The 240,894-nt window shown below is 46.7% G+C and overlaps 4 protein-coding genes across 12 annotated transcripts; 2 read left to right on the top strand and 2 right to left on the bottom strand.

Annotated features, from left to right (window-relative positions):
* Positions 1-7,704: 7,704 nt before the first annotated feature.
* Positions 7,705-34,911, top strand: USP30 (ubiquitin specific peptidase 30). 7 transcript variants are annotated; one of them, XM_036874700.1, is made up of 13 exons: positions 7,705-7,898; positions 10,648-10,757; positions 11,906-12,088; positions 18,008-18,111; positions 22,842-22,940; positions 23,683-23,728; positions 24,856-24,950; positions 29,481-29,540; positions 30,029-30,115; positions 30,905-30,985; positions 31,081-31,300; positions 32,497-32,617; positions 33,512-33,696. In XM_036874700.1, the coding sequence occupies exons 1-13, from the start codon at positions 7,816-7,818 to the stop codon at positions 33,561-33,563; spliced, it is 1,341 nt and encodes a 446-aa protein (XP_036730595.1). In that variant the 5' UTR covers positions 7,705-7,815; the 3' UTR covers positions 33,564-33,696. The 7 variants fall into 7 exon arrangements, with proteins under 7 accessions (XP_036730595.1, XP_036730592.1, XP_036730591.1 ...); XM_036874697.1 differs by having other exon boundaries at positions 7,706-7,898; positions 23,686-23,728; positions 33,490-34,911; XM_036874696.1 differs by having other exon boundaries at positions 7,706-7,898; positions 33,490-34,911.
* A 117-nt stretch (positions 34,912-35,028) lies between these two features.
* Positions 35,029-40,506, bottom strand: ALKBH2 (alkB homolog 2, alpha-ketoglutarate dependent dioxygenase). The gene is made up of 4 exons (XM_036874704.1): positions 40,338-40,506; positions 39,530-39,967; positions 38,519-38,717; positions 35,029-36,491 (listed from the first exon to the last, which is right to left on the bottom strand). Exons 2-4 carry the CDS (start codon positions 39,804-39,806, stop codon positions 36,185-36,187), a joined length of 783 nt encoding a protein of 260 aa, XP_036730599.1. The 5' UTR covers positions 39,807-39,967; positions 40,338-40,506; the 3' UTR covers positions 35,029-36,184.
* Positions 40,507-43,835: 3,329 nt separating this feature from the next.
* Positions 43,836-196,299, top strand: LOC118906860 (uracil-DNA glycosylase). 3 transcript variants are annotated; one of them, XM_036874693.1, is made up of 57 exons: positions 43,836-44,030; positions 44,700-44,906; positions 45,418-45,513; positions 50,244-50,422; positions 90,526-91,107; positions 110,556-110,688; positions 112,693-112,831; positions 115,313-115,422; positions 115,637-115,718; positions 117,257-117,355; positions 118,354-118,463; positions 118,558-118,668; positions 121,932-122,141; positions 122,430-122,600; positions 124,819-124,980; positions 126,821-126,984; positions 129,658-129,808; positions 129,907-130,010; positions 131,068-131,149; positions 133,615-133,760; positions 134,907-135,057; positions 136,350-136,484; positions 138,630-138,776; positions 140,219-140,407; positions 142,235-142,335; positions 143,601-143,627; positions 143,923-144,011; positions 144,104-144,228; positions 148,242-148,355; positions 148,520-148,633; positions 149,214-149,303; positions 159,210-159,328; positions 161,437-161,574; positions 162,385-162,484; positions 162,573-162,680; positions 166,193-166,249; positions 166,487-166,528; positions 168,248-168,463; positions 169,901-170,056; positions 170,929-171,132; positions 172,483-172,638; positions 177,700-177,822; positions 178,140-178,409; positions 179,333-179,430; positions 180,482-180,602; positions 182,269-182,379; positions 183,248-183,391; positions 184,680-184,800; positions 186,632-186,728; positions 188,547-188,643; positions 190,031-190,166; positions 191,171-191,348; positions 192,959-193,071; positions 194,010-194,164; positions 194,873-195,043; positions 195,134-195,270; positions 195,994-196,299. In XM_036874693.1, exons 1-57 carry the CDS (start codon positions 43,902-43,904, stop codon positions 196,118-196,120), a joined length of 7,944 nt encoding a protein of 2,647 aa, XP_036730588.1. In that variant the 5' UTR covers positions 43,836-43,901; the 3' UTR covers positions 196,121-196,299. The 3 variants fall into 3 exon arrangements, with proteins under 3 accessions (XP_036730588.1, XP_036730590.1, XP_036730589.1); XM_036874694.1 differs by lacking the exons at positions 43,836-44,030; positions 44,700-44,906; positions 45,418-45,513; positions 50,244-50,422; positions 143,601-143,627 and adding an exon at positions 65,351-65,618 and having other exon boundaries at positions 90,452-91,107; XM_036874695.1 differs by lacking the exons at positions 90,526-91,107; positions 110,556-110,688; positions 112,693-112,831; ... (48 more) ...; positions 195,134-195,270; positions 195,994-196,299 and adding exons at positions 48,030-48,127; positions 48,774-48,862; positions 54,409-55,616.
* A 6,618-nt stretch (positions 196,300-202,917) lies between these two features.
* On the bottom strand, positions 202,918-226,844 carry FOXN4 (forkhead box N4). Its single transcript, XM_036823622.1, has 9 exons — positions 226,759-226,844; positions 213,121-213,266; positions 210,025-210,149; positions 209,817-209,930; positions 209,383-209,510; positions 208,660-208,756; positions 207,535-207,742; positions 204,242-204,634; positions 202,918-203,177 (listed from the first exon to the last, which is right to left on the bottom strand). Exons 1-9 carry the CDS (start codon positions 226,842-226,844, stop codon positions 202,918-202,920), a joined length of 1,557 nt encoding a protein of 518 aa, XP_036679517.1.
* Between the last annotated feature and the right edge of the window lie 14,050 nt (positions 226,845-240,894).

The following is a 240,894-nucleotide window of genomic DNA, read 5'->3' as shown; positions in this document are numbered from 1 at the left end:
TCTTGCAACCCAGGCTGCTATAACAAATGCAGAGAATGAAAAAATTTCATACGTACTCATGCATTGAAGCATTGTTTATTGAGCACCGACTGTGTGCCAGGCACTGTAAGAGTCACCGGGCATATGACAGAGAACAGGTTAGAAATGACATTGTCATCACAGAGCTGAGGTCTTTTGTTTTATTTTACATATTTATTTATTTTGGCTGCGCCGGGTCTTAGTTGCAGCATACGGGCTTCTTAGTTGTGGCATGCGGACTCATAGTTGCGGCATGCATGCGATATCTACTTCTCTGACCAGGGATGGAATCCAGGCCCCCAGCATTGGAAGCACGGAGTCTTACCCACTGGACCACCAGGGAAGTCCCACAGAGCTGAGGTCTTGTGAAATGAATCAAGAAAAAAAAATGTATGTTGAGTAGGAGAAAGCTACTCATTCATTCATTCAACAAGCATTAGTGAGTGATTTCTACAGTTCTGGGGAATCAAAGATTAATAAAACCAAATCCTTGCCTTCAAAATCCTCTTCATCTTGTTTAATGGCTTTCCCACCCCCTTCCCACTAGAATGTCTGCCCCCCACCTTTAGCATTTAAGCTCCATAAAGGTTTGTTGATGTACCCCAAGGGCCTGGAACAATAAAATTTATTTATGGACACTGAAATTGGAATTTTATATTCCTAGCTACGCTCAACCCCAGGGCTTTGCATTTTGAGCACTCAATAAATGATTGGTAAACTGAAAACAAACATCTTTCATTCAAGTGAGGAGATTCAGTATCTATTTTAAGCCATAGAGAGTAGGGATAATAATTTATATCAGGGTTGGCAAGTTGGAGGTCTATTGGTAATGGATCCAACTCACCCTGGTTTGCTCAGGACTTGAGTTATATCACTGAACGTTCCATGTCCTGGAAAGTGCTGGGCCCCAAGCAAACCTTGACAGTTGGTTACTCAACTCCATACAGCGGTAAGCCAGATCCAACAAAGAGATGCCTAAAAGGTTGTGAATACTTTTAAGTGCAAGATTTCAAACTATACAACTCTTAGATAAAACTATAAGACTCACAGGAATAAGTCTTTATGACTTTGAATTAGGCAGTGGTTTCATAGACATGACATCAAAAAGCATAAGGGACAAAAGAAAAAACAAAAAACAGATATATTGGACCACATCCAAGTTAAATGCTTTTATGCTGCAAATGATACCATTGAGAAAGTGAAAAGACAACCCACCAAATGAGAGAAATATTTGAAAATCATATAACTAATAAGAGATTTACATTCAAAATATGTAAAGAACTCTTACAACTCAGTAAAAGACAAATAACCCAATTTAAACGTGGGCAAAGGATATGAATAGACATTTCTTCAAAGAAGATATATAAATAGCCCATATGCCCTTGAAAAGAAAAAGTGTAACAACACCGCAATCAAGATACAGAATGTTTCCATCACCCCAAAAGTTCATCTCTGGCTCCAGACAACCACTAAGCTGCTTTTATTACTATAGATTAATTTGCATTTTCTAGAATTTATATAAACAGAAGCATAAAGTACATATTCTTTTGTGTCTCATCTTCTTTCACTCAGCATGGTTTTGAGATTCATAAGTGTCACTGTGTTGTTTTAGTAGTGTGTTCTTACTTATCACTGAGTAATATTCTATTGTATGGATATGCCACATTTTATTTACCTATTCATCAATTAATGACCATTTTGGATTTTCCAAATTTGGAGTTATTATGAATGAAGTAGCTGTGAACATTCATGTACAAGTCTTTGCGTAGATTTACATTTTCACTTCTCTTGGATAAATATGGAAGAGTGAAATGGCTGGGTCATTGAGGTAAGATTATGTTTATCTTTATAGGAAACTGCCAGCTTTCCAAAGTGTATGTATTATTTTACATTCCCATCAGTGATGTATGAGAATTCCAGTTGCTCCAAATCCTCACTAACACACAGTATTGACAGTTTCTTTAACTGTCACCATTCTAATAGGTGTATAGTGGTATGGCATTGTGGTGTTAATTTTTGTTTCTCTCATGACAAATTATGTTGACCGTATTTTCATGTGCCTATTGGCCATTTATATCTCTGTTTTGTGCAGTGTCTGTCCAAATATCTTGACAGTTTGGGGGGAATTGTGTGGCTTCTTACTAAATTGTAAGAGTTCTTTACACGTTATGGACACAGGTCTTTGTTAGATATATGTATTATAAATTTTTCTGAAATTTGTGGCATACTTTTTCATTTTCTTAACAGTATCTTTCAAAGAGGAAAAATTTAAATTTTGATAAGATTGAGGTTATCAGATTGTTTTTCTTTTATGATTTGTGCTTTTTGTGACGTAAGAAATCTTTGTTTACCCCAAGGTTGCAAAGATTTTTCTCCTATGAAAAAACTCCTCAGAGAGTTTTATCGTTTTCGCTTTTACACTTAGGTCTATGATCCATTTCCAGTAAATTTGTGTGTTTCATAACATTCATTCACAATAGTATGCCCTCTATATTTTTAGGTGTCCTTCCCTTTCTCTAGATCTCTATGGGTTATTTGGCCACTGAGGAATAGTGTATCTTGCAAAAAGGTTTGAGCAGGAAGACAGGAGACAGGGCTTACATTCAAGCATTGTGACCTTAGACCCGTCTCTCCACTTGTATGTGGCTCAGTGTTCTCATCTGTAAAAGTGGCACTGATCACACATTACCCTGCCTGCTGTCCAAGAGTGTGGTGAGAATGGAAGGAGATGCTACAGATGCCAGTGCTTAGAACTGGTCCAGTTCCAGAGAACATGTGGGGTGCTATAACTCTCATCATTTCCAAATGATCTCTGTTCCTCTGTCTTAGTGTTCTACCAAGTATAGAGTGTTTACTTCTGAGTGTAATGGAGATGACTTTAGGTGATACATGGGATAAACATTTAGCCTACTTAAATGATCAAATACAGATACTCATTTTTATGTATATTAGAAAAATATGGTTTTTTCCAAATGTGAAAGCAATCTAAAAACAAAAGAAATTTTAAAATATTTATGTGATATAGATTAAAAAACAAAACTAAACTAATTAAACAAATTGGGAGATTAGGATGGACATATATACACTACCATGTGTAAAATAGATACCGGCTATAAAGCACAGGAAGCTCAGCTCGGTGCTCTGTGATGACCTAGATGGGTGGGATGGGGGCGGTGGGAGGGAGGTCCAAGAGGGAGGGGATATATGTATACATATAGCTGACTTACTTCATTGTACAGCAGAAACTAACACAACATTGTAAAGCAATTATACTCCAACAAAAAAAAAATGAAAAAAAAATAAAGTGACTTCTGCAGACAAAAAGAAAATTAAATTAAATAGTAAAGGTGACATCTAGATATGGCCAAAAATTTTAGGATGCTATCCAAATAGCTGAAGCTTGTCAAAATGCAGATTTATGGGCATCACACTGATACATTCTGATCCATTTGGCTGGGATGGAGCCAGGAACCTACACTTTTAACCAGGAAGTCAAGAGATTTTTGAGCTAAGTGGTGTAAGTCCCACATTTTGAGGAACATTACTCCTAGTGTCTTAGTTATCTATAGCTGCATAACAAATTACCCCAAAACTTAGCATCTTTGAAAAATATTAACAGTTATTATCTTGCACAGTTTCTGTAGGTCGGGAATCCAAAAGCAGGTTATCTGGGTGGTTGTAGCTCAGGGTCTCTCATGAGGTTGCAGTCAGATATCAGCCAGGGCTGCAGTCTCATATGAAGACTCGAATGAGACAGGAAGGTCCACTTTCAAGATGGCGGACTCACATGGTTGGTAAGTTGGTGATGACTGTTGGCAGGAGGCCTCAGTTCTTTGACAAGTAGACCTCTCCATAAGAAGGTCCTCTCCTGAGCATCTTCACAGTTAACATGGTCAGTGGCTTCTCCCAAAGTAAGTGGTCCAAGAGAAAGCAAAGTTGACGTGAGAATGTCTTTTATGACCTGGCCTTGAAATTCACATACTGTCCTTATCACAATAATCTTTTGGTTACACATGTCAGCCTTATTTGATGTGGGATATGAATCCAGGATATAAGGGGGTCTTTGGGGCATATCTTGGAGGCTGGCTACTACACTCAGCTTCCCTTCCGTATTGTTCCCCATGTTTGAAACTCTCAGAAAAGACAGTAGAGAAAAAACACAAGAGTCTCTGCCAGGAAATGGGGTGACTAGTGTAATTGATGGCAGAAGTTAATTCTGTTATCAAATAACTCTTCTGGGCCTCAGTTTCCTCACCAGTCAGATGAGCTGGCCTCTCATGGCCTCTTCAGTTAAGGCCCTTCCTGATTAGAAAAAGAAATAATTGTGACTTTTAAGATGGTATGATCAGATGTTCTGGGAAGCAATGGGCTAAAGTCTTACAGGGCTTCTGTCTGAACAGGAGGAAGTGACTTTTAAGCTAATGCCATTCTTACTGGAAAATAAAAAAGGAATCCAGTCACTGTTTGGCAACATATAAAGTAACATCAAATAGGAGAAGACATGCAAAAAACCATACCCAAGTTCTTGGAAACTTGCATGGGCTTGCTGATTTAAGAAAATGAATATATGTGAAATATGAACTGATCAACCATATAAATTAGGTAATAATTCCCACAATTACTTATTGCAAATCAATTATTTTTATAAAGGATTTATATTGAAGAGCTCCCAAGAAGACTTAAATGTGGGTTTATTGTGAGGATCTGAGAGGTAAAGCAAGCTTAAAAGCTGATTTTACGATCTCTCTGGATATTGGAGATCAACCAGAAAAGGAGGGTTTGAGTTACAAAGGCTGCAACAATTCAGAACTACTGCATAAAGAAAGATAGACTTATATCGTCATCTCTTAAAAATGTTTCTAATTATGAAAGAAATAAATGATCATGGTAGAAACTCAGATAATAAAGAAAAGCATTCAGAAGAAAACTTGCTACTAATCTACCACAAAGAGATAACCAGAGTTAACCATTTTGGGGGTATAGCTTTCCAGCCATTTTTTGCTGCAGGGACACATACATAGACGTCGTCTTACAAATTTGGAATCATATTTGTCCTATTAGGTGGCCTGCTTTTTCACTTTTCATGAGCTTCTAATGAGCATTTTTTACCAGAAGGAATATCAATTTTGATGCTGTATTTCCCCTGTGTTTTGATAATGCTTTTCAAGTTTAACATTTTAAATTATTTTTTGAATAATAATGCATGCACATGGCACAAAATTCTCGAAGGAAAAAAGGTGGCCTCAGTCACACAGTTCCCTTACCAGAGGCCAGCAGTGTCTCCAGTTTCTTAATTATCTCTATATTTATAAACACTTAATCTTATTCTCACACAAATAATAGCATTCTCTTCCATTGCCCTGCACCTTACTGTTTTCCCTTAACAACACATCTTAGAATCTCCCTTATTAGTACACAAGAGCTGGTGCATTATTTTCATAGCACACAGTACTCCATTATACGGGATTACTATAATTTTTCTAGGTATTTAGACGCTTCTAGTCTTTTATTATTAGCAACAATGCTGCAATAAATATCTTTATTCTTATGTGTGTGTGATAAATATGTAGGTCACAGACTATGCAGATTTGTCATTTTTGTAAATAGTCCAAATTGCCCAGGGTGAAGATGGCACCCATTTACTCTCCCACAGGGATGCCCAAGAGTGTCTGTTTCCCCATATACTTACCATCACTGTGTATTGTATTTTTCATGCTTTGTCAATCTGATGGGTGGAAAAAAATGTTTTCTGATTGGAGTTTTAATTTGCATTTCTTTCATTTCCAAGTAAGGTGGAGCATCTTTTCAAAGGTGTAAGAACCAGTTATGCTTCCTTCCTAACTACCCCAGCTGGAATCAAGGCCATGTGCCCAAGTGGGTACTTGAAACCAACACAATGTGGAGTGTTGATCACAGTGTGGGGTAGTAATGGTCCCATCTTGATGGACTCAAGTCTGAGGCAGAAGTGTCCAGCCTAAGACACAGACCTTAGATCCACACAGATCTGCCTGACATCCTGTCTGGTCACAAACCAGTTGTGTGACCTTGGCCAAGTCATTTTACTTCTCTGGGCTTTCCTCTTCTGTGAAGTGGAGATTTTTTTTTTAATACATTATGCTTTATGCACATGTAACACAACTTTCTAGCAAGTCATCTTTTTTTAAAATTATTTGTTTTTATTTTTGGCTGTGTTGGGTCTTCGTTGCTGTGTGTGGGCTTTCTCTAGTTGTGGCGAGCAGGGGCTACTCTTTGTTGCAGTGCACAGGCCTCTCATTGCAGTGGCTTCTCTTGTTGCGGAGCACAGGGTCTAGGCGTGCGGGCTTCAGTAGTTGTGGCTCACGGGCCTACTTGCTCCGCGGCATGTGGGATCTTCCCGGACCAGGGCTCGAACCCGTGTTCCCTGCATTGGCAGGCAGATTCTCAACCACTGCGCCACCAGGGAAGCCCCTGAAGTGGAGATTTTAATAGAACCTACTTGGTGGGGTTGTTGGGAGGATGAAATAGGACAGTGCACGTAGGTACTTAGCACAGGGATCTAGCCGCTAGCATGTGTTTGGCAAGCGGTTTCAATTATTATGTTTACAGCAAGGAAAGTGTGAAACCCAGTGTATGAGTCAGGATTCTCCATATTTCTCAATTTTAATTTTTAATAGTATAAGTATAGTTAGGTATAATCCACTTAAACAAAACTCTCTATAATTTGTAAGTGTATAAAGGGGTCCTGAGACCAAAAACTCTTGAGAACCACTGAGCTAGAACTTTGATTTCTTTACTAAAGCAGTTGCAACTACTTGCTCTGGAGTTGGGGGAAGTGATTAAAAGGGAGGGCAAATTCTCTCTGGCTCCAGTGCTGTAGCTGCTGGCCACTTGTGGCTATAGAGTACATGAAAAACGGCTGGTTCAAATTGAGAGGTACTTAGTACAAAAGAAGAATGTAAATTGTCTCATTAATAATTTTTCCATATAAATGACAATATTTTGGACACATTGGGTCAAGTAAAAGATACTGATAAAATTAATTTTATTTGCTGTTTTTCACTTTAATGTGGCTACTAGAAAATTTTAAATGTTTACTTCCATATATTTCTATTGGACACTGCTATTCTGGAGACACACAGACTTGCCTGCCAATCTTGTTTCCACCACTTACAAGCTGTGTCAAAAGACTTTTTCTCTAAATTTCTTGTATTTCCTGGGATGTAAAAACTGTGAAGATTGAATATGAATAATGCATGTGACGTACTTAGCGATGCATTTAAGTGAACAATAAGTTTGGTGGCTGTTATTATTAAAGGTCTCGGTTTCTCTATAGGTGTCGTCAGAGATGGGCCACATGCTCATTAAAGGCCCTTCCTCTGCGATCCATTTCCACTCCGACGACAATTATAACTAACGGTGGCCAAGTCGTGATCCCGTTTTCAGGCGGGGGTCGCCCTCTTCACACCGAAAAATAAAAATGACCCAGGGTCCCTTCTGCAAATGGGATATGTGTAACTATGAACAGGGCCCGAGCAAAACTTGAAAACCAAGCGGCCCCGGGCCGCACGGCCTCCCTTAGTAACCGACGCCGACGCCAGTGACTAAGGGGGAAAAGGAAAAACAACGCGGTGGTCCGTCGACTCCAGTCCACCGGCGAGAACCACTTCCGTTTCTTCCGGGAGCCCGTCCTTCGGTCTACCCTCCCCGGATGAGCTGGGACTTTGGCCGCGGGTTCCGCCGTCTCGGGAGCCCCCGGAGACCTGGGTCCGGCCGCGGAGATCGCGGCGGGGGCGGCGGCAGGCCTCCCGCGCAGCCGCGATGCTGAGCTCCCGGGCTGAGGCGGCGATGACCGCGGCCGACAGGGCCCTCCAGCGCTTCCTGCGGACCGGGGCGGCCGTCAGGTGAGCTTTGGGGGGCGGGACGGCCGGGGAGGCCGTGACCAGAGGGACCAGGGTACCCAGGCTGGCCTATGGCGGCCCTTTCACGCCCTAGTAATGGTCCCCAGGGGCCGGAGTGAGCATTCCGGAGGTTTCTGCGTCCCGAAGTGTTGGAGGCGCAGGCCTTGGGGCGGGAAGGGCGACGGGCCTCCAGGGCCTCCAGGCAACGGCGATTCTGTCGGCACTCCCCAATTCTGCTGGCGCTCCCAGTTTCATCAGTTCCCCCTCCACCCCCTCCTCCGCCTGCCAGTGCCTCCTCTAATTCTGTCATTGTCCCCAGAACTTCCAGGGAGCCTCAGCCTTGTCAATGGCCCCCTCGGAGCTCTCAGCGCCTCGCAGGCCTTACCGGACCCCTTCTTCCTTTCAAGATATCCCCAATCCTTCTGGGCTCCCTAGTCATGTCAGTTCCTGGCCTGCTAGGGTTCCCCAACCTGTCAAGCTCCCCAGTCCTGCCATGGTTCTCACAACCCTGTAAAGTGCCCCGGGCTTGCTAGCGCCCCCCACCCGCACTTTGTCAGTACCCCTTTTCCTGTCACACCCCCCCACTTTTGCCAGGGATCCCTTAGTCTGTATGGGTCCCTAATCTAATTAGTGGCTCTTTATCTTGCAAGGGCACCTAAACCAATCAGGACCCCTTAACCTGTTAAGGCTCCCAGTCCTGTTAAGATCCCACATTCCTGCTAGGACCCCCAATAGTATGGGTTCTCAACCCTGTCAGGGTCCCTATGTCCCTTCTCTTATCCACCCTCCCTCGGGCTCCAGGCTTCAGAGCTGAGCACTGTGGCTCCGTCCCTCCCCACAAGCCCCCTTCCTGACCCTAAATGACTGAGACCCATTGCTCAGGTCAGCTTCCTCCCTCTGGAACTGGAGCAGTCTAAAGAGCTTATTATCCCAGGGTTGGAAGTCCTCAGTGGCGATCCTGTCCAGTGCCCCCATTCTGTAGCTGGGACATGGGCCTTGCAGTGGCCATGCCTGTGGTCCTACAGCTGAGCTGACAGAAGAGCTGTGGGGAGAAGCCAGATCTTTTCACTCCCAGGCCCCACTACTCTCCTCGTGTTGTGGGGTTTCCAGAGTTACACTTGGCCCTGGGTTTTTTATCCATGCCCTACTTAGGACCTAGGCAGGCCCTCTCTCCCATCCTTTTGACATTCTGTCCTTCAATTTCCCCATGAGCTTCCTGGTTTGAAGCACAGACTTGGCAGCCCAACAGACATGAGTTCAGATCCACGTGGCCTCACGTGAATATACCTATTGTGTAAAAGTCAGCACAGTGTTGCATTAAGAAACTTCAAGAATAACTTTCATGAATGAAGCTGAGATTATAATTCTTGATAATTGCAGCAGCTAACATTTATTAAGCTCTTACTATGCACCCCATGCATTAGCACTTATTCAGTCTTTACAATAATTCTGTAAGGTAGGTCTCACAATTGTCCCCATTGTACAGATGAGGAAGCTGAGGCTTAGAAGGTACAATGACGCTGTAGGGAATAGCAGAACCAGAACTGAACCAGATTACGGAATTCCACTTTCTTAACCAAGTTCTGTGCACATTCTACCAACACTGTCTTGGGAGAACAAAGATTTATTTGAAATTCAGTCATCAGTTGTGTATCACATCAGCCATGACATTGGAAAAATGTTGGTTGTTGTAGACAGAGTTACTAGTATCCCCAGTGGCTCTTCCCTGAGTTAATGTTGACTGAGTTGAGATCAAAACAATACTCACATGATCCATCTATTGGGATAAGAATATTTTAAACACACACACACATATATGTAGCTAACACATATATACAGGTATATATTGCGCAGATATATGTAGGTACATATATTGGTTGCCTTATTTAGTGGAAATACATAACTGTGTATGAAGACAGTGTTTTAAGTTACTGGTGAAATTTCTTTATTTGTCGTAAAAGAATAACTTCAGTATTCGAGTCAAGCCTCAAATGAAGAAATCTGTAATTTAATAAATATTTAGAAGATCTTTTACACTATTGTATGCCTCTCCCCCACTCTGTTTAATAACCTAAAAGATAAATCCATTTCTATATTTCTCCAGGTCCCAATCATTCAATAAATATTATCAAGAACCTACTATGTGATCTAAATACTTGGAAACACTTGGGATATGTTAGTGTGTAAAACAAAGAGCCCTGCCTGTGGGGACTTTGCATTTCAGTTGCGGGAGACCGAAAATAAACGTGGTGAATAAGTGAAAGTTAGGTTGGAAGGTGGTGAGCTCTGTGGTAAAAAGAAAAAGTAGAACTGGGTAAAAGGGCCACGAGTGCAGGTTCTAGTAGTTTGTTAGAAGTGAAGGGATGGGGAGCGAGTGAGCCAAGCGGTGGGACCTGGGGGAACAGCATCTGAGGCAGAGAGAGCAGCAGTGCAGAGGCCCTGGGGTGGGAGCTTGGCTGTAGCCGGGGTGGCGGCCAGTATGGCAGCAGAATGAGAGGCAGAGCAGGAGGAAAGCCCTGGCCGGTGGGGCTCTGGGGAGGTTGTGCTCCGACTTAGGTTTTAAATCCTAATGTCTAAATGTGCTGATTTTCAAGACATAATCCTATACTGTATATTAGTTTAATCTGAAAGCTAGGTATTTGGCAGGCCAGTGGGTTATTTTGATGAAATGTTATTTCTGTGTACCTGTACCTGTATATACACATATTGCATTTGTGATGAGGAAAGACAGTAAACTTATTTTCTTTTTTAGATATAAAGTCATGAAGAACTGGGGTGTTATAGGTGGAATTGCCGCTGCGCTAGCAGCAGGAATATATGTTATTTGGGGTCCCATTACAGAAAGAAAGAAGCGTAGAAAAGGTAAGAATGAAGCCTTTGGATCATGGTCTATAGACTGGACCCAAACTCTTATTGTTTAAAAACAGTACAAAAAGGGGAGGACATTTTTGGTTCTCTTGTATCTTCAGTTTTGTCAATAGTACTTTCTTTTAAACAGAAGTTAATTTTAATGACTCATTATTTTATACCCCATAGTAAAAAGATTTATATTTCACCCCCACTAAGGTCATGAGTTTGAGACATGCTTCGTAATGAAAAATTTCAAGTGGCTTAATTGTTTAAGTGTTCTCATTGCTATGGCCATTGTGTTTTTCAGTTGTACAGCTGCCTAATTGTGTGACGCCTTTGTGCTTTCACTGAATAGCTGCTAGTCACAAGTAAATGTTTCAAGTTCGTTTCTTCACTAACACAAAAGTCTATTTCCTTATTTTTAAAAATGCCTCCCTTTGTCAATGTTGCTCTACTTATATTGATTAAAATTCAGCCAAAATAAATAAATACATAAAAGGGACAGGTGTAGCAGAATGTTGATCACTGTTAAATCTGGGGATGGTTGTAACTGGGGTTCATTAGATATCTGCTCTTCTTTTGTGCATGTTTGAGAACTCTCATAATAAAAAGTGGTTTTTTTGTTTGTTTTTGTTTTTTAATTTCAGCAGAAGAGGGAAGTATGTCAGATTTTGTTGATCTCTTTGCAGAAGGACTGATCAGAATGGCAGTAGTGGTGTCTTTCCCACTGATTATAAGAACAAAATCATTGTCCTGGGGAACAAGAACAGAACAATTGTTTTCTTCTGTTGTGAGAAACATTGCTTTCTTAACAAAGAAGAGAGAGAGAGTGAGGGAGAGAAAGAGAGAGAGAGGTTACTCAGTGTTTCTGAACATTTAATGGAAGCCAGGCTGTGCCAGACACTCTGGTGCATTTCAGTAGTCACACGCGGCCCGGACTTGTCCTTCTGCGGCTTACGGTCTCCTGAAGGAGCGGTAGTAGGACTGGGCCTCGGCTAGGACAGGATGCCTGGCGCCCTGCTCTCTGTGGATGAGGACTTTCTGAGGTAGGGGTTTTCAGTCCAAGGCCACGGTGCAGGAATTCTGGGTCCCAGATGGGAGAAGAAAAAGGAGCTGGTCCAATGTGATGCTCTGTTCTCTTGTTCCCCCCACTTTTTTAGGGCTTGTGCCTGGCCTTGTCAACTTGGGGAACACCTGCTTCATGAACTCCCTGCTGCAAGGCCTGTCTGCCTGCCCCACCTTCATCAAGTGGCTGGAAGAGTTCACCACCCAGTACACCAGGGATCAGAAGGAGTGCCCCCAACACCAGTACTTGTCCTTGACACTGTTGCGCCTCTTGAAAGGTACCTACCTGGAAATGTAAAGGGCGTGCTGTGCACTTTCAAAGCAGCAGCCCAGATGGCAGGCAGAAGGTTAATAGCCTTTGTGTAGAAAAAGATCATAAGGGCCCAATAGATAGAGACAGGTATTTTTTTTTTAAATCAAAGCTGTAATCGTTTATTTTAAAAATTGTCAGTTTAGTAACAGCTTTTTAGGGAAGGAGAAAAATCCACTTCCATTTAAGCATTTCGACTGTAAGAAGTACTCTGGTTTCACAAACATCAAAGTTTAAAAACAAAAAGTGTCTTAGCCTAGGAAATAAGGTAATTCACAAAAGGAATAATACAAATTGTATTTAGATAGATACAGGATGCATCTAACAAACAAAATAAGCAATTTGGCCATCATCAAAGAAATGTAAATAACGTAATAGTGAGGTACCATTTTTTGGCCTGTCAGCAAAGACTGGAAAATCCACAATCCTGACCAGCTGTTGGGTGACACCTTCATACGTGCTGGTGGTGGTGTAACTTGGGGCAGCCTTTCTGGAAAACAGTGGAAACACACAGTAATAGCTTGCAAAATGTTCAGTACCATTTGACCAAGTAATTGGTGGACCATGATTTACACTAGCCTGCAGTGGCGTTCTCAGGGCAAACAAGTGTGGGAATGGCCCAATACTGGCCCCGAGCTTGGAGAGTCACAGTGTACACGGGCTTGGTAAAGGTTTTAAGAAGCCACCAATCTAACTTCATTTTGAAACCACTTTTTTTGACTGTAGAACTGGGTTTCCTCCTGTAGCATCTGGACAACCCCACACGCAGATACCAAAATCTGTAGATGCTCAAGTCCCTTATATGAAATGGTGTAGTGTTTGTGTATAACCTACCTACATCCTCCCATAAACTTTAAATCATCTCTATGTTACTTATAATACCTGATACAATGTAAATACTATGTAAATAGTTGCCGGTGCCTGGAATGCTATGTAAATAGTTGCCGGTGCCTGGCAAATTCAAGTTTTGCTTTGGGGAACTTTCTGGAATTTGTTTTCCTGAGTATTTTCTTTTATTTGGGCTACACTGTGCAGCGGGATCTTAGTTCCCCTACTAGGGATTGAACCTGGGCCCCTGGCAGTGGAAGCACGGAGTCTTAACCACTGGACCGCCAGGGAATTCCCTTCCTGAGTATTTTCAATCCTTGGTTGAATCTGAGGATGTGGAACCAGTGGGTATGGATGGCTGACTGTATGTGCAAAGATCTCCAACACCTAGTGGTAATGGGGGGAAAAAGGAAAGAATATGGTTATCCAGCAGTAGAATGATTAAGCAATCAATGGAATGTTGCATAGCCATTAAGAATCATCTTTATGAATGTTTTTGTTTTGCTTTTAATTTGGGAGGGGCATAGGCTATTCTATTAAGTTTGAAAGAGTGAGGTACGAAATATGGTATAATTTTACTTCAGCCAAAGCAAAAATTTCCACAGAAAAAAGCTGGACAGAAAAAGCCAAAATGTTAGCCATGGCTATTTTGGCATGGTGCAGGTGACAGTTTAAAAACATGAAAAAAAAAAAAAACTACTAAAACTTTCAATAATTGTGTATTACTCACATAGTCAGAAAAAAAAAATTGGATTTTAAAAACACTCAGCTAAATATTGCTTCACTGAGGTATGATCTCAGCTTGACACAGAAACCTTTATGAAAAGTAAGTTCTGCTCTTCTGTATAAGAGGCAACTTGAAAATAATTTCTTTTACTGCCCTGTTTAAAAAAAAAAAAAATACCATCCCAAAGACTGTGTGAAGAACTGACACGTCCACATAGGTGTCATAATGTAGGGTTAGGTGTTGTCCTCCCATTATATCCTTCCTTCTCTGCTTCTGATTCTCAGTGTCTTTTATTTTGGTTTTTAGAAATAGTTTTTAATTATATAAGTAATGCATGAGTAAATTCTTCTTGTTAAAAAATTAAAGCATTACAGATAAGGCTAAAATTCTCTTTATCACTACCCCGGTCCCGCTCCCCTCCTTCCTTCCCAAAAGTAAAAGATAAGTGTAACCTTCCAGACCATTTTCTGTGCATTTAACTATGTTTCTAAGTACCCACAGAAATGATATATTGTTTTGTTTGTTTTTTCATGACCAAGTAACGTGATATGTATTAGAAAAATGGCCATTTCAGTACTTGTAGCTCTACCTCATTCACCGTTTTTTTTTTTCTTTTTGTGAGTTTACTGGTCTCATGTATTTTGTCTTCTGTGAACTGCCAACTCATATCCTTTGCCCATTTTTAAAAATTGAGGTAAAATATTCATAGTGTAAAATTTACCACCATAACCATTTTCAAGTAAACAGTTCTGTAGTATTAAGTATATTCACATTGTTGCGCAACCATGACCACTATTCATCTCCAGAAAGTTTGCATCTTCCCGTATTGCAACTCTGTATCCATTAAACAATAACTTCCATTTTCCACTACCCCCAGACCCTGGTAACTACTATTCTATTTTCTGTCTCTATGAGTTTGACTATGTACCATATTTAAGTGGAATCATACAATATTTGTCCTTTTATGTCTGGTTTGTTTCACTTAGCATAATGTCCTTGAGGTTCATCCACATTGTAGCATGTGTCAGAATTTCATTCCTTTGTAAGGCTGAATATGAGTAATATTCCACTGTGTGTGTATATGTATGTATATACACACTACATTTTGTTTATCCATTTATAGGTCAGTGGATGTTTGGGTTGTTTCCACCTTTTGGCCATTGTGAATAATGCTGCTATGGACACTGGTGTACAGATATCTGTTCAAGCCCGTGCTTTTAATTTTGGGGGGTATAGACCCAGAAGTGGAATTGCTGGATCAAATGGTAATTCTGTTTACTATTTTGAGGAATCACCATACGCTTTCCATAGCAGCTTTGGCATTTTATATTCCCACCAGCAGTGCACAAATGTTCCAGTTCTCCACATCCTCACCAGCACTTGTTATTGTCTGTCTTTTTTTGTTGTTGTTGTTGTTAAATGGTCTTATATTTGCGTTTTTATTTTTTAAATTTATTTATTTATTTTTAATGGAAGCTTTATTTATTTATTTATTTATGGCTGTGTTGGGTCTTCGTTACTGTGCGTGGGCTTTCTCCAGTTGCGGCGAGCGGGGGCCACTCTTCATCGCGGTGCGCGGGCCTCTCACTATCGCGGCCTCTCTTGTTGCGGAGCACAGGCTCCAGACGCGCAGGCTCAGTAGTTGTGGCTCACGGGCCTGGTCGCTCCGCGGCATGTGGGATCTTCCCAGACCAGGGCTTGAACCCGTGTCCCCTGCATTGGCAGGCAGATTTTCAACCACTGCGCCACCAGGGAAGCCCTGTCTGTCTTTTTGATGGGTGTGAAAGTGATATCTCATTGTGGTCTTGATTTGAATTTCCCTAATCATAGGTTATGTTGAGCATCTTTTCATGTGTTTATTGGCCATTTCTAGGTTTTTTTTGTGTTTTTGTAATGAAATGTCTATTCAGATCTTTTGTCCACTTTTTAATTTGGTTTTCAGTATTTTTGTTGTTGTTGAGTTTTAGGAGTTCCTTATATATTTTGGCTCTCAAGCCCTTATCAAACATGTGATTTACAAACGTCACGCACCTTTACAGCTGCATAGCATCCATAATCGCAAGATATCCCGGTTTACTTAGCCATTTGCTTCCGGTGCCTTGTCTACATAAACAGGCTGCAGTGAACGTCCTTGTACATGCCCACCGTGCACATAGGCAACTCTTTCCCTGGGGTAGATCCTGAGAAAGTCATACTGCTGGATTGTAGGATACGAAAATTAGTAGACATCGCCACATTGCCACACAGCATTGTAGGCAAAATTGGGCTGAAGGGGACATTCAGATTTTCCTTGGGAGGGTAAAAGCTAACAGAAGGGCTGCCTGGGAATGTAGGAGGAAGAAGGAAGGAACAGTACCTCTCCTGATGGGTCTCCTTCATACTGGAGGGTAAAGGTCTGACCTCAGGGTTTATTTGCACTGATAACTGGCTACTGGCCGCCAACGCTGCTGCTTCTCCACCACAGGTCACCACCCACGGCACCAGCCATGTTCCGACAGGGGTGGTGGTGGCAATGTTCAGACCCTCCAGAGTCAGCCTGAAGTATTCAGAGCCATCTCTCAAGTTCAGTGACTGCAAATCAAGGAGGAGAAACAGGCTGGCTTAGTTTATCTGGAGAATCGCTGAACTCCCAGAAACTGCATTGAGAGGGCAGGCTGCTGTATTTTTATCTCCTCTGCACTAGCAGTACTGGCCCAGTGTGATATACTGGTCCATAATAATATGCTATGGGACGGGGGATGGTCAAGATCAGGAATCAACAAACTATGGCCCTTGGGCCAAGTTTGGCCTACCGCCTGTTTTTTTTTGTTTTTTTTAAATGACTTTATTTATTTATTTATTTTTGGCTGCATTGGGTCTTTGTTGCTGCGTGTGGGCTTTCTATAGTTGCGGCAAGCGGGGGCTACTCTTCGTTGCGGTGCGCGGGCTTCTCATTGTGGTGGCTTCTCTTGTTGTGGAGCAAGGCGCGCGGCTTGTTGTTGTGGCTCTAGGCGCACGGACTTCAGTAGTTGTGGCACGTGGGCTCAGTAGTTGTGGCTCACGGGCTCTAGAGTGCAAGCACAGTAGTTGTGGCGCACGGGCTTAGTTGCTCCGCGGCATGTGGGATCTTCCCGGACCAGGGCTCGAACCCGTGTCGCCTGCATTGGCAGGCGGATTCTTAACCACTGCACCACCAGGGAAGTCCCACCGCCTGTTTTTGTGAATAAAGTTTTATTGAAATACAACCATGGCCATTTGTTTACATATTATCTATGTAATATGTAATATTACATATTATTTATCTGTCATCTATGGCTGCTTTTTGTGCTACATTGGCAGAGATGAGTAGTTGCTACAGACACCTGCAAAGCCTAAAATGTTTACTAGATGACCCCTTCCAGAAAAAGTTTGCCAACCCTGATCTAGATGTAATTGTAATATAAATTCATAAGCCCATCAGATTTTATTTTTGTCTATTAGGCTTGATTCTACCTTGATTGAAAAGAAAACCACTCAGAAGACGTTTTCAGGCTGCCTCATAGAGCTTGATGCTTTGCGGTGATAATCAGAAACTCAAATGCAGGGCTTCCCTGGTGGCGCAGTGGTTGAGAATCTGCCTGCCAATGCAGGGAACATGGGTTCGAGCCCTGGTCCGGGAAGATCCCCCATGCTGCGGAGCGGCTGGGCCCGTGAGCCACAATTACTGAACCTGCGCGTCTGGAGCCTGTGCTCCGCAACAAGAGAGGCCGCGATAATGAGAGGCCCACGCACCGCAATGAAGAGTGGCCCCCACTTGCCACAACTAGAGAAAGCCCTCGCACAGAAACGAAGACCCAACACAGCCATAAATAAAATAAATAAATAAATAAATAACCCCCCCCCCCAAAAAAAAGAAGAAATTCAAATGCAAACAAATCCAAGAGAAGGCCTTATGGCCACAGGAGAGAGTCATGTGGAGGGGGTTAGGGCAGTGAGTGTAGGGTTGGACCAGATGGTTGTTTAAAGGCCCTCCTGTCCCTCAGAGTTGTGAGTTAAGATCATTTTATTCACTACAAATCTTGCAACAGTAAATTTATATTGATGATAGTAATTCAGATATCTGAAAGTCAATTACTTCATTTAAATGCTGCAGCCTCATGAAAAATTACATTCATTCGACAAACACGAAGTGTCTATTAGTGTACTAAGCATTGGGTAAGGCTACAAGGAAGAATAATGAAAGAGATATAATTCCAAGGTGAATTTTACAGTCCTTACATTTTTAATTAGCTTTGACACGTTGTGCTGTGCAGGTTTTCTGGTTAGTTGTTGTGCTGGTTCACTTAATAACTGTGCTTCCTTTTTTGTTCCCAGCTTTATCCTGCCAAGAAGTCACTGATGAAGAGGTCTTGGATGCAAGCTGCTTGTTGGACGTCTTAAGAATGTACAGATGGCAGATCTCTTCGTTTGAAGAGCAGGTGAACACAACATTCAAAGCAGGTTTCCTTGGAGAATCTTTCCCACTAATGAGGTGGGGCCTGAGCTCCAGAAACAGCTGCATTGCTGCTGCGGGAAGAATAAACGCCAGCATTGACCTTGCAGTTGTCTGCCCTGCGTGGACATTTCTGTGACATTTTAGACAGCCTTAGTGTCCTGAGACCAGATTGTGAACTTTATTCCTGCTCTCGCGATCAGGGGAGAGGGAAGGTTCACAGGATAGGGCCTGAGCACACAGCTGCCAAAGAGGGAAAATCTTTTTAGTTCTTGAGTGACTTTGCATTTCAGTGGATGGTGGGGACATCTGGGGCCTATTAGAGAGAGGCAGGTGGCTTTACCTTAGAGGCTCAGAGGTTCAGGTGAGACTCTTTTTTAGACTATACCTTCATTAAAAAAAAAAAATCAGTCTTCGGAGGCTGGCTTAAAGTGGCTGCAAACCTTGAGCAGCTGTCGTATGCAGTCCCAGGGCCTTCCTCCAGCCACTCCTGCCCCCCTTTTCCACGACTGCAGCTTCCTTGTCTTCTTTGGTACTGGCCACCCTCTTCCTCTTCCCCAGAGGACGAGGCTGAGGCTGAGAGAGTGAAGTTCTAGGGACCGAAAATTTCGCTTCCGTTGCTGTACACTTCCGGCGGTCCATCCCCGCCGCCACATTTCCAGGCTGGCCCTGGGCAGCGCTGGGTTGGCTGCTTGTGCCTCCCCCAGGTAGCCCCTGGACCAGAGCCCCTGGGCTCCCAGAACTGTGGGGCTGAAGCAGGAGGCATGTAAAAACGGAGAAGTGAGGCGGGAAGGCTTCCTCTCTCCCCTCTTCTTTAGAGATGATCTCTGTTTCCACTTTGATCTGAAGCCATGTCTGTGTTACTTCTTAAACACGACGTTGAGAGTATCCTATACTTCCTTACAGCGCTTCTCGATTAATCCATTCTATGTTGAAATAGTTTTCCATTTAGGGAATACTTTTTAAATCCTCCTCTGGTAACTGGAATTATTTGGCTACATTTTACATTTCTCTAAACTGAGAGAGTGACTGAGATTTAGTCCTTAAGAACATCAGATACCTGTCGGCTGAAAAAAAAATGCACAACCTAAAAGTTGAGAGTTAGGTTTTATTTGACTGACGTCCTGAGGACTTAAGCCCGGGAGGCAGCCTCTCAGATAGCTCTGAGGGACTGCTCCCAAGAGGTAAGGGAGGAGCAGGATATATCAAGTGTTTGCAAAAACAACAAAAACAAAACCAGGTAGTCAGAACATCAAAAGATTACTGTTAATTAAAGAAAAAACAGACATCTCAAGTTAATGAATTTAGCATTTTTCTGTGTAAGGGAAGATGCAAGGGTCTGAGTTCATTGAAATCATTCCTTCGAAGTGCCCCTTAGCTGTCTAGGGCTGGTATCCTGCTTTTCTCCACCTTGAATCCCCTCAGAGGACACAGTAGGGGGCGGCTGCAGGAGCTGATGGCTTGGTGGCCAGCAACGTCCTTTGTTTACTGATATGACAGGCGACATTCTTTGCCCACATTCCTTTTCTAAGTCCTGCTCTTCTGTCAAGGACCCACTTAAGTCCCAGTTGCTCCTGGGGAGTATTTCCAGTGTCTGACACTGAGCCGCAGAGTGCCGTAGTGTGCGTGGGAAGGAGAAAGCATGTCTCTCTCTGGTTCTGTTCCTCTTTGAAGGTATCCAGAGCGTCTAGCGTGGGGCCTTGTCCACACCTTCACTATTAATGATCTGGTCATCCAACCACTTTTCAGTGTCTAAAGCTAGAGCTGTCGGGTGCTTTGGACCAGGTATGTGAATTATCTGATTGGATCCTCACCACAGCCCTGTAAGGAGTTACTGTTACTATCCCCATTTTACAGATGAGAACACTGAGGTTCAGAGCAGTCAGGTGACTTGCCCAAAGTCACACAGCTATTTGAGTGACAGAGCCAGGATTCAAGCCAGTCTGGCACTAAAGTGGCTGCTCTTCAGCTCTTCTGCGATACTGTTCCTTTTCTCAAGGCCAGGTAGTCACATGGCTGACAGTGACAGAATAGGTTTTGGATCCGACTCCGTCCTGTCCTGGGATTTTTCTCTGTGGTGGACCCTTGCTTATGCTTCACGGGCTGGCCCAGATGCCTGGTCTGTCAGGGCTCCCCGAGCCTTGCAGGAAGAGATGATCCTCCCTCAGCTCCACGTCCAGGGCTCATTGGTCATAACAGGGCCATAGCATTGCACTGCTAGATAGTAGCAAGGCTGCCGTGTCTGCCCCTGGGTTGTGAGTCCCTGAGGGCAAGAGGCTTGCCTTACTTACCTTTGACTCTCCATCACTCTCTCGCCAACTGCTGGTCATAGCCTCAGAGGGGATTCATTTATACGTGCAACAAATACTTACTGAATGCCGGCCTCGGGAAGGGCCTGCTGAGGGCGCTGGGTGGTAGCAGCAAGCGTGACTTGCAGGGGCCCTGCGCTCAAGGAGCTCGCGGTGTAGTGAGGGTGGGGCTGCTGACCGTCCACAGGTAACCTTAACACGTGCTAAGAAGGTGATGTGAGAAAGTGTGGGAGGACGGGCGGTGAGAGGAAGGCGGCAGGGGGACTCCTTTAGAGGGGGCGGCTTCTCTAGAGACCTGAGGTTTCAGCTGAGACCTGGAGTCTAAAGAGGAGCGAGGCCCGGGTGCTGTGGGCGCAGTGTGCCAGCCGGAGGAGCAAAGCCGGGGCGAAAGCCTCGAGCAGCTGCAAGGACACCGCGTTTGGAGAAGGACAGGAGGGGCAGGGCAAGCAGTGGAGGAGAGGGGGCTGTGAGGAGTGCAGGGCCTGGGAGGCCGAGGGCCGGAGCTGGGCTTCTCCTCTGCGTGCAGGGGGAGCCACTCGGAGCTTTGACAGGGGACTGCTCTGGCCCGACCTAACATGTGAACAGGACCACGCCGGCCTCTGTGTACAGCAGGCGTGCAGGGGGGCAGGACGGGAGCAGAGAGGAAAGCTGGGAGGCCGTGCAGACACCCAGGCCGGAGAGGGTCCGGTTCAGACTGGGGCCGAGGCAGGGCAGATGGAGAGACCTCAGGGATTCAGCGGGTGTTTTGGAGGGAGAGCCTGCAGGGCCGCTGCTGAATGGCCTGGGGTGAGGTTAGGTCAGGGAGGGCTGGTGAGGGAGGGTTCCCTGAGGAGCCCTGAAGGGTGAGAGAGAGGCGGCCGCGTGAAGACCCGGGCCTGAGGTGGGAGCCGGCTTGGCGCATTCAGGGAGCAAGAGGAGGCCAGGGGCTGGGGCACAGCGAGTGGGGGAGAGGGTTCTAGGGGCCGGGGCGTGTCAGGGCTGGTCAGCTAGCCAAGAAGGGAGCCATTTACTGCAGCAGTGGAGGCCATCGGGAGGCTGAAAGCAGAAAAGTCATTTGCCTTTAAAAACAGATCGCTCTGGTGACTGTGGACGGAGCCCAGAGTGGCAGCCCAGTGAGGACCAGCCGCGTCAGAGTTCAGGGCGCACGGGCTGCCCACCCCAGGGGAGTCGGGGTGGCTTTGGCTTTGGGGAGAGGGGCGTTTGAGTTGATCTTTAAAAAGTAGTCCCCTGTGGGCTTCCCTGGTGGCGCAGTGGTTGGGAGTCCGCCTGCCAATGCAGGGGACATGGGTTCGTGCCCCGGTCCGGGAAGATCCCACATGCCGCGGAGCAGTTACGCATGTGAGCCACAACTACTGAGCCTGCGCGTCTGGAGCCTGTGCTCCGCAACAAGAGAGGCCGCGACAGTGAGAGGCCCGCGCACCGCGATGAAGAGTGGCCCCCGCTCGCCACAACTAGAGAAAGCCCTCGCACAGAGGCAAGGACCCAACACGGCCAAAAATAAATAAATGGATAAATGAATTTATAAGGAAAAAAAAAAAAAAAGTAGTCCCCTGCCACATGAGGCAGCAACTCTGCTTCTGGGTGTTCGCCCGGGAGAGCTGACAGCGGGGACTCAGATATTCGTGTAGCCCTGTTCGCAGCAGCATCGTTCACGACAGCTGCAAGGCGGAAGCAGCTCACCCGCCCATCCATGGCTGATGGATAAACAAGATGTGATAGGTGTACATAGTGGAGTTATTACTCAGCCTTTAAAAGGAAGGAAATTCTGCGCTGCATCATAGATGAATCGGCATATTGTGCTAAGTGAAACAAGTCAGTCACAAAAGGACAGATACTGTATGATTCCACTTATCTGAGGATAAGCGGAATTCGTAGACAACAGAGTAGAACAGTGGGTGCCGAGGGGTGGGGGCGGATTGGAGAGTTAGTGTTTAGTGGGCGTGGAGTTTCCATTTGGGAAGATGAAAAATGTTCTGAAGATGGACGGTGGTGATGGTAGCACAACAATGTGAATGTGCTTAATGCCGATGAGCTGTACACGTAAAAAGCTTAAATTGGATGAGTGTTTTACCACGATGAAAAAAAAACAGTAGTCAGGTAGAGCAGAGGTCAGAGCTACCTCAGTAAAGCTAAAACAGGCTCAGAGATGGCTCAGATCAGCGTGAAGACTGCCCACCCAGCATTCTTTCCTTCTCTCTCCCCTGGGGCCTCTCAGTTGAGGGCCTTTACTCGTGAAAATCTCTAGGATGTAACCATTTCCATTTAACGCACTGGGCCTTGAGAAGGTGGAAAGCAGATTCTACCCACCTTAGCCATAGGGGGTCTTCCTGGTGGTCCACACAGGGGTGGTTCGGACGTTGCCGCGGCCTCTTCGGGCCACTCTGAAGAATGCTTTGCCCTTTGACAGGACGCTCATGAGTTATTCCATGTCATTACCTCGTCTTTGGAGGATGAGCGGGACCACCAGCCCCGGGTCACACATCTGTTTGATGTGCATTCCCTAGAGGTAAACCATTAACACTCTCAATACAGTGAATGCGGTCTGTGCATATTGAACAGGTACAGGGAATACAAATGTAATTTTCATGTAACTTTAAACTCAAAAGTAAGATTTGAATAAAACCCAGTGAGAGTGAGGCCGGGGGAGGGTCTTAAACGTCACACTTGGCAGTTGGTGACTTTGGTTAGGGATGTCAAGCTCTTAAAAACGATTCCTTGCTGCAATTTGTGTTGGGCTTGAGATGAAAGAATGTATTTTTCCCCCCTATTTAATACAGGAGAACAAGGAGCCACAGGAATGCTAAATGAATCTTATTTCTCTGGCACATTATAAATGTTAGGGAGTTGATAAAAGTTAATTAGTAAAAGCGGGGGAATATTCCGGAGAGGCAGTGTGTTCAATTGCATTTGGTGAAGGAACAGGAACAGTGACCAACCAGAGAGCATAATTAAGGCCCCTTTTAGGAAGCTTGGTTTAAAGTTGATTTTGAGGGACTTCCCTGGTGGTCCAGTGGTTAAGCCTCCGTGCTTCTAAGGCAGAGGGCTCGGGTTCGATCCCTGGTCGGGGAGCTAAGATCCCACGTGCCGAGCGGCGTGGCCAAAAAGTAAAAAAATATATAAATAAATAGAGTTGATTTTGAGCTGTGCAGTCAGCACAGAAACTTGTGAGATGTAGGAGTGGGGTGAGGGTGGGTGATCAGAGAGATTGCACTAGGGTTTTCAGCCTCTTTCTTTTTCTTGCCCTACAGCAGCAGTCAGAAGTGACTCCCAGACAGATCACCTGCCGCACCAGAGGTACTCATTTTCCGTTGAACTATAACACGTGAGATGTGTACTTTTTAGATGTGACAATAATTTGCTTTATGTTTTCTAAAAATAATGTTTTTTCTGGTGACACGCATTCTGACTTGGAGTGTGTGTACTTGAAAGGAACTTGTGTTGTGGAAACAGTTTTAAACTGTCCCCCTGGTGAACATCTTGAATTGTTCCATCACACCCGAGCCCTGCTCAGTTTCCTCTGAACGGACTTATTTCTCCCTCAAACTAGGGTTTTTCTTTACCTTCTTGAATTGGTCCTCCGGTGAACTTAATAAGCTGAAACTGCCGTGTCCTCAGCATTTACACTTTGGCCAACTATTCCTGCAAATGATCCCTTCCTCCTTAGAAGGAAATTATTGTTTTCTTAACACTTAAAAAAAAAATGACGTATCAATTCCTTTGCACACTGGTAGTAATGAGAACAATTCTCTTTTGGGTCCATACCGTGTGCCAGGCACCGTAATATCTCATTTAAGCCTCCCAACAGCTCTATGAAGTTGGCGGTATGGAGGATAGTGGGGTCATAATTATCCCCATTTCCGGCAAACTGAGGCTTACAGGGATGAAGTCTCTGGCTCTGGGTCACATGGCTAATAAGCAAAGCCAGGACCCAGCCCAGGCTGGCCTGACTTGGAGCCCGTGGTTCCAACTAGCACACCACGCTGCTGTGTTTATTCCGCTAGCCCCCGTCCTGTCCCCCCCAAAACTCGCGTTTTTCAGAACCTGCTTATTCTGATGATTTCAGAAGTTTATCTCACTTTATGGAATGTTCACCAGTGGTATCATTCTTGTGACATCTCAAACATTTGAAGCAAATGTTTGTAAAAAGACGTTATCAAACACAAATTTCTTTTTTAAATGTGGCTTTACCTATTATATAGAAACCACATTTAAGGACCTGTGTAAATTCTCCTGTGAAGGGAACTGGTTGTCTTTTTGATGGATTTCAATAAGGGAAGCTCTTTCAGTTTCCTTTTCAGGAACTTTTTTTTTTTTTTTTTTCTAAAGAAGGTGTGTCTACCACATACTAAGAAGGGGGGTGAATTTTGAGGTTGGTGCCAGTGGGCTAGAGGTGGCCTTTCAAAAGGTGTTCTGTATTCCAGGGTCACCTCATCCCACATCCAACCACTGGAAGTCCCAGCATCCTTTTCATGGAAGACTTACTAGTAACATGGTCTGCAAACACTGTGAGCACCAGGTAAATACAGTACCAATACTTGATATTTTCTGGCAAGGTTTTATTTAAGTTAAGATTCATGAAGGATCCAGAGCATGGGGACTGACATTGGTGTCTGGCTTTTGTGATTTTTCTGGGGTCTGTAGGCTTGGTGGACCGACTGCCCACCCTTGGTCAGTGCTGACGTATCAGTTGATTCTCAGACGGCATCTTCTGTACCAAGAGCAGCAGACCCATTGTGATTGGCAGGGTTTTGAGTCCTAAGGTTGGGTCTATACCCACGGTGAACACAACAGATTCTAGGGCTGGTTTTTTGGTGTGTGTGTGTGTGTGTGTGTGTGTGTGTGTGTGTGTGTGTGTGTGTTTTGCTTTTGAGATTTTAAATTTTTATTATGCAGAATTTTGAGCATGATGCAAAAATAGAGAATTGTACAACTGTCACCTCAGTCAATTTTAGAATATTTTTCATCACCCACCCCTCGCTCCCGCACACACAAAAAAACCACCCCTGTACCCATTAGCAGTCATTTCTCATTTCTCCCCACACTCTGTCAGCCCTAGGAAACCACTAATCTACTTTCTGTCTCTATATAATTTGTGTATTCTGGATGTTTCATATAAATGGAATCATATAACATATGGTGCTTTGAGACTAGCTTCTTTCACTCAGCATAATGTTTTCAGGGTTCTTCCACATGTTGTAGCATGTATCAGTACTTCATTCCTGTTTATTACCAAATAATATTCCATTGTATGGATAGACCACATTTTGTTTATCCATTCATCAGCTGATGGACATTTGGGTTGTTTTCACTTTTGCCCCATTTCAAATCTTAAGAAACAAATATTTGGTGTTTCATAATTAAGTATGATGTTTTCTTTGAGTTTTCATATTCTCCTTTTATCACACTGAGAAAGTTCTTTTCTATTCCTAGTTTGCTGAGAGTTTTTATCATGACTAATAATTGGATTTTGTCTTGCTTTTTCTACATATATTGAGATGATCTTTTTTTTTTCTTTTATTCTGTTAATATGGTGAATTACAGTGATTGATTTTTCTAATGTTAAACTACCTTTGTGTTTCTGGGATAAATTTCATTTTATTGTGATGTCATTCTTTTTATATATTACTAGATTTGATTTGCTAACATTTTCTGAAGGCTATTCGTGTTTTATGTTTATGATTTTCTTGTAATGTCTTTCTCAGGTTATATTATAATGGTTATGCTAGCCTCATAAAATAAGCTGGGAAGTATTCCTGCCTCTGTTTCCTCAAGGTCTTTGGGTAATATTGGTATTGCTTTTTCCTTAAGTGTTTGCTGGAATTTGTTTCTTTTTCTTTCTTTAGTTCTATTTTTCCTGAATTTCTTTTGAGACTTTGCTATTAGGCACATACACATGAATTAATTATGATGAGTTGACTCTTATTGTCATGATGAAATGTCCCTCTTTATCTCTAGTAAGACTCCTTGTCTGGAAGTCTATTTTGTCTGTTTCTATGGTATGTCTCTTTCTGTGCTCTTATTTTTGACCTATCTTTTGTCTTTGTATTTAAAGTGTGGCTTTTGTAGACAGCATATAATCGGGTCTTGCCTTTTTATCCAGCTTCCTATCTGCCTTTTAATCGGTGTGTTTAGTCCATTTACATTTAACGTAGGTATTTATAGGGTGGATTTAGGTCTGCTGTTTTACCGTTTGTTTTCTACTTGTCTCACATAGTTTTTGTTTCTCTGTTCCTCCATTCCTCCCTTCTTTTGGGTTAATTGAATACTTTTTAGTATTCCATTGTAATTCCTCTGTTAGCTTTGTAGCTACACTTTTTTTACATTTGTGTGTGTGTGATTACATCATGCAGCGTTAACTTATCACAGTTTATTTAGAGTTAATATCATATTCCTTTGTGTAAAATGTAGGAACATTATGAAAGTATAGTTCTCTTACCCCATCTTTTGTGCTTTGTCGTGTGTATTCTTTACATCTACATACATTATAAACCCCACAACACTGTCATAAAAATTTTTGCTCTAAACAGTTATATGTGTTTAAAAGAAATTAAAAGAAAAAAATTTCACATTTACCATTTTCAGTATTCCTCAGTGCTTTCTGTAGATCCAGGTCCATTTGATGTTTTTTTCCCTTCAGTCTAAAAATATTCCTTTACCATTTCTTGCAGGTCTGTTGACAAATTCACTTAGATTTCATTTATATAAAAATGTTCTTGTTTTGCCCTTCTTCTTTTTGAAGACTGGTTTGGCTGCGTATAGAATTTTGGGTTGACAGTGTTGCTGTTGTTTTGGTTTGGTTACATTTATGTACATTTATGCTTTTCACCAACTTTGAACATTTTTTTGGCCATTATTTTTTTCAAAAAAATGTATGCCCCATTCTCGACTTGTTAGTCCATTTGATATTGTCCCTCAGGGTCACTCAGGGTCACTTAGGCTTGGTTCTTTTTTCTTCAGTCTTTCTCCTCCGTGTCCTTCAATTTAGATAATTTCTATTGACCTATCTTCAAATTTACTGACTGTCTTTTCCATCTTCAATCTCTGTTTGCTTGCCCAGTGAATTTTTCATTTTAGTTATTGTTCCTTTTAATTATATATTTCTTTTGGTTCTCTATAATTTCCATTTCTCTGCTGAGATTCTCTATTTGTCCTCCGCTAGATCTAAATAACTCTCTCTTCCTTTTTGTCCTTGAGCGTATTTTTTTTTTAATTTATTTACTTATTTATTTATTTTTGGCTGTGTTGGGTCTTCGTTGCTGTGCATGGGCTTTCTCTAGCTACAGCGAGTGGGGACTACTCTTCATTGCGGTGTGCAGGCTTCTCATTACGGTGGCTTCTCTTGTTGCAGAGCACGGGCTCTAGGCACGGGCTTCAGTAGTTGTGGCATGTGGTCTCAGTAGCTCTGTGGCATGTGGGATCTTCCCGGACCAGGGCTCAAACCCATGTCCCCTGCATTGGCAGGCAGATTCTTAACCACTGCGCCACCAGGGAAGTCCCCTTGAGCATATTTATACTTCTTTAGGGTCCTTGTGCTAATTTCACCATCCAGGTCATCACCTCCTCTTCCCTACACACCATGGGTCACACTTTCTTCTTTCTTTGTTCTGTATGTCTAGTAATTTTTTAATATTGACACTGTAGTAGAGACTCTGGATTCTGGTATGTCTCTCTGAGAAATAATGAATTCTGTTCTAGCAGGCGGTTGCCTTGGCTGAGCTCAAACTCCAAACCCCATCTCTCCCAACAATGGGCGGCAGAACCTCTGCTCAGTTTTCTCAGCCTCCAGCGCAGCTTCTTGCTGAGTCCCTGGAGCCTCTTCCGTGTCTGTGTGCTTTAGGGATCAGCCGTGGAATCAGGCAGGGTTTATACACAGATTTTAGGGCTTATCCTCTCTTGGCTCTTCTCTTTCTGGGATTTCCTCCAGCCTCTGTACCAGCCCTGAACTCTGTCTTCTGATACCTTAATCCTGTAAGACTGCTGCTTTTTCCCACCCAACACTGAACTGCATGGATTAGGGGGTACCCTCAGGCAAAGAAGCCACACAATACAAATCTCACCCACGGAGGTCCTGTTTCTCCAAGAATTGACTTCTTCTGCATTTCTTCCTGCTTTTGGTAGCCCTCCAGTTGTTCAAATTGTTTTGTTTTGGTCCAGATTTTACAACTGTTATGTCAAGGAGAGTTAGTCTAGCCAACCTACCGTGCCATCATCGAAAGCAGGAACTCTTTTTTTTTTTTTTTTAATGTATTTATTTATTTATTTATGGCTGTGTTGGGTCCTCATTGCTGCATGCAGGCTTTCTCTAGTTGTGGCGAGTGGGGCTACTCTTCGTTGCGGTGCGCGGGCTTCTCATTGCGGTGGCTTCTCTTGTTGTGGAGCACGGGCTCTAGAGCGCAGGCTTAGTAGATGTGGCGCATGGGCTTAGTCACTCCATGGCATGTGTGATCTTCCCGGACCAGGGCTCGAACCTGTGTCCCCTGCATTGGCAGGCAGATTCTCAACCACTGCGCCACCAGGGAAGTCCGAAAGCAGGAACTCTTAACCCTGTTTTATCATTTGTTGTTTTGGGGCTTTTTTTGCAGCTAATAATATAACATGCACATCTTTCCATATAATCATGTATAGTTCTACTACACTATTTTTAATACAGTATTCCATTCTATAATATATGGACATGATATAATTTATTTAATCATTCCCTAGAATTTCCACCAATTCACATTTTGCTGTCATAAATGATGCTGTGATAACCACATCCTTGTAGTTATGTTATCCATGGTTATTTCCTTAGGATAAAAATCCCAAAATTGCTGGGTCAGGTATGCTATTGTATAGTTTTTCCAAGATATCCTTTAGTATTATTGTAGTTCTTATGTTTACAAGGTTGTTCTTAATAGAATTTGCTTCTAGGTAAGTACATTATGTTTGACTATGTTACTGTTGGGCATGTAAATATTAAACTGTTTTATAGGCATATATCTTCCCATCTATAAAGCTTTGAATTGAACCTAAGTCCTTTCTGGATTTTCTGCAATATGTGTTTCAGAGTCCCGTTCGATTTGATACCTTCGATAGCCTTTCACTAAGTATTCCAGCTGCCACATGGGTATGTACTGATCTGTGGTTTACTTGGGGTCTGTTTTGGAGACATTTGAATCTGAAAGGGCTCTGAGACATTTCGTGTAGCTCAGCTACTACACATGACTCAGACACATGGTTGGTTGAACCCGTCTTAGTTTTAATCTGTGGTACCTTGGCCTGTCTTGGGGGGAGAAGGTGGGCATTTTCTCTCTTGCTGCAGAAATTTTGGCTTTTTTGAACACACACACACACATTAATCTCAAATTCAAAGCTATCTACAAGAACATGGAAGCCCATAACTTTCTGCAGTGTTATGTCCTCATACCCTTGAATCCGTCCATAAGAGCAAATCCAGGATGCTCTGGGCGCCCCATTTGTTCAGGAAACACCCAGTTGTGTCTGTGAAGCTTCACGGCCCGCCTAAGCAGAATAAAGCTCTGGGAGTCACACTGTTAACAGTTTCAGTCTAGCTCTCCTTGCATTGTAATCATGAATGTTCTTCTTGTGCCGTAGGGTCATCCACTGACCCTGGACCACTGCCTTCACCACTTCATCTCGTCGGAATCCGTGCGGGATGTCGTATGTGACAACTGTACGAAGGTATGGCTTTAACCCCAAGTGCCATTTCCCAAGCCGGCTCACGTGTCCTGATACAGCGCTTCCCACACCGTCGGCCCTGAGCTCTGCCGACTACCCCCAGAGGCTCTCTGCAGCCACAGCCACGTCCATCTAAGTTGCTGAGGAAATTGGCAGCCCACGGACCAAATCTTTTTCCCAGATGAGTTTGGTTTCGTCCACAAAATGTTTAAAGAAAAAAATTTGAATGCCATGCTTTGAGGTGGCACAGGCCCGCTCCAATTCACTGCAGTTGCCTCCGTACCCTCCTGTTTCACATCTGCTTCAGCTGAGCGACCTGCCCGACTCCCCCGAGCAATTAAACATCACCCTCTGAATTAAGAGGAACTGTGGGGGCCAGAAATTTTGAAGACACAGAACGAAACAGATGACATGCTAGTGTCAGTTTCAGTGCGGCCTCTTTACTTCTTTTGCCTCCACGGTCACCATTAGTTAATGACTAAAGGAGTGAAGACAACTCACAGATAATTGGGCAGCTGAGTTCCTTCAGCAGGTGGACGTCAAGTGCCCAGTGAATGCACTTGTAATGCCAGCCTGACCCACAGCTCTCCCTAGGGGTCCTGTTTCAAGAATTTCTGCAGAGGGCCTTCCCTGGCGGTCCAGTGGTTAGGACTCCGTGCTTTCATTGCCGAGGGCGTGGGTTTGATCCCTGGTCAGGGAACTAAGATCCTGCAAGCTGCGCAACGCTGCCAAAAAAAAAAAAAAAAACCAAAAAAAAAGAATTTCTGCAGAGAGATGTTTCCTTTATTTCAGATTGAAGCCAAAGGGACGCTGAATGGGGAGAAGGTGGAACACCAGAGGACCACGTTTGTCAAACAGTTAAAACTAGGGAAGGTGAGCCCATGCCGCATGCCTGGCCGGCTCTGCTCCCGAGGGCCCCCCGGGTCCCGCTCCCGACCCGCGGCTCTTTCTGTCTCTCCCACCCGCAGCTCCCCCAGTGTCTGTGCATCCACCTCCAGCGGCTGAGCTGGTCCAGCCACGGCACACCCCTGAAGCGGCACGAGCACGTGCAGTTCAACGAGTTCCTGATGATGGACATCTACAAGTATCGCCTCCTCGGACACAAGCCCGGTCACCGCAGCCCCGAGCTGCACGAGAAGGCGGGGCCTGCACTGGAGCTGCAGGATGGGCCGGCAGCCCCCAAGCCAGGTGCCTGCCCGAGGGGCCAGTGCAGCTGGAATTTGCGGCACAGAGAGGGATCTTCTCGGTTCCTTGTGCCACAAGGGCCAGGCTTGCCCGACGGCTGCTTAAATTCTTGAGAACAGCAGGATTGGGGGTGGGAGAGGGAAGGTTTTGTAAAAGAGGTTTAAATGATATAGTCATGAGATGTCTAGTTTTTAAAAACTCTCTGACAAATGAAAAACTACAGGCAGGAAAGCAAAAGGTTGCTTTCTGGTCTTCTGACTAAACAATAATTGGCTCACCTCATTCCAGTGAATTTCTTCTCTTTTCTTCCCCCCAATACAGTCACCTTGTTTAGACAGGAACTGTGGGGAGGCAGTGTCCTGGCTGAAGATCCCCGAACATCTTATTTGGGTTGATCCTTCTTTACTGACTTGCTTGTTGTCTGATCCCATTGCCATCCTCCCTTGAAGCTAATTATTGAATCAGGTCCCAGTGAAGCCAGGTAGCTATTATCACTCTGTCTCACTGAAGAGAAAACCGAGGCTCCCAGAGGCTGATTGGTCCAGGGGCAAACAGCAGACGGGGGATCTGGTACTGGAATGAAGTGTTGGGACAGTTTTGTAAAGGTGTTGTATGTAATATGTTCAGTTCTTTGTAAATGAGGAAAACTCACTGACTTTCAAGGCTCCAAGCCTGAACTCGCCAACCGTGTGCCAGGACTGTCTTCCCTGCACCCCACCTTTCCCCACCTAACACCCCTTACTACCATAATTCTTTCTTACATCCATTTGTGTGGCCTGGCAGGACATCATTCACAGGGAGACCGAGCTTTGTCCTTTCTCAGCAGATCAATAGTTTAACATTGGGAGCAGCTGGGGCGGGAAGAGGGCCCAGTTTTAAATCAAGGACCTCTTTGCCCTGGCTTCCTCTTCTCCCTGGCAGGGGTGCAGGTCTTTAGCAAACAGGGCTGGGAATCTCAAAGCTTCACAAAGCTGTCAAAGTGAGCAGGAGGCTAGGAGCTGGGTACGTTGTTTCCTATTTGGGGTTAAAGCAGGCGGAGACAGAAAGGAAGTTTTATGCATCAGCACAGTACGAAATCAAGTATCTGTTTTTCTTTTGTAGCCTTATTGCGGAGTTAAATTTCAAGCTAATCCAAACCATGTTTTGTTTACCCAAAGCTGCTGCTCACTTTCATTGCCTTCGGCCTTTTTCTTTTGCAGTTCGGAATCCCCCGGGGGGCACCAAAACACAGATTCTCATGAACGGCGCCTGCTCCCCATCTTTCTTGCCCACGCTGCCAACCCCGATGCCCTTCCCCCTCCCAGCTGTTCCTGACTACAGGTGAGCCACTTTTTAGACGCATACGCCTCATTCACTGATGGCTTTAAAGATAAGAATTATAATAAAGTCCATAAAATGTAAATGTTATGTGTGTGTATACATGTACATATGTATGAAAGTATGTACATAGAATATCAAGAAAGAAATTAAAAAAGTTTTTGGGACACCACCTAAAGATAGATTGCCAGTTAAATCTTTTTTTTTTTAATAAATTTACTTATTTTATTTATTTATTTTTGGCTGCGTTGGGTCTTCGTTGCTGGGCGCGGGTTTTCTCTAGTTGCGGAGAGCGGGGGCTGCTCTTCGTTGCGGTACGCGGGCTTCATCAGCCCGGTGGCTTCTCTTGTTGCAGAGCAGGGACTCTAGGTGTGGGCTTCAGTAGTTGTGGCTCACAGGCTCAGTAGTTGTGGCTCGCGGGATCTAGAGCGCAGGCTCAGTAGTTGTGGCGCACGGGATTAGTTGCTCCGCGGCATGTGGGATCTTCCCGGACCAGGGCTCGAACCCGTGTTCCCTGCATTGGCAGGCGGATTCTTAACCACTGGGCCACCAGGGAAGCCCTCACCAGTTAAATCTTTGTCTTCCACTCTGTAAAGTTATGTGTGTGTGTATGTGTATGTGTGTGTGTGTGTGTATTTGTGTGTGTGTGCATATATACTACACAACATACATACACTCACAGAATGGACAGTTGACCAGGCCAGACCTGTATTTACAGGTCTCTATTTCAGTGGTTGCATAGTCTTCAGTTGTCTAGCTGTACCATTGTGTCAGTCCCCTATTGTTGAACATCTAGGGTTTTTTACTCTTCGCTTTTGCCTCTAAAGCTTCCGCGTTGTACTTGTAACCCACTGGCGTTTGTTCCTACCGTTCAGCGCCTCCGCGTACCTCTTCCAGCTGGTGGCAGTTGTCGTCCACCACGGAGACATGCACTCGGGACACTTCGTGACCTACCGACGGTCCCCGCCTTCGGCCAAGAACCCTCTCTCCACCAGCAACCAGTGGCTATGGATTTCTGACGACACCGTCCGCAAGGCCAGCCTGCAGGAGGTGCTGTCCTCCAGCGCCTACCTGCTGTTTTACGAGCGTGTTCTTTCCAAGATGCAGCACCAGAGTCAGGAGCGCAAGTCTGAAGAATGACTCTGCCCCGGCCCCGAAGCTAGAGCTGATGGCTCCGTCCAAACTGTGTGTGTGTGTGTGTGTGTGTGTGTGTGTGTGCGCGCGCGTGTGTGTACGTGCTGTGGTGTGTACGTGCAAGCAGCCCCACTAGAGTCCTGCAGCCTTCTGGCGTGTTCTAAGAGCAGGCTCCACACAGGAGCTGGTGGCCCCGATTCAAACGAGGTCAGGCTCCCCGCACAGCTCTGCCCGTGCGCACCAGGGCGGCGGTGTCGGGCTAGGAAAACAGTCATTGTGTCTAGAGCGTGTCTTGTCACTCACCTGATCCAGGTAATTAAAAGAAACCAGACTCCAGAAGCCACCTTTTTTAGATTCTGATACATTAGGTGTTCTCAGAGGGGAGTTAACTTTGTCTGATCCTCCAACGTGTCAGCATAGATCTTTATTTTTAATAGCAGTCCCATAAAAATGGTTGAATTAGTGAATTATTAAAGGCAACAACTTCGAAGAAAAAGTGCCTTTCACTCTCAATTGCTTTCGTAGCATGTCCCTTATGGAAAATACACCTCATCTGGGAATCATATAAACAATTTTTCAAAAGCTCTGTACCTTCCAAAGTTACCGAATGGAGAGCAACAGAACAGTTTAAAGACGCCTGATGCACACCGGCCTTCCCTTTTTATATGGCTTTTTCTAACCTTTCGATTCTTTATATGTGGTAAAAGCTCATCTGCCAAATCTGCCCCTCGGGGAAATTCTTTCTCTACTTTGTCAGTTACAAGTGACCAGCTTTCTCTTTGCTGTTATCTTTTGTATCCCGGACTCCGAGGTGTGATTATTGCATATTATAGAACTGTGTGAACAGCCAGAACTCGGTGGCCTGTGTGCCACACCTACGACTCCTCCGCTCTGTAGAAAACCCTTTCTCACACAAGGACCCCACGGTGGACAGCTATTCTCATCTATTTATTTATTGCCCATAAAGAGCTCCTGAGGTTTACGGGTGGAGCCGGGGGCTGTGTCGGAAAGAAAAGACAATCCTGGCCTCCATTTGAGAGCTGGATTCTGAAAGAAGGGCACTGACCTTGGGGCTGCTGCCTCTCTGGACCTCAGTTTCCTCATCTGTAAAGTGAAGAGTTAAATTCCATGACCATCCACGTCCAGCCCTTCCCACAAAAAAGAAGTTTAAAAAAACTTTTTGAACATACAATTATGGCTGATATCTAGTACTGTCATTCTGTTCTAGGTCCATATTCTAAATGTATTCGTTTCCAGTAGCCTCGTACAAAAGGTCTCTCTTGGGCATCCTCCCCTCTCTTCAGGTAAGTCTAATGAAGGCAGCCCAGGGCCGAAGGAATTTCAATGACACAGGGGTATCTATGTTTTAGCTAGGCTCTTTTATTTAAAAAAAACAACAACAAATGCAGACTGACTCTTCAGAGGTAGGATTTGTAATCAGACGCGTCCAAAAGGTCACCTGAGGTCGGGCTGAGGACTGTGCTTCCCCTGGTGGGGACCAGCTGGCAGATGCTCCCAGACAAGGCCTTGGCGTCAGCTGAAAGCGCTAGAGGCCCAGGCGATCCCCATTCCCCCAGGCCCAGCGTGCATCCCGAGGACTTGGAACTCTCGCTATTGACAGAACGGACTGTGAAGTTCTCCAGGCCACACACCTCAGGGAGAAAGGAGCCGCACAAAGCTTCTGGTCTGTTCACAGCAGACGTCCCTTCCTGACTCCTTACAGACCCCGGCTTTGACGGTGAAAGGCACGTCCCCGTGGTAAGGCACGTGCCCGTGGTACCCGCGTCTGGGGGAAACAAATGCTCAATCACATGACCTTAACCTTTCTGGCAAAGTTGTAGCTTTGAGCAACTGCTGCTCTGCCGCTGCTTACGCTTTGCAATCTGCCATTAAAGAGAGATGCCGGGCATGAACGGGGCTCATCCTTTTAGCGTTCAGTTGTAAGCAGATCTTTGGTCGGAGGGATTGAGCCGCGGTTGTAAATGTGAATGATCTCCGTGCAAAGCCTCTTCCCCTGACTTAAAGGCGACTTTCTCATTTTTTGTAAATCATTTAGGTATTAAGTAGCAGCCAAATACTCTTATTTCTAGCTTTAAGTTATTTACAAAGTCGCTTCTTTCTGCAAAAACCTAAGTTAAACTCGTAGTTTATGCCATAATAACTGCTGATTTATGTTTTTGCTAAAGGTACCTTTTGTATCTGCTGTGTATTATAGCAATAAAAGAATCATTTTGTTAGGAAAAGAATCAACTGGTATTCTTTCGTAATCCACCGATTCGATACAAACATCCTGTTTCTGAGTTCAGCATTGTATGTAAGAAGCCCTGCGCTTGGGTTAAACCTTTTCCATGTTCCCTGTTGGTAAAGGAAATGCCAGCTCCCTCTTGGAGTAGAGAAGGAAAGAGCTAACAGAAGTACTAGCTGTTAAAAACGTTTTTACTTTGCAATAGGCAGGATTTTCCGAAATGTCAGGTTGACCCGGGGAGCCAGAATCTTCTTTCGGACGGGGAGACTGTGGTACCAGTGAGTGTTGGTTGGGTGGTTCATCATAAGTAAGCTTCCGTGGGCCAGCTGGAGCCTGACCACCCCCAGCCTCCGGGAGGGGTGCTTCCCCCGGGAATCCTTATGCCGGAAGAAGAAGTCTCTGCAAGCCCCAAAGGAGACAGAGGCGATGGGGCTCCCAGGAGCCAGTTCTCTCTCATCATCTCTGTGCTCACCAATGTGGTCATGGCCGTCTTTGTACCTGCAGTGAGAAAACAAGCAGAGTTCACAGAACAGCCCTCTGTGGAAACATGCCCACACCCAGAGCCCTCGTTTGCCTGCAGGGAAACAGTGCCACAAGCACAGGTTTCTGCAGGGGCTGGAGGGCTGTATCTGGTCCACAGATGAGGCAAGCCTTTCAGTTTGTTATCAGCCGTCTTTGATCACACGCTTTAAAACCAATAGGGAGGGGCTTCCCTGGTGGCGCAGTGGTTAAGAATCCGCCTGCCAATGCAGGGGACACGGGTTTGAGCCCTGGTCCGGGAAGATCCCACATGCCACGGAGCAACTAAGCCCATGCGCCACAACTACTGAGCCTGCGCTCTAGAGCCCGCGAGCCACAACTACTGAGCCCGCACGCCACAACAATTGAAGCCCACATGCCTACAGCCCGTGCTCCACAACAAGAGAAGCCACTGCAATGAGAAGTCTGCGCACTACAACCAAGAGTAACCCCTGCTCCCCGCAACTAGAGAAAGCCCGTGCGCAGCAACAGACACAACACAGCCAAAAATAAAAACAAATTAAAAAACAAAACAAAACAAACAAAACCAATAGGGAATTCCCTGGCAGTCCAATGGTTAGGACTCTGCGCTTCCACTGCAGGGGGCCCAGGTTTGATCCCTGGTCAGGAAACTAAGATCCCACAAGCCATGTGGCATGGCCAGGAAAAAACAAACAAACAAAAAAACCTCACCAATAGAGGCCAAACACGAGTCTTAGGGTTCTCCTGTAGGGTTTGTATGTGTAAACCTCCATTGCGTAAGACGGTTTCTTCCTACACTTAGAAGAAAAGCCGTATTCCTCGCCCAGTCTGGCCCTTGCCGGCCTCTGAGCTCATCCCATACCCCTCTTTCCCTCATTCACTGCCTTCCAGCACCTCCAGCGGGATTTCCACTCGAGACACCCCAGGCTCCCTCTGCTCTCCCTCCAGGTGCCTGTGTGGCTCACGCTCTCTCTCGGTTTAGTCACCAGCTCAAACGTCACCCCTCCGTGAACCCTCCTCTAACCATCTCCCCTTAAACCCAGAGCTCTCAACCAGGGTGACTCTGCCCCCCAGCGGGCACGAGGCGATGTCTGGAGACATTCTGGTTGCTCTGACCAAAGGGACCCCTGAAAAAAATGCACAGTCTAAAAGCTGAGAATTATGTTTCATTCCGTGGACAAAACTGAGGACCTTAAGCCCAGGAGGCAGCCTCTCAGCTAGCTCTGGGGGACTGCTCCGAAGAGGTAAGGGAGGAACCGACAAAACATGGTCGTTAGAACATCAAAAGATTACTGATAATCAAAAGAAAACCAGACATCTCGAGCTAATGAATTTAGTGCTTTTCTGTGTATGGGACATTCTGGGCTCACTGAAATCATTCCTTTGATATGCACCTCAGCTCTCTGGGGCCGGTATCCTGTTCTTTCCCATCCCGAGTCCCCTCAGGGGGCACCACTGGGGGTGGCTGCAGGGGCTGAGGGCTTGGCGATGGCGATGTCCCCATCCTGAGTTCCCTCAGGGCTACAGTGGCTTGATGGCCCGGCGTCCTTCGTTGGATGATCTGGCAGGCGACATTTTTCATTCACAGGGTGGCGCTGGCATCTGGTGGGTGGAGGCTAGGGATGCCACCCAACGTCCTGCAGTGCACAGGTCGGCCCCAGAAAGAGGATTATGTGGCCCAAAGCGTCAAGAGTGCTGCTGCTGAGAAACCCAGACTCCTTCCTCCCAGCCGTTCTTAGATCAGCCTGTTTAATGTTCTACGAGACACTTATCAACGTCTGAAGTTATCCTGTTCACCTGTTCATCAGTTTGCAGCCTCTCACTCCCGCCATGGTGAGAGCTCCATAAAGACTAATTGCTTGTGTTTCACTACTACTCCCCTAACTACACTGAAGAATTATTTGTTGTACAAATGAGTAAAGTATGGTGGAATCCTAAACTCTTCTTTTTGGAAGAGACAGGAGATTTATAAAATTCAGTCCACTGTCCTCAAAAGCAAAAGGTAAAAACAGTTAGGGTGTCACCTGTTGACAAGCACGAAGTTGAAGGTCTGTCCAGTCACTAAAGAAACGCGATCCCGGATGCGCTCTAGGACAGGGACCCAGGGCTTTGGAGACAGAGTAAGGCCTGAAAAGGTGTAGGTCAGCCCAGCGTCACCGTATGTCGCCTGCTTCCTTGGGACATTGTGCCACTTCCCAAACACCTGGATCCTGGCCAGCGAACCTGTGCAGGGGAAACATGGCAGCGCCTCAGACCATCCACACTCACTCCCTGAGTATTCAGAAAAGGAAGTAAAACAGGAACAACATCTAATACACCGACCGGGGACCCCCTCCTCAAAAATCATTGTGGCTCGCCCAAAACGTTCATGTGAGGACAGTGATCCTTGTCCGACACTTGGAGAAACACAGCCCTAGTCCAAGTTTTTTATAAAAACACCCTAACTTAATTGCTCAGTAGGACCGTAATACAGAGGCTGAAATTGGAGCAAAATGAAGTTAGGCTACACGCTAACACGGTGATTTTGCCAACTGTGGGGACAAAGGGCGTGGGCATCGATGGAAGATGGTGCTAATGCAGCTCAGGATGGAGGCTGGGTCTCCCGTGGGCATTTCCACGTCTCCCCGTCCCCGTGCTCTGCCACCTTGCAGCGGTTCTCAGTGTGTGGTCCCCAGGTCAGCAGCATCAGTAGCACCCGGAAACTCTAGACACTAGACTGCAGGGGCAGGGCTAGCAATGGTGTTCTCACAAGCAACAAAGTCCTCCAGGTGACGCTGAGAACCTCGTGCGTAGGAATTACCTGGTAATTTACCATCTCTCCGCTCTCAGCGGACAGGAGATCCCTGTTACTAATTAAGTCTGTATCCCAAGCACCCAGCAGGTTGCTTGGCCCAGAGGTGCCCGGAATATGTGTTGAGTCAATTAACAAACTCATCCGTAATTAATGGCTCCTGGGTTCAGATTTCCCTGAACACGGACCACTAGTTTTATTATCCAGCAAGCCTTCCACACACACCCCACCGTCCCCTGCTTACCTGTAAAATATTCCACTTCTTTCTCCAACTCTTGGAAAATCTCATCTGCTTCGGCTTTGCCAAACAGGACTGTGTAATCGCAGTCCAGGCCCTCGGCTCCAATGTGCCTCCAGCTGAGGCCTGCCGAGTGGACTCCACTCCCCGGGGCTGCTCTCCTGGGCTTTTTCCCGCTGGTCCCCTCCTCTTCGGCCAACCCTGCTAGGCCTCCTCCGGTCTGCTCTTGCTCCCTCTTTCCCATAAGGCCCCTGACAGCCCCCTTCACCAGGAATCTGTCCATCTAGTCTCCACAAAGCAAACACCTGGTAGCCAGTGGCCAGCCCAAGAGAGAGAGAGATTGCCCAGGCTCTGTCCCAAATGCCAAAATCCACTCTGCAAAGTGGTCTCACAGTGGCATTCCTCCAGGTTTTAAGTTTCCATTTTAAAGTTTAACACCATGTCCTATAAAGGAAGTAAGAGGTTAAAGCTGGAAGGATCCCTCCCACACCTGAGTAGGTATTAGAATCAGCTGCCTAGCTTGCAAAACCCACGTGTGCCTGCCCTCCACCCGCAAACATCCGAATTTTTAAAGAAACATCCACCCCCCGGAATTCGCATGCCAATGGCAAACTTGGAAACTGCAACCCAAACCCTCACTTTACATATGGGGAAACTGACACACTGAGAGGGGGAGAGGTTTGCTCAAAGTCACCAAGAAAAGTATGTCTCTCTCTCCCTTCCACCCTGCAAAGGACAGGCTGGGGGGTGGGGGGTAGATAACTGGCCGGCCTCCCACGCAAGTATTAAAACAGGCAAGTATTGCGATCCTTACAAGGGCATGATTCTGAATCTAAATGTAACAACGGTTAACGTGGGCATGACACCAGCACGCCGAATTCTGATAGAAAAATAAGAATTGTAACACGTGCGGGGGCTGGGCGGTGCCGAGGGTTCTCTTTAAATTCTCAGCTCCCGCGAAGCTCCGCTTCTCCCAGACACTCTAGAAAGGTCCTACGGGAAAGAGGAAACACTTACCCCCTCCACAGAACTGCTTCCGGGTAGATTTCAGCCGCGAACTGGAGAAAATCCAGGCAAATCTGCAAAACAAAGCGGTGGGCGGCCTCCGGGCGCCACCTGTTGGCCCTCCGGCGCGTTGGCAAGCACCGCTGTATTTCTGGATAACGTTATTTGTTCCGCAGCAGTGCAGGGTCCCCGGTGGTTTGGGAGCTGTTGTTCGGTATCATCTCTCTCCCTGGGGATTAATTTCGTTTCCTGACAGGGAGTTGGGCCAACCAGCATATTGTCCGCAGATAGGAGCACACGAATTTCTGCAATCAGACCCTGTAACTTCCATTTCTGTCTCCTCAACTGTAGCTGTGTGGCTCCTACAGGTCACTTAACCCCTCTGGGCTTGAACTGCCTTCTCTAAACAGTGGGGACTACAAAACCTATGCCATGAGAACACCATGAGGAGTAAATGAGAGGATGTGTGAGAAGGGCTTCTGTGCTTCAAACAAATGTCAGCTTTTATTATCACCAATTTTTATTTACTCTCTCTCGGCCAATGGAAGGAAAAGAGGTTGGGGGCTTTGTTTTGAATCTTCTTAGCATCCAGCTCTGCAAATTTTGACAAAGGTAAACAGTTGTGTGACCACACCACAATCAAGATCTAGAATTCCATCATCACGTAAAATTCCCCCAAGTCTCCTAGTTATCAACTCGCCCCTTACCCCGCCCCTGGCAACCACTGATGTGTTTTCTGTCCCTAGAGTTTTACCTTTTCCAGAATTTCTTGTAAATGAAATGATACATATATAGGCTTGTGTCTAGCTTTCTTCACTTAGCCTAACGCTTTTAAGATGTACCCATATTGTTCGTAGCAGTTTATTCCTTTTATTGCTGAGTAAGCTGCCCTTGTACTCATGCCCTACAATTTGTCCACCCACTTGCCACTTGAGGGGCATTTGGGTTGTTCCAGTTTGGGGAAAATACAAATAATGTCACTATATCTATTCATGTACAAGCTCTCATGTGAATATAGATTCCAATTTCACTTGGGTAAATACGTAGGAGTGGGATCGCAGGGGCACATGGTAAGAGTATGTGTCACTTCATACAAAGCTGCCAAACTGTTTTTCAAAGTGGCTTTTATTTTCTTATTTTAAAAATAATTTTAAATTATGAGCATCTCTTCTTCTTACACATCAAGCTCCGTGTCCTAGGCGCTGGAACACAGCAGTAACAAGGATCAAGTCCCTGCCCTCACCTAGGTTACCTGTTGGAGATGGAGACAGAAATAAACAAGGAGAGAATAAATAAGATTATTTTATTTTATTTTGGCCACACCACAAGGCATGCGGGATCTTAGTTCCCCGACCAGGGATCAAACCCGCATGCCCTGCAGTGGAAGCGCAGAGTCTTAACCACTGGACCTCCAGGGAAGTCCCAATAAGATCATCTTAGATAGTACAGAAGCTATAAATAGAGTGACCTGCTAGAAAGTGGGGCAGGAGGAGAAGGCCCTTCAGGGGAAGGGTCTCGAGCTGAGACCTGAGGTTTTCCAGGCAGGGGGACAGTGCGTGCAAGGTGTAAAGACCACACAAGGGACAGCCGGGTATGCCTGGTGACTGTGCTGAGAACCAGGTTCATCATGTCACAGCAGCTGGGCTTCCGTGAGAGGGCGAAGCAGCCTTCCCAACTGGTAAGAAGCAGGGATTTTTTTTTAAACCATTTTTAAAAGTTGAAGTATAGTTAATTTACAATGTTGTGTTAGTTTCAGGTGTACTGCAAAGTGATTCAGTTATACATATATACATATATTCTTTTTTCAGATTATTTTCCGTCATAGGTTCCATTGAATATAGTTCCCTGTGCTATACAGTAGATCCTTGCTGTTTATCTATTTCATATATAGTACTGTGTATATGTTAATCCCAAACTCCTAATTTATCTCTGCCCCATCCTCTCTGGTAACCATAAATTTGTTTTCTATGTCTGTGAGTCTATTTCTGTTTTGTAACTACGTTTATTAGTATCATGTTTTTAGATTCCACATATAAGTGATATCATGATATTTGTCTTTCTCTGACTTACTTCACTCAGTATGATAATCTCTAGGTCCATCCATGTTGCTGCAAATGGCATTATTTCGTTCTTTGTTACGGCTAATATTCCATTGTGTGTATATACCACATCTTCTTTATCCATTTATCTGTCAATGGACGTTTAGGTTGCTTCCATGTCTTGGCTATTGTAAATAGCGCTGCTATGAACATTGGGGTGCATATACATTTTCGAATTAGAGTTTTTTCCCTATATATGCCCAGGAGTGGGATTGTTGGATCATATGATAACTCTATTTTTAGTTTGTTTAGGGAACCTCCATACTGTTCTCCATAGTGGCTGCACCAATTTACATTCCCACCAACAGTGTAGGAGGGTTCCTTTTTCTCCACACCATCTCCAGCATTTACTACTTGTAGACACTTTAATGATGGCCATTCTGACTGGTGTGAGGTGATACCTCATTGTAGTTTTAATTTGCATTTCTCTAATAATTAGAGATGTTGACCATCTTTTCATGTGCCTGTTGACCATCTGTATGTATGTAGAAGCAAGGATTTTATTCCAAACATATGTGGAAACTATAGGATTTTTAACCTGGGGATTATTATGGTGTAATTTACATTTCAAAAAGATGATTAGGTAGGAAAAGAGAAGACCTGCTGGGATTGTAGTTAGTAGACAAGAGACTGAGAGCAGCATTTGAATTTGGGCTTTATTATGGAGATAGACCCAAGAGGACCTGTCCAAGGTTTGGATGTGGGGAGGGAGGGAGAGGAGAAGAATCCAGGTGTATGGGGATGTCTTTCAGAGGATGACTAGTTTGGAGTTTAACCTTTATGACCTCTGTTAAAGTCTCCCCCAAACCTTACAGGTTAGGCCTCTAGGCCTTAGTTTGTCGTCAGTAAAACAGCTTGTGAAAATTGGACAACTAAAAGCAAAACAATTACTATTTTAAAGCTAATTTCACTCCCACAAAAAACCCTACGGGGCGGGTACTTTTAAGTTCTTTCACCGGCTGAGAGGTGGAGGGACTTGCCCGAGGCAGAGGTATGATGGGTGAGAATAATGAATGAAACAGTAAACATCTGAGTGAACCGACCTAAGGAACCCTGCTCTCTCTCAAGACCTTTCTGAGCCCCACTTCGCCCCAGGGACCTTGCCCAGCGGCCCCTCCCACACATGCGCACTAGGCCCTCCGCGGCCCCCCTCGCCCACACCCCCCCGGTCGGAGCATGCGCGGGTTGCTTGGCGCCAATTACTGACCGCCGCAGCTGGCGCCAAAGTCGCGGGTCCCCGGGCAGCGCGCGTTCGCTCCCTCCTCGGCTCCAGGATGATTGGCCAGAAGACCCTCTACTCCTTCTTCACCCCGAGCCCCGCCAGGAAGCGACGTGCCTGCAGCTCCGAGCCGGCCGAGCAGTGGAACGGCGTGGCGGCGGTAGCTGAGAGCGGGGATGCGGCGGTAAGGCGCGGCGGGGACCGCTCATGGGGCCGGGGGTCAGGGGGAAGGGAGGGTGAGGAGGGCGAAGAGGGTGAAGAGGGCGAGGAGGGCGGCGGACCCCGCGCGACCGAGGGGTTGCAGGAACATGCGGCTGACTGGGTAAACTGGGGCCTCCACGTGTTCAAAACACCCGCCGTGGCGCCCCATCGGCGGCCATGCTGAGGGGTCAGCCAATGGAGGCGAACCTCGGGGCCCACGGCGCCAGTCAGAGGCGAGGGGGCCGGCCCACCCTCCAATCAGAGGAGGGAGGGGGTGGGTCCTGGAGGGGAGGGTTTTTGCCGCGAAAAGACCACGTGGGGACGCTAGTGGCGGGACCCGCGGGGCGGGGCCCTGGGTGCTGGGCCCCTTCTCCGCGAACCCCTAGCGAGACGCTGCGGGCCTTGCTCACAGACCTTTTTCCTGCCCTGTTTTGGTACCAAACTCGAAATTTGGGGCAGCGGCCTGTTAGTGCCGGACTGGCATCAGCCCTGGGTTTCCAGAGTCCGGTTTTGTACGGACCTGCCGAGCGGGGCTGAAACCCCAAGAATGGGTGTCCTCTACCCTGGGCTGTTGGGTTGGGGACGGAAGCTGCGGGCTCCCGGGAGAGGCCCGCTGCAGCTCGTGACCCGTTTCTGCGGGGACCACTTGCAGGCCAGCTCCGCCAAGAAGATCCGGGCCGGGCAGGAGGAGCCCGGCACGCCGCCCTCGTCGCCACTGAGCCCCGAGCAGTTGGTCCGTATCCAGAGGAACAAGGCCGCCGCGCTGCTCAGACTCGCAGCGCGCAATGTGCCTGTAGGTTTTGGTGAGAGTTGGAAGAAGCACCTCAGCGGGGAGTTCGGGAAACCATATTTTATTAAGGTAAAGTTGGAGACTGCGGGCACTTGTAAATATAGCAGGCCAAGCCCACGTTTATAGGATATTGCTTTCGTGAGCTCCTACTTTTCCCTCCTTCAACATACAGCCATGATGTTTTGAATCTGCCCAGTTTAAGGTTTTTAAAAGACTATGAGGTGATATCATAGCTTCTTTTAACCCGTTTGTTTAGTCTGCTCTCTAGGAAAGAGTGGCCTGGTAAAACCACAAACCCGACTGAATGAAACCTGCCCTTTAAAAAAAAGAGGGAGGGGTTGGCACCCGCAGGAAGTCAAGGCTGCCAGGCCAATCAACTTTGACCCAGCCCAAAGAAAGGGGAAGGGAATTAAAATGTCGGGAGGGGAACTGTTTTGATTTTTACGCAGAATTTGGATATAAAACTTGGCAAAGAGCTAGCTAAGAGCTCTTCCAGTAGCTTGCATTAGAAGCTTTCTCATTGAATTCGTATGCTTTCCAGTGAGAATCTGATTGTAAATCTAGTTTATCTTTCCATCAGCTTATGGGATTTGTTGCAGAAGAAAGAAAACATTACACTGTTTACCCACCCCCGCAGCAAGTCTTCACATGGACCCAAATGTGTGACATAAGAGATGTAAGTACAAGCTGTGGATGAATTTTACTAAAAGGGGAGCAGGACTCAAATGGTATTTTTAAATTAGGGACACTGGAGTTAAGCCACTGTCCATAATTCAGTAATAAATAAAATACTGAAACTGTGAGGTTTGGCGGGCTGTATTTTAGCCTATATGTACCCTGTTTAACTTCTACTGTGTGCCGTTCATATAGCAAAAGAAGAAAAGTATGTACGTAAACCGTGGGTCTGTATGCTCTCACTTGTATTTTATTTTATCCTTAAACTGACCCTATGCCCGTGAGAGGTAAAGTGTGGTGGTGAGGAAACTGAGGCACGAAGCAGTTAAGTCTTTTTCAAGTGGTTGTCGGTGGTCCCACCTTGACTTGCAGCTCAGTGTTCTTTCTGTCTGACCACACCATCCTTTACGGTTGATGCTTTCAAACTCTTGACTTCTGGCCTGAACACATCTCCTGTTAACACATTCCTTTGCTTTGGTTCAATGTATACAATGGCTGCTCGCTGTCAGAAGCTTGTTTGTGGCTTCCCACGGTGCAAACTATGGAAGCTGAGGCCACCTCCTGCTTCCCAGCCTCACCTCCACCTTCCATTCTCCTCCTTTGGAGCTGGACAGGGCGGTGACCCTCTCCTCACTTCTGTCTTTTGAAAACCAACTAGGTGCATCTCTGGCACCTCCCGGAAGGAGGCCTGTCCCCCACTATATTTGTGATGTGGGTTTCCTTTGTGATGTGGGTTTTTAGTATCTGCTTGCATTGGAGGTGTTCCATTTTTTTGTTCTCCTTTTGCCTTACTGATTTTGTAAGCTGAGCGCAGGAATCCCGTGATTTAGTAAGTACCTGTTAAATCAAAGAGAAGTGAAATTGTTGAAGAAGCCATCGTGATAAGGCTGACACTCCTAATACTTAGCAGACTTCACAATTTTCATTTTAGAGCAAGCACTTCGAACGTACCTCCTTGTTTATAAAGTTAAAAAAAAAACAAGTCCTATTAAATTCAGTACTAGTTTGCCCCTTGTTTGAAGTATGTCCTGTTTTGAGTACCATTGAGCAATATTGTAAAGAAAGACTAAGAAAAGTGCATGAAACTTCTGAAGATCAGTTGGCCTGGTGGGGCTTCTTTGCCGATGAGCATGTGGAGGGTCGGGGATGTTACCTGGCTCCTCTGAGGTCCTTATCCAGGACCAGAACCGGAAAGCTTCCCCTCTCGGACAGGTTGCTTCATGATGGGGAATATGCCAGGGGCAGTGTGAATACCAACTGGAGGAATGGAGTGGCCCATGAAAGCTGCCTGATTTTGGGAACGTCTGAAGCTGGATTTTGAAGGATAAAGTGTATGTTGGCTACGGAAGGAGAGTCTTAAGAAGGAACACGGCAGAAGTGTGGGAATGAAGAGAGGTGGGTGGGTGGGCACCCGATCAAAAGGCCTAGTAGTATTTTAACACCACTGACTGTGACAGTGACCTCGTTCTCCTCTGGTTCCATCCCTTAAGAGGACACAGGCAGACCTTGTTTTACTGCGCTTTGCAGATCCTGCGATTTTTTCAAATTGAAGTTTTGTGGCAACCTTTCATTGTCAAATGATGGTTAGCATTTTTTAGCAATAAAGTACTTTCTAATTAAGATAATGTACTTTTTTTTGACATGCAATTGCACACTTAATAGATTACCATATCGTGTATGCACTAGGAAACCAAAAAATTGACGTCACTTTGTTTTATTGCGATGTTCGCTTAATGAGACAGTCTGGAGCTAAACCCACAGTATCTCCGCAGTGTACTGGTCCAGGGGAACAGGCTCCTTCATATGCTGCTGGTGGGACACTGGAGTTTCTTCAACTCGTGGAAAAGCAATTTGGCATATGTCGATGAAAATTTTAAATACACTTACACTGTGACCAACAACTCCACTCTTCTGAATCTATTCCATAGAAATGAAAGCAGCAGTATGTAAAGATACATGTAGTAGGATGTTTACTGCGTTATTTTTTTAAGGGAAAAAACTGGGAAACCAGCTGACTGCCCATCAACAACTGAGCTCTGTTGACTTAAAGGAGGCCCACAGTGTATGATGTGAGAAACACAAAAATGTAGGGTGATGAGTACAATGACCCTAATTATATATCAATAGGTGATTATAAATGGTTGAATCAGGACGGGGTAGGGATGACCCGGAGATCTTGATATGTTTCTGGATGGTCGTACTTGTGACAAGGGCGTATTTCCTTTTGTAATTTGAAAAATGAAGGGGATGAAAGCAAAGTTGACCCCCACCTTGTTTCAAACACATGGGTCAGAGAAGGGAGGGGGCACTGCGGCAGGTGACTGAGGGAAGGATAACTGGGTAATGCAAAGTGATGGTGCCAAGTCACCTGCTCCCTTCTGGGGGCTCTTAGTTGGGCCGGGAGGGGGTCCTGCCCTTGTCCTCGTAGTGCCCCTTTGTATAAGTTATCAGCCAGCCAGGTGTCCGTTCAGACTGCCTGTACTATAGTGTTTGATCCTTGCCATCTGGTGTTCACAGGTGAAGGTTGTCATCCTGGGACAGGATCCATATCACGGACCCAATCAAGCTCATGGGCTCTGCTTTAGTGTTCAAAGGCCCGTGCCACCCCCACCCAGGTACGCAGGCTTTACAGGTGGCTCAGCTCCAATCGTGATTACTTTCAAATTACAGGTGCACCTGTTTGTGGGACCGTCACTAGCCTTTGGAGCAGGATTTCTCAGTTTCTGCGCTACTGACATGTGGGGCTGGGTCTTTGTGGTCGGGGGGCTGCCGTGTGCGTGGTAGCATGTTTAGCAGCACCCCTGGCCTCGAGATGCCAGCAGCACGCCCCACCCCCATTTGTGACAATGAAAAATGTCTTCAGACGTTTCCAGCAGTCCCTTGTGGGGCCCCATCACCCCTGGTTAAGAACCCCTGCTTTGGAGGATTTTACATATCATTTACAAATATAATGAATATTAAAGGTATAAACTAAATCCATCACTTGGGAGTGGGGTGGTAACTCCTGGGCTAATTTGCTTAGGTTTTCCAAAGTTCTCTTCCTTAAACCCAAGCACTGACCGAAGTAAAGGCGTTTGGCAGGTGTGCCTGTCTAAAGGAAGGGCAGTGTTTCCCATGAATCAGTGCAGTGCGTCCTGTTGTCCGCCCTGAGGGCTGGCTTTGCAGACTGTAACTTGCGTGTGCGCTGGAGGGTCCTGAACTTTCCGAATTGTGCTTAAGATTCTGTTTTTTTTGTTTGTTTTTCTTCTGGCTTGCTTTCAGTTTGGAAAACATTTATAAAGAACTGTCTACAGACATAGATGGTTTTGTTCATCCTGGTCATGGAGATTTATCCGGATGGGCCAGGCAAGGTAAACCAGCCACTGCTAGATGTGTTTTGGATGGATTTCAACTGTCTTTTCTGTCTGGCTTGCTTATATTTTTAAAAGATACCCGTGAAGAACCAGAGAGCTCTAATAAAATGGCTAAGTTTATGTAAGTCAAAGAATGTATCTCACCGCCCCCTGATATCCAGGGAGAGGAGATGGGCTGGAAGTTGAATCCATTGCCAGTGGCCAGTGATTTAATCAATCATGCTTATGTAATGAAGCCTGCATAAAACCCCCAAAGGATGACATTTGGAGAGCTTCTGGGTGGGTGCACGCATGGAGATTGGAGAGAGAGGCAAGCTGAGAGAGGGCATGGAAGCCACGTGCCCTTTCCCTCTATCTTGCCCTTTGCAACTCTTCATCTGACTTGACTGCATCCTTTAATATCCTTTGTAATAAACCAGTAATCTAGTGAAAAAAAGAATGTATCTCGCTTTTATCCTGCAGCCAGTGTTTTTCATGTTTTAATCATAGCATGAAAGGGAAAAGTTGGTTCCTCGTCATTCATATTTTACGTTGAGCCACTCAACTTCGACCATTCAGAAGGTGGCCTCAAGTTTTCTCATTTCGACACACGGGTTATGTTGTGTGTGTTTAATACCTATCTGTGTGACTTCTTTCTCCTTTTTTAACAAACTACAATCAGGATAAGGAAAGAATATTTACTCTTTTCTTGCAGTGAGATTTTTGTTTCAGTGAAATGTCTTGGCCTCCTTGTGTTACTTTCCAGGGTTATCTCATATCAGTTAGGGTATATATACATTTTTTTTAGGGTATATTTTTTTAAACAATTCTTTCTGATGATGGATATAATGCACGGTCACTGTTGCAAACTCAGAAGTTCGGTCTTGAAAGTGCAGAGGTGAAAATGAATCTCGCACAGAGGCACCAGCTGGTCATGTCCTGATGCTTTCTCCACCACCTGATTTCAGGTGGCTGCACCAGCTTCCATCTTGGGATGGTTTCGTCATGCTTTGAGCCCATTATTGGGTGTTTAGGCCAACTCGTTTCAGCCTCCCCCTTATTTTTTTTTTAAATTTTATTGAAGTATAGTTGATTTACAATGTTAATTTCTGCTGTGCAGCAAAGTGATTCTGTTATACGTATACATATTCGTTTTCATTATGGTTTATCACAGGATATTGAAGGGTTCCCTGTGCTGTACATCCTGTATGTAATAGTTTGCATCTGTTAACCCCAAACTTCCAGTCCATCCCTCCCTCATCCCCCCCGTGACAAGCACAAGTCCGTTCTCTGTTATCTGTGAGTCTGTTTCTGTTTCGTAGATATGTTCACTTGTGTCGAATTTTAGATTCCACGTTTCAGCCTCCCTTGAACCTGCTTCTTCGCTGTGTGCTCGCAGGTGTCCTCCTGCTCAACGCCGTCCTCACCGTCCGGGCGCATCAGGCCAATTCTCATAAAGAGAGAGGTTGGGAGCAGTTCACCGATGCTGTCGTGTCCTGGCTCAATCAGAACTCGAACGGCCTTGTCTTCCTGCTCTGGGGCTCTTATGCTCAGAAGAAAGGCAGTGCCATTGATAGGGTATGTTTTGGGGTTGGTTTTTTTTTTTGTTTTTTTTTAAACAGTTTTTTTTTAAACAGGTTAGAGAATTCTAGGAATCCCTTTATGTGGTCCTAGAAAATCCATGTCATAAAATGAAGCTTATTTTCCCTTAAAACTGTGATAATTAGGATTAGGTTTCCCATCAAAAATTGAACAGAATTCAGGGACTTCCCTGGCGGTCCAGGGGTTAAGACTCCGTGCTCCCAACACAGGGGCACAGGTTCCATCCCTGGTCAGGGAACTAAGATCCTGCATGCCACACAGCACAGCCAAAAAAAAAGGAAACAAAATTGAACAGAACTCAGACGAAATGATTAGTTGTGTATGAGGAGAACAGCTGGCCAGCTTCTGCTTAGATGCAGTTGGCAACACTGGCATAAACTTGCTGCATACACAGAAAGATACACAGGTCCCCAGGTTCCATTCATGTTAACAACCGATGCAGTAAATGATGAGCGAGGTAAGTCTCTTGCTTTCAACAAGTTCGAGGGTATATGGAAGACATGAAGAGTTCCACTTAATCGCAAATTTAACCTCCCCCCATGAAAACACCATCAGCGATGATTATTAAACCTGGGCCCTGGTTGCTGGTCCCCGACACCAACCCAGCTCTTCAGTTTCTGCCCGCCCCACCGCATCCTTCCCCGACCCACCTGTGTATACTTGGTTGCTGAGATTAAAAACCGGAAGTCATCCTTGAATGCCCTCCCTCATCCCCTTAAACCCAGTCCTAAAACCATCCTAATTCTGCCTCCCCTCTGTGCTGAGCACTGGCATTTCCCTTTGGGGTGCGTGGGACCGCACTGGAGGTGATGCTGGTGTGAAGGAGACCGGCAAGGGGAGGAGGGGGCGTGGGGCTGGGAGGGAGGGAGGGGGACGGCAAGGAGGAGTACTTAGCTTGGGCCACTGGGAGGCACTGAATTGGGCGGTGAGGGTGGGGGGAGAAATCATAGCATACACACGTCATAAGTGAGGTAAAGGGATGAACCGAGGCGACATGGCACTAGTTTATGGTGTATCAGAGATGTGCAAACGGGTGTCAGGAGCAAGTCCAGCACTTTTCCCACAGCATCTCTCCTGACCTCTGCAAAGGCTGTTGGGGGTGGGAGGGATACGCTGACCGCGCTTTGTACTGGGGCTCAGGGAGGCGAGGTCACCTGTCCACTTGCGGTGAATGGAGCTTCGGCGTCTGATCCAAGCAGCCCGCTCACTTGGGCGGGCCCGTGGGGAGGCCTGCCCAGCCCACGGGCGAGGGTGGCAGGGTTCCAGGCCAGCCATCAGCTCTAGAGACTTGACTCACATGTCAGTTATCGCCTCCATTTTCTCTCTAGTGGAGTTCTACCTTTATTTCGTAATTTAGGCCTTTTTTCCTTTTTTAAGGTAGTAGATTCACATGGTTAGAAAATAAAGGATATTAAGGTCTCCCCTCCTAGTCCCCATCCGTTCGATTCTTCTTGGCCTGGGGTAAGCACTGGGTTTTACCGTCTGACGTCTCCTTCCAGTGTCTTTATACACATGGCTGCAAACAGCAAGGGGGCGTGTAGGTCAGATGGAAGAGCTGCTTTCTCTATAAAGGTTCTGTGTGAATGAACAGGATGTCTTCAGGTGTTTTTCTTTTCGGGAAGGGAATAGTAGGAATAAAACCTGGCATGAATGAACTAACTGCTAAGATCTGATTATCTCGGTAGTGAAGTGTGTATGGGAGTGATTTCCAGTCTGTGTCTTAGGGAGGTTTGTGGTCAGAAGCGCCCTTACTCAGTATATCTGTAATCTTAATAATGGTTCAGTTTGAAAGTAAACAGTTGTTAAAGTAGCTTGACCATTTTGACCATTAAAAACCAGACTTCCCTGGCGGTCCAGCGGTTGGGACTCCGCGCTTCCATTGCAGAGGGCCTGGGTTCGATCCCTGGTTGGGGAACTAGGATCCTGCATGCTGCATGGCGCAGCCAAAAAAAAAAACAAAACAAAACTAGTAGATTGACCATTAAAAACCAAGTTGCACATCTCTAACCCGGGGTGTCTCCTAAGCACTAGATCTATATATTCAGCTGCTTCCTTACTAGGGACCTGGAAGCACATCAAATGCAACATTTTACAATTCTCCTTTCCTCGTCCATCCCTCACTAAACTTGGGCCTCTGGATGCCCAAGGATAAAAAGGACCGCTGTCTACCCAGTTGCCCAGCCAGAAATCACATATCATTCTTGACCCCTCCCTTTCTTTCCCTCCTCCACCCTTTGTATCTATCCCCACCTCCTGCAACCAGTCATACACAGCCTTTCTTCTCTCAGCAACCCCCCCACCTGCCCAACTTAGCCTCAGGTCAGCTCCATCTCATCTTGCCCAGAGCAGAGGGTTCAGACGCCTTCTCCTTGGAAGGCCTTGACCTGGGCTTATGAGCTGGGGTCTGGGCACGGCCCGGCCTGCCGCTCACCCTCTGTGAACTCCAGGCCCCCTGAACCACCTGGACTTCTCCCCGCCCCCCACTCCCCTGCCTGCCTTTGAACATCCTGCTTCCTCCATCCAGCATGTAGAGGTCTTTTCCTTCCCTGGAGGCTGGCCGACTGGTCCTTTATAATGCACACAGCTCACGTGTTCAGGGGCCTGCCCCACATGCTGTACCCTGTGCTGAGCACCCGGCCTGCATCCCTTCCCAGGATGCTCTGCGCGCACGACCCATCTTTTGTTCTTCACGGGATCTTCCTGAGCAGGCGCTGCTGTTAACTTCCAGTCTGCAGGTGAAAAGTGATCTGCGGCCTCGGGAGGGTCAGCGACTTCTCTGGGGCTGCGCCACTGCTGAGTGGCAGGGCCAGGACCTGAAGGAACCCAGGTTCCATGCCCTGACCCATACTGCGCTGCCCAGCTTCACTGATGGCCCCTCCTCAGCCCAGCTCCTTGAAGGCAGGGGTATCTTGGAAGACAATTATTTGTTGGGTGATTTTTTTTTTTTAATTTTTATTTATTTTTGGCTGCATTGGGTCTTCATTGCTGCGCGCGGGTTTTCTCTAGTTGTGGCTTGCGGGCTCTAGAGCACAGGCTCAATAGTTGTGGTGCTCGGGCTTAGCTGCTCCATGGCATGTGGGATCTTCCCGGACCAGGGCTCGAACCTGTGTCCTTTGCATTGGCAGGTAGATTCTTAACCACTGCGCCACCAGGGAAGCCCTGTTGGGTGATTTTTATTTAAATACAGGAAAGAATGAAGAAAACAAAAATGGTCCAGAATCTTCCTGCTAAGTTAACTACAGTTGACATTTTAAAAAATTTTAAGTATTCTATTTTGGTGGTGAGATAATGCAAACAGCATAGAAAGGTACAATCTTTCACCTAAAGGAACTACTATAAATAGTGTCTTGGGTCTTATCCCCCCTACCAAAGAATTTTTTTTTTATTTAATGCACTTATCACTTTTTCTTGCTTTCTTTTTTTTCCACTTGACATATTTTAGAGGTCTCCCTGTGTCAGCATATGTAGCTTGATCTTGTTCTTCTAGTAGCTATGTGGTGTTGCGTTGCCAGAACTTTAGAAAAATATTTGTAATCTGTTGCATAACACTGGATTTATGGTAGGTTTTACCTGATAGGAGCCGTGCAACTCCTCATGCCTGCATCTTTATGGAGATGTGTGCATCGTGGCGTCCTTTACCAAATACAGTCTCAGCAGTGGGACTGCTGGGTCATAGGACAAGGGCACCTACGAGTCCTATCGAGAGTGCCCAGTGGAGGGCAGAGACGGGTGCTCTGCATCCTTAGAGCCTAGCCCAGGTAGTGGCTCTACCAACCAGTGGAGGATGAACGCACGGACCTGTGTGGACGCTGCAAGTAAACCAACACCATTAGGAAAGCAGGCGAATTTAGAGCGGTCACGGGAGCGCCAGAGCTGACAGAAAGCGCCACAGCCAGAGTGGTTCTTTTTAGAAGTCCTGAGAGTGTCCCCACAATCTCACTCCCCGTCTCCTCCTCTTTCAGAAGCGGCACCACGTGCTGCAGACCGCTCATCCCTCGCCGTTTTCGGTGTACAGGGGGTTCTTCGGATGCAGGCATTTCTCTAAAACCAACGAGCTGCTGCAGAAGTCTGGCAAAGAGCCCATCAACTGGAAGGATCTGTGACCTTGACCCTTGGGGGTCGGGGGTCTATGAGTGGTTTTCTGGAAGCTGTGATTGAAGTATCTGTCATTTACGAAGTCAAAGTCAAAAAACAATTTCCCTCCTAATTCTTCAGCACCCTGCACGAGGGCGCACATTTTCCGCGGAGCAGCAGTGAGCCAGGCAGCCTGGCAGCAGCTTTCCCTGGCCAGAAACCCCAAAATCACCCTGGGACCTCTGGCCTGGAATATGCTGTCTGTGGGTCAAGGTTCTTGGAAGGGAGATGAGGTCAAATAGCCTGGACTGTGTTCCCCTTTGTTATTACTTTCATGGTCAAAGCAGGGAGATAAGCACCTTTTTGGTACAGCCAGCTGCTACTTGTTTTTACCTGGTAGGTTAGACTTTAGGTTTTGTGGTGCTGGGTGTTTTTATTTGGAAAGGCCCTCTTTCTTTACCCAGCCTGGCATTCCAGTCTTGGTCAGGTACACTGGCCCGTGATCTTTCACGGAGCCCTCAGGAAGCCTGAGGACGTTTTGCAAGTTCCCAGAAATTAGGGATCGAGTTCCTGACTGCAGTACTGGCGAAAATTGCTAAGGAACCATCCTTGGTGTGAACTTTCACGTCTGGAGGCTGGGGAAAGTGAACTGGGTATACTCTAATGCAATTAGTTATGTAATTCTTTGGGTGTTTCTAGGAATAAGCTGTGGAGGTTGAACAGGAAGGAGGAGAAAGGTTTTTGTTGTTTTTTTTTAAGAGGAAAGAAATGCTTTTTTCCTAGCTGCACCCCGCGTTGGGTTTGAGCCAGCATATACTGCCAATGTTGTTTTTTCGTGTGTGGGGGGGTAGGGGGTGGGGTTAGATTGAAATCACTTTGGGATTTTTTTTTTGCAACACTGGAGAATTTTGCTTTTTTTAAAAAGATACTTAACGCAGATGTGTATATATACATTTTTTTAAATCCTTTTTTTAAGAGGCAATCTTTATTAGGTGTGCACCTCCATTCCAGATCCCCTTAGAGCGCTGTTTTGCTGTTAGCTGGGTTAAAGGGTTAACCCTGCGAGAGTTTGGTAATAAAAGATTGTTGAAGTTTCGCTCGGTGCCTGGTCCTTCTGGGCCCTGGGCGGACGCCCTTTAGGCTACTCTTGGCTTGGGGCGGCCCGCGGTCGCCATGACAACCATTGTGGGCCGGAAGCGCCGCCTCCGTGCCGCCCTTCCTCCTTTCCCCCTCCCCCCGCCGCTCCGATGGAGCCGCCCACCCCTGCGCCCGGCCTCGGTAAGCCCTGGGCCGGGTTCACGGGAGGGGCGCGGGCAGGAGTCGGCGAGGGTGGGGCTCCGAGCTCGGCCCCAGCCGAGCCTGGCGCAGCACCCCGGGCGCTGTGGAGGGGGGATGGGGGCTGAACGGGGTCGGGGTCTGCTGGGACCCTAAAGGAGCCACTTCGGACTGGAAAAAGCATTTCTCCACGGATCTTGGCATGCTCACCATGGCTGCGTGTCCTGCCAAGCCCTGCGACAGTGCGAGGGCAGCTTCCCCCCACCCTCCCTCAGCTAGTTTTCCAGACTCTTCTCTGGGCTTGAGGTGTGAGGCCAAGGCACTGGGAAGACCCCCTGATGGTGGCCCACTGACCTGGCAGCACTTGGCTCCAGTAGCTGGGGCGGAACATCCAGAGAAAAGGTCGGCGTCCCCTGCTGTCTGATGAAGGGAGCAAAAAGAATAAAGAAGTCTTGGGAACGCGGGTGCTTGTGTTTAAGTGGGCGAGAAGGACTGCATCCAGTGGGAACATCCAGTCTAAAGCGTTTCTTAGGAGGGCAGGGATTTGGAAACTTGCTTGAGAAGATTGCTTCCCCTCTGGGCCTGAGTTTTCTCACGTCTGAAAAGAAGGGTTTATGATCCCACATTGCGCAAAATCAGCACGAAGATGCATTTGCAGTTTTCCCTCTGGTAACTTTGGGGTCCTCCCCTAAGCATTCCAACGGATTCCCTTCATCCAAAGAAGAAGTGAGAGCGTAATGTTGATCAGTGAGGTTTTAACACCGATCTCCTAATGCAGTGCTGTGAGTAGGGAGGAAGCAGAAAGCTCTGAGGTACCACAAATAATTAAAAAGCAAACTAATTTTTTAAGAAATTATATTGAACCTTGGAAGTGTAGTGACACTTTAAACAGAACACAGAGCAGCATCTTAAATGGTCTATGACCACCCCTGCCCCCGAAAAAGAAATACAAATTCGGTCACTGATTTTTTAGAAACAAGGTTAATTTTGAGGAACTTTTACCTGTGTAGTTGTAACTTTTTTTCACATGTTTTCAGATTTGCTATGATTATAGCACTGGGTCACTGGGTATGCAAAGATGTTGTAAAAGGTGTTAAGTTCAGCTGAGTAAATGAAGATCTAATTGGCATCATTACAAGATTCATGAGTCAAGCAGCATCTCATCTAGCAGAGACATACTCTGAGGGGTTGTACAAAATGGAAGGCATTTGTAGAAAGGAGGGTGGGACAAGGAAATCATCGAAAAAATGAAAGTTCATTGGAGGAAAGTCAGTTCAAGTGACAGTGGCTTCTCATTGGGGTTTGTGATTGACACTTTGGGGTAATTGACCAGAGTCAGTTACCAGAGGGCATAAGAGCTCCCTCTCCAGGCCCTCCCAACTCCAGTTTTAGTTGAGGTTTCCTTTTATTAATTTTCAGTTACTGCCTTTTGATCAAGATCTTTCTCCAAAAGCATCGCTGATCCAGAGACAGGCTTTCCAAATTCAGCCTCCGCTCCTCGGTGCCAGGAAAGACCTTTTCTGGGTGTCATGTCCCACACTGGAGGGAAAGTGCACGGACCAGAAACTGCCTGAGGCCACATTTGAGTAACAAGAGACAGTAGTAGGGAGAACTCGCAGGCATTTCTTATCCCAAGTCTGTATTTTGTCAAGGTTGTAAGCGTTGGAAATCATCTCAAAGCGCTGAGCTAGCATCACCTCATTAAGCACATCATTTTCACTAAGGTCCAACAAACAGGAGGTAGAAAACTTAACAAGTATGCAGAGCAGAATTTAAAACAACATAACAAAACCATCTTTACACAGAACCATAAAGATGGTTCTAAACCAAAACTTTCACATACAAAGATGTAGCCAGGAGGTGTGCATAAGGCTCCTGCATAGGTGGCAGTATCTGTGGACCCGTTCATTGTTACAGAGGCATTAGCATCATTCAACCAAGGCTCATATACTGTATTATTATATATTGAAAGGCTGTCTAAATACATGGGTATGTCAGTAAGCTTACAAATGGCCTGATTACATTGGCTGCCACACAGAGTTTCTTATATAGATACTCGAGAGACCTCATTTTCCCATCCCAGGGTTGGGTTAGATTGAAGCAAAGAACAAGGTTAGGTGGGCTTAGTACCCTCACTTTATAAAACAGGCCCTTGGAACACTTTAAACACACAGTGGCATTTGGGATTTCATTGAAATTACTTCTAGGGTGGAGCCAGGCCAAGTGGCAGTTGAATGAAGTCCAGCTGCAGGTGTTCAAGGGTCTCAGGGCTCCAGGAGCAAGAATAGTTTTTCCAGGATTATGGACCTGGCAGATCAGAATTGTTGGTAGTCTGTTTTTGCAGTTTTGTAGACGTCTCCCCACCAATGGTGATTCATAATTTGAGTCATCTTAAATGTACTATGGTGGATGAAGGAATGTAAACACAAAAAACAAAGGGATTTGCCAGGGTTCCAGGAAGAACCAGGCAGCCGTCTTGGGTTTCCAAGAGCCCTGACCATTCATTTAGTTTACAGCCATTGTTTACCCACCTTAATTTCTCTGATTCAGGAGCAGACTGTTGCCATGTTACAAGGACATCAGGATGGCAGAAGTCTGGCAGTGAGGGATGATTTTTTGCGGAAGCAGAACGGATTGCATCCACATGTGTTACGATCTTTATAGATTCCGTCGCTGTTGCCTTTGCACGAGAGTCATACAGGACATTTCCCTGATGCTCAGGTTCAGTCCTTTTAGTGTGAGTCTTAATTTTGATGACAGCAGTTTCAGAAAGTAAGAATAGCAGTAAGAAGACCGTTTACTTGTTGCCCATTTTCTATTGGGGTCCCAGAGGATGTCATACAACATTTTAAGATAATAACTAGAATTACAAGTGATAATCACTGTACCAGGTCCTATCAGATTTCTAGGAATTTCACACAATTTCTGGAACACTTACATACCTGTACAAACACAACATAAAAAAAGCTTAGTGGGGACTTCCCTGGTGGTCCAGCAGTTAAGACTCTGCACTCCCAATGCAGGGGGCACGGGTTTGATCCCTGGTCAGGGAACTAGATCCCACATGCCGTACCTAAGAGCCTGCATGCCACGACTAAGAGCCTGCATGCCGCAACTAAAGATCCCGCACGCCACGACGAAGATCCCACACACGGCAATGAAGATCCAGAATGCCGCAACTAAGAACTGGCGCAGCCAAATAAATAAATAAATATTTTTTTAAAAAAAGGTTTAGTACTATTTCTTGTTTGACAATGCTTCTCATGTAATTTAACATATCAAATAAGCCTAATTAGTTTAACAAATATTTTGGTAAGTTCCAGGGGCCCTGTGGGAAAATCCCGAAGTTTCTTCCAGGTCAAAAAGACTTCATTTAGAATTTGATTTGGGGAAGCTTGTTAAAAATACGAAAAAAAAAAAAAAAAGGTTTAAAAACACTGCCTAGATAGGATCACAGGTCACTGTGAAACATTACTTAGTTATCTATCTAACCAAAATGACAAAAATAATTTTAACAGGCAAATATAGAAGGTTATACAGCTGTTAGCAAAACTTTAGCTCTTTTAATATGAAGAAGACTCAGTTTTCCTAAGTAACCAAGGACCTGATGACAAAGAGCACAGGAGATGACTGTGATAAAACACAAAATCTTTGCTTTCTAGGCAGATTACTTTTAAAGAAAAAGCTTTTACAATCTTTTATCAGGAGCAGATCAACAATCCCAGAAAACTTGTTCTGTCAGCAGATGAAAGAAAATTAAGCTTTAATTTTACATAATAAGCCTATTTCCAGAACCCTTCTGGTAGCAATCCAAATTTTAACCCACTTGACTACAGAAGGTAAATTTGTCCTTCATAAGCAGAAGTTCTAGTTTAGACAAAATTACTCTCACTTCCCTTAACAAAAATGCATCTTCATTCTTCATGCCTTTTCTTACCCAAAACACATCCTTCTTTCCTTGCATACAGAGTTGTTTCCCTTATTATTTCTAGTAGTTTCAATAACATATGTTAGAATTTTTAGCCCTGAGAAATCTTTAATTTCTAGTGAAAACTAAGAAGCAAGTAATCATGAACTGTCTTTAATATTAGCATTCTGTGGCTTGGCAAATTTATAAATACTTTTAATAGTTTATAGAAACATGCTTTTTGGTGTGGCTTAAAACATGTTTACTAATAGATCCACTTCGTTTCTCTGCAGTGGGAATTCAAAAGCAGATAAACCTATGATCAGTAATTAATATTCAATATTTTATCTTACTAGGGAATGATCCATATATTCAATAAGTTTCTATCATTTAATTTAACTGAGCAAAATTCTAAAGTTTCAGGTTGCCGGAAAGATCTGGGAAACTTATTTGAAAAGTTCACCTAAAAAACCTTTTATCTTACATTTATTTAATTTACTTGCCCTTAGCAGTTATGTTTAGATTACTTATGAAAATTTCATCATACTGAGTTATTTTTCTTGTTGACAAATTTGTAAGCCTAGGTAGAATAAAAGTATTATATTTAATGCTAAAAACTCTAAAGACATGCCTGTTTTATTTAAGCCAACAAATTTAAACTGGCTTTTATTTACTGAAGATTATCGCAGATCACATGAGGCATTTGGGTTAGTTTCTATTTTTCTGAGAATTTAGAATGCCCAATCTTTAAAAGTGCCTGACCTTCAAACCAACTAAATAGAGCTCTTTTACAAAATAATTTTAGCAATACCATCCAGAAGTAGAAAAATATCTCACATTTAATATCTATATCTATCTACCTATTTATCTCTCTATATATCTATCTAGATACCTTTATATACATGTATACAAATATATAAACATGCAAACAGATTTTATAAGTTTTCCTTCTTTTGTGCAGGACAGTTCTATATCTAATGTCCTGATCTATTACAATAGGGGAGGTTTGGGGATTGGCAAAAAGGATTGACAGACCCCTCCACTTATTGTTGGACTGTTTCTTTCTCTCTGGGTACACAGTTCATTTTAACTTAGGGGAGGAGCCTAAAAAAATTACATCAAGTTCTGAATATCAGCTTCCAATTTTCTGATCATAAAGTTATTGAATCCTTTCAAACATCTTGTCAAGTTTTAGCCAGGGCAAACAGTAAATACTACTGGCAGTGTGAACAACCCCATGAATTGTATTTGTAGTTTCCCCTTGGCTGTTAAAGGGAATAACACAGCAGTTTACCAGAAAATCCCTCAGCATCCCGTCAACTTTGGGAGGGGCCCATATGGGGGCATTTAAGTTGATGTTGAAGAATTTGCATAAAGTTTTAAGGACAACCACTTTCCCACTGTCCCAGGTGATTACAATTGAGACATCAAGTTCTCTGCCAGTGTTTTTTCTTTTTAATATTTATTTATTTATATATTTATTTATTTGGCTGCCTCGGATCTTAGTTGGGGTACTCGGGATCTTTGTTGCGCCATGCGGGATCTAGTTCCTGACCAGGGAAGTGAACCTGGGCCCCCTGCATTGGGAGCTCGGAGTCTTAACCACTGGACCACCAGGGAAGTCCCTGGGCCAGTGTTTTGATAATGAACTGCTAATAGGGTGAAAAGGGGGAGGCCTAGGTGTTGTTTTAGATACCTTTTGCATCTTTAATTTTTAAAATTATCCTTTTGCAATGAATCTTCCAATGAAACTATTTTGGAATCCTGAAGCATTTTGGTAGCTTCCGCATACCATTTAAAATAGGTATCCCATCTGTCTGTTCAACTTGGGATCCCTTTCTCTCTAGCGTATTTCTTTTCTTTTCTTTTTTTTTTTTATCTAGCGTATTTCTTAAATGAACAATCTTGTCTGACTGGAACGTTCCCCAGGATGGCCATTGTAATTCTATGTAGTCTTTATTAAGACTTTGCCATTTTTGTAGATATCTACAGCGTCTGGGACCACAGTTCTTAGACAAAATAAGCAGGTGTGTGGGAAGGTGGTGAGCTCACCTCTTTGGATATAAAGGATCTGTTTCTTTTAGCTAAGTTTTTGGGTTTCTTGGAGCCTCACTAATAATCTGGGGAGTGGGGAAAGGGTTTAACCTCCAGGCCCCAAAGAATGAGGACTGTGGGTTGATTCCAAACAAATGAGCTGCAGCTGCTACCAGGAGTTCCCAAGGTGGAATCTGGGGGAGGATTGCAAATAAATGGGGAATTGTAGACTAAGCTGTTAGCAGTTCCCAAAGTGGAATCCAGAACGGAGTTTAAGGGCTGGGATTTTTCCATCTGGGAAATTGTAGTCGTAAAGGCTAGGGACTTAGCTTCAGGTAGAACTATCTGCCAGCTCAAGCTGACCTGCCCTGTAAAGGAAAGCCAATTGGGTTGGGAGCTTGAACGCAAAGAGGGTGGAGCCCAAACAGAGGGGAACTTGCCAATGGCCCTCGCAAACGGCAAGAAAGACTGAACTCAAAGCATTTCTCATTGTCCCCGAATGTCATCAGGAATTTGCTTTGGATCCCCTCACTGCCACCAATCTGTTAAACAACAAATTTCAACTGAGTAAATTTGAAGATCTAATTGGCTTTATTAAAGGATTCACAAATCGGGCAGCATCTCATCTAGCAAGCAGAGAGATACTTCAGGTGTACAAAACGGCAGGTTTTTATAGAAAGGAGGGTGGGACAAGGAAATCATCAACAAGAGAAAAATGAAAGTTCATTGGAGGAAAGTAAGAGTTCAGGTGATAACAGCTTCTCATTGGCTGAGCTGTGGCCATTTCCATTGGCTGGGCTTGTTACTGGGCGGGAAGAAAATCTTCCTCCTGCTGGAGTAGTAAAGTAGTTGTATTTGGGAGCGCTAGGTATGTCTCTTCTGGTTGGGATCTGTAATTGATGGCTTCCTGTTTGGGGTAATTGATGAGGAATGGGAGGGTGTGAGAGCTCCCTCTACAGGCCTTCCAATTTCAGTTGAGGTTTCCTCTTACTAATTTTCACAAAGACAGTCTTGGCTTTGTAGGGCAGGGATCAGCATACATTTTCTATAAAGGGTCAGATAGTAAATATTTTAGGCTTTGCAGTCATCCCGTCTCTGGGAAATACTCAACTCTTCATTGACACGTACAAATGTAAATGAATGGTGTGGCTGTGTTCCAATAAAACTTTATGGACACTGAAATTGGCATTTAATATGATTTGTGAGTGTCACAATCTTTTGATTTTTTTAATAAAGCATCTAACAAATGTAAAAACCACTCTTAGCCCGGGAGCCATAGGAAAACAGGCAACACGGGCCCAGATTTTGGCTCCCTGTACTCGTGCTTCCACTCAGATGGCAGCAGTGATGGGGCCCATCTGTTGCATCCTCCCACTGCCTGGCCAGTTCCTCGTGGCTTGCTGTGGGAGCCCGTGAGAGCCCAGCCAACAAATGATTCCCTTCTCAGGCAAGGAGAGCAGTGTCTATCTGCTGAGGGCTTTTGGAAACACGAGACACTCAGTTATGCAAAATGTTGTTCCGGGAACCCCAAGTTATAAATTAATCGTGTGAAAGCTACTATCTTGTTTGTGACTTAAGTCCAGCGGGGCAAGGTCAGGGAGTGTGAGTTTTTTTTTTTAAACTTTAGCGTGTTGTGGGTATGCTTTCATTATTAGACAATACATTCTTTCCCTCTTAAAATTCCTCTTCGGCTTCAGTTTGCTCCTGGTATAAAAAGTCTTAAGAGTTTTGGATTGGAGAAGCAAACTTTTTGGTGTCTGTGTGTGTGACAGTGGCTTTTCCTCCTTGTCAAAGCTTCAAGGCGTACAAGAAAGAACTGGTGGGGCCTCTGGGCTACTTGAAGGAGGGTCCTGGTAAATGACCTTGTTTGATCTCAGTGGGAACCAGTTTTTAAGTTTCTGAAGTATGTTTGGAAATGCAAATATTCGTGAGAGGGGCATCCCGAGAGATCAATACATTGCTCCTCAATTGTGTACTTCCTGTGTCCTTGTGTCCCTCTCAGTTAGTGGTATTTGGGGTGATGAAGGGGGGATCTGGCTTCTAGAAAATGCTATGCCATAAACAGAGTGTCCAGGGAGAACAGAGCCACAGAAAGAGTTCTTTATCTGTGTGTGTGGAGCAGGAGGGGGAAGTGTTTCTAGTCTTTTGAGAAAAAGGAATTTCATTAAAAAAATACATTAAGTGCCTGTTATGAGCAAGCCACCACGCTAGAGGTTCAGTGCACACCATTTCATTTAATTTTCTCAACCATATGGTGAAGTAATTAGATGAAGAAACAGGCTTGGCCATTTGCCCAAAGCCACAGGTAACAGAGCAAGGATTCAAACTCAAGTCAACCTGATTTCAAAGCCCAATAGCCTTACCACTCCTGACACTCTGCCCAGATCACAATTATTTGGAGTCATCGAGGAGGGATTTTCAATGGGGTGTTACAAAATTTCCCTGAGTCACAGATGGCTCTCCCCGGAGACATAGGAGACCATGTCTATATTTTGAGAGATGCTTCTTCCAAAGGATTGTATGAGCTACTCTAGAGTGAAGTAGGCTTGATAAATAATCTAAGCACCGTCATCGGCTGAGTCCTCGAGCTGCATTATTTCATCCCCAGCTCCTATAAAACACGTGTGCTGCTCTCCCAGGCTCCTGCTGTGATACCCAGGCTCCAAGAGGACACGGCAGCAGGTGAGAAATATGCTTCCTGCTTACAAGTCTAATGAAGAAAATTCCAAGAAGTCCACTATTTGATAACTCTTCCTTCTTGGAAAACAAGCCCAGAAATGAAGTTGCTCTGGCATGGAAGGCTGCGCCTGCACAGTCACCACTGAAATCATTTTTGCATCAGTTCAAGGCCCTTACGGATTTTTCCACTTGCGAAGCAACTGAACTGCGGTCCCCTTAGCTTTTCTTGGAGCACAATGCAATGCCACCCCCCCTTTAAAAAATTTTTTTATTGGAGTATGGTTGCTTTACAATGTTGTAAAGCACAACCACTGCACAACAAAATGAATCAGCCATACACGTACAGATATCCCCTCCTTTTTGGGCTTCCCTCCCATTTAGGTTACCACAGTGCATTAGGTAGAGTTCCCTGTGCTATACAGTATGTTCCCATCGGTTGTTGCAATGCCCTTTTGTGTGACCTCTGCTTTCCCCGCTCTGGCTTGGACCTGGACGTGACCTTTATCCTACATGCCTCTGGCTCTCCCCGATCTGTAGAACACTCTGTCACTGTGGCATAGGCTGGATTTCTGTCTTCCCCGCCAGCCCGAGCGAGAGCCAGCTGACCCTGGCTGGGAACGGAGCTGTTTTGTTTCTGTCTTTTTCCCCCACAAGTCCGGAAAAATAGGAAGCATTTCATCGAGTGGCGTCTTCCTTGAGAGGGTTTTACAAAATCTCTTCCGGGGAGAGAAGCCAGAAGAGTTTTTGATAATGATCATCTTAACCCATTCGAGCCTTCTCTGTGGGCTTGTTCCAGAAGCCATTTCTCAAACACTCAACAACCTGCACGGGGTTAATTTTCAGCATGTCACAGGAGGGCCAGAATGACTTTGTATTGCTGACGACAGCTTGGACTTTAGCTGCGCCGTGGCTTAGGTATCTAGGGATTTTGAAATAAAGCAAGTGATGGGACTAAAAGGAGGGAGGCAGAACTGCTCCCACTTCACCTGGGTTATGCCTCCTCTTCAGAGTCTTGAAAGTTAAGCGCTCTGGGGATATTTTTAAATGGCAGGGGCCAGTTAATCTAAAAGTGACATTTACAGTCACGGCAGTGAGCAGCTAGCTGGCTGAGATTCAGGTCCTCGGCTAACAGGGAACCCGGAAAACCTCAGCGTGAACGCACAATTGAGAGGACATGGGGAAAGAAAAGGTGAAGAGATAGTGGTAAGTGAGTTCCCCCCCCTCCCTGGGGTCACTGACCATACAGCCAGCATCCGTGTGAACAGGAATTTAACACATAGTGAGGGCAGCCCCTGGACAGAGGCTTGCATGCGGGCACAGAGGCGCGGCTGTTCGAGGGAAGCTGATGTAGAGGGCTCGAAATGTAATGTAGATGAAGGACCTTTTCTTTGCTTCTATAAATGGTTATGTTGCTGGGGATCCCAGTGCAAACTTTCATCAGCTTCACACACCAAAATAGTTTAGGCTTTAGTTTTACCTACAAGGCAACTCTGGGAGATTTTGGCCCCCAAAGCTTCTGTCTTCAAGAAGAGAATTCTGTTTCTTATAGATGTCCAATCTCTCAGACTGTTGCTCGTTTTTTTTAAAAAAAGCAGACTCTGAGAGTAAAGCATTTCTGGTGGTCCTCTGTTGCTAGAAAGACACAATTTTCTTTCATTTTTAAAAAGCCTAGTACGAAGTAAAAGTCTTGAAACAGCACAAAGTAAAATGAGGCGTCTTCTTGAACCATCCTCTGTCTGTCCCTCCTCCGGGGAGGCACTATCCCCTTACCTTTTACAAGGCACAGTTTGGTATAAAGCTTCCCAGAACTTGTTTCCTTCAGACCTTTTGTTCTGGGCATTCACTGTGTGCATAATCATATCTCTCACGTCAATCATTACTGTTATTTTAACATAAACAGGCAGGACTGAGGGGGAGTTCCCGGGAAGCAGGTCTTTCAGTTTAAAAGCTGAAAGGTATAGACATTGTTTTAAATAATTTTTCCTTCTAACAGTGTCTTGGGGGATCTTTACAAGATGTGATTTCTTTGCTGACTTCTCCAGATTTTAAATGGAAAGACCCAGCCAATCCTAAGTCAGGTGATCAGAGGTGCAAACATCCCCAAATCGTGACGTTATTTGAAGAGCTCTTTTGAAGGCATTTTATATTAATGCAAAAGAGCTTTATTTGCTCCTGCTCTGGTGTCATGTAAACTCCCTCAGACTCTAATCACCTTCAGATCTGAGACAGAATTTAGAGTATGATGTTGTATGAGATACTTGATCTTTTTTTAAAAAATAAATTTATTTATTTATTTATTTATGGCTGTGTTGGGTCTTTGTTGCTGCACACAGGCCTTCTCTAGTTGCAGCAAGCGGGGGCTACGCTTCGTTGCGGTGCGCGGGCTTCTCATTGTGGTGGCTTCTCTTGTTGTGGAGCACGGGCTCTAGGCACACAGGCTTCAGTAGTTGTGGCACGTGGGCTCAGTAGTTGTGGCTCACAGGCTCTAGAGTGCAGGCTCAGTAGTTGTGGCACACGAGCTTAGTTGCTCCGCGGCATGTGGGATCTTCCCGAACCAGGGCTTGAACCTGTGGCTCCTGCATTGGCAGGTGGATTCTCAACCACTGCGCCACCAGGGAATTCTGAGATACTTGATCTTTATGGGGAAATAAACATTTTAATCTTTTGAAATGGAGTTTCCTCAAAGTCTTATCCCCGTAGAAACATTGGGATACCTTATTCTAAAGCTTCCTCCGCATTTTGACTCAGGGATCTTACTTCGGAGGAGTGTATCTGTTCCTTGGGGAAGCCTGGAAGCATGGTCAGAAATCTTGCATTTTATCTGAAAACTTCATGTACAGTTCACATTCTGTTCTAATAGATCTCTTTGTTATTATAACAGTAAGCTTATTACCATAGAGTAAGATGGTTCTCCAGGAAGATAGTCTATGTTCCATTATTCTAGGGATCCAGGGCTGCTGGGTACAGCAAGGAAACTGAGGTATGGATTACTGAGTGGTTGGCATGTGCCAGGTGTTTACCCACAAGGACACTCCTGGTAAGGAGATATTATTTACTCCTTTTCACAGAGCAGGAAACCAAGGTTTGGAGAATTTGGGTGACAGGCTCAGGTCAGTCAGGTGACATATGTCAGAGCCTCCACCCAGGTCACTCCCACATCAGAAGTCCCGCTGTCTGCCCCTCTGGGGCACCCAGCACACATTAGCCACCCCGACCTGTGCTGGGGCCCCAGGAAAACAAGCACACTCTTCGGGGGTTTTGTGCCAGTCCTTTTGGACTCACTAAAGCGCCACCTCTTCAAATCAAATTAAATCATGAGTGACAGTGATATTAGAGGGAAACCTTGAACACACCCTCCTTTCTATTTACAAGTAAATCAGTCACAGGCTCCAGTACTAACGAGACTAATCGGTTGTTGGAAACGCCTCTCTTAGCAGGCTTCCTCCACTCTGTTATAAGGAAAGCTGTGCTCTCTTATTTCCACACTCCCAATAAAGTGGGGCTTTCAGAGCCCTCCTGCTGTGGAATAACCGGTGCAACGTGGAAAAACTCCTCTGGTTCCAAGCAGTTCAGGAAACGTTGGGCTGCCTGTGGGGAATCCAGACCCTTTCCAGCAGGACTTGTCAGAGCCTTTCCTGTGCTCACCTGCAGTGGGACTCTCCAGGACGTGACTTTGGGATTTGGCAAGGATGGGGACTGTCTTTTGTACCGCACAGCCACCTCTTGAGAAGCATGGAGCAATTTAATGCCTTCCTCCCTTCCTTTCAAGAATCCTGGGAGGCAGGATCGTGGAAGGATAAGATTCCAGGCTTGAACTCCTGAGCAGGGTTCAAAGGCTGTGTGTGTGTGTGTGTGTGTGTGTGTGTGTGAGTATACGGAGCTCAGGCTCCCAGGGCTCTGGATGGATTGGAACAGGGAGATCTGCTAACAGACGATTGCACTAACTCAGCTTTGGGTGGAGCTGGGTATAGGAGAAGGGATGGAGAAAACACACGTGCGCGTGCACACGCACACAGACACGCACACACAGCAGCTGGACAGCCCAACTCAGGTCCCCGACCTGCCACTTGACGATGTGACCTTGGGCAACAGACTGCCCCCCTGCACCTCATCTCCATTTGTGAGGCAGGAGTACATCCTTCATAGAGCTTTTGCAGACCTTTAAAGGGATGATAAATGTAAACTATGCAGCATAATGCCTGGTAGGTAGTAAGTGTGCAACAAATATTAGCCTTTATTATTATTCAGCAATTTCATTGGTTTCTTGAGGAACTGCTATGTTCTTCCCCCTGTGTCTACACCGGATCTACTGAAGAGCCCTATTTCCAGAGTCATTTTTTCACATGCCTGCTTGCTAGGAAAGGGGTAGGGAAAGATTAAATCTGTGTAGACTTGGGTTTCAGGCCCCGGCTACCCTCCCAGAATTGACTTTCAAGGCGGGGAGACAGGTATGCACGTTACAGTGACCTCACACACGACTACACGCTGTGATGAGTGCCAGGAGGGCGAGGACAGGGAGCCGTGAGGGCACAGAGCAGATGCTGGGCATTCTGGGTGCTCTGTCTCCTGCAGTCCCTTATGTCACAGGGAGGGGGAGCAGGGTGCCCGTCCGGGTGGTTGCCCCGCGCCTCAACTTGACACTCACACCCTTGGGGCAGGAGGACTGTCCCGGGAGGCAGGAGGGCTGGGCCATCAGACACACTTGAGCCAGGTGCGGGCATCCGTGCATCCAAGAGGTACTTACCGACCCTTCCGTGTGTGAGGCACTGCACTGGGGAGTGGAGAGCAAGACAAAGCCGGTCCTAGTCCTCAGGAAGCTTACATGCCACTGGGGCAGATGGATGAGAGTATGAGTGAAAATATGGTGTAATTTCAGCAGGTGATAATTGACATAAGGGAAGGGATGTGTCATAGAGAATAAGACAGACCCATAGGGGGTCAGGGCAAGTCTAAGCGGGGGAACACTGGCGCCAAAGACAAAAAAAAAGGAGCAAGAGATAACCATGCCAGGAGGCGGAAGGAGGCAGGGAAGGGAAGAGCATTCCAGAACATGGGCCAACACCTGCGGGACTGAAGGGGACCAGTGTGGCCAGATCACCAGGGCCACGTGGACCATGGGAAGCAGTGCAAATTCAGTTCAGCTGCTCACTGCCAGCATGACCTTGGGCGAGTTGTTTTTCTTTTTTGGCTTGGGTCTTCGTTGCTGTGCACAAGCTTTCTCTAGTTGCAGTGAGCGGGGGCTACTCTTCGTTGTGGTGTGCGGGCTTCTCATTGTGGTGGCTCCTCTTGTTGCAGAGCATGGGCTTCAGTAGTTGTGGCACACGGGCTCAGAAGTTGTGGCATGCAGGCTCAGTAGTTGTGGCGCACGGGCTTAGTTGCTCCGCGGCATGTGGGATCTTCCTGGACCAGGGCTCGAACCTGTGGCTCCTGCATTGGCAGGCAGATTCTTAACCACTGCGCTACTGAGGATGTCCCCTTGGGCGAGTTTAACTTCTCAAACCCTGGGTTTCTTCCTCAATAAAATCTGGCTTCTGGTGACACTGATCTCACAAGGCAGAGTGAGGTCATGATTAGAAAATGCTCAATACAAGGCATATATCCAGAAAAGATGAAAACTCTAATTCCAAAAGATCCGTGCACCCCAATGTTCAAAGCAGCACTATTTACAATAGCTAAGACATGGAAGCAACCTAAATGTTCACTGACAAAGGAATGGATAAAGAAGATGTGGTACATTTAGGTTGGTTCCATGTCCTGGCTATTGTAAATAGTTAGCTAGTGGGAAGCAGCAGCATAGCACAGGGAGATCAGCTCCGTGCTTTGCGATGACCTAGAGGGATGGGATAGGGAGGATGGGAGGGAGACGCAAGAGGGAGGAGATATGGGGACGTGTATGCATATGGCTGATTGGTGTACAACAGAAACTAACACAGTATTGTGAAGCAGTTATACTCCAATAAAGATCTATTAAAAAAAAAAGATGTGGTACATATAAAAAGAATGAAATAATGCCATTTGCAGCAACACGGATGGACCTAGAGATTTTAAAACTAAGTGAAGTCAGACAAAGACAAATGTCATATGATATCACTTATATGTGGAATCTAAAAGAATGATACAAATGAACTTGTTTACAAAACAAATAGGCTCACAGACACAGAAAACATGGTTACCAAAGGGGAAGGGTGGGGGAGGGATAAATTAAGAGTTTGGGATATGTACTATATAGAGAATAAATAAAGAACAAGGACCTACTGTATAGCACAGGGAAATATATTCAATATCTTGTAATAACCTTTAATAGAAAAGAATCTGAAAAAGAATATATATATAACTGATTATATAATTGACATCCTTATATAATTATATAATATATAATTGACATCCCTTCCCTTATGTCTGTATATATATATATATATATATAAACTGATTATATATAATCAGTTTATATATATATATAACTGATTCACTTTCCTGTACACCGGAAACTAACACAACATTGTAAATCAACTACACTTCAATTAAAAAAAAGAAAAGAAAAAAAAAAGAAAGAAAAAAAAAGAAAGAAAAAAAAAAAGAAAGAAAATGCTCAGTACAGAGCCTGACACATAGTTAGTATTAGTAAGTATTAACTACTGGTATTCAGGTTCTAACCAGCAGGCTGGGTGCCTTACATCTTGCTTTATGTGTTTTTAAACTTTTTAGTATAGAAAATTAACTTTTTTGAAAAGCACATTCAGAGGTAGAGTGAATAGCACAACAAGCTGCTACATATTCACCACCCACCTTCAATAACTATCGACTTTCTGCTCTTCTAGTTTCTCCTACTCACACATACACCTTTTCCCCTGTATTTTCCTCCCAACGTTTTATTATGAACATTTTCAGACATACAACAACGTTGAAAGACTTTTACAGCAAGCACCCATAAACCCACCACTTAGATTCTGCCATTAACAATTTACTCAGGACTTCCCTGGTGGCGCAGTGGCTAAGAATCCGCCTGCCAGTGCAGGGTACACGGGTTCGAGCCCTGGTCCGGGAAGATCCCACGTGACGTGGAGCAACTAAGCCCATGCGCCACAACTACTGAGCCTGCACTCTAGAGCCTGCAAGCCACAACTACTGAGCCCGCGAGCCACAACTACTGAAGCCCACGTGCCTAGAGCCCGTGCTCCGCAACAAGAGAAGCCACTGCAATGAGAAGCCCGAGCACTGCAATGAAGAGTAACCCCTGCTTGCGGCAACTAGAGAAAGCCCACGCACAGCAACGGAGATCCAACGCAGCCAAAAATAAAATAAATTAATTAATTTTTTTTTTTTTTATAAATTTTATATTCTTTTTTTTTTAATTTTTATTTATTCATTTATGGCTGTGTTGGGTCTTCGTTTCTGTGCGAGGGCTTTCTCTAGTTGCGGCAAGCGGGGGCCCCTCTTCATCGCGGTGCGCGGGCCTCTTACTATCGCGGCCTCTCTTGTTGCGGAGCACAGGCTCCAGACGCGCAGGCTCAGTAATTGTGGCTCACGGGCCCAGTTGCTCCGCGGCATGTGGGATCTTCCCAGACCAGGGCTTGAACCCGTGTCCCCTGCATTGGCAGGCAGATTCTCAACCGCTGCGCCACCAGGGAAGCCCAATAAATTAATTTTAAAATAATTTTTAAAAAACCCAATTTACCCTATTTGCTTGGTCACATGTCTTTTTCCCTACATACACTCTTTACACATTTCTTTTTTTTTTCTTTTTGGCCGCACCACGCAGCATGCGGGATCTTAGTTCCCCGACCAGGGATCGAACCCGTGCCCCCTGCAGTGGAAGTGTGGAGTCTTAACCACTGGACCACCAGGGGAGTCCCTTACACATTTCTTATAAATTGCAAACATCAGTACCTTTCCCCCTGAATACTCATATCAGTAGCTCGAGTTCTGATTTCTGGAGTATTTTCAAGCAAATCTCAGAGCCAGATAAGTACTTTATTACATATCTCTAAAAGAGATGAGGAGTTTTAAAATTTATTTATTTATTTATTTTTGGCTGCGTTGGGTCTTCGTTGCTGTGCGCGGGGTTTCTCTAGTTGTGGTGAGCGGGGGCTACTCTTCGTTGTGGTGCGTGGGCTTCTCATTGCGGTGGCTTCTCTTGTTGCGGAGCTTGGGCTCTAGGCGTGCAGGCCTCAGTAGTTGTGGCACGTGGGCTCCGTAGTCGTGGCTCATGGGTTCTAGAGTGCAGGCTCAGTAGCTGTGGCGCACAGGCTTAGTTGCTCCATGGCATGTGGGATCTTCCCGGACCAGGACTTGAACTCGTGTCCCCTGCATTGGCAGGCGGATTCTTAACCACCGTGCCACCAGGGAAGCCCTATGAGGACTTTTTTAAAAAAGCCATTGCCATGATTATCTACCTCCAGCACAATTATTTATTTATTTATTTAGGCTGCACTGGGTCTTAGCTGCAGCACACAGGATCTTTTTAGTTGTGGCATGAGGGATCTTTCAGTTGCAGCATGCGGGCTTCTTAATTAGGGCATACGGACTCTTAGTTGCAGCATGCAAGTGGGATCTAGTTCCCTGAGCAGGGATCAAACCCAGGCCCCCTGCATTGGGAGCGTGGAGTCTTACCCACTGGACCACCAGGGAAGGCCCATACCTCCAGCACAGTTAATGCTATTTCCTTAACCTAGTATGCAGCTCATGCTCAGTGTCCTCCAGTTGTCTCAAAGGTGTCTTTGAGGTTGTTCTGTTCAAATCGGGACCCACAAAACGTCCTGTTGTCTCTTTTAATCTATAATAATCACCACCATTATTAAATGCCAGTTACTTATTGAAGAAATGGAGTCATTTGTCCTGTAGAATTCTCCCCATCCTGGATTTGGCTGATTAAGCATCCTCCAAGTGTCTTTTAGCACGTTCCTCTGTGCCTCCTTTTTTTTTTTTTTGGCCGCACTGTGCGGCTTGCAGGATTTCAGTTCCCCGACCAGGGACTGAGCCCAGGCCATGGTAGTGAAAGCCCAGAATCCAACCACTAGGCCACCAGGGAACTCATCCTCTGTCCCTCTTAATAAGTATTAAGTCTAGAGGTTTGAATCAACTCAGGTCCAAATCCAGTGCATTGTGTCATGTCACATGACTAGAACAGAATGTCTAGTCATCCCACTTTTTTTAAAAATTTTTTATTTTATTTATTTTTTTTATACAGCAGGTTCTTATTAGTTATCTATTTTATACATATTAGTGTATATATGTCAGTCTCAGTCTCCCAATTCATCCCCCCCCCAGCTTTCCCCCCTTGGTGTCCATACGTTTGTTCTCTACATCTGCGTCTCTATTTCTGCCTTGCAAACCAGTTCATCTGTACCATTTTTCTAGATTCCACATATATGTGTTAATATACGATATTTGTTTTTCTCTTTCTGACTTACTTCACTGTATATGATAGTCCCTAGGTCCATCCATGTCTCTACAAATGACCCAATTTCGTTCCTTTTTATGACTGAGTAATATTCCATTGTGTATATATACCACATCTTCTTTATCCACTCGTCTGTCGATGGGTTGCTTCCATGACCTGGCAATTGTAAATAGTGCTGCAATGAACATTGGGGTGCATGTGTCTTTTTGAATTATGGTTTTCTCTGGGTATATGCCCAGTAGTGGGATTGCTGGGTCATATGGTAATTCTATTTTTAGTTTTTTTTGTTTTTTTTTTTAATTTATTTATTTATTTATTTATTTATTTATGGCTGTGTTGGGTCTTCGTTTCTGTGCGAGGGCTTTCTCTAGTTGCGGCAAGTGGGGGCCACTCTTCATCGCGGTGCACGGGCCTCTATCGCGGCCTCTCTTGTTGCGGAGCACAGGCTCCAGACGCGCAGGCTCAGTAGTTGTGGCTCACGGGCCTAGTTGCTCCGCGGCATGTGGGATCTTCCCAGACCGGGGCTTGAACCCGTGTGCCCTGCATTGGCAGGCAGATTCTCAACCACTGCGCCACCAGGGAAGCCCCTATTTTTAGTCTTTTAAGGAACCTCCATACTGTTCTCCATAGTAGCTGTATCAGTTTACATTCCCACCAACAGTGCAAGAGGGTTCCCTTTTCTCCACACCCTCTCCATAGTCATCCCACTTTTAGTGATGTTGACTCATCAGAGAGTTTGGGGATGGCAGCCTGATCTCCATTGTGAAATTCCCCATCAACCTTTCACCAGATGGTTTTACAAGCCACTGATGGTCAGAGCCTAAAACATTTTATTTCATTGCTGATTGTGGATGGTGGTTTTCTACCTCTACCAATCCTTCTGCGTTTATTAGCTATAACTTACAACTTTCACCCACCGTTTGGTAACCTTGAAATATATAGGATCTTTTCCTATAGGAAAGGCAGGATAAATGCTTGATTACACCTCTTTTTTTGTAAGTCAATTTCCAAAGTAATAAGTGGTGCCATGGCAACCTTCCAATGTGTCAATGAGGTGGTTTTTGTGTTTGTTTTGAGTAACATTATGACCTCATGATTTTCGAAAATATATTTGATGTATTTCAATCCACTGCAGTTGTCATCTTTTTTTGGCCCCAAATATCTTTTCTTTGGCAGGGAAGCCCATTCAGGTGGTGCCTTCTGTGTTTACATTTCTGCCCCAGTCCTGGAGTCAGCCATTTCTCCAAGGGGTCCTGGTTCCTTTTAGTAGGAAATATACTTAGAAATCATAATCTGGACACTGGGGAAGCCTGTGAACACTTTACACGCTCCCTGTGGTTTCTCTGTGCACAGTGGACTGGAGGGGCAGCCAGACGGGTTAGGAGGCTGGTGCAATGGTCCACGTGAGAGGTAGCAGTGGCTTGAACTTGATCTTAGGTAAAGCACTTAGCACAAGGCTTGATACGTCATGGAAAGTGCAACCGATGTTAAATGCATAAATGAAACGTTCTTTCATGATTTGCCTTGTTTATGTATTAGTGAATTGAAACCTCACCAAAACTCTATGAGGAAGGCATTCTTACCATCCCCACTGAATCCGCAAGAAAACCAAGGCTCGGAGAGGTGAGGAAAGTTGCTCAAGGTCACACAGGAAGTAAAGAATCTAGCACCTCCAGATCCTGTACTCCAACCAATACACTGTGCTGCCCATAGGGGTCTTAGTTTCAAACTCAGAAATGACCTAGATTAATTGTTGGCACAAAACCTGATCCATCATGAGGCCGACCTGCTTACACTTCATGAGATTGTAAACAGATTCCGGAGTGGGGGGGGCGTCGCAAGGGCTGGGCCATCCCTCAGACCCTCTCCCTGCCCCTTGACGTTTCTGTGTCGCTGTACCTTAGCAGGAAGTGACCCTCAAGGCTGCTACTGCTGCTGCTCCCCACACACCCTGCGAGCTCTTCCAAGCGTTCTCATTATTCAGCCTTTGCAGGAGCCCTGTGAGGTTGGCATGTTTCAAAACTGGGAAGTTGAGGTCCCAAGAGTCAAATACAAACCATTAAAGATTTTCCTGGTGATGGCACCAGGGCTTGAACCCCCAGATTCTCTGATTCTGTATCTACAGCCATTTTTGCTTTTTGGTCTGGACAGAGGAGAGGTTGCTTCTTTTTAGGGAGCAAATCATCCCTGGGAACTCAGTCGATTCTGCTCCAAACATTTGCAACCAGATTTCCGAAGCTGGCAGGAATGCTCTGGGGGCAGCCTTGGAGGGAGCCGCTATCCCCAGGGTGGTGTATGGCTCAAATGGGGAGGAGGAGGTCTCCTCCTGAGTTACACCACTGCCTTTCAGGCTGGATGCTGCAATGGCCCTGCCCTGGACTAGCCCGGGTGGAGACCCTCAGCCAACAGAGCCAGGGCAACAGGTGGAAGAGGTGCCCATCACATAACAGCTCGACATCAGGGGAAAGTGTTGCGTAAGATCCCTGGTCTCCAAGGCAGGGACCATCAGCACTGCTGCTACAGCAATTGCGGCAGCTCCTCCTGGTTGCCTGCTTCATTCATGCCAGCCTAAACAATCTACCTGTGTGAGTGCATTTAATCGCCCCGATGGGCTGCTTAGGCGGGGGAAGCTAAGGCTCCGGTTAACCGCTCTGCTTGTAGGTGGCAGAGCCAAGATCCCACCCCAGGCGGCCGGACTGTAGCATGTGCTCTCGGCTCCCACGCTGTAGCTATCCCTCCATAGCTCCAAGAAGGAGCTTTGACTCCCTTAAGCATCTCATGGCCCTGCCTCAGTCTCCATCCCCGTCTGCTGCCCCACACCCACCTCACTGTTCTCTCAGCGCCAGGCCGACTGTGGGGTTCTTGGAGAGGTTCTGTCTCCTCCCGATTCCGGGCTTCTGTATCTCCTGCTCCATCTGTCTCCAACACTATTCCTCCTCCCTCCTGCCCTGGCACCTTCGCCTGGTGAAATCACACCCCCTCCGTCTCAGCAGAGATATTCCTGAGAAGGCTTTCCCTTGCAGACCCAGGCCGGGGCCTCTGTTACTGGCTCTTAAAGCGCTTCTCCTTTGTGGCGATTCTCCTGGTTGTGCCCTTACATTCCTCCGTGATCTTACTTGCTTCCCCGTGAGACTGTAAACCCTGCGTGGGCAGGACCATTCCTGCGCTGTTTGGCCCGTATCTATGGCAGCCAGCACCATGCCTGGCAGGTACCCAGGAATTACCCGCCGGTGAACGAGTGATGGTTGAAGAACGCAAATTCCCGGCACAGAAAGAATAGAGGGGAAGGAGGGTAGAATTCCATCTGCGAAGGTGGCAGGGGACCAGGACCTCAGGCGTGTGGGACAGTTGACTTCGGCAGTTTCTACAGGGATGACTCAAGTGAGACAGGCTCGGAACATATGAGCCCTATAGGCCTTTGAGACAGCAGAGTAAGTTTTCCATTGGAGGTGGGGGACCCACTCCTCTTACATTTCTTCGAGGCAGGGGCCAATCTGGAACCGTTTGGGCTGGGTTTGACTGGGCCCCCGCACAGGTCAACCCCATCAAAAGCTTGGCTTGGGGCTTCCCTGGTGGCGCAGTGGTTGAGAATCTGCCTGCTAATGCAGGGGACACGGGTTCGAGCCCTGGTTTGGGAAGATCCCACATGCCGCGGAGCAGCTAGGCCCGTGAGCCACAACTACTGAGCCTGTGCGTCTGGAGCCTGTGCTCCGCAACAAGAGAGGCCGCGATAGTGAGAGGCCCGTGCACCGCGATGAAGAGTGGGCCCCTCTTGCCACAACTAGAGAAAGCCCTAGCACAGAAACGAAGACCCAACATAGCAATCAATCAATCAATAAAATAAATAAATCTTTTTTTTTTTTTTTTTTTTTTTTTTTTTTTATTCACACACACACACACTGTATTTTATTTTTACAAGACATAAATAGACTGACACCAAGCATTGTACATGGATGACCACAACAAAAGCAACAATGATTGCAATTACCAAACATGAAACACACTCATACTATGTCATAATATTGACATTCAGTCCAGTAATCCTCCACTGTAACAGCTCCTTTACTTTGCAGTGAAAATTGATTTGTATATTCTTTGCCTCTGAGTCCTTGTGGGATTTTTTTTTTTTTTTAAATTCAGACAGAAAGTCACAAAAATTATACTCATCCTCATCAGTTCACTCAGTCCCATGTAATTAATTTTTTTTTCATCTTGATCTTTTGTTAGCACTTTTATGAGTTCATCAGTTTTTCATTAGAGTTCTGAAAATGCTTATTCATTCAGTTCAGCAGTACAGTCAGTTACCAGAAACCTGTACTTGTCAGAGTCTTTTCCATGAATTTCTTGAAGATGAAACCCTTTTATAGGAACATATTTGCAAAATCATCAGAGTACACCCAGGACTGTCTGTAAATGACAAAAGACTTAAAAATGACCACGGTTAAAGATTTGATGAAAGTTCATAATAATGCAGTTGACAAGAAAATTAGTTATTTCTGAGATATACATTTTAAAGTAATAACTAGGATTATTACTTATAACATTATACCAGAACATATAAGATTTTTAGAAATTTCATGTAATGTCTGAAACATTTATATTAACATATTTCCATACATATTTCCATACAAATACAAATATAAGATTTTTAGAAATTTCATGTAATGTCTGAAACATTTATATTAACATATTTCCATACATATTTCCATACAAATACAAATATAAGATTTTTAGAAATTTCATGTAATGTCTGAAACATTTATATTAACATATTTCCATACAAATAACCCAATGAAAGTTTAGTATTAGTTGTTTTGTTTGTTTTTTTATACTGCAGGTTCTTATTAGGCATCAGTTTCATACACATCAGTGTATACATGTCAATCCCAATTGCCCAATCCAGCACACCACCATCCCCACCTCACCGCAGTTTTCCCCCCTTGGTGTCCATATGACCATTCTCTACATTTGTGAGCAGCTAGGCCCGTGAGCCACAACTACTGAGCCTGTGCGTCTGGAGCCTGTGCTCCGCAACAAGAGAGGCCGCGATAGTGAGAGGCCCGTGCACCGCGATGAAGAGTGGGCCCCTCTTGCCACAACTAGAGAAAGCCCTAGCACAGAAACGAAGACCCAACATAGCAATCAATCAATCAATAAAATAAATAAATCTTAAAAAAAAAAAAAAAAAAAAAAAAAGCTTGGTTTGGCTCCCCAGGTGTTAATCAAGCACCTGCAATGCGACAGGCACCGAGGAAGTGCCCCTTTCTAGGTCAACAGTCCTAGAGGACCCTGGGACTTGTGGTATCTGAGCCTTTTCCAAACTGGGGGAGAACTGAAATTCACAGACTTTTCTCAAATGTGTTTTCCTACTGGAAGCTGTTCTCAAATCGGTGGCCCCTGAGGCTGCATACCTGCTCGATTCTAGGATCAAGTGGTTGTAGATATTTTAGGCTTACTCTAAAGGCTTCTATTTTAGGCTTACTTTAGGCTTTTCAGTATTTGCTGAAATTTTCCAGAGACCTAGATGTTCTGACAGGTGATAAGTCTCAGAACTGCTGACCCTCCCTGGGTCTCTTCCAGGCTTCTGATTCCCCCCATCCAAGAGGGTAGCCAGTTAATCAATTGAATCAATAGTCTGCTCACCTCCACCTCTTAGGAATCTAGGCTTTGGAGTCAGGCAGAGCAGGGCTGGATTCTATCTACCTCCAAAGCTGTGTGACTTTGGGAAATTCACTTCCCCTCTCTGGGCATTGGATTCTCACGCCTGGTTGGATTCTCATGCCTGGTCTGTGAAACAGGATAAGAATAGTACTTCCCTTGTAGGGATGCTGTGAGGAGTAAATGAGATCCTGAATGCAAGGTGCTCGTTATGATGGGAGGCGTAGTTGTTGTTATTTATTAGTTAATGTTTGTAGTTAAAGAACAACAGAGAACAGAATCTGTTCTTAGAGGTGAGGGTTGCAATTCTCTTGCTGTCTCTGAGCATTGATTGTTTCCTCTGGGGTAAGGAAACATGACCTTGTACCAATGCCCTCAGCCATAATTGCAGGGGAAGGTGACGTTTTTAGATTACACAGGGTGTGTGACTTCTCAAGTCTCTCAGTTTGTAGGGAGCTACACCTCCCTCTCCTGTCACCCGAAACGTTGTCACATTTCTTCTTCAGATGCCAAAATACTAAAGAAAACAAATGACTATCCTTCACAATAGAACCAATTTGCTAATCGCTGCTCCTGGTTTAGTAACTTTGGCCGAATCCCTATCTTTATTTTATTTATTTATTTATGGCTGTGTTGAGTCTTTGTTGCTGCGCGTGGGATTTCTCTAGTTGCGACGAGCATGGGCCACTCTTCGTCGCAGTGTGTGGGCTTCTCACTGCGGTGGCTCCTCTTGTCGCGGAGCACGGGCTCTAGGCGCGCGGGCTTCAGTAGTTGCAGCACGTGGGCTCAGTAGTTGTGGCTCGCGGGCTCTAGCAGCAGGCTCAGCAGTTGTGCCTCACGGGCTTAGTTGCTCTGCAGCATGTGGGATTTTCCCAGTCCACGGCTCGAACCTGTGTCCCCTGAATTGGCAGGCGGATTCTTAACCACTGTGTGGTGGCTAAATCTTGATTTGAAAAGCTTTTTTTTTTTTTCCTTTGGGTTGAGCTCTCCTGTCTCCCCCAAAGCCTTTCCCAGGAGAAAAACCCCAAGGCTAGAGAAGTAGTTTTGTTACTTATTTCTTGGTTGCATTTTAGTTCCTTAGGGGAGTGGACTCAGAGATTTAAAAACAAACCCGTGGCTCTAAGAAACCAAGCAGTACCCCCTGACACTCACTTCTCAGGTCCGCTGATTTAGGACCTTTCTCAGGGTTTATAGAAGGAAATTCTGCACAGAGAGCAGAGGGCATGAAGATCAGGAGTGTGGGCTATGAAGGGAGGCGACCTGGGTCCTAAAAGTGTGAACTTGGGGAGTGATGGAGGGGAGGAAGCAGCGGGACCTCTTGCAGGGGCTGCAGGGACTTGATGAGATCATGTGTGTGAAGCTCTTAGCAGCAGAAAATGCTGGTGGCAGGAAAACACTCCCTCTGATTTATTAGGGATAACCTACTTCCCCTACCACCCTCCTCTCCTTAACTTATCCTTTCTTCCCTTTTTTTTTTTTTTTTTGCTAAACTCATTTATTAGTTTTATTTTTTCTTATAGATTCTATTCCTTTCTTCCTTTTTAAAAAATTTTTTTAATTAATTTATTTATTTGGCTGCATTGACTCTTCGTTGCTGCATGTGGGTTTTCTCTAGTTGTGGTGCACAGGGGCTACTCTTTGATGCGGTGCGCGGGCTTCTCATTGCGGTGGCTTCTCTTGTCACGGAGCACGGGCTTTAGGCGCGCGGGCTTCAGTAGTTGTGGCACGCGGGCTCAGTAGTTGTGGCTTGTGGGCTCTAGAGCGCAGGCTCGGTAGTTGTGGCGCACGGGCTTAGTTGCTCCGCGGCATGCGGGATCTTCCCGGACCAGGGCTCGAACCCGTGTCCCCTGCGTTGGTAGGCGGATTCTTAACCACTGCACCACCAGGGAAGTCCCCTTTCTTCCATTTTTTAACCCCTGTATTGGCATTTAAGAATATCCTCTCTCTGAATAACATAAAAAGTCACACACACACACACACACACACACACACACAGTTCTCGGGACCATCTCCACTGATCAGGGAGCAGACAAAATTTAATTTACAGAATTTAATTCAGTCTGATGCAGGCTGGTGAAGCCCCAGAGACGCCGCCCCTTTGGGAAAGCACCTGCCCTGCCGGGCTGAGAAGCTGAAGGGAGTCCAGGGACTGTTTCTGATGTGAGTATCTGCCTGTCCCATCCAGGCACCTGACCAGTGTCGGACGGGCGCCCCCACCCACGTGAGTCCATTTCTGTCCCTTGGCGGAAGAGGATCCTTACTCACCATCACCAGCCGTGTTCTTTCAGTTTTAGCTCACCAAGAAGGGGAAGGTGGTGTTTAGCGACCAAACAGATCTTGGTTGATCCTGCCAATAATCCTATGAGGTGGGTGAGGCTGGGGATTTTTCCCTCCTTTTCTAACATCTTACGGAAAAACCTGAACGAACTTTTTGGCCAACCCAGTAGATGGGGAAACTGAGGTTCAGAGAGGGGACATGATTTAGCCGAGGCAACACTCTGTGGGTAGCAGAGTGTCACCGTGCAGTGACTTATCCTGCCCGAGGCTCTCAGCTCAGATCGCTAATGATGATCGCTAAGATGAACTGCGCCTGGCCCTGCGCTCAGCGCCCTGCGTGGGTGACCACTTTGGACTGTCGAGAACTCCGTCTTGGAGCTGCGTCCTTATGCTGCTTTGCAGTTGAGCAAGCTGAGGCTCCCTTGCCCAAGGCTCACCCCACATACAGGCAGCAGAGCCGAGATGAGAACCCAGATCAGTGTCCAGGGCACCCAACAAGGTACCCAAGGGCAGCGGCTCTTTACTGTGAATATCACCCCACACAGGCCTGGAGCGGGGGACCTTGCTGCTAGTCATGGCTGTGTCGTTAACTTCACATGTGACCTCTGGCCTCTGCTCACCTACAAAGCAAGGACACTGGACATGCCAAGTGTCCCCCTCTTAGGCTGCAGGTTGGAGGCTAAGTGGCTTTTTGGGAAACTCAGGGTGACCTGTGATGCCCCCCGCCCTGTGGGCTGGAGTGCAGGTTGAAGTATCCACCTGGCAGCTTTGACCACACTGGCGGCCCGGGATAGCTTCCTCTATCACTTTAATGATCTCTAAATTTGCAAAATGTTGTTGCGCCATCGCCTGCCAGCCAGAGGGTCCTGGAACTTCGTCCTGATGCTTTTGCTTCTCTTTCCATCAATATCACCTTAGCCAAACCCAGGTTCTGCTGGGACTCATGCTCCCCTTCTAGCAGGTGTCTTACAGATGAACACATGGGAACAGGAGGCTGGCGTGATTATGGGAGTGTTTACAACTCTATGCATAGCACAGGGAGATCAGCTCAGTGCCTTGTGACCATCTAGAGTGGTGGGATAGGGAGGGTGGGAGGGAGACGCAAGAGGGAGGGGATATGGGGACATATGTATGCATATGGCTGATTCACTTTGTTATACAGCAGAGACTAACACAACACTGTAAAGCAATTACACTCCAATAAAGATGTTTAGAAACAAACAAACTCTAGAGGCTCAGAGTTGGGCAAGGGGATGGCTGACCACACGAGCAGCTAAGTAGGCTCTAAGTCCAGGAGTGTGGCAAGCCGGAGGGAGGTGGCCCTGTGGGCCAGAGAGTGTGCACAGCCTCTTAAGTACTTGAGCTTGAAGCTGGGGGAGGGGGAAGGGCGAGGACCTTGGCAAATGGCTTATATTTGTGGATGACAGATAAGGGCGCCTGACTTGGGGGAAAACTCACTCGTGTCCAGCATGAGCTGGTCCAAACTCCTCCCCATGGACTGATGCATGACACCAGCCTCCTGCTGAAAGGTGACACTCCACGGCCCCAGTTCCCGCAGGCACCCTGTGGGAGCCTGTCAGAGCCACATGAGAATGGAGCCGGTGGCCGTGGCCACGGTGGCGGTAAGTGGCAGTGAGCGATCGGGAGTTCATCTTGGTGGGAGGAAACATCCGAGTGGGGGACAGGGTGGCCGGTTTAATGCTGACATTCTGCCCTCCTCTGTCCCTCAAAGGCCAGGCCAGGTATGGGTGGGTGTGTTGGAGGCGGGTGGCTGGAGAACAAACTCCCGACCCCCCTCCCTCTCCAGCCCTTGCTTGGCTGCCAGCCAGCACCTGTTGGAAGCGAGCAGTTTCCTGCATTCGTTATGGTCAGGGCCACGATTGCTCTGGCACCAGGCAGCTGTTGCTTGAGTTCGGTTTGCAACAAATAAAAATAGCTTCGGCCCTCGCTGGGTTTTCTGGTCAGCAAAGCGCAGCAGCTCGGCATGGCATGTCCACGAGGGTTCACTGGAAGGACTTCTCTGGCCTTGACTGCCCGTGGATTTGAACCACATGTACAGTGCTCCTTCTAGACCGCTGTGCACATCTGGCTCCACCCTCCAGGTACACAGCCAGGTATCTGATTTTAGGATCGTATCCAGGTGCTTGTGGGAACACCCTCCACGTGATGGAATTTATTTATATCCAGTTTCAATGGTGAAGCAGTGGGAAAGGTATGAGCATTGGGCCTGGATGTGAGCAAAGTCAAGGAACCGAACTTCTCTGAGCCACAGTTTACCGAACTGTAAAATGGGACTGTAATAAAGACCATAGCAATCGTAAGATCCACCAAGTTGTTCTGAGGATTGGAAGCTTGAAGGCACTGTACATGCTTGGTGGCTTTTTGATGCTTCTGATAGCATTGACACAAATGCTATATAGGTTATTCGAAGAGCAACTGTGAGACAGGTAAAGGGGGCAAGACTCAGCATCCCCATTTTACAGACGAGGAAACTGAGGCTCAGAGGGTTTCTTTGGGAGCTTTCTCAGAGAGTTCCCCATTTGTCTCTATGTACTTACTTGGGAAAAGTTCTCATGTGGTGGCCTGTGGGTCCCCCATCATCACACTGCCAAGAAAAGGGACAGACCCTGAGGTTTTTTGTGCGGGTAACCTCTGCAAGGTAGGTTTGGGATGTTTGACCCACTGGCTCCTATCAGAATAACAGCAGATCATAAAGGATTTGCCGAGTGAGGGAGGGGGCTGAACTGGGGAGAATTGCCGGTCCCTCCATTCATTAGAACTTCCAATTTAGAGCTTGGCAACTTCACCCACCAGCCCTCAATTGCTTACCATGCATGTGTCTCGCCATCTTGCCCAGCTGGCCATCCACTCAACCCCTCTCCACGCACCACCTATCCATCCTTCCACCACAGTCCCCACCAGCCATCCAGTCATCCAGCCAGCAAGTTCCCAAAGTGCTTGTATTATGCAAAACCGCATAGTGTGATTGGTTTTCCAATGGAAATCAACGTAAAGTATTCATTCTCAGGGTTCCTAAACTCCGAACCATTGTAGCATATTTTTGCTCTTTTATTTCCTCAGCAATAACTCAAGTATTTTTCTATTTGGGGTAGGGGGAAGCTCAGCATTTCAATGTAGTGCACTTACTATTTCTTATTTCTCAGAATTTCCAATGTGTACATTTAAAGTGTACCTAAAATTGGCCACATTTGTGTGAGGTCTTCTGCTTGGCACTCTACTTCAAAACTGCCATGGAGACACCCAGCTTGTTCCCCTGGTGTTCCTGAATGCAGCTTCAAAAATGAGATCCTGAAACCAAAATTCCTGCCTGCCTCAAGCCATCTGTTGGTGTTCAGTGGGTGTGCATGGATTTATCATTCATTCGGTACATACTTTTTGAGCACCTACTATGCACCAAGCACTAGCCTGGGCACAAGGATCCAGAAGTGAGTGACAGTTGGTCTGTGTTTCCAAAGGTCTCTGAGTTGGCCAGGGAAGACCAGTGAACAGGCTGTTTCCATGGTGGAGATCTGTACCCACTGGCTGACTTGGGGGGGGGGTGGGCAGTGGAGCTGTGAAAACACTTGGCCCATGTGGCCAGCAGAGGGTGTGAGGGGGGAGTGGCCAGTTGGCACAGTCTTGAATGACCTTTATGCACTGCCATAACCCCCTGCTTGGGGAGGATGTAGGGCTTTAAGCTGTCGAGCCTCCAATAAAGACAAGATAGCCTTTGCACCATTTTTGGCAATGCCATCTGCCAATTACCAGAGAACACGTGTGAGTCAGTAATTTCAGGACTCTGACCTTTCTTGCTGGTGCTTTTTAAACTTTTCTTGAGAACTTACTGTATGCAAGAGATGAGTAAGAAATACACCTTTTCCCCAGAAGCTCCCGTCTCACAATCCAGAAGCAGGGTGGAAGGAGTGCATAGGTGTAGGAGTTAAGAACAGTGGTTCTCACGTGAGGGCAATTTTACCCCCCAGGGACATTTGTCAATGTCTGGAGATAGTTTTGGTTGTCACAACTGAGAGGGAGGAGGGTGCTACTGGCATCAAGTGGGTAGAGGCCAGGGATGCTGCTCGATATCCAACAGTGCACAGGACAGTCCCCACCACAAAGAGGTATCCAGCCCCAGATGTCAGTAGTGCACGGACTCAGAAACCCAGGAGTAGGAGCAAGGCTTGAGCATCAGAAAGTTGGGGTGCCGCTGTGAACATGTGTGTTTATGTATTTGTTTGTCCTTGTTTTCAATTCTTTTGGGATATGCCTAGGAGTAAAATCCCCGGGTTGTATAGTAATTCTATGTTCAACTTTTTGAGGAACCACCAAACCATTTTCCATAGCAGTTGAATTATTTTACATTCCCCCTAGTAACTTACAATTTCTCCACATCCTCACCAACACTTGATATTGTCTTTCCTCCTTTCTTTCTCCCTTCTTCCCTCCCTCCCTCTTTCTTTTTCTTCCTTCCTTCCTTCTTTCCTTCCTTCCTCCCTCCCTCCCTCCCTTCCTTCCTTCTTTCATCCTAGTGGGTGTGAAGTGGTACATTGTAGTTTTGATTTGCATTTCCATAATTACTAAGGATGCATGTTTTCATGAGCTCTTTGTATATCTTCTTTGGAGAAATTTCAATTCAAGTTCTTTGCTCGTTTTAAAATCAGGTTGTCTGTCTTGTTTGCTGAATTGTAAGAGTTCTTTATGTGTTCTGGATACTAGGCCCTTACCAGATATATGGTTTGTAAAAATCTTCTCCCATTCTGTACATTGTTTTTTTACTTTCTTGATAATGCCCTTTGGTGCACAGAAGTTTTTAATTTTGATGAGTCTGATTTATCTATTTTTAATTTTGCTGCTCATGCTTTTGGTGTCATATCTAAGAATCCATTGCCAACTCCAAGGTCATGAAGATTTACCCCTATTTACCCTTAGTTTTCTTCTAAGAGTTTATGGTTTTAGCTCTTGTATTTAGGTCGTTGATCCATTTTGAGTTAATTCTGGTGTATGGTATGAGTTAGGAGTCCATCTTCATTTCTTTGTATGTGGAAATCAGTTGTCCCAGACCCATATGTTGAAGAGACTATTCTTTCCCCATTGAATGGTCTTAATACCTTTGTCAAAAATCAATTGGTCATAGATGTATGGGTTTACTTTTGAACTCTCAATTCTATTCCATTTGTCTAAATGTCTGTCTTTATTCTAATACCACACTGACTATAGTTTTGTAGTAAATTTTGAAATTGGAAAGTGTGAGTCCTCTAATTTGTTTTGCTTTTTTAACATTGCTTTGGCTATTTGGGGCCCCTTGCAGTTCCATATGAATCTGTAGATTGCTTTGGGTAGCGTGGCCATCTTAACAATAGTAAGTCTTCCAATCCATGAGGATGGGATGTCTTGCCATTTATTTAGGTCTTCTTTAATTTCTTTCAGCAATGTTTCATAGCTTTCAGTCTATAGGTCTTTCACCTTCTTGATTAAATTTATTCCTAGATACTTTATTCTTCTGGATGTGATTGTAAATGGAGATATTTTCTTAATTTCCTTTTCAGATTGTTCATTGTTGGTGTATAGAAACACAACTGATTTTTGCATATTCATCTTGTAGCCACCAACTGCTTAATTTATTACCTCTATTAGTGTTTTGTGGTGGTCCGTTAGGGTTTTCTATATATAGGATCATGTCATCTGTGAATAGAAATGATTTTATGTCTTCCTTTTCAATTTGGATGCGTTTTGTTTCTTTTTCTTGTTTAATTGCTCTGGCTAGGACTTTCAGTATGATGTTGAATAGCAGTGGTGAAAGTGGGCATCCTTGTCGTGTTCCAGATCTTAGGGGAAAGCTTCCCATCTTTCAACATTGAGTATATATTTTCTGTGTTTTTTTTTTTCATTAATGTGCCTTATTCTGTTGAAGTTCTTTCCTATTCCTACTTTTCTGAATGTTGTTATTAATGGGTGTTGGATTTTTCTTTTTTTTGGCTGTGCCGTGCGGCTTGTGGGATCTTAGTTCCCCAACCAGGGATTGAACCCGGGCCCTTGGCTGTGAAACTGCAGAGTCCTAACCACTGGTCCACCAGGGAATTCCCAAGGGTGTTGGATATTTGTCAAATGCTTTTTCTGTGTTCATTGAGATGATCATGTGTTTTTTCCCTTTGTTCTATTAATGTGGCTTGTTCATTGATATTGAACAACCCCTTGACTGAGTTTTTTTTAAAAGGAAACTTGATGATCTTAAAAGAAAAAAATCTCCTGACCCTTTGTTCTATTAATGTGGTTTGTTCATTGATATTGAACAACCCCTTGACTGACTTTTTTTTTAAAGGAAACTTGATGATCTTAAAAGAAAAAAATCTCCTGACCCTGTGTATTACCTAGAAAATACCCCTGACAACATTTCAGCAAATTCTGTTGCCCAAACTGTGCAAGAAGTACTTGGATCATTTAGTTCTGGGAAATCTTGAGAACTTTTCCACTTCCCTTAAGAGTGTTGTGTTGAAATTTAAAAAGAAAATGCAGGACTTCCCTGGTGGCACAGTGGTTAAGACTCTGTGTTCCCAATACAGGGGGCCTGCGTTCGATCCCTGGTCAGGGAACTAGATCCCACGTGCATGCCTCAACTAAGAGTTCACATGCTGGAACTAAGAGTTTGCATGCCACAACTAAGGAGCCCGCCTGCCGTAACTAAGACCCAGTGCAACTAAATAAATAAATAAAAAGAAAATGCCTTTTAGATACTAAAGTGATAAGCTTGAGTTTTGTGGTCCTCCTTTTTTTTTTTTAATTTATTTAATTTATTTATTTTTGGCTGCATTGGGTCTTTGTTGCTGCGCGCGGGCTTTCTCTAGTTGTGGTGAGTGGGGGCTACTCTTCGTTGCAGTGTGCAGGCTTCTCATTGCGGTGGCTTCTCTTGTTGTGGAGCACGGGCTCTGGAGCGCGCGGGCTTCAGTAGTTGTGGCACGTGGGCTCAGTAGTTGTGGCTTGTGGGCTCAGTAGTTGTGGCACATGGGCTTCAGTAGTTGTGGCACGCGGGCTCAGTAGTTGTGGCTTGTGGGCTCTAGAGCGCAGGCTCAGTAGTTGTGGCGCACGGGCTTAGTTGCTCCACGGCATGTGGGATCTTCCCAGACCAGGGATCGAACGCAGGCCCCCTGTATTGGGAACACAGAGTCTTAACCACTGTGCCACCAGGGAAGTCCTGGTCCCGCTTTTCTCATGCTTCTACTGGATAGTTATGGCAAAATTGGGTCAGAAATCTCAATACGTTCAGGTTGCATTTTTGTTTGTTTGCTTTTTAAACTATTTCCTGCAAATAATAATTATCTATTCATTAATAGGGTAGAGTTAGTGTGGTGGTCAGAGGCATGGGTTAGAAATCGGAATATCTGAATTCATGTATTCAACAAAATGAATTTTTGTCCATTGTTAAGCTCTCACTCTGTACCAGGCGCTGTTCTAGACCCTGGAACAGAACAGACCCTCCTTGGTCTTGCTGAACTTTCATTCTAGCTATGAGCATGCCTGCATCAGGTGTACTAGCGCTACAAAGAAAATACGACAAGATGCCCATTCCTCTTTCCAAGACCATGATGATGATTGTGATAATAATACAGTGATGCTGATGATCCTGGTAGTGAGGAAGGTGATGATCATAGAAGCCAACAATCCTTTTCATCTACAAACTGGAATATAATGAAGTCTTTTTTTAAGATGAGCTTTATTGAGATATAACTCATATACTGTTTGACTCACGTAAAGCGCAAAATTCAATGGTTTTTATTCTATTCAGAGAGTTGTACAACCATCACCACCATCAGTTTTGGAACATTTTCATCACTCCAAACAGAAACCTTGTACCCTTTAGCCTTCACCCCCATCCCATTAGCCCCAGGCAACCACTGATCGTTCCATCTCGATGAATTTGCCTAATCTGGGCATATTATCTAAATACATGGAATCATACAATATGTGGTCTTTGGGGACTGGCTTCTTTCACTTAGCATGGTGTTTTCAAATTCATCCATGTTGTAGCACGTACCAGTGGTTCACTCCTTTTTGTGGCTGAACAATATTCCAGTGTACGGATAGACCCCATCTTGTCTATCCATTCATCAGTTATTGGGCATTTAGATTGTTTCTGCTCTGGGGATATTACGATTAATGATGCTGTAACAGAGTCTTTTAATGTACCTGATCTCATTTAGTTCTGTCTCACATGCATGTTTATGATTTGTGGTGAGTGTGTGTTAGTTTATCTAAATTAGAGGTGGGAAACTGAGATCCAGAGAGGTTAAGAAACATGTCCCAGGGACTTCCCTGGCAGTCCAGTGGTTAAGACTTTGCCTTCCAATGAAGGGGGCGCAGGTTTGATCCCTGGTCGGGGAGCTGAGGTCCCACATGCCTCGTGGCCATAAAACCAAAACATGAAACAGAAGCAATATAGTAACAAATTCAATAAAGACTTTGAAAATGGTCCACATCAAAAAAAAAAAAAAAAATCTTAAAAAAAAAAAAGAAAGAAACATGCCCCAGACCACAGAGCATGTAAGCCGGGAGGAGCTCCCCTTCTCTGCTCCCTGTCTAGTGCTTTTCCCCTCCAGCTCTCTCAGCCGAATACACAGAACCTTAACTGGCTCTCACCACCACCTCCTTTAAGAGCTAGATAACACGATTACATAAATCCTAAAACGTCTCTCTTGTTCCCTTACAGATTTTCTGAATGATCCTTCTTCTTTTTCTATCTTTTCTGATTTTCTCCTGCCTGACCTTTTCCTGGTTAAAAAGCTGGGGGAAAATGACGGACTGCAAGCAAGTCATCAAGAGTAAATTGAAGGTGAGCTTCATCACAAGTCAGGAGCCTCTTCCAGCCTCAGACAGCTCCAGGGAGCCACTGCAGGAAAATTGCAGCAGCAGCTCTCTGCCAGAGACCCCTGACCAGGCTGAGCCAGCCTCCCACAAAGGTCCCAAAGACGCCTGCCAGCAAAGAACCTCCCAGCCACCCCTGCAGCAGAATCCCCAAGGAAACCCCCTTTCCTCCGATGACGCCTTCCCAGCACGCCAAGCCAACGGGACAGGGACCGAAGGCCTGGAGACCCCAAATACCAGTGGCCTGTCCGTGCTAGCCAGACCCCAGGGCCAGCGAGCCAGAACCCTCTCCAAAGAAGACAGGAAGCAGGCGCACATCAAGAGGCAACTGATGACCAACTTTATCCTGGGCTCTTTTGATGACAACTCTTCCGATGAGGACTCTGGCACTGGCTTGTTCAGAGAATCTTCCCGGAAGGGCAGCCGAGCCAGCCTGGGGACCCTGTCCCTGGAGGCTGCTCAGACCGCAGGCGAGACTGAGACCCCCGTCCCCACTATAAGGTAACGTACCCTCTGTCCTCGTAACCAGGAGGCACAGAGTTAGGGTGGGGTCCACACCCTTCCCTGCTCAGCCAAGCTACCCACTGATGTCAATGCTTTGAGGGTAGCTATGTGACAAGCAGAAGACATGAGCCTCCCTGCTTCCTTCCTTCCCTCCTATCAAAATCATTTATTGAGCATCTACTGCGTGTACAGGGCCCCAGGCCAGGAAACTGGCTTTCTAGAAGATCGCGGTCTGGTTGGGGAGGATGACCTTGTATGCAACAACTAGTTATAATTTAAGCAGGATGCGCTCAGGTTGGCAAGAGCCAAAGCAATGATGGGAACCCAAAGGGAGGGATGGTTTCCCTGACTCCTGATGAGACATTCATTTACTTGTTCGTTCATTTGTTCATTCATCCAATAGGTAATTAACAACTGTAAAACATGCCTTCCCCCAGTGATGCCTTAAAAGCGGAAATTCAAGGGAATTCCCTCACTATCCAGTGGTTAAGACTCTGCACTCTCACTGCCGAGGGCCTGGGTTCAATCCCTGGTCAAGGAACTAAGATCCCACAAGCCATGCGGCACGGCCAAAAAAAAAAAAAAGGGCAGAAATTCAAATACTATAACACATCCATCAAACTGATTGTTGGAAACAAATACCTACAGGTCCATCACAGGTGGGACTGTCCCGGGAGTGTAGTCAGTGGCTTCATTTCTGTTGTTCTTGTTATCAGACTTTGCCACCCCCGACTCCCAAATTACAAATGGAATACGGTAATTCCAGGTAGAAAACGTGGAAAATATGGGAGAGCAGAGAGTACAAAAGAGCCACCAACCATGACTTTGCCAGCCCGAAAGAACCTCTGCTGTGTTCTAGTGTTTCTTCTTACTTCCAGTCTGTTCTTCTGCCCTGGGAGTGGAATCTTGTTGGCTCTTCTTTTAAGCAGCTCTTGCACACTCTCTGCTAAAATGAGGAAAACCTGGACGAGGAGATGGGCTCTTACATAGGCACCATGTTCCCGGTGAGCATGGTTACTGGAACATTTTTAACCTTGGTTACTGGAAATTGGAGATAGAGAAAAGACAAAAATGCAAATATTCCCTATACTGATGATCTTTAGGGGAAGACTGTCTTGAGTTTCTGGAAGGGTTAAAGGGACAGTCAGACTTCAGAGTTGAGTTCCACCCTGGCTCTGCCACCCCGCACTGTGTGACCTTGGGCGTGGCACATCGCCTCTCCTCGCCCCGGTCCCTCATCTGTAAAATTTTGAAGGATTAAATCGGATAATGTTTATAAAGTATGCACAGAGTTTGGTATACAGTAGGTGCTCAATAAGCAGTAAATTCCTCCCCAGCTCCTTTCCCACCAGCACCCACTTCACCCAGCACTCGAATTCACCCAGAGCTTCCCCACTTCTACCTACCCCTCTTCTACCTACAGTTTATATAAATTACCCATTTATCCTTTATAACAATGGTACAAGGCTGGTGGTGGATCCCTATTTTACAGATGAGAAAACTGAGGCTCCGAGAGGTGAAATAAATACTACTCAGCTTTAAAAAATAATGAGATAATGCCATTTGCAGCAACATGGATGGACCTAGAGATTATCATATTAAGTGAAGTAAGTCAGACAGAAAAAGACAAATATCATATGATATCACTTACATGTGGAATCTAAAAAAATGATACAAATGAACTTATTTACAAAAGAGAAACAGACTCACAGACATAGAAAACAAACTTATGGCTGCAAAGGGGATAGCGGGGGGCGGGGGGGATATAAATTAGGAGTTTGAGATTAACATACACACACTACTATATATAAAACAGATAGACAGCAAGGACCTACTGTATATAGCATAGGGAATGATACTCGGTATATTGTAATAACATATAATGGAAAAGAATCTGAAAAATAATATATATATATATGTGTGTGTGTGTGTATATATATATATGTATATATATATATATATATAAAACTGAATCACTTTGCTGTACACCTGAAACTAACACAACACTGTAAATCTACTGTACTTCAATTTTAAAAAATGGTTAAAAAAAAAGAGGCAAAGTACCTTTTCCAAGATCATGCAGCTAGGAAGTGGCAGAGCCAAGTTTCAAGGCCAGATCTGTTGGACAGCAGGATTCATTTCACTGTGTCACAGTGTTGTTCTCCAGTAATCTCCAACATTCTCTCCCTTCCAGACCCCATTCTTTCCCTCATTATGACGGTTTCAGCAGGGATTAGGGAAAAACAGTGTATTAAACCAATTCACCCAAATGAAAAAGCATCAGAGATTATGTTAGACGTGGATGTCCAATGAGGCATCTAAGTGGCATCTAAGGAGGACGAATGGTGAGATACATTTACCACACTGACTCCAGCAGGAAACAAGATGGAGAGTCCTAGCAGGGAGACAGGAAATGTACAAATAAACAGGTAAACTGATCAGATAGTTTCCAAGTATGTTCAATGCCAGGAAGGAAACAGGCTACAGAAGAAATACCTGTGGGGATCTGTTTTAGAAAGATGTGGTCAGGTCAAGGAAGAGCTCTTGGAAGAGGCAACTTTCAAGCCAGAACAGAGCAGTCCAACAGAACTTTCTGCCACATTGGGATGTTCCAGAATGGAATGTTCTAGAACTCTGCTGTTCAATATGGCAGCCACTCATCATATGCAACTACTGAGCACTTGAAATGTGACTAGTGTGACTAAAGAGCTGAATTTTATTTATTTATTTATTTTTTTGTTTTTGGCTGCACTGCATAGCTTGTGGGATCTTAGTCCCTGACCAGGGATCGAACCCGCGTCCTCAGCAATGAAAGTGCAGAGTCCTAACCACTGGACTGCCAGGGAATTCCCAGAACTGAATTTTAAATTTAAGTTTCAATTAATTTAAATTTAAATAGCCTCATGTGGCTGGTGGTTGTTGTCTTGGATGGCACAGACCCAGCCCTAATGGATAAAAAGGGAACAACTGTGTGAATTCTTCCTACTGGTGCTAATTAAGAACTTATCAAGCAAATAGGCTTGCCAAAATAATAAATGATTATATTATTATTTTCTCCTGAGTCTTGGATTCCGAGAAAGTTCTGAAGATTAAATCAACTCATATTTCTAAGGTGCTTAGCAAGAGAATAAAGCACTTAATAAATGGTAGATTAAAATGGTAGGGCAGGGGGAAGACTCCCAAATTTCTACTCCCTGTCTTCCACTACTATTTTGAGGGATCTTTGCTGGTTTGTTCTTAAAAAAACAGCTTTTCTGGACTGGCAAATTTATAAAGGTAAACGATACTTAACCGAGGGCTTATCTTTGCATGGCTGTGGGCCAAAACAGGAAGTGAATTTTCTGCCCTTATATCTTCATTGCATAAAACTTAGCATTGTAGGTGAATCATTTTTCCTGCCTTGTCCCAGCAAAGGACTGGGGGAGGGGTAGAAGGATCTTGGTTTTTATAAACCAGAGGCACCAAAACATAGAGATGAAGGTGCATTGTGGGGTGATGGGGCACAGGGAAGACCAATGTGCTGTGTGACCTTGGGTAGGCCTCTTCCCCTCTCTGAGCCTCCAATGCCTCATCTGCAGCATGAGAAGGCTGGACCAGACTCCTGAAAGCTCACAGGGCACACAGTTCTTTTGCCCCCAATACATGTGCTTTTCAAAGTCGAGAATTTTGAATTTTAGTACCAGGGGCAACTCAGGTAGTTCTGCTGGTGCTTCCCAAGATCCTGGTATTTCCGTTAGAACATTTCCAGCCCCAGCCAAGTCCCCGAATCAGGGGCCTCTGATGGAGGAGACCCGCACGTGTTCATTGTTTCTAATGACCTGGCATGAGAATCCCATGTGGAAGTATCTTCAGGGAGTCGAGGCCCACCTTTACAGTATTCCCCACATGCCCCTAGTTTCTTGATCGATCACCCTGATGTGTCGTGAAAACTTAATCACTCCTTGAGATCATGTCTTTAGTTTCTTTATTTGTTTACTTGGTTGTTACCTCTCTCCTGCATTGGACCACAAGCTCCATGAAAACAGGGCCACATTTTTGGGGTCTCCGCTTTTCCCCACTGCCTAGCCTAGTGTGGGTTCGTGGTAGACTTTGAAGAATTACTCACCAAATGCATGAATGAAACAAGCAACCCAAACCTGCCAAAGACAGAATTCTGAATTTCTGGGGCAAGCAAGACACTTTGTGAATGAGTCTGGGGATGAATGAATGAATGAATGAATAAATGGATGGATGGATGGATGAACAGACGACTAGGCGTTTTGTTGTCCCTCTTTAGCAACAGTAGAATTTCTGTTTTCATAAAATCCTTTTTGCATAAATCTTGTGGTTTGTAGACTAGTTCTGAGGTTAAACTCCAATTTCAAATGTTTCTTCTGCCTTTAATACAGTTATGCAGCCTCACACTTCCCTTCCATTTTCTGACTGGACAAGGGCTGGCTACGATTATAGATCGATTACAGATCCAGTGACTGTGCTATCTGCTCAGGGCTTCCCTCCTGTCTCTTTCCTTTTGGGTTCATCTCAAGCCAGGAGTTGGAACTTGGTCTTTCCTTGGACTTGGAAATAGTCCCCCAGGGTTGGAATTTCCATTCAACCCTTCAAAACAGAGCTGATGAGAACATTACATGATGTATAATAGCAAAATAGTTGCTCACATATTGTGAAATGAAGGTTACATGTGTTATCCCACATATTTAACAAGCAGCAAAGTGGTTAGTACACAATGGACCTGGGCTAAGACACCAGGTTCAAAGCCGCCTCTTACTATCGTATAACCCTAATAATCCTACCCTATGGGGTGCATATGTGGATTGAGTGGGATGGGACACATTCAGGATCACGCAATTGCAGTCCTGAAATTTAAAGTTCTGAAACTTAAGTTTATAAGTTGGCAGTGAACTCACCAGCAAAACCTGCCTTGATGCAAAGTTATTTATAGTCTTGTCCCATTTTGTGTGAATATTTATGCCTTCTGCTGGTGAAATATTAACACCATAATGTGTCACATAAGGCTTTACCTTCCTAGAAAAATTTCCAAATTCTAAAATACATTGGGCCCTGGGAATTTCTGGTAAGGGATTGTGGGCACGTGTATGTCATGTGCTGAGAATATTCCCTGGTGCATAATAAGCACGAAAATATCCTTAATAAATGTGTGTGTGTGGCTGGAGAGACTGTAAGGAATGTCTCCAAATAGTAATCATTGTCTAACTATAGTAATAATTGTCTAATTATGTGGTATACTTATGAGTCATCTAAATTTTCTTCTGCATTTTCTAACTTTCTGCTGTAAATATCATTGTTATAAGAAGTTTTAACAATGGTTAATAATACAACAATATAAAAATTACGGGGAGGAAAAAGTGAATCAGTCATCTCACTTCCTAGATAAGAAGCTGAAACCCAGAGAGGTGCAGGGGTCTGTCTGAGGCCTCCCAGCGAGATATCATAGGCCCTGAAGCCATTCAAACCCAGACCCTCAGCAGATACAGATCAGAAAGTGGTCTTCGAACTCCCAGTGTTGATGCTGCCGCCTAACCTGGGCCCCAGAAAAAGTACCTCCACCCTTCTCCTAACTTGTTCTTTCTATAAATGGGAAGCGTGAGGAGATGAGGCAATTTATCAGGCAGCCTTCAGCTGTGCATCCTTGGGGATGTCACCTACCCTCTCCATGGCTGGACTGGATGCTCTAAGTCCTTTGTGGCTCTCATAGTCTTTGCTTTTGTGTGGAGGGTGAGACAGGTCTGCGTTCAGATCTCAGACCAGTCCCATACCCTCTCCGCTGCAATTTCCTCCTCTGTTGAAGGGGGATAACATCAGTGTCTACCTCAGAAGGGTGCAGAGATCATGAGAGCGGAAGTGCTGGGAGTGGACAGCCCAGAGGCTGCCTCGGTTGCCATCATTTGCTTTTTTTTTTTTTTTTTTATTAAACATCTTTATTGAAGTATAATTGCTTCACAATGCTTTTTTTAAAAATTGAAGTATACTTGATTTACGTTGTGTTAATTTCTACTGTTCAGCAAAGTGACATACATATATTTATACATTCTTTTTCATTATTGTTTATCTCAGGATATTGAACATAGTTTCCTGCGCTATACAGTAGGACCTAGTTGTTTATCCATTCAATGTATAATAGTTTGCATCTACTAATCCCAAACTCCCAGCCCATCCCTCAGTTGCCATCATTTGAATGGGCATCTCCCAAAGTTCTTATCTGTGGCCACGGCTATTTCCAAGCCCCACCGGGCATACACCTTTAAGGTATAGCAACCTGTGTCCACAGAGGAAGACGGACTGAAGAGGCAGGTGAAGCTCTCTGATAAAAGGATACAATGCAAAGCAGAGAAGTTGAAATATCCACACAGTGTCAATGAGTATTGGGGTTTGTCAATAGAGAATAAATATCTAGAAAAACGTGAGTAAACTGGAGATCCTAACTGACTTTGGGTAGGGTAGGGTGTTTTGAAATACCTTCATTTCCTGATTTTAATTGTTTTTCCTATTTTGAGGTGGTTACATGGAAGTGTGGGCCATTTGGGTCATGAGTACTTTTGGGTTTTTATTTGAAACTTAAAAAAAAAAAATCAGCCTACGGCAGGTTTCTTTTTTGGAAGGACTAAAGATAAAGCCATGAAGAAGCTTCCGGAAACTCTGAAGAACTGAGAATTTTGTTCACCTGTTTTATTTATGAAAAAAATTTTTTGTTGTTGTTGAAGTATAGTTGATTTACAATATTGTGTTAGTTTCAGGTGTACAGCAAAGTGATTCAGTTATACATATACATATATATATTCTTTTCCATATTTTTTCATTATAGATTATTACAAGATATTGAATATATATATTTTAAAATTATTGTTGAAATGTTGTTGAATGTATAGTTAGAGGACTAACCAGCTAACCAGTGCCCTCAGGCAAGGCTGCTTACACAACTCCAGGGAAAGGTCACTGTTCACTTTGTGGCCGCCTGGATGGCGCCCCCTGGAGGTGTGGCCCTAGCTGTACCTTTAGAGGAGAATTCCTTTGCATTTATTTTATTTCTAATTTTTTGGGCTTGCTATCCACATAAGCTACATTTACTACTGTTGCAATGCTTGCTAGGCAGTGTGTCGGATCCTTTTTATTTATTATAACTACTTGGAGAAGCATTCATTCATTCATTCTAACTGGAATCAGATTGCCTGGGTTCAAGTCGCCAGCTCTGGCACCTTGGGCGATAGACATCTCTGCGTCTTCTTTCCTTATCTGTATTACAGAAATAAAACAGTAAGATTGCTGCGACGATTAAATGAGACAGAGGCACCAAAGAACACTCTGTAAATACCTTATCAGAAGGAAACTTACTTAGGGTCACAGGGCAGCTGCGTCTTTCCTGTTTTGGAGGCCCTCATTTTAGCTGGGGACCCAGGTGGTTCCAAGTGTGTGCTAGAAGCTCACTGGGGGGAGGGGAGGCATGGAGCAGACACGTCCCTGGAAGTATAGGTGAAAGAATAAGCAAAAACCGGAACTTGGAAGCCAAAAGTTGATTTTACTGCGGGGGCTTTTACCAGGCACCGTGGTGACATCTGACTCACATTTTAAATAACCCATATTTTCCACCACTTCCCTATTGTGTGCGTATTCCAGCACATGAATTGCTTGCAAGTTTTTCCCAGCTGCCAGTTCGTAGGGGGGGATGCCATCCTGGAATTGTTCTACTCCAGTCCGGGGAGCTGGGGAGCCAAGAGGTTTTTTAAAGTCTCGGGCCACACTCTCCCGGCGCCCAAGGTCAGCGGTGGCTGCGCTACTGGCTGGTCCGGGGCGGGGTGGAGGGGAGGCGGGACCCGGTGTGGGAGATGGCAGGGTCTGTATCCTGTCCTGGGACAGGAGGCGGGGCCCGGTCAGGGGGCGGGACCTCCCGGGAGGCGGGGGCCGCTTGGTCTGGGCGGGCGCGTGTGCCCCGGACACAGGAGTGCAGGACGCATTTCGGGATGGAGGAAGTCCCGCGCCGAGTTGGGCTGCTGCAGGGTGGTGCGCCGCCTGGCCCGAGGCGCTCTAGGACCGCGCCTCCGCCTCCCTGTCGCTGCCTGGCTGGTCCCCGGGACAGGGGTCTGCTTCACGGGGGTAGGGGGTGCATGGTGTGCATCCCAGCAGGAGCCTGGTGGGCGGCGGGAGGGTCAACATGAGTCCCGCCAAGTGCAAGGTCTGTTTCCCTGATCGCAAAGTAAAGTAAGTAAGGCTTCGACTTTAATCACCGTTATCTTTTTTTAAAAAAAATTTATTGGGGTATAATTGACTTACAATGTTGTGTTAGTTTCAGGTCTACAGCAAGTTATCATTTTATAATCTCGTGCAGAGTCCCTCCCACCCCCCACTCCCCGCCCCCATCCCCTAGTAAAGACAGGCTGCGCCACCCCCTCCTTCCCTGCCCCAGCCGAAGAAAGGCCGGCTTCAGTTTGGCAGCTGGGGAGATGGAGCCTGCCTCGCGAACTCTAGCTGGTCTTGGCGGTCAGGTGGATGCCAGATTTGGCAGTGATGTTGATTGAAGAAGGGCTCTCGGGAGCGCACAGGTGCCTCAAGGTTGGCTGGTTGGCGGGGCCCGCGCTTTCCCCCTCCTCCTCCCTTAGCCTTGATAAAGGTGATGGTTGCCCGATGGCAGGTCGTTTTGAAGCCTGGTGATCGTGAAGCCCGGGGCGAACCCACGTACCCTTGGGCAGGCATCCCACTTAAGGTTATTTTCTGAGCAGGTTAACCTACACAGAAATGTAGGCATTTCTGTGCCTGAGCCCTTAGCACCACCTGCTTCATTTCATTTCTTTTTTTAATTTTTGTCTTCATTTTATTGCATTTTTTTAAGGTTACCAAAGTGATGCCGTGTTCGTTGTTGAAAATTCAGAAAATTATAGATAAGCAAAAAGGAAGAACAAACTCACCCATACTCCTCCTCTCCATTTGATCTTTATTAACAGCTGCTGTATAGTCTTTCAGCCTTTTTAAATTTTTGGTGCAGGTATGCTTTAATTTATGAACTCGAATCATACAGAACATACTATATTGTAACTTGCTTTTTCACTGGGCATTAAGTAGTCTACCACGGGGCTCAGCACACTGGGGCCCACAGCCTGTTTTTGTGTGGCCTGCGAGCAAAGAATAGTTTTTAACTTATTTATTTATATGTTTTTTGGCTGCGCTGGGTCTTTGTTGCTTCGCGCAGGCTTTTCTCTCTAGTTGCAGCGAGCGGGGCTACTCTTCATTGTGGTGCGCAGGCTTCGCATTGTGGCGGCTTCTCTTTGTTCCAGAGCAAGGGCTCTAGGCGCGCAGGCTCAGTAGTTGTGGCTCGAGGGCTCTAGAACGCAGGCTCGGTAATTGGGCGCAGGGGTTTAGCTGCTCCACGGCATGGGGGATCTTCCCGGACTAGGGATTGAAACCGTGTCCGCTGCATTGGCAAGTGGATTCTTAACCACTGCGCCACCAGGGAAGTCCCAGTTTTTAACTTCTAAATGGTTGAAAAAAAATCAGGGAATTCCCTGGCAGTCCAGCTTTTAGGACTCTTGCACTGTGGCGGCCTGGGTTCAATTCCTGGTCAGGGAACTAAGATCCTGCAAGCAGCGTGGCACGGCCAAAAAAAAAAGCAGTTGAAAGAAATCAAGAGGGCTACTATTTAGTGAGATGTGAAAATTACATGAAGTTCAGATTTCAATGTCTACAAATAAGGTTTTATTGAAACATAGCCACGTTATGTGTCATCTATGGCTGCTTTTGTGCTTCGAGGGCCGTATTTAGTAGAGGAGTAGAGACTGAATGGACTCTTAAAACCTTAATTATTTACTGTCCGGTCCTTTACAGAAAGCATTTGCCAACGCTTGTTCCGCATGGTGCATTCTAGGGGTCCATAGTGTTCCTTTAAATGGATACACTTTAAAATTTATAAACAATCTCCTACAGAGAGTGGTTATTTGGGCTCTTTCTCCCTTTTTGTTATTATAACTAACACAGTGAAGAACAGCTTTGTAGCTAAGTCTCTCTCTATCCTTTGTTCTTTTCCCAGGAGGTATCCATCTGGTCCATAAACATTACCTGACTATCTCCTGAGTGTAAGACCTGCATCTGGAAGCAGGAAGGGACACAAAAATGTTTGGGAAACATGACCTCTGCCTTCTAGGAACTCTTTTTTTTTTTTAATTTATTTATTTTGGCTGCGCTGGGTCTTTGCTGCAGCTCGTGGGCTCTTTTTTTGTGGCTTGTGGGCTCGTTTTGGCAGCGCACGGGCCTCTCTAGTTGTGGCATGTGGGATCTTAGTTCCCCGACCAGGGATCAAACCCGGGCCCCCTGCTTTGGGAGCATGGAGTCTTAACCACTGGACCACCAGGGAAGTCCCTAGGAACTCTTGATCTAATGGGGGAAGCAGGTGTTTTCTTAGTAATTCAAATTCAAGGCCCACGGGAGCAACAGTAATTAACTGCTACCCTTCATGGGGTGCTTTCAGGATGCCAGGCTGAACACTTTGTACGTGTGATCTCATGCCAGGTTTACAACAGCACCATGGGACACTCAGTGGGTGCTGTCATCTCCATTTTACAGATGAGGAACCTGAGGTTGTCAGTGCTGGTGATAGCGTAACGGGGATTCCGCTCAGGCTGTTGCCCAAAGGGCTCTTCATGGGCAGCCAGGTTTTAATGCATAATGTGCTTGAATAGACTTTTTCAAAATATAAGCCCTTCCTGATGTTGGACTAATCAGAAGACTAAAGGACTCGACTGGTAACTAGTTACTGTGGCTGGTGAGCGTGCCAGGGAAGTGAAGACTCTTAGAGCCAGAAGGGCCTCAGTGGTTGTTTAGTTTCTCGGATGCAGGGTTCAGAGAGGGCAAGAGACCCAGATGTGTGGCCAGCCCACCAGGAGGGAGGCTGACCCTCCAGTTTTTTGGTCTTTCCGCAGAGGAGACTGACAGAGCCTTCAGGGGCACCCTCCTTGGAGTGCTCAGAGCATGTCTGAGCAAAGGGCCCGCAGAAGCATAGGGGCCCCAGATTTGAATCACAGTCATTCTTGTGCACTAGGTTTTTTGTGGGGCATGGTAGTCACGTTCCTCCCACATTTGGAGCCCTGATCTAACCCATCTGGCTAAAACCCTCAAGTCTTACAGGAACGAAAGCAGGCCACGTGGTCTACAAAGGATACATTTTTTTCTGATCTATAAAACTATTAACACAAAAAGTTTAACCTATAACTCTTGAATCACATTTAATTGTACACTTTAATCCAAAAGAATAGCTTTCACAAACCACTTTATTTTTTATTTTTTAAAATTTATTTTTATTTATTTATTTTTGGCTGCATTGGGTCTTTGTTGTCACACGCGGGCATTTCTCTAGTTGCGGTGAGCGGGGGCTACTCTTAGTTGTGGTGCGCGGGCTTCTCATTGCGGTGGCTTCTCTTGTTGCAGAGCACAGTCTCTAGGTGCATGGGCTTCAGTAGTTGTGGAGCATGGGCTCAGTAGTTGTGGCACGCAGGCTCTAGAGCGCAGGCTCAGTAGTTGTGGCTCACGGGCTTAGTTGCTCTGCGGCATGTGGGGTCTTCCCGGGCTGGGCTTGAACTCATGTCCCCTGCATGGGTAGGCGGATTCTTAACTGCTGCGCCACCAGGGACGCCCCGACACAAACCACTGTAATCCAAAAGAATGAACTTGCACGAAATTGGAATTGTCCCGGCAAGTTCAGACCATGTGATCACTGTATATATAATAATATGAAGGGCTTCCCTGGTGGCGCAGTGGTTGAGAATCTGCCTGCCAGTGAAGGGGACGCGGGTTTGAGCCCTGGTCTGGGAGGATCCCACATGCCGTGGAGCAACTGGGCCCGTGAGCCACAACTACTGAGCCTGCGCGTCTGGAGCCTGTGCTACCAACAAGAGAGGCCGCGATGGTGAGAGGCCCGTGCACCGCGATGAAGAGTGGCCCCCGCTTGCCGCAACTAGAGAAAGCCCTCGCACAGAAACGAAGACCCAACACAGCCAAAAATAAATAAATAAATAAATAAATTAAAAAAAAATAATAATATGAAATAATATGAAGACGCTTTATTGGGTCACTGTATGGTTCCTCTCTTAGCTTAAAGTCGCTAAAAAGATGGAGATAGACAGCCACACTCTGCCGCTGAGCTCTGTAGCCTTGAAAAGTGCCATCAACCCTTTGAACCCCGGTTTCCTCATCTGTCAATGGGGCTGATCCTAACTGGCCTTTCCAGGGTTCTTATGCCCAGCACTCAGGGCCGTGGGTGCTGTCCTGAGTCAGCACAAACATTTGCACAGCTCATAACAGTGATGACAGAATTCTGTTGCAAAAGAGGCCTATGCAGTCAAGAGGCATTTGGGATCCTGTCCTGAAGTCCTGGACCATCTACTAAGGAGCCAGAAATAATAGGAAGGCAAGGTCCCAAACGCCGGCCAGCATTCCTTGGTGTGCAAACAGGGCCAGAGTTCAGAGAACAGAGAAGTGAATGTGGGTCAGAGTGGTTGGAGGACATCTCAAGAAGAGACTTGAGTCTCTGTTGGGATGAAATAAAGTTGAGGACCGGAAGGCAGAAGAGTCTGGTCTTCAGTGAGCCCCACAGTATCCCGTTATGATGTCACTGCCGAGGGAATCCTGCTCAGGACCAAGGCCCGCTGCCCATGTTGAAATGTTGGTTGTTGATCTGTGGGTGGTCTCACTCCTATGTTGTGCACATTAGAATTTCCTGAGGGGCTTTTGAAAAACCAAAGTCTGCAAACTTTTCATAAAGGGCCAAATAATAAATATTTTCGACATTGTGACAGTATGGTCTCTGTCACAGCTACTCAGCCCTGCCTTTTACTGCTCCAGCTCCCACAGACAATATGTAGTTGAATGGGCCTGAGTGTATTCCAGTCATGATTTACAGACACTGAAATTTGAATGTCATATAATTTGCACGTGTCACAAGGTACAATTCTTTTTCAACCATTCAAAAATGTAAAAACCTTTATTAGTTTGTGGGAGGTACAGAAACAGGTGGCAGACTGGATTTGGCCCTTGGGCCCTAGTTTGCTGACCCCTGGACCAGCCAAAGTGGCCATCTCTGGAGGCACTGAGGGGGCAGTTGGCCTGAGAAATTTCCAAGTGTCCACTTATCTGGGGGTCCAAAGATGAGTTCAAAGCTATCGACCTTTCCTGGGCTATGCAATGTCCTTTCTTGCTTACTTGCTGGGTGATAATAGTAAGGCCTTTACTTCCATCAGGGCATCAGCTCAGAGCAGTGACCATCCCTGTTTTACGAAAGAAATGGTAGGGTAAGGGATTTAAGAGCTGGTTAATGCCAGGGCCCTAGCCTGATGGCCTCACACTGGGGCTTTTATACTGGCTCCCGTGCAGAGAGGCACCTCAGCTAAAGCTCTTTCCTGCAGGCCAGGCCCAGTGGTGAACCCTGGACACATGCTCTAGGCGGCAGATCCTATTAGTATTATAAATATTCACATCCTATCAGGGAGGCAAGGCACAGAATGTTGAAGCAACTTTCCCAAGATTACACAGGTCATAAGTAGTAGATTTTGGATTCAAAGCCTGGGAGGATGGTTCTAGTCTACTGGGCTTTCTCACTTGTGGCACTGTTCACATTTGGGGCCCTGTAATTCTTTGTTGAGGGCTGTCCTGGGCTTTGCAGGATGTTGAGTGGCATCCGGGCTTTTTATCCACTAGATGCCAGGAGTACACTCCACGCTGTGATGACCAAAAATGTCTGCACAGTGCCGTGCATCCCCAAGGGAGCAAAGTTGCACCCAGTTGAGAACCCCGGATTACCATATTGTCTCTCAAATGTAAGTGCTTGTTTTTGAAAGTCCAGACCATAGCGTTACTTCCATTTATCTCAGATCGCTTTGTGCCTCGAAATTCGATCCCGGGGGTCAGATAGAATTGGATTGGAAGCCCAGCTCTGCCACTTGCCAGCTGTGTGACTTGAGGTCAGTGGGCCTCTCTGAGCCTCGGTTTCTTCATCGTGAGCAGGAGATGATGGTCTCCCCTGCATAAGGCTGTGGGGATTCAGGGAGGAGCCCCCTGTGCCCAATCTATGGTGACATTTGAGGATGTTTATTCCTTCCTTCCCAGTGCAGTCCTGCCTGGTCTCGTGCCTGGGCAGCTGATGGTGTTTGGTGTTTGGCTGACAGCTCTGTTGTGTAGTTGACCGCACCTGAAGCCACTTCCAAAGTCACCGTGGAATATTTCAGCCTCCACACTTGCCTTGGAACGAATGACAGCCAAAGGTCAGTCCCCCAGAGCCAATGTTGACTGGCCTCCAACTTCATCAAAAACAGATAAAAATAGCCACTAGCCTCAGGCTGGCCCCACTGAAGCAAAGCCACACCAGCAGCATTGTGTGTTCACCCGTGTACTTTGCTCTGATGGGTTTGGGACCCTTCTGGTGGAGGGGCTGTGTCACCAGTTTTGAAGTCAAAATGGCTCCGTGAATGGTTTTTCCCAGGCCACAGAATGGTGTTTGTCTAATGGTTGAGTCTTTCTTTGTTGCTCTTTAGGTCAAATTGCTGAGTTTTAATGTTGTGTGTATAAAAATGGGATGTCTCAGACTTTCTGAAGCCACAGGATCAAGCCAGCCAGTTGGGGAAGACCATGGACAGAATGGGGAGGGTGGATGGTTGGGGAGGAGGCCATGGGCAGAGGAGTGGCCTGATGCCTTTCTTGGTTAGATTGGGAGATCAGTAGCCCCTGATCCTCTTGGCATCACTGCATTGAAATAATATAGAGTTTACCGTGTGCCAGATGCCATCTTTTTAAATTTTTTTAAAAATTTATTTATTTATTTATTTTTGGCTGTGTTGGGTCTTCGTTTCTGTGCGAGGGCTTTCTCTAGTTGTGGCGAGCGGGGGCCACTCTTCATCGTGGTGCGCGGGCCTCTCACTATCGCGGCCTCTCTTGTTGCGGAGCACAGGCTCCAGACGCGCAGGCTCAGTAGTTGTGGCTCACGGGCCTAGTTGCTCCGCGGCATGTGGGATCTTCCCAGACCAGGGCTCGAACCCGTGTCCCCTGCCGTGGCAGGCAGATTCTCAACCACTGCACCACCAGGGAAGCCCTGCCAGATGCCATCTTTTACTTTCTGTGTATTGATATGAGCTTATTTAATCCTCACAATCCAATGAGGTACATGTTATTATCCTCATTTTACAGTGGAGTATACTGAGTGCCTTACCCAATGGATACCAAAATGACCATGGCTTTCAGCATCCCTATTACAAAGTTAATAGCTTTTTCTTCTTACTGAAAATAATATATCATGGCAGAAGATTTAACAAATATAGGCAAAGAGGAGAAAATAGAAACCACCCATAATTCAACCACTTTGAGAAAGCTGCTCTTAACATTTTGGTATCTATTCCCCTAGATCAGGGGTCTGCAAACGATGGCCCTCAGGCCGAATCTGCCTGTTTTCTAAAGAAATAAAGTTCTTAAAAACAAACTGAACTGCTTGTTGGTTAATGGAATGTAATTATGATGAAAGCACCGTTCATATTTGTAAGATGATATTGACCTTCAGAGTCCTTTTCTAAGTCCTGTTTCGTTTCAGCAGTTCAGTCCTAGGAGGTTTTAGAAGAAAAGCTGCTTGCAGTTTGTGGGAGGCAGGAAGGCCAGTTCAGGGGCCGGAAATCATTTGTTCATTTGTTTGTTCTTTCGGACAACATGCATAAGCCTTGTTGAACGGAGATCGTCTTAACTGAAAATACAAATCCTGTGGTGGCATAGCATCATTATGGGTTTCTGTCATTCATTTCTGGTTTTGTTTCCTGGCCAAGAAGTCCGTTTTTTCATTTCTGATAGGCAGAGCTTGGGTTGGGGCAGGGGTGCAGGGGACAGACTGCAGGTTTGTAGAAGGCTTTTCCCACGGGGAACTGTCCTGGATGCAGAGACTTTATACAACAGAAAATGCCCACACCCAACATTTCCTGGTGTGATGGAAAGAGCCCCAGTCCCGCTGACTTGCTGGGTGATTCCCTTTGCCTGACAGGACCTCAGTTTGCCCATCTGTAAACTGGGCTTTCTCTCCCCACAGTGGCTTATTGGCTTCCAGCTTTGCACTCCCCGGTGACGTGCTGGCAGTGTTCCTTAGGGTCTATCAGTTCTTTTTTTTTTTTTTCAAATATTTATTTATTTATTTGGCTGCGCCGGGTCTTAGTTGCGGCACGTGGGATCTCCGTTGCCGCGTGTGGGATCTTTTGTTGCAGCATGCGAACTCCTAGTTGCAGCATGTGGGATCTAGTTCCCTGACCAGGGATCGAACCCGGGCCCCCTGCATTGGGAGCACGGAGTCTTAGCCACTGGACCACCAGGGAAGTCCCAGGTCTATCAGTTCTTCACCAAAACTTTTGGCCTCCCGAACCCACTCAGCCCCAGCCTCCCAAAATGCCTGGTGACACAGTTGCTGGATGCACCTCTGGGTGGCAAACCTCTAACTTAATGCCTGGCAGGTGGCTATCTCCCTGCTTGAATAGCCCATTTCCAGGTTGAGAGAGTGGGCTGGATGCCTGATTCTGCACCTGTCAGAACCCCACCAAATGATAGCAGAGAGATTTTTCTTAAAGAGCTGGAAACCCATCAGGCCCTGGAAGAACAGGAGGGGAAGTTAGCAGCAACATTTTGGAAGCCAGAAAGCAGAAGAACAAGCAGTCACTGGCTGAGCAGAACCAAGAGGGCTGAGCCGCAAGGCAGCAGTGAGGGAAGCTGAGAACCTGTACCCCAAAAGGCGCAGGGATTAGCAACATTGGGTGCCTCTGCGCCTGGGAGCATCTACGTGAGAAGGATTGGGTGAAAGAATCCCAGATCCCCTCATCTGCTCCAGGTGGCTGGGGGCTGCCCGCTTCCACCCCAGCAGCAGGCAGGCGGTTTGATCTCTGGAGAGGGAAAAGCAGAGGGTCTTTGGACTGGAGACCGATGGGCACTGCGGAGCATGTGGAGCCTGTGTCCCGAACCGGAGGATGGGTGCTGTGTACGTGCTGAATCCTGAAAGCTGCCCTGTCCCCCAGACCTGTCCCAACAGTTCTCCCACTTCCCCCTGGTCCCTAGGCTCCTGGCCAACCTTTATCCTACAGGCAGAAGACCCCAAAACTTGTCCTCACTGGGGGAATTGGACCAGCCAGGGAGGATGACTCTAAAAATACTTGGGGTTCCCCAACACACAGTCCTCCCGGATCACCCTGCATTGAGGTCAGGGTCCAGTGACCCCAGCACATGCTCAGTACTTCTCATCAGCCCTCTAGTTCCTGCTCTTGGTCATGAGGAAGCAACCATAGCTTATCAAACATTTGGGTGCAGTCTCTAAGATGGAAGGCAGGCCCCAAACATACAAACAAAGGGGACACAGGAAACGTGGGAGAAACAGAAACCAAATCAGGAGAAGAGAACTTGGAGAAGCTATCATAAATACCCTCATCGGGGGCAGGGAGGATATTATACACAGAGGAACAGGATGTATAGAAAAGGGGATATTGACAGACCAAAACCAAGCTCTTAGATGTTAAAAACACGATATTAGAAGTCAAAAACTCCACTGAACAGTTAGGAGATAAGGCTGAGGGAATCGCCCAGAAGGTAGAAGAAAAGAGAGAGAAAATAGGAGAGGGGAAAAATACATAAACTAGTGGGCAGTCCAGGAATTTCAACATCCAGGTAATAGGAGAGAATGGAGAAAAAAGAGGCAGGGAAGTCACCAAGGAAATATTTGAAGATAAATTCCCAGACCTCAGTTTCCAGATTGAAGGAGCCTGACAGCTTCCCAGCCTTACTGATGGAAGTAGGCACATACCTCAGCACATCACTAAAATCATTCCCTAAAATTGTAGAATACTGGGGCAAAGAGAAGATCCTATAAGCTTCTGGATATGAAAAAACAGGTCACCTACAAAAGGATCAAGGATCATCATGGCTCTGGTTCTAGCATTCTTGGAAGCCACAACAACAGTGACATAAGGCTTCCAAAATTCTAAAGGAGAAGGTTTTCCCTCTTAGAATTCCATGCACAGCCAAATGATCGGGTCCAATGTGAGGGCAGACGGAAGACAGTTTTAGAACATGCAAGGCCACAAAACGTTTACTCCCCTGAACACCTTTTCTTAGAAAGCTACTGAAGGATGTCTTCCATTGAAACAAGAGAGTAAACCAAAGAGGAGCAAGACATGGAGGACAGAAAAAAGGGATCCGAGAGAACCAAAAAGAGTCTCCGAGGTGATAGTGGCAAGGGAACCCTATGCAGCCAGGATCAAGGCAAGCACGTTGGGGCATTATTGTCATGTGTCCTGCCATCGTACCATCTTTTTAACTGGATGAAACTACAGGCGGATATGCCCCAGTAAAACACGGGAGTCCATCAGGAAAGAGGGAGCCATGTGGTCCCTCAAATTCAGGATCAAACCCCAAGGAAAGGCAAAGGGAATCCTAAGGATGCCAGTGAAGGGAACTCCCAGTTGACAGTTGCATAGGGGTTTAGAGAACAGCGTCTGGATGAAAGGAGAGTCGAGGCCTTCAGGAATGATGTGGCCAATGGAAAATAATGGAACCGATCAATTATCTTACGTGTACTGAGAGGCTGAGGAGTGAGGTGAATTAGTGACAGATGCAAGGAAAACCAAGTCAATGAAAAAAAATCACGAACTCCAGGAAAAAAAAAAAAAAAAAAGGAACATCTGGTATACCACAGCCCCTCACCTGTGAATAATGATGCCAGACTCATAAAACACTGAATACTGAATTTACCAAATTGCAGTATACCTGTATTGAGAGGTTGGGGAAAGGGGAGCAGATGGGAAGGCTGCTTAAGAGCACTAATTCCACATCTGTCAAGATAAGAAGTTCATAGAGGGATGGTGTCTTAAATGGATGACTCACGAGATAATGTACACATATTGTTCAGAACCATGGAGATGTGTAAATGCCAGAAAGAGTCAAATGTGATTTCCTGTGGGGTGGGGTTCTAGAGGGGGGATGGGGCAAGGACCCTCTATTTGTTATACATTTTTTTGTTTTCAGTTTTTTCAAAAAATTTGATACACACGTACAGAAAAGCACATGAAAGGTACAAACTGTTTAACAAGTGTAAAGTATTAGAATGTGGGAACTTCCCTGATCATAAACTTGCACCCCTGTTCTAAGCTTTTTTGTATTATTTGAGCTCCTAAATTATGGGCATATAAAGTAAGAATGACTCTAAGATGAAAAATCTGATCATACAGCTTGGGGCAGATCAGGGGGTTGCTGCTACTTTATTTGTGATCTGACCTCTTGAGTCTCCTCGTATAGTGTTTCAAGTTCCCCAGAGAGGGACTGCAAAGCAGCAGGGGTCTGATGGGCTTTGGCTTCTCTGTGGATGTGCATTTCATAGCTGCCGGGTGGCCGACCCCCTCCCCGAGCGTCCCAGACCTGCTTGCTCACGGGTCTGTCCTGTTCCCTGGCAGGCCCAGCATGTCCGGGCTCCACCTGGCGAGAAGAGGCCGAGAACAGAAGAAGCTGGACCTGCACAGAGACTTTACTGTGGCTTCCCCAGCCGAGTTCGTCGTGCGCTTTGGGGGGGATCGGGTCATCGAGAAGGTACAGATGGGGTCCCGGCACTCGGTGTGGGGTGAGGTGGGCCAACCAGCCTCAGGCTGCAGAGAAAAAGTCCTGCCCCTTTGTGAGCGCTTGCGAAGGGCTGGGCGCTGGGCTTCAGCAGCTTTTCACCCTCACGACAGCCTAAGTGACAGGTGCGTGACCCCATGTCACAGAGGAGGAGACTGGGGCCTCTGAGAAGGGTGGGGAGGCAAAGACCCTTCGTGCAGGGGGCTGCTTTCTGGGTTTCTAGGAGGGGAAAACCCAGCCTAAAACCCAGCCCTGCCCTCTCGAGGGGTATAGCTCCTTACAGGAGAGCAGACCCAGATACTAGAATGACAGTGACGGAAGGAAACAGCTAAAATTGGTGGTTTGTGAAGGCTTTTCACATTGTTTCCTGTTCCAGCCGGTAAAGGCCCTGACCTCGTGCCGTTTGATCATTCCTGTCATATTCACGGAGAAGCTAGAACTCAGGGATTTGACATTGGTTGTCCAAAGTCACGTAGGTAGTAAGTGCTGAAGTCAGGATTTGAACCCAGGTCAGTTTGACTGAAAGGCCTTTTTCTTTTCCATTTTATTTGAGGGTGGTAATAATAATAATAACAACAACAACAACAACAATGGCGGCAGCTACCATTTATTGAGGGTCTCCTCTGGGCCAGGCATCCTGTTAACTGCTTTACATTGTTATGTCTCATTTAACCATCCCCACAGCATTGTCAGTGGGTATTATTTTACAGATGAGGAAACTGAGGCCCAGACAGGGGAAGTGGCTTGCCCGGGTCTCACAGCTAATCAGCGGCGGAGCTGGAATTTGAAACCAGAGCCCATGCCCTCACCCCAGCATCCTAAGTACAGCACTGAGCCACAGAGACTCATATAGGTTCCCCAACCCGGCTGCCACCAGTCTCCCTGGCTGAAAATGCACACGCCCACGCGCCCCCCCAAGCCTTGCTCTGATAATTAGGTTGAGGAAGCCGTAGCCCAGCTGTTCTATCATCACTCATGGGAGGCATTTTTGAAAGGGGAGAAGGAACGCAGAAACTACGGTGGCCACTCGCGGGATGTGATGTCTGGGCTCGCATTCCCTTCTGTAAAATAGAGGCGATCACATCCCAAATCTCCAATGAGACTTGTCCTTCAGGGCCATCATGAAGATTAGTCAGCGATGGAAGGACCTTAAAATTATGGACTTGGTACAGAAGTTGGAGCTTTGAACCTATACACCTAATTTTTTTTTTTTTTTTTTAAACAAGAAAACTAGAGCTTGGTTTTATAGAGACCAAACCAGGAGGTTTACCAGTCTGAGCTCCTCATATGAAGATGAAGCACAGAGTGGGAAGGGATCTGCCTAATGCCACACAGCAAGTTCACAACACAGTGAGAACTGAAACTAGGACCCCTCTGTTGCTGGGGACAGCCAGCCTCACTGCCTTTCTTCCTTCCCAAATCTGGGACCTTTAACCTTCTGGATACAGAAGCAGCCACCGGGGACAGTTCAGAGCATAGGTCATACTGTGGAGGGCTCACGAGTCCCAGCTCTGCCACTTACTAGCTGTTTGATCTTGGGCAAGTACCTTAACTCCTCTGGGTTTTAATGTCTTTAACCCCAAATAGTGATAAAAATACAACCTCTTTCTAAGGGCTGTTGTGAGGTTGAAATGAAATGGTGCTGGTAAAATACACTATACTGTAGCTTGGTACATACCAAATGCTCAAAAAATGTTACATGATCATGATGGCGCCAAACAGAGGAATCAAAAATCATTCATCCATCCATCTGATCATCCATCCTCCCATCATCCATTCAACCATCCATCCATTGGATCATCCATTCATGCATCCAGCAGACTTTAAGTACCTGCTCTGTGCTGGGCTGAGTGCCGTAGAGCTACAAAGAGGTGCCATGGGAGGCTTACAGAGGTGAGATGAGCCCTGGGGTAGCACTCAGCCTCCAGCACAGGTAGATGTGCAGCTCTGGCCCCATCCTCATTTTCCCCTGTCCAGGTGCTCATCGCCAACAATGGTATCGCCGCCGTGAAATGTATGCGCTCCATCCGCAGGTGGGCCTATGAGATGTTCCGAAATGAGCGGGCCATCCGGTTTGTAGTCTTGGTAACCCCCGAGGACCTCAAAGCCAACGCAGGTATTGACACTTGGGCCCTGACTTTCTTCCCCTCTGCCACGTCCCCCCGTCCTTACCTGCCCTCACCTCCTTCACCCCACCTGGGCCAAGTCCATCCTGGACCCCAAACAGCATCGCAGGGTACCTCTCCTGAGCTCGTATTTATTTCCCCTTTCTTTATTTAATTAAAATTTCTGCTGACAGCAAGAGTGACCCATATGTCTTATAAAAATGCAAATGTTTAACATGCCAAGCGGAAATCTCACCTTTGAGAAACGTTACAGTAGATTGGTGTTTCTTCCTCCGTATGTTTTCTTCTTGCACTTGTATGTACTGTTTTTCAATCATTCCTTCATTTTTCTGTTTCTTTACCTCTCCATGTCTATTACCATTGATCATTCTGTTAATAACTATTGGACAATTTGCTTTTTTCCCTGAACAATTGTATCCCTTTACAGACCCTGCACACAGCAGCCAAACAGATCTTTTAAAAATACAGCTCAGGTCCCATCGGCCCCCTCCTGTGTCCAGCACCAGCTACCTCACCCCCCCGAGCCTCCCCAGAGTTCAGGCCCTCGGCTCTGCTCTGCACAGACGTGGCCTCCTTTTTGCTCACTACAGTGAGGACAGGTTTCCGTGTTAGCCCCATTTTACAGATGAGATAATCGAGGCATGAGGGTGTAACTCCCTTGCCCGGGGTCATGCAACCAGTATGTGATGCAGACGGGGATTGAAACCCGGGGCTGAGTCCACAGCCTTAGGCTGTCGGGTCTCCCATCGTGCTCAGGCTAAAATTCCAGAACCTCACTCAGGCCAATTAAGGCCTCACATGACTTGGCCCCTGCTGGCCTCCTGAACCCCCATCTCCCACCTCTAGACATCCATCCCTGGGCCCCAGTCACACTGGCCTCATCAGTTTTGGCCTCGCTCTTTCCTGTTGCAGAGGCTTGGAATGTTCTGGATGTTCTGCTGACAGTGTACAGCAGGTCTCCACCCCTCCACGCACGACTTGGGTCTCATAGTCCTCCTGGGCATCCCTCTCAGAGAGCCCTGGCGCTGCTCACCGTCTGTAGTTATCATGTTTGTCTCTTGTTTATCTTCTCCAACGTGATAGTAAAATTCAGCGAGGAGAGGGTCATGGTCTGACTTCTCGCTTTATAATCTCTGGGACCTCTCCAGTCACCAACACGTGTTGGATAAACTATCAGAGGCAGGCGGGCCGGAAGGAAGCATGGCTCTCGAGTTTCTTTCCAAGTCTGCACATAAAGTTCGACATCATTCCTTTTCAGGGTCTTCGAGAATTTCATAGTACAGATGTACCAACTCCTGACTTTTGATTGAGTCTAGCTTTTCACAGTTCACAACACTGCCCCATGAACACCCTCTTACATCAGTCTTTGGCCTCGTCGATGAGTGTTTTCTTAGAACATATTTCTAGAAGTGGGATTCTGGTTTTAAAGAACATGAATATTTTTAAATCAAAACATTGTATTGTATTCAGCTTTGAAAAGGAAGGGAATCCTGTCTCATGTTACAGCAGGGATGAACCTTGAGGACATTATGCTCAGTGAAGTAAGCCAGTCAAATACTCTATGATTCCACTTATATGGGGCACCTAGAGTTGTCAAATTCTTAGAGACAGAAAGTAGAATGGTGGTTGCCAGGGGCTTCGGGGAGGGGGAGGGGGAGTTGTCATTTTATGGGTATCGAGTTTGAGATGCGTGAGATTAAAAAGTTCTGGAGATCTGTTTCACAACAATGTGAATACTTGACAGTACGGCGCTGTACACTTCAAAAGTGATTAAGATGGTAAATTTTGTTATGTGTTGTTTTTTTTTTTACCATGATTAAAAACAAACATTGTATTGTTTAATGGCTAAACAATATTAAGATAAACCTTAAATAAGAATTTTTAGGGAGTTCCCTGGTTGCCTAGTGGTTAGAATTCCAGGCTTTCACTACCGTGGCCTGGGTTCAGTCCCTGGTCGGGGAACTGAGATCCCGCAAGCCGCGTGGCAAGGCCAAAAATTTAAAAAAAAAAGAATTTTTAAAACCCACCTCTAATCCGACTATCTTGATAGCTTGTTTCCTTCTTTTTTGTTGCTTTCCAGGCCTTGTCCAGACACCCATGTGTTTTCTTTTTTTTTTTTTTTGATGTGGACCACTTTTGAAGTCTTTATTGTTTATGTTTTGGTTTTTTTTGGCCATGAGGCATGTGGGATCTTAGCTCCCCAACCAGGGATCGAACCCACACCCCCTGCATTGGAAGCACAGAGTCTTAACCACTGGACCGCCAGGGAACTCCCCAGATACACATATATTTTCACATGATTAAAGTCGTACTCAGTTTCCTCTGAACTATCATATACATTTGTCCATCGTTGCCCTAGAATCTTCATGGTTATCCTTTTAGTGGCGGTGCATGGTGGCATCCTGCAGATGTCCTGTCCTCGACTTCAGTCTCTCAGCCCTTCTTTTCTTTTCTCTCCTGTTTAATCCCAGAGTATATCAAGATGGCAGATCAGTACGTCCCCGTCCCAGGAGGGCCCAACAACAACAATTATGCCAACGTGGAGCTGATTGTGGACATTGCCAAGAGGATCCCCGTGCAGGTAAGTCAGACGGGACACCCCAGTCTACCCACGGCGTGGGTGACGCCCTGAGCGCTGGAGCAACCTGATTCCACAGTTTGGAAGGGATGGAGGAGCTGGGTCCTAGGAGACTCTGAAATCCAGGGCTGATGTGACCCAGCAAAGAGCTTCTGGGGTGTGATGGGAGGCAAGTTCTTGAAGAAAGACCTTTGTTCATGCCTCTCTGTGTTTGCAGGCGGTGTGGGCTGGCTGGGGCCATGCTTCTGAAAACCCCAAACTTCCGGAGCTCCTGCACAAGCACGAGATTGCTTTCTTAGGTAGAGTGCGCCTCCATCGGATGTGTGGGAATTGGGGTGTTGATGGGATGCTTGGTGGGTCAGATTCTCCTTAATACAGCCCTGTAAGGAGGGGACCAGTTTGATATTCCCAAATCACACTTTCATGGTCAGGAGCAAATGAATCCAGGGGTGGGAGGTCATGTGGATAGGTCGGCCAGCCCAGGGAAATAGGAGCCATTACCATGGTTACCACAGCGGAATAACGCCGGGCAAGCAGAACCCTCTGCTGGTGTTCCTGTTGGTACTGAGATACCAGTCATGTTCAGATTTCTAACTAGGATTGGAAACCTTTCTGATAAGGCCACACCTTTTCTTGGGCTGTTCTCAGACCTTTGAAATGCCCTCAGCCCCTGGGACCAGAGCCCCTCATCTCTACTATTTATTAGGTAAAATGATACTTATTGTCTATGGCATCTGTTTGTTTCAGGATTTGGATTTGAAATTTGTAAACTTTGCTCAGTTACACTCTCTGTTATGTGTGATGGGAATCATTTACCATCCCCAATAAATCCCTATCGCTGCTCCTTATCTCTGGGCCCACAACCCAGACTCGCATATAAAGCAGCTTGGTGCTAAGTCAATACCTGATATTCACCTAAGGGTCTGCCTGGTGACCTGTGCTCGCTGATGTGTTCTTTGTCCATGACCTCTGATTGGCTGTCACATGGGACTCTCATTATCTCTCATGTTTAATTCTGGAGATTGATGGTCCAGCCCCAGAGCCAGCCAACTACAGCCCAGGCCAAATCTGGCCTGCTGCCTGCTTTTGTAAATAAAGTTTTGTTTTTTGTTTTTTTTAAATAAATTTATTTTATTTTATTTATTTATTTTTGGCTGCGTTGGGTCTTCGTTGCTGCGCACGGGCTTTCTATAGTTACGACAAGAGGGGGCTACTCTTCGTTGCGGTGCACGGGCTTCTCATTGCCGTAGCTTCTCTTGTTGCGGAGCACGGGCTCTAGGCACGTGGGCTTCAGTAGTTGTGGCACGTGGGCTCAGTAGTTGTGGCTCGTGGGCTCCAGAGCGCACCTCAGTAGTTGTAGCGCACGGGCTTAGTTGCTCCGTGGCATGTGGGATCTTCCCGGCCCAGGGCTCGAACCCGTGTCCCCTGCATTGGCAGGCAGATTCTTAACTACTGCACCACCAGGGAAATCCCGTAAATAAAGTTTTATTGAAACATGGCCCTGCCCATTCATTTATGTATTGCTTATGGCTCGTTATAGAAAAAGTTTGCATGGTCTAGTGTTTTGAGGTGCTGGCTTGCCCCCTTGGTCTAGCTTTTTGCTAGTGAACTTTGTATAGGCCACAGAGCTTTGGTTGTAAATCACGTTTACAATCCACATGTATTGAAAGTTGACTGGTAAAGTAGCAGACTAATAGATTTTTTTCTTCCCCAACTTGATGTTAAATCCTTGGAAGCTGGGACTTGGGGACTTTTCTTTGGGTACCTGGTTGGCACCCGGCTTCCAGGGCCTTGTGGCTGACTTGAGTCTGCCTTCCCCTTTGCCCCAATCCCTCAGGCCCTCCCAGCGAGGCCATGTGGGCACTGGGAGACAAGATCGCCTCCACCATCGTGGCCCAGACGCTGCAGATCCCAACGCTGCCCTGGAGCGGAAGCGGTAAGCGACCCTGAACCTCACTTCGGGGGAACTCCTGGGCCCAATCTTGCTAATGTGAGCAGAGGGGGTGACAGGAGTATACTTTTTTAATTCTTTCATTAAAAATCTTTTCAATGATCATGAAAGTGGTCCTGTTTCATTGTAGACAACTTAGAAAATAGGAGAAGTACAGAAAAAGAAATAGAAATCCTTTATAATCGACTGACCCGGTTTTTATCATTTGTTATATTGTTCCAGCCTTTTTTCTAGGCACATCCTTTAAAAAACCAGAGCTCTTACATTTAATAGTTTGTGACTTGTTTTTTCTCACTAATCTTTCTATGTCAGTAAATACATTTTACAGCATTTAAAAATGCCTGCATAGGACTATATTATGCAGACATACCGTAATTGACTTAACAATCCTCTGTAGTTATACATTTAGGTTGTTTCCGATGAATTTTTTTCTAATTTTGAAAATATTGAAAGCTTTGATAGTCCTGTACCTAACTTTCTATGTCCATTTTAATCACTTCCTTAGGATAAATTCCTAAAAGCGGAATTTCTAGGATAAATTAAAAAAATAAACAGGAAAAACGTCTCAAGAGTTTCTTATTCAGTTTGATTTTTTTCCTCCAAAGATTGAATTTTAAATTTAGAATGAAAAGTTTGTTTCTGTTTTTGTTTTTTTTTAAATCTTCACAGGGTTTTGGAAAGTAATGAGTCGCATACGAATGACTCCATAAGGTAGAGTTGGAGTTGGGAATTTTTTGGATTCAGGTTAATATGGCTGTTCTTGGTGGACTCAAGTCTGAATTTTCTTAAGCCTGGTTTCCCATTCAGGGTTGAGTCAGTCCTTAAGGAAATTAAAATCCACTGCAGGAAGCTGAAGGGCTGTGTCTGAATTCTGCTGGTCCAGAGGCCAGGTCTAGAGTGGCTTTGGTGGGAAGAGGCCCTGTGTTTCTGTGTCATGTCTATGCTCTTTTGGGGAAGATTCAGTTTTCTTTGTGACCCTCCAGGTCTGACGGTGGAGTGGGCAGAAGATAGTCTGCAGCCGGGGCAAAGGATCAGCGTCCCAGAGTACATTTACAACGATGGTTGCGTGAAAGATGTCGATGAGGGCTTGGAGGTAAACGCTCCTGGGGGGTCAGGTGCCAGAACCCTCTCAACATCCTGGTAGCAGCGGAAACCTCTAAAGTGGTCTGTTTGTCCTTTGCCCCCAGGCAGCAGAAAAAATTGGTTTTCCCTTGATGATCAAAGCTTCTGAAGGCGGTGGAGGGAAAGGCATCCGGAAGGCAGAGACTGCTGAGGACTTCCCAATACTTTTCAGACAAGTGAGCAGTTCGCGCTGCATATTTTTCCATGTGTCTTTGGGAATTGTGTTTATTCAGTTGGTGGCCACCAGATTCTTTCCACTAACATTGTTGTGTCACAATCAAGAGGACACTTGCGGGAGCTGCAATATTGCTGTGTTGTGTTGCAAAACAAATGCATACATTTTTACTCGCAGAAGTCCAAGGTTTTTGTTGATCTGTACACTATTTCCTTAATATGTTTGATTCTATGAATCAGTGTGTCTCTAAAGGATTTCAGAGGTATCTGCTTGTGTCTATATTTGTCTATCGAGAGATGGGATATTTTGTACATTTTAGCAGTTTCAATATTTTTAACATTTCTAGACAATTGATTTTTATTGTCCGAACGAATTGTATATTTACTTATTTGTAGCTGGTTTTCCACTTTTAAAACATTATGCCCAGGGGGTAGGGGAAGGGATAAATTAGGAGCCTGCGATTAACATACACACACTACTACGTATAAAATAGATAACGAACAAGGGCCTACTGTATAGCATGGGAACTATACTTAATATTATGTAATAACCTATAAGGGAAAAGAATCTGAAAGAAAAAAATGTATATATAAAACTGAATTGGGCTTCTCTGGTGGCACAGTGGTTAAGAATCCACCTGCCAATGCAGGGGACACGGGTTCGAGCCCTGGTCCGGGAAGATCCCACATGCCGCGGAGCAACTAAGCCTGTGCGCCACAACTACTGAGCCTGCGCTCTAGAGCCCGTGCTCCGCAACAAGAGAAGCCACCACAATGAGAAGTCCACACACCGCAACAACAAGTAACCCCCGCTCACCGCAGCTAGAGAAAGCCTGTATGCAGCAACGAAGACCCAACGCAGCCAAAAATAAAATAAAAAAAACAAAAAACACTGAATTGCTGTGCTGTACAGTTGAAACGTACATGATATAGTAAATCAACTATACTTCAATTAAAAATTTTTTTAAAACGTCACCTAACTATAGATTAAAGAAAAACCCGTTATGCCCATTGTTGGCAATGTTTATAAAAATTCATACCGGTAATCTTCCTGTTCTTAACCCAACTATTTTAATATTTCTAGGTTTTCTTGTAGACCTTGCTCACATATATATTTAATTTATTTTATTTTTTAAATTTTTATTTTTTTATTGAAGTATAGTGATTTACGATGTTTCAGGTGTACAGCGAAGTGATTCAGTTATACGTATATACCTCTTCTTTTTCACATTCTTTCCTATTATAGGTTATTACAAAATATTTACATGTATATTTTAAGGAGTTGTATTTGGCCTACACAATATTTTGTTCTACGTTTAAAAAATTTCAAATTGTGGATCATAAACAGTTTTACCCTGTCCAGTCCTTATGGTTATTTTGATGATTGCACAGTATTCCCTATGTGGCCATTGTCTTATTTATCAAACCTTTGCTTTTTTGTGAAATGTTAAGCTTGCTTCCATTTTCATTATTATACACAGTGCCACTATAATATAATATGGTATTTAATACTATAAATAATATTTAGCTTTTTTTTCCTCTTCTGAATTATTTTCTTGGGTAAAGACCGTGGGGAAAGAGGGATTTAGTTAAATAGCATGTACTTTACACGCACTGACAAATACATACCAGTAAATTGCATTCTCAAAAGGTTTACCGATTATACAGCTGTGGGCCATGTGTGAGTATTATATAAAGTAGTGGTTTCACTACCACATGCCCCTATTGGGATGTACTGGTTTGGGAGTATTTTGGGGGGAAGAATTTATATTTTTGGGAAAGTTGCTACAGCAGTACAGAGTCCCCATCTACCTTTCACCTCCTTTCCCCTATTGTTAACATCTTTTGTAACAGTACCATGACTGTCACAACTAAGAGATTAATTTCATTAATCCATGTCTATTAAGTGAACTCCAGACTTGATTTGGATCACCCCACTTCTCCCCACTAATATCCCCTTTCTGTTTCAGGATCCAGTCCTGGATCCTACCTTGCATTTAGGGGTTGTACAGATTTTAAAGCTTTTTTCTTTCTTTTTTAAAAAACAGGCTTTACTCTTTAGGGTAGTTTTTTTTTTTTTTTTTTTTTTTAATATTTATTTATTTATTTATTTTATTTATGGCTGTGTTGGGTCCTCGTTTCTGTGCGAGGGCCCTCTCCAGTTGCGGCAAGCGGGGGCCACTCCTCATCGCGGTGCGCGGGCCTCCCACCACCGCGGCCTCTCCCGTTGCCGAGCACAGGCTCCAGACGCGCAGGCTCAGCAGCCGTGGCTCACGGGCCGAGCCGCTCTGCGGCACGTGGGATCCTCCCAGACCAGGGCTCGAACCCGTGTCCCCCGCATTGGCAGGCAGACCCTCAACCACTGCGCCACCAGGGAAGCCCCTTTAGGGTAGTTTTTAATTCACAGCAAAATTAAGTGGAAAGGACAGAGTTCCCATACACCCCCTGTTCCCCAACCGCATGCAGAGCCTCCCCCAAGCTTGCTTTTTTTAGTTACATGAGTGCAATATGAAAATGTTCTCAGTGTCAACACTCAGGCAATTCAGTCATACGTTACGAATAAAAAAGGAAAGGTCCCTTTCGCAACAACACCTCTCAACCCCTCGCCCCTTCTCAGATGTAACCCCTGTTAGCCACTGGGTTTCTTTCCAGTACTTTTACTGTAGTATAGACTTTTACATAGACCTTCATATAATTCTGTTTTATTATTTTTCACATAGGTGGGATCATCCCATGTGTTATTGCAACTTGCTTTTACAAAGAGTTTGTCTTAGAAATAATTCCATGTGAACACTTATTTTTACTTCATTTTTAAGGGTCTCTGGACAACATGCCTATGAGACAATGCCTTTCAGACATTAAAAGTATGGAGTAAGTCGGTCTGTAGGTTCCACTGAGGAGAGCTGGCTGAGAGAGTGAATTAAGTGGGAGGAAGAGAAGCCTACAGAGTAGTGTGTTTTGGTTCTATTTTTGTTTCAAGAAACATTTTCTCTGTACGCATAGAAGAAAACCAATTTGTACCCAACTCTTAACAGCATATTATCCTTAGGAGATGGTGTTGCAGGAGAATTTCAGTTTCTGCATTATGTATTTTCATCATATTTGACTTAAAAAGCACGAGAATGTAATGTCTTTGAGAGAGGTAAAACTAAAAGATCGGCAAAACCAAGGGCATCCCTGCCATCGTTTCGCGCCCTCTTTGGAGAACTTCCTGCTCCAGCCCTGCTTCCCCAGGGAAGAGCCAGCCACCCTGCCGTCCCCCCAGGTGCAGAGCGAGATCCCCGGCTCCCCAGTCTTTCTCATGAAGCTGGCCCAGCACGCCCATCACCTGGAGGTCCAGCTCCTCGCTGACCAGTATGGGAACGCCGTGTCCCTGTTTGGGCGCGACTGTTCCATCCAGCGGAGGCATCAGAAGATCATAGAGGAGGCGCCGGCCACCATTGCCGCGCCGGCCGTGTTCGAGATCATGGAGCAGGTGGGCTCTGGGGAGTTCAGGGGGAGGTATCTCAGCTCAGAACCATCAAGAGCTCTCAACAGTCCAAGTTGCCAGAGTGGGGTGGGTGTCCAAGAAGAGACCAAGTGGCGGTGGGGGACCCATCGTGGAGATGATTTCAGCCTCACACGGGGTTACTGGAGTACAGTCTCGGAGGTCCCAAGGTAGCTTACACACAGCAGGTCCTCAGCCTGCCTTTGGTGAGGGAGCTAGTACGTTTTCCCCGAGACAACCACTGGAAGCCCCTCGCCCACCTCCGTCTCTCTGCAGTGTGCCGTGCGCCTGGCCAAGACCGTGGGCTACGTGAGCGCGGGGACCGTTGAATACCTCTACAGCCAGGATGGCAGCTTCCACTTCTTGGAGCTGAATCCCCGCCTGCAGGTGGAACATCCCTGCACGGAAATGATCGCCGATGTCAACCTGCCGGCCGCCCAGCTACAGGCAAGGAAACGGGCTCCGAGCCCTGGGGCTTCTTCTGCCCAGAGTGGGGGTCCCCTGTCCTGCTCAGATTAGACCTCCCTGCTCGTCTCTTGGCTGGTGTCCTGGGGAGTGACTGTTTTAATGTGTGGGTAGCATGGAGAACCATGCAGTGGTTTGTCACCTTCGTCTGGCCATATAGCCCTTGGAGAAACTGGCAAAAGCCATGGACCTTCACCCTGGAAAAATCTATTTTATACAATTTGGGGGCATTTGTAGACCTCCCCAGTACCCGTTCATAGACTTTTTTTTCATTACAGCCTCCTCATGCAGCCCTTTTAGACATTTCCGCCCCTAATTTCTCCCCTATGAAATGTTAATATCACAGGTATACTGTATATTGGTTTGGATACTGTAGATACAGCTGTACGTTATACAGGCATACCTTGTTTTATTGCACTTTGCTTTATTGCATTTTTTGTTTGTTTTTTTGTTTTTTACAAATTGAAGGTTTGTGGCAACCCTGTTTCGAGCAACTTATAATGGTGCCATTTTTCCAACAGCATTTGCTTGTTTCGTGTCTGTGTCACATTTTGCTAATTCTTGCAATATTTCAAACCCTCCACTAGCAAAAAGATTAAGACTCTCTGAAGGCTCAGGTGATGATTAGCATTTTTTAGCAATAAAGTATTTTTTATTTAAGGTACGCACATTGTTCTTTCAGACATACTGCTATTGCACACTTAATAGACTACAGTGTAGTGTAAATGGAACTTTTATATGTGCTGGGAATCCAAAAAATTTGTGTGACTTGCTTTATTGCAATATTCGCTTTATTGTGGTGGTCGGAATTGAACCCCCAATATCGCCAAGATCTGCCTGTACATAGAAAGAGTAAGATTATTTTCACCCCCAAGAACAAATGTTTGCCCTCTTGGGCTCACCCCTGCTAAGAACATGTCACTCAGAGTTAGGAACTCTTGCATTAATAGAAACTCTTTAATTTTTTTATTAATATCTCCTTCCTTCCTCCCTTTCTTTCTTTCTTGAAAATTTCTTCTAAATTTTTAAAAATTTAAATTTTGATTAAATTTAATGAACTGAAAATTTAATTTAATTAGTTTTTACTTTGATTTAATTAGAACTTAACTTTAATGTCTTAAAAATCCTCCCAGAGTTTTTATTCCATTTTTTATTTTGCTTATTTTTTTCAGTTTGAAAAATTTCAGAAAAGTTGCAAAAATAATACAATTAACACCCCTACCCTGCACCTCGGTCCACCACTTGTTAGCATCTGACCACATTTGCTTCCTCTCTCTCTATTTGTGTTTTTGTATAATTTGTTGTTTTTTCTTGGCTCAACCTTTTGAGAGATGTTTTGGCTTGAACTTCATGCCACTTTGCCTCTAAATCTTTCGGATAAGAACCTCCCGGGAATAATACCACGGTAGAATCGCCCCACTCCAGAAACAGAGCTTTGACACCCTCCACTTACCTATCTGTTACTTACTGTCCACAGGAAAGTTTTCCCTGTTGTCCCAATAATTTGTTGCTGTCCTTTGTTTTTCAAGTCCAGGATCCAATCCAGGACCCATACATCCCTTTCCATTTTCATGTCTCCTAATCTCTTTAATCTGGAACCGTTCCCCAGTCTTATTTTTTTGTCCTTGATGTTGACATTTGTGAAGTGTTCTGGCAGAATGTCCCTCCATTTGGATTTGCCTGGTCATTTCTTCCTGCTGGAAGTCACTTAAACCCTTTGGCAGGATATTACACAGGTACCACTGGGTCCCTTTTAGTGTGTCACATCCAAAGACCCAGCAGATTCAGTTTGATCTTTTGGTTCACCTGGTGTCCGTCACTGTCTGTTTTTCACTCGGTCCTCCAGCCCAGCTTTCCCTGTGTCCTTCACAAAACCTTCTTTGACTCTGCAGCTGGACACCATTCCCCCACCCCTTCCACAGCACTAAGGATCTGTAACTTTTATTTGATGCTCACGATGTTGTTCTGTGACTGTCGCTTCTTTTCCCAGCAACACAGTTCACTCCTTGGGGGCAGGGTCAAGCCATCTGTCTTTCTCTCTCCGTGCCTCTCCTGCCACCGTGTCGCCCGGTCTGGTGGGCACAGGAGGAGCTCAGTATATCCGAAATCATTCACCACCCCCCGCAACCTCCATCGTCTCTAGCACTGGCCTCCGCGTTTGGGCACTGACCCTCTTTTGGGATGGATTTCTTGATTTCAGATCGCCATGGGCGTGCCTCTGCACCGGCTGAAGGATATCCGGCTTCTGTATGGAGAGTCCCCATGGGGGGTGACGCCCATTTCTTTTGAGACCCCTTCCAACCCTCCCATCGCCCGAGGCCACGTCATTGCGGCCAGAATCACCAGTGAAAACCCAGACGAGGCAAGTCTGAGGGCCCTGAGTTTCCACCATCTCCGACCTCCCAGCGTGTGGCAAACCCTGAACCTTAGCCTGTTGAGACACCCAGGTTCACAGTTTACAGGCGAGGACGCTGGGATGCGGGAAGGGACATGTCACGGTTTATCCACATGTGATGTGTCCCAGGTACCGGGCAGATGCCTTCATATGTCAGTTACATGACAGCCCTGCCACTGGGCATTGTGACCCCACATTACAGCTCGAGAGGTTGGGGTGACCACCTTCACGCCCGGGACTTGCTGAGGCCATGGCCAAGCCCCACTGGTGGACTATACAGACCACGTCCATCTTTGGGACAGCCAGGTTTAGAGCACAGGTCCTTGGATTTGTGGCCCCATGAACTTTTTGCTGCAACATACAATCTGGTTCATTCTAAGGAGTCCCTATGTGACTTGTTCTTACTTGTGCCTTAAGATACCAACCAGCTGGCATCTGTCAAGTTTACATGCTTACTGACAGTTGATTGTCACATAATCTCCATAATCTACCACAATTTTGTTGTTTAATAACTACATTTAAGAAATTTGGGAGAAGAGAGGTTTAGGTTTTTTTTTACCTCTCACCTTTTTTTTTTGTAAATAAATTTATTTATTTATTTATTTATTTTTGGCTGCATTGGGTCTTCGTTGCTGTGCCCGGGCTTCCTCTAGTTGTGGAGAGCAGGGGCTACTCTTCATTGTGGTGCGTGGGCTTCTCACTGCGGTGGCTTCTCTTGTTGCAGAGCACGGGCTCTAGGCTCGCGGGCTTCAGTAGTTGTGGCACGTGGGCTCTAGAGTGCAGGCTCAGTAGTTGTGGTGCACAAGGGCTTAGTTGCTCTGCGGCATGTGGGATCTTCCCGGACCAGGGCTCGAACCCGTGTCCCCTGCATTGGCAGGCGGATTCTTAACCACTGCGCCACCAGGGAAGTCCTCCCACCCCACCCCCACCTTTTTAATGGAAGAATTTTAAACTATAGTGACTGTATTAGTTTGGGATCTTTGGCTACAGGCAAACAGTCAGTTCTGATGGTGGACAAGCAAAACGGGAAATTTTCAGAGGGTTGATGCCTTGTTCACAGGTGCCTGGGAGGATGGAGGATCATGTGTAGAAATAGCCCAGGCACCTGGAACTTTCCATCTCTTGCCTCCAGGCATGTCTGCCAAAACGAATGCCTCCATCACAAGCTTCAAGAGTTCTAATCCCAGCAAGAGGATCCAACCCATCCCCCTTTACCACAATTATACTCAGAAGGGGTTGTGTCATCCCCGCAAAGGGAATTATGTGTGTGTTAGCATCAGCAAGGGCTAACACTGGATTTCCTTACCTGCTGAAATTTTCGTAATCTGGAATTGCAAATCCAACTCCTCTTTTTTTTTTTTTTTTGGCTGCGCTGCACAGCATGTGGGATCTTAGTTCCCCGACCAGGGATTGAACCCGTGGCCCCTGCAGTGGAAGCATGGAGTCTTAACCACTGGACCACCAGGGAAATCCCGCCAACTCCTCTTTTATTTACACTTTTTATTGTCAACAATGGCAAACATTTAAAATCAGTATGTACCTTCACTCAGCTCCATCAGTGATCACCGGTCCCAACTTGGTGGTGGTTTTTTGACTTTTTTTTTTTTTAAGTAAAAATGACACACATTGACGTGCTCACCTGGAAACACCTGCACCCCTAGTGAGAAGTATCAGTGTTTTATTCATCACGCTAAGCTCTTGGGTGTGTGGGGGTGGGGGCTCTTGGGTTTTCCTAGGATTTAATTCTGATGAAAATATATCTGGAGTAACGATTTCTTCCATTTTGCTTTTTCTATCTGGGCTCCAGGGGTTTAAGCCGAGCTCTGGAACGGTCCAGGAGTTGAATTTCCGCAGCAGCAAGAATGTGTGGGGTTATTTCAGCGTGGCTGCCACTGGAGGCTTACATGAATTTGCCGATTCCCAGTTTGGGCACTGCTTCTCCTGGGGAGAGAACCGGGAAGAGGCCATTTCGTCAGTATCTCCCTCCCTCCCTTCCTTCCCTCCCTCCCTTTGAGAAACTAAAAATTAGCCTGCTGCTTCAGATGCAGCAGCACTTTAGGAGACGAAGAGCAGACCCTATTTTAAATACCCTATGCTGAAGTCCGAGAACCCAGTCTGTCCTCTTCCCGTACTTGAGATCCATGACATACATGAAATCAGTTCACCAAGGTTATTGGTCTTGAGCTTATTACAGGTCGATCTTGAAGGAGATCCAAAGAATGTTCAAGGTGATTCTAAAAGTTTAAAAGGTGCTCAGTACTATAGCCTTTTTTAAAAAGGTGGTGCTGGTTGGGATGGGGCTGGGGATTCTTTTAAATTTAAACCTCATAAGTGGTTCCTGGAGGAACCTACATTGACAAAGAAGCTTACAAATTCCAAAACCTCCACATCTGTTTTTTAATTGTTGAAGTATAGTTGATTTATAATGTCGTGTTAATTACTGCGGTATAGCAAAGTGATTCAGTTATACCTATACATACATTCTTTTTTTTAACATTCTTTTCCATTATGGTTTATCATAGGACATTGAATATAGTTCTCTGTGCTATACACTAGGACCTCGGTGTGTATCCATTCTATATTTAAAAGCTTACATCTGCTAATCCCAACCTCCCACTCCATCCTCCCCCAACTCCCTCCCCCTTGGGAACCACCAGTTTGTTCTCTATGTCTGTGATCCTGTTTCTGTTTCATAGATAGGTTCATTTGTGTCATATTTTAGATTCCACATAAAACTGATACCATATGGTATTTGTCTTTCTCTTTCTGATTTACTTCACTTAGTATGATAATCTCTAGTTGCATGCATGTTGCTGCAGATGGCATTGTTTCATTCTTTTTTATGGCTGAGTACTGTTCCATTGTGTATATTTACCTCATCTTCTTTATCCATTCATCCGTCAATGGACATTTAGGTTGTTTTCATGTCTTGGCTACTGTGATAGTGCTGCTATGAACATAGTGGTGCATGTATCTTTTTAAATTAGAGTTTTGTCCAGATATATGCCCGGGAGTGGGATTGCTAGATCATATGGTAATTTTATTTTTAGTTTTCTGAGGAACCTCCATACTGTTTTCCACAGTGGCTGTACCAACTTACATTCCCACCAACAGTGTAGGAGGGTTTCCCTTTTCTCCACACCCTCTCTAGCATTTGTTACTTGTAGACTTTTTAATGATGGTCATTCTGACCAGTGTGAGGTGGTACCTCACTATAGTTTTGATTTGCATTTCCCTAAAAATTAGCAGTCAAAACCCCCGCATCTTAACATTTCTCCTGCCTTGACCTGGGAACAAAAAGGTAAACACCAGTTCAGTTTGTAAAATTAAACATTCTTGTGGAGGTGTCTTTTAGAGTGAAAAATCCCTAAGACATTTCATTTGAAAAGCATTTAAATCTGTCTGGCCTGGGGCGCTTAGCCATGAATTAAATGGAGTTTGGTGCTTTTGAGGGAGAGAGTTTCTTTGCCAGCTTTGAGTAATTCATCTTAATCAGTGAAAAATTGAGACGCTTGGAGCAAATAAGGATTAATAAAAGGTGGGATGGTGGTCAGCCAGCCCAGCTGTCTCCAAGTGAAGTGACCTGTGGCTTGTCCCACACTGTGAGTGGCCAGTAATCACTTCAGCAGAATAGGAAGGAAAACTTCCAGCTCTTATTGCTGTCAGTGTGCAAGAGGGGGATCAACTGTCCCTGTCTTCCCAGGACTGTTTCCTGGGATGTGGGATTTCTCAGTGCCAAAACTGGGAAAGTCCTGAGCCACACAGGACAAGTTGGTCACCTTTGAATCCAGTGGCTCTGCCTGTAGATGCAGGTTCGGGTCCCACACCCAACTTGCAGTAGCCTATTTGACACCCTCATTTAACCTCACTGCGTCTTCATTTTCTTACCCTCCCTCTGGGGTCTCGTGGCCCCTTTGTCACACCTGCTGACAGAACGCAGGAGCATCGTAACTGGTGTGAAAGCTCTCCTCTCCCACGAAGTGTTCTTATGCCCCTTCTTCCTCTGGTGCCTTTCCCCAAAACACTCTCCCTATGATTTCATGGAGAGTGGAGGTTTCTGCCCTTTGGACTGGACACCCTGTTTGGGGGGAGGCAGCCCCTCTGGGAAATGGGAGGTGGTTACAGCCAAGCATGTGTGGGCTGGTGACCGCCATGCCCAGAGGGGGGCACTGGTGTTGGCCACCTACTCGTGCACCCCAGGCACACTGGACAGCTGTGTGGACAGGTAAAGAGCGGCTCGTTCTTGGGACTCTGGGGGATTTTGATAGGTCCAGCAGGGGAGGGAGTCAGAGCAACTGGCATGGTTAATAACAATTATAATCACTGTAATAAATCATAGCAGCTAAGGTTTATTGATCAGTGACCATGTGCTTTATACAGACTGTCTCATTTTAATCCCCAAGCATCTGTGTGAAGGCAAGGTTATTCCCCCATCTTCCAGATGAGGAAACTGAGGCCCAGGCAGTTAAGTCACTGGCCCAAGATTTGCTGTACCAGTCAATGCTGGAGCTGACATTGCCCCAAGCCGTCTGACTCAGGGCCCTCCCTAAACTTCTGTGCGGTTCTGACTCACTGGAAACCACTCCAGAACTCTGATGACGCATACGTTAATTGGGAAAACAATCCGTGTGCCTTCCCCTCAAGGAACATGGTGGTGGCTTTGAAGGAACTGTCCATCCGGGGCGACTTCAGGACCACCGTGGAATATCTCACCAACCTCCTGGAGACCGAGAGCTTCCAGAACAACGACATTGACACCAGCTGGTTGGATAATCTCATCGCCGAGAAAGTGCAGGTGGGGAGCTGCACGTGTCTCCCCTGGGGGTCCTGGAGCCCTCCTGGCTCCCCGCGGCTTTGGTCACTGTGGATACTGACATGCAGAGTCTCTCCCAGGCCGAGAAGCCGGATATCATGCTCGGGGTGGTGTGCGGAGCCTTGAACGTGGCCGACTCGATGTTCAGGACCTGCATGACGGATTTCTTACACTCGCTGGAAAGGTGGGGCCCACGCGTACTTCCTTTCCCCTCTTGGGATACGTGTTGGTGGCAAGTAAGGCAGAAACATGCTTTATTTGGGTGTAAATCCATCACCAAGCAATTAGTGAACCTCTCCTACGTGCTTGCCTCTGTAGAATTCCTTGGATAAACCTGGACTGCCCTAGAAGAGGCTGGGGTAGGGGGCGGGAGGGGAGGGATACTCAAGGCCAAGGCAGCCATCATCCTATAGACAGCAGTGCGCTTATTCGTGCTGACCTGTGCAAGGTACGTCGTAACACTCAGGAGCTCAGAGAGGAGGAGGTGGATTTGAGAAGCAAAGCGGGTTATAGGTCGCCTCTACAAATGGTTCTTTCCCATACCCTCACCTGAATCAGGTGACCAGTGAAATGGACCCTGTGGAAGTGGCCAGGAGCTCCCTCTTAGGATGGACCAGGGTCTCCCACCCTCAGCACCGCTGACATTTTGGGCTGGGTCATCTTTTGTGGTGAGGGCTGTCCTGTGGGACAGGGTAGGAAGTTAGCAGCGTCCCTGGTCCCATCCATTGCATCCCCTCTCCCCCTGGAAGTCAGGACCATCAAGTATGTCTCCAGATATTGCCAGATGTCCTCGGGGTAGAGGCAAACCCTACCCTCCCACCCCACATTGAAAACCACTGTGGTAGGCAAAGGAAACTACTGAAAGGGAACTAGAAGGGCGAAAGTTCTTAGTGCTTGGATAATACGCTTTTGAATGGTAATAGAATCACAATCCGTGCATTCGTTTCTTTCATAAGCAGGCGGCAGAATTCCCACGTAAGGAATTTTTTCAAGAAGAAGCAATATGGTTATTGCTTCTTAGAGAGCCTTTTTGAAATGTCACATCCCGTAGCAAGAGCAGTTTCCTTAAGTTCTAAGGGATGTCAGGTTCTTTGGGACTCTCCATTCCTTGCCTTTTATCAGTCAGGTGTGTTGATAGTTAGAAGAGGCAAAGAGTGGGTGGGTTTTCATATCCAGGGGATGGATGGCTGCAGAGTTCTTAGTCACTCCCAAACTGACCACAGGTCTGTCTTCTCTCTCAGGGGCCAGGTCCTCCCCGCAGACTCTCTGCTGAACATTGTGGATGTAGAATTAATCTACGGAGGCGTTAAGTACATCCTCAAGGTAAAGGTCTCTGTTAGATGTCTCCCACACTCTGGTGGCTCAAGGGAGTTTTATTTCTGCGATGGGCCATCCCTGCAGTGGATTTTCTCATGCTTGGTCCCAGGACTCCCCGTGCAGTCCCGTGACCTTGAAATCTAAGGTCTTTGGATTCCAGAACCCGTAGGCTTGAGCCACGCACACGAGGCACGTTAGAGCGTGTATTGGTTTCCCGTGTCTGCCGTAATGAAGTCCCATAAACTGGTGTCACTTCAAACAACAGAAATTTATAGTCTCTCAGTTCTGGAGGCCAGAAGTCCAAAATCAAGGTGTTGGCTGGGCCATGGTCTCTTTGAAGGCTCCCAGGGAGCATGCATTCCTAGCTTCTGGTAGTTGTGGGCAGTCCGTGGTGTTCCTTAGCTTGTAGGTTGTCACTCCAGTCTCTACCAGTCTCTGGCTTTGTACGGCCACCTTCTCTGAGTGTGTCTGTGTCTGTCTGTCTGTCTTCACATCCTCATCCTTCTGTGCCTGTCTCTCTGGGTCTCTTCTCTTACAAGAACACCAGTCAGACTGGATTTAGGGTTCAGCCTAATCCAGCACAACCCCTCCTTAACTAACTACATCTGCAAAGACCCTATTTCCATTAAGGTCACAAGCTGAGGTTCCAGGGAGGACATGAATTTGGGGGGGACATAATTCAACCCCTTACAAAGTGTGAGCCGGACCATTGCTCAAGAGCAGAGCGTGTGGGTGCATTTCCCAGGGCTGTGAGACTGGCTTTGTCCAGCGTCTCTGCACCGAGAATGAATGTGTGGATTTCCGACTGCTTCTGGGTCTATCACCAGCATCCCTAGAGCTTGTCAGGGTTGCTTTCCTCTGTTGGAAGTATCTAGTTACCCGTCCTGAGCCATCCCAGGCCAATTCAGCAGAGTATCAAAGAATATTTGAGATGTGCGAGCACAGGATGAGCCCCCCGGGTCCAAGTCGGGGTGACCTTCGGGAGCGATGTGTCCCCGGGAAGCCAGGGCCTCCCCAGCACTTCCCAGCCTCACATTCCATGGAAAAGGCAACAGAATTTTTATTTTCTCTTACCTGATTTTTAACATTGCTGAGCACACATTGAACTTTCAACTTTGGAGATTTTCAGGCTTCGTTCAGCCAAACGAGTGTGTTATCCACGTAACATGTGTAAAATCGCTTCCCTTTTGGCCCTGATGCTTCCTGGCTACCTTTGGGGGCCTGGGTCCCCTCACCTTGATTTTAAATATGACACATGCTCGTTGTAGAAAATGTCAAAACAGCAAACAAGCATGAAGCGTCAGAAAAACAGTCCACCATGGGGGAGTTCCCTGGTGGTCTAGTGGTTAGGATTCTGCGCTTTCACTGCTGTGGCCCGGGTTCAGACGTTTTAGCAGACCTCTTTTCAGTTATTTTTTTCCTTATGCATTGATTTTATAAAGTTAAGATCATAGTGCAAATGTTTTTACTGCTTTGATATTATCATGGCCTATAGTTTCCCCCTGTTATTAGCAAGTTTTCCTTAACATCAGTTTAGAGTCTGCAGCACGGTCCAATAGAACTTTCCGCATGTATGGAAATGTTCTAAATCTGCTCTGTCCAGTATGGGCCACCTGGGGCTATGGAGCACTTGAAATGTGGCGAGTGTAACTGAGGAGCTGAATTTTACCTTTCATTTAATTTTAATTAACTTACATTTGAAAGTCTGGCTATGGGCTACCATATTTGACAGTGCAGGTCTAGAACATTCCATGGCAGCACCCACTGTTGGAGAGCTCGTTTGATTCTAGGTTTTCCCGTTACCATAAATAATGTGGCAATAAATATTCCTCTATTTCTTGCCATCTTTTGTCACTATATATATATTTCAGAGGTTGAGGGCTCTTTAGGGTGTTAGTTTTCTGAGAGAGAGCACATACTTTGAACTGAGGGCCAGGTGGGGCTGGTATTTCAGATTGAAATGCAGAGCCGAGGCCAGGGCCTGGCCGTATATGTCTCCTTCCAGCGTCCCAGATCCACTGTGTGCCCCTGGGCAGGGCCAGGTCTAGCGGGCAGAGCCCTAGTCCATGTCCAGGCCACTGATGGAGGCCCCAGGTCTGCCTCACCCAGAGCAAGGCCCCCATCTCCCTGGCTCCCAGGGCAGCCCTGCTTGGAGACAGGACCGGAAGAAAGCCCCCAGCCCTCCAGGGCACACAGTGGACAGTGATGCCCGGCCTGGGTCTACACCTGCGGCCGGCAGCCTCTAGCCCACCCACGGGGCAGGTGTGGCTCGCTGACCCCGGGCTCCCTCCCCGTCGCCGCTCCCTTGGGGTGAGTGAGGGCTGGCCCTCGAGAGGTGAGGTGTCCACCCCAGCACTCCCGCCGTGGACACTAGCCTTTGCTTGTGGTCGGGGGGGCCAGGCGGTGCTCTGGGGGCACAGGGCCAAGCAGGCATCCTCATTTCAGGTGGGGACATTGAACTGTCCCCACAGGTGGCCCGGCAGTCTCCAACCACGTTCGTCCTCATCATGAACGGCAGTCACATCGAGATCGACGCCCACCGGCTGAACGACGGGGGGCTGCTGCTGTCCTACAGTGGCAGCAGCTACACCACGTACCTGAAGGAGGAGGTCGACAGGTGTGTGGTCGTGGAGGGCACACAGAGCCAGCTCTCCCCTGCGGGTCTGAGGGTCTTCGCTAAGGCACCTTCTCTGGAACATTCTGGGGCTCCTGGAGAGGTTAATCTCTCGGCTGGAATTCCATGCAGCTGGCAGGCATATATGGGAGGCTCCCAGGAGGCCCTTTTCTAGTGTTGGGAGGATTCAGAGCCGAATGGGACGTGACTCCCAGCTCCACGGCCTGCGAGGTGTGTGCTGAGTGCCAGCGGCTCCGGGTCTGAGCTGCAGTGTCCACACCCATCAGATCAAGGCTTGGAGAAGACGAGGCCGTCCGATTAGGGAAGGGGCTATTTATTGAGCATCTGCTTACACCAGATGCCGGGCTAGGTGTTAGGATACAGCCGTGGTCATGACTCATGGAGTCTGTCGGGGAAGAGACACGTGGAACAAGCAGGTGGCGGCGGGAAAGCTTGCTCTGTGTCTGGCTGGGTGGAGGACGGGATGATCCGGAAGCACTTTGCACAGGCGCATCGCGTGTCCTGCTCCAGCGCGTCTGAGCACCCTGAGCTCACACGATGAATCACAGACCTGCCCACCCCCACGGACAGGCAGCAAAGACCCCCCCGAGCAAGAGAATAAGATGGGGAGGAGTGGGGTTCCAGAGGCCCCGTGCCTGAAAAAGCTCCAGTTAGGTTCCCTTCCGAGTCCTCGATGGAAGAAGGTGGACTAGGTTCATCCCAGATCGGTGGTTTTTAACCTCTTTTTAACCCGTGTTCCATCTGCCAAGAATATTCAAGATGATTATAAGCTCCATCCATGCGGCATGCTCTTCCCAGTTCTAAGGTGAAGGCTTTCAGTGGGTCAGTATTTACTGAATAATAGTGATTGACTGCTTTCTGTATGCCAGGGCCTGTTGGAATTATGTCAGGAAAAGGAACTAGTTTTCAGCCAGTAAAGGGTCCCACCCAGCTCACTCCCAAAGTCTCTGCGGTAACTGTCAAATGCTACCATTTGGGGAAAATGGAGCAAGTCCCTCAAACCACACGCAGGGTGATGCTCACGGCTGCCTTTAGGAAGGGAAGGTGCCGCCGAAACCCTGACGCGGGCACCTGGGTCGATGGTCCTCCCCAGTCTCCCTACCACCTCCCCGCTCCTTCTCTCTCCAGTTACCGAATCACCATCGGCAACAAGACGTGTGTGTTTGAGAAGGAGAATGATCCCACGGTCCTGAGAGCCCCTTCGGCGGGGAAGCTGATACAGTACATGGTGGAGGACGGGGGCCACATCGAGGCTGGGGGCAGCTATGCTGAGATAGAGGTGACCGCAGAGCTGGCCCCCTGGGAGGGGGGAGGGCGGAGCCAGGTCTCCCTTACCCCCCCTCCCCCAGGGAGGGCCATCTGCCAACGCCGCTTCACCTAAGCCAACAGACCTCCCCTCTCACCTGGGCTGTCATCTGCAGATTCCTAAGAGAGCCATGTGTGTGGGGTTCAGCCCCAACTCCCTGCAATGTCCAAAGGGAAAAAAAAATCTCAAAAATGTATACCCCCCCAGGAGTGAGTAAGGACGGATGAATGATCATGATGCGGACAATTAAAAAGTGGTAAGCCAACAGAAGCAAAGCACTTCCCACGTGGCAAGCACTATTCTAAGCATTTTATCTGTCTTTAATTACCTTCTTTAATCTTCCCAGCAATCATATAAGTTGGACACAAATGGGACCCCCATTTTGTACATGAAGACACGGGGCCCAGGCAGGCTAAGGAACTCACTCAAGGTCACACCAAGCCAGGATTCAAACCCTGCCTCCATTCTCTGCTGCCCAGGAAAATAGTGATTTTTGTAATGAAAATATAACAACGGTAGTAGCTGATGCTTGTCGGCCTCCTACTATGTGCCATCCTGCTTCATCCTTATCAGCGCCCTGTGAGGCAAGACTGTCATTTCCTCCCATTTTACCGTTGGGGAAACTGAGGCTCAGAGAGGGGAAGGCATGTGCTGGAGATCACAGAGTGATGGGTGGAAGCAGGGGTTCCATCCCAGGCCTGGCTGACTTGGGTGCCCAAGCTGTGAACTTCTGAGCAAAGGGTGGGACAGTCCTGTCAGTCTGCAGCCCACACATGATAACAAAACTCATCACGTCCACACGGCCAGACTCTCAGACCAGTTCAGGGGGCTGATGACTGTACTGCAGTCATGTTCTTCATTCCCCAGAGGGTTTTCTCACTGCCTTTAAAAAATGGAGCTGGTCACAAAATACACTGCATTTTAGGAATGTGTGTGTCAGTCACCCTACATCATATGATTCATCTGTATTTCTAAGAGAGAGGCCTTCCTTTGGAAATACAGATCAGTTTCCATGTCTGTAAAATGGGCACAACGAACACCTGCCTCCCTGGCTGGCTTTGCAGATGGAAAAAATTTATGCCCGGCGCTGTGCCTGGTACACAACAGATTGTGTAAATGCTGATTCCTTCTCTACCCTCCGCTTGAACTCTGCCCACGGAGTCATTCAATGTAAATGACACGGTCCGTGCTCCAGAGTTACTAGTTTGGGGTGACACAGACCAGTCCTAGTGGGCTCCATCTAATTTCTTCTTTCTGCAAAACAGGTGATGAAGATGATCACGACCCTGAATGTGCAGGAAAGTGGCCGGGTGAAGTATGTCAAGCGCCCAGGGGCTGTGTTGGAAGCAGGCTGTGTGGTGGCCAGGCTGGAGCTCGACGACCCTTCTAAAGTGCACCCGGTATGTGGCACCCGGCACAGCTACCCTGTGAGCCAGACAGGCTTGTGGCCCCGGCTCTCCTGCCACCACCCGCCCCCAGCAGCCAGCACGACGGGCGTAGGAGTGTGCCTGCCTGTGCCCACATCCTTCTCAGCAGCTTCCCATCCCACTTAGAATAAAAGCCATGTGTTTCCGATGATCTCCAAGACCCCCCATGAGCTGTGCCCCGCTTTCTTCCCTGGCTTCATCTTTTCTCCCACTACCCCTCCCTTAATCGAATGCTCCAGACCCATCCCCCTGGGGCCAGCTCCCTCTGCCTGGAAGAACCTTCTCCCAGACGCCCACAGGGGAAGGGTTCCTTCTGTGAACTTTGACGCAGACGTCATCCCCCCAGTGCGTTATATAGAGCTGTCGTGTCTCCGTGACATGACATGACTTACCCTCCTAGAGTAAGCCAGGCCTGCGGGGAGGTGGCTCGCCGTTTATGCATGTAATTTTGTTTTCTCTAATAATTAGTGTATATGCCCAGGAAAAAAGAAAAGCTAGGAAAGCATTTTTTAAAAAAATCAAATCGACTCTTTTCTTCATACTATTCTATTAGTTTCATTTGTTTTCTTCTTCTTTTCATTATTCTTTTTAGAGGGTTCCCAAAGCTAGAAATAGACTGAGCTTTGTTAGATCACCAGGAAGGTCTGTGCCTGCGTTGTGATTCCTTTTAGCAAACGTTTCCCGGGCTAGGTTCTTGAGACAGCACCCAGCCACAGGTCAGGAGGCTCACAGATGCCCGTGAGAAAGACGGGCAGATAAGCCTTTGTAATTCAGCTCGGTGAGTGCAGTCAGAGGGACTGCCCTTGGCCGCTGGCTGTGAGAGCCCAGGTGGAGAAGCCAGCAGCAGATTGTGGAGAAAGGAAACCCTCTGGTTAATCTTCAAGGGTGAGAGGAGCCTGCGGGGTAGGGAGCGGAGTCGAGGGCCGGGAAGCTGAGGGTTCTGGGCCAGCAGAATAGCATGGCCCCAGCTCCTGGGTCCCAGTGCCTCACACAGTTGGTGTTGAGTGGATATTTGTAGAATAAATTAACAGACGAATGGATACATTAAGTCAGTGTTGCCCCTGTGGGGAGCTTTTTATCTGGGGATCGTTTAAGGCTAAATGTTTATGATTTACAAAAAGCACGTACACTTGCATGAGAGTTTCCTAAATTTTCACCCTGCTAGGCATTCATCTTTAGGGTTCGAGTGAGACTGAAATAAATAGAAAAAAACAGGAAGATGATCTTGGTTAGAAAGCAAAGCAAAACAAAAACATCTGTTGACAAAAATAATAAACAGTCTTTAATAGGAATAGAAAAGAGTTTTATTTGAACCAAACTGAGGAGCATAGCCCGAAAGACAACCTTTCAGATAACTCTGAGGAACTGCTCCCAAGGAGCATTTTTTTCAGCACAGTTTTATGTCTTGTCAGAACAAAGAACATGAAACAAGTCAGGGATACATTCCTTCAAGGCTTCAAAACATACACACACACACACACACACACACACACACACACACACACACACACACACACACACACACACACACACACAGAACAGATCAGCACGTACACGGCGAGTCCATATGGCCTTGACAGCTGGGAAGGGAATCTTATCATCAAAGGAGAACCAGCATTGGCATCCGAGGAAGGGAGGCATTTCATCTTTATTTTTAACATGGACATTCTTTACTTCTGGTCAGTGCGCCCTTTTCTTTAATAATTAAAGCAGATGTACAATGTATGTTTGATTGGCTACAAACTGGCTGCTCTAGTTAGCATGAAATTCAAGTTAACTCATGTAGAAGCCAGAATGACTTCCCCAGATCTCAACATGTGAACTTTTTTTTTTTTTATCACATCTAACGCCCTCCAAAATTATTTGGGGTACATAACTGACTCTGACATTTGTAAAGGGGAAGATTTGGAAACCTCACACAGGGGTGTGAATGTAGCAATTTTAACTTTCCAATACATTGTTTTCTTCTGTTCCCCCCTCCCCAACAGGCTTCATGATAACTACATTATGTGTATTGTGTATATTGTGTGTTGGTAGCTCTGCCTCGGCCCTTGGCTTGTATGTCTCATTCAGAGGCCACAGTGGCCTTGACCTCTGACTCCTGTTGTGTCTCATCAGGCTGAGCCATTCACGGGAGAGCTCCCCTCCCAACCAACGCTGCCCATCCTCGGAGAGAAACTGCACCAGGTTTTTCACAGTGTCCTGGAAAATCTGACAAACATCATGAAGGGCTACTGTCTGCCAGAGCCTATTTTTAGCATCAAGGTGGGTCACGTGTGCAGGGTAGGTGTGTATCACACACACATGCATAGGTCTGTATGAAGAGCCAGAAGATCCCAGAGATCTTTATTGAGGTAAGAAATGAGAAAATGATTCATCTTCTGTTGTTTCTATCAAGGACCCATTCTCAGGAAATTCCTCAGTTTCACTGTAAACATCAGTGTATGCTTCTGCCTGATTATAAACTGTTGTAAAGGTGACATTGCTTTTTGGGGTTGGGTTCAGCTCAACACTGAGAATGTTCACATAGTAAGTTAAGAAAGGAGTCGATGTGGGTCACCCTCTTAAAGAGACAGCAAGGAAGGGACTTTGTCCAGAAATACAACTCTGTTCATCATCCCAGGGTCCCATTGTCTGTAGAGAAACAAGTCCTCAAATTTGCAGACCTCCATGAAAGACCCATGCTGCTAAACTCAACGTCAGTAACTATAAAACTGTGCTACATCACATTCCATCCCAGAAAAGCCAATCACGGTGACGGTGGTCATGGTGATAACTCAGCGCTTGTCCTGTACATGCTATGTGCCGTCTACTACTCTAAGTACTTAAACCTTATTAAGTCATTTCACCGTCCCAACAACCTAGGAGGTAAGAACTGTTATTATTTCCATTTTACAGGTGAGGAAACTGAGGCACAGAGAGGCTACAAAATATGCCTGGTTTCACCCATGAAGAGGCAAAGAGGGGACTTGAACCCTGACCCTCTAGCTTCAGAGTCCATGCACTTAGCCCCTAGATTATGCTGCCTAATTGCTAGAATTACAACATTTTTTTTTAGTCTTTGCACTTGCCTGTGTGTGCATGGTTTCATTTTTAAACCTTACAACCACGTTATGGGGTTGGCGCCATTATCCTCCCCATTCAGAGACCATCGACAGTTCTGCTTCCGGGTGAGCCGGAAGCAGTGCAATGCAGCTGTTAAGAGTCTCTGAGTCTGCCTGAGTTTGCATTCTGGCTTTGCTTCCTATTAGCTGGGTGACTTTGGGTAACTTAACTAACCTCTCTGTGTTTCAGTTTCCTCAACTGGAAAATGCGAGTAATGATTATTCCTACTTCGTAGGGTTGTCTCTGAGGATCAAATGAGAACATGCAAATCCAGGTCCTAGAACAGTGTCTGGCACAGAGCCAGTGTCCCACAAATGTTCGCTTTTCCCAGGGCCTGGTGTTCTGTCCCCACACCAGGCTGGCTGTTTGGATGCATGGAGAGGGGAGTGGGGCCTTCCTGGGTCGGGAAACTGGGTGTTCATTCCCCCTGTGGTCAGGGGGCCATTCTACTCTGGACTGTTCCACAGGCCACTGGGTCTAGATCTTTGGCCACTCAAGTGCACGGGGCCTGGATGGGCTGAGTGTGTCAGCCGCCCCGTGGTGGGTGCCCGTGCTCATGCCCCCAGCACAGCCTTGGGCCGACTCTGTGCTCCCCGCTGCAGCTGAAGGAATGGGTGCAGAAGCTCCTGATGACCCTCCGGCACCCAACGCTGCCACTGCTGGATCTGCAGGAGATCATGACCAGCGTGTCGGGCCGCATCCCCGCCCCCGTGGAGAAGGCTGTCCGCAGGGTGATGGCCCAGTACGCCAGCAACATCACCTCGGTGCTGTGCCAGTTCCCCAGCCAGCAGGTGGGTGCCCCCCACCCCCACTCCAGCCCCGCTGGGAACTCGTCTCCCCATCAGTGCGGACGTCCGGTCTCTGATCAAATCGGGCCTCACGAGACCCACTTACAGCCGAGATGCTGGGGACTGAGAGTTTTCTTTCACGCCTTCTCTGCAGAATCGCAGCATTTCCCCCAAAGCAACAGTTGTTTAGAGGAACATAAACAGTTATTAGGCCTCACTCTGTATAACTTGGCTTCGGAACAGGAGTAAGTAGTTGGTGCAAACAGAGTGAGCTTTTTCCAAATATACGCTGGCAGACACAGTAGAGGATATTGTGAGTTCTTCTTGCCAGTGTGTAGCACTGATTCTCCCCCTCTGCTTTGTGTAAGGTGATAACCTTGGGGCTATACGTGTATGTAATATTTTTTAAGAATGGAAACCATTCCCGGGTAGTATCAGAAATCTCTAATAATTCTACAATGGCCTCGTTTTGTTCTTTTTTGGGGGTGCTTTTATCAGGCATTTTAAAGGAAATCTGCATTTGGAAGAGGCACCTCTTTTTTACCTTCGTTCTCTCTGCCTGGTTATAAGGGCTGCCTCCCACCATCACCCCACCCACATGTCAGCAATTTGGGGCGCTCGAGGTCAGTGTAAGTCAGTTTATTCCCAGAGGTCAACCTCTAGGTTGGAGTATCATTCGGCCATAAAAAGGAATGAAATACTGATTCATGCTACCCCAGGGATGAACCTTGAAAACATGATTCTCAGGGCTTCCCTGGTGGCGCAGTGGTTGAGAATCTGCCTGCCAATGCAGGGGACACGGGTTCGAGCCCTGGTCTGGGAAGATCCCACATACGGGGGAGCAACTGGGCCCGTGAGCCACAACTACTGAGCCTGCGTGTCTGGAGCCTGTGCTCCGCAACAAGAGAGGCCCGCACACCGCGATGAAGAGTGACCCCCGCTTGCCGCAACTAGAGAAAGCCCTCGCACAGAAATGAAGACCCAACACAGCTAAAATAAATAAATAAATAAATTTATAAAAAAAAAAAAAAAACATGATTCTCAGTGAAAGAAGCCAATCATTAAAGACCGCGTGTTGCCTGATTCCATTTATATGAAACATCCAGAACTGGCAAATCCATGGAGAAGAGGAAGTAGATTAGTGGTTGCCAGGGGCTGGGGGCAGGGGGGTTGGCAAGTAGCTGCTAAGGGTTGTAGGATTTCTTTTGGGGGAGAAGAAAATGCTCTGAAATTAGATAACAGTGATGGTTGCACAACTCTGTGAATATACTACAAAGCACTGAATTAATTGTACACTTTAAAAGAAGGGGGGTGGAATATGATGGTATATGAATTCTATCTCAACTAAAAAATAATGAAAACAAAGCTCTCAAGGACCCCAGTTGAGAAAAATACACGTTGGAACGTTCTAGGAATTTGTTATTGATGCAGGTTTTTCATTACATGTTTTTTTGTCGCCACAAACAATATGCCGATCGCATTAAATCTAACTGTAAAAATAGGACCCCCATACACAATACCCTCATGCTCCCTGGGGTTGGAAATTCCTTTCTCCTCTTTCCCCAGAGCATTTGTATTTGTGGAGAGGGATGATACAGTGGTGCGTGTCTTTATGTGATTGTTGTCATTCTGAGCTCTTGAGTCCTCAAGCCACATGTTGAGTGGGGTGTGCAGAGCTGTTTCTGGGTGGCCAGAGGGCTTTGGGGCTGGAATTTTAAATTTTTGAATGGGATCTCAATGGGAGCCTGTGGTGGGTCCTTCTGGTGACTTCTGCGTGGCAACCAGATTGTGTGGTTTGAGTGGCCAGACCTGTCCTCTTTTCCCATGCAGATAGCCACCATCCTGGACTGCCATGCAGCCACCCTGCAGCGGAAGGCCGATCGGGAGGTCTTCTTCATGAACACCCAGAGCATTGTGCAGCTGGTCCAGAAGTGAGTCCTGGGCCCTCCTTGGGGTGTGGTTATCACGCTCAGTTATCCATGTATTGCCCCAGGGTGGTGCTATCTTAAGGGCAGGCTCAAATTGAGAGACAGTGCCTGGGGTCTGATACCCCAGTTACAGCCCCAGCACAGCCCTTCCTAACAGCAGAACAAAGCAACACCCTTTACTTCCGTGAATCTCAGTTTGCCAGTCTGTAAAATGGGGATAAAAACACTTCACACACCATAAGTCATTTTGAGCTTTGAGCAGATTGATTTTTATAAAGTGCTGACACATAGTGAGTCCTTGTGGTAGCTTTGATTATGAGACAGTGGGATGAGATGGCTTTATAGGCTATAAAGGATTATACAGATTATCCTTGCGGTTTTGGGGGATCCTTGCAAAGGAGGAGTTGGCGAAGAATTTGTATTTTATCTTAAGTAGTTCTTGAGCAGGGAGAACTATTCTGATGATAAAAAGAACTGCCCTTTTGCATGAAAACTCTACCCAGCAAGAAAGCTTTGCCTGTAAGGACAGAATCCAAACATTCTCAGACTTCAGCGAATTAATTCAGCACATATTCTCCATGTGCCAGAAACTATCAGAGGTACAGAGGGTATAGGACTATAGGAAAATGCCCTCCTTTTCAGGGCGCTCCCTGGCTCATGGGGACTCATACTAACAATATAGGATTGCAGCTGAGGAAGGAGATTTGAGTTCGGATTCCCCACAAAGTGAGAGTCACAGCTGAGGGCTAGGAGGGGAATCCCTTCCCCGGAACACTTTGACCGCTAACGCTAACCCATCCTTCAGCAATGGAAATGCCTAGAAGAAATGAACAAATGATAAACGAATCAAATTCCATAGCAGGTTTTTTGTGTGTTAAATATAAATCTCAAAGCTCTGTCTTACGTTGTGTTCGTGTGTGTCTTTAAAATCACATCTGAATAAAAGAGTACTTTAGGTTCCTATGCTCTTTTGTTGCCATTTGGTGATGCTGGGGTGAAGCTGCTTTCAGCTTCCCTAAAGCTCAGCATCACATTCTCTTAAAAACTCAATTCCCTGTGTTCTGAAATAGTTTAGAAGAGGAAATGGTTTAAGGAACATCCAGGTTACCATTTGGTTTTAAAAGGGAAGTGAAATTTACACAGGGATCTTTTGGTAAATGTCCTTCAGGTTTTGTTTTGTTTTGTTTTCCAGTCGTTTTGTTTTCCAATCTGTCTGTATACATTGAGTGGTTAATTGAAAATTTTTGCTTTTCAACCATGCATGCAAGGCTGACCCCTTTCAGCATCCCAACTCTGTAAGTGTTTTTCCTTCTCTCTGGGGACGGGCAGGCATCATCCAAAGGCTCAGGCTTGGCCTCTCGTTGGATGTGTGACCTTGGTCAAGTCATTGCTCTCTCTGGCCTGCGGAGTTATTAGCACAAATGAACTAACTCACACATCCCTCCCAGGCCTAAAGATTAGAGGGAGCAGCCTCCAGTTTCTTTATTAGTGTTTTCTCCTTTTTCAAATCATAAAAGTCCTGGCTGTGGATAACTCCGGCACCCCAGGAAGTGGAGTTGATCACTAAGGCGGCCTTCCCTTCCTCCCCAGATACCGCAGTGGGACCCGGGGCTACATGAAGGCGGTGGTGTTGGATCTCCTGCGAAGATATTTACTGGTTGAGCACCATTTCCAACAAGGCAAGAGTCGCCACCGCAGGCATTGGTGACAAGCCCACGGGGGCAGGAGGGGCCCCGAGCCTTACCCCACGTGGCCTTTTGTCTCCCTGCAGCCCACTACGACAAGTGTGTGATAAACCTCAGGGAGCAGCTGAAACCAGACATGTCCCAGGTGTTGGACTGCATCTTCTCCCATGCGCAGGTGGCCAAGAAGAACCAGCTGGTGATCATGTTGATCGTAAGCAAGAAAAGTCGCCCTTTACCCGGAGTGGGGGTAGCTCAGGGCTCCACCGACTTTTTCTGGAAAGGGCCAGAGAGTAAATATATTAGATTTAGCCCAGCATATGGTCTCTGTCCTGACCTCTCAATGCTGCTGTGGCACAATGTAAGCAAATGGGCATGGCTGTGTCCCAGTAAAACTTTGCTTATAAAACTAGGCAGTAGGTAGGATTTGTTGACCCCTGGGGAAGATCATGACTAACCCACAAAGCACCTACTGTGTGCCAGGCACTCCTGACATGCTTTACAAATACTAACTTGTTTAATTCCCACAGCAGCCCTAGGAGGTCGGTACCGTTCTCATCCTCCTTTGACAGAGCACAGAGAGGTGAAATCACTTTCCCAAGGGTACCCAGCTTATAAGTGCAGAGCTGGGATTTGAACCCACAGCGTGGCTCCAGAGTCATGAGCTATGATTAGTCAAGGGATATTGGATTCCGAGTCTTCTGGTAGGGCTTTCATTTTGCCTTCTTGGTGAAGCATGGAATGTTTTTGTTCTTATTTCTCCTCCTACCGGGTAATAATTAGCAATCCTTTATAGCTAAAGATTTTTTTCCTTGACGTGACTTGGAAAATGCAGGATCAGCAGATAGTAGCAGAGACTTGGGCTTGGCTTATAGCAGGAAGGGGTCGGCAGATTTTTTTTCTGTAAGGGGCCAGAGAGTAAATATTTCAGGCTTTGGCCATGCAGCCTATGTTGAAACTACTCAGCCCTGCCACTGTAGCGTGAAAGTGGCCATAGACAATATGTGAATAAATGAGTGTGGCTGTGTGCCAATAAAACTTTATTTACAAAACTGGGCAGTGGGCCAGATTTGGGCCTGGGCTTATAGGGCAGTTAACACCCTAACAAGATGGATTCATAAATATTGATATTTTTGTAAAGAATCATTTAAAAATCTCCTAGTGAAGCATGAGATTCTCTTAATCCTGGCTGTACTTGAGAACCACCTGGGGTGGGGGTGGGGGAGCTTTTAAAAAATACAGATGCCCAGGCCCCACCCTTGGTCCATTAACTCAGGGTTTCTGTGGGTGGGGCCCAGGCATTAGTACTTTCTGAAAGCTTCTCCAATGGGAAGTTTAAACGGGGACTGTATATTAGATAATAATATTGGTTTAGTGTTCAATTTTTGGGGTGTTTTAACACTTCTACAGTTAGCTGGGGAAAGATCTTTTTTCTCAAGGAGGTACATTCTGAAGTAGTAGGAAGGATCATGGTGTCTGCAACTGAAAGACAGAAAGAGAAAAGAGTGAGAGAGTGTGTTTGTGGATACAGACATGCATGTATGCTTACTAGAAAAGCAGATGTGAAAGTTTAGCGATTGCTGAATCTGGATAATTTGCGATGTACTGATCTCCTGTAGTTTTGAAGTTCTTCAAAATTAAATTTGGGGGACTTCCCTGGTGGCGCAGGGTTTAAGAATCCTCCTGCCAATGCAGGGGACACAGGTTCATTCCCTGGTCCAGGAAGATCCCAACATGCCACGGAGCAACTAAGCCCATGCGCCACAACTACTGAAGCCTGCGAGCCACGACTACTGAGCCCGCATGCCATAACTACTGAAGCCTGTGCTCCTAGAGCCCGTGCTCCACGACAAGAGAAGCCACCGCAGTGAGAAGCCCGCGCACCGCAACAAAGAGTAGCCCCCACTCACTGCAACTAGAGAAAGCCCGCGCGCAGCAACGAAGACCCAGTGCAGCCAAAAATAAATAAAATAAAATAAAAAAACTTAAATTTGGGAGGAAGGCTCCCCAAGTGATTGCAACATGCAGCCAGGCTTGGGAACTTATGACCGAGGACATATGTAGTCTTGGGGGGCAGTTTCATTGCTAAAATAATATAACCCTTTTCTCAAAGTACCTCCTTTGGATGGAGTCTTTTTAAGTGTGAGCATCTGTAAAACAAAGGATGCCTATAATTTATTACAGTCCACTCACCATTTGTTCATAGGCCAGGGCTTGGGTCTGTGGGTTATTCTGCTGTTTGCTCTTCTTTGTGTACATAATAACTCTCTTTTGGGCCCGAAGTTCTTAAAAATAATGTTCACCAGAGGATGGCCTGGGGAAGAGGATGGCCTGGTGGAATGGCCCCCAGATCAGAGAACTAGGGCACTGCCAGGGGCTTCTTGGTGAAGGAGGCTAAAAATGTTGTAGCAGGTGTGGTTTGGGGGTTATATGTGAGATTCATTATTCTTCTGGCTCTCTTGTTTCCATTTGCTAGAAAATGGTGAGTTCTTTGCATTTGACGGTATTTGATGCTTTGGAGATTTTGAGCAAAGACTTGTTAATTGAGTGATTACTTGGAAATGAAATTTTTTTGAGTCTTTACAGGGAACCTCATTTCTGAATGTCAATTCAGTGGTCATAGGACTTTGCTAGTGACAAAACAAAAAAAACAAAACATGATGCTGTGAACTAAAATATACGCCATGGGACCACTTCACAAAAGTTAACAAGAAAGAGAGAGAGTATTTTAGACTTTTGTGTGTAGAGTGTGGTGGCCAGATTTAAAAATTTTTCATATAGAACTTGTCTTGAGTCTTTCTTCTCTTATTTATTTTTTATTTCTATCTTTGGCCATGCCACACGGCTTGCAGGATCTTTCCCAACCAGGGATTGAACCCAGGCCACGGCAGTGAAAGCCCAGAATCCTAACCCCTAGGCCACAGGGAACTGCTGAGTCTTTCCTCTCTTAGAAAACCACTAGCCTGGTTGTTGGACAGCGCCTGTGTTCTGTGCTATCCTTGGAGCCACAGGCTGGTGGAATGATGGAGACTAATGCCACCGCCACTTGATAAAGCAAATCAGAATTTGGGAGGGAGAGAAAGTTTAGAATAATTTCCCACGAGATTTCTTCACCACTGACATGCTATGTGTTTGTATACAAGTGTGAAATATTAATATGTTAAAAAAATTTTTTTTCTGATTGTGAAAACAGTGTGGGCTCATTCTAATTAGGAAAATGCAGAAGCAGATGCGGAAAAGAATGACCCCTGGCCCCACCATCTGGTGGCCACTTGGAGAACGGCCTGGTGCAAGGAAGGGGGGTGTAATGCCCAGGCATTCAGATTCCCAGCATTCATTGTTCTGTCTTTGTGGGTATTGAGGGAGTATAAGCTCTGAGCCGTTACCAAGCCCTTCTTGCATGTAGGGCGTAAGAGGAGTTGCAGAGACCAGTCGCATGCGGCCCTGGTCTCCAGCAGAAAGGTCCCTTGTTCAGAAGCAGAGAGGAGGGATGCACATAGGAACCCTCATCCCTCCCTCTTCTGCAAGTTCCACCTCTAGATCTTCTCTCTTGCAGGAAGCCTCCCTTGACCTCTCCAGGCCCTAGATGCTCCCCTCACACCAGGGCTCCTGGAGGGTAGCTTACACACCCTCACCAAAGCCTCCCATGTGGCCCTTACTCTTTGTTCATACCTGCCTCTATTTCCCCTCATCCCTCTTCTCTGAAACTGAGCTCCATAAGTCAGGCAACAATGTTTAGAGGAAAGAGGGAGAGGCCATAGGGACAGGAGAGCCCTGGGTTCAAATCTGGCTCTGCCTTGCATGTGCTTGGTAGCTTTGGGGCAAGGCACGTTGCCTCTCCGAGCCTCAGTTTCCTCATCTGTAAAATGGGAATCATATAGTAACTTGTCAGTGGGTTGGGGGCATTTGAGGAGATGAGTGGAAAGCGTCTAGCTGCTTGCCTGGCCATAGTAAGTACCTGATAAGTGCTGGCCATGAATAGTGATGCAGGCAGAGACTATGTTTTTTTCTTCATGCCAGGAATTTAGGGCATGTTTTGGGGTGGATGAATGGGAGAGTGAATGGATAGGGAGGTACTTGGTGGAGAGTGGCTAAGGGTATGTGTATCACGCTGTGCAGGTTTGCGGGGGCAGCCACACCCCCACCCCCCTGGCCAAGGGTGAGTGCTGGCCTGTTTCCTTCTGGTAGAACAGAGAGCCATTTGGATTTTGTTTCTCTCCCCCAAAGGACGAGCTCTGTGGCCCAGACCCTTCCCTGTCAGATGAGCTGACCTCCATCCTCAGCGAGCTCACTCAGCTGAGCAAAAGCAAGCACTGCAAGGTGGCCCTCAGAGCCAGGCAGGTAGGGTCGCCAGCCGTGGTCCCCACTGTGCATGAGGTCATAGGGTGCCGTCCTTCCCCACTCGCGGCCCCCACCGTGCGTGTCCCCTCTGCTGCAGGACCCGCCCCTTGGCTCCTCCCCATGAGGATGGCTCACCCCAGCCCCTCTGTCCCCTCCCCCTGCAGGTCCTGATTGCCTCCCACCTCCCCTCCTATGAGCTGAGGCACAACCAGGTGGAGTCCATTTTCCTGTCTGCCATTGACATGTATGGCCACCAGTTTTGCCCGGAAAACCTCAAGGTGAGACCATCTCCATCCATCCACTTGGCACAGAGCACACGCCGTGACCCAGGTGGGGCCTGGGGGTGGGCAAGTGGGCTCTCCCTTCCCTCGATGGGCTGGCACTCGGGTGCAGGGCACAGTTGCCAACTCCAGTGGTTTAGTCCAGTGTGGCCAGGGCTGCCCAGGGGAGGCTCTGGGAGACGTTGAGTCCTGCAGGATGGACAGAGCCTCAGGCAGCAAGGCTCTCCCAGGAGGTGTGATGTTAAAAATTCATGTGTGATGGAACTTATAGGAAGCTGGGAGCACTCACATGGTTGGGTCATGGCTTCATCTTCCCAGGGCTCCCCCACCCCCTAAACCTGCCTCATTCACAGGCTTCCAGGCACCCCCTCCACATCTGGAGCTGGGGGCCTTGGGAGCAGTCACCCCAGAGCTGCCTCCATGTTCGGATCTCGTGGGCCTGGGAAATGGGCAACGTTTCGTGATAACAACACGACCAGCCTCCTTCCCTGCCCCCATCCCTCCTGCTTACCTGACTGCTGGTTAGAACTTGTTAACATTCCCTTTTCCTTCTTTTTCCCCTTTCCATTTCCTGTAGAAATTAATACTCTCAGAAACGACCATATTTGACGTCCTGCCCACTTTCTTCTATCATACTAACAAAGTCGTCTGCATGGCATCCTTGGAGGTAAGTAGGAGAGAGGCCCCCCTAACAGCACCAGTACTGACGATGCCGGTCCTAACATCCACTGCCCGCCTGCCACACGCCTGACCCTGGGCCACGTGCCTGGCAAACGTGATCTTATCATTCTCTCTACAAGGTAGGTCCTGTTACTTACACCTGTCTCACGGAGAAGGGAACGGAGGCTCAGAGAGGTGAAGCAACTTGCTCAATATCACACAGCTAGGAAGTAGCAAAACCAGGATTCACATTAGGTCTGTCTTAGTCCAGAGTCCTTGCTGGTAACCCCTGCTATCTTGTGTGCCATTCCAGCCTCCTCCGGACCAGGCACAGTTAAATATGAACCCCCAAGGGCCAAGTCTGAGGCACTTCATCCAAACTTTCCGACTCACCTGCCTTAGATGCCTTTGAAAGACTTTTCCACTTGGAACTATGAGAGCCGGAAGGAGCCTAGGTGACAGCTTAAGGTGACCTCCCTGTGTGTCAGGCAGAGATGAACATGAGCAGTGGCGAAACCTAGATTAGAGCCAGGTTGTCTGTTCCCGCTCTGGTCGTCCTGAATTCAGGGGCTGAGAGGTGTTCGGTTAATTTCAGGACATCACGACGTTTCATCTGCTCTTTCAGAATCCTTTCAAGGAGTTATGAGATGATGGGTGTTTTTAACTTGACTGTCTTCCCCTGGTGATTTCTCCTCATTTCTTTACCCTCTGAACTTGAAGTCTCAGTCCCCTGTGGTCCCCACTCTTCTGCCGTCTTTTAGACCCCATGGGTCACCCATCCTAATACCAGAAGGTTGACTGGGTCTCCATGGAGACCATTTTGGCCTTGTAAGCATGTTACAGCCACTGTCTCTGGGCCTGCAGTTTTTACCCCTCCCATGGTTTCAACTCCAAGAACCCCTCCAGGCCCCACTCTTTGTTCACAGCAGCGAGACCTAATACAACTCTTAAGTAGCTACCAAGTGTTTTCCCCCTGTCTTCAATTTTCACCAGTAATTATTGAGACCTACTGTATTCCAGTTGCTGGGGATGCATTGGAGAATAACCATAGTCTCTGCCTTAGTGGAGCTTCTCTGGCTGGGGAGAGACACACACTCAGTATTTCTTTAATTATACATGTGATAGGGCCACAGAGGGAAAATGCAGGCCGTGATGAGAATTGCACAGCAGTACTTAACCTTACCAGGAGGTTCGACTCAGACTTTGATGAGAAAGTGACATGAAAGCGTCTGAAGAGCAAGTAGGAATTGGCGGGAGGGAGAAGCAGAGAGATTCCAGTCGGCGGTGTATGCAGAGGTCCAAGCTGTGTGACCTCTGGCAAGTTGCTTTCCTTCTCTGGACTCTTAGATTCTTGCACTTTAGATGGGGATAGTAATGCTGACCTCACAGGATGAGTAAGCATCAGATGTGAGTATTGATCAGCATTGTCACCCATCATCCAAACACCTGTCCTATTTAGGGGGTCCTAAGTCAGACAGAAAGCAGCAGCCCACCTTCCCCACTTAATAAAGTGCTGAATCCCATTTATTTCTGTTAGTGATTTTTCTAGGATGCTTTCTTTACACGTTCCATCACTTTGTTGGGCAGTTTTATTGAATAGAATCCAACCTTTTCTTCATGACTTGAGATGAGCATTGTAAACATAAGGTTTTCACTTGGCCTCTTGAGTTGTGTAGAGTTTTGTCCCTGCTTAAAATGTGTCTGGTGCTCCCAGACCACGCCGAGGGTCACTGATTCTCTAGGAAGACTCCCAGGACTCAGCATATAGATGTGCTCACAGTTGTGATTTATTACAGCAAAAGGATACAAAGCACAGTCAGCAGAGGGAAAGGGCTCATGGGGTGAAGGCCAGAGGACACCACACACAAGCTTCCAGTGGTCCTCCAGGCACTTTTTTTTTTTTTTTCACACACACACACTGTATTTTATTTTTACAAGAGATAAATAGACTGACACCAAACATTGTACATGGATGACCACAACAAAAGCAACAATGATTGCAATTACCAAACATGAAACACACTCATACTATGTCATAATATTGACATTCAGTCCAGTAATCCTCCACTGTAACAGCTCCTTTACTTTGCAGTGAAAATTGATTTGTATATTCTTTGCCTCTGAGTCCTTGTGGGATTTTTTTTTTTTTAATTCAGACAGAAAGTCACAAAAATTATACTCATCCTCATCAGTTCACTCAGTCCCATGTAATTCATTTTTTTTTTCATCTTTTGTTAGCACTTTTATGAGTTCATCAGTTTTTCATTAGAGTTCTGAAAATGCTTATTCATTCAGTTCAGCAGTACAGTCAGTTACCAGAAACCTGTACTTGTCAGAGTCTTTTCCATGAATTTCTTGAAGATGAAACCCTTTTATAGGAACATATTTGCAAAATCATCAGAGTACACCCAGAACTGTCTGTAAATGACAAAAGACTTAAAAATGACCATGGTTAAAGATTTGATGAAAGTTCATAATAATGCAGTTGACAAGAAAATTAGTTATTTCTGAGATATACATTTTAAAGTAATAACTAGGATTATTACTTATAACATTATACCAGAACATATAAGATTTTTAGAAATTTCATGTAATGTCTGAAACATTTATATTAACATATTTCCATACATATTTCCATACAAATACAAATATAAGATTTTTAGAAATTTCATGTAATGTCTGAAACATTTATATTAACATATTTCCATACAAATACAAATATAAGATTTTTAGAAATTTCATGTAATGTCTGAAACATTTATATTAACATATTTCCATACAAGTAACCCAATGAAAGTTTAGTATTAGTTGTTTTGTTTGTTTTTTTATACTGCAGGTTCTTATTAGGCATCAATTTTATACACATCAGTGTATACATGTCAATCCCAATCGCCCAATTCAGCACACCACCATCCCCACCTCACCGCAGTTTTCCCCCCTTGGTGTCCATATGTCCATTCTCTACATCTGTGTCTCAACTTCTGCCCTGCAAACTGGCTCATCTGTACCATTTTTTTAGGTTCCACGTACATGCATTAATATACGATATTTGTTTCTCTCTTTCTGACTTACTTCACTCTGTATGACAGTCTCTAGATCCATCCACGTCTCAACAAATGACTCAATTTCGTTCCTTTTTATGGCTGAGTAATATTCCATTGTATATATGTACCACAACTTCTTTATCCATTCATCTGTTGATGGGCATTTAGGTTGCTTCCATGACCTGGCTATTGTAAATAGTGCTGCAATGAACATTCGGGTGCATGTGTCTTTTTGAATTACGGTTTTCTCTGGGTATATGCCCAGTAGTGGGATTGCTGGGTCATATGGTAATTCTATTTTTAGTTTTTTAAGGAACCTCCATATTGTTCTCCATAGTGGCTGTATCAATTTACATTCCCACCAACAGTGCAAGAGGGTTCCCTTTTCTCCACACCCTCTCCAGCATTTGTTGTTTGTAGATTTTCTAATGATGCCCATTCTAACAGGAGTGAGGTGATACCTCATTGTAGTTTTGATTTGCATTTCTCTAATAATTAGTGATGTTGAGCATCTTTTCATGTGCTTCGTGGCCGTCTGTATGTCTTCTTTGGAGAAATGTCTATTTAGGTCTTCTGCCCATTTTTGGATTGGGGTGTTTGTTTCTTTGATATTGAGCTGAATGAGCTGTTTATATATTTTGGAGATTAATCCTTTGTCCGTTGATTCATTTGCAAATATTTTCTCCCATTCTGAGGGTTGTCTTTTCGTCTTGTTTATGGTTTCCTTTGCTGTGCAAAAGCTTTGAAGTTTCATTAGGTCCCACTTGTTTATTTTTGTTTTTATTTCCATTACTCTAGGAGGTGGATCAAAAAAGATCTTGCTGTGATTTATGTCAAAGAGTGTTCTTCCTATGTTTTCCTCTAAGAGTTTTATAGTGTCCAGTCTTATATTTAGGTCTCTAATCCATTTTGAGTTTATTTTTGTGTATGGTGTTAGGGAGTATTCTAATTTCATTCTTTTACATGTAGCTGTCCAGTTTTCCCAGCACCACTTATTGAAGAGACTGTCTTTTCTCCATTGTATATCTTTGCCTCCTTTGTCATAGATTAGTTGACCATAGGTGCGTGGGTTAATCTCTGGGCTTTCTATTTTGTTCCATTGATCTATGTTTCTGTTTTTGTGCCAGTACCATTTTGTCTTGATTACTGTAGCTTTGTAGTATAGTCTGAAGTCAGGGAGTCTGATTCCTCCAGCTCCATTGTTTTGCCTCAAGACTGCTTTGGCTATTCGGGGTCTTTTGTGTCTCCATACAAATTTTAAGATGATTTGTTCTAGCTCCGTAAAAAATGCCATTGGTAATTTGATAGGGATTGCATTGAATCTGTAGATTGCTTTGGGTAGTATACTCATTTTCACAATGTTGATTCTTCCAATCCAAGAACATGGTATATCTCTCCATCTGTTGGTATCATCTTTAATTTCTTTCATCAATGTCTTATAGTTTTCTGCATACAGGTCTTTTGTCTCCCTAGGTAGGTTTATTCCTAGGTATTTTATTCTTTTTGTTGCAATGGTAAATGGGAGTGTTTCTTTCCAAAATATCTCTTTCAGATTTTTCATCATTAGTGTATAGGAATGCAAGAGATTTCTGTGCATTAATTTTGTATCCTGCAACTTTACCATATTCATTAATTAGCTCTAGCAGTTTTCTGGTGGCAGTTTTAGGATTCTCTATGTATAGTATCATGTCATCCGCAAACAGTGACAGTTTTACTTCTTCTTTTCCAATTTGTATTCCTTTTATTTCTTTTTCTTCTCTGATTGCCATGGCTAGGACTTCCAGAACTATGTTGAATAATAGTGGTGAGAGTGGACATCCTTGTCTCGTTCCTGATCTTAGAGGAAATGCTTTCAGTTTTTCACCATTGAGAATGATGTTTGCTGTGGGTTTGTCATATATGGCCTTTATTATGTTGAGGTAGGTTCCCTCTATGCCCACTTTCTGGAGAGTTTTTATCAGAAATGGGTGTTGAATTTTGTCAAAAGCTTTTTCTGCATCTATTGAGATGATCATATGGTTTTTCTTCTTCCATTTGTTAATATGGTGTATCACATTGATTGATTTGCGTATATTGAAGAATCCTTGCATCCCTGGGATAAATCCCACTTGATCGTGGTGTATGATCCTTTTAATGTGTTGTTGGATTCTGTTTGCTAGTATTTTGTTGAGGATTTTTGCATCTATATTCATGAGTGATATTGGTCTGTAATTTTCTTTTTTTGTAGTGTCTTTGTCTGGTTTTGGTATCAGGGTGATGGTGGCCTCATAGAATGAGTTTGGGAGTGTTCCTTCCTCTGCAATTTTTTGGAAGAGTTTGAGAAGGATGGGTGTTAGCTCTTCTCTAAATGTTTGATAGAATTCACCTGTGAAGCCATCTGGTCCTGGACTTTTGTTTGTTGGAAGATTTTTAATCACAGTTTCAATTTCATTACTTGTGATTGGTCTGTTCATATTTTCTGTTTCTTCCTGATTCAGTCTTGGAAGGTTATACCTTTCTAAGAATTTGTCCATTTCTTCCAGGTTGTCCATTTTATTGGCATAAAGTTGCTTGTAGTAGTCTCTTATGATGCTTTGTATTTCTGCGGTGTCTGTTGTAACTTCTCCTTTTTCATTTCTAATTCTATTGATTTGAGTCCTCTCCCTCTTTTTCTTGATGAGTCTGGCTAATGGCTTATCAATTTTGTTTATCTTCTCAAAGAACCAACTTTTAGTTTTATTGATCTTTGCTATTGTTTTCTTTGTTTCTATTTCATTTATTTCTGCTCTGATCTTTATGATTTCTTTCCTTCTGCTAACTTTGGGTTTTGTTTGTTCTTCTTTCTCTAGTTTCTTTACGTGTAAGGTTAGATTGTTTACTTGAGCTTTTTCTTGTTTCTTTAGGTAGGCTTGTATAGCTATAAACTTCCCTCTTAGAACCGCTTTTGCTGCATCCCATAGGTTTTGGGTCGTCGTGTTTTCATTGTCATTTGTCTCTAGGTATTTTTTTATTTCCTGTTTGATTTCTTCAGTGATCTCTTGGTTATTTAGTAACGTATTGTTTAGCCTCCATGTGTTTGTCTTTTTTACGTTATTTTCCCTGTAATTCATTTCTAATCTCATAGTGTTGTGGTCAGAAAAGATGCTTGATATGATTTCAATTTTCTTAAATTTACTGAGGCTTGATTTGTGACCCAAGATGTGATCTATCCTGGAGAATGTTCCATGCGCACTTGAGAAGAACGTGTAATCTGCTGTTTTTGGATGGAATGTCCTATATATATCAATTAAATCTATCTGGTCTATTGTGTCATTTAAAGCTTCTGTTTCCTTATTTATTTTCATTTTGGATGATCTGTCCATTGGTGTAAGTGAAGTGTTAAAGTCCCCCACTATTATTGTGTTACTGTCGATTTCCTCTTTTATAGCTGTTAGCAGTTGCCTTATATATTGAGGTGCTCCTATGTTGGGTGCATATATATTTATAATTGTTATATCTTCTTCTTGGATTGATCCCTGGATCATTATGTAGTGTCCTTCCTTGTCTCTTGTAACATTCTTTATTTTAAAGTCTATTTTATCTGATATGAGTATAGCTACTCCAGCTTTCTTTTGATTTCCATTTTCATGGAATATCTTTTTCCATCCCCTCACTTTCAGTCTGTATGTGTCCCTAGGTCTAAAGTGGGTCTCTTGTAGACAGCATATATATGGGTCTTGTTGTTGTATCCATTCAGCCAGTCTATGTCTTTTGGTTGGGGCATTTAATCCATTCACGTTTAAGGTAATTATCGATATGTATGTTCCTCTGACCATTTTCTTAATTGTTTTGGGTTTGTTTTTGTAGGTCCTTTTCTTCTCTTGTGTTTCCCACTTAGAGAAGTTCCTTTAGCATTTGTTGTAGAGCTGGTTTGGTGGTGCTGAATTCTCTTAGCTTTTGCTTGTCTGTAAAGCTTTTGATTTCTCCATCAAATCTAAATGAGATCCTTGCCGGGTAGAGTAATCTTGGTTGTAGGTTCTTCCCTTTCATCACTTTAAGTATATCATGCCACTCCCTTCTGGCTTGCAGAGTTTCTGCTGAGAAATCAGCTGTTAACCTTATGGGAGTTCCCTTGTATGTTATTTGTCGTTTTTCCCTTGCTGCTTTCAATAATTTTTCTTTGTCTTTAATTTTTGCCACTTTGATTACTATGTGTCTCGGCGTGTTTCTCCTTGGGTTTATTCTGTATGGGACTCTCTGCGCTTCCTGGACTTGGGTGGCTATTTCCTTTCCCATGTTAGGGAAGTTTTCGACTATAATCTCTTCAAATATTTTCTCTGGTCCTTTCTCTCTCTCTTCTCCTTCTGGGACCCCTATAATGCGAATGTTGCTGCGTTTAATGTTGTCCCAGAGGTCTCTTAGGCTGTCTTCATTTCTTTTCATTCTTTTTTCTTTAGTCTGTTCCGCAGCAGTGAATTCCACCATTCTGTCTTCCAGGTCACTTATCCGTTCTTCTGCCTCAGTTATTCTGCTATTGATTCCTTCTAGTGTAGTTTTCATTTCAGTTATTGTATTGGTCATCTCTGTTTGTTTGTTCTTTAATTCTTCTAGATCTTTGTTAATCATTTCTTGCATCTTCTCAATCTTTGCCTCCATTCTTATTCCGAGGTCCTGGATCATCTTCACTATCATTATTCTGAATTCTTTTTCTGGAAGGTTGCCTATCTCCACTTCATTTAGTTGTTTTTCTGGGGTTTTTTCTTGTTCCTTCATCTGGTACATAGCCCTCTGCCTTTTCATCTTCTCTATCTTTCTGTAACTGTGGTTTTTGGTCCACAGGCTGCAGGATTGTAGTTTTTCTTGCTTCTGTTGTCTGCCCTCTGGTGGTTGAGGCTATCTAAGAGGCTTGATGGGAGGCTCTGGTGGTGGGTAGAGCTGACTGTTGCTGTGTCGGTCAGAGCTCGGTAAAACCTTAATCCACTTGACTGTTGATGGGTGGGACTGGGTTCCCTCCCTGTTGCTGTGGCGGTCAGAGCTCAGTAAAACCTTAATCCACTTGACTGTTGATGGGTGGGGCTGGGTTCCCTCCCTGTTGGTTGTTTTGCCTGAGGCAACCCAACACTGGAGCCTACCCGTGCTCTTTGGTGGGGTTAATGGCAGACTCTGGGAGGGCTCACGCCAAGGAGAACTTCCCAGAACCTCTGCTGCCAGTGTCCTTATCCCCACGGTGAAACAGAGCCACCACCCACCTCTGCAGGGGACCCCCCAACACCAGCAGGTAGGTCTGGTTCAGTCTCCCCCAGGGTCACTGCTCCTTCCCCTGGGTCCCGATGCACACATTACTTTGTGTGTGCCCTCCAAGAGTGGGGTCTCTCTTTCCCCCAGTCCTGTCAAAGTCCTGCAATCAATTCCCACTAGGCTTCAAAGTCTGATTCTCTAGGAATTCCTCCTCCTGTAGCCGGACCCCCAGGTTGGGAAGCCTGATGTGGGGCTCAGAACCTTCACTCCAGTGGGTGGACTTCTGTGGTATAAGTGTTCGCCAGTCTGTGAGCCACCCACCTAGCAGTTATGGGATTTGATTTTACTCTGATTGCGCCCCTCCTACCGTCTCACTGTGGCTTCTCCTCTGTCCTTGGACGTGGGGTATCCTCCTTGGTGAAGTCCAGGGTCTTCCTGTCAATGATTGTCCAGCAGCCAGTTGTGATTCTGGTGCTCTAGCAAGAGGGAGTGAGAGCATGTCCTTCTACTCCGCCATCTTGGTTAATCCCCACAGGGCTCCTCCCTCCAGGCACTTTTAATTCCTTGACAAACAAATTATGGCAACACATGTAAAAGTTGTCTAACACAGAAGCTCATTAGAGACTTAGCACCCACAGTTTTATTGGGGGCTGGTCACATAGGCACTCTCTGCCTGACACATACCAAAATTCTAAACTCCCAGGAAGAAAACACATGTTCAACATAAATCATACTGTTTGCATAGTTTAGGCAACATCAACCGTTCTTATCTGGGAATGGTGGGAATCCTCCCTAAATCTGAGTTCTTAGGTGCTAGCAAAAGGCCAGCCTTGCAAGCAGGCCTTTCAAAGGATAGCAATTAGGCCTGCTGTGTTAACTTTTGCTGCACAGTCCCTGGCTTCCCTATTCAATTAAAAAAATTCCCAATGCTTAGACTCTAGAACTGTGTGGTCCAATATGGCAGCCACTGGCCACGCATGGCTTTTGAGCACTTGCAGTGTGGCCAGTCTGATTGAGCTGTGCTTGAAGTGTAAGATACACACTGGCTTCCAGAGACTCGGTATGGAGAAAGAATTTAAAATATCTTAATTTTTTTTAATTGATTACATGTTGAAATGATAATGTTTTAGGTATTGGGGATGACATGAAATATATTATTAAAATTATATTTAACCTGTTGCCTTTTTTTAAGTATCAACTGGAAAATCTGAAATTGATTTAAAATTGCCTACGTGGCCTGTGTTATATTTCTGTTGGACAGTGTTACTCTAGAGCAGGAGTCAGCAAACTATAGTCCGTGGGCCACATCTGGCCCACTGCCTGGTTTTGTAAATAAAGTTTTATTGGAACACAGCCACGCCCACTCATTTACGTATTGTCAGTGGCACGAACGTGTGCCCCCTGTAGTGGAAGCATGGAGTCTTGACCACTGGACCACCAGGGAAGTCCCTACAACAGCAGAATTGAGTAGTTGTGATAAAAATATATTCCACAAAAGCTTGAAATACTTACTATCTGGTCCTTTGCAGAGAAAGTAGCATCCTGAAGAGTGAGCAAATATGCTGTTAGCTACCACTTTAGGGATCATATTTCAAGATCGTTTCTGGGACCCTTCAGCCTGAGTTTTCTCAGGTGTTGAGGGCACTCCGTCAGCTGTGCTTCTGTTTCGTTAGGTTTATGTGCGGAGGGGCTACATCGCCTATGAGTTAACCAGCCTGCAGCACCGGCAGCTCCCGGACAGCACCTGCGTGGTGGAATTCCAGTTCATGCTGCCCTCCTCCCACCCAAACCGGTACAGAGTGGTACCCACCTGGGGGGCCAGCTTGTGCTTCTTTTCTCCCTGACCACTGTAGCCGTGTTTCTGGAGGGACCCAGCAAGGATGTCTGGGAACTGCTGGGAAGACGTCAGGCTCACCACTTCCCCACCCTGGCGTCTCCCCCCATCTTTGTTCTCTCGTCTGTAAAATGGAGATAGCCCAGTGCTAACCTCCGGTAGCCACTGCCCACCTGTGGGATATCGAAGTTAAAATGCATTAAAATTAAATTAAAAATTCAGTTCCTCAGTCATACCAGCTGCATTTAAAGTGTGCACTAGCCACAAGCTCACATGTGGCTTGTGGCTGCCATGTTGGACGTTGTGATGTTCTAGAACATTCCATCACTGCAGAATGTTCTAGAACATTCCGGTACTGCAGAAAGTTCTATTGGACAGAGTTGTCCAAGACCATGATGAAAAGTAAATGAAATAAGGCAAAGACAGCATTTAGGACTGTGCCTGGCATGCAGAAAGTTGATGAATATTAAGGGTCCCTTTGAAGATCATGACCGATACTGTTATTACTGTCCGATGGCATGACGTGGGTCAGGCCCTATGCTGAGTGCTTCCACACTCTATTTCATTCAGACTTATTCCCCCCCCACCAAAAAAAAAAATTGTGACATTTGCCCAATTGAGAGAAAAGGAGACTGACTCTTCGGGGGCCTGCAATCATTTTGGGGGTCTGTGGGAGGGGTGGTGTAAGAACTTTTGAACTTGTCCGCACCTGAGGAGGAATTCTTTCCCTTTGGATTTCATTGTCACAGCAGTTCAACCCCGTTAGGAAAGGGGGGCCGCCCATCTGAAGGCCAGGGGTCACTCACGCCTTGTTTCTTGGAAGAACCTACACGGGTGTCCAGGTTATTGGTTGTGACCCTCAGTATAGACACAGGGTGTTATTATCAGCCAGGGAGACGTTGAGGACCCTAGAGGGCTTCCCTGACTGTCTCAGGCCCTTGCCATTGCTGTCGGCTGGGAGGGCCAGAAGCTTACTTGGGACCTGTGACCTCAACTGCCAACACAGCTCTGCTCTTGCAGGCCTCTGGGAAGGTCATGAGGGGTGAGGTCTCACCGCCCAGCAGGGCCTGGCTGGACCCTCCACACCTGTGTCTGTAGAGCGAGGCACATTGTGAATTGGGTCGTGAGGCCAGAGGGGAGGTCAGGCGAGAGGCCAGCAGGACTTAGGTCCAGGCCCAAGGGGCGCTGAGCATGGCCAGAGCAGGGGAACTCAAGAACACAGCCATGCCTGAGGGGCTGTTGTCCTAGTTCCAGAAAAGTAGCTGGTGTCCAGAAGGAAAGCTCAGCATAAACCACACTGTACAAACAATGTGGGCACAGTGAGCTTCCCTCATCATTTAGGGAATGGGGGCAACCCCGAGTTCCTGGATGCCAGCCAAGGGCCAGCCTTGCAAGTAGGTCTCTTTTTCAGGAGGGCAACCTCAGGCCTGCTCTGTTGACTCTTTTCTGCCCCCATCTGATGAGCAGCCCCTCCTTTGCTTGATTCCAGGGCCCCATCCTAACTACCCGGGGACCCGTTTGGATTTGCTCCTGGTGTGCAGACAGTCCTGGGGGCAGTGGCCACCTAAACTCCAGTGGGCTGCTGGCCTGGGGGTCAGTTTTGGTTTCTGGCCCTGTCCGTAGGGCGGGTTTGATGGAGGGGAGGGGTTAGGGGAGCAGAGGCCTGGAATGTCTTTCAGAACCAAGGCTGGCCCTTCACCAGCCGCAGGGGGCTGGGGCTCTCCGGGAGAAATCGGCGCTGGGTGCATTCTTACTCTGTGGCTGAGTTCACTACTATGGATTTATCAGGCGACCATGTTGGAACTGGACTTGCGTGCATGCACGTACCATTCAGTCATTTATTCATTCACGTGTGGAGCTCTTGCTCTATGCCAGGTCCTGAGGAATCAGATGAGACTCCCCAACCCCTGTCGCTCTACCCCGTCCCTTCCACCCCGATTCTAAGCCCCCCTCTTTCAGAAGGCTCTAATGTGGCGCTGGCTCACCGAAGCTTCCAGGGCAGGAACAGCTCTTGGGGCTAGATCCACGGATGGCTGCCTCACCCTCTACTTCCCACCCCTCTGCAGGATGGCCGTGCCCATCAGCATCACCAACCCGGAGCTGCTGAGGCACAGCAAGGAACTCTTCATGGACAGTGGCTTCTCCCCCAAGTCCCAGCGGATGGGGGCCATGGTTGCCTTCCAGAGATTCGAGGATTTCACCAGGTACCCAGTGTGGCTCAGTCTCCCCAGAACACCCCATGCACAGGGGTTGAGTGAGCTTCCCCTGACCCCCACCCATTCACTGCACACACAGGTGGGGGTGGCCCAGACACATGGCACTGGGAGCTAATAATAACAGAATAATAATATCATCAAAAGTGTGGGCTTTTGTGTCAGCACCTCCTGCTTTTGAATTCTGGCTCTGCACTGCTTTCTGACTATAAGACTCTGAACAAATTGATTTCTCTCTGTACCTTCGTTTTCTCATCTGTATAATGGGCATAAGAGAAGGACTTACTTCGTAGGGTCACAAGGAAAATTAAATGAGATAATACATATAAAATATTGTATTTAAACTATAGTTAATATGTAAATAACATGCTCAAAAATGTCAGCATCGTTGCCCTTTTTTCAACTTGGTCCTGTATATTATGCATCATGCTTGGATTATCTTATATGTTCACAACAGCCTTGGGAGGTGTAGTGGTTACTTTTGTTATCCTCAGTTGACTTGGAGGGGTGAGATGAGGTTGCAAGGGTCTACCAGCCAGTGAAAGGGGGACCCCAGCCATGGCCCCAAAAGTGTTGGGAATCATTTCTTTTATTCACCATCTCAAATCACATAGGTTCATTCTTCCCTTTTGGGAAAGACCCCATCGATGGTGCCTTGGACCTATCAGGAACCACAGGAATTCTGCACAGATTCGGATGTGCTTGCAGAGTGGTGGTTGGGAAAGAGTGAGGGTCGGGCCTGACCTATCACCTTGGGGGACAGCGGCCCCTCAGCCCTCCCTCTCTGCCCCGTGCCCCCAGGAACTTTGATGAGGTCATTTCCTGCTTTGCCAACGTGCCCAAGGACATCCCTCTCTTCAGCAAGGCCCGTACTTCCCTGTACTCCGAGGATGACAGCAAGGTGAGTGTCTGAGCAGGGAGCAAGCCGAGGAGGGGGCGGGCTGGGGCCCTGGGCCCTTCTACTGCCTACCCTTGGTTTTCTCTCCCAGAGCCTCCGAGAAGAGCCGATCCACATCCTGAACGTGGCCATCCAGTGTGCAGACTACCCGGAGGATGAGCAGCTGGTGCCCATTTTCCGGACGTTCGTTCAGTCCAAGGTACGCTGGGCAGCCTCTGCTTCTGGGTCCCTGGAGAAGGAGGAGGGGCTGTCTTGGTGAGGCGTCCATGTGCCCAAGTCACTTACATAAACAACCATGTATGCATATAACTGTGGGTTGGTTTTATAAACAGGTGGTGGCCATTGCTGGCATGGATTCTTACCCAGCAGTAGGGACAGCTGTTACATATGCTTAATGACCCCAGCTGCAAACAGATGGGGAGCAGCTTGGCAAGTGTAGGTAGTAGAACTATGGGGCAGGTGCTGTGTGACCTCCAGCAGGTTACTTTATCTCTCTGATCCTTAAGTTTTCCCATCTGTAAGATGGGATACTTAAGCTCATAAATTAATCAAATCTGCCAGGCACACTATAGCTGTTAGCTCTTTACCCTCCTGACTTGGTCTCAACTTAAGAACACTTGGAAATTTTTGGCTGTTGCTTTTTAGTGTATTTATCTGTATATGTGTTGTATCCCCCATGTTATTCTGGTGGGAGGGAACACCTCTTACCTCCTCTGACTTGGCGTCCCTCAGAGGACCTGCCTGGTGCTTCCTAGGCAGGGAGGTTGTTGGGTGAATAATGCACGGATGATGCAATGAAAGCTTAGGGACATTATTTAGTGATGACTTAGCCTTATGTGATTGATTAATCAACAGTGTAAGATGTACATTGTAGAAAATTTTTAAGGGGCAGACAGATCTGAAAGCTTGCCCCACCATCCAGGGCAGTGACTGTGAGAATCCTGGTATATTTTCCTCTAGCCTGTTTCTTACATAGCTGATGTCCTTACTGGACTTTGAGCTTGGGCATCCATGGCTTAGATAAGGCAACGTTTGAGCTGTTGGCAGTTTGGCCTGCCCCCTAACCAAATCAGATGATGCTTCAGATACTTGGTGGTTCTTCCCCCGAGGGGGCAGTGAAGGGTGTCAGAATCACCTGGGAACAGCCGTGCTATGGGGGGCAACGTGGCTGGTGTGTGTGGGAAGAGACAGTTCTCTACATATCGACCCAGGAGGATATGCATGAGCTAGAAAAGATTAAACGTATGTTGTCTCTGTACAAATAAGTGTTTATATCAGCATACCAAAGAGAGGAAAGTTAGCAGAAAATTAACCTACCAGGGGAGTGGGAGACATTTTAATGTTACATATTTCTCTATTATTTAAAAATTTTTGCACTAAGCAGATAGATACGTGCACATTCGCAGACACATACACACACCTGTACGTTCAAGCACACCTTTAATTGAGAACAGTAATCAGGCTCCCAGTAGAATCCTCTTCATTTTCCAATTTATCCTGTTTTCTTTGCAAACTGCATTCTGTTAAGTGTTTTTTTGATTATGTCTCCTTGCCTCTTTCTGAAATGGGCTAAGACTATTCATTTCTCCTAATAATTTCCCTTTTCACATGGAGAAATTAAAAAATATCCTTATTTTCTGGTCTTCTGGGTTTTTTTCCTTTCCCCAGAGAACTATACATAATAGTATTTATTTCGTTTAGGGAACAACTAAAAACAGTTTAGTACTTTTCTTGGGTAATTTTTGACTGAAGTCGAATGTACACAGAAGTGCACAAATCATTAATGTACAGCCTGATGAATTTTCACAGGGAATTCCCAAGTGTGACCAACATTCAGATCAAGAAATGAATGTTCTGGCCCATTCTTGAGCCTCTTCCCATCACTACATCTCCCCCGCCAGAGATAACCAACCAGTATCCTGACTTCTAATAGTAGAGATTAGTTTTGTCTATTTTAGAGTTTTGTATAAACTAAAGCATATGGTTTGTACGTTTTTGTGTCAGGCTTTTTTATTCAGCTTGTCATCTTTTTTTTAAAAAAAATACAGCAGTGCCCCATCCCACCAATTTCATTAAAGAGTTCATGAAATGTTAAGATATATATATATGTAATATATATGTATATATATATATATATATATATATATATAAATAGCTTTACTGAATATAATTCACTTAGCACACCATTCCCCCATTTAAAGTGTACAATTCAGTGCTTATTAGTACAGTAGTCCCCTTTTCTGCAGTTTTGTTTTCTGCAATCTCAGTTTCCCACAGTCCACCGCAGTCTGAAAATATTAAATGGAAAATTCCAGAAATTTGTAAGTTTTAAGTTGTGTGCCATTCTGCGTAGTGTGAAGAAATTTCATGCCGTCCTGCTCCGTCCTGCCCGGATGTGAATCATCCCTCTGTCCAAGCGTAGCCGCCCGTTAGTCACTTAGTAGTCAGCTCGGTTATCCCATCAACTGTCATGGTATTGCAGTACTCATGTTAAGTCACCCTTATTTTACTTAATTATGCCCCCAAAGCACAAGTGATGCTGGCAACTTGGACAGGCCGAAGAGAAGCTGTCAAGTGCTCCCTTTAAGTGAAAAGGTGAAAATTCTTGACTTAATAAGGAAGGAAAAAAAAATGTATGCTGAGTTGCTAAGATCTATGGTAAAACCAAGTCCTCTATCCATGAAATTGTGAAGGAAGAAAAAAGAAATGCGTGCTAGTTTTGCTGTCACACCCTAAATTGCAGACATTACGGCCACAATGAGTGATAAGTGCCTAGTTAAGACGGAAAAGGCATGAAATTTGTACAGGAAAATATCTTGAGAGCCCACATTCACATAACTTTTATTACAGTATATGGCTATAATTGTTCTGTTTTGTTATAATTATTGTTTTTTTTTTTTTTTTTTTTTTTTTTAAATTTATTTATTTATTTATTTATGTCTGTGTTGGGTCTTCGTTTCTGTGCGAGGGCTTTCTCTAGTTGTGGCAAGTGGGGGCCACTCTTCATCGCGGTGCGCGGGCCTCTCACTATCACGGCCTCTCTTGCTGCAGAGCACAGGCTCTAGACGCGCAGGCTCAGTAATTGTGGCTCACGGGCCCAGCTGCTCTGCGGCATGTGGGATCTTCCCAGACCAGGGCTCGAACCCGTGTCCCCTGCATTGGCAGGCGGATTCTCAACCACTGCGCCACCAGGGAAGCCCATGTTATAATTATTGTTAATCTCTTACTGTGCCTAATCTATAAATTAAACTTTATCATAAGTATGTATATATAGGAAAAAACATAGTATGTATAGGGTTTGGTACTATCCATGGTTCCAGGCATCCACTGGGGATTTCGGAACGTATCGCTCATGGATAAGGAGGGACTACTATGTATTCATAGAGTTGTGTAGCCATCATTATGATCATTATGTTTTAGAACATTTTCACCACTCCCACCAAAATACCCATTAGCAGTCACCCCATTTTCCCTCAACCCAAAACCCTTTCCCCTGCCCTAGGCAACCACTAATCTACTTTCTGTCTCTATGGATTGGCCTATTCTGGGTATTTCCTATAAATGGGATAAATGGAATTTCATACACTATGAGGTCTTTGGGGACTGGCCTCTTTGACTCGGCATGCTTTCAAGGTTGATCCGGGTGGTAACATACATCATTCCTTTTTGTGGCCAAATATGATCCCACTGTGTTTTTGGTTTTTAATACAGAAAAACATCCTTGTGGAGTATGGACTCCGAAGAATTACATTCCTGATTGCCCAAGAGGTCAGTCCGATTCTCAACACATCTGAGGTTTTCGCATTCTTCAAGACTTGGTGCCATTTATTTGATGCTTACTCTGTAGATTGGGGTGGAAAAAAATCAGTCCCTAGAGAAGAGATGGCTTTCCAAATGATTCATTCTAGAAGTGGACTGGGTTAGGGTTAAAAATCACAAAACAGGTCTATAAATATTTAAATGAGTCTTGCTTGATTTGTCTTTCATATGGATTTCTTTTTGCAGAAAGAATTTCCCAAGTTTTTCACATTCAGAGCAAGAGACGAGGTATGGTGAAGAGCAATGAACTGGTTCTCGCGTCCCTGGGATATTTGATATTCAGCAAGAATATAGTCCTTAGTCCTTGTGGTATCCCCATATTCTAGAACATGCAACTTTTGTGTAGATTCCAGCCTTCCTCTGGGCTGGTATTTCCAGTGAGAGCCCCGTGTTGCTGTGTGGAGCTCAGACCTCACGTTTCCCGCCCTTTCAGCCTTCACTACAGGTTTCTGTCTCACCTGGGTACTTTTTGTACTTACTGGTGTAGCTCTGTAAGACGGTTCTCCCAACCTCTTTTTCTTTTTTTTTTAAAATATCTTTATTGGAGTATAATTGTTTACAATGTTGTGTTAGTTTCTGCTGTACAACAAAGTGAATCAGTTATATGTATACATATATCCCCATATGCCCTCCCTCTTGAGGCTCCCTCCCACCGTCCCTATCCCACCCCTTTAGGTGGTCACAGAGCATCGAGCTGATCTCCCTGTGCTATGCGGCTGCTTCCCACTAGCTATCTATTTTACATTTGGTGGTGTATATATGTCAGTGCTACTCTCTCACTTCGTCCCAGCTTCCCCTTCCCCCTCCCCATGTCCTCAAGTCCATTCTCTATGTCTGCATCTTTATTCCTGCCCTGCCACTATGTTCATCAGTACCGTTTTTTTAGATTCCATATATATGCGTTAGCATATGGTATTTGTTTTTCTCTTTCTGACTTACTTCACTCTGTATGACAGACTCTAGGTCCATCCACCTCACGACAGATAACTCAGTTTCGTTCCTTTTTATGGCTGAGTAATATTCCATTGTATATATGTGCCACACCTTCTTTATTCATTCATCTGTTGATGGACATTTGGCCAACCTCTTTTTCTTATGTTCTTCCAGAACAGTGGTCGGCAAACTATGACTTACAGGCCAGCCGCCTCTTCTTATAACCAAAGTTTGATTGGGACAGAGGCCACACCCATTAATCACTTACCGTCTTCTGTGGCTTTCTCGCTCCAGCGGCTGAATCGAGTACAGTTGGCCCTCCGTGTTCACGGATTCCACATTCGTGGATTCACCCAACCATGGATGGAATCTCCGCAGTTGGTTGTGTCCGCGGATGCGGAACCCGCGGATTTGGAAGGTGGACTGTGGTTGGGACTGACCGTATACTCCGTCAGTCCTCTGGCCTTTTAAGAAAAAGTTTGCTCATCCTTATTCTAGAACAGGTGGGCTTGTTCCCAGCACAGATCCAGTCTCCACTAAACAGTATTTTAATTTATCCAAAGCCTTACTTTCCTAGTTAAGACGCATCCTTTCTTTAGCTTCTTCATTTTCTCTTCAGTCTCCAGCACCGTCAGTCGCTTCCTTCTGGGGACCAATTTCCACAAGGAAACTAGGGCTTAGTGACTTCTTGAGAAATACTCTGTGTGGTGGCAGATAGAGAACAACCTGGTGGTGCCAGCAGGTGCTGGGGACTAGCTAGGCTCCCTTGGCGCCAAGAGGCTTATGCCAGCACAAGATTCCATGCTCGTGGCTCTCCTCTGGACCATCGCAAAATCCCAAATCTCTTGAGCTCACAATTAGAGGACATCATGAATGCTTCATTCCTGAGTGCTAAACCCGCAAACACCAGGGATCTGCAGGACAGGGCGTGGATCAAGCAGGCACGCAGCCCCAGTGTCCAACTCCACCTGTGTCTGTGTGTCCATCTGTTTTCTCTCTCTGGTCGGCCCACAGTTTGCAGAAGATCGCATTTACCGTCACTTGGAGCCGGCCCTGGCCTTCCAGCTGGAGCTCAGCCGGTTGCGTAACTTTGACATAACTGCCATGCCCTGCGCCAACCACAAGATGCATCTGTACCTGGGCGCTGCCAAAGTGAAAGAGGGCACAGAGGTCACAGACCACAGGTTCTTCATCCGCGCCATCATCAGGCATTCGGACCTGATCACCAAGGTAGGATGTCATGGGGTGTTTCTTTCTCCCCCTGAACTTGTCACTCACGTGCTGCCCTTGCCTTCATTGAGTTCCTGCTCTGGGTCAGGCCCTGGGCTGCCCTCTGGGGATGTCAGGGTGCACAGGGCACACATAGCCCTGCCCTTGTGACTGACACTCCAGTCTGGGGACAGAGTGGGAGGTGGATAATGAAGTGGTCTGTTTTCATGGGCTGGCATGTGGATTCTTTCTTCTGTCACGGAGATCTCTCTGCATGAGGAGAGAAGTGGGAGGATAGAAAAGAAAGATCCTGGTTTGTTAAGGGGATTTTTTTTGTACTTGCTCACTGCGTGAGTGGTCATGTCCCATTGTTTCTTGCCTTCAGAAAAGTAATTCATGATTATATTGTGAAGATTGCAAAAAATACTGAAAATATTTTTAAAAATCAAGGAAAAGGACCAGAATCCTGCCACTCAGGGGTCAGCCCTGTTGGTGACCCTTTCTAGGCCTAATTCCGTATATGTATTGGGATTGGGTTATAGGTGTAATGTTACAGATAGGAGCTCAGGCTGGACAAATCATTTAAAGACTTTTTTTTTTTTTTTTTCACTGTAGACCTCTTTCCATGTTAATGAAGATGATTTCCTTCATGCAATTCCCTTGCATGGATGTACATCTTGTGTGTGTAATGTTTTTTAACAAATCCCCTAGTGATGGATGTTAAGCTAATCTCAGTATTTTGCTGCCTCTGTCACCTAGATATTTTAATAACTTTTATGATTATCCAGGTATGGTAAGGCCAACAGATCAGGAGACAGTTGTGATCGAAAAGATGGTTTATTTGTTATCACAGATTCCAAGAGGAGGGGACATGCTGAGCTATGGGGGCCACATGGGGAAGCACCAGGGCTGCTCAGGAGGCAGAGGGAGGGGGGATACATGGACAGGGGCCTTTATTGTGGATTCCGCAGGAAGGAATGGGTGAGGCAGGGTGAGCAGGCTTGGGATTGGCTAGCTTGAGTAATTTCAGCAGGCTGTGAGCATAGGGACTGTCTCTACTTGTCTGATACCTGGCCCTGGGGTGATTAGGGCCAGTGGACAGTGGCCTGGAGGGTGAGAGCCTGACAAGGAGGTAGTTGGGGTGTGGGGTCTGGATTGGTTGGTTTGCCTGAAAAGCATGCTCATGGGTGAGTTGTTTACAGGCTCTAGGAATCGGCTAACCCTGGGAGGGGCAGTCCCTCCAGGGTCAGCAAGGCCCAGCTGTCAAAGCATCAGAATACAGAAAATAAAAGAGGTGCTGAATACACGAGACAGCCTGGGACATCCCTTTACCTCCGGAGGCAGGGCTCTGCTGTCTGACCTGGCATGCCTTTTGGAGGAGGGGGATGTTCTCCTTTCCCTTCGACTCTCTGGGCCCTGCACCCCTGGCCTAGCGGCTGCCCCTCCCCCCCTCGACAGGAAGCCTCCTTCGAGTACCTGCAGAACGAAGGCGAGCGGCTGCTCCTGGAGGCCATGGACGAGCTGGAGGTGGCGTTCAACAACACCAGCGTGCGCACCGACTGCAACCACATCTTCCTCAACTTCGTGCCCACCGTCATCATGGACCCCTTTAAGGTCTCACCTCTGGGGGTGGGGCTCTCACCAGGCTCTAGGTTCACCTTCACTGGGACCTTCCTGCTCCAGGGTGTTGTCTCCGGGTGCTCGAGACCTGAGTTCCAGGGTGCATATGTGCATGTCTGAGCCTCACTTGCTGCAGGTGGAGAACAAACCTTCCATCGATTAATTCTAGAGCTGTTTCTCAGCCACCACCCCTAGGACCGTCCCTAAGGATGTTCCCCCTCCGTGGGCACGCTTCACGTTTCGGAAGACACAGATGCCCAAAACGTCTTTTGCAAAACAAAATTTTGTCCTCTCCCTAGTTCCAGGCTCTGTTGGGGGCTGCATGTGGGTGGGGGAAGGGAGGTGAGAACCTGAGGTCTGTGGCTCAGCCGTTCTCCATTGGCTGGTTCTTCACGAGCAGGCAGAGTTTGTGGTGGTGATTCTGGATGAAAGACATTCTAGTCCATCAGCTTGGCATGTGTGGGGTGCAGAGGCCCATGCTGATTGCCCAACTCCACCAGTTCACATGGTTCCTAGAAGAGAAAATGCATAGACTTGGGATGCATGATGGAGAGAAAGACAGGGTAACATAGGGGTGCTAGCTCTTACCAGCCTCAGTTTCCTCATCTGTCAGTGGGGGACAAAAATGCCAGCCTCTCTGAGTAATTATGGGGACAGAGTGAGATAATGAGTTTAAATGCTTAGCAGGATACCTTTGATTATTATCAGCTTATAGTTAATGGATACATGCCACGTATTGCTCTGCTATATACGTGCAGTGCATTTTGCATTCAGTATATCTCATCTTTCTGTTATAATCAGAGCTAGAACTATTATGAGTGTGCGCGGAATGGGTCCTGAAATTGAATTGCTGTGGTTTGCGGCAGATTGAGGAGTCAGTGCGGTCCATGGTGATGCGCTACGGCAGCCGGTTGTGGAAACTCCGCGTGCTCCAGGCTGAGGTCAAGATCAACATCCGCCAGACCACCACCGACCACGCCGTTCCCATCCGCCTGTTCATCACCAACGAGTCAGGCTATTACCTGGACATCAGCCTCTACAAAGAAGTGACCGACCCCAGATCTGGAAACGTAAGGCCGGGCTGGGTCACAGAAGTCAAGTCAAAGTGGAGGCAGGCTGCCCGGAGAGCAAGACATAGATTAAAATGGCACTTGGAAGCTTTGCTGTGTCAGATTGGGGCGGCTCCTCTGAGTTTTATGATAAACATGTTAGCTTCTGAATCCCAGTTGTTCATTCCTCTGGGAAGGAGAGTGAATCCAAAGTTTAATCCAGTCTAGAACCATGTTTGGGATAAGATGTGGAGTATTATGGATGATTATAACACAGTTCCCAGGTTAGTTCAGTTAGGGAAATGGTATTTTCCCCAACTGTGTTTTGGAATAGACTTTTGTAAAATGAATCAAGTTTCCTATTGACTACTATATATACAGGTAGTAGATTACATGTATATATATAATCGTTTTATTCTGAAACACTTAAAGACTCTCAAAAAGTTGCAAAAATAGCACAGAGGAGAAAATTTAGTACAGAGAATACTCATGTACCCTTCACCCAACTTTCCCCAATGATAGCATCTTTTTTAACCAGAGACCTTGTCAAGACAGGAAGTTGACACTGGTCCAGTCTATTAACTCAAATGCAGACCTTATTTGGCTTTCACCAATTTTTACATACACTCTGCTTTGTTTGCAGTGTGTGTGTGTGTGTGTGTGTGTGTGTTAGTAGTATGATAATTACGGTTTTGGAGCTGTGTCTCCACATCTGTTTCCCACAGTGGCAGAGAAGAGAAGATTATTCTCCCGGGCACTCACTTTGTTATGTGATACATGCTATGCTTCCCCTCATTGCATTTTTTATTGAAATATAGTTGATTTACAATGTTGTGTTAATTTCTGCTATACAGCAGAGTGATTCAGTTATACATATATATATACACATTATTTTTTTAATATTCTACTTCATTATGGTTTATCACAGAATACTGAATATAGTTCCCTGTGCTAGACAGTAGGACATTGTAGTTTATCCATCCTATATTTAATAGTTTGCATCTACTAACCCCAAACTCCCAGTCCATCCCTCTCCCACACACCCTCCCCCTTCACAACCACCAGTCTATTCTCTACGTCTGTGGGTCTGTTTCTGTTTCATAAAAGTTCCTTTGTGTCATATGTTAGATTCCACATATAAGTGATATCATATGGTATTTGTCTTTCTCTTTCTGACTTCCTTCGCTTAGCATGATAATCTCTGGGTCCATCCATATTGCTGCAAATGGCATTATTTCATTCTTTGTTCTGGCTGAGTAGTATTCCCTCATTGCATTTTCACTGAGGACTGGGAAGAAGTAAATTGGGCAGGAGTGTGGTTCTCTGAGACTTGCCCTCCTCACTCTCTGTTTTTCTTTCTTTCTGGTCCAGATCATGTTTCACTCCTTTGGCAACAAACAAGGGCCCCAGCACGGGATGCTGATCAATACTCCCTACGTCACCAAGGATCTGCTTCAGGCTAAGCGATTCCAGGCCCAGTCCCTGGGTACCACCTATGTGTATGACTTCCCGGAAATGTTCAGGCAGGCAAGTCCTGAGGCTGAGACTCAGCACTGCCCAGGGTCCCCTTAGAGACTCTACTGGCAGCCACACACCCCCATCCTTAGTTACTCTTTTTTTTTTTTTTTGGCCACACCGTGCGGCTTGTGGGATCTTAGTTCCCTGACCAGGGATTGAACCTGGGCCCACGGCAGTGAAAGCACCAAGTTTCAACCACTGGGCCACCAGGGAATTCCCCTTAGTTACTCTTCTGAAGACCCCACTCTAAAGAACACAGTATTCGTGGAGGAAAAGAAACTAATATTGAGAATGACTTCATAGTATATTTTTCTAAAACAAACCTAATTTCATCCCAGTGATAAAAAGGAATATAATATAGAAACTTTGGAAAGTAAAGGAGAGTGGAAAGAAGGAAAAAGTGACGCCTTGTTCCACGTACTAAAGACGAATTGCTTACCATTTCCTTCTGGTCTTTTTAGTGCTTATATTAAGTGCTGGCTACATGCCAGGAACCATTCTAAGGGTAGACAGACCATGAGGAAGAGGATGGGGTCACTGCCTTTGAGGACTTTTTGGTCTACTTAAAAAAAATAATGTTTTATGTTTTTATGATTATTAAATATACACTGGATGCAGAAAAATAGGAATAAGCAAATAAAATTTCACTCATAGGTAATCACTTGTCTACCATTGAGGACTGCAATAACATTTTAGTGTATTTCCTTCAAGTATGCTTTCTATGCCTTTATTTTTTTTACGTAGAAGGGCCTTTCAAGGAGACTGAGCACACTGGCATTGGTGATGTGGGTGCCTGTGTACATCTTCTCCATTGCCTTGTGAATGACGTTCATGAAACTGAGGTCGTGGACTTCTACTGTCCGCAGGAAAGCATCAGTGTACTTTAGGCATAGGAGATGCAGGATAGTAGGAAAAGCTGCCATTTAGGGTCAGTAAGGCCTGGGCCTGAGTTCCAGATCTGTCCTTTGCTTCCTGTGTGTCCCTGGGCAAGTTCCTTCACCTCTCTGGGCCTCACTTTCCTCCTCTGTAAAATGAGGCTAATAATATTACCTACTTCCCCAGGTTGTGGTAAGAAATATATATAAAGTATTCAGTAGATGCTTAATAAATGGAAACTTTTATAATTAAGAATGTCATTGCCTGTATCCTTTTGCCTCAGAAGTCACAGGCCATAAGAATAAGAAACAGACAAATCAGCAATAAATCCATCCACTTTCTTTTAGATAAAGAAACAGAGTATGGTGGACAACCCATAAATTTGAAAACAGATGAAAATTTCTAAGAAAAATATATTTTATCAAAACTGACTCAAGAAGAAGTAGAAAATATAGATTATAAGCATTAATGAAATTGAATTAATAGTTCAAAAACATCCGTCTGGGGCTTCCCTGGTGGCGCAGTGGTTGAGAATCTGCCTGCTAATGCAGGAGACGCGGGTTCGGGCCCTGGTCTGGGAAGATCCCACATGCCGTGGAGCGACTGGGCCCGTGAGCCACAACTGCTGAGCCTGCGCGTCTGGAGCCTGTGCTCCGCAGCAAGAGAGGCCGCGACAGTGAGAGGCCTGCGCACCGCGATGAGGAGTGGCTCCCACTTGCCACAACTAGAGAAAGCCCTCGCACAGAAATGAAGACCCAACACAGCCATAAATAAATAAATTTAAAAATAAAAAAAAAAATTAAAAAAATAAAGGCAGAAAAAAATTAAAAAAAAAAAAAAAAACCAAAAAAAAAACATCCGTCTACTAAAATTGGGCCCAGACAGGGACTTCCCTGGCAGCACAGTGGTTAAGAATCCGCCTGCCAATGCAGGGGGCATGGGTTCGAGTCTTGGTCCAGGAAGATCCCACATGCCATGGAGCAACTAAACCCGTGCGCCACAACTACTGAGCCTGCGCTCCAGAGCCCGCAAGCCACAACTACGGAAGACCGCGTGCCTAGAGCCCATGCTCCGCAATGAGAGAAGCCACAACAATGAGAAGCCTGTGCACAGCAACAAAGAGTAGCCCCCGCTCGCTGCAACTAGAGAAAGCCCACGCGCAATGAAGACCCAAAGCAGCCATAAATAAATAAATAAATAATTTGAAAAAAAAGCATTAATGAAATTGAATTCATAGGTCAAAAACACCCATCTACTAAAATTGGTCCTAGACAATTTTACAACAATTGTTGTCAAACCTTCAAGGGACAGATAATTCCCTTTGTATACAAACTGTTTAGAGAATAGAAAAAACAAAGGGAATGCTTCTTAACTCATTTTATCAGGTTATTATTACTTTAATATTAATCCAATATAAGAACATTAGGAGAAAGGAAATTTATTATCTCATTTATGAACATGGACACAAAAATCATAATTAAAATATTAGCAAATGAAATCCAGTAATGATTTTTTTTTAAAAATTTAGACTAAATAGTATTTATCTTGTGACAGCTTGTATGGTATTAGGAAGTCTATAGTTTACCATGTTAATAGATTAAGAAAGAACTTAAGTTTCTCAATAGGTGCAAAAAATGTGTTTGAAAAGATAGTATCTATTTATAATAAAAGCTCTTAATAAACTAGGACTAGAAGGGAATTTTTTTTTAATTTATTTCTGGCTGCATTGGGTCTTCGTTGCTGCGAGCGGGCTTTCTCTAGTTGCGGTGAGCAGGGGCTACTCTTTGTTGTGGTGCACAGGCTTCTCCTTGCGGTGGCTTCTCTTGTTGCGGAGCATGGGCTGTAGGCACACGGGCTTCAGTAGTTGTGGCACGTGGGCTCAGTAGTTGTGGCTCATGGGCTCTAGAGCACACCCTCAGTAGTTATGATGCACAGGCTTAGTTGCTCCGCGGCATGTGGGATCTTCCCGGACCAGGGTTCGAACCCGTGTTCCCTGCATTGGCAGGGGGATTCTTAACCACTGTGCCACCAGGGAAGCCCCGAATTTGTTTATTTTGATAAAAGACATCCACCTAAAATTAATAGAACCTAATGGTGAAATGTTAGAAGTATTTGCTTCAAAGATAGGTACAGATAGAAATATCCATTAACACCCCTTCTGTCCAACTTTTTTTACTAGAGTTCTTGGCCAATGCAGAAAGATGAGAAAAAGAAATAAAAGGTATAAAGACTAGAAAGAAGGAAGCAAAGTTATGTTTTTCATAAATGATATAAATGCCTATACAAGAAATCCAAGAGAATTTATGGAACCAATTAGATAATACAGCAAGATTGCTAGATACAAGAGCAATATACAAAAATTAATTGTACTCTCATAGACCAGCAATTATTGTAAAATCTAATTGGAAAAAATGCCATTTACAATATTAAGATCAGCTCCAAGTTTAGGGATAAATCAAACAAAAAACGTACAAGACCTTTATGGAGGAAATTTTGAAACTTTACAGAAATACTTTAAGCCTAAATAGAGAGATATATCATGCTTATGTATGATGGGAAGCTTCAATATTATAAAGATAATAGTTCCCCCCAAATTAATACATTCAGTATAATTCTGGAGTTTTGGTGCAACTGAAGAATTCATAGGGATAGCAAAAGTTCGTGAATAGCAAAAACACTTTTGAAAAAGAACAAAATCAGGAGGACTTGTCTTAGCCATCCTTTAAAAGAAGTCATTATTTACTTTCCAGCAGCAGCAGTACGTACTACAATGTGTAATATTATTCTAACAGAGCTAAACAAATAGGCCAATGGAACAGAATAGAGTCTAGAGTCAGACCCACTTACAACAGAACCTTGATTGAATGCAGAGGTGGGATTCTGAATCAAGGGAATAAATTTCACTAAAGGGTACAAAGAAATTTCTTATCTAATTGGGAAAAAACAATTTTCGATTTCTACCTCATCTGGTGTACAAAAATAAATTTCAAGAGGATTAAACCACTTGGAGTGAGGTTGAAAGCATAAGCATAGGAAAACTCCATAAATTTGACTATGTTAAAATTTAAAAGTTATTTATGTAAAGGAGAAAAGACAAACCCCAGATTGAGAGAATATGTTTAAATATCTGTTTCCAGCAAGGGATTAGAGCAATATTATCTACAGAGCATTTATAAATCAATTGGAAAAAAAAGAACAAGCAAAACTATAAAAAATATGGGCAAGAGTTATACTTAGGACATTGACAAAAAAAAGGAGAAACTTACAAGATCAATCAATATATCCTAAGGTGCTCACCTCACTGATAATCAGTGAAGTACCGATCAATATCACAGTACAAAAAAAAAAAAATCACAGTACAGTTTCACACCCAGCAGATGGGTAAACATTAAAATATTTGACAAAGCCAAGTGTGGCCAAGTATATGGAGCAAAGGAGCTCTCACACCTTCTTACTAGAACTGTAAAACAATCTGATAATATCCAGTAAATCTGAATTTTCACATACCCTATGACCCAGCAATTTCATTCCTAGGTATACACCCATTGAAACACTCATCCGTGTTTATTTAAAAAAAAAAGACCATAAAAATGTTGATTACAGCATTGTTGGTGTAGAATTGGAAAACTAAATGTTCCTCAAAAGGGTTATGAATAAATAAATTGTGATATATTCATATCATGGAAAACTGAACAGCAGGGAAAATGAATAAACCAGAGCTAAATTTATCAATATGGATAAATCTCTCAAATATATTGGAGAGTTGGAAAAATAAGTTGTGGAAGGACGTGTCCAGTGCAATACCATTATTTAAAGTATAAGTCATGCAAAATAATGCTATGTTTTAAATGTCTGCACATATGATGAAATAAAAATGTAAAAGCATACAGAGGACTGATGGACAGTAATTCAGGATAATAGTTACCTGAGGGGAGCAGGGAGGAGGAGGGATGAGAATGGGATGGGGAGGGGTACACCAGGGACTTTAACTGCATTTTTCTTATTTCTTTAAAAAAAATCTTAAGCTACTATGGAAAAATTATGATTTGACAAAGCCATGAGATAGGTGCTTGGGTATTTATTTTTCTGCATGTATGCTTTAAATAGTTCATGATTGAAAAAGAGAGAAAGCAGTAGAAAATGTACTTCCTTACTGATGACTTCAGGTTTTTCTCTTTCCTGTCCTCTCTGTAGGCTCTTTTTAAAATGTGGGGCTCCCCGGACAAGTACCCCAAAGACATCCTGACATACACCGAACTAGTGCTGGACCCGCAGGGCCAGCTGGTGGAGATGAACCGACTTCCTGGAGGAAATGAGGTAAAGAACTGAGTCGCTTTGCTGTACAGAAGAAATGAACACAACATTGTAAATCAACTATACTTCAATAAAATTAAAAAAAAAAACTCACAGAGCCCAGCCCCTGGCCGGAATCACCCTTTAAAGAAATTTCCTCCTGGGGGACTTCCCTGGCGGTCCAGTGGTTAAGACCCTGCACTTCCACTGCAGGGGGCGTGGGTTCAATCCCTGGTCGGGGTACTAAGGTCCTGCATGCTGTGCAGTGCAGCCAAAAATAAATAAATAAATTCCTCCTGAAGAAACAAGCCCGTTTTCTTGTGCATTCATGTCCTCGCCAGGTGGGCATGGTGGCCTTCAAAATGAGGTTTAAGACCCTTGAGTACCCAGACGGGCGTGACGTTATCCTCATCAGCAATGACATCACCTTCCGGATAGGATCCTTTGGCCTTGGAGAAGACCTACTGTACCTGCGGGCATCCGAGATGGCCCGGGCAGAGGGCATCCCCAAAATCTACCTCGCTGCCAACAGTGGGGCCCGTATCGGCCTTGCGGAGGAGATCAAACACATGTTCCAGGTGGCTTGGGTGGACCGGGAAGACCCCCACAAGGTACGTGATAAAGCCAGGGTGGCAGTGTGACTGCACTAAGCTCCTGTTGTATTTTCTGTGGGGGTGACAGCACCTCCAAGGGGGAGGAAAAAAATCTTCTTGCTCTTTGTGTAGGACAGCATAGATATCCATAAAGTACATAAACAGGCATTAAAATTTCATGGGAGGGGGGTGACGATTAGGAAAAAAGGTTTGTAAATAGGATCCTTAGGGGGACAATAATGAAAAAAAGTTATTTTTTATGTAAACACAGAGTTAATACGTACTGAGCATCTCTGGAACGCAGTGCACCCAAGGATGCAAATGTGAATGATAACATAATCCCTGGCCTCAGGAAGTTCTTAAAATCATCCAGGAGACCTAGAGACACCAGCTACCATAAAAGGCAAAATGAATAGAGCAAAGCATACATCTTGTAATGTCAGAATGCAGGGGACAGAGTCATTCTTTGCAACCAGAGCATGAGTTCTCAAGGGTGGTGGTATTGCACCCCCTAAGGTGGCAAAAATTATTCTTTTCATGTAAAAAGCATACACGTACATATATATGTATACATACATACACACATTACATAAACAATGTATCTATAATAAAATTTTATTGGGGGGGGTTGGCATTAAGGAAAAAAAAGCTCCGTAGGGGAAAGAGAATGAAAAGATGATTAAAAAACATTAAATCAGAGAGCCCAGGAAGAAAGTGAGGTTGTGTTGTAAGGACGAGTGGAAAGCACAGAGCAGACCTTCAGTTTATTGCTGTTATTAACACGGTATTAACATCAGACAGGTGACTGTGTTATTAACATGGTGTTATTAACACCCCCGCGTGCCCCCCCATCACAGTGTTGACATTAAAACAAAACAAAACAGTGGCTGTTGAGTGCATGAAGCTGGACTCATAGCCTTACTGAAGTATATATTTTTAAGGGAATTAAGTACCTGTACCTGACTCCCCAAGACTACACCACAGTCAGCTCCCTGAACTCCGTCCATTGTAAACACATCGAGGAAGAAGGAGAATCCAGGTAAATAACTTACCAGGCAGCTCCTTCATTTTGCCTGTGGTTAATTTCAGCTACTCCCAGGGAATCTGCCTCTTCGCCTCTGGGCTTCTGACAGTATATCAAGCAGGTGGTAGTGTTTGTACAATGGGACCCCCGAGGTCCACTGGGGGGCACTGATAGCTCAGACACCTGGGGCATCCTTTAGGGTGAGCCCATCCTTGTCATCCCAAAATGAGGCACGCCCTTCACAAAAATAACACATCGTGCAGGAGAATTAGGTTGGATTCCCACAGTGTCCCCAGAGCTGCAGGTTCACATTTTGTGACCAAATTAGCCAAACTGACTCAGCGGTGATTTGGTGAGCTGGGAAGATGCGGGGAGGGCCTGCTCCATGAGAACGTCAAGGGCAATACTGACTGTCTTTTCCAGGGAAGGTTGTGGGTTTTTTATATCAGATTCTGATTTAAATCAGAATTTCCCAGGCTGAGTCTCCTGGAATGTTAGTTGGTGATTTGGGAGGATGGGAGGGAGTGAAAATTTTCCATAGTCAAGTAAGTTTGGGAAACACTGGGTTAAATGAGATCCAACAAGCATCTTTATTGCAGGCTTTCTCAGAACATTTAATGCACTGAAATGCCTTGTGAATCCCTAATGGGTTAGGCTGTAGAGTGTACTTATGTGGCCATGGAATCTTGATTGATTGACTGATTGATGATGAACCAAGTGGCTTCTCCTTGTATACCCCCATGTCTCTGTAGACCAAAGGCTATTCTAGATTGCTTCTGGAGGAATGCAGGGTGGGGTGACATTTCATTAGGACAGCCTCTGAATAGGCAAACTTTATCTTTGGTTGGAGGGATGATGATTATTGATGCTGTACTTGCCCTTCTAGAAACTTTAGGGCCAATCATCAGGGGCCTAGACCCCTGCCTTCATCTCACCTCTGGCTGCTTTATCACTTTCCAATCCCTCACCTTGCTTAGCCTTCCTTCCTCGGGTCCTTGGGAAACACATCAGCCTTGGATTTTTCTGGGCTAGAGCTCAGTGTTTAACTCGCATTTGGTTCTTGAAGGTATGTCATCACGGATATCATTGGGAAGGAGGATGGCCTGGGCGTAGAGAATCTGAGGGGCTCAGGCATGATTGCTGGGGAGACCTCCCTGGATTATGATGAGATTGCACTCATCAGCTTGGTGAGTCCCCTCCTATTTTCTTTTCCGTCTCAACTTTTTATTATAGAAACTTTAAAATAGTCAAGAGAGTAAAGAGAATTGCTAATGAGCCCTATGTACTCATCACCAGCTCCAACAATTATCAGTGTGTAACCATTCCTATGTCCCCAGTCCCTCTGCCCCCCTGTTCTGGAATATTTTAAAGCAAACTCCACTTATATCTTTCCATCTGTAAGTACCCCAATGTGGATCTTTACTAGATTAATGCTCCCCCCCTCATTTTTTTAAAATGTAACCACAGTACTGTTACACCCAACAGTATCAATGGCAGTTCTTTAATATCATCAGAACACAGTTTGGGTTCAGTTTGAATAGTTATCTCAAAAATATCTTGTTACAGTTGGTTGGTTTGAATCAGGGGCCAATCACCTCTTATTTAAAAGGTACTGAGTATTTAGAAGAACTTCTGTCCGATTTTAACTAGTACTAAATGACTCTCTTCCCGCTCCCCAGTTTGGCCTTTTCAAAAATATTTTCTGTTTCTGGTAGAGTCGTAGTAATAGTACTTTTCAATGGTAAACTGTCACTCAGGATATGATTTTTACCTTCAGTGTTGTATCTTCAGTTTCCAAGGTGGAAGATGTTGGCCATGAGTGTCTTCCTTAGGCTTGTTTTCTAGATGTCATTTAAATATGTTTCATATATATTTCAAAATAAAAAGATTTATGCATATATTTACATATTCCAAAATATTTTTATTTTGAAGGATATAAAAAGATATGTATATTTTTATATATTCCAAAAATATATAAATATATATGTATCTTTTATTTATACATATACAGACAGGCACACCTCAGAGATGTTGCAGGTTTGGTTCCAGACCTCTAACATAAAGCAAATGTTGCAATAAAGTGGATATCGCAATAAACGTCACACGGATTTTTTGGTTTCTCAGTCCATGTAAAAATTATGTTTACACTATACTGTAGTCTATTAAGTGTGCAATAGCATTAATGTCTTTTTAAAATGTACACACCTTAATTAAAAAATCCTTTATTGCTAGAAAATGCTAACCATCATCTGACACGCAGGGTTGCCAGAAACCTTAAGTTTGTTACAAAAAAAAAAAAAAGCAATATCCATGAAGTGCAATAAAACGAGATCTGCCTGTATGTCTTTTTATTTTGAAATAGTTTAGGACACACCAGATACGAGATAGCATAGGCAGGTCCTATGTACCCATCACCCAGCTTCCCCCAAGACAGTATAACCATCGGATGTGATCAGAACTGGGACGTTGACGTTGACACAATACTGTTAACTCGGTACAGACCTCGCTCAGATTTTTCCAGTTTCACACGCCCTTCTGGGCCTCCTTTGGTTGTGTGAACGGCTGCAATGGCTCAGGAGTGACCAAGCTCAGAAGAGCCACAGACATGCCTCTTGAAGCAAGAACCAGAACATTCCACTTCTGCTGTCTTTACAACACTCTTCTTTGCTAACCCCATTCTTTCTGGTTAGGAGGCCGAGGTCAGGCACCCTGAAGGAAGGCTTGTGTCACGCTGTTTGGCCTCCAATCAGGTTGCCAGCTTCCATTGGTGCCCAGCGGGTCCCTGGGCTGTCCCCACTGTGGTAGGTGGGGCACGTGGCCCTGGGGAATGCAGGAGGGATCCTGTCTCCACAGGTGACCTGCCGAGCCCTTGGGATCGGGGCCTATCTGGTGAGGCTGGGCCAGCGAGTGATCCAGGTGGAGAATTCCCACATCATCCTGACAGGGGCAATGGCTCTCAACAAGGTGACCTTGAAGGGGCCACTGGGGAGTGGACATGTAGGGGCGGGGCGGGGGAGGGGTCATTTTAACTTTCCCAGTGTCCCCGATGGGGGATTTTTCTCAACATGAAACCAGTTTCATCCCTACTGATGTCAGAGCTGTTTTTCCATTTTACAGTTATATGGGCCTCTTATGAGCCCAAAAAAATATGTATATATATTAGGCTCTTCTGGTGGAACTAACTCTGTATTACTGTAATTTAAATTTTTAAATATTATTGAAATTTTAAAAATTATTAAAATGGCATTACACATTGGCAGAAAATTGGAAAAAGACCCCCCCAAAAAGTAATTTTGCTCCTACTATAATTTTGGTGTATTTTCCTCTAGTCTTGTATCTTAACATGGTTAGACTCCTAGTGAGTGCAGTTTCATTCGACTTTTTTCACTGTATTAAAATGCTTTCCACATTGCTGTAAAGCCTCCATAACATAGTATCTGCTAAAATCCCACTGAGGGTCTCAAAGTCCGGCCCCTGAACCAGCAGCATCACCTGGGATCACATAAAAATGCAAATTCTCAGGCCACACTGCAGACCTGCTGCATCAGAAATGTTAGGTAGGGTTTTGCTTTGGAGTTGACTATAGTAATCAGCTGGATCACTGGTTCTCAAATTGGTCTACATATTGGAATTTTCTGGAAGTTAAAAAAGAAAATACCAAAGATTCTGATGTAATCAGTCTGGGTAGAGCCAGGGCATCGGGACTTTTGAAAGCTCCCAGATGATTCTACCATGCAGCCAGGGTTGCGGACCACTGAGGGAGATGACTTCCAAACAGGTGGAAGGGCCCCGGGCCGGGCAGAACCTTGCTAACCCTGCCATGTCAAAGCAGGTCCTGGGCAGAGAGGTTTACACGTCCAACAACCAGCTGGGCGGCGTGCAGATCATGCATTACAATGGCGTCTCCCATGTCACCGTGCCGGATGACTTCGAGGGTGTTTGTACCATCCTGGAGTGGCTGTCCTATATGCCAAAGGTGCAGTATTCCCCCCGCTGCAGCTTAGAGCCTGGAAGACTCTGTTGTCAATTCATTTGCCAGGTGGTGTGGGGAACAGGGAGCACTGAAGATGTGGCTGGGTTTAATTTTTCTTTACTCCTCCCTCCTTCCCTCTCTGATACCAAGCACTGTTCTTGCTGTTCTTTGCTTTCTTTTTTTTTTTTAATGCCATTGTAAGGATGCTCTCTGTCAATCCTTTAGAAAGAGCTGGCAGTTTCAATGTGGATGGACATGTGTTAAATGTGGAATGATGTATTTAATGAAATGTTTAAAAACAAAATAGAGTTCTTACAACTCCTACACCAAGGCCAAGATTTAAGAGTCATCACTAATATTTACTGAGCACTTACTAAAGTCATTATGTGAAGCCCTTTATCTTCATAATGTTGTTAAATCCTCACAACAGCCCTATCGGAGAGCTGCTATTATTATTACCACTTTACAGATAAGGAAATTGAGATTTAAAGAAATGCAATACCTTGTCCAAGGTAATATGGCCAGTAAGTGAGTGGAAACAAGCCTCTAAAATGCACATGCCATCCTGTATGACAATTACTAGCAAACTAATTACCCTGAGATAATACAGCTAGAATTTTACACACAAGGTGCTTTGAATTTTAATGTCAAACATCAGCAACTTTAATATTTATTTTTAAATCTTTGTTTATTAATCCCACAGCTCAGAAAGTTAATTGCTAAATATCCTCTTTATACCCAGGGAAATAGTTTATATTTAATTTACCAAAAAAATCACCTCTATACTATTTCCGTGTCATTGTAAATTCTCTAAGGGAATAGTGGATGGTTGGTGCCTGAACAAACAGAATAAAAGACTGTTCTCTAACAACAACAACAAAAAGGTGGCATTTCCTCTCATCAAAAGAGGTAACATTGGACAACAGAGAATCCTCAAGCTTTGCAGTCAGGCTCGATTTGATTCTTGGCTTCCTCCTCAGTAGTAATGAGACCTCAGGACCATCTCTTAATCTTTCTGAGCCTCGGTTTCCTCATCTGTGAAATGGGAATAACAATAGCACCCACCCCAGGGTGTTATCATGATGGTTAAGTGACATGATGTGTAGAGCCCGGCGCTTACTAGGCCCTCACCAAATGCTACTCATAGATGTGATGATGAGCTATTTGGGGTTGGGCTTCTGTCACGTGACCAGGCATCACCACCAGAGGAGGAGAGGAGGGCAAAGAGCAGACTGCAGACGTTATTGACAAGCACAGAGGACTGAGCTGGAGACCTGGCTTTCTTTTCTAGGATAATCGCAGTCCAGTCCCAATCATCACACCCACTGACCCCATTGACAGAGAGATTGAATTCCAACCATCCCGCTCACCCTATGACCCCCGGTGGTTGCTTGCAGGAAGGCCTCACCCAAGTAAGTCCTAAAAGGCTTTGCCTGAGACCTGGGTCTTGGGGTTTCTTTTCTGTGCCTGGGATAAAGGAACGTGTCGGTAGAAGCACTGTTACTTGGTCAGATGTCCCAGAGGGATACACCTGAGATCGAATGCAAAGGGGGTGGAGGAATGGAGATTTTTCTCTAAGCTTTTCCTGAGCTATTGACCAAGAAGGGATGGAAACAGCCTCTGGTTTCTGGAGCTGATGGATGGAGGTGAAGGGTAGCAGAGGTCATGGCCTCCCTCCCCAAATTTCCCCAAATGCGGTTACATAGGTGGAAACTCTGGTGCTGTAACATCAGGGTTTCAAAGAGAAGAATGCTTCTTTCTCTCCCTCTCTCTTTCTTTCTTTTTCTATTTGGCTAATCCTAATAAGGTAACTCTCCATGAGTTTACTCAGGACGAGCAACTTAGCCTCTTCTATACCCATGTTTGCAGATTCACATGGAGAGATGTGCACACACATGTTCAAACACACCCGTGTGCACCCACATGCTTTCACACACACAATTCTCTCTCTCTCTCTCTCTGAAAGGGACAGGTAGGCCTCTTGGAAGTATTTGATTACATTCGGAGCAACCAGAACAGGAAAGCTGAGCCGCCCCGTTACCACAATCCTGGGTCTATAATTTCACACGCTGTCCCCTTTAGAACTTGGCCTCCGCATCCAGCTGTGTGGGGCAGGGGAGTGCTGCCAGGAGCGTGCCAGGCCCTGCCAGCAAAAGAAGCCCCATGCCCTACTTCTCCCTCTGCCATTTCTCTTGGGCTTTCTCGCCTGCGAGCACTGGCTTTATCTTGATTTAAAAAACGCCTGAGGGGCTTCCCTGGTGGCGCAGTGGTTGAGAATCTGCCTGCCAATGCAGGGGACACGGGTTCAAGCCCTGGTCTGGGAAGATCCCACATGCTGCGGAGCGGCTGGGCCCGTGAGCCACAATTGCTGAGCCTGTGTGTCTGGAGCCTGTGCTCCGCAACAAGAGAGGCCGCGACAGTGAGAGGCCCGCGCACCGCGATGAAGAGTGGCCCCCGCTTGCCGCAACTAGAGAAAGCCCTCGCACAGAAATGAAGACCCAACACAGCCATGAATAGATAAAAAAAAAAAAAAAAAAAAAAAAACTCCTGATATATTACTGAGTTTTCTCCAGCTAGTCGGGCCAGCTCCCAGGCAGACACTGAGGTTGGGCTGCTTTGTTCCCAGAAGCCCAACCTCCCACTCCCGCAACTTGAGATCTCTCATCCTACCTGGCACCTTGTGTCCAAACTGCTGTCATTTACACCGTGGTGTAGATTCCTGGCACCACATCCTCTCCAGGGATGGCTGCAATTGACATCATCATATTCATTCTCTCTCTCTCTCTCTCTCTCTCTCTCTAAAATTGAACACTTTCTTCCCAGTTAAATGGTTTTGAAGCTGTAGCCACCAGGTTAGGGATGAGTTTTTTGGGGCAGGTGGTCCCTTCTTGAAATCCTACCTTCGGAAGGCATCCATCAGCTCTCTGCCTCTTGGGAAGAAAAGGCAGAGATTGTGATTAGGGTCTCCTTGTGTGTGGCCTTGACAGGAGTTGATGTATATAGTTGGATGTTCTATATGGACTGAATTCCTGACTTGCTGTATTTTTTGCAGCCCTGGTTTTGTGTGTTGGGGGGCGGGGGAAGGGTCGGTATCTGTGTAGTTTTCCAGGAAAAAAGGTATTTGGGCTGTCAAGGTCAGGCTGTCCTTAGGGAGACGGGAGAGCAGTCTGCCCCTCCAGGCGGACGCTGGGGGGTCCTTATCAACCCAGCCCCTGGCCTGGGCTTCTGCCCTTCTGCCCACAGCCCTGAAGGGATCCTGGCAGAGTGGATTCTTCGACCAGGGCAGTTTCAAGGAAATCATGGTGCCCTGGGCCCAGACCGTGGTGACGGGACGAGCAAGGTAACCCTGAGGATGGGGCAGGCAGCACACACCTGGCCTCCCCAGGTATTGGGACTCCCAGGTACAAAGCCAGGGATTCTTTCCTCCTAGGTGGCCCCTAGGGACACTTTCTTCCTGGCCCCAGGATTTTCTGAAAGGAAAAGCAGTGGGGGGCAGGGGGGATGGTTTTCTGGATGATGAACTTCTTCATAAAGCCTGGATTTGTCTGTGGCTTTAGAAGGCATCTCAGCCAACCTCTTGCTGGGGCCCAGCACCCTTGCCCCTCGTGTCTGCCCCTGGGGCAGGGCTCCCTAGCCAGGGGGGCCATGGACCCCTTTGGGAATCAGAAGGTGGCCCTGGTACTCCCCCCGGAAACTGCACAGACAGGCAGAGCTGTGAATTCCCATTTCAGGAGGGCCACAGGCAGGAACCCCTGTTGTAGACCATAGCTGGCAGAAGGCTTATGCTTGAATGCTTTGAAAGCTGAGCCTCTCATTCCTCAGTGGTGTAGCCCTTATCTTTTTGGATCACTCCAGCTGCCCAAAAGTTCCTCTTTACATGGAGCCCAAAGCAGCATCCTCATAATTTACCACTCAGGTTCCTGACACGATGTAGTTGCTTCAAGTCCAGGTTCTGGAGTTGGACCTGAGCTCTGTCATTCACCCTCTCTGGGCCTTTACATCCTCATCTGTAAAATGGGGGTAATAATTCGACACCTCCCCCACCACAAAGTTGTGATGATTAGAAGAGACAACATATGTTAGGCACTTAAAATATAAACAGGGAGTTCCCTGGCGGTCGAGTGGTTAAGACTCCATGCTTCCACTGCAGGGGGCGCAGGTTTGCTCCCTGGTCAGGGAACTAAGATCCCGCATGCCACACAACGCGGCCAAAAAATTAAAAAATAAATAAAAAGCTTTAAAAAAAATCATAACCACTCCACAGGTGGTAGCAGCTACCACCACTGTCATTACTGTTGTTATTATTTACCTCCCTGCAATAACTACGAAAATACTAAGCCTAGTATTGGAACTTAGCTGCTTCTCCGTAAGTGTTTTATTTTTTTTTTTATGTTTTTTAAACATGAGATGAAATCTACCCCTCCCTCCATAAGGAAGCTCTTTATTTGAAGACTGCTCTCCCCAAACCTGCCTCATACAACTGTTGGGAGTGTAAATGAGAGTAATTAAGTGCCGCATGTGGCTGGGGGCAGCCAGTGGTCAGCGGTGATAGATACCGACGCCACGGACTCCCCATGACTGAAGCTCCTTCAGGCTCAGCATCCCTCAGCCCTTTTCCAGATGTGACGTGGTGTCCGGACCCACGCTGTCCACCGTGGTAGCTGCTGGCCACACGTGACAGTTCAAATTCAGATGAGTTACAGTGAAAGAGCATGACACATATTCAGTTCCTCCGCTGTCCCTGCCGCATTCCAAATGCTCAGTGGTCACGTGCAGCTCGCGGCTGCCACACTGGTCAGGCAGATAGAGAACGTGGCCATCATCACGGAAAGTTCTAGTGGACGGTGCTGCTCCCGTCCTTGCACTGGCCTGACCCTCCCCCCAACCATGGCTGCTGTTGCCCCAACAAGGGCACCCAAAGGACCTTGCCAGCCTGCTAGTTTGTGAGGCTTTTCATTGCTTTGGGGCTGCTGCTTTGCCTTCCGGTAGAATAGCCTGCCAGACTGAAAACAGCACTCTGCTCTGTATGCCCTCATCCCGGCCACCCAGGACCCAGCCCATATGCCTGTAGGATATCAGCTCGGGCTGGACTCGCCGGTCCCCAAATCTGCCTGGGACACTGCCCAGCGCCCCAGTTCCCTTGTGCTCCACCTTGCAGGCTGGGGGGGATCCCCGTCGGAGTGATCGCTGCAGAGACACGGACAGTGGAGTTGGCTGTGCCCGCAGACCCTGCCAACCTGGATTCCGAGGCCAAGGTTAGGGGCCAGGGAGCTGGGACTGCTATTTTCGTGTTTTTTGTTTTTTTTTTTAATTGAAGTGTAGTTTACTTACATTATCATATTCATTTCAGGTGTACAGCACAGTGATTCAGCATTTTTACAGATTTTGCTCTATTAAAAGTTATTACAAGATAATGGCTATAGTTCCCTGTGCTATACAGTAGATCCTTGTTGCTTATCTAGTTTATACATTGCAGTTTGTATCTCTTAATCCCATCCCCCTAATATGCCCCTCCCGCCTTCCCTTTCACCTTTGGTAACCACTAGTTTGTTTTCTATCTGTGAGCCGGTTTCTGTTTTGCGTATATGTTCATCTGTATTATTTTTTACATTCTACATATAAGTGATATCATCCTGTGTTTGTCTTTCTCTCTCTGACTTATTTCACTAAGTATAATATTCTCTAGGTCCATCTACATTGCTGCAAATGTCAGAATTTCATTCTTTTTAATGGTTGAGTAGTATTCCATTGTATATATATACCACATCTTCTTTACCCATTCATCTGTTGATGGGCATTTGGGTTCCTTCCATTTCTTGGCTATTGTAAATAGTGCTGCAATGAACATTGGGGTGCGTGTATCTTTTCAAATTAGTGTTTTTGTTTTCTTTGGATATATACCCAGGAGTAGAAGTGCCAGATTGTATGGTAGTTCTATTTTTAGCTTTTTGAGAAACCTCCTTACTGTTTTCCAGAGTAGCTGCACCAATTAACATTCCCACCAGCATTGTACGAGGGTTCCCTTTCGTCCACATCCTCACCAACATTTGTTATTGTAGACTTCTTGATGATAGCCATTCTGACAGGTGTGAGGTGCCATCTCATGGTAGTTTTGCTGGGGCTGCTGTTTTGGCTGGCTCAGCTGACAAGAGTGGGTCCTAGGTGGTCACACGTCTGTCTTTCCAGCTCAGAGACTCAGAGGAGTCCTTGGCCCTGGGGGGGCTTCAGCACTCTCTGTGGGATGCATAGTGCCCTGCACTGTCTTCCTCAGAGGATGACGGGTCCCTAGGAATCCCTCCCACCTCCAGCCCCCATCGCTGTTGCTGTTTCTAGGGTGGGCCACACCGCATACTGGGAGGAGTTCAGAAGTCAGAGGGCGGGTCCTCGGACCCCATTCAGAGTGGCCTCTACTAGCTTGGCGCCTGTCAGTGGGCAACGGGAACCTCCCTGGGCTGCAGCGTGAGGGTCACGTGTCTGAGGGTTACAGACGAGCTTTGGGCCTTCCCCATGAGCCCTGGCTCCGGCCTTGGTGCCAACTCGGATCAGACTGCCTGTCCTCCGGGGTGAAGTGTGGGCGGCCGTCCCATGTTCCGGGGCTGCCCTTGCACAGAGGAATCGGACCCAGGCCACTCTGTGTTCCAGATAATCCAGCAGGCAGGCCAGGTGTGGTTCCCAGACTCGGCCTACAAGACAGCCCAGGCCATCCAGGATTTCAACCGGGAGAAGTTGCCCCTCATGATCTTTGCCAACTGGAGGGGGTTCTCCGGTGGCATGAAAGGTAAAGTGGCCTTCTTGTGGGTGCCCTGAAGCCTCGGGGTCAGCACTCAGGACAGCCCCCTCGGGGTCCCATCATCATTTTAGCTCAGCTCCCCCCAACCCTGAGCCATTCAGGTAACGCCGCCCGTTTTACAGTTGAGGAACTGAGGGTGCCTGGTGCGACTTGCTGGAGGTCACGGTCACACCAGGAGTGGCAGGGGAGGCAGGGGCGGCCCCGGGAAGCTGCCCAGTGACCTGGGCTGTCACCTCCCCACTTGGTAAGATGGGGAGAAGACGCCTGCCCTCCTCAGGGGGCTGCTGTGAGCATCAGTGACCTGACAGTCACGCAAGTGCTTTTTAAGCCACCAAGCGCATTTCAAGATACAGTGCCTGTCAGTGGGCTGTTGAGGAAAGAGCCGGACGGGGGCCGGCGGACCTGGTCTGAATCCTTGCCGGGTGGGTGACTGCTCCGAGCCGAGGTTTCCCTCCTCTACGAGGGGAGTAAGAGTAGGACCAACTCAAGGGCCAAGGTGAGGACTCGCTGAGCCCATCACTGGCACGTGGTGTTTACTCTCAGTGTGATTATGGTGGATTTTGTCATGGTGCTGTTGTTACCATGTAAGGTGCCTGGTACTGGATGGACGCCTCTTCGTAGAAAATAAGGACCATCTGCCTGTGGACAGGAGGGGAGGGCCTGTGTTACTGTTGGGGAGGGTTCTGTTCTGGGAATAGTGGGACAGGCTGGGTGCATCTCAGAGTCAGAGCTGGAAGGAATCTTAGAAATCGTTCTGTGCCTCCTTTTCCAGGTGCGGACACTGAGGCCCAGGAAGGGAGGGGGACCTGTCCAAGGTCCCATGGGCACTTAGGGAGCGATCTGTGCCTGGGCCGGTTCCTGCCTCTCGGCCCAGTGAGAGTCTTTCCGTAGCGCTGTACAGCCTCCCAGCTGACCACGCTCTCCCAGACCCCCCAGAACAGCGAAGACTGGGACCTGCAGTCACCTCACCGGGTGGCTGCCTTGCTTTTCAGACATGTACGACCAGGTGCTGAAGTTTGGAGCCTACATCGTGGATGGCCTCCGGAAGTACAAACAACCTGTCCTGATCTACATCCCGCCATGCGCAGAGCTCCGGGGAGGCTCCTGGGCGGTCATGGACACCTCCATCAACCCACTGTGCATAGAAATATACGCGGACAAAGAGAGCAGGTGGATGCGCCACCCCCAACCCACCTTAGCCTTTTCTTGTTCTCACTCCCAGTCCTCAGGCCCCATCACCTTTGAGCCACTGGCTTGAGGATCGCAGGGGCGTTCTGAGTTTCTGAAGGGACAGAGAGCCTCCAGTTTTACCAGTCTGAAACTAGCATCCAGTGTGCGACTGGATTTTCTCAGTAGAATTAGTGGCTGGAGCCCAGAAGTGGTGGAAGAATTGTTGTCTCTTCTTTCATCACTTATACTCACCTGCTTCCCAAGGAGGTTTGCAATCAAATTAAGAAAGACCCAAAGCATCTGAGCTTCCTGGCAGCCAGGATGAAAAGGGAAATATGACCAGTCATCTAGTTCTTACTAGACTCTGAGTCTCTCCCAAAGCTCTCCTGTAGAGTTTTTTTTCAGTTTTATAACCCAGGGCCCAGTACAGTGCCTGACTCCTAGTGGGTGCTTGGGAAATACTGGCCAAACAAATGACTGAATGAATACTTGCATGAGAGGATACCAGTTCTTCAGGGGAGAGAAACCTTCTTGGCACTTTTTTTTTTTTTTTTTTTAGATCAAGAATTCATCCCACGAACTCTTACAGAAAGGATAATGACAATAATATTTGCAACTCAGTGTTTGAGTGCCTTCAAAATGAAGACTATGCCAAATGCTGTGTAGACTCTAAAGGCTTCAAGAGTAGTTCTGCCCAAAATATAGATAGGCACCTTCTTCCTGTGTCTATTACCTTATTCATTCCTTAATCCAATGAATATTTATTGGATACCTCCTATGTCTCAGGCGGTGGGTTAGGCATTGTGATATGGTGCAAATGAGCCAAACCTGCCCTGCCTTCAGTGGCCCTAGACCTTCATGGAAGGCTGCTGAGGTCACCCTCCAGGAAGACTCAGGACGAGAACAGCCTTGAATGGGGTCATCATTAACTTTTCACTCTGGCCACCAGGAAGCTCAGAGCTACATATAGTATTGCTCAGGGTTTCCAAGCTATCAAAAGAAAAGGGGGCAGGGGGAGACTGAGGGGTGAGTGAGAGAGTTGGGAATGAGAGGGTCACTCATACCTTGGATCCCTCAGTTTGCCTTTGTGGGCTTTAAGGAGATCAGAAACAGTACCCTGGCCCTAGGATAGCAGAGATTAGGAAGGCCAGAAAGGACTTTGGCTGAAGAGCTCGAGGCTTATGTTGTTCTGGAGAAAGTCATACACTCTTGGAGCTGAAAGGGCCTTCCAGAGTTCAGAATAGTCCATTCCATTCCATCCCATTTTTTACTTTTTGGCCTCACCATGAGGCATGTGAGATCTTAGTTCCCCGACCAGGAATCAAACCCGTGCCCCCTGCAGTGGAAGCACGGAGTGTGAACCGCTGGACCGCCAGGGAAGTCCCAGAACACTTTATTTTAAAAGCTGGTTTAGTTCTTCATTCTATGGATATAGAAGCAGATGACCAGAGAGGGGAAGTGACTTGCCCAAGGTCACACAGTGAGTCAATGAAAGAGCAGAGGACTGACACCAGATTTCCTGGCTGTCTTGCCTCCCCCTGCCGTGTCCTCTGGCTGTCGCTTGCTGGGGGACACCTCATACACCACCCCCCTGCTGCTGTTTTTTTCAGAGCGAGTGTTCTGGAGCCAGAGGGAACAGTGGAGATTAAGTACCGGAAGAAAGATCTGGTAAAGACCATGAGAAGAATCGACCCAATTTACAAGAAGCTCGTGGAACAGCTAGGTGAGTGGGTCTGAAATGAATCACTTCTCAGAGGTCAAGAGAGGCTCAGCCCGCTCATTGCTGGAGGTTTGTGGTATGTTAAAAATAGTGAAGACATACCAAAACACAGCAACAAAAATTATGAGATATTTTAAATGTTCACATACGGTGTATCAACTCCTTTAACATTAAAAAATATACACTATGCCTTAGTGAGTGTATTTCTCGGCACACACAAGATATAATAATTGAAGTATTTTGAGCCAAAAAGAAACATTAGAATTTTGGTAGCAAAATTACCCTTTAGAATTTTTCCATCAGACATATTTTTGTTTGAGTGATACCTTTGTTTCACTTGTAACTTTAGGTGTATTTCTCTTTAAAAGTCCATGTTCGGTGTCAGTGTCTTTATAACTGATCTGTGTCATCATAAATTCACAAGATTTATGATGATGGTGATGATGGGTGTATAATTTCTTTGATTTGGTATCAGGGTAATGCTGATATCACAGGGCGAGTTGAGAAGTGTTTCCTCCTATTTTCTGATTTTGAATTGGCACTATGTCTTTAAATCTTTGATAGCAGGTTTCTAACTACAAATTCAACTTCTTTATTATATATAGGAATGTTCAGTTTAATCTGTTTCCTCTTAGGTGAGCTTTCATAGTTTGTATATTTCAAGGAATTTGTCTATTTCATCTAAATTATCGAATTGGCATAGACTTGTTTATAATATTCCCTTATTAGATTTTATCATATATATTAAAAATGGTACCTGATAGTGTCCTGTAAGCACAGTGGGCCTGATAAAAGGGGATAAATTTGAAGTTGCGTGTTGAATGCTGTCTTGCAACTCTGGGTGCATTTTTGAGACTGCACAAGCGACTTGACTTCTGGGCATTATCAGAGTTAAAGCTGAGGCCCGTCTTGCACACCCTGGTTCTTGCCCTTACCTGCAGGAATGCCTGAGCTCTCCAACAAGGACCGCAAGGAGCTGGAGGGCCAGCTGAAGGCCCGGGAGGACCTGCTGCTGCCCATCTACCACCAGGTGGCGGTGCAGTTCGCCGACCTCCACGACAAGCCCAGCAGGATGTTGGAGAAGGGTGCCATCTCTGTAAGAGCCTGCAGCTCTAGGGACGGCGTGCATGGCTCATCCTAAGGTCACCTGGTTTCCAACACACAGAGGATATTTGGGCTCAGGGCTTTGGGATGAGTCAAATGCCACACGTTAGAATCCCCTAGGGAGCTTAAAAAAAAAAAAAATCCTAGTGCCTAGGTGGCTCTCCAGACTAACTAAATCAGAATATGGGGTGGTGGGAGTGGGGAGATGCCAGGCGTCAGTATTTTTTTTTTCAGATCCCCAAGAGATTCCAATAGGTAGCCAAGTTTGGGAACCACCAGTCTAACCTCTGTGTGTGTTTAGAACTGCTGGTCCAGGTTTGGGAACCATTGTTCCCAGCCTGCATTCACCCACCACTGACCGTCAAAACCCCGCCCTATTGCCCTGTCCCCACGAGGACATCCCCAGTCCTGCTACCCCTGCGTCCCGTGCTCCTTCCTACCTCGCCTAAGCCCTCCGTACCTCTGGTGAGCCCGTGTTCTGTGTCTGGAGGTGGAGGTGGGCGCCAGGTTTGTTCCCCAGGAGAGGCAGCCTAGAGGCCTGGCAGTGTCCTGCCTCTGCCACCTCCCCAAGCCTCAGTTTCCCGGCCTGTAAAATGGGAATGGTCCCAGAGCCTTCCCCAGCACAGGGCCGGGCCCCGGCAGCCTCCCGAGTCCCCCGCCCCACCGTTTCTGGGGGCTCAGGCCTGGGGCTTGTCCGCAGGACATCCTGGATTGGAAGACCGCCCGCAGCTTCCTGTACTGGCGCCTGCGCCGCCTGCTGCTGGAGGACCAGGTCAAGCAGGAGGTGCTGCAGGCCTGCAGCGAGCTCAGCCACGTGCACGTCCAGTCCATGCTGCGCCGCTGGTTCGTGGAGACGGAGGGGGCCGTCAAGGTGGGCCTGGGGCGGAGATAGGTGGGCGGGGGGGGGGCGCCCCGCCCGGCAGGGTATCCCGCCCTGACGCAGCCTCTGCCGCCTCCCCAGGCCTACCTATGGGACGACAACCGGACGGCGGTGCGGTGGCTGGAGCAGCACTGGCAGGCGGGGGAGGGGCCGCGCCCCACCGTCCGCGAGAACATCGCGTACTTGAAGCGAGACTCTGTCCTCAAGACCATCCGAGGGTGAGTGGCCACCCCGCCTGCCCACCCACCTCTTGCACTTGTCAGCGAGCGCCGGAGCCGGGACTCGTGTGCAGCCGCCTGCCCACAGAGGGGCCGCTCGCATCCACCGCATCTCACGGTCCCCGGTCTCAGCCTTGGTGTCGGGGTCCACGGCCCAGCCCCCCGGCAAAGAGGCCGCCGACCCCCCGAGCCAGATCTCCCAGCACAGAGTCCTAGGGATGCGATCAGGAGGTTGTGCGATGATCTCAGTTCATGGTCCTTGCTGGAACATACAGGGGGCCTGGCCCAAGGTCACAGCCAGAGCGTGTTTGGTTAGAGAACCCACATTCCGAACTCCTAGGCCTCAGGCTGCTGGCTCCCACTCTGTAGCAGCCTTTCTGGGGGGTTGGATCCCTGCGTCCCCGTGGGGTAGGTGGCAGAGCACATGGGACCCCATTTGGGGGATGAAGCCGAGGTTCAGGGGGAGTGTTGTGTCTTGGGTCACACAGCTTATGACCAGGGGATTCCACTGTTGTTCCTTGAGGTGGTTCTGCTTCCCTCCTGCCCCAAAGGACCGTCACCCTGACAGTGACCACAGCAGGAAGAGTGTTGGGAGCTCTGGGTGGTTGGTTGCCCCCCCCCCCAGGAATGGGAAGGGGCCCTGCACAGGGATCTGGGGCTGCCGTAGGGCCCATTGAACTCGGTGGCAGGAATGACCTCGCCCTTCTCTCTCCTCCCATGCAGCCTGGTTCAAGAAAACCCCGAGGTGGCCGTGGACTCCCTGGTGTACATATGCCAGCACATCAGCCCGGCTGAGCGGGCCCAGATCATTCACCTCCTGTCCACCATGGACAGCCCGGCCTCCACCTGACCCCGGTCCTCCCGGTCACTTGCAGGTCCACGGGCAGGAGAAACCACACTGATCTGCTGACTGCAGGCCCTCGCCTGCACCTTGGGACTGCTTTTTGAAACTGCTGCAAGGCTGCTGACCCCCAAGTCACTCCTGTTTCAATAAAAGGCTCAGAAGAGCCCCCTTCCAAGCAGAAATCACCTCCTCTCCATTGTTGGAAAGTCTGTTTTATGTCTCTTAAGACATTTTGCTGCGTCACTGAATTGAATTGAACCCAAACACCCCAGTTTCCAGCCACTTTGCCTGCTTTGTGGGATCCAGGTGTTCTTTTTAGGCTCTATCAGAGCATGGAATCTTATTATTATTATTTTTACTCTGAGACCAGCTCATGATGTAAGCATCTCATAGCAGCATAATAAAGAAAGGAAAATAGAGACAAGACAAGAGAAAACCTATTTTTGTAATGATGCTTATTCAGATCCGGTTGAGTCACCCAGGAAAGGGTATGAATGATTTTTTATTAAGAGTGTGAAATGGTATTTTGTTCCCCACGTGGCCCCTAGTAGTGAATCACCAGCAACGTCCCGTTACCAGGCTTGTTCTCTCATTAGCAGAGAACTGCATAGCCGTAGGTTCAAGGGCATCGGGAGGCTTCTTTTATGTGGGTCACAGCCCTCTGCCTGCCCCTTCCCTCCGAGGAGGAGAGGACGAGCCCTCCCATGTCCTGCAGGGTGCACGAAGAGGCACGCATCCTCAGCCCAGGTTGGGAGGACAAAGAAGAGAAGGAACGCCTTCTCCAAACCTGAAGCCCGGCTTCCTCCCAGGTGTCACCGCTGTGATTGCCATCACCTGCCTTGGAGGGCCCTTCGGGTCACCTTCGCTCTTTCGCCTCTTGCCTCAATGTCCGTTGGTGGGATCTGGCCCTGACGGACAGCGCTGTTGATTCCCGAGGACTGGACCACGAGGACCACACTGATTCACTCAGGGAGGGCTTCGCAACGCATCCGCCAGTACCCAGCACTGAAGGCCGCACAGCGTCAGGACCTGCGATCCTTCTGGCCCCGTCCATCTGTCCCTGGGTGCCAGTGATGGGAGGGAGTTGGCCACCCTCCACTGCTGTGATGGGCAGTTTGAGGACACCAAACGTTACACCTGTCCAACTTGGAGGACAGCGAGGTTGCCCGGGGAAGCCCCTACAAGCTGCAATGCTGGAGGATGTCTGAGGCCATTGGCCAGTGACAGCTCTGGCCGATGAAGGTGGTGTGGGTGCAGTGAGGGGTGGGAGAAAGATAAATTGCCCATTGTCGAATCCTGAGACTGGAGGGGGCAGGGAAGAGTCCATACTGCTTTGGGAGCCGAATGCTTTCTGTGGGGGGGAGGCCCTGCTGGTTTGGGAGGGATGGTAAGTCGATGACTAGCTGCTACCCAGGAACAGTGGGCGGAGGAACCTGCCAGGAAATGTGTGGAATGAATAATTTTTTGAAGGAAGCACTTTGGCCTTGGCTTATTTGGAATAGAGAAAGCAGGCCGCCTCACTGGGGAATCGCTCTCCATCCTCCGACAACCACTGAGATCTTGTGCAAGCCCCCATCTCAGGAGGACAAAGCTCTGATTTGACTTCCCCTCCCGAAGGCCACCGGGGAGCGGGGGACCACTTCATCCTTGCAGCTCAGTTTCAAACATGGACACAAGCTGCTGTCTGCCGGCAGCTGAACAGACTTTCCCTGATGGGGTCGACTTTCTTCCCTCGAGAGACTTAGCACAGGCGCCTCCAGGGAAGGGAGAAAGGATCAGACCACTGAGTGTGGACAGAGGCCTGGGTGGGCAGCCCGGGTCTAAACTGAATGCTCAGGGTGACGGCCACTGGCACCTGGCCTCGTCCCGTGCAATCCCATGAGCTTTTGAGGTGGATGCCACAATTCTGTCTACTTTCTGTCTCTCTGAACTTAGCTATTCTAGGTACCTCATATAAGTAGAATCATACAGTATTTGTCTTTTTGTGACCAGCTTATTTCATTTAGTGTAGTGTACTCAAGGTTCATTTATGCTGTAGCAGGTGTCAGAATTTCCTTCCTTTTTGAGGTTGAATAATAACTCCATCATATATATAGATCACATTTTGTTTATCCATCATCTATCGATGGACACTTGGGCTGCTGTGAATAGTGCTGCTATGAACATGGATGGCAAATATCTGTTCGAGTCCCTACTTTCACTTCTTTTCTTTTGGGTATATTCCCAGAGGGGAATTGCTGGGTCATATGGCAAATCTGTATTGAAGTGTTTGAGGAACAGTCACCGTTTTCCTTGGGGCTACACCATTTTACATTCCCACCATCACTGCGCGAGGGTTCTGATGTGTTCACATCCTCGTTAACACGTGTTGTTTTCTGTTTGTTGTTTTTTTATGGTAGCCATCCTATTGGGTGGAGCCTAGAAGTCATTTTAACTCAGAAGACATTGAACCTTTTTCCTTGCATCCCTCAAACATCATGGGCGGGATGTACAGACCCCACCAGCAAGCCTTTAAATTCCCAATTCCTCTGCCTTCCGCTTCCGCCGCCCACTCAGCTGCTCCTCCCCTGGTTGCCCTGCCTCCCTTCCTTCCGCCAATGAAGTTTCCCATGTTTCAGCTGCCAGTTTGGTCTTTGTCCTGCTACCCCTGGACTCAGGGGGCTGTGACTCTGGAGATGGAAGTTTCAGCATCTGTACCCAGAGGAAGAACGGCGTTGGTACAACCAGCATTGTCCAGAGGCACCACCTCATCTCCTACTTCTGACCTTTTATCCTTCCCCTAACCTCCACCAGCTGCCCTTCAGGAGCAAACACTACACCAGGCAGTATGGTGCCGTGGAAGGGGCCAGGAGATCTGCAGACCCAGGGTTAAATCCCAGCAGTGTAACCTCAGAGTTTTGGCTCCTTTTTAAGCCAGCAAGTAGACAGTGTCCACTGAGCCCTCTGAGACTGACGATTGACTGTGGGGAAGCAGAGTGTCATCGGAATCCCATCTCTACCCCTTGCTAATCACAGGTAAGCTACTCGGCCTCTCTGAGCCTCCGTTTCCTCTTCTGTAAAATGGGGGTGTGTTTGTTTTCTACGGTTGCTGTAACAATTAGCACAAACTCAGTGGCTTAAAAACAACACAAATTTATTCTCTTACAGTTCTGGAGGTCAGGAGTCCGAAGTAGGTCTCGCTGGGTTAAAATCGGGGTGCTGGCAAGGCTGCAGTCCTTCTAGAAGCTCTAAGAGAGAATCTGTTTTCTTGCCTTTTGAAGCTTCTAGAGGCCTCGTTCCATCTTCAGAGCTTGACATTGACTTCCGTCTTCTACTTTGAGCCTGTGATTACATTGGGCCCACCTGGATAATCCAGGATGCTCTCCCAGCTTAAGGGTAGCTGATGAGCAACATTAATTCCATCTGCTACCTTAATTCCCTTTGCCACGTAGCATAAAGTCACAGGTGCTGGGGATTAGGATGTGGCTGCCTTTGGGGGCCATTATTCTGCCCACCACAGGGGATGACAGCTTTCCACCATGGGGAGTAGGAGGGAAAAATAAGATACACTGTGTCATAGTGCACATTGTAGCATGGAGTAAGCCCCCTCTGCTCTTAAGCCGGTGTTATTTGTCTTTTTGTTGTTAGACTGTGGGTGATTTCTTGTGGAGGAGGAAGAAAAGCTGCATGATCATGATCTGAGACTCAGTTTTCTCATCTGGGAAATGGGACCATCCCACTGGCTGGGTGTTTGGTTGTGCTGTTTCAGGGAGATGCTGCCGGAGCAGCGTTTAACTCCACGATGCACACGGCAGGCCCTCAAAGGGTGGCAATGAATATGTTTCTCCCGTTAGCTGGCCAACTGCAGAGAAACCCTCAACTAAGCCTCATTCCTCCGTCTCTCCTCTATGCTTTCTTCTGGCGTCAGCGTGGTCCCTGCACAGGTGGGGTTCTGGCTGTGACTGGGGCTCTTGCCCAGAGCCCGTGACCCTGTGGCCTTGGCATTTTTGCCCTGACTCTGTACATACCTGGCCCCACTTGCCTGTGGTAAGGAATGGATGTGACTCAAGAAAGGGCTCCCCAGCCCTCTCCACATGGTGATCCAGCCACTCAGGCTCCATCCTCCCAGCTTAGCACCCCAGGAGGAGGGCACCCCTGTGTCTCAGAGCTTCCACAAAGCCCCCAGGTGATGCTTATTGGCTGTGACCAATATGGCCTGAGTCACTTGCCCCCCAGTCAGTCACCGGGGATGCCCGGGGGTTGTGATGCTCTTACTGGTCAGGGCTGAGTCACAGGGCCACCCTGGAGCCAAGCTGAGGAAGAGGGGTGCTGGGGAGAGAAAGGCAGCCCAGAGCTGCTGCAGGCACCCCCTCCCTGCCGCCTGCCTGTTCTCCACTGAGGTGGGGCCCCATTCAGCACTTCCCGATACCACCCACAGCCCCATCATCCCCTACCTTCCCTACTTGCTAATCGTTGCATGGGTGTGAATCTGGTCTCCCCAGTGAGGCTGCAAGCCCCTTCCTGGGTGGGCTTAAGAGTTCAACCAACTCCTAATTAATACGCCCTTTTGCTGTTATCTTGGGTGGCAAGTCACCTCCGTTAGTCCTCTGAGCCTCAGTTTCTCCGTCTGCAAAATGGGTGTAATAACTAGTAAGACACACCTCTTAGGGTCGTAGCGAGGATGGGATGAGCTAATTTACAGCAGTGACTGGCGCAGGGCCTGGTGCTGAAAAGGGTGCCCCCTCCTCCCACCTTGCTGCCTTCTCTGACCCCAGGCAGGCACCAAGGACCAGCTCCGGGGAGTGCTGCTGAGCTCGGGCTCTGGACCCGGCACACATGGACTCAGTCCTGCCTCTTCCCTGGACCCCGAGTCCTACCCAACCTCTCTGAGCCTCGCCTTCTGAACAGTAAGCGGGGTTCACATCACTGCCTGAGCGAATGCCCATCCAGAGCCTGGCACCGTGGGATGGTGACCGGTGGCCAGGCTAATTTTACCGATAATGACAAAGTCCTCCCAGTGTCTGGCACAATGGGAACCTGGCATCAGAAGACCTGGGTTCAGTGTTCCCTCTCTGGGCCTCGGTTTTCCCATCTGTAAGGGGAATGTCTCCGCTGTGAGGGGCGAGGGGCGCTGTTGTGCTTTACCCCTCCCTCCCCCGTCAACCCCACCCACCCACCCACCCACCCAAGCCACAGAGCTGCATTCAGCCTTTATTGACAGAAGGCGGTTCTCCACCACTGTGGTACACAGTCCTGGCATCACCCGAACACGCGTCTTCCTTAATGACTCAGACATCTTATCGGCGGGGGGCGGGTCACGTCACACAAAGCAGCTGAGCAGTGCCAGTCAGACGGGCAGCACTGAGCTGTGTGTAACGATGGTGATGCTTGGTGGAAAGTTCCAGAATTAGGAAGAAGTTAGAGATGGTCCTTTGAGACAGGCCTGAACACCAAGCCTCCCAGGTGGCTGTGGATTAATCAGAAAATTCTGGCTCTAGGGTTCAGGAACTCCCAGATGTAGGAACCCAACATCCAGTTGGTCAGAAGAGGACAGTGGTATAAGCTGCTGCCGTAGGCCGATCCCTGGTTACCTCCTCTTGTCCCAGCCCACTCACCTGGGTCCCCTCTAACCCGACTGTCTGCAGAACCTGCCACTTGGAAAGTCAGTAACTGGCAACAAGAGGGGGGAAAAAGACATAAAAAAGGTCACGGGGCAGTGAGACAGGCCAAAAAGTGCCCATAAATACTCTGCATTGCGGCTTCGACAGCCCCACTCGCTACAGCCCCACTCGCTATTACCTGGTTCACAGTTTACTTTCTTTCCATCAGGGGTGTCTTCAATTCCAGTACAAAAAGCCCCCTGCCATGCGTCCCATTCCCATCCTGACTTGAAGCCCCCAGAGCTCAAAACTAGGGTGTCTCTCTTTTTAGGTACACATGGCAAGAGATTCGAATCATGACTGAACAGTTAGAAAAATATCTGGTCTCTAATTTTAAAAAATAGGATGTTTCACAGTATCAAAAGTGCTTGCTTGTTCTAAAAAGCAACCCAAGGCTGCAAAGAGCTTAAGAGCCGGTTGGAGACGTGATGCGCGGATAATTTAGGCGTTAGGATCGCTGGGCTGCAGGGAGGGACCACAGAGTCTCGTTCCAGGGGCCACGGGCTGGGTTTGAAGAAGTGGCGTGGACGTGCTCCAATAAATATAAATAAATGTACGTAGGGTCACAGTGCCCGGCATGGCCCAGGGATTCGCTCTGTGAAACCCTAACGGACTAAGGGAGAAGGGGGCCCGGAGGCCAGCGGGGCGGGCGCCTGGTTCAGAGTTCAAGTTGCTCCGGTCCAAGGGAAGTTGTTCGGTCTGCCAGCCCCGCTGCTCCCAGCCTCAGGGCCTGTCCGCCGGAGGCTAAGGCAGGTGTTTCATCCTAGGAGAATAATAAATTAAAGGCCTTCCCCCTGGGGTGTTTCCATGGCACACCAATGCGTCCCAAAGTGGGCTGCAGGTTGTTTGGGAGCCAGACTGGGGAAGCAGTCTAGAGAGTCCTTGTTCTCAGCTCGGCTAGGCCGCGCACCTCAAGCCTCGGAGGAGCATCTAGAGTGGGGGAGGCGGGGATGCTTGTCCGCTCTCCTCTGTCCCCCTGGCTTGGGGAGGCCCCAGAAACTTCCCGTGGAGGTCAGGGAGGAGAGCAACTACTGCCCTGTCGGCCAGCAGCCCCAGCGACGGTTCAGAGGCCTGTGGGAGGGTGAGGGGCCTTTCTTGCAGGAACACCCGGCTCGGTGAGCATCCTTCCTGGGCCCAGGTTCTGGGGCAGGCCAGGCCGTGGGCTCAGAGCAGGGCTATAGGCTTGTTCCCCGGGGCACCCAGGTACTGAGAGGAGGAGCTGGCGGCTGATGTGGCCGCACTGTCCGGGGTCGAGTAGGTGGTGTAGAGGCCGGTCACCTGCAGGTCCGGGAAGGACTGGTCACTGCCGCCGGAGACGGGGGTCAGGCCCGAGGCCCCCAGCTCACAGCCCAGTGGGGAGTCTCCGAAGGCGCCCAGTGTGTCCAGGCTGAAGCCTTCATCCTTGATCTCCTCCCAGAGGTTCCCTTTCAAAGACAAGAGCGTTCATGTCAAACGGACCCGAGTTCGAAGGCCGTCTTAGGGCTGAGGTAAAGACCACGTGTGGTGTTTAAAGTCACGCGTCGCAGGACAGCATGGAGGAGTCAGCGATCCCGGCCCTTCCCTCTCCACTGGGCGTCCTTGGGAACGTTACTACCATCTCGGAGCCTTGGGCTCCTCGGGAGGAAATGAGATGATCAGAGAACCCACCGCCTAGGATTGAGAGGCTGAAACTAGGGGGTGAGTGGGAAATGCTCAGCCCTCGTTAAGTGGTACCATCATGGTCAAAGCCAGGGGACAAAACCATGATTTTCCCAGCACGTTTTAACTGCACGATAATCCAGGCGGAGAAGCAGGGCAGTTCACACGTACCCATTTCACAGCTATAACTGACTAACTTGCTAACTAACCTGACACCTTGTCCGTTTCCCTCACTAGACACACAACTCCTTGAGGGCAGAGGATTTCTTGGCCGTTGGCTGGCACACAGTAGGCGCACCAGTGTTAGTGAATGGATGACTTATGAGCCTCCACTGAAGTCTGAACTCCCCTTGCTCATTCATTCATTCATTCATTCGTTCCCTGTGTATTGAGGATGACCATGTGGGTCAGAGTGTGACCTGGCACGAGGTTGGCACATGCAGGTTGAAGCAGTTACTGGTTGAAAGTTTGGGGTCAGAGAGGCCCGGGTTGAAATCCCAGCTCTGCCACTTACTAGCCGGGCGACCTCAGGCCAGTGACTTCACTTCTCTTGGCCTCAGTTTCCTCATCGGCAGAATGGGAATATGAAAGGGCAGTGGCCTCCCAGGACTGTCGCAGGATGACGCCTCTGAAGTGCTTGGCACGAGGCCTGGTATACCGTAAGTGCTAACTAAATGCTTGCTGTAATTTGCTAGGATTAGATGGCTGGGAAGTGTTTTTTGAAGGGACGAGCTGCGGGGTAAATGCAGACCGCCCTCCTTTCCCTTGCCCTCCCTGACCTTTCGGGCTGCTCCTCCCCCAGCCTGCCCCTCCCCCCTCTGTTCCCCTCAGCCCCTTCCTCCAGCCTCACCCTGCAGAGCGAAGTCCATGATGCTGGGGTCCAGGGCGTCCACCTCGGTGTTCATGTCAGCGCTGATGTTGATGAAGTCCACAGGTGCCCTTCCCATGGTGGGCTGGGGGAGGGGGCTGGGGCTCAGGTCCGGCAGGGCATGCAGGGGTGGGGTCTGGGCCGGGGCAGGAGAGTCTGGCGTGAGATGTGCCTGGGGCTGGACCTGGTGGTGCAGGGGAACCGACTGCAGGGACAGGGTCATCAGTGGCTGGGGTGGGAGCTGGGAGACGGCCAGGCAGCTGTGGGCCATGGCCACCGTGGTGGCATGGGTCAGCACAGGGGCCTCGGGCTCCCCTGGCTTGCGGGGGCGTCGGCAGCTTTCTGGCCTGTCCGAGATCAGCTTGTCCAGCTCCTCTGCAGGCAAGTGGGAGAGGTCACTCATCAGAAGCCACCCTACAGTTTCTGGGCCCCAGCCCAGGCCTGGATTCAAATCCCAGTGATTTTAGCAAGCCTCTTGGACTCTGACCTCAGTCTCTTCATCTATGAGATGGCATCACACACTCTGCACAGGGTTGTGGAAATGGAATGAAATCAGATTACATAGGGACTTTGAGGAATGAGGGGCGTCTCAGATAGCAGAGCTCCTCCCATGGGGACAGTGTTTTATGGGACAATCCTGTAACTCTAGGACTTCACTTAAACCTCGTAACAGCCCTACGAGAGGGAGGTAAGGCAGAGATTACAAATCCCACGAGATTGGGACAACATGTATTAACATACAAGGGGTCCTAGCCACTCCCTGCTGATAAAGAGACACGAAGCGTTGCTGTGGATTGAAAATTGGATCCTCCTTAATGCTCCTGGATAGAAACAAGATGCAAATTACTCTTGAATTATTTTTGGTGGTTGGCTTGTATCTCATTGACTACAACACAGTTCTGAGACTGATCACTAGGGTCCCAGGATCTATTTGGGTTGCACCCATTTTAGAAACGAGGACACTTTGAATTTAGAAGGTGAAATGGCCTGCCCTAGCTCACACCAAATATGTGTCCGGACGGGCCCTGGATCTCGAACCAGACCCCGGAGCTCTCAGCTGAGGGCCTACTGGACCCTGCTCTGGTCTTTCTCCCCATCTTATTGAATTGTTCATCTCTGAGCTAGACGCCCATCCCCCTTGATACTCAAACCTCAAACACGATGACCCTCACAGGGCCAGGCCAGATATTCCTAAGGCTGGGTGGCATTAGCCTCCCATGTCACTCTTTCCACTCATATGTCACTTGTATGTCCCCAGCTTCCATCTCTTAAGTAAAAAAAAAGCGGGTACAATATTTTTTTCTAATCTAAGAGTAATTCATGAACAGGGTAGAAGATTTGGAAAATAGAGAAACATGTGAAGAATATAAAAATTATCAGTGGTCTCTCCATTCACAGTAAAGATTCTGGTATATTTCTTCCAGTCCGTGTGTGTGTGTGTGTGTATACATGTATGTCTATAGATATATACATATGTGTGAGTGTGTGTGTGTGTATGCATATATATATGTATACACACACACACACATATATATATACACAAATGGGTGTGGATATATACGCATTTTAGAATGTGACCATGCTGTGTATATTGATTCATAACCTGCCTCTTTTCACTTATTGTATTGGGAGCATTTCTTTATATTCCCAAAATATTTTTATCTCTAATACTTGCACGGTATAACATTATATCTATTTAAATAATCCCCTATTGCAGGTTGTCTAGATTGCTTTCAGTTTTTTACTATCAGAAATCACTTCATGATGGATAACTTTGTTCATAAACCTTTTGGTCAAATCTTTGATTTCTTCAGCATAAACTGCCAGAGTAGAATAAGTGGACCAAATTGGAGGACCAAGTTTGCAAGTTTTCGCTACATTACTTTGCCCTGGAAAGGTTTCACAGCTTACGTTCCCACCAATTGTACATGATGCTGCTGATTTCTCCACATCCTAGCCCACACTGGGTGTTATTGTTTTATTACTTTGGGAATCTGTACTGATGTGGTAAGAAAGGTAAGGAAGCCATGCTTTCCCATGGTTGTTTCGTTCGACATGTCTGTGGGAGAAACTGGGGTTGTTAGCGAGATTCTACAGCTTTTCATGTTTCTGACCAGACCCTTCAATGGACCAGCCACCACGTAGGGATGGAGAGGAGAGGTGTATTCCGGGGAGGGGAGGTGGGACAGTCACCAGGCGCCCATGTCCCCGCCATGGTGACTGGGCTCGTTGTGGGATGGGCAGGATGCCGGCGTGTGTGTGTTTGTGTGTGTGTGTGTGTGTGTATGTGTGGCGGGGCACCCGGGCCTCACCGGGGTTGGCCATGCTCCGGGGTTGGCCATGCAGGATGCCGGGCGGGTGTGTGCGTGTGTGTGTGTGAGGCGGGGCACCCGGGCCTCACCGGGGTTGGCCATGCTCCGGTGTGTGTGTGTGTGTGTGTGTGTGTGTGTGTGTGAGTGAGGTGGGGTGTGTGTGTGTGTGTGTGTGTGAGAGGCGGGGCACCCGGGCCTCACCGGGGTTGGCCAGGCAGGATGCCGGGCGGGTGTGTGCGTGTGTGTGCGCGTGTGTGTGCGCGTGTGTGTGTGTGTGAGGCGGGGCACCCGGGCCTCACGGGGGTTGGCCATGCAGGATGCCGGGCGGGTGCATGGGTGTGTGTGAGGTGGGGCACCCGGGCCTCACCGGGGTTGGCCACGCTCCGGTGTGTGTGTGTGTGTGTGTGCACGTGTGTGTGTGTGTGTGTGTGTGAGGTGGGGCCCCCGGGCCTCACCGGGGTTGGTCATGCTCCGGTGTGTGTGTGACTGTGTGTGTGTGTGGGGGGGCCGCGGGGCACCCAGGCCTCACCGGGGTTGGCCATGCTCCGGTGTATGTGTGTGTGTGTGTGTGTGTGTGTGAGAGGCGGGGCACCCAGGCCTCACCGGGGTTGGCCATGCAGGATGCCGGGCATATGTGTGTGCGTGTGTGTGTGCCTGCGTGTGTGTGTGTGAGGCGGGGCACCCGGGCCTCACCGGGGTTGGCCATGCAGGATGCTGGGCGGGTGTGTGTGTGTGTGTGTGTGTGTGTGTGTGTGTGTGTGTGTGTGTGAGGCGGGGCACCTGGGCCTCACCGGGGTTGGCCATGCAGGATGGTGGGCGTATGTGTGTGCGTGTGTGTGTGCCTGCGTGTGTGTGTGAGGCGGGGCACCCGGGCCTCACCGGGGTTGGCCATGCAGGATGCCGGGCGGGTGTGTGTGTGTGCGTGTGCGTGTGTGTGTGTGAGGCGGGGCACCCGGGCCTCACCGGGGTTGGCCATGCTCCGGTGGATGGCGGCCAGGTCCTTCCTCTTCCACTTGTGCATCTCCTCCTCCATCTTGTCGATGCGGGCCAGGTTCAGGGCCCACAGGCAGCCCTTCCGCGAGGAGCCGCTCATTTTATTCTCCACCTTCTCAAAGCACTTGTTCAGGGACAGGTTGTGTCGCACTGAGTTCTTCCACCCGTCGGGAGCCGTCTGTGGGGAGAAATGGGCCCGTGGGAGACCCCTGCAGGGACGCCCCTCTGAACCCTCTCTCTCCCTGGGGATCTCAGACTCACGGCTAGAGGGGCAGGGGGACGATGTCAGTGTCCAATGCTCAACCTCGAGTCGGGAAGACAAGAGAGAGCAGCGGGGCAAACTGTGGCAAACGGGAGGGTCCATGCCCTGATTAAAGGGGCAGCTGCACTTTAGCTCTGGGCAGTGGTTAAGACATGAGGACAAGGCCCAGGGCTGCCAGATCTCCCGCTCTTTCTCTCCCACTCAGGAAGCAAGCAAGATGATGCTAATATGTGGATAACTGGTCGAGTGCATTAAATGCCGATCATTTTTATAAATGCTCATACTTTATTGTTAGGTAACCAGATATTGCAATGCACCTCATACCCTATTCATTTTATTCTCTCTCTGTCTCTGTCTCTGTGTCTCTCTCTTACTAATGGTCAACCAGGTGTCAGGAGCTGCCAGTGCCTTTACATGCAGATCCTTACTAACCTTGCCAGCTGGGTATCATTCTCCCCATCTTACAGAGGGTGAAACTGAGGCACAGAGGGTGAAACTGAGGCTCAGAGAGGCAAAAGTTCTCACCAAGTCTGTGTTTAGCATCATTATGTTTTACTGAGTCTGTGCTGAATAACTAGGTTGGACCTCTACCCTTTGCCCTTTGGGATGCCTGGTGAAGTCCTCTTCATCCGTCAGAGCCCAGCTCAAATGCCCCCTTCTCTCTCGGGATTTCTTGGCCCATGTCTGTGTGAGTGCACATTATAGGGGTCTATGGACATAACTAGGGGACTAAAAGGGTGGTCCTGTTTGGCCCGGGGCCAATCCTGGGTTCTGGCAGTGCCAGGGAGAGGCCAGAGCTACTCCAACATCCCTACCCTGGCTGGGCCCCTCACCTTGAAGTAGGGGAAGTGCTCCTTCATGAAGCTGTAGATCTCGCTCACGGGCAGGCTGCCTGTCTTGCTGTTCTTCAGGGCCATGGCGATCAGACAGCTGGAGGCAAAATGTGGGGCAGGCCAGGCATGAAGTCGTCTCAGGCTGACAGCCCAAGCCTCCTCTGCCAGGAAGCTGTCCCTGCTTAACCCTACTGGTACCAGCCCCTACACATAGTGTTAGCTCTTGATACCTTTTCCTGGCCCTGTCTTTCCCACCCCCTGACCTTGACCCTGAGCTCAGCCATTGGTACCGATTTGAGAAACCTTGTCCTTTCCTCCTTTCTATCCGTTTCCCATAACTAATGGGCCTTTAGACTTTCACTAGGCTGCTTACCCCCCTCCCCAAAATCTTGTGAGGTACATAATACTATTATTTGATGACTTTTTACATCAGAGGGAACTGAAGCTCAGAGAGGCCAAGCCACTTCCTCAAGACCACACAGCTTGTGAGTGACAGAGTGGAGTGCTGGGCTCTGTGTCTGGGGTGGGTTCTCAACCCTGGGGGTTGGCTGACCACATGACGGTCCTTCCTAAGAACGGGTCCCACCTGGGGGTTCCCCACTCCCCGAAGCCTCCCCCTTGGAAGCCTGGGCCACCACACCCAGCTGTCTGAGGTGCCCTCAAGGTAGCCCTCACCCCTCTCCTCCCTGAGGTCCCCACAGTCCCAGCCCCCCTGGACCTCACCTGTATGAATAGATGGGCTTTGGGTAGTGTTTGGGGTGCAGATCCTGAGATGAATGCACAGCCATGCGGGGCTGGGGGTAGGGAGGCCGTGCCCCAAACGCGGAACCATACAGGCCCACAGGAGCGCACTTCCCACGGGCGGGGACGGGGAAGAGTGGCAGAGAGAGAGACGGTGAGAGAGAGCATCAGTCACTCACGATGACCCCACCCCACCCCATCTCAAAGAGCCAGATGCAGGGTTTACAACTGCAGCAGACCGTCTTGTCTCCGCCCACCACAGGGTTTTCGGGGGAGCCGAATGAACAACTCCATGACATGGTGAAGGATGTTATTCCCATGTTCCAGGTAGGTAAACTGAGGCTCAGACAGTCCCTAGCCAGTCCAAGTCAGGAGTGTCTGCCTCTGAGTCCAGGGCCCCTCCAAGCCCCCGGTACCTGCTGCACACCCGGGGGTAGTGGGAACTGTGGTTGGGAGGTGGGAGAGTACAGCTGTGGTGGGTCCTGCAGGCTGGATGCGGGCTGGCCCCCCACAGGGAACTGGTTCATTTGCTGGGGCCAGGAGAGAAGGAGACAGAGGATCAAGGGGGGACTCCAGCCCTGTCGGACACCCCCCTCCCTCCCTGACCCCTGTGGTGGCACTTACGCTGGCTCCATGGTTGGTCAGGTGACCCAGACCCAGCATGCCTTGGGGGGCCATGCCAGCTGGGCCGTGGAGCAGGGGACCTGGGGCGGCTCCCACGTGCAGGTCAGCTGCCCTGGCCAAGGCACCTGGATAAAGGAAGCACAGAGATGCCCAGGCTGGGGGAATGGTGGCTGCGGGCAGGGACAGCCCAGTCCCTGGGCACCTCCAGAGAATGGAGCTATGCCCCACCCTTGGGGCCCGGCATATAATAGGTACTTGACAAATTACTTCTCTGGGTATAGTGGTGGAGAGTGGGTTCCTATCAGCTGTGGGCCCCTATCTGCTCTTCTGCCAAACACTAGCTCAGGGATAGCAGATGTACCCCCCTTCTCCTGTGCTGGGCCTGTGACAGACATTGCTAATCTATCACAGATTCTCACTGCACCAGCCTGATTTTAGGTAGCCACCTCCAATCAAGCAAAGCTGATGTACAAGATGATCCTGCTTTGGGGCCTTCAGCTCTCCTCTGAGTTCTGGCTGCCACCTGGGCTCATCCTTTGTGCTTTGGTCTGTCTGCCTTGTCCTTCTGTCTGACCAGATCCTTAGCTCCCAGAGAGCCAGGACCATATTTTATGTGACTCAGGGCTCCAAACCCCTGGCATAGTGACAGGCACGCAGGAGGTGTGCAGTGATGGAAGGGGCTTTCTTATTTCACAGTTTACATCTACGGAACACCTACTGTGTGCAAGGTACTTTCTGCATCGAGTCCTCACAACACCCCATGAGGGCAGTTTTATTATCTTTTCGTTGCAGATGAGGAAGGAGGTTCAGAGGGGAAGGCACCCGCCCAAGGTCACACAGCTGTCCCCTTGGGGTTCTAGATCAGGGATTGACAAACTATTGGCCACTAGGCCAAATTGGCCCACAGCATTTTTTTTTAATTAATTAATTTATTTCTGGCTGTGTTGGGTCTTCGTTGCTGCGCATGGGCTTTCTCTAGCTGTGGCGAGCGGGGGCTACTCTTCGTTGTGGTGCACGGGCTTCTCATTGTGGTGGCTTCTCTTGTTGCGGAGCATGGGCTCTAGGCACACAGACTTCAGTAGTTGTGGCACGCAGGCTCAGTAGTTGTGGCGCATGGGCTTAGTTGCTCCGTGGCATGTGGGATCTTCCTGGACCAGGGCTCGAACCAGTGTCCCTTGCATTGGCAGGCGGCTTCTTAACCACTGCACCACCAGGGAAGCCCCACAGCATGTTTTTTTAAATAAAGTTTTATTGGCACACTACACCCATTCACTTACATATTGTATATGGCTGGTTTTGCACATCAGTGACAAAGTTGGAAAGTTTCAACAGAGACCATCTGGGTTACAGGGTCTAAAATATTTACTGGCCCTTTACAGAAAGTTTGCTGACCCCTGCTACTTGGCCAAGAACAATTTGTCCAATGAAAGACATACTACTGGGGACTTCCCTGGCAGTCCAGCGGTTAGGACTGTGCCTCCACTGCAGGGGGAGTGGGTTCAATCCCTGGTCAGGGAACTAAGATTCCCACATGCCACGCGCAGCACAGAGAAAGGAAGGAAGGAAGGAAAGGAAGAAAGAAAGAAAGACTGACTCCTAGGCATTAATTTTTCAACTACGGGTACTTTTAATGTACTGTGGTGATTTTTGTTTTCTAGCTTAAAATTACCACAGCATATTTATTTTTAAATACCAAAAGCCTCTCTCTGGTCCATTTTTTGAGTTTCTTTTGATCACTGACAGGCATTCAATTCAGATTTAACAAGTTGGTCTGCTGGAGAGAAAATTACACTTATCTAAAAATCTGATTCCATTAATTTTAGCACAGAAATACAGAAGTCTGTGAGAACAATATATTCCTGCTTGTAGCATCTATATTTTATTTTAAGAATATAGCTTTATAAAATATAGGAACTTGAGAATCACTCATAAGAGGACAGAAGCAAACCCGGTGTTTGTGTACAGTTAATCCTCCATCTTGGGGAAGGAAGGCCGCCTAGTTCATGTACTGCAGTGATTGTTTTTGTTGACTGTTTTTCTTTGACACTTTCTGTGTCCCTAAACATTTAATCCTCTTGCTTTGGCTGCAACTAGCTGCCATTTACTGAGCACCTACTGTGTGCCAGGTCCTGAGCTCAGCACTTTCTTTGAAGAAGTCAAAGTACTTTAAAAAAAATTTTTTTTATAATCATTTTTTAAAATTGCAGCGTAGGGACTACCCTGGTGGCACAGTGGATAAGACTCTGCGCTCCCAACGCAGGGGGCCCATGTTCGATCCCTGGTCAGGGAAATAGATCCCACATGCATGCCGCAACTAAGAGCTCACGTGCCACAACTAAGGAGCCCGCCTGCCACCACTAAGACCCGGTGCCACCAAAAAAGAAAAAATTGCAGGGTAGTTAATTTACAATGTTGTGTCAGTTTCAGGTGTACAGCAAAGCGATTCATATATATATATGTCCTTTTTCATATTCTTTTCCCTTATAGGTTATACAAAATATTGAGTATAGTTCCCTGTGCTATACAGTAGGTCCTTGTTGTTTATTTTATATATATCAATAGTAGTGTGTATATGTTAATCCCAAACTCCTAATTTATCTCTCCTCCCCTCCTCCCCCTCAAAGTACTTCTTTACTTTTTAGAGGTGAATGAAATCAACTTCTGTAAAGGGTCAGACAGCAAATATTTTAGGTTTTGCCAGCCATGTGATCTGTCTTCTTTGTTTTTTAATAACCCTTGAAAAATGTAAAAGCATTCTTAACACAAAGGCCACAGGCCACAGGCTGCATTTGGTTCCGGAGACCGTCGTTTGCTGACTGCTCTAGGTGTTCAAGATGTACAGGGGTAAGGGAAGGTCTGTCTTTATTTGCTGCTGAAAACTTAGCTCACACAGAGCCTGGCACACAGTGATGTGCATATGAACAAACCACATCCCCCTGGGGAAGGTAGAGTTAGTCCCATTTTACAGAGGCAGAAACAGAGGCCCAGAGAGAGAGAAGGTGACCTGGCCACGTCACACAGTGGTGGATGGCAGTGCTGGGCATCGCCCCTCCCCCGCACCACCCTCACGCCACCCCACCTCGCCCCCGCGCCTACCTGGGTGCGCGTGCGGCGCACTGGGGCCACCCAGGTCCACATGGCCACTCGCCCTCTGCTGCAGCCTCGGCACGTCCACGGCCGTGAGCCACGACAGTGATTGCAGGTCCCCGGGAAGGTCCTCATCGCCGGTGGTGGCCAGGAGCCTGCGGGGAGGGGCAGGAGCTCGGGCAGGGGTGGGGAGCTCAGGCCAGCTCTTGGGGGGCTCGCCTACCTCTGGAATCACCCCCTTTAGCCTCTCACCTCCCCCAAGCCACCCTAATCCTCCAATCTGCCCACCCCCAGATATCCCCCTTTGGCAGCCAGATCGCACACCCTCAAATCTTCCCTTCCTTTATTCACTTACCACGTCTTACTTAGCCCCTACCCCCAAATAATAAACATTAATGTCTGTTGAGCACTTACTATGTGCCAGGTACTGAATCAAGTCCTTCACAGGTATTAACCCACGGAACACCCCAGTCACCTGACGAGGCAGGTGTTATTATTATTCTCATTTCACAGATGGGGAGACTGAGGCTCAGCGCACTGGGTCACCTGCCCGAGGCCACACGGAACAGGAAGGGGTGGGGCTGGGAGCCCAGCCTGAACTCTTCACCGCGGCCCCAGGCAGCCCCTGGAGGTTCCAGTTAGGACCCACACCCACCAACCCTCAACTGATTCACAAGCAAAAGCATAGCTTTCTGTGGAAAGAAAAAGTCTGCCCATCGAGGACAGCAGGCAGGTACCCCAGTTTGGGGTAACCATGGCTCCCCGGTGCCCTTGAAGTCACGCTCGCCCCACAGCTCCAGGGCCCCGGGCCTCACAGCATCCTGCCCGTGTTATAATGTGACTGCAAACCAGCCAGGAGCCCACGCCTCACCCAGCACACCTGCGGCCCCGCAGGCCAGGCGCTTTCTGGTCTGTTGCCCAGAGGCCCACCGTCCAAATTCTAAACTCCAGGTTTCAAAACTAGGTGTCCTGGGGCCTCAGAGAGAGCGCGCGCTGCAGCCTGTGGTTTTCTCACGCGCGTGACCGTGGACCCAGCTGGGGCATCAGCCTCCGCCCCCTCCTGCCATCCGCATGGCTGGCTCAAGCCTGTGTTCTCTCTCCTTCCCTCACTCTGTCTCTCTTCCCCCCTCCTTCCCATCTCTCCTGCTCTCTCTTTCCTTGTGTTTTAGGGCCACAATTAGCGTTGCCATGGCACCCGCTGCTCGGTTGTAGCCGGGCCTGGGCCCTCAGCCCACCAAGCTGGCATCAGGTGACCACCCGGCTGCCCCGGTGATTGGCTGCCTCGTAGGAAAACAGGGCCTGGAAATGATTTGAAAACTCGGCTGGTCCGTGTCCGTAGCAGCGGTTGGCCCGGCTGCTGTCCCCTGGCGGCCCATTGTGTGACAAACGACTGTTGCCCCCATGGCACGTGGCTCCCATTGTACTGGGGTCTCCCTGCAATTGTTTTTACAGCCCCCCCGGCTGCCGCCCATTTGACCCACTCATAACTCATCTGGACAAGTGACAGCCACAGGCCAGGCCTGGGCGATGCCATCTGTCCCGTCGGGCCCGTGGAGACCATGGGGTGAGGCTGAGGGGCAGGGCTTGACGTGCCGCCCGCTGTCGGGGGAGCCTGGCCAGCCCCCACCCAGGCCCCTCCTCACCCCACGGCCAGCCGACCTCCCAGCGTCTGGTGGTATGAGCTCCACTCCTGCTCAGTGACCTGCTGTGGCTCCCCAGTGCCCTTGCTGCTCTACTTGGCGCTGGGGCCTCAGGGAGGAGTGGAAATGAGGCCCTGGTGGCAGGTTTCTCAAGAGGGGGGCCCATCAGAGCCCCCTGAATGGTGGTGGGGGACTTGTAAACACAGCAGGTTCCTGGGCATCAGCATGGAGCAGGATCTCTGGTGGCAGGGTGAATCTGTTAGATTATGTGTTGGTTAAGAGCTTGGACTCTAGGTTCTAATCCTGATCTTCACTTACCAGTGGCCCTTGGGGCCACTGACTTAACCTCTCTGAGCCTCAGTTTTTGATCTGTAAAGTGGGGCTAAATAATAGTTCCTATCACATAGGGTATGCTGAGGATTAAACATATTGTTGCATGAAAAGACTTGGAACCATGCCTGACTTTGCCTTCATTAATGTCAATATTAATGTTAATGATAATATCAACGAAGTCCTCAGGGGACTGGAAATACATCAGAGCTTTGGGCTCTGGGGTCACACAGACCTGCCCGTGCTGCAGCTACCACTAGCGGCTTCCATTTACTGAGCACTTCTTGTATGCCAGATGCTGGGCTCCATGACATGCCCATTATACAGATGGAGAAACTGAGGCCCCGAGCTCTCAAATGCTCTGAGCTTATTTCCCCCAGAGTGAGAATCACATAATGTAACTGCTTAGCACACAGCTGCACATGTGGTAGGGGCTGAGTTAATGGTGCTCTTCTGATCGTTCTTTTCTTTTTTTCCTGCTGTTTGTAAGCCCTGTTGGGCCTCCCCTTCCCTCATAGCAGCAGCCCCAGCGTCTGTCCTGCCCCTGGCACCCCATGGCCCCACCTCCATGCTAGGAAAGCCCTTTTGGTTCTTCCTCCCCCACCCAAACTGTGCTCATCCCTGGAGGCTCACTTCAAACTCTGTCTTCTGGCCTCTTAATGCCAAAGTCTCCTCAGACATCACCTGACCCCACCCCTCATTTTACCAATGGGGAAACTGAGGCCGAGAGAAAGGAGGCAGTTTGCTTCCAATGTCATACTCCAGGAAAGGAACAGGGCAGGGGCTCCTGGCTCCCCATGTGGCCCCTCCCAGCCCAGGAGTACCTTCTCCTCCAGGAAGTCTTTGCCACCCAGACCCCAAGCTCAGGGACCCCCTCTGCATCCTGACTGCTCCCTGGGCCGGTGAGTCCTGCCTCGCCATCCCTCTGCCCACATTCTGGCTCTCGGCTCGCTGAGGGCTGGCCCTGAGCCCCCCATCACCCTGTGGCCCAGCACACAGTGGTACTACTTAAATGCCTGCTTGGCCGGCTGAAACAGGCTGACCCCAGGCCACCAACCCAGAGAACTGCTTGACAGTGACTGTCACATCCAGCACTTTTAGCCGTCCTCTGCCCCCTTGAGTCCTTGAGACAGCCTCAGGACAGGGACAGGGAAGAGATAGCCTCAGGACAAGGACAGGGAACAGACATCCCCACTTTACAGATGGGGAAACTGAGGCCAGAGTGGTGAAAGCAAAATTGCAACCAGGACTCGAATTTGGGTCTGTCTGCTGCCATCTTGGGCTGTACCTGCGGCACCACAGGCAGAGAACCGGATGTCCTCTCAGGCAGATGCCCCACCCTGAGTCCTGGGCTCTCAGCTAGGGCTGTGTGAACGACCGTCACCCAGGGGCTGGTTCAAATGCAGAGTCTAAGGTCCAGCCCAGACCCTGGAATCGCATCCTGGGGCTGTGGGGCCTGGGAAGCTGTGTTTCAGTGCCTCCCCAAGCTCTGGGGGGAGGGCAGCCCTGGGGGGTGTGGCAGGGGCTTTGGCGCCGCTCAGGCTTTGGTTGGATGGATCTGGGTTCAAGTCCTTACGACCCCCCGTCTGTGAGACCTCGAACAAGTTACTTCCGGCCCCTGAGCCTCCATTTTCTCATCTGGAAAATGGGAGAGGAACAGACCACATCTCCCTGGGTTGTTGCAGGGATCAGATGAGCCAGTGTGTTCAACTTCTGGCACAGGCCTGGCCCCCGTTCTCCCTTCTTGGGGGGTTTGCTTGCTCATTCTGGGGGTGGGCAGCCAGGTCCTGTTCCCCTGCTGCCTCAGGGATCCCAGGGTGGTCTGGTTCCCCCTCCAGTTCAGGCCAGAATGCCTGCTTCCACGTGCCTGGCACATGGCCCGGCTGGCCCCGCTGGTCTCCTGAGATGGCTGTGGATGTCCCGGAGCTCTGTGATGGAGTCTGCGGGCCCCGAAGCTTGGCTCATGTCCCGCTGCCCCCTAGGCTCACCTGGCATCCAGGCACCTCTCCACTGTGTGTCACAGGAACCAGGAGGTGATGCTCTAGGGCCTAAATGGGAGTGTCCCATCCCCACTGCCTGGCCCGGGGCCTTGACCATCTCTGTCCCCTTCTCTCCCACCCTCCTCTGCCCCTGCAAAGAGGCATACAGCCCCCTCTCCACGGTGGCATGTAAAGGTCCCCCACACCTCTCCCTTACCAGTGCCTAGAATTCCCTCATTCAAGGTGTCCCCATGTGCCCCATTCCTGCTCTCTCCTAGCACTTCATTTTAAGTGGCATAAACCATGGGATCCTTGGCAGTTGTGACAAGAGAAAGACTTCTTGGTTCAGGAGCCACCATGGCTTCTGAGCCATAGCCCTTGGAAAGGCACTTAATCCCTAGCCTCAGTTTTCCCACCTATAAAATGGGCACAAATGATAATAAGAGCTGTAATATCTTATACCCTGCCTGGAACTGGCTTGCTGGTGTGGAGGCGAAGTGCCTTGTGAACCATCCTGCCATCTGCGAGGGTTTGGGATTATTCCCTGGAGTGTGTGTGTGTGTGTGTGTGTGTATGTGAGAGAGAGAGAGAGACACCCTGTGTCAGTCTCCTGAGTGGGTTCCTTGTCTGCTGGAAAATGATGGGATATTTGCAATGCAAAGGAAGAGGCAAACCCAGCCCCATTGCCCTGGGATCTCCCAAGACCTGTCCTACTCACTCTCTGCATCTCTGGGTGAGGAGGAGAGCCAGCCCCAGGTCACCATGTCGCTGATGCCTCCCCACCCAGGGTCACCTCCAGAGGAAGCTACAAGGAGAACGAAATTATGAAACTTCAGAGACACAGCTCCTTCCTTCCATCTGCTCCCTCCACTCTCCCCACCGCGCCCCACCTCCTATCTCACCCCCGTCCCTCTGTTCTGACTCTCTCCCACTCTTTCCTTGCTGGTATCTCTGTGTTTGTCTCTGTGTATGTCTCTCTGTCTCTCTGTCTCTGTCATTGTGTCAGTGGTGCCCTGTGATGAAGTCCTGGCCCCACTTGTCCTGCCTGGTGACATCAGATGTGCTTCCAAACCTTCCTGAGCCTCAGTTTCCTCCCCTGCAGAGTGGGATAACAATGACAGAGGCAAAGCGCTCACAAGAGGCTCTTAGTAAATGTCCATCCTCTTCTGTCCCATCTCTCCCTGATGCGGCATCCAGGGCCCCCAGATCTCTCGCAGACCTGTCTCCGTCCCACACATTCACTTACCCATCATTCCTGTGTCCCCAGTGCCAGCACTATTTAAAGACACTGAGCCAGGCTTTCAGGGGATGAAAGCAGTTAACCCATGCGCCCGCACCCAGGTAATTCCCACACGCCCAGTGCTGGGGGGCCATGGCCCCCGCCACACCCTTCTGCCAGCTCAGGTGACCCCGTGGCTCTGACACGGATGTAGTGTGTGACGGGCCCTGGGCCCCAGGGTACCAAGTGTTCCCACCTCCTCCAGCACCTTCCATTGCGCCTGTGTATCTTCTCTTCTTTCACAAAGGATGCCTTCCCTTCTCCGTCTCTGGACCTGTCATCATCCCCCCTCTTGAGCTCCTGTTTCTCTGAGCTCCAGGGAGCCCCTTAGTGGGCCACAAGCCTCCACCTTCTGAACCTGGCTGATGTCCCCAGGGAGGGCAGGGGCTGCACTCCCAGATCTCGGGGGGCCCCAGGTCTGGCAGGGAGGAGGCCAGGACAGGGGCCGAGTTCGCTGCTGGGTGCTGATGCTAAAGCAGGACCCTTGCACCCTGGGAGGAGCCATATACCCAGAGCCCATCACAGGGCCGGGCATACAGTGGGTGCTTAATAATTACTCAGAGATTGGACAAGTGAGGAAACAGATCCAGCCGTCTAGATGCCCCACCCCCACTGCCCCGGGGCCCAGGCAGGGGTGAAAGGCTCAGTGTAATTTTATTTAATTTTATAGTTAAATAAAATGGAATCTTATTACAGCCTGTGGACACAGGTTGGGGTGAGTGAGCCCCTGGGGTGCACCTTGTCCCTAATGGAAGTGGGTTACACAGCTGATCTCGCGTCATCCTCACGAGAGCCTGACCAGGGAGGTATGTTACCATTACTACCTTCCCATTTGCCAGGTAGGGACACTGAGGCCCAGGAGAAACAGGCCTGTTTAGGGTCCCCCAGCCAGAGCCTGGGTTGACTACAGCCCCACTGTCCTCTCTCCCTGCCCTACAAGGAACAGTTGAAGAAATGTGCTCTGTGAGTTCTAGAAAATCCAGGCACTGTGCTGCCCGATAGGAAGCCACAGGTGGCTATTTAAATTTAAACTCACTAAAATTAAATAAAATGATAGGTTCAGTTTCTTCGTCACGCCAGTCACATTTTGAGTGCTTGGTGCCCACACGTGGCCAATGGCTGCCATAGTGGACCGTGCAGATGTGGAACATTCCCATTATCGCAAAGCATCCTACTAGGCGGCAGCCTTCTGGAACATTCTTCAATCTTGATGGAACAATCTGTGGTGTTTCTACCTTGCCTTAAGACAACTGGGCATTTGATTTGGATTTGGACATTTAAGGAGCTGATTTCATGGAAGTTTGAGTTTTATTAGATTTGGGTGTAAAAGAGTCCTCCACCCCACCCTCCCACCAGTGAGGAAGTTATGGGGAAGGGCTCTGTAAAAATTGGAGCTGCACATAATGCAACTCATGAAGTAGTGAGCTCTCCATCCTGGGAGCATGCAAGTAGGAGCGAAGGGATGACCTGTCAGGCCCCTGTTGGATGAAAGATGAGGCTTAAGCAACCTCCAAGGTTCCTTTTGATACAAAGACCCTGTAACTCAGGGGAGCAGTCTGCAGGTAAATCCCTGGTTGCATTTCCAAAGTTCTAACATCTTGGGCAAGCCCCTTTCCCTCTCCAGGCCTCAGTTTCCCCATCTATAAAGCATTACTGGCAGAGTAGAAGTTCCCTCAGGGTCCCACTGGCCCTAGGGCTCTAGGAAGGCAGAGTAGCACCCCAAGGTTAGGAGCAGGTGTGAACCCCAAGACATGCGGGCCCGGGCCTGACCTCTTCCTGGCTGTATGACCATCACCTGCCCTGGGCCTCAGTTTCCCTGCATATAAAATGGGAATAATAATAATAATAGCACCTACCCTAAGGGGGCTGTTGAGAACACATTAACAGTTCATTTAAGCATCATATCAGATGAAGCATCTGATTTCAGTTTAACCTGAAAAAGCAGGTTAAACTATTACCTCAAGGGTTCCAAAGGAGACCCCTGGCAATACATCCTTCTCAAACCAAGTGGGGGATTTGTCACCAGCAGGGGATCCTCATTAGTGAATAGAAAGCTTTGGGGGCAAAAAGAAAAGAAAAAGACCTAGGTAGCACTCCAGAGTCCCCTTCTGAATAAAAGGGTTCACTCGCGGCTCCCCGCCCATGCAGGAGGCACTTCTTTTCAAAGCTCAGCCACATCCATCTTCTTCTTATTAAAATGCGTGTGCACACACACACACACACACACACACACACACACACACTCACACACACACACACCCTTAAGGGGCATCATCATCCCCTTTCACAGATAGGAAAGGTGAGGCCAAGCCAGGTGAACTCACCTCAGCAGCCTCTTGGCAGTGGCCCCAGGTACTGGCCCCAGCACCTCCAGCCTGACCCTCCCCAGGCCTCAGTTTCCCCATCTGGAACACAAGGGGGTTGAGCCCCTTCCATCTCCATGGGGCGGCCACTGGGACACACCACCTGCAGGGCCACCTGGGGTGGAGGACTGTAGAGGTGGGCAGCCCACCTCTGCCGGGGAGAGGGATGCTGAAGGGTACAGTCCCATTCTGAGGGGGTTGCAGCATGGAGTGTCTGAGAGGTGGCAGACCCTGGTTAGGAGCCAGGTGGTACCCTGGGAAAATCGACATCAGAGTAATAACCCTTTCTTGTCAGTGCAATAATGGGGCTGCCATTTCTCAAGTGCTTCCTCCATGCTTATCACTTTACCTATGTTTCCTGTAATGAGTTTTGCTCTGAAGGTTCCGGGTTTATCAGAAGGCCCAGGCCCGCCCTCCGTAATGCTACATTCTGAGCCCATCTCAGCTAGAAAGCCTGGGTCCTGGCTCCCGTGTTTCTCTTTTTGCAGCATTCCAGTGTACTTGGTTACAAGTGTAGGCTCTGGGGTCCACCAGGCCTGGCTTTGAATCCCACTCAGTCACTTAGTAGTTGTTAGATTTGTGTGCAGTCATCTGCCTCTCTGAGCCTCAGTTTGCTCATCTGTAAAATGGGAGTGCTAACGCCTGTACACATCTCATAGGGGGCTGTAAGGACTGAATGAGATAGTTCAGGTAGGGCGCCCAGCACATCAATGTGTATTGCATGCCAGTGGTTCAGATTAGTGTCAACATCCTCCAAAGAGTATGGATTCAGCGTGAAGTGGGCTCCATGGGGAGGGCAACCTGCAGAGTACCCGACACTCAGGAAGCACCAGCTTCATTCCACAAATTTTTCCTGAACTCCTACCTGCCAGGCCCTGTTCTGGCAGGCAGACAAAGTTCCCTCTGTCCAAGGAGAGAACTTTCTAATTGACCTAGGGATTCAAAGAAGGGGAAGTCTGCCCCATGGCATGCCCACCTTCCTGCCAGCCCTCTTAGGTCTGCATCTCCCTCATCTCCTGACGGCCTGTGGGATGGCTATTTATCATACCCATTTCACAGATTGGATGGCTGAGGCCCAGAGAGAGGAAGGGATACCCCTCAGCCACACAGCATGTCAGCAAAGGAGCTGGGATTTAAACCACCCACCTTGGAGCCTCTTCACTTGGATGATCTGCCAGTATGGCTGAAATAAATCAAGTTGTAAGCAGGAAGGGCAAACGATTATCACGTCATTTTTAGAAGGATCAGGCTGCAAGGTGCCTCCATGGTGATGGGGCCACTGGTCAGGGGACTCTGTGGTAGCCCTGGGCAAAGTGAGATACAACTGGAGTCCATGGCTGCCATTCTGCACTGGCCAGGGGACCAAGCTGATAACATTAATTAACAATATCCTTAATTGATCAGCCGTGTTAATTAATCCCATGGAGGGATGGAAGATGAGCCAGGAGAGTAGGGCACTGGATGGGGTGAGCCCAGGGGGACCTGGATTCCAGTCCTGGCTCCACTCCTAATGGGGGTCCTTGTGCAAGTGACTCAATGCCTTTGAACCTCAGTTTTCTCACGTGTAGAATAGAGGTGAGAAAAGGGCCTGGCCTGCTTCCTGGTTCAGGGTAGGTAAATCACTGCAGGGCGTGGTACAGTATGTGGCTCGAGTGCTAGGCAAGTGTTTGTGGAATGGATGGATTTCATACCCAGAATTCAGAGCAACCTTTCAAAAGGGACATCAGAACTTGTCACTGTCCTTAAAATCCATCAGGGTAGTAAGAGTCGACCTCCTTGCCATGATCTGGCCCTTGGCCATTTCCTTCCTTCTCCCCTTTGCTCTAGCAAACCTGTCCATCTTTCAGTTCCCCAAACATTCTATGTTCTCTTTGCACATGCTGTTCCCTCTGCCTGGAATGCTGTTTCATGCACTCATTCACAGCTGGCTCTTTCTCATGTTTCTGGCCACAGCCTAAAATTTCCCTCCTCTGAGAGGTCCTCCCTGGTCACCCCCACCCCTGGTGGTCCTTCCTGTGTTGTGTCTGCAGAACATTTAGCATTTTGCCATGAGGTAGATTCATTTATACATGTTTCCAGTCTTTCCACTCTAGGAGGGCAAGGATGGAGAGGCCCTCTATTTTGTTCAGCACCCACCAAAGGGCCAGGCACCCTGTGGGCATTTATTCCATACGTGCTGGAGTAGGAAAGGGAAGAGGGATCCCCCCCAGTCCAGCCCAGTTCAGCTCCAACACATCTTGCGTTCCCCAATCTCTATCCATTTCCCGCCCAGCTTAGACACCACCTCCCCCAGGAAGCCCTCCCAGACCAGTCCAACATCTCCCAGTCTTTCCATCCCCGGGAATGACTAGTGCCATTAGTATCTACCCATGGCATAGATTCCTGAGATCACTCATTAATTTTAACTCTCTTGTCTACTCCTGCCTTCTCAGTGCAGAGCCCACATTTAACCCTTTATTTCCTATCTTGGGAGTTCTCAGAGTTGAGACAGCAATTGTGCAGTACAAGGAACATCTGTTTGGGGTTCGAATCCTATCTCAACGCCTTTGTAGCTGTGTGACCTTGGGCAAGTCACTTCACATCTCTGTGCCTCAGTTTTCCCATCTGTAAAATGGAATAAGAATTCCTACCACAGAGGGAAATTGTGAGGATAAGATCAGATAACCTGTAAGAAAGGGCACCAGGCAGGTACTCAAACCACATTTCTTTCTTTTCTCCTCTGGCCTTTCATGGCTACTAGGAGGGGTTTGCCAAGAAAATATTGTCTTTGCCGGGAGTGGGGTGTCAGATCAGCATCCCTGCAGTACAGAGAGACACGTCCGCTATGATTATAACCAGGAGGTTTTACCTGCCTTCTGGAGATATGGTTAGTAAGAAATTGTTACATCATTACCAACTGTTCTTGTTTACGATCCAACCTTTACACAAAAGGGATTAAACATTTCATGGAGCGTTTATTTAGCGAACACATCATTTGTAATATCTTTCCTAACCGTTTACAGGAAAAAGAAAATCTAATGTCATTTTAGCAAGCTTAGAAATTCCCAACTGGACCAAGAGTGAGCGTAATGTGAAATGATTTGATTAGGAATTTGGAAAAGAGACTCTCCCTTTTAGAACTTGGCTCAGGACTTGGTGTGCGTGGGCATGCTGTGTGCATGTTTCTAGGGGTGGAAACACAAGATCCCAAAGGAGGACTGCACCCCAGGAAGGCTACCTCTCTTTCTTTGTCCGAGGGTAGGCTGAGGAGCTATTCTGGCCACCTGAACACCCTGAAGGGTGCAGGGCTGTAAAGATGCTCACTTGATCACTGCCCCTGCCATATGGAGCCCCTCACCCAAGGAGATTACAACCGATGGGTGGAGCCACTCTGGAATGGGGGTAAACCATCCGCCACACTCAATGTAGTGGGAGGCTTAAGAGGAAAGGCAGGTGGTGTCCGCCTGCCCTGCTCCACAGGACAGGATTTTGTCATCACTTGAGAGTGAAACTTCCCTGAGTTTCCATGAATGTGCTATTTCTCATGTGATATTTATCCATCCATCTCTCCATCCGATGCATATTTATTAAGTATCTACTGTGTGCCTGGCACTGTGGTTCACTGATGAGAAAACCACTGTTCAGAGAGGGAAAGGGTTTTGCCCAAAGTCACCTCCTTTATTAGAGGAGGGACTGAGGGTTTGGGGAATAAACACCCGGCACAAGGCTCTGTAATGATAACCACTGAGCCGCATGGCCCTGGGAGAAGCTGAAGTTCCAAGGAGCTCGCAGCCTGCCTCCTTTTGCAGCTCTGGGCCTCAGTTTTCCAATCTGTAAAAGGAGGTTGTTGGATCTGACCTCTAAAATAAGGAGTTAGCCCACAGTAAGTGCTTAATAGCTCTCATTATTTCCTAGTACCCCTAAGAGTGGATTCCCTCCTAGTTCTGAGCCAAGGGGAAAGCAGCTAACCCACGCTGAGCACGAGCTGTTGTAGCCGTTGCTCAGGAGATCCTGGCAGGCCGGGGTGCTCCTGCCCGTTTGCTGTCTAGGCCTGGCCACTGACTCTCGACAGCTCCCTGGGGACAGGGCAGCCGCCTCCAGCTGCTACACCCCCCCCCCCAGCCCCCAGCCTCCCTGCACACAGCCATTGAGACTTAACGGCCAAACTCAGCCCCTGGGGATGGAGGGGCAGGCAGCTGCATGGAGGGCTGCAAGGGGGCTGGAACCAAGCTGCACTAGCAGCCTGAGTGGTCCTCAGAGTCATTCTCTGGAGATGTGGGAGCGGCAATGAGAAGCCCATAAACTTCTCCTGGGCTATTATTCAGGGAGAAAAATGGGAGTGGTTGGAAGGGGTGGGGGAGTCTCTGTATAATCATAAAATCTCCCCTCCATGAGAAAGCACTCTACCCCAGGCCTGGCTGAACACCATTTCTAGATGGAAGCACAGGATCCTCCCAATGACCCGCAAATTGGGCTCTTTCATTGCTCCATTTCCCAGATGAAGAAACTGAGGCACAGAGAGGGCCAGTGACTTGTCCAGGGTCACACAGCTGTAAGGTGGTGGAGAAACTTGCTCTGTTCCAACCCCATGCGCTCTTCACCAGTGGGGCATGAGGGTGGTGGCCATGGTACCCTCTGGGTGGGACAGCCTAGGGTTCGAGTCCCCACTGTTCCCATAACTACCTGCATCATCTTGTAAGGTCACTTAATCTGGCTGAGCCTTGGTTTCCTCATCTGCCAAATGGGCACAAGAGTGCTACTCTCATAGGGTGGTTGTGGCACAGGGCAGGCAGGTACTAAAGGGTTAAGAAACCACCAGCTATTATTATTGTTGTTGTTGTTATTTTGTTATTCTGCCTTCTGTTTATGCTGTTTAACATAAGAAAACAGCCCTGAATCCATGTGAAAAGGAACGGCTGGACCCCCAGGATTTTTCCAAGATCATATAGTTGGCAAGTGATAGAGTTAAAATTGTTATTTAATCTTTCTAACAACTCTATGCAGTGGGTACTATTTCTGTCCCCATTTCATGGATGAGGAAACCGAGGCTCAGAGGTCCACACAACCAGAGAAGCTGGGATTCTAACTGACTCCAGAGCCAAGCTCCTAACCCTTAGGCTGTCCCCAGCCCACTTCCCATAATTTAAACCCTTTCAGCGCAGAAAGGAAGCCCATAGGTCTTTGGTTGTGCGATCTTGGGAAAACCATTTCACTTTTCTGAGCCTCGGTTTCCTCACCTGTACAATGGGGGCTCATCTGAGCAGCCTCCCAAGCTGGGCATACAGTAGGTGCCCACACACTGCTGTGTGCCTGGCCCACATCTGGGGTCCCAGCCCCACCCACAGCAGTCTCTCAGCAAATATTTGTTTGAATGTGTGGCCTCATTCGGGTCTCAGAAGGCAGCCTTCAGGCCCACAGCCCTTGGGAAGCAGCCGCCCTCTAATTGGGGGCTTTGGTCTTCCCCAAAGGCACCGCTGGTGAGTTGCAGCGGCCCCGGGAGGTCAGACAGCCCCTGGGTAAACAGGGCTGATCTGACGTGACAGCCTGCTCTTCCCAGGCCAGCCCCTGTCCTGTCTCCACTCCACAGTCTGGGCTGTGCCCCCTCTACCCATGGACACGGTATCTGCCTTGTGGGTGGGGCACTGGGAACCAGGGCAGCCCTTCAGTGGCTCAAGGGAGAGAGGCTGGGATACTTCCTTTTTCTCCTCCTCGCTCCCTTTGCTGGTGACCTTGGACAAGCCCTTTCTCCTTTCTTGGGGGGCATTTCCTGGATCACTGTTAAGACCACTGGAGGAGAAGCAATAACTGCTATTGTCATCTTAACATCTACCCAGTTGCCCAGTCTCTCACCCAGGAGGGGACAAAAAACTGCAGGCTTTCAGTGGTCCCATTGCCCCACGCCACAAGTCACACACCCTCAGAGAGACCACCTTCGAAACCAAAATCTTCTTGCTCTCCTGCAAAATCACAGAATTTAATGTAACCATAGTTCTTGGTCAATTTCAGAAAACATAACCAGCACATAAACACTTTAAACAATTCAAAAAGATATCATTTGTTATTGTTGAAGCCCTCACCTGTATTCCTGTGGAGAGGGGTGGTGATTTTGCCCTGAGTTTCGAATAATTCCTGACATCATGGATGAGATGTCACTTTCTATCATCTCCTTGGGGAAAAGACAAGCAGAAAACAAAGCTCCCATCAGCAACGATGTGGACAGGGCAGAAAACTCATAGTTTTCCCACAATTCAGAAGGATGGAGCTCAAACAACTAACAGAACACTTTAAAAAAAATTGTAAAGCAATTGTACTCCAATAAAGATAAACAAAAAAAAAGTGCTAGAGGATTCCTGGGTGTCACAGGTCACTTTCCCAGGGCAATTCTACGGGGTTTTAGAAGCAAATGAAGAGAATGGAATGAAATTCCAAGTTCTTTCAAATTAATGGGGGAAGGGCAGAGGAAGACTCTAGAATCCAAATGTCAAGTCTTGGATAATGTGGACTTGCAAAATAGGAATCAGAAAAACCTGATTCCCTTCCAAGCCTAGTATTTTCAACCACAGCTCGATTTGACCACTTGGGAAAAAATAAACAAAAAAGGACAGCTTGACGTGTCATGTATGTTTCTCTGGGGGAGCCAAATTCCCACTTGCAAAGGGAATAATCTCCGCGGGGCTCCCGCCCTGGAAATGCCTTCAAAAATGCCACATGCCCTTGCTGGAAACCCAATCCAACTCCCCACTCCACCTCCTAACCCCCTGCTGCACACAAACTTAACCTTTAAAAGAAATCTTCCCTAAGTTTCTCAAACTCTGAGGCTGAAACGAACACAGAAACCCACTAGACTCTCAGATCCGCCCCCAAAGTCATCAAGGACCCCTGGAAAGGAGAAAAGGGGAGCAAAGAGAGGCAGCCCCCCGCAGCCCCTGCCCCGGGTCTCCCCCCCAGGAAACGCAATGCAGGGCACTGCCCGGGAGGAGGGAGCAAAGCCGACCCTGCAAGGCGGTACCTGGAGCCGATTCTCGCTGGGCCGCCGCCGCAGGCGCTCCTGGGGCGGGATGGGGTTTCTGAGGGGGACTCCCTCGCGCTCGCCCCTCGCGTTCTGCAATTTGGCCGCCGTCGCAGCTCGAACCGTTTTTAAATTTCCCTCTCTGGAGCTGTCCAGCTCAGAGCATGCGCAGTAGCTGTGCGGGGGGCTTTTCCCCAAGGGTCAGTTACAGGGCAGGGTCAAGGGGATTGCAACGGGCGTTTCCCAGCAGCAGCGAGCCTTGCACGCCCCGTGGCTCCGGGTGGGGTGTGGCGCAGGGGTAGGGACACCCCTCTTCAAACTTTGCCAGCAGTGGCCCCAGCTGCACGCCTGCGAGCATGCGTTGAGGAGCAGTGGGAGGGTGATTTAGGCCAAAAGAATTAAGTTGCAAAAGGATGCTGGGTGCATTAAAATCTGCAATCCGTCACTGCCCAGGGGAAAAGGAGGTGGGTGGTGTGGAGATCTGTTGCAGCCCCCTCTCTTCCCCAAAGGGGGGACGGGCCAGGAGGCCGAGTCGGGGCCCCAGGTAGACGCGGATTCCGGCCACCTGTCTCTTTAAGAAAGTTGCGCCCGCGCGGATGGGCGCGGCGCGTGGCCGGAGGGAGCCCGCGGAGCCGGGAGCGCTCGCGCCGGGTGCCTCCACCTGCCGGGACCGCTGGGGGTTGGTGGGGGCCGGGCCGGGCGCGGGGCGTCCCGGGTCTGCGCGCCGCGCCCCCCTGTCCCGCGTGGAGAGTGAGTCGGCCCGGAGCGAGCGCGGCTGGGCCAGCGGTTGTGGTGGAGGCTGCGATGCTCGGGGTCCCGCGCGGCCAGCGGAGCGCAGCCGAGCCGTTGGGAGCCGCGGCCCGCCGGTGCGCCCGCGCTCCCGCCTTCCCCGCCGCCCGGCCCGCGCCGCCGGCTGCCCCGCCCCGCGCCCGCCGCGGGAAAGGTGGCGCGGACCGCGGGCGGCGGCGGGGTCGAGCGCGGACAAAGGTCTCCCCAGACGCCTTAGAAGTGGGGCTTGAGTTAGTTTGATCCTCCGAGAAAGTTTGCATTTTCGACTCCCTCCCTCTTGAGCCTATATTGGAATAGTTTGAAATGATAACAACAGCAATAATAGTCACAGTCATCCTTTATTTGCTTAGTTCTGCCGCCTCGTTTATCCTTCACACCAGCCCCTTAGGGGAGAGGATGCTCCGCTTTTGGCACAGAGGGAAACTGAAGCTCTGGGCGGTAATGCGTGGACAAGGGCGCGCGGGCAGAGTGGGGATTCAGACTAGGCCACGGCGACTCCACAGCCTCTGCCCCTGCACGTGGATATTCGGCTCAAATCTGCGCCTCTGGCCGAGTCAGGCCGGGCATCCAGTGCTTCTTGGGTTTCTCCAGGCTGTCCTCACGTTGTTTATTTATCCCGTAGCTGGCAGGGGAACCGCGTCTCTGCACCTGTGGTTGGGAAGCCTTTCCGACCCACTGTTTACTTTCAAGAAGGAGCCGGGACTGCCTAGGCTGGGTGTACAGTACCTGGATTTCATTTTTCATTCAGGTGGGCTGTGACCTTGGCGCTGCTCCATGTCCCGAATGGTTTTCTTGTAGCACCTGGGCGCCCTTGCTCCTTTCTTCTCTTCCAGAAGTAAATAGATCAGCTTGCATTCTCTAGGGGGGGAGAATGTTATTTACAGATGTTAGTTAAGGTCATGGTCATGAACTGTCTCAGTTTTCATCTCTCTGCGACCTGCATATATTGAAAATGTGTATTTTGACCGGTTCTAGTTTACATTGTAGTAATGTAGTTTACTACGTTACTAATGTAGCAATGTAGTTTACATTGCTTTGAATGTCCCCGAATGACCTCCAATTAATTCAGAGGTTAAGTTGTAAGCATTGAAAGCATTTGGGTTTATTTCTGTTAATCCTTAATGGAGTTGTCAGTAAATAGTGTGGGAGGGGTGGGGGGTTGATGTGACAACCTCCTTTTGAAGTAACAGTCCTTTTCCTCCAGGTATAATTTTATATCTTGAGAGTGGTTTGGAAAGTCTCCCTTCTGAAACCTGGTGGAGTCAGTAAAGCTTTTAAAATAAAAGGCAGACAATCTGAGTTCTGTAGACTCATGCACTATGGAGAAAAAAGAGCAAAAGACCTTTCACTAAAATAAAACATTTTTTTAAAATAGAGGTTCAGTTTGTCTTGGGCAGTCCTCAAAACCCCCCTTTTTTCCTTAGGAACTTGGCCTCTCTGCAGGGATTTTTGGTTAGCAACTGTATCATTTCCCTAAAGAGTTGAGCTTTTGAGTTCTTTGCTTCAGGCTTGGTTGGTGACAATATTGCCACTCAAACGCCTACTGTTAGAGTTATTCAGAAAACCCAGGTAACTTAGCAGAAATCCTTCTTTTGTTAGGTTAATGTATTTTCCCTTTTATAAATGTATGGTATTTCTCAAGCCTGCTGAATTATAAGAGTCACCTGGGGTGAAATTAGAACCATAAAAGGGAAGAGCTGGGGAATTCTTGTTTTGTAACAAGAGTCTCGGGTGATTCTCTGATTGAATAAATATGGGTACCTGTACCAGGTGATCTTACTGCATTACATATAGATGGCCAATACTACCCTTTTTTCTTTTTTAAATGAAAGAATGTGAAATTCACCTGTTTCCATGGCTATATAGCACCTTATCATTTGCTTCTGGCTACGGAGAGTCTCAGATCGATTCTGATTTTGCAAATGGATCTGCTTCCCCGCTAGCAAGCTTTCCAAAAGGCTCAACAGTTCATCAGTCCTCTGATTATAAAGGAAAGGCAGAAGGGAGCAAAAACAATAGGTATATGGCTTTTCTGCTTACTCTCTGGTTTGACGTAACAGAGAATGTTCCAACTTGGGCTGGTATTTCTGAAGTTTTGGGAGTTAAGCAGTAGATTATTTGCCCGGTCTGTTCAGAGCTAGGGTGCCCAAGGCTACGTAAGAAATGTTTGTTTGAGATGTTGTTGATGAGCTTAAAACCAACTCAGTCATAACTGGGAAGACCAGTTCCTCATAGGCAGTGTGTAGGAACAGTGCTGCTATTGAAGGATTAAAAACTACTCACTCACTTAGCAAGTTTAAAGCAGGCTTTGTTTGACCCAAAAGCAGCTTGATATTATTACAGGCTATGACTATTTCTTCTTTTTCCTAAGTTCTTGACTTTTGCTTTGCTTATTGTTCTGATTTTCCGGTAGTGAGGGGGCAAAGGGCGTATGGTCAGGAATACATGATTTGTAGCAATAAATAATCACTTCTCTTTCTCCCACCCTGATTCACTGGCTGGTGTAGTGAACCACAGGGCATATCTTTGAAGCAGAAATGTCAAGGTGCTTTTTCACGAATGATTATACTAGAACAACCCGTCTAGGCCACAGCACCCTGGACTGTGGCTGGCAAGCAGGAGACTTACAGGCTTAAAAAAATTTTTTTTTCTTGCTTTGTCAATTGCAAAATCTAGTCAGGTGGCATTTTCTCATAAGAAAGTTCTCAACAGAAAGCTTACCCAGTATTCACTCCCCAAGGTTGATGCCGCCTCTAAAAGTAACTTCTGATTCTGATTTCCTAAGATGTCGGTTCCACGGCGCTGTGAAGCCCCTGTTTGATGTCTAAACACAGCTTCTGCAGATGGGAGGACAGAATGGGTTTTTTCTGTGGGAGATCATGAAAGTACGCTGGCCGTTGATCTCTTTTGCTCTTGTTAGCATGACTGATATGTGTATTATGGTTCTTTGGGAGTGCGCTTGTAGAGGATAATACCACTTATAATTGTTGGCATACGTCTTATTTAATAAAAGGATGCTAAACCCTTGGAGGTTTCCAGGAAGGGAGTACTCTAAGGTTTTTATATCTTGATGGTACCCTATTGCTTCCGCCAGTTCAATCACTGCCCTGTCCTACTCCTCAGAAAGGTGCTTGGTAGCTAATAAATTCAGCCTTTTATTGAGTGGGACCCTTGAATGTGCTCCAAGCAGGTTGTTGGAGCTTTCCTCCTCCCCTTTATAACAACCTAATTTAGTTGTTGTTTTGGCAATGTCTAGGCATTCCTTTTATGAATTTTTTTTCTTTTGAGAATTTGAGTGTTGAAAGAATAAAACCCAGAGGCTTTTTTGGTCTGCGACTTCCCCAAAGCCAAGTTGAGATCACTGGGTTGTAGGTTCCAGGGCTTATTCTAACCGGGATAAGGAAAAACTTGCTAACACTAAGAGCAGTCCCAGGCTGGCCTGTCTCCTCTGATGGTAGAAAGTGCCCTTGACCCAGCTGCTGATGCAGAGGTTAAGAAGAGGTGAAGGGGGATTCACAAACCAGAGGCAAGTCGGATTAGAGCTCTGAGGCTCACCCAGTGCCAAAATTCCATGGAGTTCTACGCCTCATCCTAGGATGTCAGTGCCAAGTCCATGTACACAAGTAGCAATTTTTCTGTTGAACATGAACAAGCAAGTTTCTGTTGTTTTAACAAACTTAATTACAGCTAATCGTGATAATTCAGAGTACAAGAATAAAATAAATGCTTTGAAAAAAAACAACTTAAAATCCGGTATCAATTTCAACGTATGTATCTTGGCAGTGACCACATTGAAACTACTGGCCAGTTGTCTTTCTATTTGGCTTCAGTTTAAAAACACAAAGACTTTAGAGACTAAAACGGGCTCCTAGAATACAAATATTTTAAAAAGCTGGGTTATCTCTTGGCTGGTATGGCTATCTACATTATCATAATGCTCATTGATGTAATGCTCATTTATCCGGCCCTGAAAAACTCTGAGATACTTTCTGAATAAAAAAAGACATATCTAATTGTTTGGCATAATCTTGACCTTAAGCATATTTTATTTTTGGAAAGTAAATAATCACAGGCATTTTAACATAGCAATTCCATATGAATTAGAATATTTAGAATCACCCATTCCCTGCAGACTCTAAATGTGATGACAGCACTCTAGGAGGGGGACTTTGTAATGGCTCAGCTGTGAGGCCAGCCAGGGTTCAAGTCTCAGTGCTGCCCCTCCCTTTTGAGTAGTTTTGGGGTGAGTTATTCCCGTAATTTTGTTTCCCTATTTCGAAAAAACAACACCCATCTGTCAGGGCTGTGTGAGGCTTGGAAATAGCACTTAATGTATAGAAGATGCTCAACCAACGACGGGCTGTATTTCCAGGTGAGTTTGTGTTCCTAAAGGTTCTTAATTGTTCTGTAGCTAGATTCTGCTGAAGCAAATAAGGAATCAACTGAGTTACTCTGGGAAGCTCTCTCAACCATCAGTAGTCTGGATTTACTACAGTTCTCTCGTAATCTGAAAGGTTGGACAGCCTTTTTCTGGCATCCAGGGAGAATTTAGTTTAGGCTCCCTCAAGATAATGCTGTTTTAGGTACGAAAAAAATATCCGAGATCGTTATCTTCCGCCCCAATCCATACTTTTACCCAATCTAAGCCCTTTGTTTCATTTATCCACCAGGAAATCCCATTCAGCAATCACCATGTGGGGAAAGCTCTGGCCCCTGAATTCTATAATTGATTTAATCTGGCCACTTTGCATACTTTGTCGTGTGTGTATATGTATATTCTCATTGTACAGGGTATATTGCTGCAGCCTCTAGATCTATATTATGGGTGCAATTAATGTACCATTCCACATCTGAGTCTGCATTATTAGACAGAACTGTGACGATCACTCTATTCTATATTCTGTTTTCTTTGTATGTCTTTTTCTATTGGTTTCTAGCAGGCATCCTTAACCAGGGGTCTGCAGGCCACACGCAGCCACAGACAGGCTTTGTTTGGCTCATGGGCTTTCTTTTTAAAAACTTGAATTAGAAGCCAGCATTTCAAAATCCTTCAAGCTGTGATTTCCAGCTTTTCTTGAAAAATCTGAAAAGTTGGCCGTGCTAGGCCCACAATCCCAGGAGGGAGCCCTCAGCTCGGACTGAATGCCGCTGCCCACCCCCCACCCCCGTTAGAGGGAGGATCACGTGCTTTCCAGTTTGCCACAGGCTCCACCACTCCTTATCGCCCAACCCCAAGGCCAAGGTCTTTGCCATTGGTCTCTGACCATGTTTTTCTTGGCTCTTTGTTTTCTTATAATAACGAAGACAAAAGTAAAATGGTTTTTGTGCCCGTGATGCTGTCAGAACCTCAGAAAGATTGTCAGTAGCTAATAAAAAATAATAAGGTATCCTTTTTGGAAAACTTATTCTGCTGGATGATGTGCTAAGTGCTTTGTACATCTTTCTTGGTCCTTACAATGGTGCGGGGAGGGGGGCGGTGTGATTGCACCCATATGAGACAGGAGGAAATAACTCTGATTTGGCTCACTTTAGCTATTGTACCTGACGGTGTCAGGGGATGGGGAAGAAGTGGTAGCAGGACCCCACTCTCCTACATTTCTGCACTGAGTGGTTTCTAATCGGCAGGCCCTTTTAGGCATCTTTTTAAATGATGCATGGCTTGGGACAAGGCACATCCCACTGAGAAGGATGTAGCTACATCCCAGGGAATTGCTGGTCGCCGCACGGGTCCCAAAGGTGTCATACATTTAGTTTATGGGGTAGATTATAATAAAAATGAAGTTGAGTGAACTTTGTAACTGGAACTGGTTCCAACATCTCCACCATCTGATCCATAAGAGGGAACATTTGAACCCACCCTGAAAAGTTCGGGAAAATAAAATTGCTGTATGTGTTTCAATCTAGTGGAAAGGCTTCATTCTTAGTAAAGTAGGCAAAAATGTCTTAATATTTGGTATCCTGGCTGTGGTCAGACTTTATCTCAAATAATATGCTCTTTTGGACAATATATTTTGAAATTCGTAGCGTTAAAACTTTTGATTGGAGTAACACCTTTTGTGTAACAAACCAAGACGTGAAAAAGAATATTCTCTGCACACTTCAAGCCAGCTCTTTTTAATATCACAGACTGATTTTGGAGGCTCCTCATTTGTCTACAAAAAGCTTTTAACAGTTCTTTGCTCAATAGAGGATCCAAACTTGGATTTTTTACTGTAAGTTTCTTTTTGCTGCAAACACCAGACAACCCTGAGTGGTTTTTAAAGACTGCTCAGAGAACGCTCTTACTTTTATCACTACTGCACGTTCAGATCCTGTTCACCAGGAATAAAAAAGCAGTGTGTTCCCTTACTTAAAACCCCTTCCCAAGGTTCTGGGCTGGGTTTTTTGTTTTTGTTTTTGTTTTTTTTTCATACCTCAATTTGTGTCTAAAGAGAAGTGAATGTAAAACAGTAGCACACAAACTTTTTGCTTTTTATTGCAAGGTAACAATCCTGGCTGTTTGTTTTCGAAATGGTAATGTTGTATCATTGTAACAAATTATACTTTAAAATCATTTAGTGTGAAATTTGAGATTAATCCCATAGGGACAGGATATTAACAATCACCCAGCCCTTTGGAACATACAGATGGTGAATCTGGGATTTACAATAGGAACAATCGCTGATTACATGCATGGGTGTAACGGACAAAAAGACCTCCACAACTTCAGCCTGGAGAAATGCGGTGGAGGTCCTAGCGCCTGACTTGTTTGAGATGCTCAGTCCCTAAGGGTGCCTGCGTCTCATCACCTAGCCTGTGCCATGATCTGCAGTGCCTTCTGTGTGCTCTGAGACCTACCAAGTGCCTATGCAGAAGCATCCTCTCAGTGTGCTTAGCTTTAACTCTTGTAAATTCCACTAGAATTCCTGTAAAGAGCAACTTCATAGTGGGACATGCAGTGGGAATTTGGCAGATGTGCCCAGCCCAGAGAGCTGGTTATCAAAACCAATACTTGCTATTCACTAATTGCCGGGAAGAAAGTCATCCTGTGCTGCGTGGACTGGGGGCTAGGGAGGGTTCTCTGCTTCAGAAATTAATCTACACCAGAAATGAAAAGGACTCCTAAAGATCGATACAATGCCCCTGATTTTGAAACTGTCAGTCCGCAGAGCCACAGACTGAAAACCCCTTGACATACTTAATGTTGAGAGTGAAAACGGCACCCTCGTACACACAGTCTTGAATCCAGACCACGTTACAGTAAGTGACCAGCCAGTGTGTCCTTGGGACTCTGAACTAGGTGAGTAAGCCTGTTTTCTTTTTAAACTATTTGTATTCTTAAAATAACTGTTCACAAAATTTTAAAATCAGAGCATAGCCATTTCAGTGGTAATTAAGATTCATAGGCAATGTCTATATACAACCACATAAGTTCTCCCTCCAAATCTCTGGTTTGATTTCAGAGGTAAAGGTGAGAAATAACTTTCCAATCAGGAGAATACGTTGTCTCAGAAGAAAACCCGAAAGCCTGAATGCCTACAAGAGTTTAAGGCAATTCTCTTGGCTGTTTAGGATTTGTTCCTCAAAAACAAAGCAAAACCTTATATCCAAATGAACTGTTTATCCTAAGTATTTTTTCCAAACGCCGTTTTGTTACAGAGCTCAAAACAAAAGTACGAGTGAACACTGTGTATGTCTGACTCCAGAAACTGTCTTGCTTTTAGGCACGTGCACCCCACACGGGTTTTATTGCTTTTCCTGAACCCAGGGATTTGTGACAGAGATGGGCCAGCTGAGTGATAATGACCATGTCCTCTATTGGACCAATTAATTACCCTCCCAGAAGGGTTTGGCAACCCCATCTTGAGGGGACGCTTGTAAGCTTCTCAGGATTATTCTAGAGGTGCTTGGCAACTGGCTCTTAGTTCAGCTCTGTTTCTCAGGCGCTGGGGTGGATAGGAGCTTGTTCAGAATGATCAATGTGGCCTTTATTGTCATAAATATCAATGATATTAGTAACATTGAGGTAAGACTCATTGCTTGGAAAAAGCCTATCAGGTTTGAAACATGTTAAAGTATCAAGTGCAAGATACATAGTTGTTGATATACTGTTTAGAAAAGCAAGGGATGGCCAAAACAAACAAAAAAATTGGAGTCTAACCTAAAGTGTAAAATAAATATCCATGAGTATGTACCGACATAAATGATTGAAAAAAAAAAAAAAGATAAATGGGGGAGAAACGAGAAATATTCTTAACGGAAGATCCCAAATAATGTATTTACATACTCTCTCCTCCAGGAGGCGGATATTAGTTCTCTCCCCTTTCCTCCCCCTTCCCCACTGGGCTGGTCTTAACGACTCACCTCCGAATAACAGTGTATAGAGAGGGAAAAATAGTAACGTTACAGGGAAGCAGCCTGGCCCATACAACCTTAACCAAGTGATGAAGGTTAATGTCAGTGATGTCATGTGGATCCCATGTGTCCCTGATGGAATGGGATAGGATGCGATGAGATGCACTTCACCTCTATGGTATTCTTTCTAAATCTCTAACTTTGCTCTACTGATGAGAAGAACAGACAAACCCAAATTGAGGCACATTCTACAAAATACCTGACCCGTGCCCTTTAAAACTGTCGTGGTCATGAAAAACAAAGAACGAGAAATTGTCCCAGCCCAGAGGGGACTGGGTAGGGATGACGACTAAAGGCAGTGTGGTGTCCTGGGTTGGATCCTGGAAGAAGAAGAGGGCATTAGTGGAAAAAAACTGGTAAAATCTGAATTAAGTCTGGAGTGCAGTTAATAGAAATGTCCCACCTTTGGTTTCTTAGTTGTGACAATGTACCATGGTAATATGAAATAATAATGGAGGAAACTAGGTGAGGGACAGATGAGAGCTCTCTGTATAATCTTTGCAACTTTCCTGTAAGTTTAAAATCATTCCCAGTTTATTTTAAATCAAGTAAATGACACATCCATGTTCACAGCGTTATGCAAAAGAGTCAAGAGGTGGAAGCAACCCACGTGTCCACCAGTGGATGAACGGATAAACAGAACTTAATAGTATTCAGCCTTAAAAAGGAAGGAAATTCTGACGCATGCTACAACATGGATGAACCTTGAAGACATTATACTAAGTGAAATAAACCATCACAAAAAGACAAACAGTGCATCTTTCCACTTATATGAGGTGCCTAGAAACAGTCAAATTCACAGAGACAGAGAGTAGAATGGTAGTTGCCATTTTATGTGTTTTACCATAATTTAATACATTTTTTGAAAAATCAAGAAAATGAATATAACAGTTGTACAAATTATGAAAAGCTTTGCTTACCATAAACAAGGCTAGAGAAGGATTCTCAGCCTTGATGTTGTTAACATTTGGGCTTGTTGATTCTCTGTTTGGGGGTGTGGAGCTGTCCTGTGCTTTGTAGGATGTTTAGCAGCACCCCTGGTATCTACCCACTGGATGCCAGTGACACCCCACCCCCCATGATGAAACCAAAAATACCTCCAATGATAAATGACTCCTGGGTTTCAGGGGCAAAGTTGCCCCTGGCTGAGAACCATTGGACTATTGTAAGACTGGGGAGGAAAGGAACAGATTTAAAAAACAAAACCTTCACTGTCTCATATAGTAGTCAATAGCCACATGGGGCTATTTAAAATGAATTAAAATTTAAATTTGTTGCTTGTTCATTAGCCACATCTCAAGTGCTTGATGGCTACCATATTGCACAATGCAGATCCAGATCATTACCATCGTTCTAGGAAGTTCTATTGGCGGCACTGATCTAGATGTTGAGCTTATTCACTGTGTTGATTTTCATCTATTTGGTGTGTGTAACTTTTAAGGCCTTTACAGACTCTCCATGTGTACGATGTTGATGGTGAACGAGAGAGCAGATTCACCATTAGCCACGCTGATGACTGTTAACCAAGCTGCCCCTCATGACCTGCTCACAACTGTCCTAGTCAGGAGAAAGCTAAGGGGGACAGAAAGCAAAATAACTTGAGTTGAGCTTACCCACCTGTCAATGATCATAGGACACATCATGGTCTAAGAGCTCCTCATTGCCTCTCAAATTAGAACAGAGCCCCCCATCAGCTGAAAACAATCCTAGTTAGCAGTCCCTCCCAATTCTGGCCATCTTGGTATCTTTCCCACTCAGCTGGGTCTAAGGAGCAGACAAGCAGATGGAAGCCAAGGTCTGTTGGTCCCAAGGGCAGAGGGTAGAAGGAATGTGCATGTAGTTGGATGTTGCTGATTACATCCTGTAAGCACATAGAAAGCATTCCTGGATTATCTACTGTATGTCTACTCTCCTCTCTTAGACAAATAAAAACTAGCTGTTACTATTCAAACACACCTTTAGGTCTCAGAATGGGGAAATGCAGACTTCCTCCTTTTTTCCAAGACCTTCAGACAGGGTCTTCTGGTGAAAGGATAGCTCCCTAGGATCTGACACTTGGCAAGATCCTGGGTACAAGAGCAGTCCAGTTAGTTGCCTGTTTTTCTTTCCAAATAATCTGCCTTCCGGTTGTCCAGGGTGGTGTTGAAGCCATTCTTTTATGCTTTTATCTCATTCCTTGTTGGTGTTTTAAAATTCAGTTGTTAAATCACCAAAACCTTGTTTATCCACCTGATTTCCTCTGGTCTGGAAAATAACGAGAAAGAATTGGGCTCCTTGTGGGAGAGGGGCCTGGAAAGGTGTAGGATGGGGTAAGGTGTCTGTAGAACACTGTGCCAGTAAAATACACTTAACAACACTGTGTTACACAGTTAAAAATTTAAGAGGGTAAAACTCATGTTAAATGTTCTTACCTCAATCAGTCAATCAACACATGTTATATGCCACTAAAAAGAATGAAATGAATCCAAAACTTTTTTTAGCTTTATTGAGGTATAATTGACAATTGGAAGATTTAAAGTATACAATGTGATGATTTGATAATGTGATGATTTGATAAACATAGACATTGTGAAAGGATTCCCCCCCCAATCAAGTTAATTAACAAATCACCTCACATACTTACCTTTTTTGGGTGTGAAAACATTTAAGATCTACTTTCAGCAAATTTTAATTATATAAGACAGTGTTATCAACTATAGTCACCATGTTTTTCATTAGATCTTCAGACTATTCATTTTGTAGCTGAAAATGTGTACCCTTTACCAACCTCGCCCTATTAACCCCAGTCCCCAACCCCTGGCAACCACTTTTCACTCTGTTTCTTTGAGTTTGTCTTTTTATTTTTTTTTAAGATTTCACATGTAAGTGATACTATGCAGTATTTGTCTTTCTCCGTCTGGCATACTTCACTTCACATAATGTCCTCTAGCTTTATCCATGATGTCGAAAATGGCAGGATTTCCTTCTGAGGCTGAATAATATTCCATTGTGTGTATATAGCACACTGAGTTTATCCATTCATCTGTCAACAGACATTTGGGTTGTTTCTATACCTTGGCTATTGTGAATAATGCTTCAATAAACAAGGGGGTGCAGATATCTCAACAAGAGAGTGATTTCGTTTCCTTCAGATATATGACCAGAAGTGGGATTGCTGGGTCATACAGTTCTATTTTTAATTTCTTGAGGAATCTCCATACTGTTTTCCCTAGTGACTGTATCAGTTTACATTCCCACAAACAGTGCACAAGGGTTCCCTTTTCCACACATTCTTGCTAGCATTTGTTATCTTTTGTCTTTTTGATGAAAGCTATTCTAACAAGTGTGAGATGATACCTCATCTTGGTTTTGATTTGCATTTCCCTGATGATTAATGATGCTGAGCATCTTTTCATGTACCTGTTGGCCATCTGTACGTCTTTCTTAGAAAAATGTCTATTCAGGTCTTTTGCCCACTTTTTAATTGGGTTTTTTGTTTTTTGCTATGAGTTGTATGAGTTCCTTGTATATTTTGGATATTAAACCCTTATCAGATAGGAGGTTTGCAAATATTTTCTCCCATTCTGTAAGTTGCCTTTTCATTTTCTTGCTAGTTTTCTTTGCTGTGCAGATTTTTAGTTTGTTTTATTCCCACTTTATTTATTTTTGCTTTTGCTGCTTTGCTTTTGGTATCAAATCTAAAACATCGTTGCCAAGACCAGTGTCAAGGAGTTTATCCCCTATGTTTTCTTTGAAGAGTTTTACAGTTTTAGGTCTTATGTTTAAGTTAATCCATACTGAGTTGTTTTTTTTTTTTTTTTTGGTACGGTGTAAGATAGGAGTCCAGTTTCATTCTTTTGCACATGGCTGTCCAGTTTTCCCAACACCATTTATTGAAGAGATTGTCATTTCCCCACTGTATATTCCTGGTGCCTTTGTTATAAATTAATTGACCATATATGTATGGGTTTATTTGTGGGCTCTCTATTTGTTCCATTGATCTATGTGTCTGTTTTAATGCTGATACCACACGTTTTGACTA

The sequence above is a fragment of the Balaenoptera musculus genome, chromosome 14 (assembly GCF_009873245.2).
Source record: "Balaenoptera musculus isolate JJ_BM4_2016_0621 chromosome 14, mBalMus1.pri.v3, whole genome shotgun sequence".
Classification (NCBI taxonomy): domain Eukaryota; kingdom Metazoa; phylum Chordata; class Mammalia; order Artiodactyla; family Balaenopteridae; genus Balaenoptera; species Balaenoptera musculus.
This window is presented reverse-complemented; position numbering and strand designations above follow the sequence as displayed.

Bases quoted from the DNA above. Each gene is read 5' to 3' on its own strand.
- USP30 (XM_036874696.1), top strand. From the start codon at position 7,816: ATGCTGAGCTCCCGGGCTGAGGCGGCGATGACCGCGGCCGACAGGGCC. The intron at 7,899-10,647 runs GTGAGCTTTGGG...TTTCTTTTTTAG, and splicing joins CGGACCGGGGCGGCCGTCAG to ATATAAAGTCATGAAGAACT. The intron at 10,758-11,905 runs GTAAGAATGAAG...CCACTTTTTTAG, and splicing joins AAGAAAGAAGCGTAGAAAAG to GGCTTGTGCCTGGCCTTGTC.
- ALKBH2 (XM_036874704.1), bottom strand. From the start codon at position 39,806: ATGGACAGATTCCTGGTGAAGGGGGCTGTCAGGGGCCTTATGGGAAAG. The intron at 38,718-39,529 runs GTAAGCAGGGGA...TCCCCTGCACAG, and splicing joins AGAAGTGGAATATTTTACAG to GTTCGCTGGCCAGGATCCAG. The intron at 36,492-38,518 runs GTGACACCCTAA...TTCTCACTGCAG, and splicing joins AACTTCGTGCTTGTCAACAG to GTACAAAGACGGCCATGACC.
- LOC118906860 (XM_036874693.1), top strand. From the start codon at position 43,902: ATGATTGGCCAGAAGACCCTCTACTCCTTCTTCACCCCGAGCCCCGCC. The intron at 115,719-117,256 runs GTAGAGTGCGCC...CCAATCCCTCAG, and splicing joins GCACGAGATTGCTTTCTTAG to GCCCTCCCAGCGAGGCCATG. The intron at 126,985-129,657 runs GTCAGTATCTCC...CTTCCCCTCAAG, and splicing joins AACCGGGAAGAGGCCATTTC to GAACATGGTGGTGGCTTTGA.
- FOXN4 (XM_036823622.1), bottom strand. From the start codon at position 226,844: ATGATAGAAAGTGACATCTCATCCATGATGTCAGGAATTATTCGAAAC. The intron at 213,267-226,758 runs GTGAGGGCTTCA...CCCTCCCCGCAG, and splicing joins CCCTCTCCACAGGAATACAG to GCTCCTGGCCACCACCGGCG. The intron at 209,931-210,024 runs GTAAGTGCCACC...TCCTGGCCCCAG, and splicing joins TGACCAACCATGGAGCCAGC to CAAATGAACCAGTTCCCTGT.